Source organism: Pongo abelii, chromosome 17 (assembly GCF_028885655.2).
Source record: "Pongo abelii isolate AG06213 chromosome 17, NHGRI_mPonAbe1-v2.0_pri, whole genome shotgun sequence".
In the NCBI taxonomy this organism is placed as follows: Eukaryota; Metazoa; Chordata; class Mammalia; order Primates; family Hominidae; genus Pongo; species Pongo abelii.
Window position 1 is genome coordinate 45594598 of NC_072002.2, and position 271509 is coordinate 45866106.

Below are 271509 nucleotides of genomic sequence, written 5' to 3' on the forward strand. Positions count from 1 at the left end.
TAGTACTATCTATTTTAACTTCATCATGCTCCCATCTCTTCCCCTTCCCGTTGAAACCACACTATTTCAGGTTCTTTACCTAAACTATTACGGTAGCCTCCAAATTCATCTTTCTCCCTGTAGTGTCTCTTGCCTACCTACTCATTACAGAGCTTCCAGGACGAAGTCCAAAAACACAACTTTAAGGACAATACCTTGCTCAAAAGCCCATGCTGGTTCTCTCTCTACCACTGAATATAGTCCAAATTTCTCAGCAGAAAATTCAAGGTTAGTCACATTCTGCTTTCATTCTATTCTATTATCAGCCCTGCTAACTCTCACAAGTGAGACACTTAGTCCAACATGACTCCATTTGGGCCATAAAATTATGTATTTCTTTCTGCCTTCTTTCCCATCAACATCTTTATTTGTTGTGAATGTAGTCATCCTGAAAATTTCAAAATCTACCTCTTCCATGAAGTGCTCTCAAATTCCTTTAATGGGAAAATTATTTCCCTTTTGCAGGGACTCATAAAACACTATAGATCTTTCCTATACCACATATGTCAGTGTGCTTGATAAAAGGAACAAGCCTGCCTCATCACACCTTTGAGATACAGTCAAAATGATAGCCTTCTTAAACTTTGGAATTTCTATTAACTATTTTTTAAAAATTTCTCCCAGCTTGCTGAGAATGATGGTTTCCAGCTTTATCCATGTGCCTGCAAAGGACATGAACTCATCCCTTTTCATGGCTGCATAGTATTCCGTGGTGTATATGTGCCACATTTTCTTTATCCAGTCTATAATTGATGGGCATTTGGGTTGGTTCCAAGTCTTTGCTATTGTGAACAGTGCTGCAATAAACATACCTGTGCCTGTGTCTTTATAGTAGAATGATTTATAATCCTTTGGGTATATACCCAGTAATGGGATGGCTGGGTCAAATGGTATTTCTCGTTCTAGATCCTTGATGAATCGCCACACTGTCTTCCACAATGGTTGAACTAATTTACACTCCCACCAACAGGGTAAAAGCATTCCTATTTCTCCACATCCTCTCCCGCATCTGTTGTTTCCTGACTTTTTAATGATCACCATTCTAACCATGTAACAAACCTGCACATTCTGCACAGGTATCCCAGAACTTAAAGTAAAATTTAAAAAAAAATTAATTATCATGGCAACTAGCACAGTCCTTACCAGGGTCAAGAAACATTGGTGCAATTTAATTTTTAAAACTGCAGTCAAAAAACAGTTTCTGAAAATGATACAGTAAGCTGCTTACATGACCATGGGCTATACACATACTCCTAAATGGAAAATATCCTGGACAAACATCAATCACGACTGTTACCTTTCATATTGGTATCATCACTGTCAAAAGCTGGGTCTTCAAAAATGAAAGGCAATGGTGGGAAAATCTTAAGACCATGAGGGTGATGGCACTTTGTTTCCATCATAAACAATAAATAACCTGGAGACATAAATTTGCCATAATGTTTTTACAATATGAAGTTATTTTCATCTGAGAGGAAATATGGAGTTACTGCATTTTCTTTACTTTTTTTTTTTTTTTTTTTTGACAGGGTCTCAGTGTGACCCAAGCTGCAGTGTGGTGGCATGATCTTGGCTCAGTACATCCTCTGCCTCCCGACCTCAAGCAATCCTCCCACCTGAGCCTCCTGAGTAGCTGGGACTACAGGCATGCACCACCACACCCAGCTAATTTTTGCATTCGTTTGTAGAGACAGGGTTTTTCCATGTTGCCCAGGCTTGTCTTGAACTCCCAGGCTCAAGCCATTCTCCTGCCTCAGCTTCCCAAAGTGCTGGGATTACAGGCGTTAGTTACTGCGCCCAGCCTACAGCACTTTCTTTAGAAGAGGCATGACATAAAGAAAGCAATGTTTTAGAAACACTATTCTGGAAAAGAAATATAACATGGATGAAAATGAAGAGTTTTGATACAAAATGTGTAATTAGAAGTATGCACAGCAATGCCAGGTGAAGGGGGCCTGGAGAGAAACCATGAGAGCAGAAATGAAGACCGAAAGGCAAAGTGCAGACAATAGAAGCAATTAACTGTGGTTGTATGCAATTAAACACTATAAAATTTAAAGTGTAAGATGAGAGATTTAGGTAAGCTACAAAGAAGGAAAGAAATTAAGTATTTTAGCAATCAGTTCTATTATGCCACAAATGTGTAGCCATTAACATTGTAAGATTTCTCTCATGTCACCTCCAATAAAACTGGGCTATGGATTCCCAAAGCATCTTATGCATGCTTCTGTTCAGCAAGTGGAAAAAAAATCTATTGTTTTCCCCATTCCACAGCCTGGAACCACATGAGGACAAGAACCATATTCTATCCATCTTTGTAACCTCAGTCCCTTAGTATAGTGCAAGGAACATAGTAGGTCAAAGAAATAAATGCCATAGAACTGGCCTGGTGATAACGTATTACAAGTAAAAAAAAAAAAAAAAAAATAGCCTGAAGTTGCACATGAAATCCAAACACTACAGTGGGACTGTGGCTAACCCATGTAGGTGTATGAGTAGAACAGTCTTCCAGAAGGAAATAGTATTACTTCTGTGTCAGTGTGTTTGCAGCTACAAAGTAAGCTCCTTAAGAGCAGAGTTCAAAATTGTTTTGAACACAGTGCCTACTACAGTGATGAACATGTAGCAATACTCAGAATCATCATATATTTTTAACTTCTTTAAAGCACAAGCAATAATAGCTTAGTCTCTTTCACTATTCTTATTTCATCATAAAATACTTACATATTAGAGAGAGTTCACAGTTCTCAAAATCATTTGAAATTTTCCTTTGTTCATAAACATTGTTTCTGTATAGAGAAAAGCATATAAAGATGTGATGCTGTTGAATTCCCATTCTAGAATTTACTAGAGAAAAATAATTAAGATTTCCCTTAGATCTGGTTTAAAAAAAAAGGAAGAAGAGTTAGGCTGTAGATTATTTTGGTCAATTATAAACAAAATCTCTCTAAGCATATAAAACTAAAAATACAATTTTATTATAAATATCTTTTTCTCAGTGATTAGTTTATTTATTTATTTATTTATTTATTTTTAATTTGAGATGAAGGCTCGCTCTGTTGCCCAAGCTGTAGTGCAGTGGCACCATCCCAGCTCACTACAACCTCCCCCTCCCGAGTTCAAGCAATTCTCCTGCTTCAGCCTCCCGAGTAGCTGGGATTACAGGCTTCTGCCACCACGCCCAACTAATTTTTGTATTTTTTATTAGAGACGGGATTTCACCACGTTGGCCAGGCTGCTCTCGAACTTCTGACCTCAAGTGATCCGCCCCCCTCGGCCTCCCAAAGTGCTGGGATTACAGCCATGAGCCACCATGCCTGGCCTAGTTTTTTACATTTTAATGGCTACTTTCAGTCATCATGATTTCTGTTCACATCCTTGAGATCAATTTTGTGACTTCTCCTAAAATCAACTAATCTACTCATGAGTCATATTTCATACTGCAAGCTATAATCTATTCATCTAGTCAAGGGATTGTCAAACATTTTCTGTAAAGGGCAAGAGAAGTAATTATTTTAGGCTTTCTATGCCAACATGGTCTCTGTCACAACTTCTTAGCCCTGCTGTTATAGAATGAAAGGACCCACAATTTATATGCAAATGACTATGGCTGCGTTCAACTAAAAGAAGAACAAAAACCACACAGTGGACCGTATTTGACCCATGGCAATAATTTGCTTACGTCTACTTAAGTTCATTATTTTTACTTTTATTAGGAAGATTTTCAAATATACACAAAACAAAGAAAACCATATACTATCATTTAGATTTAACAGTTGTTAATATTTTGCCCTATTTATTTTATCTGTTTCATTGCTGAATTACCATGAAGAAAATTTCCATCATCATGACATTTCAGTCCTAACGTAATTCACGTATCTTTAAAAATAGACATAATATGGCCAGGCACAGTGGCTCACACCTGTAATCCAAGCACTTTGGGAAGCCAAGGGGGGTAGAACGCTTGAGGTCAGGAGTTCAAGATCAGCCTGGCAACATGATGAAACCCCATCTCTACTAAAACTACAAAAAATTAGCTGGGTGTGGTGGCTCACACCTGTAGACCCAGCTGCTCAGGAGGCTGAGGCATGAGAATTGCTTGTTCTGGGAGACAGAGGTTGCAGTGAGCTGAGATCACGCTACTGCACTCCAGCCTGGGCAAGAGAGCTAGATGCATCTCAAAAAAAAAAAAAGACATAATACAATATAACCTGACAAAATATATCATAATTTTCTACAGTTCCTATTTAAATTTTCCCAGATATTAGATATCCCAAAATTACTTCTATAGCTCTTTTGTCCAAATCAAAAATCCGCTTACCAACCAGACAGTGCTGTGACTGCTATATATTAAGAAGAAAAGTATCTTTTAATCTAAAATGCAGGCCCCGTCTCCCAGATGTATGTGGGTGTGACATTGACTCTTTGAGGAATAATTTAATTTTAAACAATGTGAACAAGATCTACAATCAATATATATCATGGTAGTATTAATACAGTATAGAGGCAAACAGAAAATTTTTATTTATATAATGCCTGACATATTTACTTCAATTTCTCCTCCAGTTTTAAGTTTTTCACTTTCACCTATTTTTTAAATAATTTGTAGAGTTCATTAGGATAATTTAGACACATATAAAACTAGAGGTTCACATATAACATTAAAACATAGTTAACAATAATTTATTGTATATTTCAATATAGCTAAAAGAGAAGAATTGTAAGCTTCCCAACACAAAGAAATAAACGTTTAAGGTGACAGATGTCACAGTTGCCCTGATTTAATCATTATAACATTGCATACAGGTATGCAAACACCACATGCACCCCAAAAATATGTACAGCTATTATATACCAATTTAAAAATACTTTACTGCTAAAAGGAAAAAAAAGTACATTTCAAAGAATTTCTCTGAAATACGAGTCCATGCTATGGATGCTATGTAAATGCAGGTGGATAAAACAGTTACTGTTATTAGGCTTGAGAACTTCTAGATCAATAAAATGTGTTACCTTTAGTTAAATATGTGGATTATTTTGTTTTTCAAAATTTTTTTTTAGACGCTGATTATTTTGTTTTCTTAAAGGGTATTGCAATATTTCAAGCTAACAACAAATGTAGACATGCAAACACTGAAGTTACATTCTGGAGTTTGCAATGCCTTATGAAAAAGAGGAAAATCCTCTTCTCTAGAGAATTTTAGTCCCTATGGAAACCTTTGTCAGCTCACCAGGGAAATTCCAGACAGAAAAATCACCCCAGGTTTCATAAAATTTTTATGAAATGAGAACTGTTGCTATGTACGTGCAGGTACACATACTAAACAATGTTCAGAGTAAAGAAAAGGAGTTCACTGAGATGGGAGAGAAGAAGCAACAGTGTGATGTGAGGTTACAGATGAGGTTGCTGGAAGAAAGAATTGAAAACAATGTGAATACAGAAATGAAACGGTTTGTGTTGCCTATGTTTTAAAGTATCTTAACTCATTGGCATTAGGAAAGAGGGCCACTAAGTCAGGAAAAGGGACAGGACCAACTGAGATAGGAGTACATGAAGGACAACTAATTAAATGTGCTCATTGAAAGCTGGAACAATGGTGGAGTTCTCAATTAAGAAAAGGCATAGGGTAGATTGAGAGAGCTGAGTTTGTAAAAACCGGAAGTTAAGTCTTGGAGTAAGAGAGAAGATAGACAACAAAAACAATGATGTCTGCACTGTCCAATATGGTAGCCACTAGCCACATGTGGTTATTTAAATTTAAATTAAGCAAAGTTAAATATTCTCTTCCTTAGTCATAATAACCATATTTTAAATCCTCAATAGTCACATATTATAAGTGGCTACAAATCTGACAGCATAGATAGAGAACATTTTCGTATTGCAGAAAGTTCTACTGGATAGCGCTGTTCTGAGGACATTAAAATGAGTAAGAAAGAGAAAAAGGCAGGGAAGGAGGCAAAGGAGAGAAAGTGATTAACAAATTCCCTCTCCCACTGTGTTTAACATCGTATTGGCTCTCATGTGACTGCCAAGACAGACGCTGCTCTGCAGTACTGGAGTTCTATCACACCTCCTCTCCAGAAAGATGTTTGAGAGATTGCTGCCTTATGAATCCCCTAGTCATATAGGATTGTTGGAGCAAGGCATTGAGTTAGGGGTGGAGCCAGGGTTAGGTTTAAGGAAAGGTAATTTAATAGATGAAGGAAGCCCCCATGCATGCCATAGCATCATGCCCAGAATCCAAGGTACATAAAACACTGACTTGCCACTGGAAAGCTGCAAGAGTAGGTGCAGTTGTCTCTGGTGCCCAGTGAGTCTTCTGTTATTCATGGTCAGACAACATGATACTAACGTATTGCTCAGACTAAGTCATAGGTTAATACAGTCTATTTTATTTGACATCTCTCATTAGAGAAAATTGGCCAGCTCATCTTTCTAAATTTTATTTATTTACATCTGCTATTTACAATCATAAACATTCTTATTCACTGCAAATAAACATGGGCAGCCTATCTCCTCCCCTCCACACTGTATGATGGATAATATGAAAATTCAAATCACACATCTTCTTTGCCGCAAATCTGTAGTGAAATGACAGCCTTCCATAGACCCTCTGACCCTCAGAGATTTTCTTCCTTTTGGAGACATTTTGAGTATCTTTTTGACCATAATCAACATCTTATCAGATAGGTCTCTTGTTCCAAGTAGCCGTTTCAAACTCTGAGGGCATACAGTGTCTATGAGCTTCCTGCCACTCACAATATTTATACTAGACATTGCCAGGGGAAGAGAAGAGAGTCCAAAAATATGTCCAAATGCTGCCCTGTGAAGGTTGCTATTTATTTTCACAAACCTCAGGGCTGCATTCAGTTTCCCATCTACATGTGTAGGCAGCCATTTCTTCAGTGTATTCCCTATGTTCTAATTGGCTCCCTGTACAGATTCTTGGCTCTGTGCTTAGGAATTGTCATTGACTTTTAACCCACCTCACCTGCTGAGCAGCTTTCTGTGTTTCCATTAGTATTTCAGGCACCAAATCTCATTTTTAATGTCAGGATTTTAATTGGTGGTTCTCACTATTCACCCTTAACTAAGTTTAGTAATATTTAAATTTTTATTTTGTTGCATTTAAAAAAAGAATCATAAAGAAAGAAAAATAATTAGGGAGAGAAAATAATTTCTTTAGAGGGAAAATGGAGGATTCCTTAGACTGAAGGCTGGTCAGTTAATGGGAATTGTGACTTATGCAGAAAATCTAATAATTGTAAGTATCATGGTTTTACTTGTTTGAATTAATAACTTTAAAAAATTTCACTCTTGCATTAGCAAATTTTCTGTCTCTTAACAACTGAAAATAACTGAAACTTTCCCAACATCTACTAAAATGGAAAGTTTGTAATTTTCTACTATGACCTGAGGGTTTGGCTACAAACAGATAATCGAATGAATAAGATGAGCATTCAAGTTATACCTGCCTGTTTAATATGGGGAGAAACTAAACCACCTGTAAAGAAAGCATGGGGTGAGAAGCCCCCATCACCTGTATAACCCTCAGTATTTCTGTTCACTTTAAGAGCCTGCCACTGAAAACATTCAGTAAAGGAGTGAATCTTCCTTGCCCCATCAAGAGTCGCTTTTCAGCTGGAAGAAGGGTGTGTCCCCAAGTTTTTACCTGGGAGCAATGATGATCTTGTCAAGCATTTCAGTGAGACCAGCCCAAGTTTTTAGGGTGGGGATCCAGACGGGTTATACGTACCTTCAGTCCTTCTCCCAGAGGAAGGCAGAAACACCTCAAAGCCTGCATGTAAGAACATCTACTGAGAAATTATTTTAATCAGACACCAGCTGAGCGGGAGAAAGAAAAAGAACAGAGAAGAACAAACAAAACTCCCTTGGTCTTGGATGTAAGAGAATCCAGCAGAGATGGACTGGAGTTTCTTCAGAGTAGCTGCAGTGCTGTTCATTTTTCTGGTGAGTGGATTCTGGTAAAAGTCCTTCATAATCGTGCTCATTGTAAACAAGTGAAAACTTTTTAGAAAATGTTAGTAGGCATTATTTCTAACCTAAACCCATTAAAAATGTATGTTAATGACAAGATGATTTTATGAACTAGATTTTTCAATAGCATTTCTCTCTTTAATTGAAGACTCAAGATCATGTTAATGCCTCAGTGTCAACTCATTGTATTACATCTCTGACATTGAAGTCATTGCTAAGTCATGCTGGGAAAAGATTGAATTTAGGAAATTCCCATCGCTAGTTAGTAGCACTTTGTTGTTCAAAATCTCTTTTGCAAAAGGGCTTTTAAACAAAATATCACAAGTGTGTCTGGATTTTTAACCTATTTTTTTTATTTTTTTGTATGTTTGGTGGTGGAATTACTCTAATTTTTAAAACATAAAAATAGCACCACATAATTTAAAATCATAGCAGTTTGTGGCTGGTCTTGCTATCCAAATAAACTCATCAGTTGCATATTTGGTTAGAATCTGTATCACTACTATAAAAAGCCCCGCATTATTTAATTATGATTTTATTTAAAACATTTTTAATTTCAAAAAATGGCAGTATAGGAGGTCTATAAATGACATATTAAGTGAAGAAGTGGCTATAATTAAAGAGTAAGTATATTATTATTACACTCGATCTTACTACTGGAATGTCAAGTGATGACTGTGATATAAAAGTTGTGCACTTGGTGGTCAGACAAATGTAATGAAATACTTTATCATTGCCCCCTTACATGTAATTAGTTTTCTCTTTGTAGAGATAATACTAAGTGCACCACTAATGTATTATGTCAATTTCACTTTCAGTGAAAATTTGAATTGCAACCTCTCTCACAGTAAGGTTAATGTAATTCAAAAAGGCAGGTGCCAAGTAAATTGCCCTCCAGCTTGGCAGGATGTATAGTGCTGTGGTTCACATTTGTTTCTACTTGCTTAATTTTTGAACTGGAATGTTGGGTTGGTATAAGCTAGATCTTTGATTCAAAGTATGCTGGTTAGTTTGAATTCAGTTTATTAACTAAGGTGGGACATAATCAGTGAATTTAGTTATAAATGAGCATCAATAAGCTGGTGGCTTTAGTTCCAAGCTTTCCTTCAAACATTAGTCCTATCCCATGCTCTTTTCAGTGGATATTTAGGATCAGTTGATTTCATTACTTACGATTTGGTAGGGATCACTGAGCATTATACAGTATGTCATTTGAAATATGAGAGTTTCATATTGTCAGTAATCAAGTACTTTTACTTAAAATTTCAAATAAATTTGATCCATTAAGAGCTATTATAGTTTTAGTTGATCAGCTTGTTCAGATAGGTGTACACTAACTTTCATAGAATCTCTAAGATGTGCCTTATTTCTTGATTTATTTATTTCAAATTAATTATAGCATACAAATTTCTTTAAACAGCCACTTCCTATTTAGTCATTCTTCAATAAAATGTATCATCATCAAAATCGTATATCTTTACTGAACTTTCTCTAGCTGTGCCTAGATTTTTTTTTGTTGGTTTATGGGGGTTTTTCTGGGAATGGGGGAAGAAGAGTTTACCTTATTTCATATTGAAATTAATCAGAAGTCTCCCACATGCCTTATGAAAATTTTTTCTCAAAGAACTTACACTATAATGAATTACAATGTTTCATTTTCACGTTGACATCATAGCTTTTTTTTGAAAACATTTCACTTTCTAAGGTTTGGAAGATCAAAATTTATTTTAAGTACTGATTTTACCACATGGGATAATTTTGGTAATTGTCCTTTGGAATTTCCTAATCTGTATTTTTCTTTAAAATACTTTTTTTCTTCATAAAATAACCACCACTATAGCAAATTCTTTCAGTTATCTTTCTCCTAGTCTCATTATAAATGCATGCTGTTACCAAAAAATGAAAAAAATCTATGTAAAGTCTTTATATTCATCTCTACTCAAAGTCAATAAGCGGGAACCTGCATTAGGAAGTGTATTTGTACAATGATTAAGGCCTTTAAGATATTTAAATTGGTAGTGTCTTTTAAGCAAATCTACCTGAGAACTGGGTCACCATTTGTTTGCAAGCATACTGTGTATTCAGCTCAATGCATCTGAAGGCTGTGAACCTTGTTCAAATGAGTGGGTTGAATCAGGGAGAACAAAGCTGGAGGAGCTGCTCCTACAGCAATCAAGATTGCTCTATGGCTATTCTATTGTTCTGACAAGTCTCCTGGACAGACAGGAGATTACACCTGCTATAACACTACAAGTCAAACACATTTTGTTAATTCTGCATCTATTTTGCTTTCTTCTTTTTGTTTCCATATAATCAGTGTATGGAGTAGAGAAAGGAGTTAGAATGTATTTTCTCTAGGCCTGAGAACAATGCTTCCTATGCACCAAATGAAAGCAATCTGTGTGCATGTATATGACAATAGTAAAAAGTACAGCATGGTCACTGTGGGAAAGCAAAATAGAGCCAGCGGGATCTCTATGGTTTTAATGATTTCTGAAAATTACTTGCAACTTTGCCAGGTCCAATTAGTCCATTTAAGTCAATACAAATCTGAGGATGTCTTTTTCTAAAAAGGTAAATTTCTGCAGCTCAAGCTCAAAGAACAGAGAAAATGACTTTTATCTATGACCATGAATAATCTGATTATTTTGGTTCATTATAGTAACCATTTTCCCCCTCTTTCTATGGGTTAATATTTCATTTCAAAACAAACAAAAAAAACTCCAACCCTCTGACCACCTGATAAACTAACTCCACAGTTTGAACTGAACTGAAATTCTGTAAAATACGAGCAGGCGTTTTTAAGAGTACTTTCAGCACTCAGGCTAAAATACACAGAAAATAATACACATTTCATTACATAGTTCCTAAACTTACTTGAAGACATCTTAAGTCCCCATAATTGTGTTCACAGATGCCTAAAGCAAGAGAAGAACTAACAAACTAGTACAGACCAAACAGAAGACAAGCAAAAGAGAGGGCTCTTTGCGCTTTCTTGAGCATGTATTATAGTGATATGTAGTATAGAGATCAGTGTTTCAGTAAAATATTTTATAGAAAATGGAAGGAATATTTCTGTTCATGTATTCAGTGAAACTTACAAATTGCATTCAAGTGTCATCATTAACAGTCATGTGATGTTCATAAAAGCTTTATTATTTCGCTGCAGATTTAGGATTAGCATCTTCTATCACCTTTACAGAAACAAGGAGTACAAACTTATCATCGCTCAATTGGTTTGAGTTGCCACAAAGTAAAAACATTTTGTCATCCCTGTTTTAGGAAAAGAGTAGAAACTAAAGCACTGAAGAATGCTGTCTTAACTCTGAAAGGCTGACCCTAGGAATAAGGTTCATTTATTTAACAAATCTCATCAATCTAGAAAATTATCTTATCTATACCCAGAGCACTTAATTTCTGGTCACTCTTTCTCCACAACACATTCATCAAAGACATGGTTGCTGAGTATCCCTGTGTCCTAATATACATTGCCTAACGTATCAGCAGGAAGCCTGCTCTGCCAGGCGTCGCAATTAGATTTATAATGCTCCCTCAACTCAGGGAACACCCTTGCCCAGTGCTGGGTCATGCCACGCTTGCTGATTATGCTTGATATGCAAGTTCCTTCAATAGACTTAGACAGATCAAATTTTTTTAAATGCCATTGGCTGCTGATCCATGCTCTTAATTGGTCTATGAGAATAGGGCACAGTTTTTTCATACTTGTCTAATGAGAAATCACATCTCTACAAATTAATGGTTGACTGTTGCTCGCAAAACTGCAGGACTGTAAGTTATTTGAAGGCAGGTTCTGTGTCTGATTTGCCTTTGTATCCCTTATAGTGCCTTGCACCAGTGCAAGATTGCTCAAAAGATGTCTAATCACACACAGCAGAGGTACCACAAGGAAGTTTTTGGATAATTTATACAGCTCTTCCCCCACACACTCCAAAAAATTATCACGCTATTAAACATAGAAATAATAATACTGGATTTCTCCAACATTTTAATGGTGTAGTATTAAATTCATTTTGCATTTCATCTGAGACTTACTATAATATTTTTAGGCCTTTAAAAGTCTTAATCTAGTGTTGGATCCACATAATGCACATTCAGTATATACTTGTAAAATACACAAATGAAAAGAATTAATTAGAGAATTCAACCCATTCAGGTGCTGTCAACCTCAGACTGATACCCTTTGTCAGAGCAGTACAAAGGAAAGATAAGAGGAGGTTTTTAAATAAAGCAAATTGTGATATTTTAGCTTCGTTTCAAGTGCATCCTGGCGATGTATATAAAAGCTAACAATTACATTAGAATTGAATGCTTAACAAAAATGTAACAATTATGTTAGAATTCAACGCTTAGCAAAAAGTGACTTGGAAGACCATCTCACAATTATTAAATGCAAGAGATTTTTTTTTAATAAAAATAGCTTGTTACTCTCAAACCCATTTTTATTATGTGCAAGGAAGCATGAACTTCAATATTAAAAAGGAAAACATTAAAAATTATTGTAAGTGGGGATTTATTAAAATTAGCCTGCGATTTTGTCTCCTGTAGCTTTTAAAAAGTACATAAATGGATTGGTTCCTAAAACAGAAACGAAGGGAAAACTCATTGAGGATGCATTTCAGGTGAATTATTTACTGTTTTCATAGAATTTTAGGACTAGAGGGGACTTTTAGTCTCATATACAGCTAAGGAAACTGAGCACAGATTGATTTAATGACTTATCCCAATGTCCCTATCCACTGGGCAAAACAGCTGAGATATACTCAATCAGCCTGACAACCCCTGTGTTCATCTCTAGGTAAATCTCCATCACAGCCTCCATAGCACAGACTCCAGACTCTTTTGGGAATCCAAACTTCTCCCCTAATTGTCAGAAAATAACCTCACCCTTACTCCAGGGACAAGGTCTAGGTCATTTAGGAGAGTGTCCTCCAATTTCCCTTCCCCAGTTTATTGATTTTAATCTCCATCCACCTCACCCTTACTCCAGGGACAAAGTCTAGGTCATTTAGTACAATGTCTTCCAATTTCCCTTTCCTAATTGATTGATTTTAATCTCTATCTTTCCTCGCCTTTGTCTTTGAGGTCGTTTCTTTTTCTGCCCATTCTCTCCTGCTCTCCCCATCACAACACTTCTATGAGAATCTTCCTGCTGAACATCTCTTCTTTTAAATCAAAATCTCCTCCTAGCTTCTCTCTTAACTTTCAAAAATCCTTAGGTTACCCTCTCTCAAAAAGTGCTACTATCTTGTCCCTCTGTTCCCTTTTATCACCAGTATCTTGAAAAAGTGACCATCGTTATGTCCTCCTGTCCTCCTCTTATTTCCTAATCCCTTGCTGTCAAGCAAGCGCATGTTCCATCCAGCTAAAAATATTCCCTTGACGCTCCCTCAGAAGCTCAGGATTTCCTCAGAATTCACTCTGCTCAACTTTTTTACCTCATCTCTTTCAACCCCATCTGTCTTTCCATTTTCCTTTTCCTCTGACCTCCATTATAATGCATTATATTTTCCTATTGTTTCTTTTGCCATTCCTTCTCTCTTTCGCCACTCCTTCTCTCCTTCCTTTTTTTTTTTTTTTTTTTCTTTCTTTGAGACAAAGTCTCGCTCTGTCCCCAGGAGTGCAGTGGTGCAATCTCGGCTCACTGCAGCCTCCGCCTTCTGGGTTCAATTGATTCTCCTGCCTCAGCCTCCCAAGTAGCTGCGACTACAGGCACACACCATCATGCCCAGCTAATTTTTGTATTTTTAGTGGAGATGGAGTTTCACCATGTTAGCCAGGATGGTCTCAATCTCCTGACCTCGTGATCCACCCACCTCGGCCTCCCAAACTGCTGGGATTACAGGCGTGAGCCACAGCACCCGGCCCTCTCCTTCCTTTTTTTTTTTTGTTTGTTTGTTGTCGTTGTTCCTAGTTCTATAAATGTAGGAATTCTAGTTTTATCCTCAATTGCAGGCTGATTCTTGACTCTATCCTCTATTTAGGAATTTCAAATTCTCACATGATTTCAACTATCCTGCCTGAGCAGATCTACCTCAAATCTACATATCCAGCTTGAACTTTTGCTCAAGTTTTGATCCATGTTTCCAATTGCTAATCATCTTCACCCAGGCATTATCTGGCATCTCAAACTCAATGTGTTCTAATCTGCTAAATTCTATTACTGTCTTGTTCCCAATCCCACAGTTTAAAACTGCCATCCCCTGAGCTTCCTCCCTCTCCTGAACACCCCCATCCCATTTGTTCTCAAGCCCTGCCAATGCTATGCTGCAGTATCCCTTGATCTTTCCCCATCCATTCCCTCTGCCTCTGCTCCAGCGTACCTCCTTCTCACCTCCAGTCTGCTTTGATACAGAGACCCTCAACTGCTCGCCGTCTGTAACCACTGCCTCTTCCCATTAGTCCTACCAACTGTTGTCAGAGTAAGCTTTAAAACCACAATTTTATCATGCACTTCCCACATCTAAATACTTCAATATTTTCCTACTGCACACAGGCATTTAATATTACAGCTGGAAAGTTACCTGTATAAAATTTAGTCTACTCTTGTCATTTTACAAGTGAGAAAACTAAAGTTCAGAGAATTGAGGAAATACGTTGAAGATTTTCCAACTCTATCAAGAGTCAGATTTCACTATTTTGCCTTTGAAAGTCCAAGAGTGACTTTGTATCAGAGTTTATTCTAGACTCTGAGCAACAGAAAATAAGCTTACACCAACCCACCACATTTTTAAGCAGACTTGGCAGTTTTTAGATTACAAATCCAATTGAGAGTCTGACTGTATGGTGAAAGCTACTTGGTCTTCTGCCCAAGTTGTCTCTCATGGGAAAAAGAATGACCCAGCTTCACAAAGCTGGAAAGATTTCTTAGTCATCTGCGTAGCTTTCCAAAACAAACAGCAAGCACTGGCGCTCCAATGCAGTAAGGGAAGTGCAATAACAGATAACAGATGCATGCACAATTCTGTAGCTATGAAGAAATGGCTTTCAAACAGACAAATAAGGTATGCCCATCTCCCATCCCACACTCACAAACAAGAGACAGGGAAAAGTGTTCATAAATTCACTGGTAGCAAGGAGCATGCATTTACATGAACACCATTTCATCATTTCAATTCTGCACCCAAGATGGGCTCTACAGATAACATTTCAGTTACATGTTTTAAAATTTGGGCCGTTTACTTTTCTTTTTTTTTCTTCATGCTGTATTACTATTGTTGTATGTAAATATCACCAATCACAAGGATAATAGGTTAGTTTAAAATCAGAATTTTTTGAGTTCTTGAAGTTGCAATATAAATTCTTTGTAGCATGTTTTTCTTAGTAGTAATTTACTTGAGGGAATAGGCTATCTCATATTTTATTGTAAAACCCACAGCTCAAGTGAAAATTTATGCTAAATTGTATTGAATTATATTTAGCCATAGGTTAATATCCAAGACTCAATTTCCTCGTCTGTAAAATGGAGATAGTATTAGTGGTGACCACATGTATTTGTTGTAAAGATTAAGTGAATAGATTTACATAAATACATAACCTAATACCTAGCTATTATTTACTAAATTATGAGTAATAACAATCATAATTATTAATATTAAATCCACAATGGATAGGTAATTCTCATAATAAAAACATTATCTTTTTATACTTCTCATATTGATCATAAATACTTATTTTCTGAATTATCTGTTATGGCAATTTTTTTAAAGTAGATACTTAGAGACATTAAGTTTATATTTTCTTTAATGGTACAATTAAAATTAACTATAAAAAGAACTTTTTTATATTTTTAAATTACTACTGTTAGTATTTTTAAATGTAAACTATAATTTTCTTATATCAGTTATACAAATAAAGTTTTTCATACTTTGCAATTCTGAATAAATTCAATTAAAAGTTGAAAATTTCTTATTTAGGGAGAAATAAAAGTACAAAATAATAGTAATAAAAAGGAGAGTAAATTGAAAGGTAAAAACAAAAATTCTTAGCATCATCATCAGACCCAAGACATAAACCAAATCCACCTGCTATTTGGCTGATAAAATAATTTTAATGACTCAAAAGCCTATGGTTTCATGTTGTTTTTAAAGTAACTGGATAATATAAATTTTAAAGCATTTAATTAAAAAATAACTAGTGTGATTATCTTATTTTTTACAGGTGGTGGTAGAAGTTAACAGTGAATTCCGAATCCAGGTAATATATAACAAATCCATTTTTCCAAATTTTTAAACAAGAAAATAATTTGAGAATAACAATATATTTTCTGAAGAAAATGTATTCTCATAAGTCAAGTTCATATAATGCTAAAATTAATAGATTACCAAAATTACCAATTTTCCCGATTAAACATCCTCTATTTCTGAGATTATATCCTCTTCCAAAAATCTCAGTGGAATTTGAATTACGAATTCAAATTAATATATACCATTTCTTTATTGCTGCCATTTAAGGTAAGAGATTATAACACTAAAAATGGCACCATCAAATGGCATTCAATCCGAAGGCAGAAACGTGAATGGATCAAGTTCGCAGCAGCCTGTCGTGAAGGTGAAGACAACTCAAAGAGGAACCCAATCGCCAAAGTAGGTATCAACTCCAAAGCATAACATTGAAAATCAGAATGGATAAAGTTTCAAAAGAAACTGTCTGTTAAATATTTCATGAACATGTCTCACCAAGAAACTACGATACAGAACAGAACTATAGTCATCTAGATGATGAAAACTGAAACTCATAAGGAGAAATTAAGAAATGCAGGTGCTCAGAGAAACAGGTAAACGTTGACTCACCTCACTGGTGAAATGCATACACATGATCATGTGTTATCCCAAACTCCAGGTGAAAAAAGATCATTATTTTAATAAAGAATTTGGCTTTCAGCACATTCAAAGGAATTACTTCAATGTGTGCTCTTTTTGCCTCACAATGTATTAGAATTGAATTCCTACTTTTTTGTTTGTTTATTAACATTCACAAGGTGCCCTCTCTCATACCCCTTTTCTATTCATTTTTCCATATCTTCCTTTCTACATACACACACACTCAGAAACACCCCCCACAAATTCATGAACATACAGATGTACACGTCTACAGATACACACACAAATATACACGTCCATCCACACAGACACTCACAAATACTCCCCACTAAGATTTGTTTACAGCCAAACAATATTTTATTTCAAAGAAAGAGTTCTGGTTTCTATAACCATTTATTCACGTGGTCTCCTTCCTCTTCTGCTAATACACCCTTCCCATTTTCAGAATTCAGAGCTTCCACTCAAACCCAGATAACTCTTGTCACCTAAATAAATCTACTTTCTTCGAAAACTTTACATTTAAAACAAATTGAAGATTAAAGTTGCATGATGACAACATTGATAAACTCCTTAAGAGGGCAAGGAGTTTCCTTCTGTAGCTCCAGTGCAAGCACAGACCCTGCAAATAATACAAGATCAAATTTTAACTGTTGAATGAATGAAGTCATGCATGATGATTGCATAGACTTAGATATAGTAGGGTGATATTTTGCATTTTTTCATATTTGATAGAAGCAGAAACCGAATTTCTTTGATTACATTGTCAGTTACCATTGAAAATATTAGAGCTGTAATTGTTACTCTTATCTAGGAAAATAATCTCCATTGTCAACATTTCCTAAATAACAAGGTCATCACATGCAACAACTCTCAAGAAAGCTGTCATATATCAAATATAGAACCCTATTTGCTCCCTCTAATATTTTTACTTGTGTTCCTTCTGCAGATTCACTCAGATTGTGCTGCAAACCAGCAAGTTACATACCGCATCTCTGGAGTAGGAATTGATCAGCCACCATATGGGATCTTTGTCATTAATCAGAAAACTGGTGAAATTAATATAACATCCATAGTTGATCGAGAGGTCACTCCTTTCTTCATTGTAAGTGGACTTCATATCAATATATATGTTCATGCTTAAATTCTTCTCAGAAGCTCTTAATCTCAGATCATACTTAATTTGATTTCAAGAGTCTCAATATTTGGCATTTTTGGTTGTTTCTTAATTCACGAGCATCCCATGACTGAAAAGAAATGCAAAGATTAAGAGAGAAGGAAATGTTTCACTTAAGTGTCAGCAAAAATGCTAACCTCTATACTGTCCTCACTGGCAAACTAGAGTATTTGTTTGGAAGGACAAATATCTAACTTTTAATTTTTCCTTTTTTAAAAAATTCAGTAAAGAATGTTACCTTATTTTAAGTCTAATGTCAAGTAATGATTCTAGAGGTACTGCAGGACTGTTTTCTGAGCAAATATACTTTACTATAAATTCATATTCCTCAAGCTCACCTGAGCTCCGAATGCACTTTGAAAATGCATCCGTTCTTAAGTGAATCTCACTCCATTCTTTACAGGAGCTGTCACATAGCTCTTCAAACCCTCAACCTCATTTCCACTTTAAGCAGTTGGCCTTGTGACCAACTTTACAAAAAAGGCTGAGGCCATCCATCACAAACTCCCATAATTATTTCTCACTCGCCCAGCTCAGAAATGTTCTTCATTAAATCAAAAGCAGGATCAATTGTTTGCTTTTTCTCACAGCATATTCCAAGACTTTTCCATCGTCCTATAATTACCAGTTACCTGGAAAATCATTCCATCACCTCTGTTTTCTGTCTCCCTTCTGCTGGCTCCTCGGCTACTCCCATTTCTCTCTATCATCATGGCCAACACTTCCTAATATTAAAAATAGAAATAAAGAAACCCTACTTTGCTCCTGTTACCTCTTCTATGAAAACCCCACCAATCCATATCCCAAAATACCTTCAAATAATCATCGATATTTGCAGTTTTCACTCACACTGCCTGCCTGTATTCCTCACACAACTTTAATTCTTTAGCCTTCAATTCCAAATCTCTATTTCTCCCTTCTGTCCCACAATGATCCCCCACAAACTTTAAAAAGGCATGCTACCCTGTTAGCTTTTCTTGGGGCACAATGCATTTTTTACATCTTTATTATTTTTTTAGAGACAGGGTCTCATTATATTGCCCAGGCTAGTATCACAATGCCTTTATATATGAAATACGCCATTTTGTAAAATAGTACACATTACACTTAGGGACTCTTCAAATACAAATAATAATAGTAATAATAATAACAAAGATAATAATATAAACCCCCATGTAGCTACTACCTAGCTTAAGAATGCCACATTTACTTTCCCTTAGTGACTGTAAGTAGGGCTTGTGCCTATGTTCTAATTAGACATAATAATTCTTTTAATTCGCCACAGTGCTAGCATAATGCTCAAAGTAAGAACTTAATAAATCTGTGTTTCACTGTATAATTATTTATCTTTTCTCTCCCAGATCTACTGCCGAGCTCTGAACTCAATGGGCCAAGATTTAGAGAGGCCTCTAGAGCTCAGAGTCAGGGTTTTGGATATAAATGACAACCCTCCAGTGTTTTCAATGGCTACATTTGCAGGACAAATAGAAGAAAATTCTAATGCAAGTAAGTAATGTAGTGGCTTCCAAATCACTCCTAACAGCCAGGCACCTAACTGGGGACTAAACTATGTCAAAGTACACATCATGAATGTAAGAGATAAACTATAGAAAAGATTCAGAATAGCAAGTCTTTCCTTTCAACTACGGAAGCAGCTCCAAACTGAAAGACACAAGGCGCGATTCCAAAGCGATGAGGAGGATTTTTCTCGCATAACTCTCAGGCCAGCCCTGTAGAAGAGTCCTAACAAGAAATTTTAAAGGCATTTTGCACAGTGGTGGCAGAGGCATCGGGATGTGAATTTAGTCTCCCAGTCTGTGTAGAAGGACAATCCCACCCTTTTCTGCTCCTACTGCATTTTTCCCCCTTTTTAAAGTTAGCTACTTTAAAATCACTTATAGAAATCACTTCCACACAAAACTTCTTTTTGTGATTTAACCTTTAAGAGATAAAATTTCTTGTGAGTTCCAAAAATCCCTACACTTTATTTTTATTCATTAAAATACTGTACCTATACTTTCAACTTTTAAAAATGTTATTATAAAATGCTCATTAAATTTATGTAATATGGAAAGTAAAAGCGAACAAAAATCTACTGTCTGCATTTCCTAGTACCATTCTTCAGAGGTATGCACTGTGTACATGCGCTCTGTAATTATGTAAACATAAATCACATGTTTTTTAACATAAATGGTATCATCTGTTACATGCTAATCCACAACATGAACTTTTATATAAATATATTTTGAACATATTTCCATATCAGGACACATAGATTGTTTCACTGCTTTCAATAGTTGCATGGAATTTAATTATATAAATTATATAAGTGTATATAAATGTTAATTATCTAGTGAAAACATTTTAAAGGTTATGCTACAATGAATACAGGTGGGGGATGGGAGATGCCTTGAAGCATTTGTAGGAAAATTGTATTTGAAATGGAGTTGGAGACTAGAGAACAATTCCAGAGTTATGAATGAGCACTGGCAGTTTTCCACATTCTCCAATAATCTAATAATCTTCATCAAAACTACTTATAAAATTAATGAAAAAGATAAGAGACAGGACAATATATGTAGTTAAACAAGCATTTCTTTAGATCTACTAATTACCTTGCACTTGACAAAGGATCACCCAAAACAAAACAGTAATAATATATATTTATCAAATGTGCATTATTCATCAGGAACTTTATATAGTTTTCTCTTATTAATGATTTAATTCTCACATGAATTCAATGAGGATGGCAGTAATATCATCCCCATTTATAGATATAAAAATTGAGGCCAAGATCATATAGCTAGAAAGTGTTGAGAAAGTTGGGAAAATGTTGGTCTGGCCTTACTATCATTTTGTTTTGCCACAACATCCTTTAAAAAAGAAGAAAATATGCTAGAAGAAGAAATAGAAAGCCAGAATAACACATTTCCTTTGTTTGCCAGTTATCAGCAATGTCTAGATTCCTAGTAAAATGTGATCTTTTTGTTAGGCAAAAATATAGAAAAGAGCCAAGATATCCATATGTTGAAGGAGTAGAAAGGGAAGACAGTGAAGTCCACATCATATGGATCAACTAACTCTAACACTTTTTTGGAAAGGTGATATACTGTACTGTAACAAAAATGTAAATCGACCATCTGCAATCAATTTTCCTTGATTTCTAGACACACTAGTGATGATACTCAATGCTACTGATGCAGATGAACCAAACAATTTGAACTCAAAAATAGCCTTCAAGATTATAAGACAAGAACCTTCAGATTCACCAATGTTTATTATCAACAGAAATACTGGAGAAATTCGAACGATGAATAATTTTCTAGACAGAGAGGTAATTCTTTTTCTTTAAGTGGGTTTTTGGTCTCAAAGGAACTGATTCTAAAAGCAAGGATACTGAAGAGACAAAGAGATGAAGAAAATGATGTCTTAAATTTTTACTTGTATAACTTTTTCACATAATTCTTTCATGTAAGAAATATTTTTTAAATGAAAAAGGGAGGATTTTTCAACTACATTTTGTACTGACATTTTTCATATAATTAATTAATTAAAATTTGCTTCAATTTAAGAAAACTATATTGTGAAAGTACATGAAAATATGCCTAAGGTAGAATCAAAAGCTCCATTTCTCTAGAAAGTGTGTTCTATAATAAAATAAATTTAAGAATCACTTGCTATATGTCCACGTTTTGGTGAGTTACAGTGCATGTGAGTATGCTGGAGGCTCCAAGAATATTGACACACTAAGTTCTCTTTTTTAACCTAGCATATCTAAGCTCCATTGACAACAGAATTCTTGTTTTTCCTATGTAACATCTATTGATAGCCCACCCATTCGTTTACTTTGGGAAATGAACCACAGGATAAGAATGATGGGTAGGAATTAAATGACAGCCTGACCAATCTTTTTATTTACAAATAAGAAAATAACTAGTGATGTTAACAGAGTAAAATCAGCATTATGAGGTTTCTAGCATGCCTTGTGATTTTATGATTTAGTTTTAAAATATGTGCTTTTTCATCATTTAAAAAAATCATCTTTTAATAGAATGTTGCTGACCTAAATGTACATTAGGGGCATAAGTGAGGAAGCTTTATTTTCTGATGGTATTCAATTAATTTTGTTTTAATTATTAAAAATGACAATCTTCTTGCTGATGACTTTTAGGCTTAGGATAAATCATATTAATTTAGTACTCTTTAATTATCTAAATGTTGTAAGTTTCTAGGTTACCTAAGTCTCCTTTTATACATGTTTGAAAATCAACATTAGAAGAAATTGAATGTTTACACTTTTCTCTCTTGAACTGTCTTAAACAGCCCAATGGGGTTTCTTTCATGTCAAAAGAGCTTTTGTGGTAAAGCACTGTAAGAAAGGGCTGTCAGAAGGAAAGGGACTCTGCAGCCATTGGGAAGCCACCAGGGCAGATATTCTCAACCTGGGGTCAATGGAGAGACCTCAAGATGTCTCTATAAAACCCCCTAAATTATATCCACCATTTTGAATGAGTGTGCATTTTTGCATGAGTCAAGGAAAGCCTCCATAGCTTTTACCAGCTTCTAGAAATACAAGCACCATTGAATAGAGTCAAGAATAGATACATCACCAATAATTCCATTGCCACAACCCACTACCTCTCAAAACACAAAGCTTTGTTCTCTTTATATGCTTCTTGCACACTCTGGGGCTGATTATTTAGGTTGTGGAATATTCATGCCATAAATTTTTGGTAAACTTAATCTCTCTCCTTGAGATCATTCTGGTTTGTTTTACCCTTTATAAACTTTTTCAACCTCTGGACATATTATTATTAATAAGAAATGAAGCCTTTTAAAACATGTTGCATCTTTTAAATAATGCATGATAAGTATTATTGGGAATAATCACATGAAACTTGTGGATTTCCCATATTCTGTGTTAACCCTACCTCTATCATAGATTTATGTAAATGTTGAGCCAACATTTCAAAGAACTTTACATAAGACAAAGTAAAGGCTGTCTACGTCAAGTGTGATATTGCTTGTAATATGTATTTTTAGCAATACGGCCAGTATTCTCTTGCTGTAAGAGGCTCTGACCGAGATGGCGGGGCAGATGGCATGTCAGCGGAATGTGAGTGCAACATTAAAATCCTCGATGTCAATGATAATATCCCTTACATGGAACAGTCTTCAGTAAGTATTTGTTCTTGGAATTAATAAATCTAAATTCACTATATTCTAAAACATGTACGAACAATTCTGCTTACAGAGGCACATGTTATGTTTATTGACATACAACCCAAATGTAGACACATACCTTTTTCTTGTGTTTATGCAAGAATAGATGGAGTTAAGCAATGAAAAATGAGATGAAAACCACAGATATCTTTTCTAAATAATGAAGTTATCAACATTCCAGTATAAGCCTACTGTAGTTCTCTCTTTCACACAGTTTGTGCTAACAGTTTTCACTTCTTGTTTCAGTATACCGTAAATATTGAAGAAAATACTCTAAATTCAAATTTGCTCGAGATTAGAGTAATTGATTTGGATGAAGAGTTCTCAGCTAACTGGATGGCAGTAATTTTCTTTATCTCTGGAAATGAAGGAAATTGGTTTGAGATAGAAATGAATGAAAGAACAAATGTGGGAATTTTAAAGGTTGTTAAGGTATGGTATGATTATCCTAAATATTTTGTTTTCTTAATCTTTTTTCAAAATGTTAAGCTTAAAATAAAATGATGCTAACATTTCACAAACTTGACTTAGTGAAAGAATAAAAATTACTGTGTTTTAAATTTATATATAACATAGAGCTTTTTAATATAGTCTTTCTGCTTATAATCATTTTAGAAAAACAGGTATTGAATTTTAACTTGAAACATTGTGTCAATACAGTACTTCCAAATAGATCATATAAATTGAAAACACTTAAAAATATATTTTATGCTTACAACAAAGTATAATTAATCCTTAAGGTTGATGTCTTAAGAATTTTTTTAAAGCATATTTAATAGGGGCTTTAAAACTGTGTCCATGTCAACATCGTAAGTCAATTATTACACATGTAGAATATTCATCATGTAAATGAAAATGTGTTTATTCCTCCAGTGTGTTTTCATAAAATTTAAGTTAAATTGCTATAAATGTAGAATTATCACACTCCCATCTCACCGTGGCTGCTCATCAAGGCTTATTAGGAACACAGATTTACTGGAAATTTGGTCCAAGTCAACTGGTCCAGAACAACTGGATTCCGTTCTCTTATGTCCTCCCCATATTAATGGTCCACATTTACCTGCAGTAAAATTTCATCTGAGATGTGAGAAAAAAAATTTGCCTCCTAGGGAGCTGATGGTCAAAGTTTCTCCCTGTGCTACACAACTTATACAGTCAATTTTTAAAATTTTCAAGAGCTGTGCATGGATTGTATATGTTGCATGCAATATATATTTTCATGGTAAAATATAATCCCTATTTAACTTTTTTTTTTTCAGAATAGGTCTGGAAAACAGACTTGCAAAAAACTCTGTCCCCATAAGAATGTGTAGCTTTTTGCCTCCTATGTCTTCTTAAAGTGTCACCATGCCTACAGCTTGTATTTAACTTGAGACAGTGTGCAGGTGCTTTAGTTTATCCCTCACAGCATCCCTGCAAATTAGGTTATATTATTTCCATATTGCAGATAAAGACATTGAGGCTCCAAGAGAGCACAGAACCTGCATAAGTTCTCATAGCTAGTAAGTAGTGCAGCCAACATTTAAACCTAATTTTCTCTAGATATGAAGTTCACATTCTTTCCATGACACTATTTAGGATTCAATACTGGCGAAATTGGAGTCTAATCTATTTTGCCCTAAACTATTATATTACTTTAGAAAATTATTCAACCTATCTGTCCTCAATATCTCTATCTGTAAAATGGGAATGATAATTGTTTGCCCAGACATATCATATATTAAATCCTTTGTTATAGCTATCTACATATATATATATTTTATGTGTGTGTAATGTATATATACTTTTGATTTTACATCCATTCTTTAAATTGCAAATACAACCAACATTAGAACAAAGATTCAAAATTTTAGCTAAATAGGGGAGTTCAATGTGTGAAATTCTATTTTTATCTAAATTACTCTTGTGAAATTTTAGAAAAATATATTTGGTGAGTATGGGCCTAATGGCATAATTGTTTGTGGATTTTATGTGGATATTAATGTGGATATTAATATCATTTTTCATAAAGAAAATCACTACTTTATTATTTTATGAAATAAATATTTCCTAGAACATGTTGAAGAAAATAGATTTATTTATATTATATATATTACATTATATTATCTGATTTGTTCAAAGAGTCACACAGATGTGAAATTTCTTCTAAATAGTTCTTATGGATAAAACCACTCATACGGTTGAAACTCTAATATATTTGACCCATACTGTGTAATAAATAGCTACTTTCTGAAAAACATAAAATGATTGAAGGTAAGATAAATTGTCTTTGCACTAAAAAATACATAAATTTGACTATCTGTATTATTTTAAGTTTTTAATTTGTTTGGTGAACAATTAGAGCTCATGTCATATGTTTTCAACTTTTTAACAATGAATCTAGCGGAATTGAATTGTTTCTTACTTTCTTTGCACAAATTTACATCAATTAAAGATTAAAAATTTAAGAATAGATTGTGTATTTGTGTGCATTTATGTTTCATAAAAGAAAGATAATAAGATTTTTTTGCTATTATCAAAGGATTTCTCTTCCACCTGGAACGTTTTATTTTCTTATAATAAAACTATTTTACTCTGTATTTTCTAGCCCTTAGATTATGAAGCTATGCAGAATCTGCAACTCAGTATTGGTGTCAGAAATAAAGCTGAATTTCATCATTCAATTATGTCTCAATATAAACTGACAGCATCTGCAATTTCTGTGGTTGTGTTAAATGTAATTGAAGGCCCAGTGTTTCGTCCAGGTTCAAAGACATATGTTGTAACTGGTAATATGGGATCAAATGATAAAGTGGGAGAGTTTGTAGCTACCGACCTGGACACAGGTAGACCTTCAACGACTGTTAGGTAAGAATGAGATTTTCAACTAATTTTCCTTACATATTGAACTTAAGTACATAGTTCTTTTTATAGATTATAAGTATCTGAGTTAAAATACTTTTCATTATTTTTGAAACTATCATTTAATTGTAAAAAGTACTATAAACTGTTCATTTAAAATGTTTAACTTAAGAAAACATAAAAATTCATGCAACATGTAAGATGTTAAACTGTAAAGATGTGATATGTGAAAATAATATATCTCAGAAGTATCGACACTCCTGTATTTCTATATCTTATTGATCAATTAGCTGATTACCACAGGCCATGATTAGTCCCTCAGAAGAGTTTAAGGAATGATTTTCCTATTGCAAATCTGCTCAGCTTGAAATCAATTAGATTTTATTAGTTCATTTCAATTATATTCTTCACTTTATTCAGCATTTAATATTGGTCAATAACGCTGGTGTGAAAAATTAGTTATATTAAGGAAAACTATGCCATGTAATTTTTTAAAATGCTATATATGCAAATATTTCTATCAAGTCACAAAAAAATCTGTGCGTGCACATGTACCTGTATTTGCACATGAGACTGTGACAAGAAGAATGGGAGAAGCACTTTACCCACGCATTTTTTTGTTGTTTGGGGGTTGTTCGTTTGTTTGTTGTTTGTTTTTTGAGACGGAGTTTCACTCTGTCACCCAGGCTGGAGTGCAGTGGCGCAATCCCAGTTCACTGCCACCTCCACCTCCCGGGTTCACGCGATTCTCCTCCCTCAACCTCCCCAGTAACTGGGATTACAGGCACCTGCTACCACGCCCAGCTATTTTTGTTTTAGTAGAGAAGGGGTTTCACCATGTTGGCCAGGTCAGTCTCGAACTCCAGAGCTCAGGTGATCCACCCTCCTCGGCCTCCCAAAGTGCTGGGATTACAGGCTTAAGCCACCGCACTCAGCCCACCCATGTGTTTTAAAAGTTCTTTCTTGGTGTTCTCCTCACATAGTGTGAGTAGTTCTGTTAGAAGTCCTGTCACACTGTACCATGTTGCTGATGAGCGCTCTTGTACCCCACAGGAGTGAGTTCACTGAAGGTAGACCCAACCCAGAGCTTAGCAGAATGCCAGAGAGAGAGACAGAGAGAGAGAGAGAGAGAGAATTACCTAACTAGTGTTTGTTTCACGAATAGTAGATGAGAAGAAAACACCGAAGTCAAAGATGAGAAAAGAATAGAATAGACGCTCAAGGCAAGGCCATAGTTTGGAATTCAAAAGAGATCTTGTCAAGTTCTAGTGCATGTGGGGAGGAGGAGCAGAAACAGGGGGGAAGTTCAGGCCAAGCTGATGAAGTAACTTCTTTGTAAAAGAATAGTTTAGAATTGGAGCAGCCCGGCAAATCCTAGGATCTGGGTCTTCTGTAGTAGTTCTGCTGCTACCTAAATCAAATGAAAATGAGACTGCAAGCATCAAAGGATTATTCTGACATCCAAGTGGGCATAAAAAGACATTCCATCAGAAATGGGTGGTCAGTAATTTTTTTTTCTTAAATGTAAATCTTGATATATCCCTGAGTGGCCCCATATTGCTAAGACTGCCCTGAAAAAAAATAAAGTCTCTAGTAATTGAAAACCGTATCTAGGGATTGTAACTACTCACTGAAAAAAAAAATACATTTTAAATTAAAATTTCTTTTTTTAGATAGCTGACATAAATTTGTATCATTTTCTTTCAAATACAGGTATGTAATGGGAAATAATCCAGCTGACCTGCTAGCTGTTGATTCAAGAACAGGCAAACTCACTTTGAAAAATAAAGTTACCAGGGAACAGTACGATATGCTCGGAGGAAAATACCAAGGAACGATTCTCTCTATAGATGGTAAGAAATCAATTTACATTTTTATCTTTTCTAGAGAAAGCTGTATATACCTTAAGATATTAACATTTTAATTATCACATTTTGAAGTAACCCCTTTCCAACAAAAGTTGTCACACTGGGCATTATAGAGTCATATCTTTAACAACTTGAGGCAGTATAATTTAGGAGCTAAGACCATGACTCCTGAAATGAGACTAGATTTGTGTCTTCTACCATCACTTACTAGCTATAGAATCTTAGAGAAGTTATTTAATCCATCTATAGCTGTTGTCTCTTTTTTAAAATGGAACAATAACAATATATGTTTAGAAGGGTGTGATGATAATGATAAAAATAGCAACAAAAACAAAACAACAGGATTAGCATAGTTGAGCTGAAAGGACATGGGCTTTGATATCATATAGACTGGATTTAAACATATTTCTGTTATATACTTCCAGAATGTTTTTATTCATTTATTTAGAAAGTGTATAATTGAGTCCTAACTAAATGTCAGCCATTGTGCGAGATTCTAGGGTTACATCAATTAATAAAGTCAGACAACTGAGCTCACATCTGTGTAATAAAGATTACAAAAATAACCTCAAGCAAATTATTCCCATATTTTTGCTGAATAATTCCACTTTCAATAATCTTAGGAAAAGTTTAAATATAACAAGATGAATGCACAAGATGTTAATTACAGCACTAATAATTAAATATTGAAAACCACATCAATAATAGGCAACAGGGTAAGTAAACCATGGTCCTTTTGATGTAAAATTATATAACCATCAGGAACTATGTTAATACAAAGTTTATTAAAATACAAAAGAATACTTATAGTTTAAAGTAAAAAAAGAATGGAATGAACCATATGATCACATCAATGTAACATAAATAATAAGCAACCATTCGGCATTACAATTAAGGACAAAAGATCATTTTTAAAAATATCAGCAGGGGTCGTCCTTGGGTGCTGCTACCATGAATTTGGTTTCTGGTTTTGTTTTGCTTCTTTCTGTAATTCTATACTTTTCAAATTATATATAATATCCAACTATTGGTAATGAAAAGAAATAATCCAATAAATAATATTACTATGACTAATAATGTTAGTTATGATAATAATATAATAATTTAATTGATTTTTAAAACTGAGTCAAAAACAAGGGATGATTTGCAAGTTAGGAGAAATTATAGGAATAAAGACACTGAAATAAATGTTAATATAAAAAATAATTCTGTATTGTCCAACCATTGCTACACTAACTGTGTAAAATATTTCTTCCATTTTGAATGTTATTACAGATACTCTTCAAAGAACTTGCACTGGTACAATTAATATTAACATTCGAAGTTTTGATGAAGGCGGCAGGACTAATACACAGCCGAACACTGAAATTACTACCAATACTGGCAGACAAGAAAGTACTTCTTCCATTAGCTATGATACCAGCACAATTTCTACTGCCTCTAGCCAAGAACATTCTTCTGGATCCACAAATATATTAGATGTACCAGTGTTCTCAGACAATGTACATTTTGGTCCTGCTGGCATTGGACTCCTCATCATGGGATTCTTGGTCTTAGGATGTAAGTACTTTGCAATCCTATGTATATGTGTCCCCCAAAAAATGGTGGCGGAGGAGTTAAGTTTTCTGATCCTTTGATAAAACGTATTTTACAAATTCTCATTTTGTGCAATTATAAAGAAATTTCAATGTTTGGCACTGGGTTTATAAGATGAAAAAATTAAACTTTTTGACCCCTTATAAGACTGTGGAGGATAAAAACTTATTTGCAATAAGTCTCAATGTAACGGGAAAGTGCCATAACAAACAGGCTCAAATTGCTATTTCAGTGAAGAAGACAATCAGAAAAGGCTACAGAGGGCCGGGTGTGGTGGCTCATGCCTGTAATCCCAGAACTTTGAGAGGCCAAGGGGGGGCAGATCACTTGAGGTCAGAAGTTCAAGACCAGCCTGGCCAATATGGTGAAACCCACGTCTCTACTAAAAGTACAAAAATGATCCAGGCATGGTGGTAGGTGCCTCTAATCCCAGCTACTAAAGAGGCTGAGGCAGGAGAATTGCTTGAACCCAGGAGGCAGGGGTTCAGTCTCAAAAAAAAAAAAAAAAAAAAAAGAAAGAAAAGAAAGAAAGAAAAGGCTACAGAGAAAGAGTAAACTCTGAGTTGCATTTTAAAAGATGAATAAGAATTAGCCTGATGGACAAGAAAAAGGGAACACAATACAAGGGAAAAAAATCTACGTGCAAAAACCCAACAGAATGAGAGTGCAAGGTACTGCAATGAAGAACTCCAATGTGCAAGAAATAAAAGACGTGTGTGACAGCATGGTGAAAGTTTAGACTAAAAGATAGGCAGGGGCCAGGCCTCAAAGGAATTTTATTTATACTAACACTGCATAGTATTAATAAAAGGAGAGTCAGATAGACCAAGGGTTAAACTCTGGTTTCTAAGCCTAATTGTCTGAGTCTTCCGAAGGTCACCTAACCTTTCTGAGCCTTGCTTTTGTCATGTATGAAATAACACTTACCTTAAAACAATGTTTTGATGATGAAAAAGAAGTACCACACATGAAGCATTTAGCATGTTCTATGGCCACTAGGGTAGCACTAGTCAAGGGTCTAGCTATAAAGGTAGAATCCAGTGGATTCTCCAGGTGTCCATTAACATTACCTAGAATGATGATAGAAATTAGAGCAAGATAAACCACATGGCACAGTCTTTGAGAAATGAGAACAGGAGCTCTAAAGTAAGTAGGTTGTAGTCTGCACATTACAATTAAATTAATGCAAACATTGTCATTTTCAAATGTGGAATCATAAAATCTTAATGTCAGAAGGTACCTCAGATATTTAAATCAAATGCTCACACAAAATGTGAAGTCAGAGCACTTACATATAAAATATTTTTTCTACTTTCATTTTTCTTAGCACATGAACAGCGACAGATATTTTTTGCTACATTTATTCGTGAACTGGATTTTCTCTGATTTTAAATAACTCATGTTTTTGAAGTTTTAATCAACATTGGGCTCATCTAAACAACGAGTCTGACCATGGTGATAACACAGCTTAGAGCTGGAGTTCTTTTTCCAAAATTTAAAACGTATTTCCAAAAAATGAAACTTTTACATTAACAAGTAAGAGTTTATTCTTATTGGATCGTAATTAATTGAAGTAATAACCAGGAAAAGTTCTATGAAACAGAGAAAAGGGAAAGAGAGAAAGAAAAAAGCATTCTCATCAAAATGAACCAAGACAAGAAAAAGGCAAAAATGCTAGTGAAGTTGCAGAATGTAACATAAAATACATATGAAAAGAGTTCATTCTGTCTGTTATTCATATTTATTACCAACTAACATTGTAAAATAGTTAAATTTAATACTTCATAAGAGTAACTTAATTACCCAAGTGCTGATTATCACTACTGTAAATAATACCTAACTTTCACGTTGAGTTTTGTTTGTTTGTTTTCTGTTTTTTTGTTGTTGTTTTTTTTGGGTTTTTTTTTGTTTTTTTTGTTTTTTTGTTTTTTTGAGATGGAGTCTTACTCTGTCACCCAGGCTGGAGTACAGTGGTGCAATCTCGTCTCACTGTAACCTTCGCCTCCCAGGTTCAAGGGATTCTCCTGCCTCAGCCTCCTGAGTAGCTGGGACTACCCACGTGCACCACCACACTCGGCTAATTTTTGTATTTTTAGTAGAGATGGGGTTTCACCATATTGGCCAGGATGGTCAATCCTGACCTCGTGATCCACCTGCTTTGGCCTCTCAAAGTGCTGGAATTACAGGTGTGAGCCACCGCGCGTGGCCTGAGTTGGTTTTTTATATTGCTGACTACCTCTGGGTACTGTAGTTAATAGAAGATTTATAAATTATATATGGGCCTTAGAGTCATCACTACCTGTAGACCCAAAGTTTCCTCTAGTAGATTTTCAGAAAACCGACACATGGGCTTCTTTTCCTCTTTTTTTCTTTTTTCTTCTCTCCCTCTCTCCCTTATGTCTATCCTTACTACCTTCCTTCTTCCCTAATTGACTTCCTTCTTTTTTCCTTTCCTCCTTCTTCACAATTTTAATTTACACATTCTTTCTTTCATCCATTTATTCAAAACCATTTACCAAGATTAGATTATATAAGAGGCTGATAACAAATAGATAAATAAGAAAACTCCACTTGATTAACAGCAAAAGACAGTGCTAAGCAGTGTGATGTTTTCTATTTGTATAAGAGTTATTGAAAGAAAAAACACTTGCATAGGAGGAAATAGTAGCCTCACAGAGAATTGTTGGAAGCATGAATAAGATTTTACTGTTGAAATAAAGGCAAGCATATGTTAAAGGAAGAAAATAAAGACACGGAGGAGAGAACACAAAGGATCAAATATATTGCCTGACCTTTTCATCTTTCCTTCTCTCCTTTAATATTTTCCTAAATAATGACATGGAAAGATTAATCGGCTTTAATAGTGTAATACTATCTGTAATTTTCTTTTTTTTTGAGAGAGGGTCTCACTCTGCCACTCAGGCTGGAGTGCAGTGGCACAACCACTGCCCACCTCCCCACCTCCCTCGTTGAGCAGCCTCAACCTCCCTGGCTCAAGCCATCCTCCCACCTCAGCCTCCAGAGTAGCTAAGACTACAGGCAAAAGCCCCCATATGTGCCTAATTTTTGTATTTTTTGTAGAGATGGGGTTTCACCATGTTGCTCAGGCTTGTCTCAAGCTCCTGGGTTCTAGTGATCCACTCACCTCCCCCTCCCAAAGTGCTGGGATTACAGGTGTAAGCCACCATGCCAGGCCCACTATTTGTAATTTTTAATACTCTAAAATAAACTAATATTGACTGCAGTCTAATATACAGAAGCTCCCATTTACTTTGGGGTCTGACCATCATTCAGCTTGTATTCTGAAACTTTCATAATTTTAGAACCAACCAGAATTATATTACGAATTCAAATTTAACCATAAAAAATCAGGTTGTTTTGTTTTTTATTTGCACCCAGTGCTAACTCTAGTATTACTATCCTTCCACCACCAGTGGTCCCATTTTTGATGATCTGTTGTGATTGTGGAGGTGCTCCTCGTAGTGCAGCTGGCTTTGAGCCTGTCCCCGAATGTTCAGATGGAGCAATTCATTCATGGGCAGTAGAAGGACCACAGCCTGAACCCAGGGTAAGTGCCACATTCTAAGAAATAGCCATTGGTAGTCACTGAAATTCAGTCTTTACACATGAACCAAGATGGCCACCATCACTCACAGTCTATGCTGTTTTTTGTGCTGAGAACGCTAATGGAGAAAATGAAGAGGAATCAAAAGCGCAACAAAATTAGATGGAAGTAACCAGGGAAGGCTTTCTAAGTGAAGTTCAAATTTTAAATGGATTTCAGAATTTCCTAAATAGTATTTTTTTTAGGAAATCTGAGGTAATTTAAGAATAAACCAAATGTATGACTACAGAAAGATTACAGTCATTGGTCACTACAGATGGAAATGTTGTTTCCTGTCTTTTAGGATATAACCACTGTCATACCACAAATACCACCTGATAACGCAAATATAATTGAATGCATTGACAACTCAGGTAAGAAAAAAGAATTTGTTTAACAACTCAAATGCTTAAGTAGGAAGTCTATTTTCTCTCTTTGATTATTGTTTTTTAATTATCTTATTTTTCTTCAAAAATGTTTATATCATTCTTTTTTAAATGACTAATTTGTAAATTCAATCGCAAGAAAAAACCTACGGTAATTATTATTGTTATATGCTGCATTTTAAAAATTTTCCTCAACCATCAAAGAGTACTTAGAAGACGACCAAATTAGGATCTCTATATATGCAGAAGTACTGAATTGTAACCATGAGTAAGTTCTAGTCAAGATTTTTAATTTAATAGAGCAAATTTCATTAACATACATACACACACATATTTCATACACATATATACACTAATTAAAATTAAAGTACAACCCAACTAAAATAGACCTGTGCTCATTTATTGAGACTAAAATCTTTATACACAATTAATTTAAGGATTCAAAATTGCTTTGACTTTAGCTGCTTATTATAACAAAGAAAAAACTGCATCCATTTTCAGTATCATCACAAATATTACCTAAAAATATTTGTCCAATTTCTTTAATTGAAAGCAAGTAGATGAAACACCATCAAAATCTTTCTAAGCTCTCAACTGAGATTGTGTGCACATGGTGGAGTTTCTTCCAGCACATGGGTAAGACTGTATAAATACAACTTGCCTTAAAACAGGAATCTAGACCAGTTCACAGGCAGAACCCGAGAAACAATTAGAATTTCACAGTAAGTGGATAACTACCATTATAATAAAAGAACAATTAAAATAACATCTCATATCTGTGAAAATAGTTGTATCACATTACTTTTCTCAAGGTAAATAAATACTATTGGTTAGCTTATTTTTCTCATAGTCTTTTCAAACAGTAACCATTGTTTTCTACTTTAAACTCTAACAGGCATAGAAATGTGTATAACTTGTAGAACTGGACCTTATTCAAAGAACTGGACACAGTAGTCTTTAAATCTATTTCTCCACCTGATTTGTCCATTTTCATTAATAACCCCAATGTCTTCTCACCTCAAAAGCAGAATCTCATTGTTGACTCGTATTCACTGACACCAAATCAGTTCTCAAGACTTATCAAATCATCAAATCCATCAGTATTTATTTACACATCTGTTCCCATTAAATCTACAAACTTTTGCACAAATTTTGAACAAAGCACCATAAGACGCACCAAGGAAAATTGAAGCATGAAAAACACACTGTTCCCAAACTCAAGATCCTTCACATACTAAAGCCAATGGATACATATCCCACTGACAACATTCTTCATTCTATAGCAGTTCCACGGTCCCGGCCATCATTTTATCTCACCTACCTCAAATATTTCTTTTTTTTTAATTTAAAAAAGATGAAACACTTGATCAATTTGCATATCATCCAGTGCAGGGGCAATGCTAATGTTCTCTATATAGTTCTAATTTTAGTATATGTGCTACTGAAGCGAGTAACTACCTCAAATATAGTAACAGGCTTCCACTTACTCCTCACATCCAAGTGCAAACCCAAGATTCTTCATGAAAACCTTTCTCCTCACATAGCCATGGCCTCCTCTCTGAAAGCCAGTGGTTCTCATGTCTTTTTCTGGATGTCCTGTGCTTCTAGTTATACACTGGGGCATTCTTACACTATTTTTTTAACTTTCAGAATTTGAGTATTTTTCCTCCAATTTCCTTCAGGTTGAAATCAAACTCTTTAGGACATAGATTTTTGTAAGTCCTCTGCAGCCTTCACTTCCAGCAGAGAATATAGTAATCTCTCAACAGATAATTGTCAAATTGACAAATGAATAATATTATTTTGAGTTTCATATTGTATTTATATCTCCTTTCTTTATGTATTATCTTTTTATTTCTTTGTTCACAAATGCATACCTAAATGAAAAAATTATATATTACAAGGCAAGTTGTTAATTTTTAGTTTATGATAGACTAAAGAAAATAAATTTAATTTGATCAACACTTTTAGGAGTTTATACAAATGAGTATGGTGGCAGAGAAATGCAAGATCTGGGAGGAGGAGAGAGAATGACAGGATTTGAACTAACAGAGGGAGTTAAAACTTCAGGAGTGCCTGAGATATGTCAAGAATACTCTGGAACATTAAGAAGAAATTCTATGAGGGAATGTAGAGAAGGAGGTCTGAATATGAATTTCATGGAAAGCTACTTCTGTCAGGTAAGGTCCCTAGCTACATGCCTTTCTCGCCATCCATGTGCCTGTTGCTCTTCACCAAGCTTTCACTAATTCCTAAAGGGGCTTTGGCAGGAGTCTTCTAACTCAATTCTCAGCCTTTAGTTTTTGTGCCCAACAATCCATGCTGTTAATGAATTATATATCTAAAGCTCTGACCTGAGCACTTTACTCCCCAACGTAAGAACAGCCAATGGCTCCCAGCTCTCTTTTGTTCATGGCATGCAATCCAAAGTCCTTAACATGTTAATTAAGATTGTTCACAAAATGAACCCTCTCTCTCATCTCCAATTACTCCTTGCCATCAACTCCACTTGCTGAGCACCTTTGCTACACACCTTTCACCTCCATGTGTTTGCTTATCCTGTGCCGCTCCTGGAATACTTGCATCCCACTATGTCTCTCACAAACTCCTACCCATCCTTCAAGACCCAGTCCAAATATCACTCTCCCTCCGAAGTTTTTACAGTTAACCCTCTCATCCAAAATAGAATTAATGTCTTCTCATCTGTATTTCTGCAGTACTTTGTTTACACATTTATAGAACCTATCATTGCTAAAATCTGTCAGTTTATATTTCTACCACCACTTTTAGTGTCTCATCCATATATTCTCTACATTATATTGCCAGTACATAGCTCAGTTCTAGACATAGAGTCAATAGTTAATAAGAGTGGGGTCAAGAGCCATAGTCTACTTCCAAAACATTGTAAGAACGAGCTGCAGGTGGTGGGAAGAGCATGAAGCCTGGAGAAGCAGCTGCAGGAGAATTTAACTTTGCTATCCCCAGGAAGAGATGCAATTGTCCATGGTTACACACCATGTGATACCCAATCTTCAGGAAGTTCCTGTCCCTGATACTGACTAGAAAAACATTTCTGTCCTTCTACATTCTGGCCTAAAGTGGTTTCATTAACTAACCTAGTGGTTGGTTTAAAGGGTGGCTGATATTTTTAAATAAAATATTGGTAAAAGCATTCAAATAGCAATAGATAGTAATGAGGCTTGTTGAAAACCATAGGAATACTTATTCATATATACAACAAAATATTTTATGTTATATTTTAATAACATAGAAATATCTTCCTTCCAATCTCTGATCAAATATCACTTTATCAGAGACCCCTTCCTTGATTACCCTATCTAAAAGAACAACACCCATCACTTTCTTTTTCTTTACCCTACATCTGCCACCTCCTGACCATATGCTTCTGTGTTGTCTGTCTCACTCAACCAAAATGTAAGCTCTGTGAGAGAACAACTGTATCTGGTATTGTTCATTATGCATAGCTAAGTTCCAAACACAGAGGGTCTGGCAAATAGCAAAGGCTCAATCATTTTTTTATACGAATGGCACAATGAGTTGGTTTCCTATAAGGTATTTCTGTTAACCGGAAAGTTTACAATCCACTATTATGAACAACAAAGATGAAACGAAAGTGTATATGTCTTTGGGCTTTTACTTTGAATTTAGAGAGATTATATTTTTTAAAAGTGTCTTTGATCACCTTTAATTTTGTAGAACAGACCCAGAGTCAAATTTTCCTGTTGCTGTGCTGAAAAAGCCATGTTGCAATAAACCTTCACAGAGTCATCATATTCACTCCATCTGAAGGAAAGAAACAAAATCCTGAGTGAACCCAACTCAACTATGAACTGCCTTTTCCAGACAAAAAACAAAACAACACATTTTTACGTCCTTCAAGTTCAGCATTTTTATATACCTCCCTCTAACTTTGTTATAAATAATTCATGTGATTTTTTTGTGTATGATTTTATGTCCAAAGTACACAATTATAAATAAGTCCATCTAAGGAAATTTTAAAAATCGTATTATTGGAATTATACTTAAAATGATTTCTAACCAAATTATTTCAAATAATTATAAAATGATTTTTAAGGCATCTCTAGTAGATGTTAGAATCTTGTTTTATTTCATTCCTCTTTGGAAATGCTCTGGAAGAAAAACTAATGATAAAGGCTATTCTATTATTGTTAAATATGCATTCATAATTTCATTTTCTCTTTCTCCTATAAATTCAGAAAGCATATGCTTATGCAGATGAAGATGAAGGACGCCCATCTAATGACTGTTTGCTCATATATGACATCGAAGGTGTAGGTTCCCCTGCTGGCTCTGTGGGTTGTTGTAGCTTCATTGGAGAAGACCTGGATGACAGCTTCTTGGATACCCTGGGACCTAAATTTAAGAAGTTGGCAGACATCAGCCTAGGAAAAGAATCATATCCAGACCTTGATCCTTCTTGGCCACCCCAAAGCACTGAACCAGTTTGCCTTCCTCAGGAAACAGAGCCCATTGTTAGTGGACACCCACCAATCTCCCCACATTTCGGCACTACCACAGTAATTTCTGAGAGCACCTATCCCTCGGGACCTGGTGTACAGCATCCTATGCCTATTCTCGATCCTCTGGGCTATGGTAATGTCACTGTGACCGAGTCTTACACCACCTCTGACACTCTGAAGCCCTCTGTGCACGTTCACGATAACCGACCAGCATCAAACGTGGTGGTGACAGAGAGAGTGGTTGGCCCAATCTCTGGTGCTGATTTGCATGGAATGTTAGAGATGCCTGACTTGCGAGATGGGTCAAATGTTATAGTGACAGAAAGGGTAATAGCACCAAGCTCTAGTCTACCTACCTCTCTGACTATCCATCATCCTAGAGAGTCTTCAAATGTGGTAGTGACAGAAAGAGTAATCCAACCAACTTCCGGCATGATAGGTAGTCTGAGTATGCACCCCGAGTTAGCCAATGCCCACAATGTCATTGTGACAGAGAGGGTTGTTTCTGGTGCTGGCGTAACTGGAATTAGTGGCACCACTGGGATCGGCGGTGGCATAGGCAGCAGTGGCCTGGTTGGCACCAGCATGGGTACTGGGGGCGGGGCCCTGAGTGGAGCTGGCATAAGTGGTGGTGGCATCGGCCTGAGCAGCTTGGGAGGGACAGCCACCATTGGCCACATGAGGAGTTCCTCTGACCATCACTTTAACCAAACCATTGGGTCCGCCTCCCCTAGCACAGCTCGAAGTCGAATCACAAAGTACAGTACCGTGCAATATAGCAAGTAGTCAGGACCCCAGCTCACTTTTTCATAGTCATTGTTGTTTAGATCCAATTCCCACCACTAAAAAACTAACAATGTGATTTATAACACACGACTTCGTGCTCAGGTCATCTAGGAGCAAGGTGAGAAATCACAATGAGAAAAATAAATGGAAACACTGCTGCTAGGGGAGAGCTCTCCTTAGCGTTCATAAACTTTTCTCTTATATTAGGACTAAGGAACTAAAACTTGAGGCAGAGTCTTCTTTGTGCCTGAGTGGCCTGTAGTCTATCTCCAGCATGTAACTGGCCTTACGACGGCCATTGGCATAATTCTCCTTGCTCTGTTTTGCTTTTCCATATAGCTCGAGCAAAATTCAAAAAGAATTAAATATGCAATATATGTTCACGTCTATGGGAAAAATCTAAAATGTGTGCCAGATGCCCTATCGGTTTCACAGATAACATAAATAAAAATTCAACCACAGATTTATACAAGGGTTAACCATTTTTTTTAAGTTTGACTACATAGTCAAGTCCACAAGCCATCAAGCACTCCTACCTTAATTATTGCACTAGAGAAAACAAATTTCAAATTAGGAAGTGTTTCCTAGGAGGAAAATTCCATTAGAGAGTGGCAATAGGATGAGGTTTCTTCAGGGTAAACTAGCAATGCCTGAGCCTGAACCTTAATTTGGGGCCTCAGTTAAATCTCCTGTGGAGTCAAGGATTCTTCTGATTCTAGTTTGTGTTTAGTGATAGATGTAGTCTTGACGAATATTGCTTACTGGTGAGGTTGAGGAATATCACACTCATCTTTCCCTTTACCACTGTGGTTTTGACTTAAGAAAGCAAAACTCGCTAAGTTTACTTCTCAAATTGAAGCAAGTGAGGCCTGACATGGTTGTCATCACTAGTGGCAAATGACCTTCCAAGTAAGCAGATGGGAACTGAATTGTGTTTTCCGGTTTTGTTTTTAGTACGTGATATTCATTGATATCCAGCTCTTTATTACATAGCTCTGAAGTTAAAATGATTTACATAGGCCGAGCTGTGGACAAAAAAAAAAAGAAGCTTGTAGTATGCTTAAGCTTTGGGGAATTTTTTTGTAAGGGGATCTAAAAAAATGTTTTTAGAACATGTAAAATGTTTAATGGGGAAAGTTGGAAAAGAATTCTTTTGTAAAGTAATACCATGCTAATTATTCGCTTTTAGTAAGTAAAGTAGTGGTTGCTTTAGCAAACCTCTGCGGCCATTTTGCAGGAATCAACCAGGAACCTTTAGCAGAATTGACAATATGGTGTTGATAAACATGAAATAATAATAGAAACCTATTCCGCTAGTTTATTTCACCCCCTAATTTTTCTCACTAGCAAAAATTTTAAATTCCTGATTTGATTTGTCAATAAAATCTTGGCTTACATATGCTCTGATTTATAGGTAGTGTCGAAATTATATAGTATAACATATTTTTCTAGCTTCAAAATTTAGTAATGTCCTATTTATGATATACCATTTCTGTGTGTTTGCTATGTAGTATTGCCCAATTAAAAATCTCTAAAAAGAATCAAAGCATTCTAAGAAAAAGGTAAATTTACTATTGGCATGGTAGAGAAATTTTTTTCTTTCTTAAATACAATGTGACTATAAGCTCACTAAAATGAAACTCTATATGACAAAATAAAATTAGAAAAAAAAATTTGCCCTGGAGTTGTGAATTATATACAACTTTTAAAGAATTTACCCCAATTACTCGAATTTCCCAGGATATTACAAAGCCAAAGAATATTCGACTTCCTCCACTGGATAGGAGTGAATTATTTAACCTAGAGCTATTTTGCTCTGTAACAACAGATAAGGCTAATATTTTAAAAGCCACAGTATACATCTTCTTTTAACTCTGTAGAATATGTAAAATTTTGATAGTCTGTAGTATGCTAAATGCAGAAGTATAAATAAAGTCATTCAAAGGGAGTCTTTTCTTTTTCTGCCACTTAGGGGGCTACATTAAGGATGGGTAGTCTTTCCAGGAATAAAGTCAAAAGGTATTTATTAAAACATACTTGAGTACGCCTGGGTCCAGGAGTTTTAAGGAATAGAAATAAGTATTAATGAATTAATCAAGTAATTTATTAAAGGGAATGGTAGCTGACCATAGGAAACTTGCTTGCTGTTTTGATATGAAATATCATCACAAGCTTTTCTTAAGACATCTGATATCTTCCAGAGATATTTTTTAGGTTGTCTTGCAAACAACAAAATCACTGTCTTTAATAACTGCTGCTGTTAAAATCCATTGGTTGTTAAGATCCGCGCAACTTAGTTACATTTGAACTCCTAAACACTGTTAAATGATGGGAAAAACAAGAAACAACATGGCCATATGAGTCGTCTATCTTTCTAGGAAGATACTTTCTAACCAAACTTTTCTTGCAGGATTGCACATTGATGGGAAAAACAAGAAAAATTGAAGTATCAGTCATCTATCTTTCTGGGAAGATACTTTCCAACTAATTTTTTCTTCCAGGATTGCACATTGATTTTCCATTTAGTCCTAAATTTTAAAATTACCTTTTCAAGATATCAACGATTTTAGTAGTTATTTAAAGGCATGTCATTTTTCAATGAATAAGCTTTGGGCGGAACTTCATTCTTCTTTTTAGATGTTTGCTCTAGATCATATACATCATGTCATAGACCAAGAAGAGATATGGAAATCATTTTATAAGTGAATACTATAATTAAGATTCAAGCTGAGTTTCATATCAACTTGCTCTTAACAAAAGGAAGAAGAAAGAGATAGTAATTTAATACTATGTATGTATGGTTTGAAAACAAACCATAATGTTTATAAAATATCTATCTGACTGTCTAAAAAGGTTATCTTTAGGGACAAAAATCAGTGTATTATAAATACTTTACCATTTATTATCAACCAAAATACCATCTCAAGCTAATTTTGACACTGAATTACAGATATACCTGCTACATATTATTTACTTCTAAGCACGTTGCATGATGTAATTGCATTTGCACTGAAAAATTAAAAGAAAAAGTACATATTTAGGGTTATTTATATATCTTCATCTAGACATCTGTTCTACGTTTGTGTATAAAGTTTTTAGCATCATAATTTTTATTCAAGAAAATGTTCTGACAAAATTTTAATTATATGTCTTCAAAAATTACATTTTTTACTCTAGTAAGTAGATGTTTTTAGTTATCTGGCAATTTATTTCTGAATTTATACCAATGTTTGATTGTCTTGGTACAGAATATATGACACCCTTTGACTTTTGCTGGAGTTGAAAGTCGTTATAATCTTTAGCATAAATGACTATTTTGGAAACACATTTAAAACCCAAAGCAAACTTTTTAAAGTATTTGCCACATTTTCCCATGCCTATTTCATAAATTCCAACTTTTTTTTTTTTACAATTTCTAGTATTTTTAGGACCCATTTCACATTGCACTAGGATACAGCAGTCCACAGTAGAGTGCTACTCTCCTTGAAATCAAATCTGTCTTCCACTTCCAGATTATTCAATTTATGTTAGGACAAATCTTGACTAGATCAACCTATTATCCATCAGATAATTTTAAAACAATGTGTAATCTTGTTTAATTGTCTACATTCTCTCCCCAGTTTAGCTGTATTTGAATTACTAAACACTTTATCGTCAAACTGTACCTAATCTAACTTATTTTTCTTTTGCTGTCTGTTTTACAAGCATTTTAAAATTCTAATATTCATCTCTGGTGGTGTTTAAAACAAGGTTCTCTTATTCAAGTTTCAATATAAAAGTTTTTGGATTATTTGGGTGCTAGTTTCTTGCTTGGTTATCTGTTGGTTTTTTTAAGTTGATTTGTAATTTCCAAAGAGTTATGCATACAGCAATAAAATGATTAATATGCCTCCCTTATCTTTTCTGAATTGTAAGCAAGGGGGAGGTTTTAGACTGTAAAACCAAAGTTATCAAATCTAGTTTTTATCATCCTGTATTGGAGGAGATATAATTCTTTTATTTTTCACAATGTTAAAATATGTTTTCATTCTTCATTTCCTAGCTATCTTTTTTTGATGTGTACTGAGGAACCTACTCTCTGGACCACTAATTACAGATGCTAGAGCCCAGCCTTGACCAGGTGGTTAGCCCCACAAATGAACAGATGATAAAAAGCTGCATTTTTAGTTTTTATTTAATACTTGTAGCATCTTTATAGTTTTACCTTTCTTTCTTTCATACTCTGCATTTTTATTTTTGCCTACACCAGCATTTTATTTCTTTTAAAATGACTTTTCTTCTTTTTTGCCTTTTAAATCATACCCTTTCATCTTTACTGGGATGCATCTCATTTTGTTCTCCAATGCCACTTCCAGACTATTATCAACTTCATCTTGCACAAAATCTTACCTCTTTCAGACTCGTATGATCCTTTCCCTCTCTTCTCTTCTTCATAATGTCTCTACTTTTAATGAAGGCTCCAATATCCTGGCCTAAAGTCTTTTGTGACTTTCTTAACTTCTGAGAGTGTTCATAGTAACTTAAACATCCACATGGATGAATCACCCAAGGCCCAGATTCTCATTTCTAGACTTCCTTGTAGCTAATGCCTCATTTGTTTGCTTGTTTCATCAAGCTTCTTGAGGTTCACGTACATATGCTGTCTTTTCTTTTCCATGTCCCATCAGACTTCAAAGTCCTCCCATCAGATTATCATAATGATCCTTACCAAGCTTGTCTAAGATCTATGCATTGCAAGAACAAGGCCTACTTTTCTCTTCTCCCTCTTTCTTAACCTCTGGGAAAAATATCTAAAAAGTAACCCTTCTCTCTTCCTTGAAACACTCTTGTGTCTTGGCTTGTGTAACACCATTCTCTCCTGATATCCCTTGTATTTCATCAGCCAGTCTCGCTCATTCTATCTCTCTTGTTTCTCATTTATCCAATCCAAAGTTTGATCCCAAGCCCTCTTCTCCTAACATTTTACACTGACTCTGTGAGACCTCATCAATATCCCTTTTTAAATGTTCAAAATTAAACTTATAATTTTACCTCCAGAGTTTCCCCATTCCAATCATTATTACTCCATCTACCCATTACTCAAACCAGAAACTAAGTACTCCTTCATCTCATTCTTTCTCTCACTACCCAAATTTTATCCATTAGGAAGTTCTGTTTATTTTATAACCAAAATATATAGTAAGCCATTTAATAGTTTGTATTAGTCCATTATCACACTGCTATAAAGATACTACCTGAGACTGGATAATTTTGAAAGGAAAGAGGTTTAATTGACTCACACTTCTGCATGGCTGAGGAGGCCTCAGGAAACTTACAATCATGGTGGAAGGCGAAGGGGAAGCAAGAACCTTCTTCACATGCCAGCAGGAGAGAGAAGCATAAGCAAGGGAAATGCCAGATGCTAATAAAACGATCAGATGTCATGAGAACTCACTCACTATCATGAGAACAGCATGGGGAAAACCACCCCCATGATCGAATCACTTCCCTCCCTTGACACATGGGGATTATAATCCAAGATGAGATTTGGGTGGGGACACAGAGCCAAACCATTTAATAGTTTTAATCCTTATCTGTTACCATCCTATGGGCAACTGCCTCCTAGGTAGTCTCTCTGCTTCTACATCAGCCTTCTTCAAACAATTTTCTATAGATGAACCTACGTGACCTTTTAAAATATTAATTAGGTTGAGTCAACCCCCTATTTTAAAAATTTCAATGGATTTCCAGTGAATGTCCCAGGAAAGCCTGCAGGGAGCTGCCTGATGTAGCACTGGTCCACAGTGGATGACAGTAATTTGCACCATGATTGTTGTAATGGAAAAGTTGAAAAGAAATGAATTAAGGAAACGTTTTGGCTTTTGCAAATGGTATTCACTCTGCATGAGCCCTCCTCACTTTTATATGGCAGTATCCTTTCATCCTTCAGGTAGCAATTTAAATATTATTTCTTCATGTATTCTTTCCTTCGTCAATGTTTTCACGTATTCATTCATTTACTCTATGGATATTTATTGAATTCCAAATAGTTATACCAAGCAGTGGTGACATGACAGTGAAAGATAAAGTCCTTCTCCTCGTGGAGTTTATGATCAAGATAGAAAGGAGATGGGGGAAGTCTGACAATAAAGAACAAACGAGTAAATATGTGATATGTTAGATGACAGTAAATGATCAAGGGAAAAATAAAGCGGGATAATTCAGGAGAGAGATTGCAGGGCATGAGGGATGCACTTTTATATAGGGTAATTGAGTCAGTGTTCTATTAGAAAGTAATATTTGAACAGAGATTTGAAGAACATTAAGGAGCAAGCCATGTGGCTATCTGGATACAGGACATTTCAGACAGAGGGATATTCATGGAAGAGCAAGGTCTCTGTGTGTGAAGAGATTAAAAGAAGGAAAGCAGCAGGAGGTAGGATCCCAGAGGAAAGGGTTGAGATTGAGTTTGGCCTTGCAGGCCATTCTAACAAACTTATTCTGAATGTAATGGAGAGCTACTGGAGAGTTGGGGCTGAGGAGTGCTTTGTTCAGGTTTGGGGTTGTTTGTTTATTTGTTTGTTTGTTTTGAGATGGGCTCTTGATCTGTCATCCAGGCTGGAGTGCAGTAGCATGATCATGACTCAGTGCAGCTCAACATCCTGAGCTCAAGAGATCCTTCCACCTCAGCCTTCAGAGTAACTGGGACTACAGGCATGAGCCACCATCTCCTCCTGATTTTTGTATTTTTGGTAGACACAGTTTTGTAATGTTGTCCAGGCTAGTTTCGAACTCCTAGGATCAAGCAATCCTCCTGCTTTGCCCTCCCAAATTGCTGAGATTATAGGCATGAGTCACTGTGCCCAGCCTAGATTTGTATTCTTAAAAGAACATTCTACCTACAGTGTTGACACTTTAGGAAGTCACAGAATCAAGAAGATATGTTAAAGAGCTACTGCAATGATCCAAGTGAGTGAGTGATACAACCATAGCGGGTAGCAAAACAAGTGACAACAACAAAACACAAGCCCTGGACGATCAGTAAAGTACCATACAGAAAAGAAAAAAAAAAGGAAAAAAGTTCACTGAGCAACAGATTAAATTTAAATCTCACTATGAATTGCCTTGAAAAAACTCAAACATAGTAAGTACAAATGGAGAATGTTAGGTTGGTCAAAAAGTTTAGAAATGATGCCAGTTTCTAGTCATCTACTTGGCTATTGAGTTCATATAAGACAAATTCCGGCTGACCCTGAGAGACTTGCTTTTCCTAGTTTTATAAAGAAAGCTGAGCAACTTGGTATATCCCAGTCTGTGCCTGTTTCTCAGTCATATCTCTTCTTTCTTCAGCTCTTATATAAAACCTAGGAGGAAGAATTTCTGCCTCCAGAGCTTTCTCAAAACTACTCAGAATATCAGGCTCTGATTCTTACCAAAGTTTGTATCTGGTTGGACCCAGAATATAATTTGTCACATTTTTTCAAAGAAAAATGTTTTGATCCATTCAGTTTATTGACTGTCTGTCTCAAAGTATATGCCAGTTTCAGCTTAATAAATTATAGACATGTGATTCTCAGCTTGTTTTGACCACTGCCTTATATTGGGCTCATCCAAATGCAAACTCTGAGACAGGATTAGAGAGCAATTTTGGAAGGAGGTACAGGAACCACTGGTAGGTAACAGGGAGATGCAACATGCAACGGAAAGCTACCAATAAATTGTACCTATCAAGCCAATTAGAACCATGGGCAATCGAAGCTTAGTCCTCCTGGGGAAAACACTGGGAGCCAGTGTAGTACATGCCCTGTGATTAAGCCATCGGAGAAATAAGGGAGATAGTGTATTTGTACATACCAGCTGCCATCAGTTAATAATTAAGGGCCACTTCTTGAGATAGTTAATTCCCTGCGTCTGCTGCAAAGGTGGGCAAAGTGGCTTTGGCATCGGTGAAGTGAAAAAATGCAGGACCTGGCCCTTTGGGTGCGTGGGCACTGAAATGATAGGAGAAAAATACGGAGAAAGCTTTGTCAAGGTCTGTTACAGCTATTGGGATATTGCAGCACTCTGGTAATAGATGCCATGAGAAACCTCAGAATTTGCTGACATGACAGGCCTTTCTTGAACATTTCCCAGTGAATAAGAATGGGTCAGATGCTACCATATTGATAGATTAGGTAACAAAACCCAGTGGTGTGAAATAGAAAAGTCTTCAGGTCCCCCATGCCATTAACTTGTGCCTTCATGGTTTTATATCATTTATGTTTATTAGATGCTTCCCCCCATAGATGGTTACACATATAACCATTTTTCTATAATACATGACTTGGCTTTACTATTACAAACTTAGGTATGGCCTGAATAATTGGTGCTTTTTTTTTTTTTTTTTTTTTTTTTGAGATGAAGTCTTGCTCTGTGGCCCAGGCTGGAGTGCAGTGGCGCAATCTCCGCTCACTGCAAGCTCCGCCTCCTGGGTTCATGCCATTCTCCTGCCTCAGCCTCCCAAGTAGCTGGGACTACAGGCACCTGCCACCACGCCCAGCTAATATTTTTTTTTTTTTTTTTTTTTTTGTATTTTTTAGTAGAGACGGGGTTTCACCGTGTTAGCCAGTATGGTCTCAATCTCCTGACCTCGTGCTCCACCAGCCTCGGCCTTCCAAAGTGCCGGGATTACAGGCATGAGCCACCGTGCCCTGCCAAATAGTTGGTTTTGATATCTATTTACTCCCAGAAGGAAAGGCTGTGAGTTCATTAAAGTTATCATTTTTTTGTAAACATAACCCCAACATTTTAGTAAGTTGTTACTAATAACATCATACCAACCTATACTAATAACATCATACCATACCAATTAGTATGTTACTAATAACAACATACCAGTCTCTGAGAGATGTTCTTTCACCTAGCTTATTTTAAAAGGTGTAACAGGCCAGGTGTGGTGGCTCACACCTGCAATCCCAGCACTTTGGGAGACTGAGGCAGGCAGATCACTTGAGGTTAGGAGTTCGAGACCAGCCTGGCTAACGTGGTGAAACCCTGTCACTACTAAAAACACAAAAATTAGCCAGATGTGGTGGCAGGCGCCTGTAGTCCCAGCTACTTGGGAGGCTGAGGCAGGAGAATCGCTTGAACCCGGGAGGCAGAGGTTGCAGTGATCTGAGATCACGCCATTGCACTCCAGCCTAGGCAATAAGGGCAAAACTCTGTCTCAAAAAAAAAAAAAAAAAAGGCACAACAAAAAAATTATATTGCCATTAGTTGAGTATGCAAATAATTAAATAACAAATGTTGAATTAATGTGTGATGCACAGAGGTCAGCAGAGCAGCAAACAGAAATTTGTTGAGCACATGAATAAATGCAGTCCGTTTATACTCACATGGTTCTAAAACCCATCCTTGCATTGACAGTCTATAAAAGAACTGAGACCCTCAATTGCATCATATTGCTTATCAAATTCTCACCACTCCAAACAGAACTACTTTTTCCAAATTGCTCATTGGTGTGATGGTACCTCTTTAAACTGAATGACAATATGGCTACATTTTGTGAGACTGTAATCTGTGTCTTGGCCAATTGTCTTACATGCATTTTAGGAAAAGATTAGTTATGTAAAAATTTAGACTTAACTAGTTTTTAGTTAGAGCTGTAGGGTAAAGAAAAAATAGTTTGCTTTTTACCAAACATTTTTCAAATATTTGAAAAATAAAGTCCAAAAAAAGGGATTCTAAAATTGGAACAAGAATATGTCTTTCTTCACGTAAAAAAAATCATAGTGGTAGTAGAAATGTACTCCTAGAACTCTGTGAGACTGATAAATAAAAACAACATATGAAAGATCACCTGATAGATGAAATCAAACACACGGAAAGATTCTGAACCTGCTGAACTCAAGAACAAGTGTTGTTCTCTGGGAGAATAAATGTGATTTTTCTATCTCATGGAGCAAGAATGTTTTAGCAAATATTCCTACAGCTTAGGTGAAGGGTATGTCAAAATATCTACTCATCTTTGCTCTCTGTTCATGACCAGTGAATAATTTTTGGACTGCTACCTTGATTGCTAGGGCAAGCAGAGGGCATTCTTTGCAGAGAGCATATGAACTTCAAAGTTATTGCCCATGAAAAGAGCTATTACTCACTGCAAATTAATAAATTAATATTTTGCCTTATACATCATCTTATATAAACTTGACTATTGAGAATTCATCACCAAGAAAACTAATCTGATTTCAGTATAAAGACAAAAATAAACATGAGACTGGAAAACTGGAATATAAGCCTTGCAGTGGGGAAACTCAAGACAAGTGACCTAATTAATAGTCTTCATTACTAATGGAGCTCAGTCCTCCTTAGAAAAATCCTGGAAGCCTTCTGGCTGGTCTTCTTTAACCAACACTTTTATCAAAAGCCTAAACGCCTTCCTTTTACAACATTATGGTTTGTGAAGTGAGGATAATTAATTCTATTTTTAAGATGAATAATATATTTAATAGTCATTAAAACCAAAATAAAAATTAAAAATTAATATAATGTAAAATTTTAAATACAGTTAGACAATTATCACAAATTATGTGTTATGAAGCAGAGTAGCAAACAAAAAAGAAAAATTTTATTTAATAACTATCACTAAAAATTAGATACTAATATATAGAAAAAAATCAAGTCAGATCTATACCTCATACTATAGGTTTTAATGAATAAGTTAAAGATATAAACGCTAGAAATTCTGAAAGGCAGAACACACTCAAAGAGGATAAATTACATTATCCTCTATTTTCTTTACATAAAACTATCTAATTTAATCTCCCATAATTCACTAGGGAGGGAAATAGATAAGGAAATTGTAATTTAAAGAGCTAAATTAACTCTCTTATAGAAACAAACCAAGCTAACAGAAGTTTTGGAATTTGAAGCAGATCTAAATCTGCACATGTCTCAATATGCCTCAGTGACATAGTACATTTACCTAAACTATAAATAGGGATATAATTACATAACTATTGACAAACTAGAACCATAATTAAGAATAAATAAGCTAAAAATATGTACATTTCAACTTCTACAAAATAAAAACTGACAAAGATGATAAAAATGAGGACATCGAGAATGTGCAGTAAATGATATCAGAGTTAAGACATTCTTACTCCACTCAGCTCTATGAAACCAATAAATAATAAATAAAATAAGAATAGAAAATAACCCATCTTCAGAAAGAACCTAAAAATGACTATTAACCCCTCTGCCCCAAACAAACACATAACACAAAGAATGTCTACTAAATACAGTAAAATTTGTATTCAAATTAGTAACATTTAGAACTAGTTAATTTTCCTTCAGATCTCTTTCAGAGTTGCTATTGCCTGAATGTTCATGTCCTCTCAAAATTAATATGTTGGGTTCCTAATCCCCAAGGTGATGGTATTAGGAGGTGGGACCTTTGAGAGGTGATTAGCTCATGAAGGTGGAGCCCTCATGAATGTTATTAATGCCCATATAGAGTAAGCTTGCTGCATCACATTACCTGACTTTAAATTATACTATAAGGCTACAGCAACCAAAACAGCATGGTACTGGTACAGAAATAGATACATAGACCAATGGAACAGAATGGAGAACTCAGAAATAAAGCCACGCACCTACAGCCAACTGCTCTTTGACAAAATTGATAAAAATAATCAAATGGGGAAAGCGTTTTCTATTCAATAAATGATGCTGGGATAGCTGGCTAGCCATATGCAGATGAATGAAACTGGACCCCTACCTTTCATCATATACAAAAATCAACTCAAGATGAATTAAAGACTTAAATGTAAGATCTCAAACTGTAAGAATACTGGAAGAAAACCTAGGAAATACCATCCTGGACATTGGCCTTGGCAAAAAATTTATGGCTAAGTCTTCAAAAGCAATTGCAACAAAAACAAAAATTGACAAGTGAGGCCTAATTAAACTAAAGAGCTTCTGTACAGCAAATAAAACTATCAACAGAGTAAACAGACAACCTACAGAATGGGAGACAATATTTGCAACTATGCATCCAATGATGTCTAATATTCAGAATCTGTAAGGAACTTAAACAGTTGAACAAGCAATAAACAAATAATCACATTAAAAAGTGGGCAAAAGACATGAATGGACACTACTTAAAAGAAGACATATAAGCAGCCAACAAACACATGAATAAATGCTCCACATCACTAATCATCAGAGAAATGCTAATTAAAATCACAATGAGATACCACCCCAAACCAGTCGGAATGACTATTATTAAAAAGTTTAGGGGAAAAAAAAGATGCTGGCGAGGCTGCAGAGAGAAGGGAAAGCTTATACATAGTTAGTGGGAATGTAAATTAGTTCAGCCACTGTGATAAACAGTTTAGAGATTTCTCAAAGAATTTAAAACAGACCTACCATTCAACCCAGCAATCCCGTTACTAGACATATATCCAAAAGAAAATAACTCATTCTACCAAAAAGATACATGCACGTGTATGTTCATCACAGCACTACTCACAATAGCAAAACATAGAATCAACCTAGGTGCCCATTAATGGTGGACTGGATAAACAAAATGAGGTACATATACACCATGAAATACTACACAGCCCTAAAAAAGAATGAAATTGTGTCCTTTGCAGCAATATGGATGCAGCTGGAGGCGATTATGCTAAGTGAATTAATTCAGGAACAGAAAGTGAAATACTACATGTTCTCACTTACAAGTGAGAGCTAAGCATTGGTACTAATAGACATAAAGATAGCAACAATAGACACTGAGACTACTAGAGTAGGGAGGGAGGCAAAGGGCAAGGGTTGAAAAACTAACTATTGGGCCCAGCACGGTGGCTCACCTGTAATCCCAGCACTTTGAGGAGCCAAGGCAGGCAGATCACAAGGTCAGGAGTTCAAGACCGGCCTGGCCAACATAGCGAAACCCCGTCTCTACCAAAAATACAAAAATTAGCTGGGCATGGTGGCGGATATCTGTAATACCAGCTACTCTGGAGGTTGAGGCAGGAGAATCGCTTGAACCTGGGAGGCAGAGATTGCAGTGAGCCGATAGAGCGAGACTCCGTCTCCAAAAAAAAAACAACTAACTATTGAGTACTATGCTCAGACCTGGGTGATGGAATCAATCACACCCCAAACCTTAGCATCACACAATGTATCCATGTAACAACATGTACCCTCTAAATCTAAAATTAAAGTTGAAATTATTTTTTAAAAAAGAAAATACAAATTTAAATGACAATGAGGTACCACTATGTGCTTATTAGAACGGCTAAAATTAAAAAGTCTGCCATACCAAGTGCTGGTGGGAAAGCAAAATGATACCTCAAGTTTGGAAAGCAGTTTGGCAGTTTCTTAAAATGTTAAACATGCATCTACACCATGACCCAGACATTCTACTCCCAGATATTTACCCAAGAGAAATGAATGTCTATAAATCTGTACAAAGATGTGTACACAAATTTTTATAGCAACTCTATTTCAGATAGCCCCAAACTGATAACAATGCAAATGTTCATCAACAGATGAACAAAGTTTAAACAATTGTACTATGCTTATACAGTTAAATACTACTCAGCAATTTAAAAAAAGAATGAACTATTGATGCACAAAACTCTGAGTATGAATCGCAAAATAATTGTGCTGAGTGACAAATGTCAAACAAAAAATGAACACACTGTGTAGCCCCATATATAAAAAATAAACTATACTTTAATAAATATATAACATAACATATAATTCCATAAAAAGTAAATTAATCTCTAGTGATAGAAAACATATTAGTGTTGCCTGGGAATAGGGTAGCTGGGTAGGGTGGGAAGGAAGAATTATAAAGTTGCATGGGGAAACTTTTAGGGATAATGGATACGTCCATTATCTTGGTTGTGATGAACTGGATGGAAAATTCCTAAACAAAATAGTCACAAACTGAATCCAGGAATATACCAAAAGTACCAGTGACCAAATTTGAATTTGTTACCAACAATGCAAGATTAGGTTAACATTAGAAAATCAATCCATGTAATATACACAGTAATAGATTGAGAAGAAAACATATAATCTTCCCAATATACATGACATGCTTGCTAAAATCCAACGTGTTCTTATGATTAAACATTCCTAGCAAATTATGAGCAGGAGATTTTCTTAACCTTATACACAATTTCTATAAAATCAATAAAACAAGTATTATACCTGATAGTGGAATATTAAAAATTTTCTCTTTGAAATGAAGAAGTAACAATGATTTTTACTATCACAGCTTCATTTAACATGGCATTGATGGTTCAAAAAGTAGGAGGGAAAGGTTATAGGGACTGGAAGAAAAAGAAAACTATCATTATTGTCAGATTAAAAGATCGTGTAGTCAAAACTCCAAAAGAATCTTTGGATATATCATTCCAATTTTAAATATGGATTTAACAAAATTACTGGACACAAAAATCAAAAGGCTGAAATCAATTGTATTTCTATCTGCAAGAAAATGTAATTAAAGAAATATAACATTTATACTAGCATCAAAGAAATCTCAAGTACCAAACAATAAGTATTTTAAATGCCTCTGTAAGACCTTGACAGTGAAACATAATTAAACTGTATTAAATAAACTTTAAAAAAGAGATATGTTCCCTGTTTATGTATTCTAATACTTGAGCCAAAATTGAAATTTGATTCTTTCCAATTTACTTAAACATATTTTGCAACCCTAATCAAAATCCTAGTTCACCTGTGAAATAGCTAGCTGATTTTAAAATGTACAGGAAATACAATTGTCCAAGAATAGCCAAAACACTTGAATGGAGCAAAGTGGGAGAACGTTCTCCATCAGATATTAAGATTTACTACAAAACTATGCAATTAAAATGAAATTAGCAATGACATAAGAATAGACAAGTAAGTAAAAGGAAAAAAGAGTATGCAGTTTAAAAAGATACACACTTTTATGAACTTATTTTTATTTAAATTTTTAATATTTTATTATTGTTATTTGTATATTTATTTTATGCACAGATTTTGACTTATTATAGCTGGTATTGTAAGCAGTGCAAAAAAACACACTGTTTTCAATGAATGTGCTAGGACATTAAGGTATCCATACAAAAACAAAGATGAAATTGACCCTATACCATTTACAAAAATCATCTCCAGGTAATTTAGAGATATAAACGTGTAAGGCAATATATTATAGGTACATAAAAAGCTTTCTTAAACAAGACATAAGAGCATTAACTATAAAAGAAAGAATTGATAAATGAGGACTGAAAATAAGAGTTTCTAGTCACGATAAGAACTCATCAAAAAATTTAAAAGATGAACAACAGAATGAGTTCAAAATATTTGTAATGCATGTAACCAACAAATAATATATAGATATGCATAACTTAGAGCACTAAAAATTATTTTTAGCAAAGAGAACAATGCAGTTTAAAAAGGGGGAAACACTTTAATATGCAAATATTAAATGTTTATATTAATATTTAATATTAATAACATTAAATAATTTAATATGAATATTAACAATTAATACTAATAACAAAGGAAAAAATGCACACGGCCAATAGACATATGCAAAGATGCCCAACACAGCAATAATCAGAGAAATGCAAATGAGATATAATACTCATCCTACAAGTTGGCTAAAATTTATAAGTCTAATAATGCTTTTGACATTGGTGTTGGTGAGCAAAGAAAACTCTCCTTAAACTGCTGATGGGAGCTCAGTTGGTATTCTCTAGCAGGTTAAAAAAAATGTTAACTTATGACCCAGAAATTCCACACCTTGATACAACCTAGGGAATTCATGTACATTTGCTGACATAAAGGAGACATGAGGAAGGAAGCAGAGATGATGTGACTGCTGGAAGGAGGACATAAGCCAAAGAATGAAAGCAGCCTCTACAAGCAGGAAATAGCAGAGAAATACATCTATTCCTAAGAACCTCTAGCAGGAACAAACCTTGCCCAAGATTCATTGTGGACTTCAGACTTCCAGAACAGTAAGATAATAAATTTGTGTTGTTTTAAGTCACTAAGTGTGTGATAACTTATTACAACAAACTAATACAGAAAGCAGAATTGTTTATAAAAACCTATCCTATGTGAAACCATAATCATTATCAATTGCAAAAAAATCAAAACAAATTCAAAAAAATACAAATTAAGTGAATTGTGACACGTGTGACAGAGGCTGGTTTCTCTCATATACAAAAGTATATGAAAGAACCAGTATTAAAGACATCAGCAGCCCAGTGGAAAACCAGGAAAAAGGAAACAAATATTTCAAATAAAAAGAAATATAAATGGCCAATATTTCTCCCCGGCCCCTGCCTCACCCCATGAAGAGATGCTAATCTTATTCACACTAGAAAAATGTTTTTGACTGGGTGCCGTGGCTCACGTCTGTAATCCCAGCACTTTGGGAGGCAGAGGCAGGCAGATCACTTAAAGTCAGGAGTTCAAGACCAGCCTGACCAACATGGTGAAACCACATCTTTACTAAAAATACAAAAAATTAGCCGGATGTGGTGGCGGGTGCCTGTAATCCCAGCTACTCAAGAGGCTGAGGCAGAATTGCTTGAACCCAGGAGGTGGAGGTTGCAGTGAGCCGAGATTGTGCCACTGCACTCTAGCCTGAGTGACAGAGGGAGACTCTGTCTCAAAGAAAGAAGAAAGAAAAATGTTCTTGTTTACCTGGTGCCATTTCTCCCTGGGCCACCCATAGGGCCACATGATTACCCTGATTCAATAATTCTTCAACTTCAGCCTGCCTCCCCAGAATTACCTAAAGAGCATGTTAAGAATGAATAATTCTAGATCTCATCCCCAAAGATTTTGATTCACTAAATTTGGGGCCAGGAAATCTGCATTTTCTACATAATGGCCTAAGAAATATATTTCAAAACACACTGCCTACCTTTTGACCTTCCTATTGCTGGATTTCTTCCTCAGACATCCTGAGCTGACCAGATTCCATAGTCGAGGTTGCCAGATATATAACTAACAGCATCAAAGGTTAACCATGTACATGATACAACTTTGTCATAAGAGGGGCACTGCCAGTGTCACTGAAGAAACCAGTGTGACATCTAAGTAATTGTCACACTGTAGAATGGCTGCCACTGTAGTCATCGGGAGGCAGGAGGCAAAATAAGATGATATTTCCGAGATAAGTATGTAGCAAGTATGCAATAAGTATGTAAGTAATATGCTTTATTTAATATAGAGCTAGAAGCCACACTCTTCTGTCTCCACTTATTTGGAATACATCCCATACCTGTGAATTCACAGAGATAATCAACAAGGCATCTCTGTCAGGATGTAAGCATGATTTTAGGGTGTAAACTAACATCATCTTTATGGAAATAACATAACTCTTCATGAAACTGATGTTTAATCTCTATGATTTCTTACACCCACTAAATAACCTGGTTGGCCGGCCCCTTGTTGCCATACATAAGTTGCCTTTAATGAGGGGACAGGATGTTTATCTTCAGTGTGGTAGGTGAACAGACATGTGTTCACAGCAATGACTCTAGGTCAAAACCTTGACAAGCCTTGTTTACCTTTTGTCCCCCTCTCCCCAGGCCCAGGCTGATGAAAACCTTTTGCTTGCGTCAGCTCTAGAAACAACTTGTGCTGCGTTTGACCAACATACTTTAGGACCATAAATATTTTTTAAATTTCCTTCCCCCTAACTCTTGCTTTCAAGAAATAGAATTGTCCTTGGATACTTGAATGATATCCAGTAGTAACCCTAGACTAGAACAATTTGATGGAAAAGTTTGCCCTAATGTCATTTCCACAATATCTTTGTCTGTATAAATTACATTTCTGTTTTTCAAAGAGGACTTGTATTGGCATGTATTGAATTCCTTGCCTTCTGTGGCATTGATTTGAAAAGTACAGGTGTTAAAGCTCTCACTGTGTTCTACACAGATGTGACATGGAGAATAAAGATGTCTTGCTACTTTATACAATATTATAGAAGCATAAGTACAATGATTAAATATCAGTAGCATCCCTAAAAGCCAATGTGTGGTTTCATCTGAGCAAATAAAATGTCACTGGTTTGACATCAAAAATAAATACTATAAAAAACTTGCTAAAAAATATTCTGCTCATAGAACCAACAGTTCAGTAAACTCTAAAGTATGGGAAAGTCTTTTAAAGCTAATAGTGTTTAACCATCCACTATTTTGCCTTCACATACGAAGCTAATAATGAAAAGTGACTTGGTATTTATATAAACTGACTATGAATGAGGAGATGGAATTCTTGCCTATCTTTGGCCCTAATAAACCGTACAGCCTCTCTAGACTATCACTATCACGTGGGTAGGAGAGAGGCAAGATAGGAGAGATTGGATTATATGATCTCTGTGATATCTTTAAGCATTAATGTTTTATGCTCTATTTCTATAATGACTGATACTCTTCAAGAGAAACAGAAGTAGCTACTCTTTATCTACACAAGCTCAGAACCATAACCAAGTTTTGTCTTTGGGAATTCCACTGTAAAATCATCTCCTGCGGGAAACAGTAACTCACACCTGTAATCTCAGCACTTTGGGAGGCCAAGGCAGGAGGATCACTTAAGCCCAAGAGTTTGAGACCAGCCTGGACAATATAGCAGGACCTTGTCTCTACAAAATATTTTAAAAATTAGCCAAGTGTGGTGATATGCACCTGTAAACCCAAGTACTTGAGAGGCTGAGGTGGGAGGATCGCTTGAACTCAGGAGGCAGAGGTTGCCATGAGCTGTGATCAGACCACTACTGCACTGCAGCCTGAGAAACAGAGCAAGACTCTGTCTCCAAAAAAAAATTTAAAACAAAAGATCATTCCCACAAATCTCCAAGGAGTAAACAGAAATGAAATGATGGGGCTTCAGGTAGTTCCTCCTTAGTTGCTGAAGAATCTTTTAAATATGTTCATAATTATAATCTGGATTCAAATTCTGGATACCATTGAAATCAGGAGTTTCAAATGGAGAAAGCTAGAGGTACCCACATAAATGATCTAGTACCTATTTCTATTGCTTCCTGTTTCTTTTCTTTAAAACTCATCCTATAAATAGCATTCAAGTAGATAGAAAATCTTATATTTAGAAGAAATCATCTATAGTGTAAACAAAACATAGAAACCTTTGTGAAATATCTCCTTCAAACACAACAATAGAGAAGAATGTTGTTTTTCCCTTGTGAAAAGCAATGTCACATAAGGACCTGGAGTTGTTTCATTAATTCTCTTAGGCAAATTAAATTATCTAATTCAACATGACATGAAATAATGCAAAAGTAAATTACTTTATCTGGCTGCCAAAAATGCTAAATCTACTTTTCTCAAGAAACTAATCAATACGTAGAATACATTCTATTACCAGGGTCAACCTTGTTTCTGAATTACAGTGATGGGATAGTGAAGACAGGAGGCAGTCTCCCTTTGAAATTCTCTAACCAACATGTATTATCTATCAATCAGAGAACAGTTAACTGCATTTTCTTTTAAGTTTATTGATGTTGCTGCCAGCCTGCAATGTTTGCATCAGGACACTCTATACCTTGTTTCAAACCCATACTAACAAAGGAAAAGGGAGACATGAAAAAAAGGGAAATAATATTCGAAAATATCCAGATCCCACTCTGGGCTTTTTTTCATTAAATTCTCACGTTTCCAACTTCAGTTTCTCCTTAATAAATATTTGTGATGGTGTAAAAGGTGTTCCTCACCCACATTATGTACTTTTTATCAGTGGTAATACTATGAGAAGTGAGAATGTTGTATTGTAGTTACTTTAAAATGATTTTGTAAATATCATATTGTAGAGGTTTGACTGAATAATCAAGAAAGAAAATGCCAAAGTATGCAAACAAACATACTGGTACTAGTTAAATCAGAGTTCCTTCATCTTAACTTTGTTATTTCAGAACATCTTTAAAATTGAGAGTGCAGTACAACCACAAGACATTTTAAAGAGAGAAGCAGGAATCAACTGAATTGAAATGAGCGTCATTATTCTATCTTTCTTCCTATACCATACTTGAGTCCTGATGACTTTCAACAATGGCCTCTGCTAAAAGTATCATTCCTTGAAGTGGGTTTTGTAGTGGACATGTGTGTGTATGTGTTGTCAGTATATGTAATTTTGCTTTTACAATGTTGGCAGTAAGAAGAAGCCTTCTAATTTTATTCAGCATGATGATAGGCCCTAGCATTTTAATTATTTTTTATGTTGTGAGTAATTTATTATTCACTGGCTATCTTCCCTGTAAATCTTGTCCTTGCTCTGTAAGGTTTTTCTTTGGTGTCCAACAAAGGGTTTCATTGCAATAAGAATCAAGGTGTGTCTAAATTCTTACCCAGAGCCCAAACAATGTCAGTCTTCCAGACCAGCCTGGGAGTTTGGGGTGGGGAAACAGAGTCATTATAGAATATCTTCATCTCTCTGCCCAGAGATCACCAGAGTTATCACCCATGCCCTTCTAAAAGGGTGTCTCGAAGCATATCTTGCTGTAGAGCAGAATTCGGAACTGAGAAGACGAGGGCTCAAATTGAATCTCACAGGATTTGTGTGCAAGAGAAACCCAAAGGAATGGATTGGCTCTTCTTGAGAAACATTTGCCTTTTGATCATTCTAATGGTAAGTAGAATTTAAAGAGGTGGGAAAGAAATGCAGCCTCAAGGTCTTGTCTCTGTCAACTGTCGGGCTTTCTACATGGGATTTATTCCATTTTTAATCCCCTTCCTGCAAAGAGAGTTCTAGAAGTCCAGCCTCTGTTAATTTCAAACAACTCTCTCCGCCTTGAGGAACAAAATGCCATAGAGAAGCAGAGTGAGAATCTGGCTGAATTAAATTTATATGCCCTCAGAGACATAATCTACTTCACTTTGAGTGTTAGGACTATTCTAAAATTTTAAATTGGAAATAAAATTCATATTCTATGATCATATAAATAAATCAGATAGACTGCTGTGAAGACTCCCAGTACAAATGGGTTCTAAATTTGAAGGGAAGTTAATCAAGCCCATTTCTTTTCAATAGTTATTTCCCTATGAGTTTCTTTCAAAGTGGAGGAATGATAGCCATGTTGAAATTACATTGCAACTAATGATGAAATATTAAAGTCATGAGAATTTTTTCCAGTCAGATATTGATAAAGAAAAATGAAACCCAGCCATCAAGACGAAACTTTTCTGGAATTATGAATGCATTCCTACAGACCAGCAAAGAAATATTTAAATGACTTATTTCTTTACAGTAAACATGGCATTTTGGATATTATATTACTTTCCGCTAACCTCTGGGTGCCCAAGGTGTGACATGATTTCCAGACTGGCATCATGCATAGCAAGTATCCTACCCTAGAAAGAGATAATTCCAACTCCAAAGAAGAACAAACTTCCAGCTGGCCAATCACCAAACTATTGCCAATTCTGGGAAGATAAGAGGACAGGGTTATTAGGAATTGTACAAATTTATCAGAGTAAATTAAGACAAATGCATTATAGTTGGCCACACTTCAATCTCCCAGAAGTATCCACGTTAGCACTACAACCTAAGCTTAGAAAATGATTCCCATCCTATTCTTAGGCAAGTGGCAATTATACCAGACTCCTCTGAACATCAGTTGTAAGAGACAGAGAGTAGCTAAGGCTGGGAGAGATGGGAGTACGTTGTTGTCCAGGAGGCACAGTGAGAGCTACCCTTCTGGAATTCACATTTGTAAACTTCAAGAGCAGCGCAGGAGCCAAACACTGCCAAAGGGCACACAACCCCAAGCTCAAAAGGGAGCGTGAGAACAGTGTAGAATATTGCATCCTCTGAGTTTAGGAGACAGATTATTAAACAAGACCATTTTTGAAAAATATTTTTAAACTTAAAAACACAAACAGAAGGGCAATATTCTGTTACAATGATCATTATTTATTTACTAAATAAAATAAATGTTACTAAAAGAAGAGGCAAGAATCGGACTTGGTCTTCAATAGAAATGGTAAGTTATTAGGATATACCTCTTGTTACTCTTCTACTGAGTATATTCATGCTTTGACTCAGATAAACTTTTGGTTTTCTGTAAGGAAAATTGTACGTGTCAAGATTTTAGAGGCCACTTCTGAACACTAAATCTTGCCTCTCATTGCCTTCTGCACAGGCATGTTTTATGATAATATTATTTAATTGAAGAGTTGATTCTTCTCCTTGATCTTGAAAGAGTATTATATTTCAGACTCTCAGGATCTTCTTTTGGTAGTATTTATTTATTTTCCTTGGTAATACTAGCGTTTTTAATACTTAATTCCTTCTACTCCTCATTGATATTGAAGTCTTTCTGTTTGACATTTCATGGTAATTGTGAAAAAGTTCTTTAAGTATTTTTTTCTTTATGCATGTCTAATAGATCCCTTACCATATCAATTAATAATGTCTGGAATTGGGAGGTAGAGACTTCTAGCATATTTCAAAATTGAAGCAAATATAAGAATTGTTTAAGGAGAATCAATATGATGTTTTAGATATTATAGGAAAGTAGGCATGCCTACCACTCTTTAATTTCCTAAACTTGAACTCTGCCCCTTCTTCATTAACTAAATCAAAGGCTCTCTGAGGCATCATTGCAGCTAACACTAATGAGGGTGTGGCAGCCTCTCAGAGACTCACAGGTACTTTGTGTCAGCTACATCTCAACCGCAAAGAGTACTTTAAACAAAGTTCTGACTGGCCAACCAGCAAAAGGTACTCAAAACTCTATATTACAACACGGCATTGATTTTATCACGAGTTGTTTGGCATTTTCTTCCTAAGGATGCTTATCATGTTCTTCTCCTATAAAACAGATAGGGGTGGTGAGGGACAATCAACAGTGAATCGAGATTCAGAAGTCCTGGGTTTGAATTACAGCTCCTCTTCAAAGTGGCTGTGTAACTTTGGCAAAAGCACCCAACTTCTCAGGGCTTCCTTTGACCGCATGTGAGAATATATGGTTAGACACGATGCTATTAAGTTGCTTCCACTGTAGAAACTGCAATTCTAAAATTATCTCCACTGAATACTTATGTAGTAGAAGTTCATTTCTGGCTCATAAATAGTTTTCATAAATTTGGCCAGAGAATCTGAGGATTTAGGTAATGCTATGTATTGTATAAATTTTATAAGGAAGGAATCACGGCAGGACAGTTATTAGCTGGAAGAGGCCTATATTATATCAAGTGGATAAGGTCATAAAAGACAACCATTTATCAGATAAGAATTTTTCTCTATGTGTGATGACCATTCACGCTACATATGAGATGTAAGCACTTCCATTATATAGTCTAATTCTTGGAATTAAAAAAGGTAGGTGGCTAAATATAGCTATTATCTCATTGCAAGTTGAGAGCAGGCATCAAAATTTGAAAACTATTTAAATATTTAAAACTAACTTAGCCACTTATCACTTTAGTTGTCACATGCACTCAAATATGTTATTCTGAAACATGGATCAGAAATTTGTTTCTATTTACTTGTCAGGCAAATTTCCAGAAATATGATGGAGAGAAAAACACCTTATCCGATTTGGTTTGATATTTGTACTAAACAGAATACCCTAGATTGCTTTAAATGATTGGTTTCAGTACTGCTTATTACAGAAAGAATGTACTCATCACCGCAAAGGTTACATGGAAGCAAATCTCACCTCTATTATTGTTTTGTTGATATAAGTGGCTAAGGAATTACTAAATGTGTTTTAAATCAGTGGGTAAGTTTATATTTTTTGCCTTCAAATTCCTGCAGAGTCCATGGGGAGAAGCTCGTATGAAAAAGTTTTATATCTCAAGAGATATCTAGTATTACCATGACCTATAACTTAGTATAGTTTTCTCAAGAATATCTACCTATTGACTTGTAGGATAAAAATCCTGCCCTAAAAAGATTTCATGGCCCTTGGGATTCTACGACCCTTTTCCTTTTTGAAAGATACCTTTTTTGTTGGGGGTAGAGCTTCTGGATCCTGAGTACATAGTCTGATGACTCTTTTCTAGTTCTTGAGTATCTAGGAAGGGGTTCCTTATAGAGCAATGAAACCGTTGTTTAAGCTGCAGTAATGTTTCCTTCCCTTCCCCAAATGGGAGCACAGTTGGAATTCCTCACTGGTGGAAAGCAGCTCTGACTACAGGGTGTGTGACAACAGTGCCTGGAGGGAAACCTTCAGACGTAACTTGCATGAGAAATGTTTGCCCTTCTTTTCTACGCAGAAAATTACATGGCTTACAAACTAAGATGCCATTATTGATACACCTTCAATTATAAACAAAAGTGGTATAATTAGGCTTGAACTTGGCAACTCCACCATAGACCTGGTAGGATGGTAACTGCTTTACTCAATTATTATTATAAGCATTATTCAGGAAAGAACTGCTTATTAATAAGTTGGTCTTACATGTGCGGATGACTTCAAAACTGACTACTTACTTCAAAAAGGTAAGTCATAGAGATGAAAAAGTAGCCTTGTTCTGTAGCTACTACTTTAAATACACTCAGAATGTAAGAGAATAATATCTATTCCAATATTGCAAGAAGCATATATTATATGCTTAGAGTCTACATATCTTATATAAATCATCATATTCTCTCTAGAAGTAAGTATTGAAAGAGAAAACAAGACCCAGAAAAATTTCTACAATTTTCTAAAAGTTAGATGACAACAGAGTATGGTGTATCCTATTATTCCTCTCTGGAATATATACATTATTACAGGTCAAACTTGTCTTGCACACAGAGAACAGTGTCTGTCACATGCTTTGTCAATGAAAATGTTTCAGTGAATGAATGGATTTAGTTTCTAACTTATCTTTCTTGCCAAGTCACTTAATCATATATTTCCCACCCACTGTTGATGAGCAACTTTAACATGGTTAGAGAGCTTTAAAAAGAGCTCGAGTGTTTCATATTGAGACGAGGTGTTGGTTCTCTGAAGCTGCCAGCCACTACATTGCCATTCCAACACCTGACACTAACAAAACATTTCACAGTTAACAAAACCATTTGAAGAGATTACAAAAGTCTTGAAAGGTAAATTTTACAAATTAAAAAAAAAATGTTCATGGGATAAATTAGTCAGACAGCTCACAACTGGGACAGTTAGGATGCGAACCCAAAACTCTTCAACTCTGCCAGCATTGACTCCCTTCTCCCTTTGGGCCAATGACCAACCCTATACATTCTTCCTTTACACTGCCTAATTCATCCCAATATCTTTTTTTGTTTTCCTGCTTGCCTCCTGTTTTAACATGTCATTCTTTCTAGGCCTGTGTCTTACTCTTCATTTCTTTCTCAGAAATTAGCAGAGACATAAATTTTAGTTTTTTTTTTTTTTTTTTTTTTGAGATAGAGTCTCGCAGTGTTGCCCAGGCTGGAGTGCAATGGTGCGATCTCGGCTCACTGCAACATCCGCCTCCCGGGTTCAAGCAATTCTCCTGCCTCAGCCTCCCTGGTAGCTTGGGATTACAGGCACCCGCCACCACGCCCAGCTAATTTTTTTTTTTTTTTTTTTTGTATTTTTAGTAGAGATGGAGTTTCACTATGTTGGCTAGGCTGGTCTCAAACTCCTGACCTCATGATCTGCCCACCTCGGCCTCTCAAAGTGCTGGGATTACAGGCATAAGCCACCATGTCCCGCCAAATTTTATTATCTTAAGCATTTTTATATTTCCAGTAAAAGTCCTGTTCAAGTTTTTGCCATTAATGCAACGTGTCAAAAGGACATCCAAAAATAAAGGGAGACAGGAAACCGTCATCAACCAGGCCCACAGAGACTGTAACACATTTAGGATACCACACATCTCTCCGGGTTATGTTTGCTCCCTCAACAGCACGTGCCTCCAACTCCCTTTTCTAGTACTCTACCACTGTGATAACTGGCTCAGCCATTTCTATTCTGTGTGTGTGTCTTTTACTCAGGGCCTCAGGTCAAGCCACATCAGTGGATGATGCCTGGCCCACATATTGCTCTGAAAACATGACTTTTGGGCTGGTCCAAAGGTAGTGAGTTATCTCAACTGATTGCTCACCGTCACTTGCAGGTCAAGCTCCTTGTTCTATTCTTCCCCCCATCTCACTACTGCACTTGACTAGTCTTAAAAAAGAAAAATTTTTAAAAAGACTTTTGTAGGCAAGAGATTTCCACAATTACCTAGGAATCCATGACTACATTTCACGGTCTAACTAAGGTTCATACAGTTATGTTATATTGTGCAGTTTAGGAGGCTGATGTCATTCCATGCTTCTTCCAAAACACTCATTAACAGGTGTTTCCTAGAAAGTGAGGGCTCCTGATGGGGCTTATGATTTCACAGGGCCTGGGAGTAATACCTGGCAAGTTCCTTCTGGGAGACCTGTACATAAAGTGACAGGATTTGGAGGGTTTGGCTTCTGTTACCCTCATCCTTAGAGCCAGCTGAGCAGGGAGCAGAAATACCACAAATGTACTATGGAAGCCTCCATCAGCACAGCATAGGTTCTGCTAGATTAAAACCCTGGGTCCTAGTATTCCATTTCCCTGGCCTGAAAATAATGAAAAATAAAAAATTCAGGGACAGCAAAAGGATGAAAAGGGGCTTATACTCAAACACTCTCAGAGTTACTTCGGTAGAGCTGGTCTCTGCAGAAAGGATAAGAGCAGGGTAAAATGAACTCAAAACTCCTCATCCCTTTAAACTGCAGACAAGCCTGCTTGATGTGGCTACTTTCAAGTCCTTAAAAATGATTGACTAGTACTTTTAGATGTCACGGCGCACTATGAACGCACCCTTGAAAGCACAGAAGAAAACCCTTCTTTCATTCTTCCTTCCTCTTTACAAATGTTCTGAGCATTTGCTGTGCCTGTCACGTCCACCTTGGTCATTCTATTTGGATCAGAGTCTGAAACAGGGAGAAGCCAGGGGATTTGTCCAAAGCCACACTACTCAGTTCTTGTGCCTGCATGTCTCAAAAAATTTTTGATAAATCACATTGTTTTTTATAAAGCCAAATTATAATTTAAGGCTACATATCCACTATGGACTATAAATCACTGGACTTCAAAATATACACTTGATATCAGCTTAATTGTTCCTATAAGAGTCTTCAAACTGGGACACGTATTTTGCTGAATACATATTCCTTTAAAACTCTAGTTTTAAAACTCTAGCTTTATTCTAGTATATTCCTTTAAAACTCTAGTTTAAAACTAGAGTTTTTTATCTAGTTTTAAAACTCTAGTTTTATTCTAGTATATTCCTTTAAAACTCTAGTTTAAAATACTAGAGTTGTAAACTAGAGTTTTAAAGGAATCATTTTCCAGATCCTCAGCTTCTATTCTTTCCTCAAGTCAATCTACCTCAGCATGCACCTGAACTTGAGGTATCAAGCTGGTTCTTCTCTCCCAAATCCCCCTTAAAAAAGTCACATCTCTCAGCCATGGCAAATGTTATTCTGTTGCACTCTAATAGACTGTGAAATTATCTAGGGCACTAAACTAAGGAATAATGGAAAATATTGATGTCAGTATTGAGAAAGAGAGTTAATTTCAAAGCACTTAACAAATCCTTTTGCAAGTCCTGCTTTTCAATTACTTGTTTTTAACAAAATTAAAAGAGGACCTAAAGGAGTTGTCAACTTATACATCATTAAAAATCATTTTGATGATAAATTGCCTTATAGATTTAGGTAATGTAATTCAGAATAAGTTTTAAGAATTTAATGACTCTGCTACCAGAAAAAAAATTCCAATGTCATCTATTAATATGAACAAGTTTTCCCAGTACTTACAACTGAAAGACAAAACCAGATAAAACAGAATTGGTTCTGAAGCTTGTTTAATTCTAATAATAAGTAATATTTATTTAAGAAATAATTTTTTTAAATTTCATCCCCATGTTTCCAATAAAGTTTTACTTTTCATATTTAATTATATTGCATTGAAATTTCAATATTTGCATTTTGTTTGCTCAATTGTGATGCTAAGTATAATTGTAAAACTAATCCAATTCAGAGAAAAAATGTTTCTTTACACTTAGAGCTACACAATGATAGAAATTCCAGTAAAATAAAATTTCTATTCACATGTATATTTTCATTACAGACAAGCATGCTAGGCTGCTCAATAAAAACCTTAAAATATATTAAAATATGTTTGAAGCTTGAAAATATATTCCAGTTGGATGAACCTATGGAAGGGATAATTCATCAGTAGAAATGTGATATAAGAGTTCAAGGAGTAATAGGAGCAAAATAAATTCCAACTGACAAAGAACTTATTCATCTATTTTTCTAATGGATGAAACTGAGCATCAGAGGGCAACAGCTTGTAGATTCTTGCATCTCCCACAGCTCCTCATACGTTCCCTTACCTTTCAGCAAAAATGTTATTGACCATTTCTGGAACATCCGCTGACTTAGAGCCTTTACAACTGTGTTCTTGTTTCACCCTGGGTAAAATGCTCTTCCTCATCAATTCCTCTTATCAAACTAGCTTCATTCTGCAGAGCCCTTTCAAATCCCTACTCTCCTAGGAAGTCCTCTTGAAATTCACTTGGATAACTTGAGTTGTCTTCTCTATCCTCCATCGAGCCCACTGAGGTATCCTAACCTGCTGTAGACTTATGTGTTTGTCTTCTCTAAAATGTAAATACTTTGGAGGGCAAAAAGTCTATTATTCATTTGTGTTAGCCATGTTTATTTCACATCATCAACAAAATGTATATTTAAAAATGAATTAATAAGAGAATATTGTCAATGTTTTTATGACATGGCTTCCTCTAAATTATGCAAATTTATGCTAATGTGGTATCTTCTATTAAAACAGGTGGTGATGGAAGTAAACAGTGAATTTATTGTTGAGGTAATGTAAAATAAAATTATTTTCTCAATTTAAAATTAAAACAAAAACTGAATTTTGTAATGTATTATATATAAAAATCAGAATATTTGAAATTGTAATTATCCAGGTAAAAGTTAAGAGAAAGAACTAGTGAACTGAAAGAGCAATGGTAAAACCCATGTTCCCAAATCGCTAAGCTTTTAGGGCATGTGTTTGCAACAGCTTAGTGTCTTGGTAACTCCTGTTTATCAAACTATATGAGTAGTTTATTTATGTTTTCCAATCCACAGCAAAGCAAAAGAAGCAAAGTGACACTTCAGAGTGGGAAGAGATTGTTTAGACACATTAGACAGAAAGGCAATTAATGGTTCATCAACGAGAAAAAGGACAAACATTCAAACTGTATAATCCCAACTAAGTGGAAAACATATAATCTGGTGCCATTTAGAGTAGAACTCAGGAAATAGAGCTGCTGTCCTCTATGTCTGGCAGAGCTTTATTTTATTATAGTAGTTAAATTTTCCTTATGATCCCCTCAAATCATTGGAAAAAATAAAATTACTTTTCTCATCTTTTTGGTGAAATAGGGAATAGGTGGTACATTTCAGTAAGTTGTATCAAAATGGAGAAATAATGTAAATACTCTTGTTGTAATATACACTTCATTCAGTGGAACACCTCCTTCCCCCAAAGTGGTAATTAAATGAAGCTTAGCCTAAACAAACTTATAATCACCTGTGTTTCAGGGGGTACATTAGGACTTACAAAAATAAATACACGCATATATATATTTTATGCATGTATGCAAATATGCTTGCACATGTAGTGACATTTCTAATCCCATTAATAGTATGAAATTCTTAAGTATACATCAATAGTAGCAACTTAAGGCTACAAAAGAAAAACCATATAGCAAGCACAGATACAAATGACAGCATTGCAAAGCTTTATAGGTGTCCACGGGATTATTGGAGGAATCATCAATTCCTCCAATATTAATAATATGTTTCTAATTCTGCAAAAATATACTTGGGTGCTTAGCCACAGTGGTGTCCTTATCAACAGAAGAGAAAAAATCTCTTCTCTCTTTTAGGTGAGCACGACTCACCAGCACAGCTTTTATGTTATATGGGATGTGCATACACAGAACAATGATAATCTTTAAACTCCGCAGACTGTAAATTCTGGTGAAAGCTCAATGAAGGGTGAGATAGGCAAGGCTCCTATATGGTGAAGATAGATTGAAAAAAGGAAAACTGCACAACTTATACAGTATAGCACATCATGAGCTCCTCAAGTAGCTAATTAAATTTGTTTCACTAGAATCAAATAATTGGAACCAAGATGATTCCAAAAGAAGTGGCAGCCAGGGGTAACCAAGCTCTATGTATCCAGAGTTGTGAATTCGTGAAAACATTCTCTGTTCTTCAAATTCAATATCACTGTTTCTTCTAAATGCACCTTACAATATTAAATAAATGTCCTAAGTAAAATTGTTCTAACACTGTAAGACACCTGAACCATTTTTGCTTAAGGTGAAGGAATTTGACATTGAAAATGGCACTACAAAATGGCAAACCGTCAGAAGACAAAAGCGGGAGTGGATCAAGTTTGCCGCAGCCTGTCGAGAAGGAGAGGACAACTCGAAGAGGAACCCCATTGCCAAAGTAAGTGACGAAGCAAGCTGATGACAGATGCTTTTGCAGAGCAGGGAAGGTTTCAAATATTTCCAAGATTTGCAGGTTTCACTTCTCCACAGTTATTTAAGAAGACAGAATCTGGTCATTTGCTCCAGTTACTGAGCCACTGATTTGAATATCATGTGCAGGGAGGCTGACATGGGGCAGGCAGTCAATGGCAAGTGATTCTAGAAGAAAGGGCTGGATCTCCAGCACAGCTGGGCTTTGTTCATCCATTTGTGTACTGCTCATTATTGCCTGTCAATGTCATAGGAAACGTATTCACATAGTGACAGTCTGAAGACTGGCCCTCCAGAAAGTCAAGCCAAGTTTACTGCACTAGATGAATTAACTCCAAGAAAGAAAGGATAGTATCAAAAGTTCCCACCAGATCTCTACATCCAGAAAATAAGAGAGTCTTAAAAGACTTTCACAAATAATGCCTACTGAAAAGGAAGGAGAGTTAAAGAATGTGTAATAAATTGATCCAGGAAGGATGGGATCCACATTAATAGCTTCATTCACTCTTTCTGGACATCTTGACCTTGAACAGTAAAGTGATCTGCAGAATTCCCTCCTTCCAGCTTTATATTAAAAACATAGTAAGCATCAGCAGTGATGTTACAGACACAACCTCAGCTCAAGAAAATAGATTTATTCTCTCTCAGATGTTTTCAAATTGGAGGGACACTTTTAAATTATTATTTCCATTCAACTCATAGTGATAGTTTATGTTATTTCACTTATATTGAATATTCTTTTTTTTTTCTTTGCATTTTGGGAGGTTCTTGAGTTTTCTTCTATATAAAAAGGGCCTTCGGATTAGAGTTGAGCTAACCAAAGTTCTGTTTCCAGCAGTCTTTATTTGACTGTGAATGTGTGGGTAAAAAATCTTACTATTTTACTGAATGCTTTTATCTTTAGTATATAGATGAGATTTCAAAACTGTTCCAGTTTAAATTTATTAGCAATAGATAGTAAAGCTACTAAAGCAAAATCTATGTGGCAGAATATTTGCCATAAAATCTATTTGGCAGAAAAGTGATGCCGTATGTTTACATTTATAAAATTATTACCAATATCTGTAACCATTATAGTTTTCTGATATTCTCAATTTATCTACCATTTTGACTAAATCTCAGACTCCAGCTTAGGTAGGATACTTAATAATATGACACATGCTTTTTTAAAAAAATAGTAAAGATTGTAATTTCTTTTGCAAAGCTCTTTCTGTGTATGCTAAAAAATCAGAGAATTGAACCATATGTTATTAACAACAAACCTAGCACCAAGTGTGGATGTTATACACATTACCTCATGTAATTCCCACAACAAATCTGTGTGATAGGTGGTATTATCCCCACCATAAGCTGATCTGGGCAAACTTAAGTAAATTTTCCAAGGTCACACAGGACTAAGTCATGGTGCCAGGTTTCAATCCAATGCCCATTTGGTTAAGAAACCCACTCCCTTCTCATTCCACTACACTGTTAAGTATTATCTGCTCTAAATTGGATCACAATCCTAGCTATTTTTCTCATAGATTCGATCAGACTGTGAATCAAACCAGAAGATTACATACCGAATTTCTGGGGTAGGGATTGATCGACCACCATATGGGGTATTCACCATTAATCCTCGCACTGGGGAAATTAACATCACTTCAGTGGTAGACAGAGAGATAACTCCACTTTTCCTGGTAAGTCATACCCATATGTTTTGATTTGTTCATATTAGTTTTCTTCCCTTTTTCAGAAAATATTATCTTAAGATAATGGATTACTTTTGATAAAACATGGTAGACTGAACCCAAATAGAAGACCTGAAGCAATGGAAAGAGTGTGAAAATAAAATTTTACAGTTCAGGATTCTCTGGTATGTTGCATGTACATGTAGTCAAGTGTCCTGATCATATTTAAATTATTTGACTGTACTACAGTCTGAATTCACTGGAAAAAAATTGTTTCTTTGCCTGTTTTCTGATATATTTTCAAGCATGTTACTAAAATTCCTTTGGTGGAAAAAGACAGCTTTTTTCCAACTTTCCACAGATCTATTGCCGGGCTCTGAATTCACGGGGTGAAGACTTAGAAAGGCCTCTTGAGCTTAGAGTCAAAGTTATGGACATAAATGATAACGCTCCAGTCTTTTCACAAAGTGTATACACAGCCAGTATTGAAGAAAATAGTGATGCCAGTAAGTAGAATGACATTCCTTCTCTATGTTACAGCATATCTACTTCTCTTGGTCAAAAGCTTTAGAAGACTGACATACAGGAAATGCAAAGGACAGAAAATGTCACACTTGTATTTTGAATAAACCCCACATATTTTAATTTATAATTGAGCTAGAAAAAGAAATCATGTCTAAAATGATAAAATAAAATATCTTCTTACTTGCTGAAGGTCCCTACAGGGATTTAGCAGGTGCTTAGCACCTTCCTTAGAGATTGTTACTGGGCTCATGAACAACTAAATCCAAGTGAGCAAACTGAGGAATAAACCAGGAATGTTTAAGAAGGCTCTGTTCTGGTCTGTTACTCAAAATGTTTGGCTGACACACACCAGGTAGAGTGTGATGGTGGAAGCACATGCAATTGTACCCATCAGATCAGTCACTAAGGGTAATCATTGATCTTCACAGACTGCATAGCAAACTACATTCTATTCTTTCATTTTCTTTCATTTCTTTCCATTCCACTTAATTCCATTTCCAGTTCTAATACCCTCTGTCTTTCCTTTCTATTAGTTCTCCTGAACTTCTTTCCTTCCTACTCTTATGCTTTTCCTATATGGCTACTTTCCTGTCTCTCCTCTCCCTTTGCCTTCTGACCTTGATTTTATGTATAGCACATGAATATCAGTTTGTTCCCCAATCCTCTAATGTCCCTTTCCCTTTCAAATCTATGTCTGCCCACATATCTCTACACAAATTTGGGGGGAAATAATAGGAAAAATTAATTTCAGGAAAAAAGGCAGATAAACACAAAATGTTTTTTTGAACTAAGATGGTCCTCCCATAGAGAGGCAAAGAGATTTTGCCTAGGAGAGCCAACACAAAGAGAGACTCCAAAGTCCATCTTTACTTCCTCATCAACATACCTCAAGACAACACTGGTGAAGGAAGAGAAGGTGAAACCCACAACCAAGTCCCCCTGCCTAGGAAGGAAAAGAACATCAGGGACCTGACAATTCTGAAAAATCTGTCCTGTAGATTGACATCCTTGGGGATTTGCCTAAGATACCTGTTCTTTCTACCTATGAGTAATTAGGAACTTCTTATATTGCTATGGACAAGTCTTCTTTTCAATAATTATAAATTTGTGACTGTTTGGTAAAGTGCTATCTTCCAATGCAACCAAGAGTAATTATCTGCTTTCTGGATAAGTGGCAATTAAGAATATAGGTGTTCAATAAATAATTACAATGTTGCATTTAATTAAACTATAATCTTCCTTAATTAAGCATTTTAAAATAATTTCACAAGACCATGGCAAAAATAAAACAGATAAAAATCTGTTTATTCAGCTTTATGATAAAGAATCTATTGAACTTCTTTTTCATACTTTAAAGAGAACTATGTTTTGCTACTAATTTAGCATTTAATCATTTAAGGAGTGCAAGTACTTTTAAAACAGTAAAGGGTTTTATAAAGCAAATCACATTTTTTTTAATGACTGGTAGAGCTGAAAGTTATGGTACTATATTCCCATGGAAAACTCAAACGGAGAGAATTCAGGAGAAGGCCAACCACTCTGTCTTCTTAGGCCTAATGATCTGCTGAATTTATTCTAAGAGTCCCAACCATTCTCCACCTCCATTTCTATTTCTAGATGCATTGGTAGTAAAGTTATGTGCCACAGATGCAGATGAAGAAAATCATCTGAATTCTAAAATTGCCTACAAGATCGTCTCTCAGGAGCCGTCAGGTTCACCCATGTTCATTATGAATAGGTACACTGGAGAAGTCTGCACCATGTCCAGTTTCTTGGACAGAGAGGTAAAGCCTTCTGTGAATGAATAAGAAATAAAAAATTCAATTTTGAAAAGACAAAGATAAAACGATCCATGTGTACCCTTACTCCAATATAAAGGAAGGAAGGAAAATAATCCATTTTTAATAAAAATTAAAAGCTCAATGATATAAATTTCATTTGATATGTAAATAAAAGAGTAGAGAAATAATAGCATTGAATGCATTGGATTCTATTCAAGACAAAACCTAAGTCTTACGTTCTTTTTCATCTTGATTAAGCAACACAGTATGTACAACCTTGTTGTGAGAGGCTCAGATCGGGATGGAGCTGCAGATGGACTGTCTTCTGAATGTGACTGCAGAATCAAGGTTTTAGATGTCAACGATAATTTCCCCACCTTAGAGAAAACTTCAGTAAGTTTGTATTCTTATCATCCTTTTTCCATAAGTGTCAATAATGAATTTGCTTTCATGCTGGCTCATGAGCCTTGTTCTGTCCTATGTATGGACATACTCAACTTTGTTATAGAAACTTTGAAATTTCTTATGTATACTAATATAGCTTCAAATTGTATGTTTGTCTTTGACTCACTACTCCAAACAAGCCTTCTCTGTAAAAGCAACGAACTATCTATTCTGTATACTCTATTCACAGAAACACAGAAATCTGTTGATCTAACTATGGGAATAACATAGCAACATTAATGTTTTTGTATATGCCTCATGATTTGCTGAATGAATTCTACTAGAGTCCCAGACATTCTCAACTTCCATTTTCATCTCTAAGCATAAAGAAGCATAAAATCCAAACTAGCAGGGCCAAATCTGGCTTGCTGTCTGTTTCAGTTTAAAAACAAAACAAAACAAAACAAAAACGTGTTATTGGAGAGCATATCTGTCCTCATGACTTTACATACTGTCTGTGAGGGCTTTGTGCTGCAACAGCAGAGATGAGGGGTTGCAACACCAATTCTCTGGCCCACAATATCTAATATATTTACTATTCAGCCCTTTACAGGAAAAATCTTATCCTCTTTCTAAAAGAAAAGAATAAAGAAAATTAACAATAAGCAAAAAAAAAGAAATAAATAGAAGAGAAAGAAACAAACTGCTAATTTGACCTTGATTTTACATACAGCACATGAATGTCAGTTTTATTATCTTATAATCATTTTATTCTTATTTTCTTGATTGGACTATGGGCATTTAATAATGGTGCAAAAATCATCGACATAGTTTGTTGTTAGTATTTTAAATAATAATTGTGTTTTAAGTACGTTTCTTCTTTTGAAAATTCATTAACTACAAAATTGATCCCTGCATTTTAGTACTCAGCCAGTATTGAGGAGAATTGTTTAAGTTCGGAACTGATACGATTACAAGCAATTGATCTTGATGAAGAAGGCACTGATAATTGGTTGGCGCAATATTTAATTCTCTCTGGAAATGATGGGAATTGGTTCGATATTCAAACAGACCCACAAACCAATGAAGGCATTTTGAAAGTTGTCAAGGTACAGTATAAGGATCTGCAATATTTTCTTCTGCAATATTTTCTTCCAAAGAAGTTTTAAATGACCTTAGAGACAGAATCTGCCTTCAAAAGAAGTACTTCATAACTTTGAATATTGCTTATATCAAGGGTCCTAAGTAACTGCTATGTCAGTCTGAATCTCCTAGCTAGCAACACAAAACTTATTATCAAGAAAAATAGGAAGGCTGTTTTGTTCTGACAGTGTCCAATATCTAGTTGTGAAGATAAGGTAAGCACCCCCAAATTAGATGATGTATGGGAGTTCACAGTGTAATAAATAATACAGATGTCATGATATAAAACATAATTAATTGCCAAGGGAGTGGAATATGAAATAATGAATGAGATAAGAAACGGTGAGATCCTTCTGAGCTAGATTTGTCTGAAAAGATTTCATGCAGGAAATAAGGCTTAAGCAAGATGTTATAGCTAAGATTGCTAATGTGGGTAATAAAATAAACACACAGAGTGAGAAAACATGAAGCATGTTCAGGGCATGGTGAGCAACCCCGCGGGTAGCATCAAGTAGGGAAGTAATGAGAAGTCAGATCAGAGAAGTGAAGCTGGAATCGATGTGCTGAGAACCTTGCATACTGAAATACTGGGTTTGATTTTTTTTCTATAGATTATTTTTTCTTTAATTACTTGCTTTTAATTCACTGACAATGATAAAACTGAAAAATTTATAATTAGAAACGAATAAAATCACAAACCAATAAGATTCAGATTAACATTACTGTAATGAGGGAAATTGTTATTTTTTTATCAAAGGAAATTGCTGCTAACAACATAATCAACACTTATAGCCAGGAAAATATATATTAAGACATATATGTACACACATATTTTTAGCTTGCTACACAGTGTGATTGTGGGATTTACAGTGTGATTATTCAGTTCTGTTACTATTTTTCTCTATTCAAGCACATAAGGCTGTTTTTGTGTTAGTATAAAGTAATAGCTGAGACTGGGTAATTTATAAAGAAAAGAGGTTCAGTTGAATCACCATTTTGCAGGCCATACAGGAAGCAAAGTGCCGACATGTCCTTCCAGTGAGGGCCTCAGGAATCTACAATCATTGTGGAAGGCAAAGGGGGAGCCAGTGTATCACATGACAAGGGCAGTAGCAAAAGAGAGAAGGGGGAGGTCCTAGACTCTTGTAAACAACCAGATCTCGCAAAAACTCATTTATCACCAAGGATATGGTGCTAAACCATTTGTGAGGGGTCTGCCCGATCACCCTGCACCAGGCCCCATCTCCAACTTTGGGAATCACATTTAAAGATGAGATTTGTGGGTGACAGACATCCAAACCATATCATCAAGTTACTGTGAAGTTTTTTCAGGTAGCATATTAGGAAGCCATTTAGCCTTCTGGATGCAAACATATCGTTTATTCACTGGGTCTTTCTCTTTCCTTTCTCAAGTATCTGAGCAATTTTAGTATTACTACTTTACCACCAAAGCACAACCATACACACTGAAATCATATGGTATACTAACTTAAGAGCTAGCCACCAAAATTATGAAAAATATTTATATATAAGATTGTCATCCAAATGAATACACACAATTTTATAATTTCTTAAGTGAACACAACGACTCAAAGAGTATATCATGGACTTTCTGTTTGGAAAACATTGCTTTGGGCCAGAGGTCAGCAAACTGTGATCCAGAGGTCCTCACCTGTCCCATTTCATAAATAGTTTTATTGGAACACAACCACATACATTCATTTATGTATTTTCTGTGGCTGTTTCCACACTCAAGTGGCTGATGTGAATACTTGAGATAGAAACTATGTATGATATGACCCCTAAAACCTAGAACATTTACTATCTGGCCCTTAACCAAAAACGTTTTTCAATTCCTACTTATAGACCAAGGAAAGCTTTGGGATATTTTCTAAAATAACAATAACACCGGCCTGGCGAAGTGGCTCACGTCTGTAATCCCAGCACTTTGGGAGGCCAAGCTAGGCAGATCACCTGAGGTCGGGAGTTTGAGATCAGCCTGACCAACATGGAGAAACCCCATCTCTACTAAAAATACAAAATTAGCCAGGTGTGGTGACACATGCCTGAAATCCCAGCTACTCGGGAGGCTGAGGCAGGAGAATCGCTTGAACCCGGGAAGCGGAGGTTGCAGTGAGCTGAGATTGCACCATTGCACTCCAGCCTGGGCAACAAGAGTGAAACTCTGCCTCTAAATAAATAAATAAATAACAACATGAGTTCAACTCTGAAAACACCAAAGTTATAAAAATTATTATCATATTAATTAAGTCCTGGGGTACTAAGCATCTGATCTAAGGCAATGGCAGTAAAAATGGAAAAAAAAAAAAAAAAAGGAATGGGTATAGGAGCCATCGCCAAATACAACACAAAGAGGAATAGAGGAACAAGAGGTCACCTCCCACCATATCAAATTCTGAATATTTAATCAAGTTTTTCTTCCAGGGATCAGAATTTGTTAAACCTTGCATCCTGGTTAAAAATCAAGAGCTAGACATAACATGCAATTCTTACCTATGTTCTTACCATCTTAGTGACTAACTTTGTATATTATCTCATAATATGTAACTGTTCTTCACTTTTGATCTGTCTCCCAACCTACTAAAATAACAGAAGAATTTTGTGCACATAAAGAACTTGATCTAAATATCTTTCTACCCCCAGCACCCGATCCAGTGTCCGAAAGATAGTAGAGACTCACAAAATTTGAGAATAGTATTGATGATAATATTTACCTGAAACTAATGGTATAGATGTCATCCAAACAGAAGTCACTGGACTTGATTGCATCATTTGTAACTTCTGCATAAAATTATAAATATGAAAAAAATTAACAATGCAGGCAGTGTACTATCTGACTTATGTAATATGCCTTCTGTGATAACGTTTTTTAAAGATATACTTAATTGCTTAAAAAAAAAAACTACTGAAATATCAATTTCATGAAAAATTTGTCAAGGTAATTTGGATGTGTATATACAAAGCCTTATCTATTTTTTTCTGAATGATAACTTTCCAAGTCTCTTAAAAAGAGTAAGAAAAAATTTGCTTAAAAATACCAAAGTAATAGAGAAAGGCTAATTGAAATTAAATTTTAAACCTTGATGTTTGTGTTACTGCCTAGCCAAAAGAACTATTTTAGAGAACGTACACGTAATTTTCCCATGTTTGACATTTTCAATAGCCAGAGGTCAGCCTCTCATTCCAGATACATTTGGAATGAGGTTACTAATGTCCTCTTACACCTTCTCCATTTTCATTCAGGATACCCCTTAACCTTGTGGAAACTGGACTTTTGACTAAGCTTTATATAACCCTTCTCTTAGTCTGAGGAAATTACAAAGATTCAATTCAAAGGATTTAAGGTGGCTCGTGCCTGTAATCCCAGCACTTTGGGAGGCCAAGGCGGGAGGGTCACTTGAGTCCAGGAGTTCGAGACCAGCCTGGACAACAGGGTGAAACCAAGTCTCTACTGAAAGATGGGGCGGTCACCTGTAATTCCAGTTACTTGGGAGGGCTGAGGCATGAAAATCACTTGAACCCGGACCGGGGAGGCAGAAGAAAAAAAAGATTTATTGAGAATTGCTATGTGTTAAGGACATGAAGGCAAATAAGATATAGTCCCTGTTCTCAGGGAATTTACAGTTTAACAAGAGAAAGATCTCAGAAAAATGAAAGTCTCTTTGTCAATAACAGCCTCTCCTTGGTATTTATTGATAAGTGTATATGAAAACACAAGCAACATAAATACGTGTGTGTGTATATATATATATACATTGACTTCAACACTGAGGAAAAAAGCAAAGCAAAATGCTACCCAATTGGAATTCTAACAAAAAAATTGATTTTCTATTTTTATAATAATTCTAATATTTATTAAGCAATTACTAAACACCAACTATTCTGTTATAAGGTGTATCCAGAGGGTTCACATATATTATCTCATTTAATCCTCACAACTCTCAGAAGAAAATAGGGTCATTGCTTTTTTTTTTTTTTTTCTTTTTTTTTTTTGAGACAGAGTCTCACTCTGTCACCCAGGCTGGAGTGCAGTGGTGTGATCATTGCAACCTCCTCCTCCCAAGTTTAAGCAATTTTCACGCGTCAGCCTCCGGAGTAGCTGGGATTACAAGCATGTGCCACCACACCCGGCTAATGTTTGTATTTTTAGTAGAGACGGAGTTTCACCATTGTTGGCCAGGCTGGTCTCAAATTCCTGACCTCAAGTGATCTGCCCACCTCAGCTTCCCACAGTGTTGGGATTACGGGCGTGAGCCACCGCACCCAGCCAGTAATTCCATTTTTAGAGAAAGTGAAACAAAATTGAAGAGGACAAATAGCTAGTCTCAATTTACCCAGGTGGTGAATGGCAAAGACAAGATCCAACCGGAACTCTCTGGTCCCAAAGTCATATTTAACTGCCATCTTCGTGTCTCACTGTATAATCAGGGGCCAGTAAAACCAATTTTAGGAAAGAACTAGCACCCTGAGATTTTCCTTCCAAGTCTGTGTGCCACTATAAACTCCTTCCCAGCTGCGTGTGCCCTGCTTCTCTCTTCCAGACACATTTGTACCAGAGAATGAGCCTTCCTGGAATGAGAACGTATACGCTCAGGCAGACATTTGACCATTTCCCCAGTCCACTGCTGTTGAAAAACTATCACATTCTCTTTTGGATTCTAACTTTCTCCCTCTTTCATACTTAATTCTAAAATGAATCAGTGTCTCCACTAGAATTAGCAGTGTCATATTAAATTAGAACAAAAAAATTGGATGTGAGAATCTAAGCTTAGCTTCTATACTACAATTTACAGAAGCCAAAAGCCTGCCAGAAGCCAGATACATTTCTAGATGTGTTATCTTCATCCTGAGCCCTTCCAGAGCCTCACTCTAGGTCACTGCAGGTCAAACCCCCAGCCATTCTAACACACACCTGTGTTCCTTGTTAAGTGGTTATTCCTCATTTGTTCCTTAAACTGCAAAGACTGAGTTTCCCCAGCCTCTCCCTTTACTTTATGAAGAGACTCCAGGGTAAACCATTGTTTCCATTGCTCTTTACAATCCTTGACCTCTGGACACAATCAGAAAATCCTAACTAAAGGGCCCCACTTGAAAAGAATGAATAAACAATTTTATGCCTTTCCTCTATTTGGCTTTCCTCCTAGAGGAAAGATTGACCCCAGACCAATTTCCTGTTCCTAGATTATGTGAAGATCTTTAATTGATACAACTTTAGACACATATTGGTATATTTTCATCACACTCTGTTCAATGGGGAGAGAACTATTAATATTCTTACAAACAAAAGTGCATTTGTGTGTATACATAAGAAAACCACGAGAGATTTCTCTATCAGAATAGAGGTTATCAGGCCGGGCACAGTGGCTCATGCCTGTAATCCCAGCTCTTTGAGAGGCCGAGGCAGGTGGATCACCTGAGGTCAGGAGTTCGAGACCAGCCTGGCCAACAGGCAAAACCCCCGTCTCTACTAAAAATGCAAAAATTAGCCCGGTGTGGTGGTGCATGCCTATAGTCCCAGCTACTTGGGAGGCTGAGGCAGGAGAATTGCTTGAACCCAGGAGGCAGAGGTTGCAATGAGCTGAGATTGTGCCAGTGCACTCCAGCCTGAGCGACAGAATGAGACCCTGTCTCAAAAAAAAAAAAAAAAAAAATTGAGGTTCTTGATTTTTCATTTATTTGAAGATAGCATGGAATTCTATTAAATAAAAAAATGATTAGTAGAAGAAAGATCTCTTCCAGTTGAAAAGTGATTTTTGAGTACATAATTTATATTCAGTTCTGTGCTAAGTATCATGTGGGGTGGTCTATTATGTGGACCAGTGGACTAGGTATTATGTGGATCTGTAAACAGATGTGCAAAAGGAATCAAAATCTCAGACCTCAAGGGTTTTGGCTGAAATTCAAGCACGGCATGCTGAGCCATGTCCAAAGAAGAACCTAAGTAAATTTCTATGAATGTTTTTCTTATCAGCTCTTCTAAAAAGATGTAACTCTAAAACCTAAGGAAACATTCATGATGTCAGGGAGTTTCCCTGAGAAGCAGAGATTTACCTCAGAGTTCTGCTGATGGCAAGCCTTGCTGATATCTTGACTTCTGCTGTTGGAAATGCATTGCAAGTGAAGCTTAGCTTCCAGAACACTTCTAAGCAAACATTGTTCAGCAATTCTTTCTTTGCAACTACTTTTTCATTGTGACTTTTCATGTCACCACATCAATCATTCTGGATCAAAAGATTCTATTTTTTATCCAGAATACCCATTTCAAAGGTGACTTTTCTCTGGGCATGGCATTTACTTATTTGAATATGCCCCATAAAGGAGTTTTCCTGTCCACCAGACCCAGCGACTATAATCATCATAAATTCTTTATAAGTTGAGTACATCATTAAAAAAAAATTATGTGTTCAGTGACATCATATATATTAGCACCTTTATTCTGCTGATTATACTTTCAAAAGATTCTCAGATGTGAGTTCTATAAAGGAAATCTGGGTACTATTTATTTATTCATTCAATAGTGTGAACAGTTTTTATTTCATTCTAAAGCTTTTTTTCATAAACACCTCATTTGGAAAATAATCGTTTTTCATTTCAGCGTTTTTGTATAAAAAGTCCAAAACTCCAAAATTTTATTCCAATTTAAAATCACAGGCTTAAACAATCTACATAGCTGATTATGCTAAAAGATAAACAGAAAAACATATCTAAGATACCTAATGCAGTAATAAGTAAATTTTTTTTCAATTAAAAATCTAAACAGCATATCTCCTGGACCTTATTCTAATGTGTGGTTTGCTTTACCACGGCTTCTTACTTTATTGAAAGAGAGTTCTTTGCTGTTTCAGAGTTTTTCATTTTCTTTCATTTCAGATGCTGGATTATGAACAAGCACCTAATATTCAGCTTAGTATCGGAGTTAAAAACCAAGCTGATTTTCACTACTCCGTTGCTTCTCAATTCCGAATGCACCCAACCCCTGTGAGAATTCAAGTTGTTAACGTGAGAGAAGGACCTGCATTTCATCCAAGTACTATGGCTTTTAGTGTGCGGGAAGGAATAAAAGGAAGTTCCTTATTGAATTATGTGCTTGGCACATACACAGCCATAGATTTGGACACAGGAAACCCTGCAACCGATGTCAGGTACTGCAAATATTTTCTTCGTGTTCTATGGTTCTATCCAGTGTTAATTCATGTAGCATGTGCTAGTATATGTTGGTTGTAATACTTTTGGAGGGCTTTTTTGCTTTTATTATTCCTTTGATTCAAAAGACTATTAGAGCATTGAAATCTTAGAATTTTAAGTGTTTTAGAGGCTTCAATAATGTAAGGGCTCCAACTAGTTATAAAAGTAATTGTGTCCAGTGAGTAATTGTAAGATCAAAGAGCCTCCTAAATTACTCCATAAGTCTTTTTGATCTTTTGTGGCCAGTTTGTACTACCCTGGAGCTGGGCCGATTAAGCCATATTGTGGGCAATAAGACACCATAAAAGTTGAGTCACTGCTTGTTTTCTTAAACCTGTGTTAATATGACTTTGAGACTAATTTCAATCCTCTGCTTAATCTAAGAGAAAAAACACAATCATAGAAGCTAAAAACAGTGTTTTAGAAAATTGATAGGCATAAGGAGAGTCAGAAGAGGAGAAATAAAAAGATACTATTGGGGCACTAGGTACATAGATTATACGTGAATTAGAACAATGTAAAATATTCTGGAAATAACCACAGTGAAGTACACAGGTCTTCTCTATATCCTGCCCTTCTCTATATCCTTTTCTTCTTCCCAATATTCTTGGAGTAAACAAAGTCTACTGACTTATAAGTTACTTTGATGTTCACAGTTTTAGTTATTAAATCAGTTAACAAATTGACAGACTCAAAAAAACCTGTGAAGTTTGCCAGGATGAGTGGAGGTAAAAGCAGTTCAGATAAAAGAACTGAAGACTTGAAATTGTGCCTGGTAAAGACCAGATCTTCTTCCAGTGAGGTCAAGCACTTTAAATCTATCATCTGTAACAAGATCCAGATAGAGACACTGAACAGAGGATACCACAAGCCCCCAACAGGCTATCAGTGAGGTGCTCTGAAATCAACATGGCTGAAAAGCCACAAAAAAAATCCTAAGTATACCACATGTGAAAATAAATAAGCAATATTTGTTTCTGAAAATGAATAAAGGATGTTTTATATTGCTATGATTTAATAAATAGAGCTGAAATAAACTCATACATTTTATTAACAATTATCCTAGGAGCCAGAAGAGTAAAAATGATGAAATTTTAAAACTTGCAGACCTGTATATTAATGTATTTATCATTGAATTTTTATTGATATATATATCCTTTTTATAAACCAAGGCAATCATCACTATAAAACATAAAAACACAATATTAAAGTTTGCCACATTGTAGCTCTTATGTGATTTAAAAGTACTAACTTTCATAAAAGCATAATAACAAACTTTTTTATTTAAAAACAGATATATCATAGGGCATGATGCAGGCAGCTGGTTAAAAATTGATTCAAGAACTGGTGAGATACAATTTTCTAGAGAATTTGATAAGAAGTCAAAATATATTATCAATGGGATATACACAGCAGAGATCCTGGCTATAGATGGTAAGAAAATTTATTTTCACTATTTTAAGAAAACTAGTACTATTATATTAAATATTATGTTATTCTAATGCTGATATTTGAGTGACTCAGACATTTTTAATGGTGTAATCAAGACTTACAGAAAGCCCTAAACACTTCAAATCAAGAATTGAAGTCAATTAAAATCATAATTTACACTTAAGCCATAGTTTATTTCATCTGCTTCCAAAAATGAGTTGTATATGGCTTACAGCATAAAAGTTAAAATATAATTCATCTTCTGATTATGACTTTGTCTCTTGAGTATGGCTAATCTCACTTGTAGGGTATGTTGGGAACGTTTACTTAAAGTAAGGGCTACATGCTCGACAAAGTTCATTCGGGGATCACCTTGTGGGAAGGCAATGTCTCCAAGAATACAATTATTTTCGAGCCATTAAAACTGAACTACAGTGAGAAGCTTGTGTGAGTGTTGCTTGATTAGACATATTTCCATAGTAAGATGCTATGGACCAAGAAAGCACAGGTTAGTCCAAATATAAGATCCATATTAAAAGTCGTAAATACAGATGCGCTGACTTAACTTGTAAGTGAGCCACTTCTCACATGGGTAAATCTGTTAAGCAGTCCTCTTGGTGAGCAGCAACAGGATTTGTTTATTTATCAATAGTTAACGATTCTATGAAGCAGTGCCTAGGAAACCAGCTGCTATAGAACAAAACAAGAGACAAAGGTCAGGAACCGTGAAGAAGGGGAAAGATAGGTGTCCGAGATACATGCCTAATGTAAGACAGATACTGTAGGTTTGCACTGAGTTTATAGCTGACCTTTCTAGTATCAAAACAAAAGTAAAGATAAAGAAGCAGCATAAAATTCAAAAAGAAACCATGATAAAACCAAACCAACTATCGTCTGTACATCCTGGGCTTCATCCTGTGGCGGGTAAATTTTAACTCCTGGGTCAGTTTTATAAATAACATTGTCTTATTTATTATCAGTATTCTGGAAGATCTAATTTGAAAATGGATTCTAACCATGTTGATTGCACCCTATGTTTGCATATTGGTCATATGTGAAAAATCTTCAAATGCTAGAATAAATAATTAGCCACTCCAAGCAAATAAAGAGAGAGAAAGTGCTGTCAAAATGTACCAAGAGAAATCCAGAAAAAAAGCTGATTGTTTATTCACCTAAGCAGAGTGTCTGCACTGGCACAGAGCCATCTGAATGGTTGGAATAAGTTTGCTTCAGCACACACCGTCATCAGGTGAAGAGACAGACCTCTATGCAGAGCAAACTTTATCGGGAAGCAAACACTATAAGCAATAGCTTGAGCTTTGGTTGCCAATCACAAGGTAATAGAAGAGCTACCAAAGATCAAAGAATGACAAATAAAACAATCTGTGGAATAATCTGATGCCTTTCTAATGAGAAACTAAGTGAAATCGACATCTTTCATCTAGTGAAAACAAGTCCAATGCTGAATAGGGTATATAAACATATTATACAAAATCATATAGACTATAGGTAGGTTCTCAGTTTATTCTCATTCAATTACCTCAATGACTACTACTTAGGCACACAGAAAACATCTGTAAAAGGAATTTATTGCTTTCTCAGAAAAGGACCTAGTAAGGTACCCCAGAGATGACAATGTTCTAGTTTAAAAGCGAGAAAGCTAAGATTCTTTTCAAGTTAAAAACAAGCAAAAAAAATTCTGTATTCGCTGTAACAGAACATAGAGTAGAAAAGTGGACTAAAAAGCTCCTAGACTCCTAATCTTTAATCTTTGGCCCTTTCTGATAAATTATACTATCCAAAAACTTGTTTCAAGTGGATTAGGGAAAAATCTGATACACTTATATTTGTTTTCAGAAACGCCATTTCAGAAAGAAATAGCATGTAACAGATGCAATTAAAATAAACAGTGAGCACAGAAGAAAAACACAAACAAGTATTTATTTCAACTGTGGTTATTTCTACAAACACAGGACTCAGTGAGCATCCTGAATGGAGGTCCATAACTGACCTGGGGGTCTAATTTATGGGAACAGGGTGAGATTAGAAAGCAGTAAACCTTCTCTGAGGAAGAACATTTGATTTTGCGCCTTAGGATGTGTCAGAATTAGCAAAATGAAATGAGGGTGGAAAACATTTTAGGAAGGGTGAAAAGAATGTGCCAGAGTCCAGAGTAAAAAAGAAACTTGTTTAAAGAACTCAAAAGAAGCAGTGTGGCTGGAAGGTAGCACATACAAAGGGAAGAGTGACTTTGGGTCACTGAAGCGGGCAGGAACCTGTCAAGCCTCCCAAGTCACGTATATGTTTCCTACAAGTTCCATGGCATCATCAGGGGATATGAGAAAGAGTTTTCTCCCTAACACCATTTACCTCAACACCTATGACACTTACTCTTTCAGACGGCTCTGGAAAAACAGCTACAGGAACCATATGTATTGAGGTTCCTGATATCAATGATTATTGTCCAAACATTTTTCCTGAAAGAAGAACCATCTGCATTGACTCTCCATCAGTCCTTATCTCTGTTAATGAACATTCTTATGGGTCTCCGTTTACTTTCTGTGTTGTTGATGAGCCACCAGGAACAGCTGACATGTGGGATGTCAGATCAACAAATGGTAAGTGAAACGTAAGCTTGCTTTTTGGACTTTAAGTCCAAAAGGAAAACAATTACCAAAAAATGTGTCAAGTCACTTAATAAAACATTCTACTTCTGTTTCCACAATTCTTGCCATATTAACATTAAATGAAAAAAATATGTCCTGTACACAGAGGATATTTGATAAAATTTTGAACTGAAATGAAATGAGTCAAAATGTTTCATTAATATTTAATTTACAAATAGTAGTAGATAAATACCAGTTTACCCATCATTTTGAGTAGGTAAAACATTAAACCAATATTTATTCAGTTTAAAATAAACAGAACCCTTAACAAACTCATAAATTAAGAATGTCACAATTCCCTATTCTGAATAAATTCAGACAAATCACATAAATGTCTCTGAAACTCATATATCCCATAGATACATTTAAATATTTACTGCTCACTTAGGAGCACATAAAATCAATTAAATTATTTTTAACAATAACTATGAGTTCAGACTTATTTTTAAGGGTAAAAATTTAAATCCGAATTGCTCAATATTAGAGGAATGATTAAACAAACTATAGTACATATTATTAAGATGTGCTAATAATATACAGTCACTAAAATTAGAATTATGCAATGTAGATACAAAAGAATGCATAAACCAAAGAAAGTAAAGTGAAAAATAGATCACGAAGTTGTATATGTATGTATCTTGACTATAACTACATACAACTGAATGGCTGACATTGATAAAAATTAAGAATAAATTTCAGATAACATAACATTTTATCTACCTTGGGTTCTTTTTCCTAAAACGTTAAGTGCATAATAAAAAAGAAAATGCTATGAGAGGATCTCATTTGGGCTAAGATAGCTCCCTAATCTCATATTCATTTGGGGCTACAGGGAAAATCTCATGGGCTAGTCGGTGGCCATCAGACTACAGAGCCCAGGGTGAGAGGAAATACTTCCCACCTCTTTGAGGCCACCAAGCCCCTCTATTTACAGAATGGAGAAACCCTAAAATAAGGTGGGGAAAATACCACCAATAAAGACTTGGTCAAAGTAAGAAATTAGGCAATTTGTTTTTACCATCAAACCTTTAGCTCTTTTCAACAAAACCACTTTAATATTTTTTAAAGTTAATCACGTTAAAGCAATTCCATTAATATCAAGTCAACTCTGAATTCACCATCTCCTATAAAGCTCAATAGCCCATTCATAAACAATAATAATTGCTAACCACTTTTTTCCTCATTCAGATCCTAGATATTATGATTACACATATAAGAAAAAATGTTCTGCATGGAGGTATAATATTATAGCTATTACAGGTTTGCCAATAAAAAATATAACCACACTGGAGATAGTATTCCTAGGGACCTGTTTCAATGCTTGCTGGTGTTTTAGAACAGAATGAACTTCACTTAATGTGCTGTGGCATTGTCTTATCTCATTTTTACCTTGTGCACAGGTTAGATTTTGGTGGACATAGCTGGCTTGCCATCTAGCTAACTGAGGATAATAAAACATCATAATAAAAAACATTGTGTGCTATGGATCAATCAGTTACTATTCATGGTTTAGCTGTAAATTTAATCATCTCGTAACACTCCTTGTATTAATAAATAAATTCCAACCAATATTTTAGGCAATATGTTTTATAAAAATTCATAGACAATGATAGCACAAAGAATTAGGAGAATTTGAACAATTTTAAATGAAAGAGCAACAATTTTGAACAGTCTTAAGGAGGGTATTGTGTAAACTGTAGTCCTAAATAGAAGACTTCTAATATTTTCTTTCAGCTCAATATTATTTATTCATTGGGCAAATATTTATTGAATGTATATTATATGCCAATTACTGTTGCTCTGGGAAGATGCAACAAGGTCCTTGCCTGCATTGTAGAAGTAGCAATCCAGCAGTAAGCAATACTTATTTAAAAATTAGTCATAAATGTTAAAAAAAAAAAAGAAAGAAAGAAAGGAAACAAAAAAAGGCCAGGCAGAACGGCTCATGCTTGTAATCCAAGCACTTTAAGAGGCCAAGGCAGGTGGATCGCTGGAGCCCAGGAGTTCAAGACCGCCCTGGGCAATATGGCAAAACCCTGCCTCTACTAAATATATATATATATATTAGCCGGGCATGGTGCCACATGCCTGTAGTCCCAGCTTCTCAGGAGGCTGAGATGAGAGAATCACTTAAACCTAGGAAGTCAAGGCTGCAGTGAGTCATGTTTGTGCCACTGCACTCCCACCTGGGCAATAGGAATGAAACCCTGTCTCAAAGATAACAAGAATAATAATAATAACAATAAATAAAATAAATGTTAAAAAAAGTACAAGGGGCTTTATGACTAAGAAAGCATGAAAAATCAAGTGTTTTAAGTCAATGTTTGGTATTAGGGAGAGTTAACCACCCGCCCAGCCCACCAAGGAATTTCCATTTATTTTCTGTTTCCTCTCTTCCATTTCAGCTACCTCGGCAATCCTTACGGCTAAGCAGGTTTTATCTCCAGGATTTTATGAAATCCCAATCCTGGTGAAGGACAGCTATAACAGAGCATGTGAATTGGCACAGATGGTGCAGTTATATGCCTGCGATTGCGATGACAACCACATGTGCCTGGACTCTGGTGCCGCGGGCATCTACACAGAGGATATAACTGGTGACACGTATGGGCCTGTCACTGAAGACCAAGCTGGAGTTTCAAATGTTGGTCTTGGACCAGCAGGGATCGGCATGATGGTTCTGGGCATCCTGCTACTGCTTTGTGAGTACTCAATTAAATCCTTCTTTTCAATAGTTCTTCAAAATAGGACTGTTACGAGGCTCGCTGGGATGGTTAGGTCCGTGGAGCCATTTCTTTTTGGTATCTCTAGCAATTTTTGAGTGCCTTAGAAATAAACAATGGGACTGACAAGTATATGTGCTTAATCCACAATGATAACTAAGAAAGCCTAGGGTGAGTGAGAGTCCTAAAAATGGGAAACACATGCAAATCACTACATATACTACCTAAAAGCACAAAACAAATCCCATCATGGAAATTTCCTTAAAACGCTTTAAGAGTAGAGAGGCAGAAGCAATTAAGTCAATGTGGAAAAGTTAGGACAATCTTTTTGGAAAAGTGGATTTTGAGGTGAGCCTGAAAAGCTGAGGATTTTTTTTCTTTTTCTTTTTCTTTTTTCTTTTTTTTTTTGAGATGGAATCTTGTTCTATTGCCCAGGCTGGAGTGCAGCGGTGCAACCTCGGCTCACTGCAACTTCCGCCTCCCAGGTTCAAATGATTTTCCTGCCTCAGCCTCCCAAGTAGCTGGGACTACAGGCGCCCACCACCATGACTGGCTAATTTTTGTATTTTTAGTAGAGACGGGGTTTCACCGTGATAGCCAGGATGGTCTCAAACTCCTGACCTCGTGATCCACCCGCCTTGGCCTCCCAAAGTGCTGGGATTACAGGCGTGAGCCACTGCACCCTGCTGAGGATTTCTTTTAAAGGAGGATGATGTCTAAGGAAATTTGAAAGGTAATCAAAGACACACACACAAAAAAAAACAAAAAAACACACACACAAACAAAAGGGAGCAAGATATGGAAGAGCATAGCACACCTAGGAAGCAGAGAGGCTAAAAGGGAGGCTGGGAGCCAGCATGGAGGCATGTTCATGACACACCAGGCATTCTGGGCTTCAGTACAATGGCACAGAAGAGTCGATGAGAGCTGATGAGCGCCGGTGACCCTGCGGTAGGAAGCAAGTAGAAGAGACTAGAACAGAGAATTAGCCTCTGGGCTCTGGGTGAGTTCCTACACTAAGACTGGTCACAGAAGTGGCAAGATCACCAAACAAAAATTTCCCAAAAAGGGCCCTCCTTTCCCCATAGAATTTTTTTAAACATATAGATCCTCAGAGGAAGAGTACTTCATACATTTTAGGTTGCCCTTGCAATATTTAGGTTTTATGGGGATCAAAAGCTGGGTTCTAAAATTAAAGAGAATTAAATTTGTCAAACTGTATTGTTGCTATGTTTTCAGGGATGAGCACTAATTAAAATGTAATCATTTCAAGGCATAAAAAATAACAGTTGACTTTTGGTGAGGATTTCTTTCTTGAAATAATCTGTAAGGTTTCAAAGCTATGCAAAGATCATGAGTGATTCTCACAATGATATTAGAGATATTTTCCCAGAATATAACTCTAGGGCAATTGAGTAGTGGTTTTCAGGTAAGCTTTGAGTTAGTGGTTCTCAACCCTAGTTGTACATAAGAATTAGTTAAAGGTCTTCCAAAATTACTCATACTTGAGTCATACTCAAGATGAGACCAAGCATCAGCATGTTCAAGCCCTTTGGTGAGACTAATGTGCAGTTCAGGGCTAAAAACCCAGTGTCAGCTGCATTTCCATAAGGTTAGCACTAAGAATTTCAAGACTTTTTCCTGACCCAGTCAAAGAAAGCATGAGAGTTGTTCAACTGATTGATTGTAGAATAGGAGAGGAATACCCCTATGGACACTTGTCTTCAATGGAGAAGTCCATGGTCTATTTTAGGAGAGGGGGGCAGTGTGATGGTAGTGGGAGGGATCTGAGCCCAAACCTATGTTCCCAAAGGGCCTCAAATTGACACTTTTGATGTTAGCTCCAAATGAGATTACACATACAGTAATTGTATTGGGTATGTGCTAAAAACACTTCATTTCATTTATTAGATAGTGCCTTTGTTAGAGTTCATGCCTGCAATGGTACATGATCCAGCTCACATTTAAATTCACAGAAATATAGAATAGGTGGAACCATGGCCTAGGGGCTACCAATTCTAGTTTTAGCCCTTTTCCAGAAAATGCTGTGGAAAGGTATAACTTGACCTTTCACTGTTCATAGTGCAGATGGCAAAATTGCCAAATTAATTGTTGTAATAAGACTAAAGTTGATTTTGCAACTTTGATATTCTCTTCTTTTGTATCTGTTTTTAATTTTTAATTTTGGTGGGTACATAATAGGTGTACATATTTATGGGGTACATTAGCTGCTTTGATACAGGCACGCAACGTGAAATAATCACATCCTGGAGAATGGGGCATCCATCCCCTCAAGCATTTATCCTTCTATTCTATATCTTTAATTAACCCACTTAGTAAAATGCATGCCGTGCTAGAGAATTAGGAAAGTATGAAAAGCAACTAGAGTGGGCCCAAAGAATTAAACAGAGTGTATTCTAGAATCTTAGAAAACTTAATCAGTGTCTATACTTATGGATTAAAATATAGAATTGAGGTGATTATTAGGGTAACAAATAGGAAATTTCCTCTTAGAAGAAACACTTGGATAGCTAAACATTTTTGATAGCTTTAATTTTTCATTATAGTCTGTAAACAAAGTCTTAAAATAATTGTAAATATCTCCATTAAATTTAGTGAGTATTATTTGACTTCTATTTTAAGTGTAACTGTGATAAGGATTGAAGATAGGTCCTATCTCCAGGTCCTATAGCTGAATCCTGTATTCAATCCTCTTGATAACATATATTCATGATGCGTTTAACTTACATGTATGTGTCCATCTGCCCCAACCAGCTCAAGAGTCTTCGACTAAAGACAACCTTACTTTCCTAATCTGTCAGTAAAGAAATTCAATTACCTGATCTCAAACTCCTTGCCATCTAGCACTAAAGTTCTATGTGATTTGGTGGTGTTGTATTTATAAAAGTGGATATGTATACTCAGTCCCCTAAAGGAAAAAAATGAGATTTTCTTACATATATTTGTATTTTTGTTCTAAATATACTGCCACCAAATGCTCCCCAAAATGATTCATCCAGTGACTTCCTAAACTGAGCAATTTGTGTTAACTCGACATTGTCACTTTCTTGGGCAGTGGCTCCACTCTTGCTGCTCCTGTGTTGCTGCAAACAGAGACAGCCAGAAGGCCTGGGAACAAGATTTGCTCCTGTGCCTGAGGGTGGAGAAGGAGTGATGCAGTCTTGGAGAATTGAAGGGGCCCATCCCGAGGACAGGGTAAGTGGACTGTCACTTTCCAGAGAAGTGTGGAGTTTCAGTGGAAATTGAGCATGTCTTAACAATTACATACTGCACAAAAATGAACAGATGTCAGTTTTTAAATGTTTAACATAAAGCATTTGTTTTTTAAACGTTTATTTTTCTTTTCAGGATGTGTCAAATATATGTGCACCCATGACAGCCTCAAATACCCAGGATCGGATGGATTCCTCTGGTCAGTAGACACCAAAATCTGTTTTTCCTTTTAAATTTTTCAAAATTATTCAACCAGACCAACTTCATGTAAAAGTACCTTATGGAAAAGTCTGTCAATCTCTTTGGGTGACAGTATAATTAGAGGGAATGTGACCTATTTGAAGTAGCCACTTTTTTTTTTCTATCTGAAACTACAGGCAGTGACGTATGACACAGCAGTTAAAAGAGCAAACTCTGGAAGCAGAATGCTTGGGTTTGATTCCCAGCTCTGCCACTTGCTTAAGGGTTGCATATCTTTTATCTGAAATGCATAGGACCATGAGTTTGAGTTTGGCTCAAACTTTTTGTGCCATGGTGATCAAAAAGTTTCAGACTTAGGAGCATTTTGGATTCTTGATTATCGGATTTGGGATGCTCAGCCTGTAGTAATAAGTCCTTAGTCAAGACATTTAACCTCACTGGGCCTCAGTTTCCTTATCTTTAAAATTGAGCTTATGATAGTACCTACTTTAAAATGTTGCTGTGAGGAGTAAATAATATGTATTATATATGTAATATATAATACATACATATATTGTATAGATTATTTTATTATATATAACATACATGTGTATGTGTGTCTATATATACACACACACATATATAAGTGTGTATATATACATATATCACAAAATATATGTTAGAGTAGTGCCTGGCACGGAGTACATGCTACTGTAGTAATTATTTATAATACAAGCTGTTTTTTTTTAAGAGCTAAAGAAAAGGCAGTAAATGTACTCTAATAATACACTGAATAACTTTTCTTAAAGTCAGACAAGCTTTTGCCTCAAAAGAGTGTTGTAAACTCTCCTATCTTACCAGCCCCACGCATATCTAAGAATACTGAACACACTACTTAGCTATATGGCAATGATTGCACCAAATAGAGAGGGTGCTTAATTCTGCAGTGCACGTGAGCTTTCTCTGATTCCTTAGTATCCCAAGCTTGGCCCTTTGCATGCAAAGAAACTCGGTGACTGAACATCCCTGTGAGCCCAGCTCCATCCTGTTACGGAGTGAAGGAGGACTATGAGCTCAGTTTCTGCAATCCCGTCGCTGGCCTTGCTTTGGAGGGCTCCCGGGTGGGTCAAGCCCGCAGCAGCCACGGCGGGAACGGGCGCCTGCTTGTAGTTCCTCTTGGCAAGTTCTACACCTTTAAGTCTAGGGCGAAGTCTGTGCAAATGTGGGAAGGCCACGTCCCACCACTGACTCCATCTGTGTAATTAATTTACTTTTATTTGGTCAACAAGCCTGGAGATGTATCGGTGTAACTCGTATCGCTCTTTGTCAGCTTTTTAGTGCCTACGCCTTGCCGGGTGGTGGTGGCACCGCAGATGGCGGTGGCGGCGTTTTAGGCAGATGCGCGCTGCAGGCAACTCGAGCGCTGTTACACTAACATCCTCCCTTTTCAGAAATCTACACCAACACCTATGCAGCCGGGGGCACGGCGGAAGGAGGTGTATCGGGAGTGGAGCTCAACACAGGTATGGGGACAGCCGTTGGCCTCATGGCCGCAGGGGCCGCAGGAGCCGCAGGGGCCTCAAGGAAGAGGAGCTCTACCATGGGAACCCTGCGGGACTACGCAGACTCAGACATCAACATGGCGTTCTTGGACAGCTACTTCTCGGAGGTAATGCCCTCACAGTCACACACAAAATCGTCTTGAGATTGAATAATAATAATAGTAAAATACTCACAATGGTAGTAGGCCTCTTCTGAAATATGCTATTATTCTCAACCCTATCCCAAACCTGAATAAAAAATATTTCACTTCTCCTTAAAACACAAGATACTAATTTGCCACAGGATTTCGCATTCAACTGCCACAGCTCATCTTAGTACTGTGAACAAGGCCACACCCCTCATCATTCTCCACTTCCCTTTTCCATTTTTCTATCTTCTGTTTCCTTGATTCCTCACCTTGTTTCCCATAGCAGTAGCAAAGCAGGAAAATGCTCATCAAGGAGAAAAAAAAGGTGCATTTATGACCTCTGTTTTTGATGTCCTTCATGTTCTCCCGGAGCCTCCAACAGAAAAGAGAAAATAAAAAGAATTGGGAACGAAAGGAGTTAAAACTCAGGAACACAGCATCACCACAACTCGTGCTAGATTAAGACCTAGAAGATAGCTCTCCTATTCTCAGTCCAGTGACTTATCCATCAACTGACCTTCACTAAGAAAAGGGGTCCAGCAATAGCACTGCTGGGTATATATCCAAAAGAAAGGAAATCAGTATATCAAAGAAATATATGCACCCCCATGTTTATTGCAGCACTAGTCACGTAGCCAATACATGGAATCAACCTGTGTCCATCAACAGATGATTGGACTTTTAAAATGTGATGCATATACCCAATGGAATATTATTCAGCCATAAAAAATGAAATTTTGTCATTTTGCAACAACATGGATGGAACTGGAAGACATTGTGTTAAGTGAAATATGCCAGACACAGAAAGACTAACTTGACATGTTCTCACTCGTTTGTGAAAGCTAAAAGAAAAAACCGAACTCACGGAGATTGAGAGTAGAATGATGGTTACTAGAGGCTGACAAGGGTAGTAGGGAGGGGAAACAAAGTGGGATGGTTAATAGGTGCAAAAATACTGTTAGAATGAAGAAGATCTAGTATTTGATAGCACAACAGGATGACTATAGTTAACAATAATTTATTACACATTTTAAAAGAACTAAAACAGAACTGGAACGTCCCTAACACAAAGATATCATAAATGCTTGAAGTGAGAGATACCCCAATTACCCTGATTTTATCATTACGCATTGTATACCTGTATCAAAACATCCCATGTGCTCCATAAATATGTACAACTATTATGTATCCATGAAAAAAAGACAAAAGATCATGGGTCTAGCAGCATTAAAAAAAAGCCCTATAGACATTGAGTTGGCCTAATAGAGTAGCATAAAGAGTGAATAAATCTTCTCATGAATTCCTATTTAGTAAGTTTACTTGGCTTAAATAGCAACCCATTTTATCTCATATTTCAGTTAGCCTGCTTTACTCCCCATCTGTTCATACATGAATTTCACCATTATTCTTTACAAAAAAAATGCTGAAGATGTTGTTGCAATTGTAAACTATATCCTAAAATTGGTAGTTACAAATGCTATCACAGAATGTGCATGGATAGTATCAATTATTTTAATGAGTAATTGATACTGTTATTCAGTTTATTCCGTAACAACTTAACTCAGAAGTCTCTCTGAGGGATTGCTGTTATTCTTCCTTATTTTAGGGAAAAAGAAATTTCTAATTCTGCATTTCCTTTTAATTTTAGAAAGCATATGCTTATGCAGATGAAGATGAAGGTCGACCAGCCAATGACTGCTTGCTCATTTATGACCACGAGGGAGTCGGGTCTCCCGTAGGCTCTATTGGTTGTTGCAGTTGGATTGTGGATGACTTAGATGAAAGCTGCATGGAAACTTTAGATCCAAAATTTAGGACTCTTGCTGAGATCTGCTTAAACACAGAAATTGAACCATTTCCTTCACACCAGGCTTGTATACCGATCAGTACTGACCTCCCTTTGCTCGGACCTAATTACTTTGTTAATGAATCTTCAGGATTGACTCCCTCAGAAGTTGAATTCCAAGAAGAAATGGCAGCATCTGAACCTGTGGTCCATGGAGATATTATTGTGACTGAGACTTACGGTAATGCTGATCAATGTGTGCAACCCACTACAATTATTTTTGATCCTCAGCTTGCACCCAATGTTGTAGTAACCGAAGCAGTAATGGCACCTGTCTATGATATTCAAGGGAATATTTGTGTACCTGCCGAGTTAGCAGATTACAACAATGTAATCTATGCTGAGAGAGTACTGGCTAGTCCTGGTGTGCCTGACATGAGCAATAGTAGCACAACTGATGGTTGTAAGGGACCTGTAATGAGCGGCAATATTTTAGTAGGGCCAGAAATTCAAGTGATGCAAATGATGAGTCCAGACCTTCCCATAAGCCAAACCATTGGCTCCACATCCCCAATGACATCTCGACACAGAGTAACACGATACAGTAACATACATTACACCCAACAGTAAGTGCTTTATGGTCAGTATTCTATATGGAGACCTTGCACCTTGTAATCACCAATACATCCACCAAAAATATATAATGTACCATATATATTAATAGTCAACAAATACTCAGATATTCTAAGGTCAATGCCATTATTTGATTATACCATTTTGGGGGTGAATATGGCTAGGCACTTTAGATAGGCCTTTTTAAAATTCTTTCTGATTTTAAATAACGTGTCAAAAAATGTGCAGAAAATGTATTGTATCCCTTGATACTGTCTAATGAATAGCACATCACTCATATTGTGAATCCTATGGGTCTTGAGGCCTGTAGAACCAATCTTGTAAACCAAGATGCCTTGTTCTTGGAAGTTACAAAAGAAGCCCTGTCTACATCCACCAGCCATATTTTTCTTTACAGAAATATTTATATTAAAATTTTTAATTGAAAAGTTGAATGAAATGTACATTTCTGAAAGGAAATTGAAAAGGAATATAGAGTATCTGTCAATATCTTTAGATATCTGAAGTCATTTGTCTCTTCAAAAGATTTTTCAATATTATGCGCTATTAAGCAATAGGGGATGCTTAATATAATAAGAAAAGAGTTTGCCAACTGAAAGCATCGCTGGAAATGGTTCATCAAAGAAAAATATGTATTTTTATTGAACTTTATTGATTTATGTGATTAACTGTAAATTAATCTAGAATAGCAAAAAAATGACAATCCTCAAGTAGAAAGAGTTATTGGGGAAATATTAGCGTTTTCCCCACTTACAGGGAATTTTTTCCCTACTGTTGCCAATTATGTCAGAAAAATACATGAAATATGGCGTAATCAATTTCATTGACCTGAATCATAGAGCTTTCAATTGGCAACCAGATATTCTCCAAAAGCACTCTGTATAGTTATTCATATATTCAACAATATTTACTCAGAAGCAACTAGGTGTTGAGTGCTAGTCTTGGCTCTGTGAATATACAGGTAAAGAAGACAGACATGGTTTCTGCCTTCATAGAGCTTCTATTCATTTCTAGACTTAAAATAAAACTCTGGGACATGGCTTTAAGTTCCTAACAACAATAATTAACCAACTATTTAAGTCCATTACCAAGTTGTGTTTCTCTTTGCAACACTACTGTTTATGTTGAATAAATAAAATGGAAACACATTGCTTACTTTTAGTAGGCATAAAGCTGACTTGAGAAAAAGAAACTCTAGACAGGTAATTTTACTTAATTCTGTAAAATATGTATACAGTAGCAGCAATAATGTGACTGAGATAATGTAAATGAAATAAACTTATTTTTAAGGCTTAATCCTTTTGAAAGGAAATAATTGTAGTGCTTCTTGCCTATCTTTTGCTCCTTTATGAATAAAACTATTGTAGAATTTAAGTCATCTCAGATAACCTCTTACCTAGTTCTCTCATTTTCTAGACAAGGAATCTAGAAATAGAGAGGTTAAATGACCACAACCAGCTAGTTGTGGTACAAAGCCTTGAACCCATTGTTCAGATACCCTAGCCAGTGTGCTTTTTTATACTATAACTTCACCAGATATGAAGAGGATCCAAACCTGCCTGTTGCATACTCTTTGCTATTCCCTAATTGGAAGAAAAATTATCTCTCAAAAAATTAAGTTTTATGAAGTGTAAGTGCAGACCAGCTAAAACATTGTAATGCTAGAAAGTTATTTACATATTTCCTAATATTTTCCAAATTATGTGTACTGCCAGCTGCTACATCCATTTCTCACTTTAGTAAATTTTACTTCTCTATAACTGATGAAATCCATGGGGTAGCTAAGGAGCACTGGTCTCATGGTGATTAAACACTCAAGCAACAACCAGCCACATAGCATCTGGCACACACTCCGTTCTGTAGCAAATCCTGACGTGGACATTTCTCGCTTAAAGTTTGCATTGGATGGCTTTTGTTAAGTCAAAAACTAACATGTTGCTGAGACTGCAGAGAAAAGGGGACACCAATACAATGTTGGTGGGATTGCAAATTAGTCTAGCTACTGTGGAAAATAGTTTGGAGAATTCTCAAGGAACTGGGAGTTGAATAGCCATTTGACCTAGCAATCCCATTACTGGGTATAAACCCAAAGAAAAATAAACTGTTCTACCAACAGGACACGTGTACCCATGTATTCACTGCAGCGCTATTCACAATAGCAAAAACATGGAATTAACCCAGGTGCTCATCAACAGTGGACTGGACAAAGAAAATGTGGCACATATACACCATGGACTACTGTGCAGCCATAAAAAGGAATGAAGAACGAAGAATGAAATCACGTCCTTTGCAGCAACATGGATGCAGCTGAAGGCCATTATGCTGAGCAAATTAATGCAGGAACAGAAAACCAAATACCTTATGTTCTCACTTATAAGTGGGAGCAAAACATTGGGTTCACATGGACATAAAGATGGAAACAATAGACACTGGGGGCTATTAGAGGAAGGCGAGAAGGAGAGCGGCAAGGGCTGAAAAACTGTCTATTGGGTACTATGCTCACTACCTGAGTGACGAGTTCGGTCATACCTCAAACCTCAGCACCATGTGATACAGCTTTGTAACAAACCTGCGCATATATTCCTTGATTCTAAAATAAAAGTTGAAAAAGAAAAATAACAAAATAAAACATTTTAAAAACAGGTATCTTTTTTATATAATGATTTCTATTCTTTTGGGTAGATGCCCAGTGGTGAGATTTCTGGGTTTAATGGTAGTTCTATTTTTAGTTCTTTGAGAAATCTCCATACTGTTTGAATTTTTTTAACTACAAATGGATAAGTAGGATCATACTCTTGGTATATAGAAATACATGTTGTCGTTAGAGAAATTTTTTGAGTGTATTTTAAATTACTGTTATCATTTAACATTTAAAACATGTTTAAAAATTATAAAAATGAACTCAATAAGTTTTCTCTTCTAGAATATAGTGATTATTTTAAATTTGGGTCTTTTTTTATATTTTAAACTGACCAAAAAAGTGGAAATTGACCTGCAAAAATAGAGTTTGCATTCTATTAGGCCAATCATTCTAAGAATTATAAAATAGTCAAAACACTATGAGATATAAGAAATGAAGAATAATGCCAAGCATTTAACTAATACATTCTTCTTTTTTTTTTTTTTTTTGAGACAGTCTTGCTCTGTTGCCCAGGCTGGAGTGCAGTGGCATGATTTTGACTCACTGCAACCTCCACCTCCCAGATTCAAGAGATTCTTGTGCCTCAGCCTCCTGAGTAGCTGGAACTATAGGCACGCACCACCAAGCCCAGCTAAATTTTTTGTATTTTTAGTAGAGACGGATTTTTGCCATGTTGGCCAGGCTGGTCTCAAACTTCTGGCCTCAATCAATCCACCCACCTTGGCCTCCCAAAGTGCTGGGATTACAGGCATGAGCCACCACGCCTGGCCCTGCTTACAATTTTAAAAGGAGGTTAAAACACCACTTGTGAAAAGGATAAGATAATGTTCCTGTGAGTTTTTCTTCTCTTTATCAATACACAAAGACTTAAAGCTGCTTCCAAAGAAAAGATTTACCTCTAATAGATGCCCTCCTCCATACTATCTGTGGAAATAAGAGCTGAACAATGTAATTTTCTTTCGACATTGATACTAAGGAGAAACTCTTCCACCATTCCAAGGTGATCAGTATCATTCAGATGCAACTCAAGCTTCCAAAATTGACATATTTTTTAAATGTCATCTCAAACGAAATAGCATAAATCAATATTCTCTTTACTGCTTAAGACTCAGGGTATTAATTTGTCTAAGAAGTAAAAATGATATCGTGTTTATGTTAAGGTTTGAAAATGAACCCAAAAGCTCAAGAAATTATATTTTATAAATAAATATAATAACATATAGTCTGAATCATATTTCCTGCCCTGTGAAATTACTTGAGGGGGTAGCATCATTACATGAATAAATGGGTTATCTTGGAAAAGGTATATATAGGTGAAGGGAAAGGAAAACATTAAGAACATAGAGTTAATAAACTTCTTCAAGAAAAAAGTTATTTTCTAAAAAACTTCTTTTGAACTAGCTGTTTCTGATCATGGTGTATTAATTACTAAATGTAATAATTTTTATGTATTTATTTTAAAAATATATATTATGAAACAACATTTTATTTTCTCTTTGGTGAATGTAGTATTTCATACGTAAACACAGACAAATTCAGAAAATCTTTTCCCATTTTATTGATAACATCTTTATTATTATGTGCACAGTACAGGGGCATGAATTCACTTGTAAATTAAAATTTAGAATAATTCATTTGTTTTTTAATGATAAAATTTATCAATAGAAGTATTATTTTATTAGCAAATGCTCATTATAAAATAACAAATAAATTTAATAAACTCCATAAATTATTGTAGACACTGCAATTAAAAAATTAAGTATCACCATGGAATACTATGCAGCCATAAAAAAGAATGACATCATGTCTTTTGCAGGAACACGGATGGAGATGAAAGCTATTATCCTTAGCAAACTCATGCAGGAACAGAAAACCAAATACCACGTGTTCTCACTTACAAATGGGAGCTAAATGATGACAGCACATGGATACATAGAGGGGAACAACAGACAATGGGACCTCTTGGAGGGTGGAGAGTGAGAGAAGGGAGAGGATCAGTAAAAATAACTAATAGGTACTAGGCTTAATACCTGGGTGACAAAATAATCTGTACAACAAATCCCCATGACACAAGTTTACCCATATAACAAACATATACATGTACCCCTGAACTTAAAATAAAAGTTTAAAAAAAAAATTATCTCTTCCCACTGGATTCAATCTTGGGGCATGAGATTTAAGATATGAATTTAAAATAAAATAGTACCAAGCATTTAACTAACAAATTAAAATTTTAGAAAGAGGTGAAAACAGTGCTTGTGAAAAGGGTAAGAAAATTTTCCTCTACAATTTTTTTTCACCAATTCTCTATTCAACAAAATTATTACTATTGTTTCTGTGCCAGAGGTACCAATTTATGTAGAATAAGGAAAGAATAATTATTTTCAATCAGGGGAATTGAGGAAGGATCCCTGAAGATGATGTAGAATTTTGTCTGACGGAAATTACAAAGATATAAAAGCCAAAACACAGGCTATATCCAAAGACTATTAAGTAGCCAAATTAAACATACTTAAAAATGCCTGAAACAAAATAGGAATTTTTAAATTATCATATAGTCAGCCATTTTAAGATGATGGTTACTGCATTAATTACTCAAAATATACTATCCTATTGAATTATCAGAATAACACTCTGAGGTATGATTTGTACCCACATCATAGATGAAGACACAAAAGCTAAGCTAAGAGAAATCCTCTTTTATTTTTCGAGATGGAGTCTCGCTCTGTGTCCCAGGCTGGAGTGCAGTGGTGCGATCTCGGCTCACTGCAACCTCCACCTCCGGGGTTCAAGCGATTCTCCTGTCTCAGCTTCAAGAGTAGTTGGGATTACAGGTGCGTGCCACCACACACGGCTAATTTTTGTATTTTTAGTAGAGACAGGGTTTCTACTAAACCAGACTGGTCTGAAACTCCAGATCTCAAGTGATCCGCCAGCCTCGGCCTCTCAAAGTGCTGGGATTACAGGCTTAAGTCACCACACACGGGCAGAAATCATTTTTGTTAGAGCTTAAGTGGGCAGCAAAATTAAAATTCAAACCCAGGACTCACTCCAAAACTCTTACTGCTACTCACCAAATTCTTTTATTTAATTCTGGAAGTATATGTGAGAGGCAGCCTGTAGAAGGATCTTGAATCCAATTAGGAGGTTGGATTTAACTTGGTAGGAAATGGAGAACCAGTGAAATTTTTTTGTGCCGGCCAATGGGCAGGCCCAATTTTATGAGGTGGCACTGAGATGGCCCTTAGGAGTCCTCATGATAGTCTGTGTTCTGTTGAGGCGCCCAGGTGGCTCGTTCACTGAGGTGGAGAGCCTAGTATTTGTCTCTGTGGAAGTCAGGATCTCCTGATAAGTCACCATTCCAAGCCTAGGAAATCCTTTAGCTCACCACTGAGGTGAGCAGGTCCGTGGTGTTTCTAAAGCGACTCCAATTAATCATCCTACTTGCTAATCAAAGTATTTGCACATTGAATGCCCTTCCCGTTTTGATCATTTTAAGTGAGGTGTTTGGACTAATTGTAGTTCCTAGAACAGGGCCTGCTTTCTCATACCTCTGTCATGCTGCTCCACCCTAGTTTCTTAATCTGGAGCCCTCTCCACTCCCCTCATCTGTTTAGCTTTTCCTTACTCACTCACCTCAAGTATTGCCAGATCTCAGAAGCATTTCTTGTTATCTCTTCCACCACCCCAGCCTGCTGGGGTGCTGCTAATAGTCTCTCTTCTATTAGGTTGACATATGATTAGGTATGCTGATAATTCTGACTATTGTTACAGCTAGCTCTCCTCTATTCCCTTCAGAAATTACCACACTACTTCCCTGTGCCTGCTAGCCTGTGAGCCCCTTAAGAATACAGACAATGCATTTCTCTTTCCTGTATCTGTGATGTTAGAATGTCTAGTATATAGCATGCATTCATTTAATTTTAGAAGTGAAAAATATAGTCAAGTTCTCTCAAGCACCTAAAAGTAAGTGTCTACAGTTCAACAGTGTCGCCTCTAGATAGCAGCCTTCTGAATGATCTCCAAAAAGCTTGTGTCAATGTCACCCTTAAGGAGAAGATGCAAGCCTATTAACTAACAGGACAATCACATTTCCAGAGAAATCAATCTTTTGCAGAAAGAGTACTAAAATAAAGTCACGGAAAATAACTTCGCATGCTTTTTGAAAGAAACTGTGGTATAGATGGATAAACTAAATTCTAAAAATGCTACAGAGAAAATGAAGCTGGGAAATGTAGTTCCACAAAGGCCTTAAAAGTGTGTGATGGTAGAGCAAAATTGACAATTGGTAATTGTCAATCCAGCACAGATACCCAACACAGCCAGTTTTTAAAGCAGTGACAGCAGATTTGCTTTTCCTACAGTTAGCCAAACAGAGGTATTTGAATGTGAATTTAGTGCCAAGAGTTTGTCACTGAATTTTTTCTAGTATACTTTTCTGTAGCTTGATTTTCTCACATTATCATGAACATCATGCTGTGTCAGCACACGTTTATCAACCTCATTCATTCAAAAATCTGCGTAATATTCATAAATTTGCACCACACCTTTTTAACCATTCTCTTATTACCAGAAAATTAGGTTGATTTCAGTTTTTGCTATTACAAATAATGCTACAATGAATATTTACATATCTAATATAGACATGATACAGATGTACATATAAGAACAAACACATGGAAGTTGAAATATTTGTATAGGATAGACTCTTTAAAGAGGGATGCCATATCAAAGCATATGGGCAAATAATTTTTATAGCATTTTCCCAAATTTTTCTGTCAACGAGAATGTCCACTTACACTTCTGCCAGCTGTTCTTGACAGGGCTTGCTTAGCCATAGACCTAATAATAATTGATGTTATCAGCTTTTTAATGTTTAATAATCTAATAAAGATTATAATTACTTGATATTACTCATCATTATACAGAATTTGGCATTCAGTAAATATTAGTTGACAATAAAAGAATAAATTAATCAATATTATAAATTACCATATATACTTAAATACATTTCTAGTCTCTCTTCTATTAGATTGATGTATTATCGGGTATGCAGATAATTCTGACTATTGTTACAGCTGTAGTATACTGTTTTCAGTGTGTTTACTCTCTGACAGGTACAATCCCCACCAATTGGCTCTTTTTTTATTATTATTATCTTGGCACTTCTAATACATTCAAGTTAAAAAAATTTGAAGGATGTGTTTAGAATTAATTAAAATTAAATTGAATTATACATTAATAACTTTGATATCTTCAAAACTCCGGGATTAATTTGTAACTTTGCCTGTTCCATTATGACATTTACACAGGATAAATGATTTAGAAGAATGTTAAAACTTCTGGAAATTTGCTGATCATTGACAGAGGCAATTGATAATAAGATTGCTTTCATTATAGCCATTAGTTGATTAATAGTTTTTCTTTTCTTTTGAAGTTATTTCTTATGTATAAATTCAGTAACAAAAAAAAATTATATGACGGGCAGCAAAATAGAGCTCTCAATATTAAGAACCAGATGAAAGTTATTTATTTTAATCATATTTTCCAAAGCAACATGAAGCCAAATAAATGAATCCTAAACTTTAAACTTACATGTTACATGGAAAAATCCCACTTCCAGAAAGCCAACTAAATATCAGTAAATATGAGATAATTTTCAACTTTTATCGTAAATGTTGAAATATGTAAATGATTCCTACAATATTTTAAACATAGACTAAATATCAAATACAGATCATGAAAATTAATTTGCTAAGACAACTTCTTTAAATTCTATTTTAGCTTACTTGAAATAACAGTAGGCTGAAGAAACCCAGTTGATAATGAGAAGGAATTACTGGCAGCAATTTTGCCAGTGCCTTTATGGATTAAGAAAGCAAATAAATAAAAAAAGATTGTGAGAAGTCTTATCATTTTTGAAAATAATAAGGTAAAAGGCAATAAAACTATTCAAACAATTATATAAATTATTTTATATAAATTATATACATCCATTTATATATTTATATATAAATTTTTATAAATAAAATTATATAAATCCATTTTACAGATAACAATGTGTATTGTCTGGTTACTGAAGTGTTGGCACGCAGGTAGCTTGTGCTAGCACAAAGTGTTTGTTCACTGGCTGAACTGTGCATAAGAAAAGTAGCGTCAGGGTGCCAATATGTAAAGTAGATAAAGTGAGTTGAATGAAAGGGGAACAAATGAAAATTGAAGACTACCTGTATTTATTGCTGTTGGCATAAAAGATTGACCCTAAGCATTGAGAAAACTTTTCTTAAAAAGCGGACCACAAAATATAAATTAAAACCACAATAAGACAGCATCTCACTCCAGTCAGAATGGCTTTTGTTAAAAAGTCAAAAAATAACAGATGTTGGCAAGGCTGCATAGAAAAGTGGACACTGATAAACTGTTTGTGGGAACGTAACTTCCTCCAGCTACTGTGGAGAGCAGTTAGGAGATTTGTCAAAGAACTAAGAATTGAACTACCATTCCACCCAGCGATCCCATTACTGAGCATATACCCAAACGAAGATAAATTGCTCTACCAAAAGGACACATGCACCCATATATTCATCACAGCACTATTCACAATAGCAAAAACATGGAATCAACCCAGGTGCCCATCAGTGATGGACTGGATAAAGGGAATGTGGTAGGTATACACCATGGAATACTATGCAGCCACAAAAAGGAAGAAAATCATGTCCTTTGCAGCAAAGTGGATGCAACTGGAGTGATTACCCTAAGGGAACTAATGCAAAAACAGAAATCCAAGTACCACATGTTCTCAGTTATAAGTGGGAGCTAAACGTTGGGTACCCATGGACATAAAGATGGGAAAATAGACATAGGGCCTACTAGAGTGGAGGTGGGTGTGGGACAAGGACTGAAAAACTACCTATCTGGTACTGTTCTCACTACCTGGGTGACAGTCATATCCTAAACCTCAGCATCACGTAACATACCTTTGTAACAAACCTGCACATGTACTCCCTGATTCTAAAATACAACTATTAAAAAATGAAAAAAAAAGAGAGAGGAAAACAAAAAAGGACCATATTTTGGTTAGAAATTCACAGAGCTAAGGTTTTCTGAGATTGATAAGATTACCAAGTTAAAAGTAAGAGAGAGGCTGAATGTGTGTTTGATAGGGAGGCAGCAAGTTTGTGTGGTGAGTGATGGTGCGGTGTTGGCAAAAAAGTCACCATGCATGCATGTGATCAGAATAAATATTGATTGACTAGCAAGTCTTGTTAAATACACATTATGTATTTAACAACGAGGCACTGACTGGGTGACAACTTTGATATCAGTGTGGCATGAGCCACCATACGTAGAGAACATGAAACTAGATAGGAATTATTTAAAAAAAAAAAAAGAGTAAAAAACAAGTATTTACTAGTATGTGTCTAGCACTAGGCTAATTGCTTCTCAAAATTTTTCTTATTTAATGCACCTTATGATCTTTCTTTTATAGTTGAAGAAAATTGAAAAGAAAAACTATAAGGAAATCACCGTGAACCAATTCCAGTGCTCATTCATTCATTCATTAAATGTTTTTTGAGCATTTTCATTATTTGCATATGAGCTAAGGGCTAGGGATAGAAAGGTGAATTAGGGTCCTTACCATCAAGGACCTCAGTCAGATTCAGGAAGAAGTAAAGGGTTGAAATACAGTATGAGATACAGTTATACAAGGCGGTATGAATGAGAGTGTTGAGGGAGAAGAGAAGGGGGGCCTAGCCTTAATGAGCTGGGAAAGGCTTCCCATAAGAAATGACCTTTGAGCCAAGCCTGGAAGGAACCACAGGAAACAGCCAGATGAACAAATGAGAAGAGCATTCCAGGCCAATAGGATGGAATTGGAGACAAGGAGAGAAACAGGGAAGACGGAGAAAGACTGGCTCCTCTGACAACTGGAAGCAGCTGGTAAGGCTGAAGAATAAAGGCAGATCATCACAAGACAGGAAGGAGTCAGAAACCTGGAAATGAATGACATGCTAAGGAATTTCCATTTTAATCTGAAAGTTAAATCTGAAAGAGAACCATTGAATATGCCTAAAGGAGAACAGTGAATTTGAAATCGCTCGTGAAGTTTGCCTTGGCATACATAGGATGAGAATGAAGCTGTTGATGAGAAGACCAGCAGGGAGTTGTTTCAATGAACCAAGGCAGTGAAGAAATAATATGAGTTCCATCTACACATCTTAACCCTTGGGATAACTGAATAATTAGCTGCCCACATCACAAAATCGTACTATAATTGTGCATTTCACATCATCAGCAAATGGTGGTAACGAGTGATGCCGGCTATATCCCAAAGGTGGCGCTGTAACCTAAAAGCACGGAGCCCAGGAAATGCCCTGCAAACTCTAAGGGTCTCTCTGTAAGACTATGTGCTGAAGGAGCTGACTCAGACCTAGTCCTCCACCTCAAGAAAAATATGCCTTCTACATTTATAAGGAATAGAAATGAAATGAAAAGAAAAACTCAGTGTTAAGATGTCAAGGTTGTTTTTTTTTTTTTTGCTCTTAGTGCAGGATGATTATTTTCCCAGTATAAAATTAACATGTGCTCATTGCAGAAAATTTAGAAAATGTAAAAATATAAAAGAAAATGAAAATAATTTCCCATTACCCAGAGACAACAACTAACACGATGATAATTCTCCTCAACTAATGCTAACACAGCTCTACCTTTCAGCTGATAGGTAAGGCCTAGAAACCCAAATCTGTGACTGAAATTTAGTCTTTCTCTAATACACATATTTATTGTATACATTTTTTTTAGTTGAGATTATCCTATATAAAAGCCTGTACCTGCATTTTACGCTTAATATTCTTTGTAAAATAATTAAAGAGATATTTCATCCCATGAAAGGACACTGAGGTTTCCTCTACTCCTTTTATATTATAAGTGATTGTGTGATTAATATATTTGTGCATAGAGCTTAACATGCACTTTACATTATTTCCATTAGAATTGAAGTTTTGGGGTCAATGACTATGCACATATTTTAAAATCTGTATATTACAACACATTGTTAACAAGATAGTCCTTGATGTTAGTGAAGACACCTTATACACCAAAGTACAATAATCATAGCTATAAATTTTTTGTATCTCTGGAGTTCTAGATTTCCTTCCAGTTCTGAGTCTGTGAGTCCAATAGATATCATTATGAAGCTTACATTTGTTTATAAGGATGCCAGCATTATAAAGGCATATTTAAATAGATAACCTCTGCTATCAAGGGTTAGGTTGTGCCAGTTGTTTTTGATGGCCATAAAACTTACTTGGTTTTTGGACTGAAGACAATATAGGCTTTGCTATCTACAATGTGTCCAGCCCCTATCTATATATAGTATAGTCCTAGAACCAAAGTTATAGGACATAATTTTCTAAGAAAGAACCATATTACATCTAACAATTTGAACCCTGAAGAACTCTCTCCTCCAAGAAAATAGACATGAGAAGACCTGAACCACAATCCCACAACAGAATCTCCCAGGTATTACCTGTGGGCTGATTGATAGAACTCGGTAGACAGCTATCAATAAGTATCCTTAGAGTTAAATACACGTTTTAGAGGAAAAAAATATCCCCAGCTTAGTCCTTCAGTGCAAATGAGAAGAAAAAAAGAAAAATATATATATTCCCAGCAAACAGAACATGATCTGACATGATAATGGTGGATCTTATCCTGAGATGGCACTTATTACTTATCTTCATTCCTAATTTTAAACAATTGAAGATTTTTACACTGTCCAGAATACATTACACTATGATTAATCTTTCACAATTTGTGGATTTCATGTACTAGCCTGCTCCTTGTTATTTTCTATTTCCATAGTTTCCATTTCCACCCCTCTCTTTGCCTCCCTTAATTTAGGGAATGTATATGCTCTGCCTCACCTGCACTGTGATGTTGGCGAGAAAGAAGGTACTGTGACAACTGACATTTTAACTCGGACAAAATGTTTTGTTTTATCCCTTGGACAGGATGGAAGACCTGGACATGTGAGGGAACATTCCATTCATATAGTAATCACTTTCATAACAGTTACAAGCTGGGTGCAAACTCCCCCAAACAAATGTCGCAAGCTAATGAGAGTCACTAACTTTTTCTGATGGCTGTTATCTGTTCATACAGCAGCATAATCTTCACAGCATGATTAGAATCCTTTACCAAAGACTCAGAATGCCTCCACCAACTACTGAAATCTAGTAGTACTTGAGGACCAAGCCACAGAGCAAGGGCTAAAAAAAAAAGTTAACTAGAACCTTACCACTTTTTCACTCACCCCAATTTCATAAAATGTATCAGTAAAAAACAACCAATTATCTAAAGAAACAAAAAGTAAAGAAAAATTACTTATCACATAAGTAACTTGGTATCAATTAGGTAACTGATCTATTTTAATTTAGGAAGTTAGTGTCTTCCTTCCTCAATTTTCAGATTTTCTGAAGGGAGGCTCAAAAGGCTCGAGAGGCTCTCTACAAGGAGAAAGCAAGCCAGAGAATCTGAAAAAGTGAGCAATTCACTAGCAGAATAAGACAGAACAGTACACCTACCCTCTATTAACTCCATCCTCTCCCAGTCTCTCTCCAAGGCATCAGCTCTTTTCTGCCCTGCATCACAGGCTACCTCCAAAAATAAAGTCCAGAGCATCAGTAGGGCACTGGGCTTCCCCTATTCCTCCCTCCACACTCTCCTCTCCCCTAAAGGGCGAAAGGAGGGGATAAAGAGAAAAGACCACAGATAATCTCACTGGCTTAGGAATTATGGTTTCCATGGAATAAAAAGGAGTGTTCTTTCTCTGAAGATGAGGGTGTGTTCATTTCACTGCATGTTTTGGCAAAGTACTTGTCAAGCATCCTCAGCTAAGACAGAAAAGCATGTAGCTTAACAAGAAAAAAGGCTGAGAAATGAAATCTGAAGTTGAAACCACTAAGCTCCATGACGGGCAGACAGATTAGCAGTGACTACTTGAAAGAGAAAACATCCATCAATTTGCCAACAAGAAAATCTGGTCAAAATAAGGAAATGCTTTCTCATGAGTCCTGAAATTTGAAACAATTGGTGACTCTAAGGGTTGGGTGCGTGATTAATAGCAACCATACCTCCTGAATTTTCAGAGCAGGTTCATAATTATTATCACCACCCCTCTCAGGCTTAACTTAAAATCATCTACCTGTTGTCCTCTTATGTATACATTCTTGTTACATTAAATTGAGTTTTAGAAAATACAATCACTGTAATGGGCATTCATTAAATATTTGTCAATTTTGCATAACCAATCAGTCATATATAATCCTTCACAGCATGAAACAAATTAGTTCCTTTCTTTCTATGCCTGTTGGCACACCCTGATCCAAAATTATACCATTATCTCATTTATCTTTATGTCTCTAGGTCGGACTGTGCTCAGTACATATTAGGCACTAATACATGCCTATAAAATGAATATTTGTTGAGTTATCCTTCTTCAGTCACTTCTTAACACTTTTACCAAAATCATCTCTTCTATTAGCTGTAGATTACGGGAAAAAATCTATCTTTTAAAAAAAGAAATTATAAAGAGATGTGTTTTTAACCTTTCAGGAGTAAAATATTAGGTGCTTCAGCTTCTTGCAAACAAGGCTTGCAGCTTTGCATGACTGGATTGAGAATTCTATTCATACTTGGGTACAATTCCTGGATAAGACACATAAAATCTGTTCTCATTTCTTTTCTTATTTATAAAATTAAAGAATTTGACCAAATCCGTGTTTTTCAAACTGTTAGTCACACCTCCAATGATGGGTCATAAAGTCAATTTAGTGTGCCTATCTAGACATTTTTAATGAAATTAAAGAAAATATTTTTAAAAATCAGAATACATCACACAAAGTAAGAGTAAGTATTGCCTTAAAAAATTTGTTTCGTTTCTGTACATGTGTCTGTGTATGTGTGTGTGTACTGGTTGGTGGCGTAACTATGTTTTTGACCCTGAGTTGTGGTTAAAAGAAATTTGAAAGCCATTAGACTAGTTCATTTTAAGTTTCCTCAGGCTCCCAAATGCTTGAATTCTATGAGTAAGTTGAGAGACATTTAGGAAGGCTTTTAGTGCTAGGAAGAGGGAAACTACAGCAATAGACACAAGGCAGTATCCCCTGGAGCAGAAAAAATGGTGTGCATGTGAGAGATACCATCAGTACACTCAATATTATACACATCATAGGAAGATAAGCACAGGGTAGGTCCTTTCTACAGAACACCTCTTCTGGAAAAGCACTGGGAAAATAAGAAAGTCATTAAATCCCTAGATTGCAAGAGAAGAATTTGTAAAAATGAGTACTCAATGATCCTCACCTACTTTAGCCCCATTGTAATCGTTACTAAGGAGAGGCAGTTTATCTACATAGAAAGAAGGCTGTGGTTGTAGGTGCATTATATTTCTTCATTCATTTAAATGAAGCCTAGAAAACCCCACTTTTGACTGTCTTTGCTTTGATCTTCGACTTTTGAAATATAAAACTAGACCACATCTTGCAGATGTTGATACATGTGCCCCTTATTTACTAGCATTTTGTCCTCAACACTGGCAGGCCATGCAAGGGTAGACCAGTCCCTTACCCCTCTGGGCTTCATGGTCATCACCTTCAAAAAGTGAGTTTCTTGGGCAACATAATCTCTGGGTGTTAAATTGCCCAGTTGTCACCTATTCCTATTTAGCAAGATAATCCCCGTTGGATAAAATATCTTTCCTAAATGAGAGGGACCTGAGGATTCCAGGCATTTTGTTCAAGAAGAAATCAGTCCTAAAGGATCCTCTTTGTGAGTAAAGCCACAGGTATGCAATCCCCAGAATGTTTTATAGTCAATTGAGGTATGCAATCCCCAGAATATTTTATAGTCAATTGAGAAAACTGGACAAAGCCCCTAGGAGAACAATGAACAATTGTTCCCTGAGGAACAATTTTTCTAAAAGGAACTCCAGAATTCTTTGGGAGTTTGTGTTAACCTCATCTCTTTCCCTGTGCTGCCCTTCTTGATGGGCTGAAAGAGAAGGGGATGCTCACATCTTTGTCAGGACATCCTTCCCCCTGATCAATGGATGATGATAGATGATAGATGGATCAGGGGGATGATAGATGGATCAGGAGGATGGGTGCCTGAACCTGACCCCAGTAAAGGTGGGGGTCGCATTTCCCCCCAACACACAGTAGTTTGCTTTTCTTCAAGCTCGTGCACAGCAGATTTGAATTAAACCTAAATGAACATCAAGCAATTTAATTAGTTGATTTTTTTAAGAGTGAGAAAAAGTTATTGGGGACATTTACATTTTTAAGTGAAAATACAAAACACAAAATTTTCCTCTGATAAAAAGATTGATATAAGCTTCAGATCCTGAAGCTTATAAAAAGATTGATATAAGCTTCAGATCCTGATTGATATAAGCTTCAGATTCTGCCAGAGGTAATGAGAAAGAGTGAACAGACAAAGGAGGAAAGTAATAGAAAAAACACAGAAAGAGAAGAATAGACAGGCAGAGAGGGAAAAAAATGAAACAGCAGGAAGGAAAAATGAAGGAACAAGAGATAGTAGAAAGCCGGGAAAGAGTAGGCTGGGTCCAGAAAGACAGGAAGAAGGGCACACCCTGAAAGGTGATTAGAAGCCAGCCCCTCCCACCCAGCCCAAGGCAGAGCAGAGGGAGAGTCCGCCTTCTAGAATACAGTCATTTCCTGGTTTGGAGTTGGATGCACTAAATAGCTGCCTCTTCTGATTCCTTAAGTTTCAGACACTGAAACTTGCCCATATACTACTGTCTGAATTGATGTCACTGACCCTGATCTTAGATTTCCTCCCAGGACCCCCCAGCTCTATTCTTCTACGTAACCCTCAGAGGATTGATTTCTAGCTCATATTTTGCTCAGGCTTTTAATCCACTGAGTTCACTTCAACTCAACAAATATTTATGCAGTATCTGCTATGAACAGACTAGGCACTGGGGGTACAAAGAGAATCCCACCCTTGGGGGAATCATACGCTAACAAGAGACATCAACTTTTAAGCAAACATTTCAGTATAACCTTTAAGAAAACTACCCAGGTGCTGTGGGCATGCAGACACAGAGCACAGGCTAGTATGCGAGCTCAGAGCTGGGTACCTGGAGGAGACGGATCCTGAGCTTAGTGCTAGGGAAGCAGCTAGGAAAGGGGTGGGGGAGTCCTGTTCCAGCGGTGGTGGGGGGACAACCACCAGCAGTCTAGTATGTCACACACATAAAGAACATAAAGTCATGCCAGGGAAGGACAGGAAATTAGACTGAAAATGTCATTGACCAAGCATTGGAAAACCACGTGTCACTCAAAATAGCTGGAAGTTTATCTTACAGTATTTGGGAAGACATTGAAAAAACTTAGGTAAGGGAAATACATGCTCAGGTTTGCATTTCAGATGTGTATTTTTAGTGCCTGTTTGGTGCTGGCACTGAAAAGACACATCTGAAATGCAAACCTGAACGTATGTTTCCCTTACTTAAATTTCCCTTACTTAAACTTACTGTCATTATCTGTGGAGAGTAAGTTTAGATGAAAGGAGGAAGTTGGGCTGGTCCAGCTTTCAGTTCTTTATTTCTCAGCCCATCTAGACCTGTAACAGTCTGGACCTATTGGGCACCACTGAAGGCAGCTGCACAGATAAGCTGCTTTGTCTTTGGAACTTGAAGGGTATTACCAATGAGCTAGTTTAATATCTTTAATATTTGGTGTATTTTTGCAACTCTTGAAATATTTTGGAACTTGTTTCACAGGTTAAATAGACCATCACTTCAGATCACTAGAATCTCCCTTGGGGTCTTCACTCCCATTTTAATCTTAATTAATTAGCAGCATTCAGACAAAAAAAAAAAAAAAAGGGCCAGGTATGATAGCTCATGCCTGAAATCTCAGCACTTTAAGAGGCCAAGGCGGGAGGAAAGCTTGAGCCAAGGAGTTTGAGATTAGCCTGGGTAACATAGCAAGACCCCATCCAAACTTATTTCAAAAAACAAAAGGAGCAAGTGGGTTAATCATATGTTATGATGCCTTCTGATAACATGCAATATGAAGTATTTAGGATGCATTCTGGACAAAAATATTTAATTAGAATTTGACAAACCTTTAAATATAAGAGTAAAACACAAGGGATTAGAAATCCAAGGATAGAGGAACAAGTTAAACAACATCTCAAGACCAATACAAAAGTGGAACATTTTGTTGGATAACTGCTTCAGTTTTTTTCAACAAGTTGATATTAAAAATAATAATTAAATAAAAGGACACCGCTAAAGTAAAAGAAATTTGAGGAAAAAAATGTGTTTCTGAGTCAGATCCTGATTTAGACAAATGAACTATAAAAATCATGTTTTGTTTATTTGAGGAAATTTGATTATGGACTGAGTATTAGAGAAGGTGAATATTTACTGACATTAAGAAGATGAATATTTAATGAGCTCTAAAAGGTAGAGCTCATTCACGCAAAAAGCAAGTAACAAAATAAATAGCATTTACAGTAGAATCTTATCTTGGCATAAAAAGACAAGTAAATGTGAATAGAAAAGTAACTGGAAGAATTTCAATCAGGAAAGGGAACTAATATTTATTAAGCACCCTGTATGTACTTAAATGTTATGCTAAGTATTTTTTTTAACATCACTTGTTTAATTATTTAATTCTCCCAAACACTTCTTGCAAAGAAGATGCAATTTACCCCATTTTACAAACAAGACATGTACTTTAAGGTTTTGATAAAAATACTCTCTGGTGGTCAGAATTTGGTGACTTTAATTTCTTTTTGGACTGGGTGTTCTAACTTTCTGCAATGCATATTTATTACTTTTGTAATACTAAAAAGGGTTTTTTTTTTAAATTATGAAGACACTTCTAAATAATACATGGGTCAAAGAAGAAATCTCAAGATAATTTTAAAATGTTTTAAACTAAACAGAATGAAAACACACTTATCAAATTTGTGGCATGCAGAGAAAGCAGTGGTTAGAGGAAAATTTATAGCATTAAATGTATACGCTAGAAAAAATAAAAATGTAAAATCAACCATTTAAGTTTCCACCATTGGAAACTATAAAAAAAAAAAGCAAATTAAATTCAAAGTAAGCAGAAGGAAAGAAATAACAAAACTTAGAGCAGAAATCAATGAAACTGAAACCAAGGAAAACAATAGAGAAAAATCAATAAAACCAAAAGGTGGTGCTTTGAAAAGACCAAAAAATCAATAAAATTCTAGCTAGGCTGAGTAAGAAAAAAAGAGAGATGGCACAAATTACTAATATCAGAAATGAAAAAAGGGCATCACTACAGATCCCATGGACATTAAATGCGTAGTCAGGAAATAATATGAATGACTCTATGCCCACAAATTAGATAGTCTAGATGAAACACACCTATTCTTTGAAAGGCACGATCTGCCAAAACTAACACAAGAAGAAATAGACTGTCTGAATAGGCCTATATCTGTTAAAGAAATTGAATAAATAATTGATAACCTTTCTAAACAGAAAGCAACAGGCCCAGATGGGTTCACTGGTGAATTCTATCAATATTTAAGGAATAAATTATACCAATCCTCTAAAGTCTCTATCAGAAGATAGAAGCTGAAGGAATACTTCCTAACTCATTCTATGAGGCCAGCGTTATCCTATACCAAAACTGGACAAAAATATTACCAAAAAAAAAGAAAACTACAGACCAGTATCTCTCTCATGAACATAGATACAAAAATCCTCAAAAAAAATTAGCAAATAAAATCCATCAACGTATTTTTAAAAATATACACCAAAACCAAATGGGATTTATCCCAGTATGCAAAACTGGTTCAACCTTTAGAAGTCAATTAATGTAATCCATCACATCAACAGGCTAAAAAAAGAATCCAACACATATTCATGATTTAAAAAAAAAAATCTCAGTAAACTAAAAATAGTTTTAGTTTACTAAAACTGTCTCAACTTGATAAAGAATGCCTACAAAAAACCTATAGCTAACATTGTACTTAATAATAAACTCTAAGATTTTCTCAGTAAGATCAGAAAAAAAGGCAAGAATGTTTCCTCTGGCCACTCCTTTTTAACATCATATTGTACTAGTTAATGCAATAAGACAAGACAATGACATAAAAGGAATATAGCTTGAGAAGAAAAAAAAACTGTTTTGTCTATGTAAAGAATCTGAAAGAATCAACCAAAAAATTTCTAGAACTAATAAGCAATTACAGGAAGGTTGCAGGATACAAGTTAAAATAAAAAACTCAGTTGCTTTCCCATATACCAGCAATGAACAAGTACAATTTGGGGTTTGAAACACAATATCATTTATATTATCATCCTCCAAAATTCAGAACTTAGGTATAAATTTAACAAAATATGTTTAAGATATATATGAGGAATACTACAAAACTTTGAAAGAAATCAAATAAGAACTAAACAAAATGGAAAGTTATTCCAAGTCCATGGATAGGAAGGCTCAATATTGTCAAGATGTCAGTTCTTCCCAACATGTCCTATAGACTTAATGCAATCCCAATCAAATCCCAGAAAGTTATTTTGTTGATATCAACAAGCTGATTTGAAAGTTTATGTAGAAAGGCCCAGGCACGGTGGCTCACACATGTAATCCCAGCACTTTGGGAGGCTGAGGTGGGCAGATCACTTGAGGCCAGGAGTTCAAGACCAGCCTGGCTAACATGGTGAAACTCCATCTCTACTCAAAAAAAAAAAAAAAAAAATTAGCTGGGTGTGGTGGTGCATGCCTCTAATTCCAACTACTTGGGAGGCTAAGGCAGGAGAATTGCTAGAACCCAGGAGGCAGAGGTTACAGTGAGCCGAGAAATACAAACAAACAAAATAAAGTTTATGCAGAAAGGCAAAAGATCCAAAATAGCCAGTACAATATTAGAGAAGGAAAAAGTTGGAGGACTGGCACTGCCTGACTTCAGGACTTGCTATGAACCTTCCGTAATCAAGACAGTGTGATATTGGCTAAAGACTAGCCAATTAAATCAGTGGAACAGAATAGAGAGCCCAGAAATAGACCCACATAAACATAGTCAACTGATCTTTGACAAAAGAGCAACAACAATGCAATGGAGAAATGATAGTCTTTTCATCAACTACTGCTGGAACTGGACATCCACATGCAGAGAGGTGAATCTAGACACAAATCATTTTTTTTTAATACTTTAAGTTCTAGGGTACATGTGCACAATGTGCAGGTTTGTTACATATGTATGCATGTGCCATGTTGGTGTGCTGCACCCATTAACTCGTCATTTACATTAAGTATATCTCCTAATGCTATCCCTCCCCCCTCTCCCCACCCCACAACAGGCCCCAGTGTGTGATGTTCCCCACCCTGTCTCCAAGTGTTCTCATTGTTCAATTCCCACCTATGAGTGAGAACATGCAGTGTTTGGTTTTCTGTCCTTGCGATAGTTTGCTCGGAATGATGGTTTCTAGCTTCATCCATGTCCCTACAAAGGACATGAACTCATCCTTTTTTATGGCTGCATAGTACTCCATGATGTATATGTGCCACATTTTCTTAATCCATTCTACCATTGATGGACATTTGGATTGGTTCCAAGTCTTTGCTATTGCTAGACCCAAATGTTATACCTTTCACAAAATTAACTAAAATGAATCATAGATCTAAAATGTAAAATGCAAAACTATGAACCTTCTAGAAGATAGCATAGGAGAAAACCTAGATGACCTTGAATATGGCAATGATGTTTTAGATCACAAAAGGCATGTTCCATAAGGAAATAATTGGTAAGCTAGATTTCATTAAAATTAAAAATGTCTGCTCTGTGAAGACAATGTCAAGAGAATGAGAAGACAAACCACAGACTGGAAGAAAATATTTGTAAAAGACAAATCTTGATAAAAGACTGTTATCTAAAATATAGAAAGAACTCTTAAAATTTAGCAATAAGAAAACAAACAACTTTATTTAAAAATCAGCCAAAGACCTTAATAGATAGCTCACCAAAGAAGACACATAAATAGCAAATAGGTATGCTTCACATGCTATGTCATCAGGGAGATGCAAATTAAAACAACAATGAGATAATACTACATATTAATTAAAATAGTCAAAATGCTGACAACACCAAGTGCTGTCAAAGATGTGGAAACTCTTATTCATTTCTGATGCGAATGTAAAATGGTACAATTTCTTTGGAAGACAATTGGCAGTTTCTTAAAAAACTAAACACACTCTTATCATATGATCCAACAATCGCACTCCTTAGTATCTACTCAAAGAAGTTGAAAACTTATGTGCACACGAAAACCAGCACACAGATGTTTATGGCAGCTTAATTCATAATTGCAAAACAACTGAGAAGCAATCAAAATATTCTTCAGTAGGTGAATGATAAGTTAACTGGTACAGACAGACAATGGAATATTATTTATCACTAAAAAGAAGTGCACTATAAAGCCATAAAAAAAATCTAAGCACTATAAATGCATATTACGAAGTGAAAGAAACCAATCTAAAAAGGCTACATTCTGTATGATTCTAACTATGTGGCATTACGGAAAAGACAAAACTATGGAGACAGTGAAGATCAGTGGCTGCTAGGGGTTGTGGAGGGAGAGGAATAAATTGGCAGAGCACAGAGCACTTTTATGGCAGTGAAAATACTCTGTATGATACTATAATGGTGTATATGTGTCATTACACATTTGTCCAAATCCACCAAATGTGTAATACCAAGTGTTTCCTAATGGAAACAACGGACTACAGTGATTGTGATGTGTCTGTGTAGCTTCATTACTGAAACAAATATACTAATCTGGTGGGGGATGTCAATCATCAGGGAGGCTATATATGTGTGGGGGGTTGGGAGTATAGGGGAAATCTTCTGTGCCTTCCTCTCATTTTCACTATGAATCTAAAAACTTCTCTTAAAAATTTGTCTTTAATTTTTTTTGAAAAAAAAAGTAACTCATGGCTAAATATTAAGATACTATCATTCCTTGATTTTTTAAATACAACTTCAAAAATAATGATTAAAATAGTTTAAGAAGAGAATGAACACAAAATACACAAGCACAGTATTTTTTAACTTTTATAAACCCACACTCCTTTTTGATAAACATACAAATCTGTAGTTATATGAAATTCCAATAAATACCATAATTTTTAAAAACCAAAGTCATAGAAGATAAGACTACTTTGTTTTCATTCTGCAAATAAGGAGACATGAAGACTAAAAACTAAAACTAAAACCTAAAGACTAAAAACTAAAACTAAAAACTAAAAACCTCTGCCACTCTCTGCCAAATTATGAAATGTTCTCTTGTGTAGTTATGGCCTTTCTTTCAGAGTCATTGGCGTTGTGGGAAAAATATAAACTTTGAAGTCAGACAGATCTGGTTCGAATATTCACCTACACCACTTACCAGTATGGTGATTTTGAATAGATTACTGGGTTCACCATTTCTGAATGTTTGTTGCCTTGTCTGTAAAATGAGTTAATAATCTATTCCTTACAGGGTATTTGGGAAATTAAATAATTAAATAAATAATATTTTTAAAAATACTTTAGCACCACAATTAACTATATAAAGCATATTCAGTAAACATCATCTCCCTTGCTCACTTGAAATAAAACTGTGTTTGGGTGTTCAATGATCTTTAGATTATAGCCTCATGGGGATTATGGGGACCCCTGGCTTCTAGCTTTTATCTGACTGGCTCTATCTGGAGCCCAGCTAAGGATCACAATTCAGTTCCCTTCATCTCTACTCCCACATGCAATGATTCATCCTTCCACTTATTTACTCAACAAGTAGCTGTTGAGAGCCAAGTAGTGGACCAGGTGAGAAGTGGCAAATGAGAGACCTGACCCGTGCTGTCTGAGAGCTTGCAGTCTAGTCCTTCCAAAGGAGACCTACTATTTTGGGCTGCATGCTTTTTCCTGCATTGCTTGCATGAATTCAGGATTGCTTTGATTTATGATCCAGCCACACACCTGAAGTCACTGCCTAGAGACCCCACTTCCTGTCCTGGTTAGCCTTTGAATTAGACCCATTGGAGAGAGATGCTGGCTCACAGCTGACAAGACTCTCCCAGATCATTGGCTTGGGCTTGGTTGATGAGGTCAACTAGCCTCCACGCTCACCTGCTGGGAGCTACCCACCTGCTATGCGCCAGGGTTTCCAGTGGTACAGCTCGGATCACTTTTTAAAACTTTTTATGCTACTAGAAATTGCTAGTGAATCACAGTGCCCCTAGTAATGTCACTTTTTTATTGACACCCATTGCCAGGACAGCAATTCTCTCCCTCTATCTTCAGCAATAAGAATGTTATTTCCAAAGTAGTGAAAGATGCTCTTTGGGGATTTCATTTCAAACTGCTAGTAAAAATAAGGCTCTTCCCTATTTTTGCCCCTGTCTCTTTTAATTCAAGTGCACATCTCTATCAGTCATATGAAAAATAAATGAACACAGTTGATCACTCTGTCAATACCTTCAGCAGCACGAGCAGAGCTGAGTGCATGCGTTTTCACTCCACATTGTTCTTATTTAGCACAAAACACATGACTCGGAGAAATCCAATAACTCAGTATTTTTATGCTATTTTTGTTACTAGACAAAGCCCTAAAATAATAATTACATATGTATATATATAACACTTTTTCTAAATAGTTTTAAACATCAAATAGTAAAGTTCATCTTTTTCGAGATAGTTTTAAACATCAAATAGTAAACGTTCTTTTATCTTAATAGTTAATACTTTGAAAGGAAATATATTAAACATATCAATGACAACATTATTTTTAATTTTAATGTTTTTAATCTGTATTTAATTTGACATAGATGAATAAATGTGACGTTAGGATACGTATTCTAGAGTTCTCAGTGAAAACTTTTTCCATTTCCTTTATAGCTTAGTTACCTCTCCCCTCAGCTAAACACACCATAGTAGTGTTTTCTTGCATAAAAAGCCCACTCTAATAGCCTGTCTTGATCCTTCACAGTTTTTTCTATGTTCAAATAATCATTTACAGTCATATATAATACACACACACACACACACACAATACTACATACACTATTCTACATCATGCTCTTCTCACTCAACAATACCCAGTACATATACCTCTAAGTCACCTGGTATATCTCTAATTAATTATTTTTATTACCTGCAAAATATTATACTTTATGTATTTTACGTATCTATTCCTAGCATAATGACATATCTGTTAAATGTTAGGGAACCAACATATTTGATGCAAATGAGAAATAAGGTATAGAAAAGAGACAAAAATATATATATAAGCTTTATAATTTGTAACATAATAGATGTGGGTGATGTGGTTGAGATGGGCAGTCACAATGAGCATCCTAATACTCATCTCAGAATTGAATTTACTCACCCAGTCACAGACAACCCCCACAACCATGGCAGAAAGATGGAGGGTGCCTCTTTGAGCTTATAGCTAGCATAAGCACAGGATGTGTCTTGTCAACAGGTTGGCTTCAAAAGAGAGAAAACCCTAGATGAGGATTCATGGGGGCAAGGGGACAATGGGCTGAACCAAGCAAGTTTAGTTTCTTCTCCCAAGCTCACCAATCAGATGATTTCTTCCTGCATCCAAAAACAGGAGCGAAGGAGGGATGGGCAGCAAGGTCAGCTTTCCTGTAGCTGAAGCCTCCCACATAGAAATGTGAGTTCAGAAACAATAATTACATCTAACAGTTGCTTTTTGACTAACAGTATCCTTATAGTAAATTTTGATATCTGATAAGACAAAACCCTTCGATATTCTTCATAATTATTCTTTTATTAGCTTTTAGGTACATATTTTCTTTCACATAGACTTCCAGATTTTTTTCATTCTCTCCCACCTCTATTCCCCACTTATACTATGGGTAAAGTCTGAGAATTGCATTAAGCATTTTTTTAGGAATTGATATTTTATAATAATAATTCTTTTCATCCAGAAATCTAATAATGTCTTTCTATTTTCTTTGATCCTATTTTATGTCCTTCATTAATATTCTTTTGTGGATTCTTAGGAAAGTAACTTTCAAGAATTTTACAATCTTTAAATGAGATTGTGAATAGATTCTTTTTTTCAGTTCACTCTCTAGATCCTTATTACTAGCATAAAGAAAAGTTATTCATTTATATATTTATTCTATAAAAATTTACTTTAAAATTTCTAAGAAAAGTCCTAAGTGCACATGTGTAATAATAAATTTGAAAACACTGAGAGATATAAATAATTTCCTACAAAATGTAAATTATCAAAATGTAGCCCCCAAAAAGGAAAACCTTAATAGATCAATTGAATATTGAGGCGCAGCCTAGCGCAAATAGCTCATACCTGTAATCCCAGCACTTTGTGAGGTCAAGATAGGTGGATAGCCTGAGCCCAGGAGTTCAAGACCAGCCTGGGCAACATGCCAAAATGCCATCTTTACTAAAAATAAATAAATAAATAAATAAATATACAAAAAATTAGCCAGGTGTGGTGGTACTTTCAGCTACTTGGGAGGCTAAGGTGGGTTAATCACCTGAGCCCGGAAAGTCTAGGCTTCAGTGAGCCATGATCATGCCACTGCACTCCAGCCTAGGCAACAGGAGTGAGACCCTGTCTCAAAAAACAATAATAAATAAAGAATATTGAGGAGCTTCAGTATAGCAAAACTTAATAGCTGTAGATAAAATTTCATAAGCTCAAAGCACTACCTTCAAATGAAAGCTGACCAACCCAATTTAGCAGAAATTGCATCATTTCAGGGTCTAAAGAAATAAAGAGGTGTTTTGAGAATCTGTCCATCCTGACTTCACATCGAAGATTGACATTAATCCACCATGTTGCACAAGTTGAGCAACATGCACAAACGTCCATAAAATTGGCCTAGTGTCTAATGCATCAAAAAGGAAGCCTAAACTGACTCATGGACATGCTGTGCTAATGAAGAAGAGCAGAGGTGGAGTTTTCTCTACCTTTAATCTCTTTCAGGCGTACCTTCCAGAAGAAAGGCCAGATATGTTGCAGCTGTGCCAGCCTCAGATCAAAAACATCAATTTATGCTGCAAAGATTGTGCTTTGAGAAACACACTAGAATTCAGACTGAATGAATCCACAGGAATCTTAAGAAGTTTCAATAAAGGAATTGAAATAATGTTAAATGTTAATATGAAACAATAAAGAAAAAAACTATAGGCTAATAATGCATTTTTCTATAAGACAGATTTTTTTTTAATTTAAGTAGATAGTTTATTTGAGTTAAGCTAGAGGACTGCAAGCCAGGAGCATAGATTCAAGTTGCCCCGAGTATATACTCCAGTTAGCAACAAGTGGATTTGTAAAGGCAAAAAATGGGGACCGGGAATGGGCTGATACAAAGTTGTTTGTCAGAAATTCTCACTGGTTTAAAGAAATAATATTGATTCACGATTGGCTATACATTGTTAAGCTATAGGATAAGTTTGTCCAACTTGCGGCCCATGGGCCACATGTGGGCCAAGACAGCTTTGAATGCAGCCCAACACAAATTCGTAAACTTTCTTAAAACATTATGAGATTTTTTTTTTAGCTCATCAGCTATTATTAGTATTAGTGTATTTTATATGTAGCCCAAGACAATATTTCTTCCAATGTGACCCAGGGAAGCCAAAAGATTAGACACCCTTACTATAGGTTACAGGTTATGGTGTCCAGTGTGGCATTATTAAGTTAATTTACAGCTGCCTGTGGCAATAGCAAGCAGTTTCGGGAGATGAATACATAGCTCAAAGGGGAGAGTAGGGCGTGACTGCAGTCTCATTTTAATGTAAGAGACACATTTATTAACAATTCAGGTAAGTAATAGATTCTAATCATCTTCTTAATGTCAGTGAATAGAATATTGTGTTTATTCAAAGGAAGGCCAGTTAAACATGTCCAAAACTGCAGAGAAAATATTCGTGTGTGTAAACTAAAAGTTTGGTGCTTTCCTAAGCACTACAGATCCACTTGAGATGAAAGCATTATTCTGTCACCCAAAAAATGCATGAAAAAAAGAAAATAAGACGCTTGAAATGTCTGTTCGCTCTGAAATTAATCTTTCAGGAGATTTTTGTAGTTCCTTCTTAAAACACCAATACTAAAACACAGAGTACAATAAGTTGTGCAGGTTTTACAGGTTTGACAAACGAACTTGGAACTTACTAATTATAAAAGTATCAGTCTATGATGCCTCACTAGGTAAAAAGCCAGTAATACATGAGTCTTTGGCAGAAAAATGTACTGACTCTGAAGAATAAAGAATGACAGCCTCCTCTTTTGGAAGCATTTCCATTCCTCATCATGGTAGAGCTAGTAGTTCTCAACTGCAGTCATTCCTGAAATCCTTGGAGGTCATTTTTCCTTAATGTTCCATGCTGTTTTCAGACTCCATTCCTCTACAGACTGGCTTCTGTGGCATGGCAAGAAACACAGATGCTGCTTCATACATTTCCATTAGCAGGCAGGGCTCCAGGCATGTGGTTTCAGAAGGTGGTGGAGCTGTCTACATGTTATTTCTTCCCATGGGTGGAGATCTAAATTAAAACACTCATAAAAAAGAAAATCTCCCTCCTCAGAAATTACCAACAATAAGACCGATACAATTTGATTACTAGAAAAACAGAAGCCAACTCTCCCATGTTACTTAAAAATACTTGAGGACTTCTGAGAATTGTGCTCTTTATCATCAAAAGGAAGATATGAAATATACAAATGAAGGGGACATAGCAGAACCAAAGAGTGTAGTAAATTAATATCTGACTTTACACAGCTGGTTCTCATCTTTTCATAACATATCATCCTATCACCTGAGATGATGGAAGAGTTAGGACAATGTTAGGTCCAGGAGGGATGCCAGGTTGCCTGAGTCTAACCAAGATCCAGAACTTTCTAAGTTCTAAATCTAGTGTCTTAGATTGATATACTATTGATATACTTTACCTTATTTTAATTTCTTATGTTCTAATAAATTATTAGAATATTTAAATAACATTTAAATTTCTAAATAGAGCTAAAGTATGTTTTTTCATGAGTGCTATTTTGCTCATAAAAGAAGCAGAAAAGATTTACCAATAACAAACTTTATGGGAGGGAGACAGACAAGGAGGAGGGACAGGTATTCTCTTACATTATTGGTGGTAACATAAATTGGTATAGTCTTAAGGATGACAATCTATGAAAAATTTGGACTATATGTGGTGGAGAAAGGCAATACAAGCAATCCAACTAAGAAATAAATTATGCCATGTATACTAAGCACCATACAGGAAACGAATTGGGATAAATGATTTTTTTAAATGAGGATGAAGGTGCCCAAGTGTTGGGAATAAAGACATCTCTGAGAAGGTCTCATTAGCTACCACTTAATGGTGGGGAGGTTCTGAGTGAAGACTTGAGGCAGAAAGAGCTTAGGGCTTTGGAAGAATTAAAAATGTGCCTGTGAGAGAAAAGGAGTGTGCAATATGCCGGGAGAGGATAATGGGGAATGGGTCAGGCAGTTCCCTATATGACATGACAGGCAGTTTCTATTCTGTTCCAAGCACAATGGAAGATGTGATCTTTTTAGAAATAGCACTCAGTGTGCTAAGTGAGGGACAAACTGGACAAGAGATGAGAAAAAAGCAAAAGCTCAGTTATAAGCCCACTGCCCAGGCTACATGAGAGATGTTAAAAATTTAGCAAATGAGGAAGCTCAGAGAAGAGAACTAAAGTGGATTCAAAATATGTTTTGCAAGTAAATCAAACCTTGTCAGTTGTACCTCTGACAAATAAGAACTGATGAAGAGACTTTTCTAAAAGAAACATTTTGTTAAAGTGAGCATTAGGTTGATTTGGAAAACTCCTTCGTCACACTTTTTATGACCTTACAAATATACTACCACAAATAAGCAATTAAACTGACCAGACTAATTCAGAGCAAAAAGAGGTTGACTGTGGTCCACAGCATAAGTAAAACTTTTAGAAAGTTCTATTCATCTACATTTACCCTTCTGAAGTCTGGATTTAAATCAGCATATGATAAAAATTTTGCAAATCTTTTTAAAGAAATAATTCCAGGGATCACAGAAGCATGGTGAACCACATTACATACCATCTAAAAGGAAGTTGGGTTAACAGCTCCTTTTACCAATTATTCAAGTGCAGACTGTTCTCTACAGATGCACAATTATTGCATTTTGTTACATTTCTGGATATTTTCATATGATGATCCTGAGGGAAGAGGTGTACGATTTCCATTACTTTGAGTAACAAAAAGTGACAGATCATTATTTTTGCAAGCCATTTCAAGATGTATGTATAACTTTGGGTTTTTTTGTTTTGTTTTGTTTTGTTTTTTGAAGCAGAGTCTCAGTCTGTCACCCAGGCTGGAGTGCAGTGGCGCTTTCTTGGCTCACTGCAACCTCCGCTTCCAGGGTTCAAGAGATTCTCCTGCCTCAGCCTTCCAAGATTACCCTTCTGGGATTACAGGCTCAAGCCACCACGCCCGGCTAATTTTTTTGTATTTTTAGTAGAGACGGGGTTTCACCATGTTGGCCAGGCTGGTCTCAAACTCCTGACCTCAGGTGATTCACCTGCCTTAGAAGCCCAAAGTGCTGGGATTACAGGCGTGAGCCACCATGCCCGGCCCGAGATGTATATATAATTTTGTTAATGCGTGATATGTGGAACTATGATCTCAATTCATGAATTTCTGGATATTCAAGAATAATTAAACACCAAAAATTAGTAACTTCTGAGATATAAGATATATTACATGTTTCCCGTCAAAACAAACTAAAGCCAGTGGAGCCTTGCCAGTGAAAGCAAAGTTAATTAACATTCTCTACTTAATAGGCAATAAAAGTTCTGTAGATAATGAGTTCTAGAAACATCATGGAAACATCTGAAGATACTGCCCATTGGAATAAATATTCATTCTTATTGCTTCACTCCTTATGTGACAATACAACATGGTACAATTTCCACCAAAGAGAGAAATGGTTTCTTTAGCTTTTTCAACCTGTGATGTGTTGTACCCACTTTCCAACTCATACATTTTCAACATGGCACATTAATTGAAGCACAATCTACACACACAATGAAGATCCCTTTTAGTGATTATGATAGTGTTATAATTCTTATCTTTATTTCAACCTCTTGAGTAAGATCCAGTTTCAGGTTGGGCTTTGGTTTCCAAAGACATTATCTAGAGAATAAATAACATAACCACTCACTAGAAAACACGGAAAAATCCTTCCTTCTTTCCTTTTCCAAACATAAATGAGAAAAAAAGAGAAAGAACTGCTAAGTCCAGAGGCTCTACACAAATGCACGTCCCAGCAGGACTAACCTGCAGATTACCCTCCTAACACCGTGTAAATGTAGCCCCAATACAAGGGTGCTTTATTACCATACTGAGGTCCCCAATCTTCCAAAGGAAAGGAAGTGTTGGCTTAACACAGTGCTGTCAAGGGCACTTGGAAAAATGAGAGATCCCCAAATGCCTATGGACAGCACGATGAGATTTGTCATTGCTTTCTACAATCATCCTGTACAGAGACAAGAAATGTAACCAGCCTGCATCAGACCAATGTGCCATACGACACTCCTATCAAGGCTGCATTTGCTCTTAATGTACTACCTGACCAAGAATCCCCAAATGGTATTACCAATGAAATCCTTAACCTGTGTTCAGGTAAGCTAATAGTGGAATGATCATTACCTTTTTAAGCACTAGTTAATTAAAATTGTTAACAAACTGGAGTTTTAGAAAATGCAAATCATAGCAAAGTGAATCATATCTAGAATTTAGTCCACAATGCAACTTAATAGGTATGCTTACAAATACAATTCACTGGCCATCATTTTTAAAAATCTCCTTTGCCTTCATCACAATAACACCCTGAAGAGTTGCAATATATTAAATGATGGGAAAGAAAAAAACTAAAAGTGTATTGTTTGTCTCTTCTTCCCTGCCTTGAAGTTTAGAATGCTGTTATTCATAAAGTCTAGCTTTCTTCACATTATTTTCCAAATAACTTTCTTTTTTAATTATAAAAACAATGTATCCTCATTAAAAAACAAAATCAGAAAATGTAATATATAAAGATGTAATGAAGAAAAAATGAAAATACATTTATAATCCCCTCATTCAAAAAATAAGTTCTAGTATATTATGGGGTTTGTCCATGCTTATATATTTCCTCACATTATATTATAAGAAAAAAGCACCCATATACATCCACATGAACCCAAACTCTCACCACTGTTAAACAAATTCAAACACTAAATTCAGAAAGGTAACCAACATTTTGGTCACTGAATTCCACATTATATAAATCACTAACAAATTCTATAGTACTCAGCTCAGATTTTATCACATTTATTTGTTGACTAGTCTAGTCACACAGAAATCACCTCCTCAGAAAAGACGTTGTCCTGTGTCTCAGTTTTCCCATGTTGGAAAGGATTCAGTAGTATTTCACTTTTTGATTTTAGTCAAAAAGTGCATAAAATATGATATATAGAATTTAGCGGGAACTCTACAGAGAACACCAAATTTGATCTTTTGAAATTTTCTTTCCTAGTGGAAGCAGATTTTAAGGGTTCCCTAATTATTTCTCTGTTAGCATCAACACTCATCAGATTTGTCACAAATACCATTTAAGATATATGGTATCACTCAGGGATGAGCAATTTTTCTTTTTTTCTGTAAAGAACAAGAAAATATTTTTGACTTTGTGGCCATACAGTCTCTATCCATATCAACTCTGTTGTTACAACACAAAAGCAGCCATTCACAATGCATGAACAAATGGGCATGGCTGTGTTCCAATAAAACTTTATTTACAAAGTCTTTATTTCAAAAACAAGACTTTTCTGGAAATGAAGGGTGGTAATGGTCATGGTTGCACAACAATGTGAATATATTTAATGCCACTGATTTGTACACTTAAAAATAGCTAAAATGATAGATTTTATGTTATGTATATTTTACTACAATTTAAAAAGAAACAAAAACAAAATTTTGTTCACAAGATGTTTTTTCTAACTCCTAGACTACACAGTCCTCTCTGCTTAAAATACTCTGTGATTGGCCGGGCGCGGTGGCTCACGCCTGTAATCCCAGCACTTTGGGAGCTGAGGCGGGAGGATCACGAGGTCAGGAGATCGAGACCATCCTGACTAACACAGTGAAACCCCATCTCTACTAAAACTACAAAAATTAGCCGGGCGAGTTGGCGGGCGCCTGTAATCTCAGCTACTCGGGAAGCTGAGGCAGGAGAATCACTTGAACCCGGAAGGCGGAGCTTGCAGTGAGCCGAGATCGCGCCATTGCACTCCAGCCTGGGCAACACAGCGAGACGCCGTCTCAAGTAAGTAAGTAAGTAAATAAATAAATAAATAAATAAGAATAATATTCCATTTTCTGTACTACTCGGGAGCCTGAGGCAGGAGACAGCCTCCTCAATTCAGGAGAATTGCTTGAACCCGGGAGGCAGAGGTTGCAGCGAGCCAAGATCGCGCCCCTGCTCTCCAGTCTGAGCGACAGAGCGAGACCCCGATTCAAAAAAAAACTGTGATTAAGTGGTTTCTAAAACCTAATGTGTAATACTTGCAAAGATAAAATTGCTCTTCTACCAAAACTTTCTTTCAATATTTCTGAAACTGTAAAAAGTACTTTAAATTCTAATGTTATAAGCAAAGTAGCTAAAATGGGGCTGGTAATTTTTCCCCTCTGCTTTATCTTGGGTTAGAGTCGAAATATTTAAGCACCTCCGAGTATGTAACAGCAAGCAGGTTCACCACACTGGGGAAAATGTCTTGAGTAATGAAAAGAGCACCAAGATAATCTACCTTATTAGGCAATCTAGGCTTTTTTGAAAGTTATAAATGAAAAGAAATACAGTATAAAATATGTCATTTGAGTATTATCAGAGTAATTTTGCAATGCAATATTTATATATTTCAAATATTCAAGGCACCGTATAACTGTTCGATTTTATTTCTATTTTTTTATTCAAAGTCTACATTCATAGTTACTTAATGGGATGTTTTTCTTCTTCATATTTTTAGTGCCTTTCAATAAAATATATCATTGCTTAACATCTACATTTTGCTTAACTTTAGATCTACCCACACATACTCAGACTGAAAATAAATGCTCTTTTACAAGTTAGATTTTGGAGGATTTTGTATGTTTTGCTTCGCTTTTCGGTTTTCATTGTAACCATAGTCAACTAGATTCAGCCATAAGACATCAACACTGACAAAGTGTAGTCCGGACTAGCTTTTGCACTTCCACATCATGATTAATTTATTATTCATCTGGTACCTTCCTATTAAACTTTGTCTTTAGCCTGTGAACTTTTCTTTCAGCTTCCAACAAAGGATTTCATTGCTTTAGGAATTGAGGTGTGGCTAAGTTTTTACCTGGGAGCAAAGGTGATGCAAGCGTTTCTGGTGAGACCTACCCTTGGTTTAGGGTGGGGAGGGACCGCATAACAGACCATCTGTAGACTCCTTCGGAAGGCAGCAGAGACGCTGCAGAGGGCTTTTCTTAGACATCATCTGCAGACGGCTGGCAGGATAGAAGCAGCGGCTCAGTTGGACTTGTTCACCAGGGAAATCAGAGACAATGATGGGGCTCTTCCCCAGAGCTACAGGAGCTCTGGCCATCTTCATGGTAAGTCCTGGATTTTCCTAATAATCACAAACTTCCCTGCTTCCTCCCTTGTTAAAGAATATTATATTTGATTGCTCAATCTTTATTATAAATTCTAAAAGGAGTGCAGTGGAAATCAACACTTTAAAATGAAATTGTGAACGTTACCAATTTCCTTCTTTTGTTGTTTTTTGTGTTGTGTTTTACATAGAAAAATAAACCAGAAAGAAATGAGTTTTAAAAACCATTTCGAATTTTTTTTTTAGCTAATGAATTAAGTAATCTTAATCACAGGTTATATTTTCCACAACATTTTCACTTTCTTTAAAGTTATGCTTTTATTAGTTTTTCTAACCCACAAACAAGAACACAGGAGCCACTTTTATTTTCCAAGATTACGTGTGTCTTAGCATATAGCTAAGAACTCTACACGCCTGGGCTTGATACCTGATATGCTTTTAAAAGTAAAAAATCGCAGAATTAAAATCAAAGCAGTGTTTGACTCTAGAGAAGTTGGGAGGATTATTAAGTAAGTATTTATGTTTAGCTATTATGTGCCAAAAGAAAATGTCAGCCTTTGGGGGTGGGGGGAAAGACATACAACATTTTAAAGCCATTTTTTCAGAAGAATAATACTTCTGTTGATTGAGAAAGTTGTACATAGTATTATCTAAAAGAGAAACGGAATGTTACAGACTGTTTAAAACCTGGATGTTACAGACTAACTTACTTCTTAGCTGTGTTCTTATAGCAAAAAAAAAAAAGTCACAGTATTATCTGTTATATGGAGATATCAAAATAGTTAAATATACCTTAAAAATGAATGTCAAAACAATTCCTAATGCTAATTCGTATGGTTTCCATGATAAGCTGGGTTGGCCTAGGCATCAATTTACCTCATTTCTTCATCTAAAAAATTGAGATAAATGGACTTCAAGAAGTCACAGGGAGATAGATCTCAAGAAAGGACTTTCTTAGCTCTCCCTAAGATTTTTTTTTTTCTTTTTTTGAGACAAGGTCTGGCTCTGTCACCCAGGCTGGAGTCCAGTGGTGCGATCTCCAACCTCCGCCTCTGGGGTTCAAGTGATTCTCGTGCCTCAGCCTCTTGACTAGCTGAGATTACAGGCATGCACCACCACAGCCAGCTAATTTTTTTGTATTTTTAGTAGAGATGGGGTTTTGCCATGTTGACTAGTCTAGTCTCAAACTCCTAGCCTCAATGGATCCATCCACCTCGGCCTCCCGTAATGCTGGGATTACAGGTGTGAGCCACTGCACCCAGCCTCTAAGATTCTATTTCTATTACAACAATGTAACTGTTTTCAGTACCTGATGAGTTTATTTGAAAGGAGGATGTTGTTAAAGAGAAATGTGACTGTTGTATGACTTTCCCACCTTTCCAGATGGGAAATATCTGGGCTGAACTCCAGGTAGTCTGATAACCCCTATGTCCTAGCCAATGGCAAAGCTCAGGAAGTTAGGGGCCATGCAGCACAGGCTGTTGGGATAGTATTGCCATGAGGACATAGGATTGGGCCACCACAAGCTAAGGGGGGCTCTTTTTTTTTTGCTTTGACATATGGGCCACTCTCAATTACCCCTCTGATTCTGGAGTGACTGTGACATCCTTATATTGAGGCTAATTTTTATTTTTATATTCCCAATGCTTATTATATCTGTCTTAGAGTGGACATGCAATTGTTTGAAGAATGAATAAATGAATGATTTAATGAGCCTTCTCTAAACTATAAAACTCCCACACAATGTCCCTATAATTCTAAGTCATAAAGGAAACTATGAAATGACATGTATTTTGTTCCACTCAGGAAAATTTTACATACACATGCTGTTTAAACAACAATATAACTTCATACATAATTGTTCAACTGAGTGGTCTAGACCTACTCTGTCCAATATGGTAGCCACTAGCCACATGTGGTTTTAAGCCATTTGAAATGTGGTTGGTCTGAGTTGAGGTGTGCTATTTAATATAAAATATACATCATAATTTGAAGAAGACTTTGAATGAACAAAAGAATGTAAAATATGTCATTAATAATTTTTTATGTTGATTACATGTTGAAATGATAGTATTTTGGATGTATTAGATTAAGTTAAACGTATCGTTAAAATGCATTTCACCTTTTAAAAACATTTTAAGTGTGACTAAATTTTTTAATTATGTGTGGCTTTCATTTGTGGTTTTTATCTTTCTATTGGACAGTACTGGTCTACTATTAATGCTATTTATAGAAGGCGGTGTCAGTCAGGAGTGAGGCAATCAAGTCTTTATGGATTCAGTGAAATTTGAGCTGATTTGGGATAAGTATTGATGGGCGGGCCAAAAGGAGATCTCTTGGGTTGTCAGAAGAGTATATTCAAAGGCAGGCACAGTTAGGATTTGCCTAGGGGAAATGGACACACCAGTTTGACTAGAATGACAGTTTGCTTTGGAGAATCTGGACATGAATTGGAAAGGCAGCTGAGGGTCAGATTGAAAAGTGCATTTTGTGAAGGCTCATGGAAACCTTTTACAAGTGGGAAGCCACCCAGAGTTTTGAAATAATGTGGTTATGGGGGGAAGAAGCAATGTTTTCTAAAGCATTCTGAAGTGGGAATGCTCGTCTTTTGTTGTTGCAGGGTGGGTTCTGAAAGTTGGCAGATGTGTTTGAAGGTTTTGTAATAATCCACCATCCAGTGACCATACATGAGAAATAATAGCAAAGTCATAGACTTAAATCTCTGGCTACGCCACTGACTCACTACAGGCTTTGTTTCCTCAACTGTCAAATAAGAATCACACCCCACCCCCTGCCTAATGAAAATGGTCATAGTGAGAATAAAGCAGCAATGCATGCAAAACAATTAAAAAGTGCTGTGAGAAAGATGAAGTGAATTGTAAACCCTCTAATTTTTATCACTTGTACTATTTTTAGTAATGGGGTAATTATTGATAACTTCTTAATATTGTGTCTTACTATCTCAAATAACCATGGATACCAGTGTTAGTAAGTCAAGAAAGGGCCTACATTTGTCTTGAGCTAAAAAGTATATCAAAAACAGTTGTCGTATCAATTTTTAAATTGACAGGAAAAAATAACAGCTATATTTGGGAGGAGAAGGCATGGGGAATAACTACTATTGAAAAAAATGTAATATTTATCAGTTTCTTGTGCTTGTTTGATCCATTTTATGCAATGTAAAATAAACGTTTTTGAGGAAAGGACTCATGGTTGAAAATGCTTATCTTCAGAGGTTTAATCTTTTGAAAAAAATTTATCTTCAGAGGAAACCATTGTGTTTTGTAGTCCACCAAATCTGAAACAGTTTGTCATCCAACACTGCTATGAGCATTTGGACAATTTGCTATATAACTTTATGTTACTATATTAGGTAAAGCTTTCCTCACTAAAAATTAATAGAGATGTTTGAAATCTAAAGATTTTTAGAGTACAATTTTTTTAAAGAAGTTGGTGGTAGGAAAAAGAGAGAAGTAGTTTAAATATCAAGTTTGAGTTAGCAAGTGTTCTAAATACAGCACAACTATCTTCAACCACTTTGTTTTCTATAAAACATCTAAAAAGAAAATCTTTAGAAAAAGAATTCTAGGCTAAATGGCCCAAATGTTTAACAAAATGAAAAATCTCTAAGATACCTCTTCTTCTCCTGATTGACCCAGTTTCCAGCACTGCTAATACATATAAAAATAAATGTCCTACTGAACCTCCCAAAAAGTTAATATTCTAAAATCAGAATAACCTTGCCAAGTGGTTCTTCCAGCCCTGCCTACTTGGGCAGAAGTCAGGAAAGATGTAATTACTTCTACCAATTAGCACTCCCTCTTGCTTCATACCTGAAACCGGTTTTCATCTGGAGCTAGAACACTCAGTGCTCATGAGGTTTCTCACAAACCTTTTAGCCTTTGGCTCTTTCTGTCCAGTTAAGAGTCAAGCTGGTAGCCTAAGGTGAGGCCTTGCTTTGGGTAGTTCACCATAAGAAAATTACATAGACGATTGGTTACTACCCATAATCACAAGATGAATAATTGAATCTGTCTAATATACACCTTTTTCTTGGAGAGCTGCTGTGCAGCTGGCTAGGTTGTACACTGCACAACTCCAGGAGGTGCATTCACATAAACTACAGCGTGAGCAGTGCCCTGGCATTATTCAAGGAGCAACCTACACAACTGTACAGTGGAGTACTGTTTCTTTTCTCTTTCTCATGGTCAAGAAAGAGAACAATCTTATGCACCTTGACAGTGAATAATAACAGGTCACTTCATATAAAAATGGCTCTTTTAGGCTGGGTGCAGTGGCTCATGCCTGTAATCCCAGCACTTTGGGAGGCCAAGGCAGGCAGATCATGAGGTCAAGAGATTGAGACCATCCTGACCAACATGGTGAAGCCTCATCTCTACTAAAAACACAAAAATTAGCTGGGCTTGGTGGTGCGCACCTGTAGTTCCAGCTACTCGGGAGGCTGAGGAAGGAGAATCACTTGAACCCGGGAGGCAGAGGTTGCAGTGAGCTGAGATGGCACCACTGCACTTCAGCCTTGTGACAGAGCAAGACTCCGTCTAAAAAAAAAAAAGCTCTTTTATACCTCTTTTGAAGTTTGGTGACAGAATTGGTTAACATTTTATCAAATGGCAATTTAATAAAACTAACTTATTTTGGGCTAGGGCTCACCTATGTGCTTTACATCTATTAATTTAATCCTCACAACAAACCTATAAGGTAAGTAAAATTAATTATTATTCCTATTGTACAGATGAAGAAACTGAAAGATTAAGGAATGTTCCCAAGTTATATGCTAGTACATGGTTGGGAGTTGGATTTAAATTCAGTGATTCAGAATCCAGTATCCAATTTTATATTATCATACTTGACTGCAGCCTACACAGCATTTCAAATGAGCATTTAAGAATATCCAGGGATATTTATTTTTCTTAGCATTCTTTCATGATACAAGGCTTAACTTTCTAAATTAATTGAGTTTACTCTAAAAATCAGTTATTGGAAATTGAATTCTTCACAATTAAATAATTTCCAAGTAATTAGACATATATCAACTTTGTTCAATTAAGGAATTTGCTTTGATAAATACAAAGTTTATCACAATGTTTTGGAGTTTTTAAATTTTAAATTTCAATATATATAGAAAGCTATGAGATATTATGAAAGATGCTAATATGAATGATATTACTTACCTGTGTATATTTCATGACATTTTTCCCAAAAAAATTTAATAAATACAAAATCAAGTTTATAATTTGGACTGATTTATTTGAATTATCTAATTCATTCTGCAAATTTCCCCAAGAATCCCCATTCTAGAAATCAGAAGTGTAGTCAGGCCCTAGGCCTGGCTGGGATGAGCTACCTGCATCTAATCCATAGTCTTATGTTCTGTCCCCTGCCACACTAAAATATGAGGTTATCCCAAACAAGTTCTCGGCCAAACTAAAGTAAAGAGCAGGTGCTATTATACTTGCTTTTTGTTTAATCTAGCTACCCATATCCTCAGATTATATTTATTGTGTACATACCATATTCAATAGGAACCTTAATGATACAACCATATACATTTTTATTAACAAATAGAGCATATGGATATCAAATTGCTTTATTTCATATATTTTTTAAATTTAATAATTAGATTTGCTTTTGATAATATTTGTAATTCATATCTATACCAAGGCATTAAGGCTATATCAATGGTTTAAAAATCATATAATTAAAATTTACGAAGTAACCAGAAAACAAAAAGAAAGAAAAGTACAGTAATTCTCAAGATAAGGGAGGTTTTCTCCACATTGGTATTTCCAATCCAGGCCACCAAAAGAGACAACTTAGTTCATTCAAATCGTCAGAAAACTATGTAAGTATTTATTAGCTTGATTTAGTCATTCCATAGTTTATACATATCTCAAAACAACGTGTACATGATAAATATATACAATTTTGTCAATGAAAATAGATTTACAAATAAAAACACATAAATTGTTTTAAAATATCCAAAATTATTATATTAGCAAATTAACTAAAACAAGTAGCCATTATATAAATATTAACTAAAATAACTTTTTTAAAAAAAATACTATTCTAAATAATGTAAGGCTGTGCTGTCCTCTAAAAATCTAAAGATCATTGCAATATTCAGAAATGTTTCCCATCACCTACTTCCCAGGAAAACAGAAATTGTACCTTATTGTGTATTAGAAGAATCATTCTCTGTAGGGCTAGTCCAAGCATGATTCATATTTTCGAGATGACTCTCCAGTTTTCCTGTAAAGGGGAGCCTGCCTGGCCCATCCCTCCTCTCACGTGTAGCTGAGTCATTCTTATGCTCTGAGAAAGGAATTGTGCAGTTACTACATTGCTCTGGTCTTTTCTACCAAGTAACTCAAGGTATTGCTTTAAAAAGAGCAACAATGTTGGAAAATAATTTTGAGACATGTTATAACCACAAGTAATGGTTCTTTTCCATGACAAATTTGAACACACACTCTTTGGAATCAAGGTTTCAGCTGGAATGTCTAGAAGGGAAGAGTCCTGACATCTTATGTCTGACATAATTACTCATTTGGTTCAGACTTGGACTAGTCTATTCATTATAACCCTAGAAAATAAACACTGTAATAAATCTACATTGTTTCAGGAGCAATCATAGTCTTTTGCCAAATAGAAATCTAAATTGACTGTCATATAATTTTCTTTGTACCATTAGTTTTTTTTTTTTCCTCTTTATGACAACTTTGGTTAGAATTTAGCAGTAGTTGGCTCACACCTGTAATCCCAGCACTTTGGGAGGCCAAGGCGGGTGGATCACCTGAGGTCAGGAGTTCGAGACAAGCCTAGCCAACATGGTGAAACTCCATCTCTGCTAAAGATACAAAATTAGCCGGGTGTGGTGGTGTGCCCACGCCTGTAATCCCTGTTACTTGGGAGGCTAAGGCAAGAAAATCTCTTGAACCTGGGAGATGAAGGTTACAGTGAGTCGAGATCGCACCATTGCACTCTAGCCCGGGCAAAAATTGCACTCCAGCCAGGGAAAAAAGATAGAAACTCCATCTCAAAAAAAAAAAAAAAAAAAAAGAATTTAGTAGTAGTGAGGTACATGCTCTGGAGTTAGGCTGCTGCGGTCGCTATCCTATTATGGCCATTAGCTAGGGCAAAGTATTCATTCCCTCTTGTCTCCAATTCTTCATCTGTATAATAGGGATGATAATACTAGAATCTCCTTCAGGTGCCTGCTGTAAGTATTACATGAGACAGTAAGTATAAAGCTCTAGGAGTAGCAGCTGATACCGAAAATACACAATAAACATTAGCTACTGTTACTACTCTTCTAGTTTTTTTCTTCTGACTTATTTTCCACCATTATTTTCCTACCAGATTCATCAGATAATCAGTGGATTAGCAAATACTTGTTAAGCACCTATGAGGGTTACAAGAAAAAAAAATAACCTAATAGCACTGAATTGGAAAGTTTACAATACTCCTGGCTCAGCACAGAAATTCTTTCATGCGCATAAAACAAGAAATAATAAACTGTGGTTAAACCATCATGGGCTAAATTTCATGGTACAGAATATGTGTTGTACAAACTCAGAAAAAGAGACATCAGTAAAGACAGTTTCATGGAGGTTGTTGGAACTTGATGGATCTGAAAGGATGAGCAATATTTAAGTGGGTGGAGTAGAAAGAGGTAATGCATGCCAGGCAGAACAGAAGATGAAAAATGACACAGATGAACGTCTCATATGCTCTTGAGAAGGTGAAGACCCTAGCCTACATGGCTTCACTTTACTGTCATTTAATTTTTTTGGACCACTCTGAAAATTAAGTTCAGTATTTAAATTGAAGTAATAGAGCAGAGATGAACAGATCCATGTCTCACTGCAAACAGGGTTTGTGATTGGAATAGCATATCCTCATCTTTTATGTTTTGTTCTCTAAACCAGACTAGTTCCATTCCATTCTTTTCACTTGTACAATTAAAGAAAATGTTCTGTAATTGTAGAGGACTAATACAGGATCGCCTTCCTACAAATCAGTTGGGTGGCTGATGGTTTTTAATAATCCCCTGTAGCCCCTTTCTGAAGCATTTCACAATGGTGCTTACCAATGTTTCCCAAAGCGATGACTTTCATAGCTTCCAGGAACTGTGTATAAAGCAGCCAGGTAAGAATTGTGTGGTTGCTGCAACTGACTATTAGGCATAGTTTTTGCAAAGTCCAATAGGTTCTTCTTTATGTCATCAAAATTCTGTAGTCAATTAAAAAACTGGTGGAATGTGTTTATATTGACAGTAATATTCCTTTTCCTATTAGGAACTTACCCTTTGATTATTGCTTCTTGAAACTTACTTTTTTTGAAATAGAAACAAATCACAATATGAACAATGGAATATAATAATCAGGATTATTCATTATATATAATTCCTTATTTGAAGAATTCACATTTAATTCGACTTTATTTAAATGTCTGCAGGTGGTCATATTGGTTCATGGAGAATTGCGAATAGAGGTAAAGTATGAAAAAGGTTTTTGTACTTAAAATAATAGTTTAGTTTAAAAAATTAAATTGTGTTTAGTAGAAATGAATATTTAATTTCTAAAATTATTCAATAATTTAATTGTGAAAATATATAAAATTAAAATTCTAGTAACTGATAACAATATTTTAAAACTAGTCATCCATAAATATCATTATTATAATTTATTTCATGCATTCTTTTCTTCTTATCTTAAACAAATCAGCTGGTCAAACCCTATGGGCCCAGTAAGATACTGTGGAGTATAAAAAGAAAATATAAAATATGACTAAATGCTAATATTAAAAATCACATAGCTTTGTAATTATTTTAGTTATTTAACATTTATTACTTGCTTGACAAAGTATCAGGTAGAGCTAATTAGATACCTAACAGTCTTAGTGATCTTGAAACATAGGGAGTTCCCCAACTAGGTGTCCGTAATCAATATTCTAAGCAAAAATTGCCATTAATTTGCATAACAAATGGAATCCCTTTTTACATAAGACTAAAGGTCAATATGACGAAGAAGAGATGACTGTGCAACAAGCTAAAAGAAGGCAAAAACGTGAATGGGTGAAATTTGCCAAACCATGCAGAGAAGGAGAAGATAACTCAAAAAGAAACCCAATTGCCAAGGTAAGTTATATCGACAGGGGCGTATGAGTTTTTAGAATAAATGTATAAGGTGTAAATTAAAATAATACGGCAATTCCAAATAACAGAATGAAGACTGGGGAGTCCACAGAACAAGTGAACTGGTATCCTCAACAAAATAGTACAATAATAATAATAATGAGAGAAAGAGAGAAAGGAAGGTAGCTTCTAGGGTTATGAAAAAGAATTGAGACATATTGACCAATTTTAATACAGAAGGCTTACTTGGATACAGAGTCTAGCAAACAAATAGGAAAAATAATGCATGTATAAGACAGAGAAATGGTTGGGAGCAAAATTTGGATTGGTTGTGTATTGATAACTGTTGAAGCTCAGTGATAGGATGTATCAGGTTTATTATACTATTCTTTTTCTTTCTTTCTTTCTTTCTTTCTTTCGTTTTCTGAGATGGAGTCACTCTGCCTCCTAGGCTGGAGTGCAGTGGCGCAATCTCGGCTCACTGCAACCTCCTCCTCCCAGGTTCAAGCAATTCTCCTGCCTCAGCCTCCCGAGTAGCTGGGATTACAGGCGTGCGCCACCATGCCCGGCTAATTGTTTTTGTATTTTTAGTAGAGACGGGGTTTCACCATATTGGCCAGGCTGATCTCGAACTTCTGACCTCATGATCTGCCCGCCTCAGCCTCCCAAAGTGCTTGGATTACAGGCGTGAGCCACCACGCCCAGCCTGTTATACTATTCTAACTTTATATATATTTCACATTTTTCATGTTAAAAAGCTTTAAAATTACAATAATAAAAAGTAAATTATTTTAATACATATTTTAACCCTACCATACGATCTCTTTCCCTTTTTGTCTCTCCACTTCCCCCTATTTAAACTAAATAAATATCTTTTGTTTTTTAATGTTGTCAGGTAAAGAGGGAGCCTTCAGGAGTAGCCTTGTCAATATTAAATGTCTGACTTTCTTTTAACATTTTAACACTATCATGTGGCCACAGTCTGAGCAAATATTCTAACACTAAAATGATTAGCACCCATCATTGGTTCAGGCTGGTTGTCAAAAACAATGGTTTGATTATATTTCATATTCCTAGTATCTATCAGGGCAAAAAGTAAATGGCACAATGTCAAAAAGAGTGAATCGAATGAACAGATGACTTTAGACTATGGAAGTGGGAGTGGAGAGGGAAAGACTTGAGTGATGGTCACCTCAACGTTTTTGGTATTTGGGGCTGTAGATTACTTCAGATTACCAAGCGACCCAGAAAATTACCTACCGAATCTCTGGAGTGGGAATTGATCAGCCGCCTTTTGGAATCTTTGTTGTTGACAAAAACACTGGCGATATTAACATAACAGCTATAGTTGACCGGGAGGAAACTCCAAGCTTCCTGGTAAGTTTGGGTCCTCAACATTGGGCTACCCTTCTCCTTGCACACCATCGCTTTAGAAAGTGACACTTTTCTACTGGTAAATTTAGAGGAGAGTTCAGTACATGAATCAGTCCACCAGCAAATAACAATACTAGTCCCTCCACAGAGCCTCGCCTGAGGGAACACAGCAGAGGGTGCATGAGTGAGGGCTGAAATCTAGCATGCCAAGTGCTTCAGTTTGCCATGACACAGCATTAGCCTGGTGGAAGGGGCAACTTGCCCAGTTTGTCTGCCCAGAGCAGACAAACTTTTTTTTCTTTGTCTACCTTTTTCCACTTTGTCTACCCTTTGGGGAAACATTTCTTCTTTGTCTACCTTTTTCCACTTTGTCTACCCTTTGGGGAAACATTTCTTCTTTGTATGAAAGTTATGTACATGCCAACAGAGGCCTTATTTCTACAAGTTTTAATAGTATGAAAACTGATTGCAGAGTAATAATCCACATTTTCCCTCTGTTCCTAGATCACATGTCGGGCTCTAAATGCCCAAGGACTAGATGTAGAGAAACCACTTATACTAACGGTTAAAATTTTGGATATTAATGATAATCCTCCAGTATTTTCACAACAAATTTTCATGGGTGAAATTGAAGAAAATAGTGCCTCAAGTAAGTCTTTTACAGTACTTACCACTTTCAGTTTATCTACTTTCAAAAATGAGTCCTACTACAATATGTCATTCTTATAAACTAATTTATGCTCTTAGTTTAATCAGTAGTTTTGAAAAATAAAATTCATTAAGATAAATCTGGGTCTTCCTTTCTAAAATGCGTATTTGAGCTAATTATTTACTATCACTGTATTTCTAGTTATAGTCTGGTTATCAGGTCAATAGTATCTTATTCTATATATACAATTTATATGAGCATTTGGCAGTCACAAAACTAAACAGGCAGCCTTGGGTAGCCTGGATGCATCAGCTGGGCTCTTTTAGGCTGTAAGGGACAGAGACACACTCACATTACTTGGATAATTTGTGGAAAGGGGAGAATTATGACAATCTATCAAGGGAGAAAATTGAGATAGAATATAGCCTCAATCTCAGCAAAGGTAAGGCTTAGAGAGAACTGAAGAGTTTGTATGGAAGGAAGCACAGTTCTACCCGGTTGGGAGAGACAGAAAGAGGTATCACAAGTGATATACAATTTTTTGAACATATAGATGATTTTAGGATATTTAAAAATTAGCATCAATGTGAACTTGTTTGGAATATTTAAAGTAAACATAATGTTAATTGTTACATATTCTCTAATAAACATTTTCCTGTATTCCTAGACTCACTGGTGATGATACTAAATGCCACAGATGCAGATGAACCAAACCACTTGAATTCTAAAATTGCCTTCAAAATTGTCTCTCAGGAACCAGCAGGCACACCCATGTTCCTCCTAAGCAGAAACACTGGGGAAGTCCGTACTTTGACCAATTCTCTTGACCGAGAGGTATAGCAAAGCACTTGGGAGAACATTCAAGAATAAAGGGTTTGATTATAAGAAAACCAAGAGAGGTGACTCCATTTTACCCAAAAATAAAAAAAGAAAAGAGGTTCTCAGTACTTAACTTGGCTAATCTAGGGAAATTGTTTGCATTTTTAAATGTGATTCTGGTGAGGCGAGATGTGTACCGGGCACTTGCAGACTCAATTGTACCCTGAACACACCAGTGGAAGTTAAATAGGGGCAATGAAAGAAGGCATTGACATAGACATACTGGACAAAGATTGAACTGCAGCTAACTCCTCATGTGATGGAGGAGAAGCAAGTGTCTTAGATGAAGGGAGAAATTTCTGTCTGGAATAAAGCCTTCTTTTATATCACACTTTTCCTCCTGACTTCTCTTAATTTTATCCCTGCTTCCAGAGCACTAAAGAATCTCCTTCTCCAATCCCCCTCATTACCTACCACCACCACCTTCTATCTCCATTACCACAGGCTACCCTGTCAGACTCCATATTATTTTTATACAAATGGCTTTCCCAATAGACTAACAGAGAAGCTCCATAAGTGAGCTTGTTACTCCCACCCTACTCATTGCCCATTTTTGCTCCAAGGATACGGTACAGTCCTGCCATAAGAAGCTCACAAAACAGAAAACCTGCCCTAGCCCCTTAAAGACCTCCACCCAACCATCCAGAGCCCACAAATGTCTTCTACATAAAATTGAATACTTCTACCTCCTTACCCATAGGAATCAAGTAGTTTCCATTTATAATTCTTAGAGATTAATTATTTTTCTTTATTTTTTATCCAAAATTAGCAAGCTAGCAGCTATCGTCTGGTTGTGAGTGGTGCAGACAAAGATGGAGAAGGACTATCAACTCAATGTGAATGTAATATTAAAGTGAAAGATGTCAACGATAACTTCCCAATGTTTAGAGACTCTCAGGTACACCCATTGCTCCTTAAAGAATCATTTAGATATATATTTACTACTTTGAAATCCTAATTCAGGACTTGCCTGTTTGTTGGTTTTTATTTAAGTTCTCTGCACTTATCTTTAAAGAAATATGCTTTTTAAAAAATATAAGAATTCAGTAATCAGAAGAAGGAAATACATAATTTGAGAAATAAGGATTACCATTTAGAAGAAACATAATCCCTCCGTGTAAAACCTGTCATTAGGTCTTTAATTCTGCTTCTTGCCTTTTCAGTATTCAGCACGTATTGAAGAAAATATTTTAAGTTCTGAATTACTTCGATTTCAAGTAACAGATTTGGATGAAGAGTACACAGATAATTGGCTTGCAGTATATTTCTTTACCTCTGGGAATGAAGGAAATTGGTTTGAAATACAAACTGATCCTAGAACTAATGAAGGCATCCTGAAAGTGGTGAAGGTAAGGTCTGACTTCCCTTCATTGGTAAAAAAAAATTCTGTATTAACCAAAATGATCATTTCTACAGATAAAATGTATTTATTTGTTAATATCACTTTATTACAGAAAACACATAAAAGTAGATTGAATTTTTTGTAATCCCCATAGAGCCGCATTACCTGAGGACAACCTCTCTTAACATCTTGAACTCGTTCCAAGCTGTTGAACTTTCTGTAGTAAACACAAACACACTAACATGTTATGGGAGTGATGATGTATACTTTAAGCACATGGTAATATATTATGGGTGTCCATACTTTAAGCACAAGAAAGCAAAACACATTTCTTGACTTAATCTCATTCGCAACAATCAGATTGAAGTTAGGACAAGATAAGAATAGATGGAATCATGTCTTGCCCATTTGTCCATCGGTTTTAAATGGATTAGCTACAGTCAATAGAGAATAAATTGCAACTCTTCCCACAAAATGGGAATTTATGAACAAAATCTGCAAAATAAAAGATAAATAATTGAGTAAAGCTTTTAATATGCTTGGCTATGATAGACTCCTTATCTGAGAGTGTGATCTGGGCCCTTTCCTTGGTACAGCACTTTGGTTTTTTGTTTGTTTGGTTGGTTTTTGTTTTTTGTTGTTGTGGTTGTGGTTGTGGTGTTTTTGTTTCTGTTTTTGCTTTTGTTTGAGACAAGGTCTCATGCTGTCATCTAGGCAAGAGTGCAGTGGTGTGATTTTGGCTCACTGCAGCCTTCACCTCCCAGGCCCCAGTGATCCTCCCACCTCAGCCTCCTGAGTAGCTGGGTCCACATTGTGTGACACCATGCCCAGCTAATTTTTCTAGTTTTAGTAGAAATGAGGTTTCACCATATTGACCAGGCTGGTCTCAAACTCCTGACCTCAAGTGATCCACCTGCCTTGGCCTCCCAAAGTACTGGGATTACAGGCATGAGCCATCGCATCTGGCCTTTGGTACAGCATTTTGGATTCCATGGGAGCATCCTTATTTAAACCTTAAATCCAGTTGAGTGACAGACCATAGAATCCTTTAACAAGGGGGCTGCTGAAAGCTGTACATGCAGTCCTTTGTTACTGTACTCTTCAGGACAAGTGCTACAGCCATCCCCACTTGTAAGGGTTTTGTTATAAACTCCCACCAATGCCTGGGAGTGACCTATTCTCTATCTTGTGTATTGGTGTCATTCAGTCTCCCAAACTAGAAACGTGGGCCTTACCCTGAATTGTGACATTTCCTCACAACATACAGCCTTAGAAATTGTCTTTGAAGTCTGACCCTCTTCTACCTTCTTACTGCCTGTGCCCTGGCCTGGCTTTTCCTCTCTTCTCTTAGACGATTGCAGTCCCTCCTAATAGATACCCCTACCTCTTGTCTCTATTGACTTTGTTCTCCTCATTCTTACCAGTGCACCACCAGATTTTTCTTAAAAACAATTTGGATCCCTTACTCTTCTCTTTAAAACCATCCCTGGCTCTACACTGGCTGTGAAGTTGGCCCTCGACCCTAATTACCAACTCAAGTCACCTGCAACTTTTCCTTGACAGTAAGGGTATAGGAACTATTGGAGAAGCCCAGGCAGCAGTGGGTCCTTAAGGCTCCTCAGGTGACTCTACAGTCAGCCAGGGTTGCTAGCCCTTTAAGATGAAATTCACAAGGCAGTATGCCATCTGTATTCAGCCTGCAACTGCTTTCACCTATGCCTGGATAATTTCCCGGCATCCTTCAACACTCAGCTGAGAGTGTTGAATTCTGAGATGAATACCTCTCAGAAACCCTTCATAGCTCTCCTAAGTAGAATTATTCCTTTGCTTTCACACACAGACCCTATCATCTCTTTTGCCTCTTACCTCTTGTATTATAGTTCCCTGTTTAGACATCTTTTCCTTCCACTGCACTGGAAAATGCTTGAGCACACAAAGCCAGTCATTGCAAAGTTAAAACTTAAATCCAGATCTCTTACTTGGATCGTTTTTAATGATATACAGTTGTAACCAATATGAGCATTTTCTTATCTCATCACTCTCAAAAAAATTTACTAGTGAATGAAGAAAAGTTATCCTGGGATTCCTCAGGCCTTGATTTGGGCCACCTCAATAAGGGGATCAAACAAATGGCTATCATGCAAGACCTTCTGAAAATGAGTCTACAAAGAGTTGCTGGGCCACCCACTCACTGCTTTGCAGGGGCCTATTTGCCAACCAAGATTATGAAGATAGTTTGCCTTTCCCACCTAGGAATTTTTAAAGTCAGGAAAGATACCACTGTGCATAAATCCAATGAAGATTCTGCAAATGACCATAACTGCCAGTTGTAAGAACGTATTAGGGGGCTTGATTTGTTCAGTCTTCACTACACCCTGATGAGGTAAGGCTTTTTTTTCAGAAGTGGAGAGTTGAGGATCAGAGAAAACAAACATTGTTCCCTGAGTCACACAGCTATTAAGCAGCAGAACCAGGATTCAAATCATGTTACCATAGCAAACTTGGAGTTCTTTCCACTGCACCTCATAGCCTAAAGAGACTATGATGATGTCTTGCTAGTCTGAAAGAGGTACCCTTATTAGTACCAAACTGAGGTCTCATGAGTTAAGAATCCTAAATCTTTCTCTATCTCAACATTACAGTAATTTCTGAAGCTGTTTTGCTATTTAAAAACAAAAGAATTCATTCACAGCATCTTGCATAGTGTGCTGTCATCATCTACTGGGTTTGTGGGAGTATATTGTTGTGAAACTGCCTTCTAATTTTGTTTTTTCTCCAGGCTCTAGATTATGAACAACTACAAAGCGTGAAACTTAGTATTGCTGTCAAAAACAAAGCTGAATTTCACCAATCAGTAATCTCTCGATACCGAGTTCAGTCAACCCCAGTCACAATTCAGGTAATAAATGTAAGAGAAGGAATTGCATTCCGTCCTGCTTCCAAGTCATTTACTGTGCAAAAAGGCATAAGTAGCACAAAATTGGTGGATTATATCCTGGGAACATATGAAGCCATCGATGAGGACACTAAAAAAGCTGCCTCAAATGTCAAGTAAGACTATTTTTATTTATATCCTATTTCTTGATGAGGTTTTAATCTATAAGCTATCACAACATAACACATAAACTATTAAGTGCCAAGAATAGAGATATGACATTGATAAAAACAAGAAACTGGGTAACTCAAAAAGTAACATTTAGCTAAATCATTAGGTGATCATCTAACTGTACTAGAAGCAAAGATAACATAAGCATAAGTTACAGTGGAAACCAAGGGAAGAACGCCTTAGCCTATCGACAGAAATTGGGAACGTGTCTCATGGAAACTTACAGTTGAGTCTTACAAAGGAGTAGAAGTGCACCACGAGAACATGTTTTTATCATATAAAATAGCACATACAAAGACATATATGCCTAAAATATAACAGCACCGTGCAAAATAATTGCTATATTATACAGAGCAAGAACACAGGTATTTTATTTTACTGTGTACAGCAGAATTGGAAAACTAAGCTAATATATGCTTAAGAATTATGAAATATGAGCCTGGCACAGTGGCTCACACCAGTAATCCCAGCATTTTGGGAGGCCCAGGCAGATGGATCACTTGAGGTCGGGAGTTCGAGACCAGCCTGACCAACATGAAGAAACCCCATCTCTACTAAAAATACAATATTAGCTGTGGTGGTGCACACCTGTAATCCCAGCTACTCAGGAGGCTGAGGCAGGAGAATCACTTGAACCCAGGAGGCAGAGGTTGTGATGAGCCGAGATGGCACCATTGCACTTCAGCCTGGGCAACAAGAGCAAAACTCCATCTCAAAAAAAAAAAAAAAGAATTATGAAATATGGCTCATTCATGCTATGTTAATTTTCTGTTGCTTTTTATAAAAGCATATTTCAATGTCAACATATATTAAATATGAATATACTAAATATAAAATGAGTCATTTTCATTAAATATGTAACATTCCACATTTGAAAGAAAATTATTTTTTTTAATATTATGAAACAGATATGTCATGGGACGGAATGATGGTGGATACCTAACGATTGATACAAAAACTGCTGAAATCAAATTTGTCAAAAATATGGACCGAGATTCTACTTTCATAGTTAACAAAACAATCACAGCTGAGGTTCTGGCCATAGATGGTAAGAGAAATATTTGAATCATTTTAGAGCAATGTTATTGTAATTGATGTTTCTTTATGCATAGATGATTGTGATTATTCAACATATTATCTTTACCACTGGAGAGAGAGAATTATCTTAGGAGTGTTGGGCCTCAAGTTTGAGGCAGCTGAATCCAGGAGAGAAAACTAAGAGTTTCAACTTCTCAGTGGAGTTTGAACCAGCAAATTCTGTGTTAGGTCGCTATGGTTTGCTGTGGTTGAAGCAGAAATTTTTTGACCAACAGAAATACCTGGGTTTGAGGGAATGGATAAGGATTCATAGACAAAGCGCATCAGGGAAGCTCAACTTGAATGTGAGGTGCTTTTGTGAGGTACCTATAGAGACCTCATGTACTTTTATCATTGAACAATGCAATTTCCTCTTCTGGAATGTTTTAAAATAATATTCATTGAGTGTATGTGTTTCCCCAAGTATAAAATTAATGTATGTTGAAGGTAATAAAAAACATAACCCCCCCCAAAAAAAAATAAGTATCAAAAAGATTGCCATTTGAGAAAACAAGAAAAAAAGTAGTAAGGGTAACAACAGAAATGACTCATAATGCCCCCACAGAGAGATTTTTATTTCATTATTTTTTATTTTCAGCATTTAAAATTTTTCTTTAATAAACTTTTACATTTTGAGTAATAAAAATATACAATTTTTTATTCCAAATAAAAAATGTGTGCTTTAGAAGCAAAAACCTTTCACACATTGATTACAAGTGAAATCAACACATTTAAGAAAGTTATTATTTTTGTGCTGATTTCATTTGAAATTGGTGAATTCATCATCTTACGGGTCTTGGGTTCGAGCATATTAAATTAATTTTCAATTAATTATAATTAGAGACATCAGCCTATTTGGTAAATTTCAATTTGCTTTTTACACGATGCAGAAATAGGATGACTATTTTTATTTCTGAGGATAATACAGTATTTCATGAGAAGACACACTAAGTTGGCTACAGAAAAGAGAAATGTAAAAGATTCTCCTTTTTTGTACAACTTTGTTCTATACATTTCTTTAACTCTAAAACGTTCTTACAGAATACACGGGTAAAACTTCTACAGGCACGGTATATGTTAGAGTACCTGGTTTCAATGACAATTGTCCAACAGCTGTCCTCGAAAAAGATGCAATTTGCAGTTCTTCACCTTCCGTGGTTGTCTCCGCTAGAACACTGAATAATAGATACACTGGCCCCTATACATTTGCACTGGAAAATCAACCTGTAAAGTTGCCTGCAGTATGGAGTATCACAACCCTCAATGGTGAGTAACAGTAAAGTTGCTTCTATAAATGCAGACTGCTCCTTTATATTTCCAGAAGGATAAGGAAGATCATTTAAGAGCAGGTCCTTCCAAAAGTAACTGGAAAAATTCTTTGCAATGAAGATGTGGCTGTAGCCTTGTGAATTACTTCTCTTTTCAGAAGAGAAAAGGAATGATATACTGTTAGCACCATTTAATATTTTATTTTGAATCCTTTTTAGGGTTCATTTGATATTTAACATTTTAAATCTGTTTATTTCTACTTCCATAGTGCACCCAAAAAAAGATTAGAGTCAGGCATCTAGGTGGGGCACGGTGGCTCATGCCTGTAATCCCAGTACTTTGGGAGGCCAGGGCGGGAGGATCATCTGAGTTCAGGAGTTCGAGACCAGCCTGGCCAACATGGTGAAACCCCATTTCTACTAAAAATACAAAAATTAGCTAGATGTGCTGGCGCATGCCTGTAATCCCAGCTATTCAGGAGACTGAGGCAGGAGAATCACTTGAACCCAGGAGGCGGAGGTTGCAGTGAGCCAAGATCCTGCCACTGCACTCCAGCCTGGGCAACAAGAGTGAAAACTCCATCTAAAAAAAACAGTCTGATATCTATTTATCACAGAGCTGTTTAGATTTTTAAATACTAAATACATAAACTTGTTCTGATGGAGCAGTCTATGAGCAGACATGTAGCATGAAGAAGTCAGTCTGCTCAAGGCTCACAGGGAGTGCCACTTACACTGTCACTAGTCAGGAACCTTGAGAGCATAGTGGACTGAAATTTGCAAACCCATTATCCAACAGGGAGGAGCTAATTCATCCTTTCTCTTTCCCAACCTTTATCATACTCATTGTACATTGTCTGTGCTTTCCAGAAGTGTCATAGAAATAGACATTAGACTTCCTAAAAGTCTCCATCCTTTCTGGATTTTATAGTGACGATGAGACCACTTCAAATCCTTAGTAAACTCACTTTTCCCTAGCTCCTTTCTGAACCAGCCTTGCTTCCTTTCATGAATGTACATGCTGTTAAAGCATGTCCTTCAGTCCTAAGTAGCAGCAACTGCCAGAGTTACCAAAGGGATCTTGATCTCCATGGTCATCTTCCCTTGGGCCCTCACACTTCTGGCATAAAGATCTATCTCCAAACTGTGCATGTAGCATTTTGCTCCAAATGAGTTTACTGGATACGTGGCCAATGAAGAGGCTGCCAAAGAAAGATCACAGAGGGCCAGGATGGGTCACAAGACATACCTGCCCAGGTGTGGCTGGGCAAGGCAACAGTGATTGGACTAGGTGGGCAAGGCACAATGTCAAAGGGTATGGTGGGATCAAAAAGATTCAACAAATACAATGCTGAACCTTAGAAGAACTGTTGTGGGATCCGCTTAAAACAGGCAACATAGCAATGGGAGATAGAAAACAGTCTATGCTCAGGACTCAGATAGGCAATAGGCCATCACCACAAGGAAATCCCATATCATAGACCTGCAGCTCACGGGATAAGAACCAGGAAGAGCAGTTGAGGTAGTAGCGGCCAAAGTTGAAAGTCTTGATAAGTAAAACACAAGAACACAGAGTCAGGAACACATATACTCAGAGGGCCACACAAGTCCAAGGATTGATGCAGACATACAAGAGATTGGTTAAGCCCCAGAAGAGGAGTGCCTGACTCTAAATGATGTCGCCCATCTTCTTTAGTGGGAAAAGCAGAGTAGAACTGAGTTTCATGGGAGAGAATAATGGGCCTACCTGCAACAGAGAGGACAAGGAGGCAGGTGTAGACAGATTTACCCACTTGAACCCATTATAGCCCTCATCACTGCTCAAACCTCACTCTATTATCAACCCTACTGTTTGTGGAAACTAACTCTGCTAATGAAAATAAGTAGTAAGAGTGTAAGACACTGCTACGGTTGGAATAGGTCTTCCAAAGCTCATGTGTTGAAAACTTAATCCCCACCGCAACAGTGTTGAGAGGTGAGACCTGTAAGAGGTAATGAGGTCATGAGGGCTCTGTCCTCATGCATGGATTAATGGTGTTACCATGGGAGTGGGTTCATTACAGTAAGAGTGAGTTGTTATAAGGGTGAGTTCAGCCCCCACTTGCTCTCATGCTCTCTTGTCCTTCCACCTTCCACCATGGGATGATGAAGTCCAAAGGCCTTTGTCAGATGCTGACACCTTGATATTGAGCTTCCCAACCTTCAGAACTGTGAGAAATAAATGTGTTTTCTTTATGAATTATCCAGTCTTTGATATTCTGTTACAGCAACACAAAATAGACTGAAAAGACACCTCGTCCTGCTGTTGATTTGCATGATTCTTTCTCTACAGCTACCTCTGCTCTCCTCAGAGCCCAGGAACAGATAGCTCCTGGAGTATACCACATCTCCCTGGTACTTACAGACAGTCAGAACAATCGGTGTGAGATGCCAGGCAGCTTGACACTGGAAGTCTGTCAGTGTGACAACAGGGGCGTCTGTGGAACTTCTTACCCAACCACAAGCCCTGGGACCAAGTATGGCAGGCCGCACTCAGGGAGGCTGGGGCCTGCCGCCATCGGCCTGCTGCTCCTTGGTCTCCTGCTGCTGCTGTGTGAGTAGCCAATGTTTCATTCTCTGTTGGACCGGGTGTCCTCATTTGCAAAGGCCTCCATGCTACCCTGCCCATCTGTGCAATGGGGAAAGAATATTCTCTGATGTTTTATAGGTAAAGCTAGGGGGAAATGGCATTTTCAGAAAGAATCTGAAATGTGTAACATGTCGCTTGCTAACAGTCTATATTAATATAGCAACATGAGTTATATATGTCAGACATTTATAAGACAGCACAAGATAATCAAGAGAAAAGCAAATCATGAAGACTTTCTACACACTGTTAGTAATGTTCGTGGTCAAAATTATGGCTTTATCCATGAGTGTGGCACTTTCTAAGATGTTTTCTCTATATTCATTACATCTCATGAGATTCTAAGGTAAAAAGAGAACACTAGTCAAATAAACTTAGGGAAATACAAATAGGGTATCATAGGCTATTAAGATATATGCTATTAATATTAATTAATTAACCCCTCACTAATATTAATTAATAGCATATGATATTAATATCATATGCTGTTAAGATAGCATAGGTTCTGAGAAGTTATTGCTTCATCTAGCATTTCCTCAAAATAGATTACCATCTGAATACGCATCCCCTTTAAGACCTTCACATTTAATACGACTAAGTTTATTAAACACATTTAGAAAACTATGCATAAGTATCCTTTTTCAATAAAGGTAAAATTTATTCAATAGATAGGTTTCTGAAAAGTTGTATTTGAATCAAAATCTTGTAAATCAAATAGTATTTTGATTGTAAGAGGTCTCTATTTAAAAGAACTTCCTAATTCTTGTATAAACAAGAGAAATCCTTGCTAAATTCACACTTTCTTAATTTATTATAAAAATCACAGTTTTAGAGTTAAAATTAATTTCATGATTATTAATTTTAAAACCACAAAAAGTAGAGAAAATGTGTAGACAACTACACATACAACCATCACTTCAACTGAACAGATATGAATGTTTTGCAATATTTTTTCAGGTCTCTTTTTTTAAAAAGAAATAAATTGCTATAGCTACAGCTAATTGCCACACATGCTATATTTTTCCCTTCCTTATTCTCCAAAAGCATTTACTATTCTAAAGTTATTATACATCATTTAGTTTAAGAGCTAAAATTGACACTCAGAGGTTTGGTTTTTCAATATCTTATTAATCAAGTTCAAGAACCAAAAATTTTTAAGTACCTCTATGTGAATCACTATGCTAGCTTCTAGCTGAAAAGGAAACTTGATTTTGGTTTTCATGCATGTCTAACTATAGGGGAAAAAATACCATGATAAAGCTATAATAGAAATTACCACAAAGGAGTAATTACAGAAGATTTCACGGAATAGAGGAATCATTCAATTGAGCCTTGAAGAATGATTAGGATATAATCAGTATAAAAAAATGGAAAAGGCGTTTCCAAAAATTGACAGCATCAGCCAAGGCCAGAAAACACTTAGTATTTTCTGTTTTAGGAATCACACAGCCTTTGAAGGCTAAAGCGTGGGGAAATTGTGGAAAGTGAAGGAGCAACAGAGAATGCATTGGGACTAATTTGAAAGGGCTACATACACAGGCTGTGGTGTTTGTACTTTATCCTATGAGAAAGAGTAGCTGCTAAAAGCATTTGAATAAAAGACCAACATGATCATATTTGTATTTTAGAAAGACAACCCTGGCAACAGTGTGTGCAGTGTTAACAGTGTAAATTAGAAAGGCAAGAACACGTAAGAGGTCATTGTAAGAGTTCAAGAGAGATGATGAAGGTTAGATTTAGAGCTGTGACATGAGACTGGAAAAGAAAGGACAAGTGTGCAGTGGATTACAGTGGCCCCTGGAGAGGATTGGGAGATTAATTGTTATGGTCTGAATGTGTGTGTCCCCCCCAAAAAATTCATATGTTGAAACTTAAACCTTAATAAAATAGTATTAAGGAGTTGGGCCTTTACCTATATTAATTAAATCCTCACCACAACCTATGATGTAAATACTATTTATTCCCCCACTTTATGGATGAGTTAACTGAGCAATGAAGGATGATATCACATGCCCAACGTTACATAGCTGTTAAGTGGTACAGCTGAAATTTAAACCCTAGAATCTGACTTCAGAGGCTGCATGTTTAAACCCCTCACTAAGCTGTCTCTAAGTGAAGAGTGTTGAAACATTAGGATTCAGGTGGCCTTGGCAGGGCAGAGGTGGCAGTGGGGCCGCTGACAACAAAGTGTGGGAAACACCTGCTTTCAAGAATAAGTATTTCACTCTTGGTCAGTTAACATGAGAATGACATTAATCTTCATTGCCAAGGATGTGCACAGAAAGATATTTACACTGCCAGAAGAGCCCTCCAAGCTCAAGCCACAACTAAGAAATTCTTAAATTACAATTAAGAATGCATTGATAGCTATTTATTAGGCTATCACCCTAGTTACTGAGGGAGTTTTCTGGTTAATTACTGTTTACTGAGAGATAATTAGAGACTAGATTACCAAAACACCATCGTGCCCACCTAAAATCTGGACCATTCTGGTCATATATTTATCTGTGTATTCACCTGACACAATATACGTAGCCCCAACATGTGCAAATAAATGCAATAATCATAAAAATATATTAAGGAAAAGGATTGAGGAGCCAAACAGCCACTTTCATCATACATCAGTGCCTATTTTAAGACAATATACCAAAAAAAAAACAAGAAATGATCTGATCTGTCTCCTTCAGTTTCATAATCACATGAAATTCTAGTGTGCTTACTGTAACAAGTTTCATTTGTAGAAACTAATTTTGATTTTCATTAGGAATTTTCTACAAATATTTAAGATACTGTATTTTCTTTGTAACATTTCTGAAAAATTATCACGTTAAATAGTTCCTAAATTAGTCAAGTGTTCTGATGTTTTGTTTTGTTTTTCACTAGTGGCCCCCCTTCTGCTGTTGACCTGTGACTGTGGGGCAGGTTCTACTGGGGGAGTGACAGGTGGTTTTATCCCAGTTCCTGATGGCTCAGAGGGAACAATTCATCAGTGGGGAATTGAAGGAGCCCATCCTGAAGACAAGGTAAGCATCCAGTTCGTAAATTATCTATTTCAGTTACATAGAGAAAATGTTTGATTTACATTGAGATAGGAAAAGAGGCAAAGGAACATAAAAATAAGAGATTTCTTGACCTTCGGTTTGAAAGTCAGTGCTGAATAGATGGAGGCTTTTAGGATTTTAGCTCTTCAGCTGTCAAATCATAGAAATGGTTATCCCTGCAAGAATTTGCACTTCTTGTAATGTTATCATTTGCAAATTTGCAAAGGGCCACATGTCACTATATTGCTCTGAAATCTGGTTCACTTTTAAATGAATTTATTTTTCACATGATTTGCAGGAAATCACAAATATTTGTGTGCCTCCTATAACAGCCAATGGAGCCGATTTCATGGAAAGTTCTGGTAAGTGGACATAAAATGTTTGAAAGCAGTGGTGAGTTAAGTGAGAAATATTAAAAAATAAGAAGTGTTAAAATTATCTTCTTAATAATTTGCATCTGTGTGCACATGTCAGGAGCTGTTACCACTGAAATGGAGAAAAGCTGTTTTAATATTTTTATATTAGTCAATTCCCTGACATGTCTGGCTTCAATAAGTTAATTTATCCATTGATGCCACCATTGTCAATATCTAAAGATTTGTTATACTTTTTCCAAACTTTAGTGACGTGTAGTTCTCATGCAATCAATTACTAATTTTTTAATTAGGAAAGACTTCACACATATAGAAAAATGTAAGGGAAAATATAACAAACATCTATGTATCCACCACCCACCTTTGTCTATTCCAAACATTGGTCATATTTTCAGTTAAAGTCTCATGTGCACATCCTCGATCCTGTTCCCCTTCTTTCTTCCCCAGAACGAACAGTATCCTGATTTCAGTTCAATTACTAATTCCTGCATTCAGTCATAATAGGACATGATCACTTACATTGTCATACAGGTCATACAGGTGAATTTGTTTATTTCTTTGGTTTTACCAAGTGGCTATTTCATTAATATTATCTGAGTGCCACAACTACTCAGTGAACTAAAAGAACAATAATACTTAATGCCTAATATTAAAGTTTTGCTTAATTCCATAGGTTGTTTTCAAGTGTCCATCCTGCACAATCCGCATGAGATTTCCCCAAATATGTAACTGTCTTCCTTTATCAGATGCTCCAATCCTCACCTGCTTTTCCCATTAGAATTACATAGCAAGAGCTATGTAAAGAATTATCTAGAAAAAAGTAATTTTCCATGAAAGCATAATGTAAAAGGTAACAGGCTGAATAGTCGTGATTTGTTAAATTCTCTTTAGGTACCAAGACATGCTAATTTGCCTGATTACATTATGTATGTTTCCTCTTTGGTTTCCATACTGAGCTCATATGACTGCTTAATTGTAATGTTTTTTCATGAAAACAAACAAGCATTGCATTAGAAGCTTCCCATAGCTGTGTAGTAAATATCCTGTCTTTTCTATTTCTGGCTGTTGTCACTGAAAATCTTATTTCTTTGTACACTTTTAAAATTAGTATATTTTTAGAGCTTTTTCACCCGTTTATATGCCCTCCTTTATGACTCTCACATAACACATTGTGGGATGTTATCACCTCTCGTCATATAATTGTATTTTCTCCCACTTACTTGTTTACATGGTGACTGCTTATAGACACCCAAGACCCATTTTATAAAAATGCAACAAATAACAGCATAAGATATTACCGAATGTTCTCCCTTGTTTTTAGAAGTTTGTACAAATACGTATGCCAGAGGGACAGTGGTGGAAGGCACTTCAGGAATGGAAATGACCACTAAGCTTGGAGCAGCCACTGAATCCGGAGGTGCTGCAGGCTTTGCAACAGGGACAGTGTCAGGAGCTGCTTCAGGATTCGGAGCAGCCACTGGAGTTGGCATCTGTTCCTCAGGACAGTCTGGAACCATGAGAACAAGGCATTCCACTGGAGGAACCAATAAGGACTACGCTGATGGGGCAATAAGCATGAATTTTCTGGACTCCTACTTTTCTCAGGTAATTTGGTGAAAAACTTTGTGGCTTGGTTATCTTACTTACATTAGAGATCTTTTTATTTGATTATATACTTCAGTTTTGCAGTTTTTATTTACAGCCTGTTAAAATGCAAGAAAAAAATGGTTTGTTTGTTTTTTGCCAAAATAATACAGATAACCTAAGGTAGCTGTCAAAATCGGGTCACTGATCAAAAGAAGAATGGGAGCCAGGCATAGTGGTACGTGCCTGCAGTCCCAGCTACTCGGGAGGCTGAGGTGGGAGGATTGCTTGCACCCAGGAGGTAGAAGCTGCAGTGAGCTATGATGGCACCACTGCACTCCAGCCTGGGTGACAGAGTGAGACCTCGTCTCTAAAATAAACAAATTAATAATAAAAGAAGAATGAGTAGATAACCGCAACATGAGAGCATATAGCAAGTAGCATCTCATTCCTCCAACTCAACAAACAATTGAGGGTAAATCTCTTTTATGTGAGAATTTCTAGCATCTTCTTTAAGAATACAAAGCAGTTCATTTTGTATTTCCTATATCATAAAGGATATCCAAATACCTGTGTGTATATTTTCCTGAGAGAGGGGTAGAGTATTCACATTATCTGTCTAAAAAAGTTGAAGAACCACTGAATTAATGATCTCCAAAAAAGGGGAGGCAAAAAGAATAGGATGGAAGATCAGTGATGGGAGGAATGACATGTCAGGAAGCATAGAACAGAAAAGGAACATAGGTACGAAAACAAAGACTTTGAAAAGTAGGATGCTTGCCTCTCATTTGATAACCAAAGACTAGTGGGCAGAGAGGCATGGTTAGAATGGATCTCACATTGACTTTTGATATCGATACTGGTAAGTGCCAAGGTCTGACCTAGTATCCAAGCAGACAAAGAGTGATATTGTGTTTGAAGAAAGACTGCAGGGCAGGGGAGAAAGGGAGCGGTTGTTTGAGATGAGGACTCTTGGGATATTTCTAGGTGGGATGTGTGTTACAGTCACATGTCAGGCTCCCACAAGATTCGTAGAATCTAGACAAAGGTTCTAGCTCAATTTTGAGGTAATGTCAACCATACTGTTGTCCAAACACCAGATCATTTTTTTAACAAGATTGTTAATAGACAGTGTCCTTTACTTCTGTGGATTACCTAGTTTGGGCATTCATAATCCAAATGAGTTCTACCAACAGTATTATATTGTTCAACTGACTCTTTCTTAAAATTCATTTTTTCCCACTTTTTCTCTGTCTTAGAAAGCATTTGCCTGTGCGGAGGAAGACGATGGCCAGGAAGCAAATGACTGCTTGTTGATCTATGATAATGAAGGCGCAGATGCCACTGGTTCTCCTGTGGGCTCCGTGGGTTGTTGCAGTTTTATTGCTGATGACCTAGATGACAGCTTCTTGGACTCACTTGGACCCAAATTTAAAAAACTTGCAGAGATAAGCCTTGGTGTTGATGGTGAAGGCAAACAAGTTCAGCCACCCTCTAAAGACAGCGGTTATGGGATTGAATCCTGTTGCCATCCCATAGAAGTCCAGCAGACGGGATTTGTTAAGTGCCAGACTTTGTCAGGAAGTCAAGGAGCTTCTGCTTTGTCCGCCTCTGGGTCTGTCCAGCCAGCTGTTTCTATCCCTGACCCTCTGCAGCATGGTAACTATGTGGTAACGGAGACTTACTCGGCTTCCGGTTCCCTCGTGCAACCTTCCACTGCAGGCTTTGATCCACTTCTCACACAAAATGTGATAGTGACAGAAAGGGTGATCTGTCCCATTTCCAGTGTTCCTGGCAACCTAGCTGGCCCAACGCAGCTACAAGGGTCACACGCTATGCTCTGTACAGAGGATCCTTGCTCCCGTCTAATATGACCAGAATGAGCTGGAATAGCACACTGACCAAATCTGGATCTTTGGACTAAAGTATTCAAAATAGCATAGCAAAGCTCACTGTATCAGGCTAATAATTTGGCACTTATTAGCTTCTCTCATAAACTGATCACGATTATAAATTAAATGTTTGGGTTCATGCCCCAAAAGCAATATGTTGTCACTCCTAATTCTCAAGTACTATTCAAATTGTAGTAAATCTTAAAGTTTTTCAAAACGCTAAGATCATATTTGCCAGGAAATGTTCCTAAACATTCTTAAGCTTCTATTTTTCCACTGCCAAAGGAAGGTGTTTATCATTTTAAAATGCAATGTGGTTTAGTGGATTAAGCAGGAGTGCTTGTTCTTGTCTCCATTGCCTTTTCTTATATCATTGATAATGATGTAAGAATCACACGGTATTTGCTAAAGCATTTTGAGCTGCTTGGAAAAAGGGAAGTAGTTGCTGTAGCATTTCTTCCATCTTCTTGGTGCTGGGAGGCCATATGTGCATCTTTTGCTCAAGCTAAGGGGTATAAGCTTATGTGTTAAACTGGCTACATCTATATTTCATATATCCTCACAATAAGAGAATTTTGAAATAGAAATATCATAGAACATTTAAGAAAGTTTAGTATAAATAATATTTGGTGTGTTTTAATCACTTTGAAAGGATCTATCCAAAGAAAATATTTTACACTGAGCTCCTTCCTACACATGTCTCAGTAACAGATCCTGTGTTAGTCTTTGAAAATAGCTCATTTTTTAAATGTCAGTGAGTAGATGTAGCATACATATGATGTATAATGACGTGTATTATGTTAACAATGTCTGCAGATTTTGTAGGAATACAAAACATGGCCTTTTTTATAAGCAAAACGGGCCAATGACTAGAATAACACATGGGGCAATCTGTGAATATGTATTATAAGCAGCATTTCAGAAAAGTAGTTGATGAAATAATTTTCAAGTCAAAAAGGGATATGGAAAGGGAATTATGAGTAATCTCTATTTTTTTAAGCCTTGCTTTTAAATTAAACAGCTACAGCCATTTAAGCCTTGAGGATAATAAAGCTTGAGAGTAATAATGTTAGGTTAGCAAAGGTTTAGATGTATTACTTCATGCATGCTACCATGATAGTAATGCAGCTCTTCGAGTCATTTCTGGTCATTCAAGATATTCGCCCTTTTGCCCGTAGAAAGCACCCTACCTCACCTGCTTACTGACATTGTCTTAGCTGATCACAAGATCATTATCAACCTCCATTATTCCTTATTGTATATAAAATACAGAGTTTTATATTTTCCTTTCTTCTCTTTTCGCCATATTCAAAACCTAAATTTGTTTTTGCAGATGGAATGCAAAGTAATCAAGTGTTTGTGCTTTCACCTAGAAGGGTGTGGTCCTGAAGGAAAGAGGTCCCCCAAATATCCCCCACCCTGGTGCTCCTCCCTCTCCCTGGTATCCTGACTACCAGGAAGGCAGGTGCTAGAGCAGCTGGAGAAGTGCAGGCAGCCTGTGCTTCCGGAGACGGGGGTGCTGCTGCAACAAGGCTTTCAATGTGCCAATCTTAGGTGAGAGAAGCTAGATCCTGTGCAGCAGCCTGGTAAGTCCTGAGGAGGTTCCATTGCTCTTCCTGCTGCTGTCCTTTGCTTCTCAACAGTGGCTCGCTCTACGGTCTAGAGCACATGCAGCTAACTTGTGCCTCTACTTATGCATGAGGGTTAAATTCACAACCATAACCCTCATTTGAAGTTCAAAGGTGTATTCAGGATCCTCAAAGCATTTTAACCTTGCTGCTTAAAACCCAATTTACCACGAAATGGGAATTTTGCTGCACTGTTAAACTGTAGAGGAAACCATGCTATAGTAATAAAGGTTATATAAGACAGAAATGGAAATTAAATGTGTTTTTAAATTTCAAAAAAAATCAATCTTTAGGGTGACTTAAAAATTGATTTGCCATGTAAAATGTATCTGCATTTTTTACACAAAACTTGTTTTAAGCATAAAATTTTAAAACTGTACTACTTGATGTATTATACATTTTGCACCATATGTATTAAACCATAAACAGTATAATGTTGGTATAATAAAACCGGCAATAAATTTATAAATAAAAGCTGAACTACTCTCTATATTAATAGTTATTAAGAAATATGATTATAAAACAGCAGTCCCCAACCCTTCTGGCACCAGGAATCACTTTTGTGAAAGACAATTTTTCCACAGACGGCAGCGGGGATGGTTTCAGGATGAAATCATTCTACCTCAGATCATCAGGCATTAGATTATCATAAGGAGCAGGCAACCTAGATCCCACATATGTGCATTTCGCAATAGGGTTCATGCTCCTGTGAGAAACTAATGCCACTGCTGATCAGAAAGGAGGCGGAGCCCAAGCTGGATTTCTTACTTGCCCGCAGCTCACCTCCTGCTACGGCCTGGTTCCTAACAGGCCACAGACAGGTACTGTTGGGGGTGGGGGCAGGGTTGGGGACCCCGATATAAAATGACTCACATATGTATTTTTATCAGTATTTTAGCTATTTTTTCTAGCTGATTCCTTTTCTGCATCTTCCAGGCAGGAAGGAAGTATCTCGAGATTCGGGATGACTTCAGGTGGACATAGTGCAGGAGAAAGTGCTGGATGAGGTCAGGGCAGAGGGACTTTACTAACTGGATGCTTTAAGTCATTTACTATTTATTTTGCAAGTTGCAATTGTCTCTCAGGTAACTGAGAGATCATTTTTGTGACATTCAAAAGTTGTGACATTCTAAGATGACTTGGAGAGAAAAGTTGGAGTAAAGAGAAGGTAATGTTTACAATCTAGCCTGATGAAAAATGTGTACCATGTCACTGGTGAAAGCCATGAGCCCCAGAAGTGGAACTGTTTTTCCGTAAATGCTAAAGTCCTTATGCCTCCTTTTAAAAGATGCCACAGAATAAGTCCCTCCAACGCTTCAGAACTTTCTTCTGGTTGACCTTATTCCTTCTTAAATCTGGACAATGAGGCTTGGACATGGAGTATGGGGAGAAAAAGAAACTGGATTAAAGCAAATATTGAGTAAAGAATGGTAGTTGGCTTAACTCAAATGTTTCAAATCAATTCCAGGAAAATGAAAGTCATGTAGATAAAATCCAAAAATATTACCAGCTTCTTCTATTCATAGAAAGTTCAAGGAACGAAAGTGACAAAATCCGTTTAGTTTAACTTGAGGGCCTTCATACATGAGGTAAGAGTGTGAATGGAACACATTCAACTGACTAGTTTCAATGCAACTAACAATTTAGAAACAAGTAAAAGTTAAGAATCCTTCTTGTTCTTGCATTTCCACATTGTCTCGTATCTTCTTCTGGGTCTACAAAGAGGAATACTGAATTAGAGATTATACGGTTTAACAGCATTCAGTAACATAGTCTGAGATGGTTTTATGTAAAGGGGATAATTGATAAGACAAGAAGATAAACAATCATTTAAATTCCAGAAGCCAGAAACCACACACGTTTTCCATGATGAATGCTGAGACTCCTCTTGCTTTGCTGTTGAGAGTATGCTGAGATCCCCTCCCTGGCCAAAGACATCAGGCTGTTCTCTGGTTGGTGTCTTTACTTTCTTTTTCTTCCACAGTTTGATTCATTTTTACAAATAAAAAACAAAAAAAATTTAGACACAATAGAGATATAGTTAAAACTCAAGAGGATAATGTCTGAAGAACAAGTACAAATGGATGCGGTTATCAGAGCAAGAAGAAAAGAGACATTGGTGAGGGTTACCAAGTGGTCAAGAGAGCTACATACTCTCATTCAATTCTAGAGTAATCCTTAGATTACAGGCATGGAAACAGAGACTCAGAGAAGCAAAATAACTTTCTCAAGGTTGCACAATAAGTGACACAAATGTGAAAGTTTATCGATAGTTGTCTGGAAATAATAACTATTACTCTCAGAATAATCTGTTCACTTCCAGTCTAAGACTTGAGTAGAACATTAAAAATTAGAAAGAATACAAAGAAAATGAAAATTATAAAAAAGATTACAAATCTAGATGTAATTTTAAAGATTAAAGAAGTAGTATAATGTAGGCATATGTGTGTGTGGGAGGGAGAGAGAGAGAGTGATAGAGAGAAAGAGAGAAAGAGAGAGAGAATGCTAATACATGATGCTGCTATTTTGAAGTACATGTGGAGGTTTTTCTTTCAGGGGCCAGTGACCAGGTCTCTTCCACAACCAATAACTAATAAGAATGAGCCAAAAGCCTAAATTGCAGAAACAAGTATTTAGCTGAATTTAAATTACAATTTTTGTATTTTAATACAAAATTAAAATGCAATTTTATACAATTATAACTGATGTTGTAAGTACTGAAAAAAACTACCTGGAATCTCTTTCTCAGTCAACTCCCTAAGAATTACTTTGATAAAACACTATTTAGAAGAGGTTGTATGAAATGTATCCAGATATGAAATGATTACCTTAAACAGGTCCTTCCAGCTCAGTGTTTCCATGATTTGTGGAAAAGAACATATTTTAACAACCACAAATTTTTTACTCCTTGAAGTCGGTTTCATTTCTACTTTGATTTTCCTGAGGAACATGGTACCACTATATTTTCAATTTTATGCCTCAGAACATCTCTGATGTTTTCTGTGTGCAGAATTCATCATTACTAAGTTAGCAAACAGTGAATTTTATGTGACAACACAGAGAATCAAATGATGATAATATAAGCAAAACATTGATATTGAAACAATGTGTATGTCCTCATTTCCCCAGAAGGCAGAAGAAGTATTTATGTTCTTTCATAATCAAAAGAAGGATTGCAAGGAACTTTCTTGATTATAAAGCTGTAAAGAATCAGGTAATCCTGTATTTATTCAAATGGCATAATGACGTGATTTTCAATCCTGCAAGGAGACATTGTTACTAAGTGAAAAATGAGTATTTAAACACAAAATATGAGATTAACTTCAGTCATGTCTTCTCATGTCCAACTGACTTCTACTGATAATAAGATTTATATGGTCCTAACTCAGATGAAACACACACACACCCACATTCTTGCCTCAGGTAACCTCATGGCTTGGCATAGCTAAAGCAGGTTCTTTCCATTATCAAATCTATGGACCAGACACTAATACTTAGTGGGCGCTGCAGACACAAAGTTTCTGCATTTAAGAATTCTGCTATCTAGCATTATTATTTTAGAAAATAATAATAATCACCTAGATTTTGCACCTAAATTTCTTTAGGTAAGCTATGGTGAAAAAGCCTTATTTAACCAGACTTTTAATTATTTTCAACCAGGTCTGATATCCCCAACATTTAATTAGTAAAAAATATGCAATAAATCCTTAGTCTATTAAGTTCTGACAAAATCTACCTTCCCGCATCCTCCCTCTTTTTCTCAGCTGTTATAAATTGCTATGAATTTTTCCTCAGAACATATTTTGTGGCTGCTATCTGATACCTAAGTTGATTTTCTAACTTGCCACTGTTTCTACACACACTCTCTTGGATCTGGAAATGTTCTCTTTTGTGTTGGTCTTTGAATATTCTTTCAAAGAGGCAAACTTATAATGAAGGCATATGCTACCAAGACAATAACAGACCTCCTACTTTATGCAACAAAGGCTCACCCAGGGCCTCTCAAACAAGCCAATGCATGCTATTACTACTTTTGCCAGCTCTGGCTAGAAAAGGGTATCTCCACTGAAGGAACAAGTCAGGAGATGTTCGTGAATATAGAGAATGAGTTGTCAAGCTAAGAAAACCTATTAAAGTTTGCCAAAAAACAAAAAACAAAAAACAAAATCACTACTGAAGGAGCTAAGAGAATTTTTAAAAATCTCATTCCATCTGTTAATCAATCAAAATAACTATATTATATTTTAATGATTAACAAAAGTTAAAGCAGGGCACGGTGGCTCACGCCTGTAATCCCAGCACTTTGGGAGGCCGAGGCAGGCGGATCGCGAGGTCAGGAGATCGAGATCATCCTGGCTAACACGGTGAAACCTTGTCTCTACTAAAAATACAAAAAATTAGCCGGACGTTGTGGTGGGCGCCTGTAGTCCCAGCTACTTCGGAGGCTGAGGCAGGAGAATGGCGTGAATCCAGGAGGCGGAGCTTGCAGTGAGCCGAGATTGCGCCACTGCACTCCAGCCTGGGCGACAGAGCGAGACTCTATCTCAAAAAAAACAAAAACAAACAAACAAACAAACAAACAAAAGTTAAACTTGAAAAGGTTTCTGTTTTGTCTTTTTTGTGCATTTAAGTTAATGGTTAAGAGTTCAGGCTTTGAAGACAAACTACATACTTGAGTTCAAATCCCCGTTTCCCAACTTACTAACTTTATGGTTTGGGGCAAGTTTCTTAATCTCTGTGAACCTCTCTGGACTCTTATTATGAAGATAATAATAGCTTCTACTTCACAGAGTTTCTGTAAAGTTAAGAGAATGCGCTTTGAACATAGTAAATGCTCATAAAGATTTGTTTTCTTTTTTTACTGTATTTTAAATCTTCAAAATGAACTCAATCATCTCAAAGTTAAGAGTTCTGACGTACAAACTACTGAAACCACAGAATCTCGAAATATCCCTATTGTACGATCCAAAGCCCTCCTTTTATATAGATGCTTAAACTGAGGCTGAGAAGTAACTCGCGGATCAATTTCAGAGTTAAGAATTGGCTAGGCTGATTCTCTTTCTGCTACTCTAGACTGCCACCATAATATGTCTTTTTTATTAATTTTTTGCCTTAGCCACAAGGATTGTCCTAGTCTTCTCAGCACTGGAAATTCCGATGAATAGACAGTCCAATGAAGACATGCCAGTTCATAACAAATTGTTATTTTGTATACCCAAGCCGATCAGAATCACCAGATGATTGCCATTTTTCAATTCAGCTTCCTTGGAAAAGTGAATTTAGCCTTCTAAATGAAGACTTGAATTCCTGTGTTCAGGTGGATATTAAGTGTGACAGGGTCATGTAGGTTGTTTCTATCATGTTGCAATAGGGTCATGGGCAGGATGGATGGCTTCTTTCTTCCCCAAAGAATAGTTACTATGTCATTTCTATCAGCTAGATGGGACAGCCAGATGGCTTTGGAAGAAAAAAAAAAAAGCAAAAAACAGTTACTTGAAAACTAGCATGAAAAGAATGACGCTAATCGACCCCACTTCCATAGGACATATATTTTAATGTTACTAGAATAGTGACAAACTGCATGAAAAAAGACCACACTTTTATGTTCAGTTTCTATATGATTTATGGATCATTATCACTGCTGGGCAAGTGAAAATGAGCTTATTTGCAAATGCCAGCTGACCTATCATAAAATGGAAGGAAGTGAAATCTGTCTTCACCTTTGCATGTTTTTTCTTTATTTCTAGCACATGACATGCCTAATGTCTTCATATTCACTGCTACCTGCTTCCTCTAAAAACTGGCTATAACTAGTTGATAAGTTTTTTAATTGTTTGAGAAATTAATTCACAGTGAGGTATAAATCACAAAAATCACTTTGTTACTCCTCCCTGAAGTGTGTGTCTTTAATGTTTAGAATATTTGTTGACTGCATAAACAAAGTGAATTTTCATTATCATTGAGCAATAGGTTAGGAGGTAAAGCAACTTGAGAACACACACTGTCCAGCATCCCTTCAATCACACATTTCACATCTGTCCATTTAGACCATTTCTGTGCACATGATCACACCTGGGACTCAGGCCCCACATTCTGACCCATTGAGCATCCTCTGTAGACTCAAGATTTCAATGATTGAAAATTCTGGGGTATCGGGTAGACTAATTCTCCTGTAGTGTCAAACAATGAAAACTAGCCATGGCAATTTTAGAATCATAGAGCAGTTCTTCACATGAGCTTTCACATGGATTTCACATTATCCAACTCTGAATCTTTTCTGAAATACTGTTCTGCTTAACCTGTTGTCATCAACATAACTATTTACTTCAGATTCATGTTCTAATCCCACAGTGAAGAAAGAAGTACAATGATACACTTTCATCCTCTCTCATAGCCATAAGAGAATTAATCACAAGCAGTCTTTGTTGACTGACTTAACTTTATTGTAGCTGATTCTGCATAAAATGGGTGTAACTCTCTCCAAAGGTATAATGTCATTCACATATTGTTCCAGCTGAAGAGACAGCCATTGGGAGGAGGAAGATGTTACAGTAAATGTGCAGACAATTGCCTAGCTAAGTAAGGGGTCAGCTTTCAAGATACGCAGTAATGTTCATAATGAACACAATCTTTTTTTTTTTTAATTTTAACCACAGTTGTCCTCAGACAAGCTGAAAAGGGTCATTGTGAGCATTACATCTAAACTATCCAGAGCAATTTTTTTCCCATTGCCTTCTTTGTATCAAACTTTTTTGCTTAATCAGTTTGCTTAATCTTTAAACACATCTCTGTCTCATAAAACCTCCACTTGGAGTGAGAATTAGAAGAGGTGATGTAACTCAATGTAGGTCTACTGAAAAAGAAAAAAAAGCTATATAATTTGAACAAAATGGGTTTAAAAACAAACATTTTCAGCCAGGCACGGTGGCTCATGCCTGTAATCCCAGCACTTTGGGAGGCCGAGACGGGTGGATCATGAGGTCAGGAGTTCGAGACCAGCCTGACCAACATGGTGAAACTCCATCTCTACTAAAAATACAAAAATTAGCCAGGTGTGGTGTCACATGCCTGTAATCCCAGATACTCAGGAGGCTGAGGCAGGAGAATCGCTTGAACCTGGGAGGCAGAGGTTATAGTGAGCTGAGATCATGCCACTGCACTCCAGCCTGGGCAAGAGGGTGAGACTCTGTATCAAAAAAAAAAAAAAAAAAAAAAAAAAAAAAAAAAAAAAAAAAAAATTCCTGAAATTCTAGACATCAGAGACAACGTGTTTTGGTTCTCTTCTCTTCTAATATCTGAAAGACTGCTTTGACTCTCCAGCTCTCTGGGTGTATATAGATGCCAAAGTTAATTAAATTATTATTTATCGTGTTATGGGGTTTTCAATTACTTTTGCTACAGAAGTAAAGGTACTAGATAGAAGTAATTTGCCATTCACAATATCTAACCTGGGATTCAAGAATAACAATATTGTAATTGTAGTCAGCACAGTTCATGAAGTGTGTCCTCCAAAGTAGATGACATTCACAAGCTCACACCCTCAGACAGAGAAGCCCGGTGATCAAGGCTAAGGCTCCCATCTCCTTCCTTGATGGAACCCATGTTTTTCCTCAACCTGAGAAGAATAGCAGAACACAAGTGGGTAAGTTCATTACTTACTGAATAGCCTTAAATGTGCTCCAATCATTTTAACAAAGGAAATCCTTCACAAATTTCAGAACGTTATTAACAAATTAGTATGTTGACTGAAATTTTCAAGCCAGCACCAAAAAGACTAATTTGTAAAGTAAATTAAAATAAATAATTTAATTACTTTAAATTCTTGTTTTTTCTTTAGAATGAAAATCATGTACTTTTGAAATTCTGCATCTCTCAACCAAAGTGCTTACAATTATCATTCTAGGTCATTTGGGAAGATTTTTAAACCCACTATTTTACTTCCAGGTTCACTCTCCAAAGCTATTGCATTGTTTCTATTTCACTTTTTCATTGCACATAAGACTGTCATTGTCTATCTACGAATGAATGAGTTAATTGCCAAAAAAGAGTTTTGTTTGTTTTTTCTGTCTTCTGAGGGGTTTTTTAAATTTATTTATTTCTGTGTATCTCCCTAAGCTCATTAGTCACAATGGGTCAGTGTGATGGTTTCTCTCTGAAACTCAGTAAGTACTGCTGTGCCTGCCCTAAAAGCCTGCAAGCCCTGTCATGCTGGTGATGGATTCCAGTCCAGGACTGCTGTTAGCAACCGAGGACTCCCCTGCTCTCTTTCTTTGCTATTTCCCTTATCTTTCCAAGAACTTCCATAAATAAAACTTAGGGTGAAACCAAAATGATAGATTTGTCATGAGTGGATAAAATCAACTTTCCCCAGTGTTGCACTCCTGTAGTGAATGCATACGTTTTTCATTTCCAGGGAGAAGGAGGATTTTTCATGTTGTTGATGCTTTCTTCCTTGGTTCTCCCTGCAAGGAAGGGAGCCTTAAAGCAGAGGAAGAACACAGCACTGTTCTCCACTGGCATCTGAACTCCTCCACTTCACCCTGTCCTGGCAGTCTTAGCAATGCCCACCCTTGAAATTGTGAGGTAGAGCAATTTTATCCACAGTGAGCCAGGCCTCCCATCACACCCCCACCCCAGTTTGGTGACAGTCACTCATGTCCTTCCAGGAATCCAATGTTCTCTTCCCCTTTTCCCCTTTACCCTCATTTTACACTCTCTCTCTCTCTCTCTCAATTCCAAAATAACCTTGAAAATTTCTTCACTTATTCATTTATTTACACATTCAGCTGGGATTTACCGAAAGCCTACATTGGGCCAGGCACTGTTTTATTTGCAGGATACACGGCAGTTCACAGAGAAAAATCCCAGCCCTCCCAAAGTTTACATCCTAGGGAATGGCAACAGATAAGAAATAAGTTAAAACACAGTCTTTTAGGTTACAATGTACCAAGAAGAAAAATAAAGAAGAGAAAAAAAGGATGGGGAGCTCTGGGCCCGGGGGGCCCGGGGAGGGTTATTACAATTTTAAAATCATTGGTCAGGGAATGTCCTTACTGAGAAGGTAACATTTGAGGGGAGACAAGGGAAGAGTGATGGAAAAGACCTTGTACATTTCTGGAGCAGAACCTTCCAGGGAAAAGGAACCGCAAGTGCAAGGCTCCGAGGTGGGGCATGCCTGGTGAACCTGTGGCATTAGACTAAGATGTAAATAACTGACAATGGATCAACATGCTGCCCTCCCAGTAATACGCACTCCAAGGAAGCCTTCTGCTGAAGGAATGTTGACATTAATCAGTGAATGGGAGAGGCCTTCTGTTGGGGCCTCCAGGCCTTGCTGGGGTTTCCCAGGCAGTTGCCTGTTTCATAATTGCCTCAATCCAGCATTATTATATTCTGATCACATTTTTAAACTAGTGTGACTTAGTTCAAAAAAGATTGCATGAGATGTGTTCAACACCCTACTGATTCCCAAGAATAGACCATTTTGTTTCCTCTACTGCACCAAATCCTATTTTGCAACGGTCATTGTCTTTCCCTAATTCTCCTCTGCCTCATGAACAATGTTAACAATTTCCTTAAAACAGCTTGGCTCAGAGACTTTGCATCCAAAGCAGTCAGTCCATGTATACTGACTCACAAGGAGGAACATGTGGGGAAAGCTCAGTGAGACACTATGACTCACGGCACTGGGACTCTCACTCTTTCGGGATATTGACGTCTGAGGCTGTGATCTCAGGGCTGCCTATTTTTGCTCCCCCAGAATGAGGGGACTGTTCATTAAGGACGTGCTGGCTTCTCTGTGCTAGACAACAGGGCTTGGAGTGTGCTGGGCTTTATTATCCTTTGAGTTCTAACTGGGAAAGTCAACATAACTTTTCCCACTCTCTTATTAGAGGCCTTCTCCACCCCCACGTTGGCCAAGGCTCCTCTCTCACCACCTAAGGCAGAAGTGGCTCTTGATCCATCTAACTGTAGAGTCCATAAGAATTTCAAGATCCCGACTCCAAATGTTGGTGCTGTCATCCATGCCTTGACTTCCATGGAATAGGACCATGGGTCTTTCTCCAGGATTGAGGGGAAGGACGATCCTCTCCCATTTCTCCATGGCCAATGTAATGAACTGTCTACTCTCAGCTGGCCCCTGAGCTCCTCCAGCTTCATTCAGCCTGTCCGTCTTCCTCCAGCTTCATTCAGCCTGTCCGTCTTCCTCCAGCTTCATTCAGCCTGTCTGTCTTCCTCCAGCTTCATTCAGCCTGTCTGTCTTCCTCCAGCTTCATTCAGTCTGTCTGTCTTCCTCCAGCTTCATTCAGCCTGTCTGTCTTCCTCCAGCTTCATTCAGCCTGTCTGTCTTCGTCCTGACCACACTCAGTTCCAGGAGTATCTGGATACTTACACCTCTTTTTTTTCTTTTCTTTTCATAAAGCTTTTTTTATGGAATGGAAAGTTACAGTTTCTAACCTAAACCTTTTCCTCTGAAACTTAAATATATTTCTGCTTAAAGAAGCAATAGGAATATATTCCTTACAGAAATGATTTTTAGGACCTTTACATTCTTTTTCTGATACTGTCACTTTATTCTTTTTTTTGAGATGGAGTTTCACTCTTGTTGCCCAGCCTGGAGTGCACTGGTGCAATCTCGGCTCACTGCAATCTTCACCTCCCAGGTTCAAGTGATTCTCCTGCCTCAGCCTCCCAAGTAGCTGGGATTACAGACATGCGCCATTACGCTCAGCTAATTTTTTGTATTTAGTAGAGATGGGGTTTCACCATGTTGGTTGGGCTGGTCTTGAACTCCTGACCTCAGGTGATTCACCACCTAGGCCTCCCAAAGTGCTGGGATTACAGGCTTGAGCCACTGCACCTGACCACTTTATTCTTTACTAGGTTAAATATTCCCAGCACCTTCAGCCTTTTGTTATAGATCTTGTTTATCATCTTTGTATGTGTGATATTGTCCTCAGTGCCTAGTTCAGTTCTCTTTATAGATGTTTTACATAGATATTTCCATAAGATGTCATCAATCTGGACCTAGAAAAACATCAAAATAATAGTTGATCTTTCCTGGATACTTACACCTCTTAACTGTCATCCAGGCCACTCTACAACCCTGACTTACACCTACCAGCTGCCATCCTTATTCTGCTCTGGGCTGCAGTGTTGTTAGGGAAAACATACGTACACAAACTAACGTGTGCATGTACGTGTGCAAATGCATGTACACACACATATCACAGATCAACATTTTCTTACCAGAACCTCGGCTAATTCACCCACAGTGGATATTCCAAACACTTTTCCGTATAATACTCCTTCTTCACTTAAAATTAATCCCTTCCAGTGTGTGCGCTTATTTCAACAAGTCTTAATTGATCATCTGATGTGTGCTGGATGCTTAGGGTTGGGCTCAATGTGAATATCATATGGCCTCTGCTCCCAAAGAAGGAACAGCTTTGAGAAAAAGAAATGGGTGGAGTAGTAGACATGGATGAAATAACCATAAACTATAATGTGATTGCTGCTATGCAGGTTGTGTGAGTCATCTGGGATAAAGCCACAGAGTACTGAAGGAGAGGTAAGTAACTGGATATGGAGAGTATGGAAAAAGGAATAGAGGATGCCACTCAGGTCCCAATGTGAGTGGCCAAGTTCGCAAGGCTGTCATTGACTGAGTGGGGCATATGAGAAAGTAGCAAGTTTGCACTGGAGAGAAAGTAAAGACAGGAGATATTAATCTGTTCCCATGCTGCTAATAAAGACATACCTGAGACTGGGTAATTTATAAAGGAAAGAGGTTTAGGAGACTCACAGTTCTACATGGCTAGGGAGGCCTCACAATCATGGCAAAAGAGAAGCAAAGGCATGTCTTACATGGAGGGAGACAAGAGAGAATGACAGCCAAGCAAAAGAGGAAACCCATTATAAAACCATCAGATCTCGTGAGACTTATTCACCACCATGAGAACAGTATGGGGAAAACCGCCCCCATGATTCAATCATCTCCCACCAGGTCCCTCCCACAAAACGTGGGAATTATGGGAGCTAAAATTCAAGATGAGATTTAGGTGGTGGACACAGCCAAACCATATCAGAGGGAAAGCTTTTTTGTCAATATGCTGAGTTTGATATCCCTACAAAATCATTATGGAAGTGTGAGGTTCCCATGAAATATCCAAATAGTGAGGTCCCACGATTTGAGCTTGAGAAAGAAAGCTAAGTTTACACAATGGAAGTGACCACAGAATCATACCTGCTACTAAGTAAGAAGAAAAGAAGCAAAGTATGGAACTCAGAAGACACACACATTTTACAAGTAGCAGAGGGTAAGAAATGGATTGAGAAAGAACAGCCAGTGAGATGGGAACAAAATAAGGTGACTATTTCTGCTACCCAAATCTATTTGCAATGCAGTTGTCCTTTCTCATTTCAAATGACTTGCTAGGCTTTTCTAATTGCATTTTGTTCTAATGTCTCAAATTCAACATGTTTTTACCAAAAGAAAAGTTTTTACTTCTGATTTCCCTGTTTGTGTCAACATGATGAAAAGAAAGCTTTTTTCACAGCTAAAGCGAAAGCCCCTGACTCTTCATCAACAGCATCTATGCTTTGAGTCACTCTGCTCTGGCAGGTTCAACACTTGGTTCACAATTACTCATCCTTTAAGAATCACTTCAGCAAACTTCCTCCAAGAAGCCTTTTCTAATCCCATAGTCCAAAGTGTGAGGTGGGAAACTTCTTCATTGTTCATATACTGCATGTGTAGTTCTACCACAGTGGTTATATTATTTTATTTTATAAGTAATTATAGTTATATTATTTTATAAGCACCTATTCTTGTTTCTTTTGATACAGGAAAACATTTAATTTTGCATTTCCAGTAAAATGCAAAATTAAATGTTTGTTGAACAGGGACAAGGTAAATATTGAATAAACTAGCAGAACTAAACCAAAAAACAGATTCCTCCTCGTATTTCCCTTCTCAGATTACCTGAGAGTACTTCATATTTTGTCCTGTGTCTATATGCCCTTTGCTAATCAACATTCTATGAGTAATCCTCCTGACCATGATAACCTTTTTTTATAACAGCTACACAACTCTATGATTTGTTTATAAGGCATTTTAAAAGGATAGCAACCAGATTTAGCTCTCACCTCTGAAACATTAATTCTAATACATATATTCATGAGATTTTCACTGGAATTAAGTGGTCAGCCACTTATCAGAACTTTAGCGAAGAACTGTCCATTTTTAAAGTAATATTTAATGCTAGGATGTGTTCGCAGTAAGGAGCAGTGTTAGTAGAAAAGAGATATATTAATTTTCATTGATCTTTCTGAAACCCTTTATTTTTTGTTTTAGATCATATTAAAGAGGTGATTTTAATGAGCTAATCACTTGAAGATTATTCTTATCTGTGTATGTGTGTGAAGCAAAGTATTCTGGAAAACATAAATTCAGGTAGATATTTTGAATATATCTAGATGTTAAAGGTAATTATTATTTGCACAAAATATGTTTTGAACTAATCCATTCTAAATGTCTTAAGAAAAGTACATTTACCGTAATGTTGAACTAACTTGGGGGAGGAAAACATGAAAGTTAAAATTTTCACATCCTATTAAGACTTCAATTTATTTTAAACAAATCCTTAGTCCTTTGTTGGTAACGGCTACATTTATTTTTGTGCACAGAGATGTATGAAACAGATTTACTCTAACCCCAGCATAAAGAAGTTAGGAGCCAGAGAGTTAGCTGTGAAACATCTGATTCTCAAGAAGTCCCTTCATCTCCCTGAGTCATAAGTTTTAGAATTTTTAAAGTAGAACTAATTCAGGAGTGACATTCTATGGCATTGGATGACATATTGGCACCTTCTCTCAAAGTCCTGGGGAAAATGTCTTATAGAAGGAATATTACCTTGAAACTAACTTTGACAGCCTTCAGGGGAGGTTGAATAATACAACAGAAATAAAGTTTGCTTGGCTATTTCTCATTCTGGAAGCTATGATTATCTTCATTGCTGAATAGAAACCAAAGTCTTAATAATGAGGCATAAATACTTCTCTATAGGACTCAATTGCAAGGGCACAAATTTAAGGCAGGACTGACATATAATTTCCTACAATGATTTCTGCAAGTGATGTGGTAAAGCCTCACTTCTTAAATCAGGAGTGCTCCCAGCATGATGGCAAATGAGAATATCCCCAAGGTATGCTAATACCCACATCTAGCTCAAGAGAAAGGAGTGGAAATTAAGACACATTTCCTCCAGATTCAATGATGTAAAAAAGTTTACTGAGAGTATCCCATAGTACAGAGCACAGTTTGGGGCACTTCTGAGCACAGTAATGAGCTAAGTCCTCAACTAATTCAGCCACCGTCACTTAAGAAACTGCATGAGAAAATCCACTCAGCAGCTAAGCCCCAAACATGGAGAATGTGCTTCTCTCAGCTCAAATAGGCAGTGGTCCTTGGGGGCCTGAGAAGAAAGAGTGTAATGAGGAGGTGGTGACTGTACTGGATCTTGAAGATCGGCACTTGGGAGAGAAGGGTGAGAGATGCTGCCAGAGGGAGAGGGGGCACTTTGGACCACAGAAGGAACTCTACTATTTGAGCCAAATTTAATGCCAAACCCCTCTTTCTAGTCTCCAAATAAACCTTTATGCTTATATAGGTGTGGAAAAAGAGTTAAATACTATATTTGAACTCAATTGAACATGGACACAAACAATGGTCACCAAGTCCTAGAAGAGGTTGTGTGAGCCCCTTGAGGAATTCATCCAGCACTGTTTCAAAGAAATCTCTATTTCAATCTATACCTATACAGTAGTTATTGAAAAACAACAGACAATCACAAAAACAAGTTGACCTTTTGTATTATCTGAGCCCAGCTGCGAAGGGCCCTTGTGACTGGGCCTCATGCCAAACAACTGGTTACAAAAAGAGCTAGGGTCTCAGACTGCAACGAAGCTTCAAGAGACAGCTCCTTGTCTGTGTACGGATGAGTGGCCGACTCTGGAGCCCAGGCTGTTGCTTCTCAGTCTGGTGATGAATCCTCCATAGTCTGGGGAGTGTGTATATGTGTATGTGTGTATATATATATATACACACACACACATATATATATACACACATATACATATATATATTTATCTTTTCCCTTCTCCCCTTCCCATTGCAATTTGCTTATTATGTCAATTTTCTTATTGTATCATTGACTTATTGTATCATTTGTTTATTATATCTGCATTACCATTTACGTGGGATAAAGGTTGTTTACTCCTAAAAGTATTGTGTGTGCCTTCTCCCCTCACAGGTCTCCCGCACAGAACATTTTTGGCGTCATGAACAGGATCTGAAAGCGAAAGCATGCCATTTTTCCATCACAAGGACCGGGCTGGGAGGCCCCCATATCCCGGGATGGGAACTCCCCAGCTTCTCCTCCTTGGTCATTGAGTGGTCCAACGGAACTGGCCTTTGTGAAAATCGGGAATCTAAATTAGTGCATTTTGAACCACTGGCTGTGCATGAGGTGCTTCACGTTGGTAAAGTAGAAACTGAGGGAATTTCCTGGCATGGATGGTGCTTGCTTACTGCTTATAAGTTAATGTATCAAGATAGGAACAATAAAAATGTAAGCTGAAAAGGAAAATGCTAATTTGATTTCCAAACTGGCCCTGGCCCAATGCCAGGCCTATGTCTTGACTGATCAGGCTCAAATCTATCAGCCTATTGCTGAAAAGGCAGCTGTTCAAGTGGCCCAGTTAGGGTAAAACTGAAGAACTAGTCAGCCGGGGATCGGAACAGGTAAAAACTCAGCTCCTGTCTCAAGAATGGGAAATTAACCCCAGTAAAATTCAAGGACCTACACAAATTGTAAAATATCTTGGCATCCTATGGAATGCAGGGAAATAGTCCATTTTACCAAAGGCTAAGCTAAAACACTAAAATGCGCAACCCCTACCACTAAAAAGGAGGCTCAGAAATTTATTTCCTTGTTTGGATTCTGGAGACATCATATTCCCCACTTGGGTAACATTTTACAGCCTCTTCATGCAGTCACTAGAAAAGGCTATGACTTTCACTGGGGAGAGGAAGAGAGCATGGCTTCTGAACAAGCTAAACAAGCAGTGCAACTGGTCCTGGATTTATGGCCCATACAAGATGGGCTAGTAGAACTGCAAGTAACTGTCCTAAATCAACATGCTAATTGGGGCCTCAGCCAGGAACAAGAAAGGAAGAGGGTACCTTTGGGGTTTTGGACCTGGAAACTGCCAGAGGATGGCAAAGCTTATACACCTTTCTAGAAGCAATTGTTAGCTTGCTATTGGGCTTTGCTGGAAATTGAGCACCTCTGCTTCAACCATGATGTCTTTATGAGGCCTGAAATTCCCATTATGACTTGGGTCATGAGTTCCCCCAAAGCTCACTGGATAAGGCACGCCCAAGAAAGTAGCATCATCAAATGCAAATGGTACATACAAGACCAGGCTAAGCCAAAACCAAAGGGGGTATCACTTTTACATGAGGATATACAAAACTTGCCAGCTCAGGAAACCACCAAGCAAGTCCTACAGATAGGGAAGGAAACCTCCCCTGCCCAATGGGGCAAATCCTTTAAAGAACTAAGCCCAGAGCATCAGAAACATGCTTGGTTTACTGATGGATCTACCAAATACATTGATGGGACCCGATGCTAGAAGGCCGTGGCTATAACCCTGTTAAAAAGCATAAGCATTTCTCATGAAGGAAGGGGTGGGAGCAGCCAGCTGGCTGAACTAGTAGTGGTCCTCTGAGCTATTCAGGAGGAAGCCAGAGGGATTTGCCACTTGAATACCAACTCTTGGTCAGTAGCAAATGTTCTTACCACCTGGATGCCCCAATGGCAACAAAACAAATGGTTAATTGGGAACAAAGGGGTTTGGGGTAAACAATATTGGGAAGATATCTGAATCCTGGCACACACTACCATTATCACTGTTTTCCATGTTGATGCTCATGCGTCTCTGTTTTCTCTTGACAGACGATTTCATCAGCAGGCAGATGAACAGGCCAAAATTTCCACCATAACTGCAAACTTGAATGCAGATGAATGGATTACAACATGTTCAAGACTTGCAATGAGAGGCTTTATAATGTATGGTGGTATAATTGATAGTGATTACTGGGGAGAGTTAAAGGTCATTTTATACAATACCACTCCAGATTCTTTTGCTATAAAACCTCAGATGCAGGTTGCTCAATTGTTAGTGGAACCTCGTCAACAATTAACCCCTGAGGAAATCTCTGCCCCAACAGAGGCTACATACAGAACTGGGGGATTCAGATCCTGGAGCCAAAATCCTGGAGCCAAAATATGGGTACAGCGTCCATCAGGTCCCAGCCTTAAGACTGGTGACCTTGTAGCTATAGGAGCAGAAAATGAAGCATACTACAATTTCCTAAAGATGAAAAACAATATCATGTTCCCCTCTGTTTTTGTTATCACAGGGAATAACCTATCTACTAATGGTCAGCACCTGTGTCTTTGTTTCTGACGCCAAGATTAAATTCATCAACTGGGTAGCCACCACTGCAGAAGAAGCCAACCGCAGTCAATGTTGGCTATGTGGGAATGAGCTACCTTGGAGAATCCTCCCTGCTAACATTTCTGAATGACTATGTCGCTACCAATGGGACCACAACAACAACACTTGCAATCCAACCTGGACTTTCTTTGACCAAACCAAGCCTTGGTACTCTGGGGTTTCTCCTGCAAGACAATTGTCAACACATACTCCAAATCAACAACATTACCCCCAATGAAACACAATCTCTTTCCTACTTTCATAACACATTAGTACACTATGATTACAGTAACTCCATTGCTGTCCCCTGTGGGGCCCTCTGGGTATGCGGATCCTATGGGTGGCGATACCTGCCCCCATATTGGATGGGGAGATGCACTTGGGGGTGGCCATTAATTCCATTCACCATCCGGGATAATATTCCCCTCCCCAGTAATCTAGATGCTTACAAACATCCCTGGTTAGAATGCACTCGACTCTGTAGGGGTGGTATCCTATCACAGCATTCTCCCCTGCGGCCGATACAATCCTGCTTCAGCAACAAATTAAAATATTAAGCTCACTTCTAAGAAAAGCTCGTAATGATAGTAGCACTGGATGTATGTTGTTATCAGATGAATTTGCTCAGCTACGTCCTGTTGTGTTGCAAATGGAATGGCATTAGATATGCTTACTGCAGCCCAAGGAGGGGTTTGCACCTTACTGCATACTGGATGTTATGTGTATATCCCTGACAATTCTCACAATATTACTCTCCTTGCAAAGCCATGATGGATGTGTTATTAATTTTGCTTTTAATTCTCCTGTGTTTACTCTGTATCTGTAATCTCTATCAACTATGCCTTCCCCATGTATCTGTAGGGGTATTTTCCTGCAATTGAGTATCAAATTGAAGCCGAATGTGGAGGAAAAGTTAAATATTAAATTTGAACTCAACTGAACATGGACACAAACAATGGTCACCAGGTCCCGGAACAGGTGGTGTGAGCCCCTTGAGGAATTCATCCAGCGCTGTTTCAAATAAATCTCTATTTAATCTATTCCTATTTGTTAGTTATTGAAAAACAATAGACAATCGCAAAAACAAGTTGACCTTTTTGTGTTCCTTGAGTCCAGTCGGGAAGGGCCCTTGTGACTGGGTCTCATGCCAAACAACTTGTTACAATAAGAGCTAGGGTCCCAGACCGTGCGGAAACTTGATGAGAATCGTCTGTAGTCTGGTGAGTGTAGTGTCCAACTCTGGAGACCAGGCTGTTGCTTCCCGGTCTGGTGGTGAATCCTCCACAGTCTGGTGAGTGTAAATCTAAATATATCTTTTCCTTCTCCCCTTCCCATTGCAATTTGCTTATTATATCATTTGCTTATTATATCCGCGTTGCCATTTAATTGGGATAAAGGTTGTTTACCCTTAAAAGTATGGTGTGTGTGTCTTTTTTTCTCCCCTTGCGCCTTTCCCGCACAGAATAGGCTCGTCCGTTACTTCCAGTCGTTACATTTCTTGGAAGTTTCGTAATCCGGTGCTGATTCTAGTGTTTGGATGCCCATACTAAGTTTCTGCTTTTCAAGATGTCAATTTAACATCTTACCTCGCAATCATATTGTTCTAAGTTTAACAATTATTTATTGAACCCTTAAGTTCTAGACACTGCAGAATGCTTTACCTAAGATTTTCCAATTTCGTTCTCAAAACATCCCCGTGCGTTGGTCGCTATTAACCCCATTTGACAGATCTGGAAACTGGCACCCAGAGAGGCTAGTCCAGGCCACCCAGCTAGTTACTCTTGGAGCGGGGCCTCTGATCTAGCTAGTGGTGTAATAGAAATTGTAAATCATTTCAAAGAGTATATATATTTCCCCTAACACCCTAGAGTTTTCTCCTAGCCCAAGAATTGTCCTTTTTGACCTCTGGTGATTGTTTCTCCTTGAGCCAGATAAGCTGCAAACCTGTTGGAAGCAGTGAAGGGCCATAGGGAAGAGCAGCCTTTGCGGAGACAGCCACCTGAAATTCTGCTCCACAACCTCCGTTCCAGGAGAACGGGCCGAACGCACCGCGGTCGCAGCTTTCCTGAGGACGCGGGTCCCCAAGTCACCAGCGACACCTGCGCTCCGGGCCCAAAGCACAATCACAAAGCGCGGGACCTTTGGGCGGCGCTGGGCGGCCTGGCCCCGCAGCCACTGGGCCGGTTGGTCCCGCAGGACTCTGCTCCGTGGAGTATTTGTCCTTGGGCCGGGGCCCTGCGACCTGCGCTACCCAGGTCAAGCCCCGCCAGGAGGCTCCCTCCTCCCGCCATTCTCCAGAGAGTAGGGGGTCGGGAAGGAGAGAACGGCGGGGCGGGGCCTGCCACCCACAGTCCCCAACCCAAGGACGTCACGGTCCCAGGTGCGAGTGCGAGCGGGCGGGAGTCCACCCCGCGCCTCCCTCCTCTGCTGAACTCCCCACCTCTGTAAGAGCGGCCCAGGCCGGCACCCGACTCCATTTTCTCGCGGCGGCCACACCTGGAGCCGCGCCTTTGGGTTGGGCTGGGCCGCGCAACCGCCGCGGGGAAGACAGCCCTCGGGGCGGGGAGGGAGAGGGTGGCCGGGCTGGCCGGGCCGGGGGGAGGCCGGTGCCGGGGAGGAGCCGAGTGCGCGCTCGGGGCAGGCGGCGGCGCGGAGCGGTGCGGTGGTAGGAGGCGGAGGCGAGGGTGCGCACGATGGCGCGGAGCCCGGGACGCGTGTACGCCCTGCTACTTCTCCTGGTAAGTGCCGCGAGCGGGACAGGGGAGCCACCGCCGGGGAGGGCGTCGGTGGGCGAGGTCTAGAGCTCGCGACCAGACTTGCCCGCCGCCCTTGTGCGCGTTACCTGCCCGGCGCTCCCTTCTGCTGCCCGAGGGGGGAAAGGGCCGGGCAGGCTGCGGCGAGATCCGACCTGGGGCTTCGGAAAAACCTCTTGGCTGGAGCCGGGAGAGTTAAGTTGCGACCTATCGAAGTTATGTTTTCCTTCCCGCGTCACCCAGGCCCCAGCGCCCTTTTCTGTAGTGTGTGGGTGTAGTGAGCCCTGGGGCGGGGAACACCATTGCTGGGGGTCGGAGGCTTTGTTGAGAGTCTCTGGGACGAGAAACTTGGGGGCAATAGGGAGCAACCTCGCGCCTCTTCCACGTTCCTTAAATTTCCCTAGGATTCCCCAGGTCCTCTAGCCGCCGACACAAGCCAGTGAAATGGGGAAACCAGGAACATACTTGTATTCTTAGAGTACAAAAAGTTGGCTAAAAATTTTTTTAAAAGGTGTAATTTACAAAGCTTAACTTTTAAGTGGATCACCCACATATAGTTTTAACTTAAAGTTTATGAAGTTGGTGTTTCAAAAGTTTTCCAATATTAAAGATAATAAACATATGTAATAGTTTGAAGGCTTATTCATTTAAAAGGTTACAGAAAATGGAAGTGTAGCGCCCCCTCCCCCACGCCCCACCCCTCACCTCCCGGAAACGACGTTCAGTCCCTGGATTCTTATGCTCAAATTGGATTTTAAACTGTTGGTTTTCTGTCTAAGGGGTTGCACGTATGTATGTCGCTTATAGGGGTTTACTAAATGGGTTTTAATGAAGTGACAGTTATGCTGCAAATATAGGTGTGAGTTCACCTTCCAGAGAGTTCACAAATATGTGTTTACAGAGATTAGATGCAAAATCATACTCAGTTTTATTATGTAATAATTAAAAATGCAAATACATTCACTATATTCAAAGTTCTAACTTCCAAAACATGAGCCCTTCTATCCTCGAGTTTTGGTGGGATATGGAAGAAAATCGTGTGTGTGTGTGTGTGTGTGTGTGTGTGTGTGTGTCTCAAAATGGAAAAAGGCGTGACTGAATCCAGTCTAGAGATTTCCATGAACTCTCAGGTGGAAGAGCATGATAATTAGGACGTCCAGGTCTAGCACACAGTTCATTTTCATGCTCTATTTATCCATTTCATTTTCCCCATGTCTTTGAGGTAACTTTCAATGAAAGTTCATTTTGTTGACAAAACTTTTGTAAGACATGATCTGGGACGTCGTTTTTAGCCTCCGGGATGGCAAAACAACTAATCCTCTCACCTTGATGTTTCCTTGGTTAAGGAGAATTCCAAGCTAATATAACACCTAGCTTACTTTGAGAGTTACATATTCTTTCCATATATGAAAACAAATGACCTTTAATCTTCAAATAATATAGCAATCAGGCCAATTTGTACACTCACAGAGTAGCAGGTAAGCAAATTAGGCATATCTTTCATTTTAGCAATTTGATACTTTTACCTTATTGGGCAGTAATAAACATCTCCTTTAGAAAGCGACTATAGCCAATGGAACAGGAGCAAAATTCTTGGACTGTTCTGTGTATTTTCTATAAAACTTTCTGCAGTATAAATTTGCGTATGTTTATTTTTGTCCAGAGAGTAGTGGGCAATGCAGCATTTTACCCCCAGTGTGTTTGCAGTTGCAGTTTTTTGGTAAAAAAACAAAAAAAAAAAATGGAAAGCAACTCATCTGACAGAAGTAGTTGCCAAGGAAACAGGTCCTTTATTGGAAGGAATATAAATTGTAGTCTGTTAGATCAGAGTTCAGTTGCAGATAACGGAATTTACTCTAGCTATTTAAAGCAAGAATAGGTTTTTTTTGGGGCACTAAACTGACTACCTAAGTGTAGGAAGGATTCAAAAGACTCCCATTTGAGCTGTCAGTAATGACTTCAAAGCCACACAGCAGAGCCACACCGCTTAGGGAGCTGCTGCCTCCCCTGTGACCAGGAACTGCACTGCCACTCCCACAGTCTGAAAAACTGCTGTGATCAGGGTGCTACTTTCGCTACCAGCTGCAGACCCACGCATGCCACATCTGCTAGGATGCATAACAACATGGATGCTTGTACCTTGCCTCTTGGTGTTCACGAATCTAGTAGCTGGACACTAGAGTCATAATAAGATGACTACAAAGAACCCACCTCCATACATCCATATCTCCTTGCCAGGAGGCACAGAGCTCTGTTTCACTTCCTTCTTTCAAATCTCATGTAACTACTGATTGAACCCAAACCCCATTCAGAAGGAAGCCTGCAGTGGAGTCTATGACACATGGTCTTTCGCTTTCCTCAGCAGTACAGGGAGACACACCAGAAGGTAGCTGTGTCACCCACATAGCTATCACACATTTAGGCCAGCTGTATCAAAATGGGACAAAGAAATAATTTTCTGAATAAAATCAGAGAGTGTTTCCTCTTCAAGGGTTCTTTGTCTGCAATCCATCGACTCCCAAATGGTTCACAGATAGAATTCAGAGGGTTCCTAGAGATGGCAAGGAATTAATTACATATATATTTTAACTAACTTCGGACTGAAATTTAGTATTTCTTTAAATTATGGGTGTGGGGAAGACACTGCATAGTAGTGTGAGCAGTAGCTGTGACTATCACAATAGAATTCACAAATACCTTTACATCTTACGGTGATCTCAAAATACCATTTATTCTGAACATCACTAATAGACTTTCTACTAGATCTTTTACTTAATACGTTAATAACAAAATACATGATATTGCTGCATCACAAATTGATATTTTTAAAATGCTGATAACTTTCAGTATAATTGGGTTCATTGATAATCCTCTGTATTTTATTTTATACATTTGAAATCATTAATCTGAGAAGGGGTTCATAGGCGTCACCAGATTGCCAAGGAGGGCTCGTGGGTGAGAGATTTCCTGATGGTTGCTTCAATTTTGGGTTCGATTAATGAAGCTTGTGCTTTAAAATCAAACTACATTTTAAGGATTCAATGACAGCAGATCACACTGTGGGCAGATATATTTAGTAGGGTATTAGTTTGCTAGGACTGCTGTAACGAAGTGCTAAAAACTGAGTGGCTTAAAACAACAAAAATGTATGATCTCACAGTTCCAGAGGCTAGAAATCCAAAATCAAGATATGGGCAGGCCATGCTCCCTCTGAAACCAGTTTCCCTCCTTTCCTTTTCCAAGTGCGTACTAGTTTGTTGGCAATCTTTGTCATTCCTTCTCTTGTAGGTGCATTCATTACTCCAATCCTCCATCTGTGCATGGTGTTCTCTCTTTTGTCTGTTTATATCATCTTCCCTCTGTGCATGTCTGTGTCCTTGTCCAAATTTCCCCATTTTATAAGAACATCAGTTGTACTGGATTATGCCTCAAAATAATGACCCCAACTTGGTTAAATCTGCAGAGACCCTATTTCCAAATAAGGTCACATTCTGAGGTACTGGTGGTTAGCACTTCAATATATTATCTTTTAGGGGTCATAATTTGATCCATAACAAGTGGATTCAACTATCTATAAATTATCAATAATATCAGAGTTATGCTTAGTGTTCTAATATACAACTGAATAACACATATTAAAGAATACATTTAAGTATAAATTAGATGGTGAATATTGAAGCCATAAGAATAATCAATTATCATATCCAAGGATTTTAGAAACATGGATTTCTTACTGGTTTTTGTTTCTAAAAGTTAGTAGGTAATGGGAAAATGGCAGCTCTTAACAGATATTTTCTTTAATTATAACTTAAGGCAAGTACTTTACAAAAAGATATGAGCATTTATTGGCCTACATTCTCTCCGATTATTAGAAATCCCCGATAAGCTAAATTAAAATTTCCAAAGCTAATATTCTGTGGTGTGTGAGTGTAGTGAGCCCGCCCCAGGGCTCACTACAACATAAATATGTATTTATAGAAACTTCCCAGTTGATCTAATTGTCAGACAAGTGTAAGCATGAGAATTACTGGTCTATATTTTGCAAAAAAATCTATATTTATGACATAGAAAAATTTACATGGGAAAAATTACACATTGAATAGGGATAGGTGTTTTTGAAAACTGCCAAATTATGTTTAAAATTAGAAACTTTAGGCTGGGCACGGTGGCTCACGCCTGTAATCCCAGCACTTCGGGAGGCCAAGGTGGGCGGATCACCTGAGGTCAGGAGTTTGAGACCATCCTGGCCAGCATGGTGAAACCCTGTCTCGACTAAAATTACAAAAAATTAGCCGGGTGTGGTGGCGCATGCCTGTAGTTCTAGCTCCTCAGGAGGCTGAGGCACGAGAATCACTTGAACCTGGGAGGCAGAGGTTGCAGTGACCCAAGATTGTGCCACTGCACTCCAGCCTGAGTGACAGAGGGAGACTCTGTCAAAAAAAAGAAGGAAGGAAGGAAGGAGGGAAGAAAGGAAGGGAGGGAGGGAGGAAGGAAGATAGGAAGGAAGGAACTTTAATTGAAAGCATAAAGGACTTTTAGATCTATTTGAGCAATTTTTAATCACAGCTTTTTTCCTGTCTTTCACTCTGACACAGATTTCAATAGCTTTGACAACAGTTTATAAACATAGTCTATATATGATGAGAAACTATCTTCTCAGTTTTGTTTTTTATTAAGTTTTTATCATATGCAAAGCTTGGTGGTTAGAGTGAAGAAGCTGGAAAACAACAGAATTCATACCATGGTCTATAGTGAGATGAGAAATGTCCATAAGAAAAGAAACCAAACACATGACCCCTATTTAGTGAATCCCTGCTTGATGCTAGGCAATGTGCTAAACACTGGGGAACTATAAAAAAGCCAGACATGTTCTGCCTTCATGGTGCTTACAGTCTAATGAATGGTGTGACAAGTAAATGGCTAACTTCCAAGTGGGTAACGATAAGAAGAGTAATAATAGAGAAACATAGTACCATGGAGCCTACAAAAGGAGCAACTATCTCAGCACTGGGTATCCCAGCCGGTATCTGAGAATAATTATAAATTAGTGAGATGAGATGAAGAGAAATAGATTCTAGGTAGAGAGAAGAGCATCTACAAAGGCCTGAAAATGACAGTTCATGGTTCTGCAGAGGAACCTAAACGTTCATTGTTGCTTGAACATAGAAAGTGAGGCAGAAGAATGTATAGGAAGATAGGCCTTCAAGCCAACAGAAGCCCAAAAAGGCTACTTGCCAAGGAAGTGTTTTCAGGGAGGTATTCACATCACTAAGTAAATGAAAAGATGGGCTTTGGTTGAGATGGTCAGGAAAGGGTCAAGAAAGAAGAGATAGGATTTGAGTGATTAAGTATAATTTCGCCTGGTTAAAAAGAGAGGCAAGAGGCATTGAGGACTTGGTAAGCTGAGATCAAAGCCAGGCAGAAAAGCCCAGAGACCATGGGGTACCTGGGAGGGAGAAGCAGCCTGACTGCCATAGGGAGATTGGTTTGGGAGCCAAAGGGGTGGGAAGGCATTTTGGTTGTCACAGTGCCTGAGGATGCCCGTGGTATTTAGTTCCCAAGGTCCAGGGATGCTAAGACTCCTACATTCTGCAGAACCTGCAAGAACTGGGCACATGTGAAGAATTTTTCTATCCAAAGTGCTTATAGCACCCACATTGAGAAACAGTGATAGGCAAAGTAAGAGGTTCTAAGTAGGGATTTATTTTACTTGTCTGGACCCTCTTTTTGAAAGGCAAATATCTCTTGGGTTGATTATGTCTTGATACATTCATCCACTGGATAAATATTGAGGACCTACTCTGTGCCAAGCACTGTTTCAGGTCTCACCTCGAAATCACACCTGACTGTGGATTATTTTCATCAGTCAAGGAGTTTCCAGCTGGCTGACTGGGGAATGTTTTGGATGGAGATGAGAGGAGATGAGACCGTTCAGATTTCCCTTGGTCTAAAACACCTCCATCCCACCACTCTTTCAAGCCCCCTACAATGCAAACAAAAACATAAAACAATGTTTGATACCCACTGCCTCAATTTAATGATCCAGTCTCCTTAGACCCCAAAAGTGCTAATCGAGAAACTAGGCAAGGGTCCTAGCTCAGTCATCATCTTCTTTTAACACCATTAATCATATCATTTCTTGTTTCAGATATTGCCTTCCTTTGCTTCCTCAGTATTCTGGGCTTCCTTTCACTTACAGGAACCTGCAGTGCTTCTCACCCCTTTTTTTCTGGCCAAGCACGATGGGGCGGACAGCGGTGGGGGGGACACAGTACATATATTACTAGGAGACATCAAGTAGGGGTGGGAGACAATGGCAGTGGCCAAAAGGTGCTGCCCTTAGGACAGTGTGCATGTGGATGTTGAGAATGTCCCCAGTGGCCAGGCAATCCATGCCCGAGATTGAGCCGCACTGCCCTGCTCTCTGTTATCTAGCATCTCTCCGCCCTACTCAAATACTTTCCCCAGGACCTAAGCTTAACATGTCTACAATCTGTTCTCTGGAAATTGCATCTTTCTAGCCACTCAGACTGAAAACGTTGGCACCCTCTGACGCCTTCCCTGTTATCCCCACACAGGGCATTGCCAAGGATTTTTGTCCCCATAAAGACTCCTACTTCTACCTGTCTATCTCATTGCCATTCTCTTGATACTGTTCCTCATTCCATCTCCCTGACTTAGTACTTTAATCTCTGAACTGTCTCCTGCCTTTTATCTTGCACAGTACTGCCAAAAAATCTTTCAGAATCACTAGCGACATAGTCTCCCTAATCAGAAGCTGGCAATGACTCTCCACTCCTTATAAGATCAGTGAAGCGCCTCAGCCCAACGCTTTGTCCTTATTTTCTACTTGCCACCATCGTATAGTTCTAGGTGCCAAACTGCACTACTTCTCATTTTTTGTCCAAATATCTCCATGTTCTGGCACATGCAGTCTCTCATCTGTGCGTTTTCCTTCCTCCTGTATGCACAGAAACAGATTATCTTCCATTTCCAAGGCCAAGCCCATTGCTATCTCCTTGCTAAACTTCTCCTGATTTCCCCACAAGGAAGTAATCTTGCCTTTTCTGAGTTCCCCAGAACTATTTTTATAGCCGTCAGTTATACAATTAAGGTTTCCTACCTCATAGTAGTTTGATCCTCCTATTAAACTGTAAGCTTCTTCAGAGCAAGATCTTTGTATCTTTTATCTATAAACTAGCTAAATGCCTTGGGCACGGACGTATTCTTTAAAAACGTGAGTTAAAGTATCTTTCTATGTTTAGAAAAGCTGGAATAATGATATGGATTTCATGTGTTTAAGAGAATTATTTAATGCCCAGGTAGGTTAAGTAGTAATTTTTTTTTCTTTTTTTTGAGATGGAGTCTCTCTCTTTCACCAGGCTGGAGTGCAGTGGTGCAGTCTCGGCTCACTGCAGCTTCTGCCTCCCAGGTTCAAGCGATTCTCCTGCCTCAGCCTCCCGAGTAGCTGGGACTACAGGTGCACGCCACCACGCCCATCTAATTTTTGTATTTTTAGTAGAGATGGAGTTTCACCATGTTGGCCAGAATGGTCTCGGTGTCTTGACCTGGCCCGCCTCAGCCTCCCAAAGTGCTGGGATTACAGGCGTGAGCCACCGCACCTGGCCGAGTAGTAAATTTTTGTTTAAATTTTGTGCATTTAGCAGTCACAAATTGGGCATCTACTATATGACCAACAGTCTTCTAAGGACATGTGAACTGCCCCCTGCAATCCTGGAGCTTACAGTGGAGAAAGGAGTGTAAGGACAAGAACTTCACATTTTTGAATATCCGCTGTGTGCCAGTCACTGAATTTAGTGAAAGTTAATAATGGGTGAAACTGAATCAAACCCAGGTTCACCTGGCACCAAATGCCTGTCTGTCAACCCAGAAGCATCATCGTGAATTCCCCTTGCAGCAGTTTGCTACAGTGAGCCATCAATAAGGTCCGAACTTCTGGAACTAGATAATTAATTTCACTGCAAAGTAGAATCATTCTAGAAAGGAAAAAAACAAGAAATGTAAATTAAGATTTACCTCATTTCAGAGATATAATCCTGCAAAACTGTACATATAACTTTCTAAAGCCCTTGATTTTCACTCTTTTCAATTTTGCTGATCCACTTATTTGAGACCAATGAAATGCCTGCTTCCCACTTTGGACCTTGGAGTTGCCTGTGGGTTAATTTCTGGTAGTTCCTGCAGTTTGCCTTACTGACAGGCCAGTGCCATCTAATGGTAAAAAAGGACAGTCTGAAGCTCTTGGTTTTCTTAAACTTCTCAGTGAAAAGAAATCATTTTCTTCATTTTACTTTTCAGTGTAGTGTTCAGGAATCTATTGCAGCAAAAAAGTGGAAACAACCTATAATTTTTGTTTATCAAATTTTGTGAAGTCTGTTATACAGATTTATTTATATTTTGCCTAATTCCAAAAGCATTTGTGGCCATTACAGAAAACACCTACCAATAAAACAGTAAAATTTTTTTTACATGTCTAGTCATTTAATAAATGCTATTTTGAATTAAAATTGTATTTTAGTTAGTTTGAGCAATCCAACAACGACTTCAATGAAAAGAAAAAGTATTGTTTTGCTTTTTTGTTTTTTCTTTTTTTTTAATTATACTTTAAGTTCTGGGGTACGTGTGCAGAACGTGCACATTTGTTACATAGGTTTACACATGCCATGGTGGTTTGCTGCATCCATCAACTCGTCATCTGTATTAGGGTATTTCTCCTAATACTATCCCTCCCCTACCCCCACAGCCCCAACAGGCCCCAGTGTGTGATGTTCCCCTCCCTGTGTCCGTGTGTTCTCGTTGTTCAACTCCCACTTATAAGTGAGAACATGCGGTGTTTGGTTTTCTGTTCTTGTGTTAGTTTGCTGAGAATGATGGTTTCCAGCTTCATCCATGTCCCTGCAAAGGACATGAGCTCATCCTTTTTTATGGCTGCATAGTATTCCATGGTGTATATGTGCCACATTTTCTTTATCCAGTCTATCATTGATGGGCATTTGGGTTGGTTCCAAGTTTTTGCTATTGTGAATAGTGCCACAATAAACATACGTGTGCATGTGTCTTTATAGTAGAATGATTTACAATCCTTTGGGTATATACCTAGTAATGGTATTTCTGGTTCTAGATCCTTGATGAATCGCCACACTGTCTTCCACAATGGTTGAACTAATTTACACTCCCACCAACAGTGTAAAAGCGTTCCTATTTCTCCACATCCTCTCCAGCATCTGTTGTTTCCTGGCTTTTTAATGATCGCCATTCTAACTGGCGTGAGATGGTATCTCATTGTGGTTTTGATTTGCATTCCCCTAATGACCAGTGATGATGAGCTTTTTTTCATGTTTGTTGGCTGCATAAATGTCTTCTTTTGAGAAGTGTCTGTTCATATCCTTCACCCACTTTTTGATAGGGCTGAGTGTTTTTTTCTTGTAAATTTGTTTAAGTTCCTTGTAGATTCTGGATATTAGCCCTTTGTCAGATGGATAGATTGCAAAAATTTTCTCCCATTCTGTAGGTTGCCTGTTACTCTGATGATGGTTTCTTTTGCTGTGCAGAAGCTCTTTAGTTTAATTAGATCCCATTTGTCAATTTTGGCTTTTGTTGCCATCGCTTTTGGTGTTTTAGACATGAAGTCCTTGCCCATGCCTATGTCCTGAATGGTAATGCCTAGGTTTTCTTCTAGGGTTTTTATGGTTTTAGGTCTTACATTTAAGTCTTTAATCCATCATGAGTTAATTTTTGTATAAGGTGTAAGGAAGGGGTCCAGTTTCAGTTTTCTGCATGTGGCTAGCCAGTTTTCCCAACACCATAAAATGGTATTTTTTAAGTGACAAATGCTTAGGGCCAGTAAAAGTTAAACTAGAAGAAGAGGTATAAACCAGGGGAAGACACTACCTAAAGTAATTCAATTGTAGTTGATAAATACTTGTAAAATGAAAAATCTTTTTGTGATGGGGAGAATTCACAGTTACTGAACTGCCTGATTTATTTTATTTTATTTTATTTTATTTTATTTTATTTTATTTTATTTTATTTATTCTTGAGACAGAGTCTCATTCTGTCACCCAGGCTGGAGTGCAGTGGCGCCATCTCGGCTCACTGCAACCTCTGCCTCCTGGGTTCAAGTGATTCTTGTGCCTCAGCCTCCCGAGTAGCTGGGATTACAGGCATGCACAACCACACCTGGCTAATTTTTGTATTTTTAGTAGAGATGGAGTTTCACCATGTTGGCCAGGTTAGTCTTGAACTCCTGACCACAGGTGATCTGCCCACCTCTGCCTCCCAAAGTGCTGGGATTACAGGTGTGAGCTTACAGGCGTGAGTCACTGAGCCCGGCCTGAACTGCCTGATTTAGAACACATCTTTTCACACATCTCTCTGTAACTAGGGGCTCATTATCCAGTTTATGAATTATCCAGGCTCTCCTCTTCTTCCCTTTCCTGTGCTACCATGTGATTTTACACAGTGGTTTCCAAAAGTGTGGTCCCACTTTTGGGACCAAGCAGTATCAGCATCCCCAGGAAACTTGTTAGATACAAATTCTTGGACCCCATCCAGACCTACTGAGTCAGACACTCTAAGGCGGGGCTCAGTAATCTGTGTTTTATCAAAGTGATTCTAATGCTACTCAAGCTTGAAAACCACTGTTAACATCCCAATTAGAAAATAAAAATAACTGGAGTAGAAAAGAAGATTAAATATTAAAAAGCCCTATGCCAAGGGAAAAAATAGGAGCTGTCCATGAATATACAAAACTTTACTTGAAATAAGAATTCACTGCATGAATGAACAAGTCAAGTGTAGCAAAGCATTGCTAAATGCATATTTTAAAATTCTATGAGTTAATAAAAAGCTTTCAAAGAAACGTCTTCCTCTTTGTAACTAACTTCAATATGACTCACCTAAAATCATATTTGTTACATTCAGATTAGCCCAAACATCTGAAGAGCAGGTGAAAGATTTTGGTAAGTCATATACTTTATTACTGTCAGACTTAAAATATTTATTATTATCTAAAGTTCAAATTCAGAGTTCAAAAATTAAAAGTTCAAAATATTGCTCTTTTTTTTAAAGTTAGCAATTGTGAAAAATATAATTACGTATTTAAATCAGCTGTTGAGTGAGACTGCTATAGGAGTATATAAATGTCTAGATCATCTGTAAGTTGGACTTTTAAGTTGGAATTTTCTAAATAAGTTGTGCTGGTTAGCCTTAAAATAAATGTTATAAAAACTGCCTTTCCTTCCTCCCGTCCCCAAAATAAGATTAAGAAGAAAAATGTGCAGTAGGTGAATTCTAACATAAATCTGACCCACATCAGATTTATCAGAGCAGATCACCAAACTCATTGGTCCACCCTGACTGCATTGGGTCACTTGAACTCTTCTGAACGTGTACATTTTTATGACTACAGACTGCAGAGCCTTCTTTGTGGCTACAGACGCTGCTACAGACCAGACCACCAGCTCTGCCAATACAAATAGAAAAATCAGGACGTGTGACCAGAGGAAATAAACAAGTGGCATCCACTCCCTTTATTTTATCTCATTTTATTTCTTTCAGATTATTTCAGCCAAAGTTGAAAGCTCTTTAAGAATGGATTGGGGATAAACCAGGGATCCTCTGGGCAGTTTTTGATTTGACCTCCTATACACTAAAAGGGAGAAACAAAAGAATTATAAAACATTCTGCTGGTTGGAAGGTTGAGTAACACAAGGAAAGAAAAGAACACAGATGTCAGATGATGGGCCTGAGGTGGGCATGAATTTAAAGAACCACTGGCAAGTGCCACGTCCTCTGTGTTTGAGTTCTAAAGATGGTCCGTTGAGCACACTGCTTACCTTCTAGTAATTTCTCGCTGAATGGACATTAAAAGCCATTATAGTGACTGAAAGTTGAAATAATGTTTTAAACTAATTTGCATTTCTCTACATCCATTTTTAATAAGATATCTCTTAGTCTGATCTATTAAAGTTTAAGGGATCACCTCACCATAAAACCACTGAACACTTCAAGATTCTCTACTTTAAAGGAAAGACTTCTGATAGAGAACCTGTCAGCCAGGAGGAGCTATCATCCAGTGACTCATGAGTCCTCCTGGATTCTTGTTTAAACTCATCAAGGTGACTTCAGAACAGGAAGTCTTTTCTAAAAGTGCTGACCTTGAAAACAAAGAGTACATTGATTGATGGTGTTTGGTATTCCCTCATGCCTCTGCAGGAAAAAAAAAAATCTTTTGCCAGATACCAGAAAGTCCAGTTTTTATAAGATGTGCAGGATCCAATGGTAGGAAATTTTTTTACATGTTTTTCAAAGCAGCAAAACTAGTTAATAAAATAATTTTTTTAGAGTTTAGCAAATTAGAAAAGCTTTTGCAGAATTTTTTGGTTCATCTGAAAATACGGCTTTGGATACAGGAACTAGCAGCTTACTTTTCCTCGTCAGTCTTAAAGGCATGTTGCAGGTGACATTTTCCTGTCACCAAGTTCCTGGTGAGAAAAAAATTCACAGATTTAGTGTTTGGAGGAAACCTTATTGGGTATTTTGTCCAGCCACCCTTCCAATGCTTGAACCCCCTTTACAGCATCCCCACAGGAGGTGACTCAAACTTACAGAGTGGACAGGTTTTTTAAAAAGTGCCAGGGAGTGGGAATGGAGGACTAAGGCAGAGTTTCTGCTTGTTCCATTCATGTTACTTGCAGTATACTACCCACTAGAGATGTACAGAATCTCCACAGTCCTCTGCAGCTTGTATTACTGTCCTGACCCTAGTTATTACAGTAGCTTCCAGTCAGAGAAATGCAGCCATGGTTTCTTAACCTCGGCACTTGGCCAGTTTCAGCCAGATAACACTTAGTTGTAAGGGCTATCATGTGCATTGTAGGATGTTTGACAGCATCTCCGGTTTCTACCCACTAGATGCCACTGGCATTTATCTCCCCTACCTCGAGCCCAACCCTGGTTTGACAACCAGAAATGTCTCCAGACATTACCAAATATTCCCAGTGGCAGGAGGAGCGGGGCAGGGCAAAACTGCCCCTAGTGGAGAACGATTGGTCTAAATTAAGAATGTGTTCTGTGAGATACAGGATCTTAAGGAACCAGATCCAAATTATTTAGAAAGCAGTGGCTGAGATCTTAACTGTTTGCTCAATCAAATAAACAAACAGTTCCATAATTGACAAAATGTTAGTGCAGTTCTTTTTTCTTTTTTGTACAATGAATGAAGCAAATATTTCAGTCCATCACACCTTACTAAAAACATGCTACTGCAATACGTGCTATAAAAATGCAGATAGCAGAACCCTCTTACCTAGATTCCAAGACAACCTTGACTTTAGGATGCACATCAGTTCTTTTAATGCTTTAGTGTAACGTACATCCAGAAAAGTGCACATATCATGAGTGCACTGAATCTTCACAAACTGAAAACACCATGTCACCAGTAACCAGGTGAAGAAACAGATTGCCAGCATCCCAGAAGGCCCCTTGTGCTCCCTTCAGTCCCTACGATCCCCCGATAGCCACTGTCCCAATTCACAGCAGATTAGCCTTGCCTGTGTTACAGTGGCTCCCTAGATGCTCAGCAATTTAATACCAGCCTTTTGAGAGAAGAAAAGAAACATTATATTAAAGATGTACGAAACCTCTAATATGCATCCCAGTTCCTTAACTAAACCGACTGATGACTCCCAAATTTTTATCTCCAGGCATAACTTCTTTTCTGAGCTACTAACTCCTATATCCAAAAGGCTATTCACACAGAACACATAAAAACAGCTCTTACCTCCCATTTCACCCCTCCCTCAACACTACCCCCGTCTCCTGCCCCACCTTCAGCTTACCCCATCCCTCTCCCCATTCTGTCTCATCTCTGGAAATGGTGCCTTCACTCACCCAGGTGTTCCGGGTCAAAATTCTAAGGGTCATCTTGACTATTCGCCCTCATTCATTCCATTCACAGGTCTCCGTTGCCTCTGCCTTCAAAATAAACACTGGAGATATCTACTTTCTTCCATCTTTACTGCAACCCCCGGGGTTTAAGCTAGTGTTATCTATTGCACACGCCTCTGCAATGATGCAGTGACTACAGTCTGGTCTCTATACATTTGTTCTTGCCCCTTTATGGCCTGTTCTCCATACAGTATAGCACCAGCGAGCTTTTTCAAACATAAACTAGTTGTATCATTTCCAAACATAAAAGCTTCCGGTGGCTTCCTCTCATACTCGGGATAAAACCCAAAGTCCTCTCCCTGACTGGGTACTGGCCTATCCCTGTGACATCATCGTCACTGATTCACCACCGCATGGCCTGGGCGTTCCTTTTGCAGGGCTCTGCCTGACTGGCTTCCTCATACCATTCAGGTCTCTGTGCAGATGCAGCCCCTTCTGAGAGTTTTCCCACACTTCCAAATCACTCTCTACTATCCCGACCCTGCTTTAATTTTTTTTATTGCTCTTATCAAAACCTGGTCTGTCTTTGTCTGTCTCCCCAGTATGTAAGCATCCAACAGGGTAAGAATACTGTGTTACTTAACATATCCTACAAGCTCAGGAAATTGAGGGTATGAATTAATTCAAACTTGCAGAAATTTTAAGATAAGGACCATGCAAAACTTAGAATTGAGGAAATGTCTCATAAATTCTATTTATTGAATGCCAGTCACTGCAATAGTTACATTTCATGTATTTCTTTAATTTGCACATCAGCCCTGCAAAATGGATGTATCCTAGTTAGGTGGCTTTCAGATGCAAGTAACAAAACCCAACTAAAACTAGGTTAAAGAAAAGACTATTGAATATGATAAGAAAAGGTTTAGAGAGAGAGTTGGTCCAGATTTGAACGATTCTGTAACTTAAAGCCTTTATGGTTTCAGTTTGGCTTCTCTAGCATTTCATTAGCTTTCCCTTCATGGCCACAGCATGGCTGTGGCTATTCCAAATGTCACCTCCTCACTCAACAGTCTCCAGAGGCACTTAAAATAGGGAGGTTATGCATGCGCTTCTTTTCTAACCAGTGAGGAGAATCTTTTGTAGGGTCTGCTGATACCTCAATGACCAAAATTCTCTTACACATTTATGCCTAAACCAGCCACTATCAAAGTAAATGGGCATACATACCATGCTTTGTCATACCAGTCATTCAGCTCCATGAGCTAGGCAGGGTCTACCTGAAAGTACAAAGTAGAGTCTTATGAACACTGAAGATGAGAGAAAATGCCAATAAGCTAGACAATTGAAAATGTCTGCCACAGTACGTATTACTCTCCTGTTACAGATAAGGAAATTCAGACTAAAGCACCTTGTCTGGCAAGATCTCCTCCCCGCTTCCCTCTGCCCTGAGGATGGGTTAGACTTAATGACTCACTCCCAAAGAATGGAATAGGGACTGGGAAAAATAGTAACTTTACAGCGGAGAAACTGCAATCAGTACATTGGCTGGTGGTGTCATGTGGATATTGCATACCAGCTAGTATGGTGTGACAAAAAGGGCACTTCAGCTCTGTGATATTCCTTCCAAAAATGCATAATACTGATCTAATCATGAGAAAAACAACAGATAAACCCAAATTGGAGGACACTGTGCAGGATACTCAGCCAGTATTCCTCAAAACCATCAAGGTCATGAGAAACAAAGACTGGGAAACTGTCAAAGACCAGAGGATATAAAGAAGTGATCACCAAATGCAATGTGGAATCATAGATTGGATCCTGGAACAGCAAAAGAACATTAGTGGCGGAAATGGTAAAATCAGAATAAAGTATGGAATTTAGTTAACAGTGCATTAACTAAATGCACCAATGTTAATCTCTTAATTTTGACAAATGTACAGCAGCTATTTAAGATGTTAACATATGAGGGAATTGGAGAAAGGAACTGCTGGTACTATCTTTGCAACATTTGTGTAAATCTAAAACTATTCCTTAGTAAAAACATATTTTAAAAGAAATGTGTGCTAGGTAATTGTTGAAACTGGATGTTAACTATATGGGTGTGCATTTTACTATTCACTCTGCTTTTTATACATGTTTGCAATTTAAAATGATTTTAATGTTAAAAATACATACATTAATGAAATATATTTTATGAGTTTCTGCCTTCGAGATACTAGCAGTCAAGAGTAACAAAAATTCTTATGCTAACTACTGAAACAATAATGGATAAGGCAGACTTCATTGACTGTTGTTTGTACCTAAACAAACAAATGATATTTCATGTCACATTCTACAGTCTTGCTCCTCAAAATTTGGTCTGAGAACCCACAACATTGCTATCATCTGAAACCTTGTTAGAAATGCAAAGTGTAAGGCTGACCTCTAGACCTACTGAATTGGAATCTTCATTTTAACAAGGTCCCCAGTGAACAAAATACACATTAAAGTTTAAGAAGCACTGTTGGTAACCATGTGATTTTCTGCATTTCTGAGCAAATCACATCTAGAAAGTAAATTCCAATAAAAATCAGTGAAGATGCTCATATGATGAATTTACCTTTGACTAGAGGACTATAAATTCCTTCCATTTTCTTATATCCTAGTAAAACACATGACACTTGGTCAGAATAATAATATTTACTTAAAATAACATGTAAATTATACCCTCTTGCTAGGGCTGCTAAGATTGTAGGGAAGAATAAAAGTAGCAAATATTCAGTGCAGCCGACTCCTTAATATGGCCTGTATCAAAGAGAAGAGTCTCATGGCTAAAAGGATGGGCAAGAAATATATTAAATTGTTTTATTTGTTTGTTTGTTTGTTTGTTTGAGACGGAGTCTCACTCTGTCGCCCAGGCTAGAGTGCAGTGGCGCGATCTCAGCCCACTGAAAACTCTGCCTCCCGGGTTCACACCATTCTCCTGCCTCAGCCTCCCGAGTAGCTGGGACTACAGGCACCCACCACCATGGCCAGCTAATTTTTTTTGTATTTTTAGTAGAGACAGGGTTTCACCATGTTAGCCAGGATGGTCTCGATCTCCTGACCTCATGATCCGCCTGCCTCAGCCTCCCTAAGTGCTGGGATTACAGGCGTGAGCCACTGTACCCGGCCTAAATATACTAAATTTTAAGACTGTTCCCTGATGATATGGACACTGGGACCTCTCTGATCCAGGCACTGATCTTTCCCTTCGAAAATTCCCACCCAAGGAACATGCAGAGAGAAGTGATCTGTCTCAGCATTGCTTTCCCTTGTTTTTCATACCATGCCACCTTTGAAAATACATACATTTGGGAAGCACCACTTTGGTTAGAGACATCTCTGGCCATTGCTAGCTGGGCAAATTAATAGTAGACAGAAGGAAGAAGAGATCATAGATCTGATCATAAAATAGAGAATTAGCCATGATTGTTCATCTGCCCCAGAGAAGCCCACACTAGAAGCTGAACATCTGCTCTCCTTGAGTTTCTCTTTGGAATGGAGAGCCAAGAACATGAACTGACAATGGAAAGGAAAGAAAGAGGCTGAAGGATTCACTTGTGGAATGGACCCTACAGGAAGCTTTCAAATGAATGTAAAGGATGTGAAAGAGACTTTGAAATTTTAGAGAATGCCTTGTTTCCCATGATGTACCAACTAGGGCTTCGTGGATCCATGTGACCATGCAGATGGGAAAAGGCAAACAACTGAGACAAGCTACACCAAAGACAGAGTCCAGTGAATTCATTCATAAATGGAAGGTGGAGTAGTGGGAGCAATACATATAGACAATAGTTTCAGTTTGGAATTATAAGTAAGAGAAGGATATAGAGCAATAGATTGTTAACAGAAACAAGAGAGGGATCTGGTTTTTTTTTTTTTTTAAGATAAGGAAAACCTAAATATGTTTGGTTTGCCAATCAGAAGGAAATAAATGTGTTGATTAGCCAATGGAGAAGATAAAAGGTTAGTGGAAGAATTAAGGTTCTTGAAGATAAATGTGGGAGAACAAATAGAGTTGCAAATAAAGCACACAAACGATGGTTTGCCTTGGAAAGGAGTCAGGACACCTCTTCCCTGGGGAAAGAAGGGAAGGAGAGGATGACTGAAGATAGTCTCAGTCAAATAATACATGGGGTCATCTCATAAGAGTGAATAGGTACAGAGGTGTGACTAGAGTCATCTCCTAAAGTTTGGAATGCCTGTTTTAGAAATGCAGTAAGGGTAAGGCAATGACAAGATGATGATATAATTTATAGTGTGAGCACACTTTTGAGGATGAAAGGGTTGCTAACAGATGGAATGCCTCACAGCAGGTGTCAACCTAGACTCTTCTGGGCAAATGCAGACATGTGGTCACACTAGAAAGGAACCGCCACCCCATGGAAAGAGCAGCTATTTGAGAGCATGAATGTGTAAGGGATCTATTCAGCCACTGTGGCCTCCTCTAGCGATATTGCCAGTACATGGTCAGAACTAAAGAGAATAATAGGTTTCTAGAGTTGAGAGGAAAAGTGAGGCAGGAATAGCAGTCATGAAAATGAAGGCTCCCTGGTGGTCACTGACAACATCTTCAGAGTGGCAGGCAGCAGTCTGCTAGCACTGCTCCGGTAGAACTCTGTGCAGTGGTGGAAATGTTTTCTGTCTGCCCTGTCCAAATGGGTAGCCCTTAGCACATGTGGCTGTTGAGCAACTGGATTATTCATTTCAAATAATTTCGGTTAAAATCCAAACAGCCACAAGTAGCTACCATATTAGAAAGTGCTGGTTCAGATTGAGCCAAGACAAGAAGGAAGCCAGCAGGGAGATGAATGAACTATAAGGAAATCCTGCCATTTGCAGCAAAACGACATGGCTGGAACTGGAGGTCATTATGTTAACTGAATAAGCCAGGCCCAGAAAGACAAATACAACATCTTCTCACTCATATGTGGGAGCTAAAAGTTTTGATCTCATGGGCATCGAGAATAGAATAATAGAATCCAGAAACTGGGAAAGGTAGTGGGGAGGTGGGGGAAGAAAAGAAATTGATTAATGGGTACAAATATATGGTTTGGTAGAAGAAATAAGACCACTAGTTAGAAATAAGAACACTAGTTCGATAGATCAGCAGGGTGACTATAGTTTACAATAACCTATTATACATTTCAAAGCAGCTAGAAGAGAATTATTTGAATGTTTCTAGCATAATGAAAAGACAAGTATTTAAGGTAATTGACATCCCAAGTACACTAATTATCTTTACAAATTATATGAATGTATTAAATTATCACATGTATTCCAAAACTATGCACATCTTTAATGCATCAATTTTTAAAATTATTTCAGAGTGCAAAATATTCAGAAAGCAAGATGAGAGTTTTTTGGGCAAATTTAAGAGTAAGCATAACTGTATTTAGAACAGTACTATGTCATGATGAAGTCCAACGTGTGACAGTGCCTATGAAGAACCAAAGAAAAGAGTTGGTGGGACCGAGGATACTGAGGAACTGAGAAGTCAGAACATGGGCTGTCTGTGTGTGTGTTTGTGTGTGTGTAATGCACACACATCCATAGGGATGGTGGGAGTTAGCTTGGTGTGGGGTATATTACATACTGGTGGCCTTGAGGAAAAGTAAGCAGGTCCTGGAGAACACAAGATAAAAACCATAGGATGCGGAGTAAAGGATGAGAGAATGTCTAAAGATTTCACAAGGCAGATTATTTTGTTTGTTTTTTAAGATACTATTTTCTGGAGGAGTCAGTATGGATCCAGGAGAACATAGATTTCTCCTCTGGCACTTCCCATTAGGGAAAGCAATGGGAAAAATTAGTTTCCTCTTGACAAAGGATAGTAGTAGTGGTTAAACTTTTTTTATATCTATAATATTCAATTGGTAGGTTATTCATGAACAATGTTTTCACACTGGATTGAGCAGTAAATTGGCTAAATATCAAATAATTTTATTTTACAGATCTGCTTTAACGTTGGAAGTGGACTTCACTTACAGGTGAGGAAACAAAGGGATTATTTCTGCCTTCTGACTCAGGAGGCTTAATTCCATGGCAAATAGGTTGGCTGGGCTTTACTAGATTAAAGACACATGTTGTATTAGACCCAGCCATTACCGTTCAAACAAGTGCAGAGGAGCTTATCCAGGGGTATTCAGTGCAGCACTTTTTGACAATGTAAATATCCACCAATAGGTGAATGTTAAAACTATTTGTGGTACATGGAAGAATGTCCATGACGAGGTGCTGAATGAAAATCAGGGGGCAAAATAAGATACATAGTGTAAGTCCATTTTTATAGCAAAAAGACCTTTATACATCTGTGTATATATGTGCAACTGTATAGTTATGAAAAATCATAAAAGATATTAATCAAGCTGTTAATGAATACTTTGTGAAGTATAAATGAAAAAGTAATTTCAATTTTTTGTCATAGAAAATTTTGTTCAAGTAAAAAAAAAAAATCAATGACCTAGTGATAACTAGTGTAAATATTTTGAAGTAAAATACCTATTACATAGAGCAACAAAATGAGTAAAATGATAAACCAAACCTAGTATAAGGATTATTTCTGATCTTAAGATCCCAGGTCAGCTGTATTGAAATTTTCCTTTGATAAAATATATATTCACCTGTAAAACCCAACTGGAAATTTATAGAATGGTTTTCTGCCTAAGGTTCTGAAAATGAAATGGGAAATTTAATTCTTTACCCAATCCTGAAAAGAATAAATTCATTAACTGGCAGTTTCCCTAGTTTTAGTCAAATTTATATCAATAGATTACTAAGATTTAGCCTTAAAAAACATTTAGTAATTTATTTTTAAACCACAAACCACCACAGAAAAACGAAACTTCATTTTCAGTTAATAAGAAAAAATGTTTTTGACATGATCTGTTATTTTTACTTTACCAATTTGTAAGGCTACTAAATGATTCTTTAAACTTTTCAAACTCTCACTCTGGGAAATCATTTCTTACAGTTCAAAGCAAAATTCTACGACTGGGCACAGTGGCTCACACTTGTAATCCCAGCACTTTGGGAGACTAAGGCGGGTGGATCGCTTGAGGCTTGAGTCTAGGAGTTCGAGGCCAGCTTAGGCAACATGGTGAAACCCCATCTCTACTAAAAATACAAAAATTAGCCAGATGTGGTGGTGCATGCCTGTAATCCCAGCTTCTTAGGAGGCTGAGGCAGGAAGATGGCTTGATCCGGGGAAGTCAAGGCTACAGTGAGCCAAGATCATGCCACTGCACTCCAGCCTGGGTGACAAAGCAAGACCCTGTCTCAAAAGAAAAAATAAACCAGAAAAAACCCTACACTTTACTAGCTTGGAGACAATCTCTTGAGGCCCTATGCAGTTTGCTGGAATATATATATTCCCTTTTAGACAATGAAGCCTCATAGGAAATACGAAGCATACCTTAAAATTTGCACTATTTAAAAGTTTAATATGTTATAGGACAGCACTAATGTTCTGTATTTATGACACATAATAAATTTTGGCAATATTCTATTGTTGTAGGTCTTAAGCACAAGAAATGAAAATAAGCTGCTTCCTAAATATCCTCATTTAGTGCGGCAAAAGCGCGCCTGGATCACCGCCCCCGTGGCTCTTCGGGAGGGAGAGGATCTGTCCAAAAAGAATCCAATTGCCAAGGTACCTCCTAAAGAGGAACATGAAATATATGCATATGACTAAAATGTGGTGTGAGAGGACTTTTATGTCTACTTTAAGATTTAAGGAAAATGTATAATGTGCTTACAGAATTTTTAAATATTCAAGATATATCTGAAAATTAGCAGAGCTTACTTTTTAGCATAAAGTATCAACTTTAAGATTCTTTCCCATTCCAGAAGATGCAGCATCATTGGCAAAAATGTAGATAACTTTGAGTTTTGATTTAACTAAGAGTAAAGAGATTTGGCACTGGTAACACAAAATGTTCAGTGCTCAAAAGAGGATGCCATAAAATGTCATTTTCAAGATGAATTGGTGTCTATTACTAGATAGGGGGACCATCTTCATCTGCCTGAGACAGTCGTGGTTTATGCCAGTTGTCCTGGCTTAATAATTAATATCTGTGTTTTCACTCTCAAGGGGTCCAATTTTTTTGATAAATTATGTGATAGTGTTGCTACTCTGTGTTTCAAAGTTGGCATGCACAAACATAAACCCTTCATTTTTTCCCCGCAAAGCTTTTCTTCATAAGTTCTACCCATTTTGGTAATTGACGCTATAATTCTCTCCAGTTTTTCAAGCCAAAAATGTACCACACACTATCAGTTCTTTTCCAAAAATACATTCCAAATCTGCCGCTTCTCTTCAATTCCACTGCCATTTCCCTAGTCCAAGTCATGTCATCTCTGGCCTGTATTACCAAAGAACTTCAGAAGGAAATTGTCCATAAAAATATTTACCTGTAAATTATAGAGAATCACTTCTCAGGCTTTTGGCTAAGATCAATCTAGTAAATTACAGAGAGTTCAACCTGAAACATTCCTGTTATTTTTATGTTAGATACATTCTGATCTTGCAGAAGAAAGAGGACTCAAAATTACTTACAAATACACTGGAAAAGGGATTACAGAGCCACCTTTTGGTATATTTGTCTTTAATAAAGACACTGGAGAACTGAATGTTACCAGCATTCTTGATCGAGAAGAAACGCCATTTTTTCTGGTAAGAAGAATAATTTTACATTTATTAGTTTATAGTTTTTCTTTCATAGTAAGTATCATTTGTTTTATTTGTTCATAGTATGGTAATTTAGTTTTCTTAGCTTAAATCTAATCTTATTTATTATTTATGTCATGATTTCAGCTAACAGGTTATGCTTTGGATGCAAGAGGAAACAATGTAGAGAAACCCTTAGAGTTACGCATTAAGGTTCTTGATATCAATGACAATGAACCAGTGTTCACACAGGATGTCTTTGTTGGGTCTGTTGAAGAGTTGAGTGCAGCACGTAAGAGTCTTTTTTTTTTTTTAATAAATAAATACCTAAGATTACTTTATCCCCACTGTAAATAAACACTAAATTTCATATCTTAATGAAAGTTGAGTGTTACCTACAGAACAAATGATAAGAGAGCAGTTCAGAACTGCTTTCCTTATAGGTTTAAAGGACTTTACATGCCATTGCTTTTACCCTCAGAACAGATAGGGTAGATTAATGTGACAGATAAGGTCTCTGTAGCAACTACTCAACTCTGCTGTCTGCAGGAAAGCACCATGGACAATATGTAAACAAATGAGCCTAGTTGTGTTCCAATAAAACTTTATTTACAAAAACAGGTGGCTGGTTAGCTTTGGCCCTACAGCTTTGGCTATAGTTTGCTGACCTGTAAGTTGTATTATTTTTACTGTAAGGTTTATTCACAACATTATTCAACACAGTGCTCTTCATGAGGACCCAAATGAGAGATTTCTTTTTGACCATGATATAAAGAATGGTTACACTTCTCCTGATTTGTTTGTATCTTAATAAATATCAGGATCATGTACCTGCTCATGTTACTTTCTTTGTATTGGCTACTAATGCTATTATAAACAAATCCGTCACTTTATACAGCAATTTTTCAGGACTCTACCCTCAGCCTTGCCTTCATCTTGTTTTTACTATTGTTATATTCCATTCACACTTATATCCTCATCCAGTTAAATGTTATATTGTGGTCAACTGTATGTGATTTTGATAAGCACCTGAAATCTTTTTTGGAACAAGCTAAAATTATAAATAAAATAACAGGTAAGTGTGCTCAAAGTTGAATTTCATCTTAGACATCTTTATTTCTAATGCCAGATACACTTGTGATGAAAATCAATGCAACAGATGCAGATGAGCCCAATACCCTGAATTCGAAAATTTCCTATAGAATCGTATCTCTGGAGCCTGCTTATCCTCCAGTGTTCTACCTAAATAAAGATACAGGAGAGATTTATACAACCAGTGTTACCTTGGACAGAGAGGTAAGTTAATATGTTATGTTGCCCATCTTTAAACTCTCTATCCTTTCCAGTTTCTCCTCTCTTTTTCTTTTCTAATTTTCTTATTTTGTTCTGTATTCCTTATCCATAGTATAACTCTTGGAATTACTCTCTTTTAGGGATGTGCTGTCCAATATGGGCCATGTGACTATTGAGCACTTAAAATGTGACTGGCCCAAATTGTAATGTGCTGTATGCACGTTGAATGTGTAATATATGCACCAGATTTGAAAAACTTAATATGAAAAATGCGAAATATGACCTTAATGTTTTTTGTGATCATTGCATGTTAAAATAATATTTTAGATATCATGGATTAAATAAAATATACTTGTTTAAAATTGTTATCACGTGTTTCTTTTTAAAATGTGGCTACTAGAAGATTTAAAATTACATAAAAACAGCACCATTCTAGGGCCTCTCCTATCAGGGTTCTGTTTACTAGAGATTCCTAAAACATTTCTCAGTTTGCAGTTCTCTAATGAAACATTAGGAGTCTCCTCCACTGCTAGTACATAGGAGGTAGTGAGGAAAGGGATGAAAATAGGAATCCTACTTAGAGAATGAAAGTATCTGTAAAGGAGAGAATTACTCTAAATCCCAAATGGAAGGAAAATTTGAGTAGGTTTACTAGGAAGGCGTTTCTCTTGAACATTTCACTTTATTATTTCTAACTCAAAGGGAAATTTTTAAATAAAAAGGAGAGATAGAAGATTTTTTTAAATGCTGTATACATAAAGGTTTTAACAGCATACAAGAGTAAAATGTGGTTGATCGTAAAGTACACTCTTTGTCATCAGATATAAATCATCATCCAAGTGCACTACGTTCAGTATTTCTTAGAAAAATGATTGGCCGGGCGCGGTGGCTCACACCTGTAATCCCAGCACTTTGGGAGGCTAAGATGGGCAGATCACAAGGTCAGGAGATCGAGACCATCCTGGCTAACACAGTGAAACCCCATCTCTACTAAATATACAAAAAATTAGCTGGGCGTGGTGGTGGGCACCTGTAGTCCCAGCTACTCGGGAGGCTGAGGCAGGAGAATGGTGTGTACCCAGGAGGCAGAGCTTGCAGTAAGCTGAGATCGCACCACTATACTCCAGCCTGGGCAACACAGCGAGACTCCATATCCAAAAAAAAAAAAAAAGAAAAAGAAAAGAAAAATGATTTAATTCTGTCCAAACTGGAAGGATTGTGCCCAACAGGCTTAAGGGGATGTTTATAAAATTAAAGAATATGATTACACCTAAAATTCTACTCTGTACCTTTTCACATAAAATTAGAATGGAAAAGTGTTACTTTGCATTAGTAGTGTGATTTTTAACAAGCTGCTGTTTCTAAAGGACAGAAAGTTTAGCCAATAATAATGGCTGTTAACTTACTGGGCATTTACCTTCTGCGAGGTACTGTTCTAAGCCTTTTTATGGATTAACCCATTTAATCCACATAGAAACCCTGTGAGGCAGATTCACTTATTATCCTCATCTTACATATAAAAAACCCGAAGGTCAAAGCGAATAAGTGCATGTCCAACACAGTCAGTAAGTGACAATGCCAGAATTGGAACCCAGGCAGATGGCTCCAGGGTCCTGGTGTCCTGCTGTGCACTGAGTGGTTCTGCCCTACACAGGACCCCAAGCACTGGCACTACCTGCCCTCCTAAATTCCAGCCACACTGAACAAAACCATAGTAAGGGGACCTCATGGAAGAGAAGAAGTGACATCTGAGAAGCCGTTCTCTAGGATACATACTGTAAGAATCAAATCTCTGGGGAATTCTGGACAAAGTTCACCCAGTTTTGCCTTCACTAACCAAGTTTATTTAGGACCAGCTTTTCCTCTCTGAGAATGAAGTGCAGCACAGAAAGAACCAATTCCTACAGTTCCACCTCACTTTCAGTAGAGAATAAGCCACATTTTCAATAGTGGCTCCTTTGTGCAGACTATCTCCTGATAATATCACCAATGACTTATTGAAGAATTTGACTATCTACAACTCCTGAGGCTTTTCTATTCTTCTGCAAAAGCTCTGACTGCAAGTAAATAGTATCTTCACACAAATAATAGCAGATCATAAAACAGATTTGTAAATAAAATATACTGTGGTACATGATAAACTGGACTAAAACCAGAAAGCCAGATGTAAGAGTGACTCTTTTCACCCAGCTGGACATTTTTCATTGCTCTGCAGGAACACAGCAGCTACACTTTGACGGTAGAAGCAAGAGATGGCAATGGAGAAGTTACAGACAAACCTGTAAAACAAGCTCAAGTTCAGATTCGTATTTTGGATGTCAATGACAATATACCTGTAGTAGAAAATAAAGTGGTAACTATTATTCTTATAATAACTGTACCTATTTATTTATATTTTAGTCCTAATTAAAAATATATCACTTATATTTGTATTTCATTGAAATAAAAATCATGTGTTCATGTTTTGCAGCTTGAAGGGACGGTTGAAGAAAATCAAGTCAATGTAGAAGTTACGCGCATTAAAGTGTTCGATGCAGACGAAATAGGTTCTGATAATTGGCTAGCAAATTTTACATTTGCATCAGGAAATGAAGGAGGTTATTTCCACATAGAAACAGATGCTCAAACTAATGAAGGGATTGTAACCCTTATTAAGGTAAGTACTAAGTATTCAAAACTGGCGTGGGCCAAGTTGGTGCTGGAAAGGAATCTAATATATTTTGAGCCCTGAACACTTAGAAGTGCTTTACATACTCAATTAACTAGCACTACAGTTGTTTGAGAAAGGAGACATCCCTATTTGCCCAAGTTCTATGGTTAGGAAGTGGTCACACTATGGTTCAAATTCATATCAGGGGACTCTAATCCTAGCCAGACAGCATGGTACCACCATCATTACTGCTTAGCTCATTTCCAGTCTTTCTTGCAGCTCATACCTGGCGATCACATTCTCACATCACAACCTCTTGCCTCTACTGAGTATCCCCTCAATTACTACCTCTGATTTTATCTACTTAAGAGTGAAGCCAGCCCCACACTTTGAGAAGCGAAGGCAGGCAGATAGCTTGAGCCCAGGAGTTCGAGACCAGCCTGGACAACATGGCAAATCCCCGCTTCTAAGAAAAAAAATACAAAAATTAGCTGGGCATGGCGGCACATGCCTGTAGTCCCAGCTACTAAAGAGGCTTAGGTGAGAGGATAGCTTGAACCCAGGAGGCGGAGGCTTCAGTGAGCCGTGGTCACACTGCTGCACTCCAGCCTGGGCAACAGAGTGAGACCCTGTCTCAAAAAAAAAAAAAACAAAAAAAACCCCGAAACAAAACCAGTAAACCCAGGCCTCACTAATAACATCTAAAAATAAAAGCTGTGATAACTTGATAGTTAAGCGTGCCTAAGAATCACCTCATAAAACTGTATGCCAAAAATGTAGGTTCCTGGTCTCATCAACAAAAAGTTTCATTGGGCAGGTTTCAGGAACTTGTCTTTTTAACAAAAATCCACTTATGATTCCAATATTAGTATGAGGCTCACATTCGGAAATACAGTATACTAAGTTCTTGTGCTTAATTGAGTCAATGAAGGGAAAATTGAACTACATAGGGATATTAAGCATTTATGTCGAATTACAGGATGGGCCGGGTGTGGTGGCTCAGGCCTGTAATCCCATCCCAGCACTTTGGGAGGCCGAGGAGGGCAGATCACGAGGTCAGGAGTTCGAGACCAGCCTGGCCAACATGGTGAAACCCCATCTCTACTACTAAAAATACAAAAATTAGCCGAGCGTGGTGGTGCACACCTGTAATTCCAGCTTCTCAGGAGGCTGAGGCAGGAGAATCACTTGAACCTGGGAGGCGGAGGTTGCAGTGAGCCAAGATCGCGCCATTGCCCTCAAGCCTGGGCAATAGAGTGAGACTCCGTCTCAAGAAATATAGGTAAGGAATAATATCAGTGTATTTTAAGTAGCTTATATTAGAATTGCCTTACCAGATTTTAAAATAAAATGCAAAGCTACAGTTCCAAAATACTATTTCATTAAATTACACATAGGCAAAAATTGATTCCAGAAGTTTCGAAATTCTTATGAAAACTTAATATATAACAGACTGGGTAAAACTCTGACAGTGGAAAGAGGAATAATGGTGATATAAATGTATAACAGAATAGGGAAGAATTAACTTGAGGTTTCATGATAATTGAGTACCACTTATTGACAGCTACTATATGCATTTAAGCTACCTTTTTAAAAGCAGAGTAAAATTGAGTAGCATTACCTCATGTTTAAAGGGAAGAACTCATGATTATTGAAGAAATGGATCATGTCATTCGAGACAAAATCAGTTTATCTGCTTGTGTAGAAATATAATTTTTAAGCCATCAATTTATAGGTATGACCATGCCAGATACCTGAGATAGAAAAGCCAATTATACACGCAAGGAGAAACAGTCAGATATTGATGAATGACAGAGGTGCTAGCATAGAATTGTCATGTGCCACGTACGAACGTTTCAGTCAGTGACAGACTACATATAGGACGATGACCCCGTTAAATTATAATGGAACTGAGAAATACAGAGTAAGGATGTAAAGAAAAAAAATGTTTTTATGTAGCTGCACAGTGTGTTTGTGTCTTAAACTAAGGCTCATTACAAAAGAGTCAAAAAGTTAAGAAAATATTTAAAAGTTTATAGAGAAGTTATGGTAAGCTAAGCCTAATTTATTATTGGAGAAAGAAAGTTTTATTTTTTTTTAATTTATTGTAGCCTAGGTACAGTATTTACAAAGTCTGCAATAGTGTACGGTAATGTCTTAGGCCTTCATATCCATTCTCTCACTCACTCAGAGTAACTTTCAGTCCTGCAAGCACCACTTATGGTGAGTGCTCTATACAGCTGTACCATTTTTCAAATCTTTACTATCATATTTTTGCTATACCTTTTCTATGTTTAAGCATGTTTAAGTACACAAATACTTACTATTGTATTATAATTGCCTACAATATTCTGTACAGTAACATGCTATACAGGTTTGTAGCATAGGAGCAATAGGCTATACCATATAGTGTAGGTGTATAGTAGGCTTTACCATCTAGGTATGTGTGAGTTCACTCTGTGATCTTTGCACCTCAACAAAATTGCCTAACAATGCATTTCTCATTTCTCAAATCATTAAGCAATGCATGACTGTATTTTTAGTGTACTATGATAGCACAAAAAAGGGATATAGTTATTTCTATCAAGAGGGATGTGGATAAAAAAATAATAAAATGAGTATTACAGTGAAAGCAACCGAGTGAGATAATTACAAAGTCATTGTCTCAATTATATAATGAATTGCTTCCAAATTATAAGGGCAGCAATCAGATTCAATTGAAAGGAATTTAGACAAAAAAGATACACAAGTAGCAAATACCCACATGAAAAGGTGCCAACATCATTAGTCATTAGAGAAAATCAAATTAAAACTGTAAGAGATACCACTTTACCTTCTAGAATGGCAGAAATGAATATCTTAGTGCGTTTGGGCTTCTACAACAAAATGCCATCATCTGGGTAGCTTATTAACAACAGAAATTTATTTCTCACTGTTCTGGAGGCTGGAAAGCCCAAGATCAAAGCAGATGCAGTGTCTGGGCAGGTCCCGCTTTCTGGCTCATACACAGTGCTTTCTTGTTGTATCGTCACATAGTGGAACATCCAACAAGCTCCACTAGGCGTCTTTTAAAAGAGCATGGATCCCAGGATCTCCCAAAAGCCCCACTCTTAATATCATCACTTTGAGAGTCAGGATTTCAGCACATGAGTTTTAAGGTGACACAAACATTCAGACAATAGCAATCAAAAAGATTGACAACACCAATTATTGGCAAAAATATAGAGAAACTGGATTGCTGGTGGAATTGTAACATGATACAGGCAGTTTGACAGTTTCTTTTAAAAGTTACACAAGAGTAGTTACATGACCCAATGATTTGATTCTTAGGTTTCCACCCAAGAAAAATAAAAACAGGTCTATACAAAGACATGTATGCAAAAGTTCATAGCAGCATTATTCATAATAATAAAAAACTAATAGCAGTCCAAATGTCCCATCAGCTGGTGAGTAGATAAATAGAATGTGGTGTATTCATATAACGGAATACTAATGAGCAATAAAAAGGAATGAAGTACTGATACAAGCTACAACACGGATGAACCTCAAAAACATGCTATGGGCTGTGCGCAGTGGCTCCCGCCTGTAATCCCAGCACTTTGGGAGGCCAACGTTGGGGGATCGCCTGAGCTCAGGAGTTTGAGACCAGCCTGGGCAACATGGTGAAACCCTGTCTCTACTAAAACGAAAAATTAGCCAGGTGTGGTAGTGCATGCCTATAATTCCAGCTGCTTGGGAGGCTGAAGCAGGAGAATTGCCTGAACCCAGGAGGCGGAAGTTGCTGTGAGCCAGCATCACGTCACTTCATCCCAGCCTAAGAGACAGAGCAAGACTCCATCTCAAAAAAAAAAAAAAATTTGCTTATTATGCTATGTATAAGGAGCCAGACACAAAATACTACATATTACATGATTCCATTTACTTGAAATTTCTACAAAAGGTGAAACAATAGGGATAGAAAGCAGACTAGGATTGCTGGGAGTGGGGAGTGTGAGTGGGGACTGACTACAAACACACGTAAAGGAACTTTTGGGGGTGATGGAGTGTTCTAAAACTGGACCATAGTGATGATTGCAAATCCAGAACTCATCATGCTGTACACTTAAAATGGGCAAATTTTATTGTGTATAAGTTATACCTGAATGAAGCTGTCCAAAAAGGATAAAGGAGATTAACAGATATTTTTAAATATGGAAATAGAGATAGTAAATAGTCACATGAGAAAAATTCACAGCTTTGTTAACAAATTAACAAATAAACTTACAATCTTTAATGTTATTAAAAAATAGCAAAAATGGAAATGATAAAATAAGTTTACAGAGTTGTGAAAAATAGAGGTCTATTCCCTCACAGAGTGCTCTTGATACTGAAAATTTTCCATTTGCTTTGGAGCATTATGGCTATTTATGACTAACACTATGAAACACTTGTGGCCCCAATACCTAGCTTTTATTTATTCATTTATTTTTTCATGGTCTTGGCCTTTGGATACTAATGACATCTGGCTGGAAGATTTTATTTCTCATCCAGCATATTTCATGCCATCAAACAAGCATGTCAAGTGCAAGAGTGACTTAAATAAACTAACAAGCTTTCACAAAGATATTACAATCACAAAGGATGTATTTTCTCTAGTCTTTTTCTCCTGTGTCCTTGTCTCAACATCATAGTGATCCATATTTTTAAAGGGTGCAGAAGTTGTGATCCATCCAGACCCCAATAGAGAGGAAAACTGACTGACTTATTTTGGTGAAAATAAGTAGTGGTAGCTCCAAAGGAAGGAAATTCACAATGAATCCTCCAAAAAACAAGTGAAAAGCTTTGCTGTAATTCATGTAAACATGCCTCATATATTTAATTTTATACTGAAGAAACAAGCAAAAATGTTTAGCGCATCTAAATGGTCAGAGATACTGGAAATAAAAAGCAACAGGACCTAAGTAAACTTTAGGTAATTCTTTTAGTAATAGGATACAGGTCAACAGAGGAAAAATAATGTGTATAAAAATGTTGAGAGCAGTATTAATTATATTTAGAAATTGTGACAGCCCAAATGCCTAATTATAGAATGACTGTCTATATCTAAGTAGTAGAATACTATGGAAATATTTATAAAAAGAAACATTGAAAAGTTGGAACATAAAATATGTATACAGTAATGAACTGATTATTTCAAATGGAAATTGTGCTATTACAAAGAACTATTTGAAGAAAGGTTAATCTTTTATGGAATTAACAGCAAACCAGATATTAATAGGTATTACGCTAAAAGAGGAGAGTAGGGTTCTTTGTTTAAACAAATTTGAAAATCTCTAGGTTTCTTCTTTACTCCAGGAGTTCAAGTATTTTAATATGCTAATGTGTAATACATAGCTATATTAGAGGGACAGAGCTCACAGAGCTACTACTACTTATTTTCACTAAAATAAACCCATGGAACACATTTTAAGGAATACTGATTTATATTGAATGCCCACTAATTTTTTACATTAGAAAAAAAATCACTTCAGATTGTTAAATATATATACACATATCTATAGATATGTGCGTGTGTGTGTTTTGAGACAGGGTCTCGCTTTATTGCCCAGGCTGAAGTGCAGTGGCGTGATCATGGCTCACTGCAGCCTCAACCCTCTGGGCTCAAGCAGTCCTCCCACCTCAGCCTCCTGAGTAGCTAGGACCACAGGCACGAGCTGTCATGCCCAGCTAATTTTTGTATTTTTGTGTACAGATGAGAACTCCCCATGTTGCCCAGGCTGGTCTCAAACTTCTGGGCTCAAGTGATCTACCTGCCTTGGCTTCCCAAAGTGCTGGGATTACAGGCATGAGCCACCATGCCTGAACAAAATATATATATATTTACAATGATTTCAACATTTAGGAAAATAAATTGGTAATACTTTCTAAACATCCTTAACATTTATGACTGTCCAGATTGACAGAGAATTTTTATTTGCTTGGTGTCAGTATAAGAGTTGGACTATTCAGTGCTGCTGTATTTCCTGTGCATTAAATTATTGTATCTAACATTAAAACCACACATGTATGTGTATATGTGTGTATGTCTTCTGTTTTCTCTTTGAAAAGAATTCCCTTTGGTTTTCCCTTTTAGGAAGTAGATTATGAAGAAATTAAGAATCTTGACTTCAGTGTTATTGTCGCTAATAAAGCAGCTTTTCACAAGTCAATTAGGAGTAAATACAAGCCTACACCCATTCCCATCAAGGTCAAAGTGAAAAATGTGAAAGAAGGCATTCATTTTAAAAGCAGCGTCATCTCAATTTACGTTAGCGAGAGCATGGATAGATCAAGCAAAGGCCAAATAATTGGAAAATTTCAAGCTTTTGATGAGGACACTGGACTACCAGCCCATGCAAGGTAAGAGAGAATGACATGTGTATTTCTTTATTTTAAATTATTTTCAGTGCCTATTTTCAAAAATCATAATCAAATCTGAACACTTCATTCCTTCAAATCCAGCATTATAGTTCCCCAAAGGTCTACAAGTTAAATTTTCCAAAGATGTGTCTATAACTGAGAGATGAGGGGGAATTTTCACCAGAATCCACCTTCTTCAACCACCTGTGTGTGAGGAGGAAGCTGGTTTACTCACCACTGAAACAGTTCTGGCTAGAGATGGCTAAAAAGCAACAAAGGAAAAGTTCAGGAAAAAACTTTTTAAAACCTGTCTTATTTCCTAAAAGATTATTATTGGAGGGTGAGAACATAGCAGATAACATCCACAAGATTTACTTTATACAAGTTACATAATGTATTTTAATATGGGGAAACCAGCTTTACTTAACGCATAAATCTTGGGAATGAATCTTCATTTAAACCTATTTGTTTCAGAGATTAATGAGCCTTCTACACTGTTTATGTTTGTCTTGATCACGGTGACCTTTACTCAGAGTACATTTATTGAGAACCTACAAGATGCTCACTGTGTTGGAAGAGATTAGCTTGTGTCCACTCTATAGTGGCACCTTATTGTGTGATGCTTTCAAATTTTCAAAGTAAATTTACATCTTAGATCTCAGTGCCGTGCCACGGAAAGACCATTCTCCACAGAGCTGTTATTTATGGAGCTCTAGTTACTGTTACTGCAGTTGAATTTAAAGAATCCCCACCTGCTGTCCCAGACACAACTTTAGTGACTTCCTGCTCAGTGCCAGAGCTGCCTGGTTGCTTGAGTGTCCTTATACACCTGTGTCCCTGTCTTAGTCCATTTGAGCTGCTGTAACAAAAATACATTAGATCAAGTAATTTATAAACAGCAGATTTGTTACTAACAGTTCTGAAGGCTGGGAAGTCCATCAAGGCACCAGCCAACAGATTTGGTATCTGGTGAGTCTCGCTGTCTGCTTCCACGATGGCATCATCTTGCTGCATCCTCACGTGGCCAAAGGAGCAAGGGAACTCATTGGAGTCTCTTTTTTAAGAGCACTAATTCCATTCATGAGGGTGGTGCCCTCATGACTTCATCACTTACCAAAGGCCCCACCTCTTAATATGATCATACTGCGTATTAGGCTCCAACATAAGAATTTCCGAGGGTTACAAACATTAAAATCATAGCAGTCCCTGTGTACCAGTGCTTCCTAAAACATTGTATTTAAGTGCATCGCCAAGTGTAGCAAGAATGAAAATGTGGAAGAAGCTCCTCAACAACCTTTTTGCTTTTAGTGAATCGCCTTTTCATGGAATTCCTTAAATAACGTTTTTTCCAAAATAATGTTAACAAACAGCTTCCACCATGTTTTCTGTAGTGCCTTGGTGACATTCTTTGGCCCGCTGTGCTTCTCTTGAGTTATGTGGTCTAGTTGGTCTAGTTTTAATTTTCTCAGCTCTATACCTCACAAGACAGTATACCCAACTGAATTTACAAAATTGGGGATGAATTTTCTATATGATCATTTTTCACTGCTGTCTATGGAGAAACTTATATGTTCAAACTAATTATATACCAATAATATGTGGCCACTTATTGAAGCTTCTGTTTCCCACCAAATTACTGACTTTTGGCTGCTGTTTTTTTTGTTGTTGTTGTTTGTTTGTTTGTTTGTTTTTTAGGGGCCATGAATACATCAAAAGATTGTGTGTTCTGCCTGGAAGAATAATGAACCCTGCCTTTTTCATTTCTTAGTGTTTTATTGTATTCTTTAGAATGCAGTTACAGAATTTTAGAAAGAAAAGATCTTAAAGACCAGCTCAAACCTATTATTTTACAGATAAGGAATGGAGGCACAGCCAAGTTATTTTCCAAATGTTTACCTAACTAATTAGTGGTTGTTATTTTGAAACACTGATAAGGGGCTGGGCGCAGTGGGTTCATGCCTGGCATCTCAGCACTCAACAATCCGAGGCAGGAGGATCACTTGAGGCCAGGAGTTCAAGACCAACCTGGGCAACACAGCAAGACTTTGTCTCTACAAAAAAAAATTTTTTTTTCAATTAGCCAGGCGTGGTGGCACATGCTTGTAGTCCCCACTACTGGGGAGGCTTAGGCAGGGGGATTGCTTAAGCCTAGGAGTTCAAGGTTCCGGCGAGTTGCCATCACACCACTGCACTCCAGACTGTTTGTCATAATTTACTGTTTTATTGATTATTCATGTGTATCAGCTGTTTACGGATATTTGCTATAACACATAAGCAGCTATGCTACTTGAATGATGTCTAGCTTTTACAATAGAGAACAGAAAATTTCTTAAATGAGATTAAACAAACACATTGTGAAATGTAATCCCTATTTCTAAGACTCTGCCTTTATTATCAGTGTGAATGTTGGTAAACCATAGACAGCAAGTTATGTCTAAGCTTTAAAATTTCAGACATGAAATTCAAAACTAATTGTGAAAATCGAAATGTATTATTATTTACTGGTAGCAATATTAAGAGGCAGAAAAATTTAGTTCAAGTGTATAATTGGAAATAGCACTATAAATAAATATTGCTATAAATTAGCCACTCATTCCTGTGTGCCTCGAAGCCACTTAATAGAAAATAAATTAACAATTTGATTGAGCAAACCAAGATACTCATATGTACTGGTATTTTTATGTTAAACTCATTGGTATTCATTAACTAATTACATACATTTCTTTTTTTTGAGACTGAATTTCGCTCTGTCGCTCAGGCTGGAGTGCAGTGGCACAATCTCGGCTTATTGCAACCTCTGCCTCCCGGGTTCAAGCAGTTCTGCTTCAGCCTCCCAAATAGCTGGAATTACAGGTGCCCACCACCACACCCAGATAATTTTTGTATTTTTAGTAGAGATGGGGTTTTACCCTGTTGGTCAGGCTGGTCTTGAACTCCTGACCTCAGGTGATCCATCCACCTTGGCCTCCCAAAGTGCTGGGATTATAGGCGTGAGCCACCACGCTCGGCCAGTTACATACATTTCTGAAAACATAATATGGACATTTGCCTTGCTCTTCCAGCATTGGCTCCTTCCACACTAATTCTCCTTGCTTTGAGGGAAGAAACCCAGAAATGATTTTATCGGCATTGTTTCCACTTTTAACCAGTTCTACCTGAAAGAAAATTATTACCCCAATAATCAACAGTATCAGAAAATTTTTAGATGCTTCCGTTTAAAATGATCGTTGATTTTTTTTTTTTTTTTTTTTTGAGACGGAGTTTTGCTCTGTCACCCAGGCTAGAGTGCAGTGGCGCAATCTCGGCTCACTGCAACCTCCACCTTCTGGGTTCAAGCAATTCTCCTGCCACAGCCTCCTAAGGAGCTGGGATTACAGGCACGCGCCACCATGCCCGGCATTTTTTGTGGTTTTAGTAGAGATGGGGTTTCACCATGTTGACCAGGCTGGTCTCAAACTCCTGACCTCAAGTGATCCACCCGCCTCAGCCTCCCAGTGTGCTGGGATTACAGGCGTGAGCCACCGCACCCAGCCCCTGCGATCATTGATTTTTAAAGTTGATGTTTGTAAATGTTGCTAACACCCCCAATAAACAACAGAACATAAGACCGCTCTTCTCCACCAGTCCTTATTGTATAACTAAGTTATTCCCCAAAAGTTTAACCCAACTTTAAGGGACACTAAATCAAATGCCATAGGACAGACTGCAGAGCAACTTAAAAACTTGGGTTAGTGGTTAGTGGGCTCAAGAGAATCACCCTTAATTTTATGTCTTGGGTATGTTGCAGGAATAAGGAAGGTCCAATTTAAGTGTGACATGCAGTAAAGAGAGGGGCTTTTAGGATGGTTTTACGAAATTAAAAACATTCAAAACAAATGCCTGTAATAAGAAGGTATTTAAAGAGAAGAAAAGTAAGCTTGAAAGAGCTGTAGATGTTAGAGATTTCCAATTCATGCAGAATTCAAAATTAATTTTGTGTTTGTTTTATGACAGATATGTAAAATTAGAAGATAGAGATAATTGGATCTCTCTGGATTCTGTCACATCTGAAATTAAACTTGCAAAACTTCCTGATTTTGAATCTAGATATGTTCAAAATGGCACATACACTGTAAAGATTGTGGCCATATCAGAAGGTAAGTTATTAAATAGATCTTTTTCTTGATTATATGTATTTAGATTTTTATTTTCCAACATCAGAAACCATTGATTTGATTGTGTATAAAAACCTAATCTTGGCCGGGAGCAGTGGCTCACGCCTGTAATCCCAGCACTTTGGGAGGCCGAGGCAGGCGGATCACAAGGTCAAGAGATCGAGACCATTCTGGCCAACATGATGAAACCCTGTCTCTACTAAAAATACAAAAATTAGCCGGGCATGGTGGCATGCATCTGTAGCCCCAGCTACTCAAGAGGCTGAGGCAGGAGAATTGCTTGAACCCGGGAGGTAGAGGTTGCAGTGAGCGGAGATCGCGCCAGACAAAGTGAGACTCCCAACTCAAAAAAAAAACAAAAACAAAAACCTAATCTCAGCCCAGCACAGTTGCTTGTGTCTGTAATCCCAGCTACTCAGGCGACTGAGATGGTAGGAACACTTGAGCCCAGGAGTTTGAGACAAGCCTGGACAAAAAAGCAAGATACCATCTTCAAAAAAAAATTGAGGGGTAGATAAAATTAAAAAATAGATGTCTAAAAAAATTTTTTAGTAAAATGAAATAAGCACCTAATTTCTCCAATAGATAAATCTCACATTTCTACTTGGTAAGTGGATTAAAAGATATTACTTGATCCAAATTTGAAACATATCTAGGATAGAAAATGTCCTAAGTGGTTAGTACCTTCTCCACTCCAAATTGGCAAGGGAATTCAAACTATGTCTGTTGTCAGCAATAGGAACAGAATGTACATACTTTTTCTCTCTTATTTTTAAGATTATCCTAGAAAAACCGTCACTGGCACAGTCCTTATCAATGTTGAAGACATCAACGACAACTGTCCCACACTGATAGAGCCTGTGCAGACAATCTGTCACGATGCACAGTATGTGAATGTTACTGCAGAGGACCTGGATGGACACCCAAACAGTGGCCCTTTCAGTTTCTCTGTCATTGACAAACCACCTGGCATGGCAGAAAAATGGAAAATAGCACGCCAAGAAAGTAAGCAAAATCACTGGACTACATTGAAATCTAAATATTAAGCATGATAAATATCTAAAATATTTGTAAGTTGTATTTCTTCTCATAAATTATATTTCCAATATAGTTTTTTAAAGGAGTTTATGAAATGAGGTCCTGAACCTACTGACATATAGTATCTTTTATATGCTTATGGAGAGAAGAAAAATAAATGTCTTGAAGGTAGCTGGGTATTCCCTAAATAGCCATTGAAGTAGTTTTGTCTGGTAAGGTGAGGAGTACCAAGCCTTTTTCAGCACCACAATCATAGTAGGTGCCTTCTAAAAATCTTGAAGTATAGTAACAATAATTCTATTTAAAACAACATTTATTGAGCACTTGCTATGTGCTAGGCATTCTGCTAGCCCATCCTATGTATTACCATATTTAATCCTTCCTTCAACATTATTCCCTGATTAAAGCTGAGGATACCTTGGTTTAACTGGAGGTAAGTAAAGCTCAAAGCTAGAACATGATAGAAACAACATAACAGGGGGGTTGTCTGATTCCACCCTTCCCCATGTCAGTGGACATGTCCATATGTCCACATCCAGGACATCTAGACACATGGACCATATGATGTGTTGATGTGAGTTTTCAGATGTCCTTCAGGGTGGTTCTGAATGCAGAAAAGTCTATCCAGAAAACTATTTTGTTTTAAACAACTAGGGTTCATTTCAGAAAAATTTCAAAGACAATAGTCAGGTTTTTTTTTTTTAATTTACAGCTTTATTGTGTTAAGTCTAGCAAATGTTCGAAATCATTTTAAGAGGGTTTGAATAATGTTTAGTCCAATTAACAAATTAAACACCATCGATATTTCAAACTGTATTTACAGATTTAATATATTTAGTTTCCTTATATATTTCAGTGATCTGAATTAACAAAACCTCCCAGCCAGGCGTGGTGGCTCACGCCTGTAATCCCAGCACTTTGGGAGGCCAAGGCGGGCGGATCATGAGGTCAGGAGATCGAGACCATCCTGGCTAACACGGTGAAACCCCGTCTCTACTAAAAATACAAAAAATTAGCCGGGCCTGGTGGCAGGTGCCTGTAGTCCCAGCTACTCGGGAGGCTGAGGCAGGGGAATGGCATGAACTCGGGAGGCAGAGCTTGCAGTGAGCCGAGATTGTGCCACTACACTCCAGCCTGGGCGACAGAGCAAGACTCTGTCTCAAAAAAAAAAAATTCCCTATGATCCTTATACTCTAAAATTCTAATAAATTTAACTTACAAATACATTGAGTTGTATATTAGAGAATATTATCAATAACAAGTTGAAGCCGGGCATGGTGGCTCACGCCTTAATCCTAGCACTTTGGGAGGCTGAGGCGGGTGGATCACTTGAGGTCAGGAGTTTGAGACCAGCCTGGCCAACATGGTGAAACCCCATCTCTACTATAAATACAAAAATTAGCTGGGCATGGTGGTGGGCACCTGTAATCCCAGCTACTCAGAAGGCTGAGGCAGGTGAACCTGGGAGGTGGAGATTGCAATGAGCCAAGATGGCAGCACAGCACTCCAGCCTGGGCAACAGAACGAGACTCCATTTCAAAAAATAAGAAGAAGAAGTGTAAGAGTGCTAATGTTCCTTGATCTTAGAAGATGCATGCTGAAGAATGTCGTGCTATCTGTAACTTACCTTGAAATAGTTCAGAAACTTTAAAAAAAAGAAAAAGTGGGTATATAGAGGACAAGAAAGCATTGTTGCAAAATGTAAACAGTTAGTGAAGGGTTTGTTAATATTCACTAAAATATTCTTTCAACTTTTCTGTAGGCTTGAATTTTTTTTCCATTTTGAATGTATATAGTGTTGAGAACAAAGAAAGAAGGGACTAGAGAAAACAAGATCAGCCCATTGTTGAAAACGATTAACGCTGAGGATGGGTACCATGGGGGTTATGCTCTTCTCTCTATTACTATGTTCGAAAAATTGCCTTAATGAAGTTTTTTTTAAAGAAATGGTAAAATAAAGGTCATTCAGTAGAAATGTTAACTCACCACTTGTTTGTCACTGTATTTCCAGTGTATAGAACAGTTCCTAGCTTTCGTAGACCCACACACATTGGTTACAGCTAATCATCATGAAAGTAAGGTGTCCAGGTCTGAACCTTTGCTATTTAAACTGCATATTCAGGGCCTATAGACAAATTTTAACGAGCACACTTCAGTAAGTGAAGGAAGAACAAAGTATCTAATTGGAGTTAAATACAATCAGCAATGAAAGAACATTTGTGGAATTTAATGTTGCCTCATCCTTGGTAATCATTCGTTTTTATTTCCTTCTGCCTCCCAACCTCATAGGTACCAGTGTGCTGCTGCAACAAAGTGAGAAGAAGCTTGGGAGAAGTGAAATTCAGTTCCTGATTTCAGACAATCAGGGTTTTAGTTGTCCTCAAAAGCAGATCCTTACACTCACGGTTTGTGAGTGTCTACATGGCAGCGGCTGCAGGGAAGCACAGCATGACTCCTATGTGGGCCTGGGACCCGCAGCAATTGCGCTCATGATTTTGGCCTTTCTGCTCCTGCTATGTAAGTCTTTAAAAGCCACTCTGTTGTGCATTTGGGAATTTGAGTGCACTCCTGGAGATGTGTTACTATGGTAGTCATTGATTTCTTCACAGTTATTCTTTAACCACACTAGAACACTTTGAGGGTGAATAGGGAAACAACTGATGATTGGCAGATCACCAAAGCATAATATAAGACTCTTCAGAATTTTGTTTTATAAATGTATATCCTTTTCTGATTTCAGTAACTTAGGAACTATTGGCATAAACTTTGCTGGTATTCCCATTTCGATGAGCTCTGTGAGGGCAGCGTGCTGTCTGTTCTCTTCACTGCTGTATTCCCAGTGTGTGGAACAGAGCCTTGCATGTAGTAAGCACTCAAAAAAGATGCGTTGCATGACTTTGGGTTATGGGTACAAGGTGTTTTACAAACCCAGCTTATTCTAATCAATCCTGCTTTGTACATTCAACTTGTCAGAGCTCCGCCTCCCTGATATTCCCCACTTGGCTTGTTTCTTCACCAGCACCAAAAGTAGGCAGACCCTCTGAGCACTTCCTGTCCTTCCTGATCGTAAGATGTTCTCAACCAGTCCCGCCTGCCCTACCCACACTCCAAAGACCTCGGGTTTCCTTTTATAAAAGAACAAGGGATTGCATCCTGAGGTTACATGAAATATCACTCTACTTGACCACTGAGTATGGACAGAGGGCCGCCTCCAAGGCCACCTAGGCTAGTGCAGTGACAGAGGAGAGGTCTGTTAGACAAGGAGTCCCCAACCCCCAGGCCACAGACCAGCACCTGTCCATGGCCTGTTAGGAACCAGACCGCACAGCAGGAGGTGAGTGGTGGAAGAGTGAGTGAAGCTTCATCTGTATTTACAGCCACTCCCCATCGCTTGTGTTACCACCTGAGCTCTGCCTCCTGTTAGATCAGTGCTGGCATTCGATTCTTATAGGAGCTCAAACTCTATTGTGAACTACTCATGCCAAGAGATCCAGGTTGCATGCTCCTTATGCCTGATAATCTGTCACTGTCTCCCATCACCCCCAGATGGGACCATCTAGTTGCAGAAAAATAAGCTCAGGGCTCCCACTGATTCTACGTTATGGTGAGTTATATAATTATTTCATTATATATTACAATGTAATAATAATAGAAATAAAGTACACAATAAATGTAATGCACTTGAGTCATCCCAAAACCAACCCCCCTACCCCTAACTTCCCTGTGGAAAAACTGTCTTCCATGAAACCAGTCCCTGGTGCCAAAAAGGTTGGGGACTGCTGTATTAGAGCCATTGGTAGATATGCAATTGAATACACAGCACTCAACAGTCTGCAGTGTACTTTTATACCATTATCTGCATGCTATGGCTACATATACAGATACATAACAGTAAATGACTTGTCTCAGCTTACCAAGTTTGTAGGTAGGTACTGGAGCTGGGAGTGTATCTTTTGCCCAGGGATTCCTTGCACTGCTTTCTCATCTCAGATTCCCTGGAGCCTAATGTGGTACTTGGCACATAATAGACACTTGATGTTTGTTAAAATTGTTGAGCCACTGGCTGATTTCAGTCTTATTAATCATAGTAGCTATAGTTAATGTGCTGTTGACTGTTTGACATAAAAACGAATCTAGGCAGTAGCCAGTTCATCATTGGAAGCTGCCAAATGGAAGTGGCAGATGGGCATGCAGATGTGTTAATTCTTTACTGCATTGATCAAGGGGTCAGCCTTGGTCTTTGCTTCCTCCTAGGGGTAAAATAAAATCTAAGAAGAGGGCTCTGGAATTGTTATATGTTTCACTTTATTATTTCTAATTACTGTTTTTAACAGTACATATATTTTTGTAACAGTGATTTTTTTTTAATTGGACCATAGTTTTAAAAAAATTAATCTTTAAGCTGGTTTTGATGATTTGGATACTATCTGACCTAGTCTTGGTATTCCACTCAGCAACCACAGACAGCCTCTTTTTGAAGAACGAGGCCTTGAATCTGTAAGACTCCCTCATCCTGCCTTCGGGTTTTGGAGTAACTTGCCCAAAACAAGCTTGGTAAGGTTGGATCAGGGTGAAGAAAAGAAAAATAGAGCTGTAAATAAGTGAAGACAACTCCAGGAAGGGACATGCAAATTCCAAAATTGTGCAATATAAATTTAGAAATATATCAAGGTTAACCTTACCTGTGTTCGATTTTGTGTCTGTACAGTGGTACCACTTCTACTGCTGATGTGCCATTGCGGAAAGGGCACCAAAGGCTTTACCCCCATACCTGGCACCATAGAGATGCTGCATCCTTGGAATAATGAAGGAGCACCACCTGAAGACAAGGTCAGTGGATCAGATGTCAATATGACTTGTCTTCTTTTTGGGTTTTAAAGGGGCCTAGGGAAGTGTTTCTTACATGTTTGGTTGAGTGAGTAAAGTGATCACTATGGATTTCACTCATGTGCCTTTGTTAAGCAAGGAGTTCAAGTGACAGCATATTTTGTGTTTGTTGCCGGGGCAGAATTGAGATAGTTTTACTCTGTTTTGACACTTCCCATGTTGTAGAGAATGTAGAGCAAGGTTCAGGAAGAGCAAGAGTGTGTAGGGATCTAAGTCTTTTGTCCCAACATTAAATGGGCAGTTTTCGTAACCAGGAACTGCTTCATTTCTGTTTCCCTCAATACATAGGGTTTGCAGAGGTAAGCCCACAACCCCCATGACAGTTGTAAAATGTTGCAAAACCCCGTTTCCCAACTACTTCATAGCCATATCCCTTTGTCTCTCTATTGCATCTTCACCCTGGACCTCTCACCACCATCTGTTATGAGCACCATTTCTAATAGGATAGAATTTAGCATCAAGTGGCAGAGAACTCAGGTGGCTTCACCCTAAAATGGGCATTCCAAGATCAACATGATGATTCATCCACAGCATGGTTCCCAGCTCCCTCTTCCTTGTTTTTCTTCCATGGTTGAGTTCCATTTCCACACTGTCCTCCTGTCCCAGTTCTAGCTACCTAGCTGCTGTCCCCACATTGTAACCAGCAGATGGGAGAAAAGTGAAGAACCCTCTTTAAGCACACTTCCCGGAACTTGCGTACACCATTTCTGCTTCATTCACATTGACCACAGTTTAGGCAGGTGGCTATACCTAGTGGCATCAGAGGCTTAGAAATATAGTCTTTATTTTGGGTGGCCATGGATCCAGGTCAAAACAAAATTAAGAATTCTATAACTATAGAAGAAGGTATCAAACTGTAGAGGGAGGTTGAAATGCCATTGGTCCCATAGAGTAAAGGAGCTGTGACTGTTTGGGCTTTCTTTTCTCTTTGGGTTCTATCCAGCTATAAAACAAGAAGATAGAAGAAAGGAGATCTTCATAAGACTTACATAAGTTATTCAACTCAAAATACTTTTTCTAATTGGCCTCAGTGGAAATAGCTTATACCTTCCTATGCCCGCTTGGCTCAGATCCTTCTACCAAGGATGAAGGATTCCCTCCATCCTCCTGACTCAGTTCTCAGCTGTGTTTGCTCTCACAGGTGGTGCCATCATTTCGGCCAGTGGATCAAGGGGACAATCTAGTAGGAAGAAATGGAGTAGGAGGTATGGCCAAGGAAGCCACAATGAAAGGAAGTAGCTCTGCTTCCATTGCCAAAGGGCAACATGAGATGTCTGAGATGGATGGAAGGTGGGAAGAACACAGAAGCCTGCTTTCTGGTAGAGCTACCCAGGTTACAGGGGCCACAGGTGTTATCATGACCACTGAAACCACGAAGACCACAAGAGCCACAGGGGCTTCCAGAGACATGGCTGGAGCTCAGGCAGCTGCTGTTGCACTGAACGAAGAATTCTTAAGAAATTATTTCACTGATGTAAGGATGGGTTTTATGTATTGGTGGTGGGGGGTGGGGGGAACATTTGTATGTGAATGTGATATTAATAGGGTAATCATTGCCTTGGATCCAAATGAGACTTTGGGTTTGTTTTTTTTTTCTTTTTTCAGGGAATACTTACAGGCAATAAGGAAAGAGAAATGGGACCCACAGAATCAGTTGGTGTTAGCTAAATTATGCTGCAGTAACAAGTGACCCCATGATCTTAGTTCTCACACAGGCATATTTCTCACTTACAGTTATGTTTTTGCCAGTCAGCTCAGCTCTGCTCTCCTTCATGATGTCTTCATATCAAGATGCACACTGAGAGAGCAGATTGTACCTGGGAAGCTGCCGTCCTTGTGACCCAAAGAAAAGAACAAGGCAGAACCAGGCAATGGCTCTCAAAGCCTCCACCTTTTTACACTCACATTTCATTGACCAAAGCAAGTCATATGACCAAGACAGATGTCAGTGGGTCAGAAAGTTCCATCCCTCTGCAGGAGCAGGCTTGGTAGTGATGAGCTCCGTAGGAGAGGCAGAGAATATATAACCTAAAAAACACAATCTATGAAGTCCATTTAAATTTTACCTTCTGTATGAGAGTACTTGGCTTTGCTATTATGAGGGTCCACCAAAAAATGATGATAAAAGTTCCAGGAAGATGATCAGATGCAGTAAGGAAGCTCATGCTAGAATTAAGGAATTGGAAGCAGAACTGAAAATAAAAGTATAATGTAGAGGTCAGGCACAGTGGCTTATGCCTGTGATCCCAGCACTCTGGGAGGTCAAGGCAGGCAGACTGCTTGAGCCCAGAAGTTCAAGACCAGCTTGGGCAATATGGTAAAACCCTATCTCTCCAAAAATACAAAAAATTAGCCGGGCATGCTGGCACACACCTGTAGTCCCAGCTACTCAGAAGGCTGAGGTAGGAGGATCACTTGAGCCTGGAAAGCCAAGGATGCAGTGAGCTGTGATCATACCACTGCACTCCAGCCTGGGCAACAGAGTGAAACTCTGTCTAAAAAAAAAAAAAAAGTATAACATAGAGAGAAAGTATACTTCAGAACAAGGAATATTACCAGGAATAATGAGGGATAGTTCATAATGAAAAATGGGTCAGTTCATCAGGAGGCCTGAAACTCCTAAATATGTCAGAATCTAATAACAGAAATTTTTAAAACTTAAAGCAAAAACAACTGAAAGAGAAACAGACAAATTCATAATGATAGTTGGAGAGTTCAACCTGATCTATCAGTAAATGAAAGAACAAGTGACAGAATCAGTAAGCATATAGAAAACTTAGTACCATCAACCAAATGGATCTAGTTGACATTGACAGAACACTCTATGCAACAGAAGCAGAATACACATGCTTTTTCATATAGACTATATTCTAGGACATTAAATAAATGTAAATAACTTTTAAAGAACTGCAGTCATACAATGTACTTTGACGACAAAAAAATTAAAACCAGAGATCAGTAACAAAGAGATATATAAAATATACTCAAATATTTATAAATACACGTGACTGCAAATTAAATTATACTTTATGAAAATTTGTGGGGTTCTACTAAAGTGATGCTTGAAGGGAAATTGTAGCAAAAATGGTTATATTAGAAGATGGTTTTCAAATCAGTGACCTAAGCTTCCACCCTCAGAAGTTAGAAGAGCAAATTAAACCCAAAACAAGCAGAAATAAGATAATGATGAATTTTAGAGCAGAAATCAATGAAATATTTAGCAAAAAGTAATAAGAAAAAAACATTGAAGCCACAAGCTTATTATTAAAAGAGGTCAGTAAAATTGATAAACATTTTACCAGACTAATTAGGATATTAAGAGATTAAACACAAACTATGGATATCAGAAATAAAATAAATAACCTTACTATAGATCTTACAGACATAGTAAGAATAATTAAAAAAAAAAAAAAAAAAAAGTAGGCCCTGTGCTCCCATGAGAATGGGCAGAGTTGGAATATAAGGCATCTGAAGGGCCCTAGAGAGGAGTAAGGGGAGGGGCTTCCACTGAGGAAAGCAAGTTACTTCTGTCCCCTCTCTTCTAAATTTGCAAATTATTAGCATGCTTTCCCACTTTCTGCTCCTTTTTACCCTCCCATCTTTCATACCATCCTTCACCCACCTTCAAGTATTAGCTTAACAGGGATGTGAGTGGTGTCAAGCAAAACCATTTCTTGGCCTTTCCTGTCTCACTGCTAAGCTCAATTCTAGCATCCTGTTTGTTTTCTTTGATAAGTTTTCCCTCTCTCCACTCTAATCCTGCTCCAGTCATTCTTGGTTACGTATGTATGTACTAACTTTTGATTTGGAAGTAATTTCAAAGTTAGCAGAAAATTTGCAAGAATAAGAGAAATTTTGAACCCAATAAACATTTTGCCACATTTGCTATTTGCTTTTCCATTTTCTCTGTCTCTCTCTCACTGACACACATTCACACACATTCTCTTACATTACTATAGAACAGTTAACAAATGTAGAACTTTAATATTGACACAGTCCATATTTCAATTTAGCCAACTATCACACTATCTTTTATAGCAATTTTGTTTTTCTCAGGATCCTGCATTCCATTTAGTTGTCCTGACACTTTAGTCTCCTTTAATCTGAAACAGTCCCCTCTGCCTTTCTATTTTTTCCCTGATATTAATTTTTTTTAAGAATACAGGCCAGTTGTGTCATAGGATCTCTCTCAATTTGTGTTTCCCTGATGGTTCCTTGTAATTAAATTCACATTACTGCATTTTGAACAGGAATATAGAGTCTTGTTTAAAAATGAATTTGTATTGCTAATTATTTGTCTGTTTTGTGTTTGTTTTGTTTTGTTTTCATTTTAGAAAGCGGCCTCTTACACTGAGGAAGATGAAAATCACACAGCCAAAGACTGCCTTCTGGTTTATTCTCAGGAAGAAACTGAATCGCTGAATGCTTCTATTGGTTGTTGCAGTTTTATTGAAGGAGAGCTAGATGACCGCTTCTTGGATGATTTGGGACTTAAATTCAAGACACTAGCTGAAGTTTGCCTAGGTCAAAAAATAGATATAAATATGGAAATTGAGCAGAGACAAAAACCTGCCACAGAAACAAGTATGAACACAGCTTCACATTCACTCTATGAGCAAACTATGGTTAATTCAGAGAATACCTACTCCTCTGGCAGTAGCTTCCCAGTTCCAAAATCTTTGCAAGAAGCCAATGCAGAGAAAGTAACTCAGGAAATAGTCACTGAAAGATCTGTGTCTTCTAGGCAGGCGCAAAAGGTAGCTACACCTCTTCCTGACCCAGTGGCTTCTAGAAATGTGATAGCAACAGAAACTTCCTATGTCACAGGGTCCACTGTGCCACCAACCACTGTGATCTTGGGTTCTAGACAGCCACAGAGCCTTATTGTGACAGAGAGGGTGTATGCTCCAGCTTCTACCTTGGTAGATCAGCCTTATGCTAATGAAGGTACAGTTGTGGTCACTGAAAGAGTAATACAGCCTCATGGGGGTGGATCGAATCCTCTGGAAGGCACTCAGCATCTTCAAGATGCACCTTACGTCATGGTGAGGGAAAGAGAGAGCTTCCTTGCCCCCAGCTCAGGTGTGCAGCCTACTCTGGCCATGCCTAATATAGCAGTAGGACAGAATGTGACAGTGACAGAAAGAGTTCTAGCACCTGCTTCCACTCTGCAATCCAGTTACCAGATTCCCACTGAAAATTCTATGAAGGCTAGGAACACCATGGTGTCTGGAGCTGGAGTCCCTGGCCCTCTGCCAGATTTTGGTTTAGAGGAATCTGGTCATTCTAATTCTACCATAACCACATCTTCCACCAGAGTCACCAAGCGTAGCACTGTACAGCATTCTTACTCCTAAACAGCAGTCAGCCACAAACTGACCCAGAGTTTAATTAGCAGTGACTAATTTCATGTTTCCAATGTACCTGATTCTTCATGAGCCTTACAGACACACAGAGACACATACACATTGATCTTAAAATTTTTATCAGTCACTGATATGCAAAGGACCACACTGTCTCTGCTTCCAGGAGTGTATTTTAGAAATGTTCCACAATTTACTGAGGACATAGAGATGATGCTGCTGTTTAGGTGCCTTTTAGCAAGCTATGCAAACAATCCTGATAAAACAAGATACATAGAGAGTCAGTCTGGCTTCTGAGAATTTACCAAGTGAACAGAGTATCTAGTTCATTGGCCGTCCAGTAAAGCAACCCAGGAAACTGATTGGGTCTCTTTGCCTACCATATTAACATTAAACATTGATGTTCTGTATTCTGTACTTTACTGCATCTAGCAGATTTTCAACAACTCATTGATCCAAAGATACATGCACAGTCTGAGCACCAGTTATGGTGCCCATAACTTCCTTAAGACTTGAACCCTTTTAATCTGCGTGTGATTCATTAAATTGGACCATTGATGATAAGAATAAACATTGTATGTTTCTGTGCACATGACTTGTGTGTGTGTGCACATACATACTGTATAGTCTTAAAAATAGCATTATACTGGCCAGGGGTGGTGGCTCACACCTGTAATCCCAGCACTTTGGGAGGCCAAGGTGGGCGGATCACCTGAGGTCAGGAGTTTGAGATCAGCCAGGCCAACCTGGCGAAACCCTGTCTCTACTAAAAATACAAAAATTAGCTGGGCGTGATGGTGGGCGCCTGTAATCCCAGCTACTTGGGAGGCTGAGGCAGAATCACTTGAACCCGGGAAGCGGAGGTTGCAGTTAGCTGAGATCGCACCATTGCACTCCAGTCTGGGCAACAGAGTGAGATTCTGTCTCAAAAAAAGAAAAGAAAAGAAAAAAAATAGCATTATACCTCTTCCTCACCTCAGCCGCCATGAAAATTTTGAACACTCCAAATTCAGTTGAATAATCCAGAACAAAATTTATAAATATAAAATAATTTTACTTCTTATAGTAATAGTATACTTTAAAAAGCCTCAGGGTATATTATCTTCTAAACAGCTACAATTCAGTGCAGCTACATTAACCAACTATGTTCTCTAGTTGTGAGAACAACTAGGCCTATTTTACTGCTGTGTATCCTCAGTGCCTAACATGGGTGCCAAATAAATATTTGTAGAATTACACTGAATTGTACAAACCATTCGTTTTTGTTTACAATTGCCAAAAATCTCAAAAGACCCTGTATTTCTGTAATACTTTGAAATTATTATTTTATTTTGATTTCTCAGTTATTGACTGGCTGGGTGTGACTTAGTACATAAGTACTCAATATTATATTATAAAAACCTCTAATAATTGACTTGATTTTGCACAACATCCTTCCCTTTTCTACATAGTTAATTTTTTTACTAATCATTTGGGTTGTTTATCTCCTAAATAGGTTATATTTTATTGCTCCTAGAAACAATGTTTCAAAATATATGTGCATTATCAGTAATAATTTGTATAAATATTTCCCACAACACGATAATTTTCATAATTTTCAAAGACTAATTTCTTGACTGGGAAGTGAAACTTTAAAATTTTGTAGACTTTAAAAAATATTGTTGAATGGTGTTATGCAAAGGATTTATATAGTGTGCTCCCACTAACTGTGTACAGATCAGGACACATATTTTTAGACATCTAAGTCTGTAGCTTAAATGGAGGTTATTCTTCCATCATCTAGAATGGTTTACTTAGTAATTGTTGTTTCTTTTATTATTGTAGACTTACTAACAGTTTTATTTTGCCAAGTATGCAACAGGAATATCACTAGTATGTGAAAATGTAAATATCACCTATGTACTCAAACAAAAGTTGGTCTTAAGCTTCCACCTTGAGCAGCCTTGGAAACCTAACCTGCCTCTTGTAGCATAATCACATTTTCTAAATGACTTTCTTTGTTCCTGAAAAAGTGATTTGTATTAGTTTTACATTTGTTTTTTGGAAGATTATATTCGTATATGTATCATCATAAAATATTTAAATAAAAAGACTGTCTTTAGAATGACCCTTTCCCCATAGATTTTTATTTCTCTATTATATTTTACAAGGAATATAACTCAGTTTGTTAGGGAGAGTGCCTTAAAGGCAGGTGTTTCTTGGACTTTGTTATTTAATTAGATCTGCTTGCAATAAAAAAAAGTTATCGGTTATCTAGAATTCAAATTTATCTGGGTACTCGGCATTTTCAATGTCCAACTCTGGCAACCTTGTTCCTAAGGAAGTGAAGGTTGCTCTCTGCTGAGACTAACGCTGGAGAAATCTGTTGGGTTTGGCAGGAGAAGGCTAGTATATCTAACCCAAAGAGATGAAATCATTCTACCAGTGTTTGAGAGGCTGTTTTAATTGCTTGTTATAGTTTAGAAGGGAAAAGATCAGAGTTGCTGCTGTAAGAGAAGAAAAACAAATCTTTTTCTTCTAGGTCCCCAGCTGGGGCTCTGTAACAAAACACAGATTAACAAGAGAAAAACAAACATTAATCTGTTAACATGTGTATCTCATGCATGCTTTGGAGTAACTGGAATGAGCAGCTCAAAGGGGTGGTTAGAACTTGGGTGTAAAATGTTAAAAGAAGAGCTTTAAACAAATTAAATCTAACAGTTTATTTAAGCAAAGAATGATTCACAAAATTGGGCTGCCCTGGAACTAGAAAAGGTTCAGAGAACTCTATTCTACAATAATGAGCAGGCCATATTCATAGACAGAAAACGGAAATGAGGTAGGGAAGCTGCTTGATTGGTTACAGCTGAGCCTTTGCCTTATTTGGAGGTGGGCTGATCAGTTGGCAGCCAGTGACTGGCTGAAACTCAGCTGCTGTGATTGATTGACACTCAGCTATGTATTACAAAAATATACTCCTAAATTAGGCTTTCAGTTCATTTATGTACCAAGCTAGGCTGCAGTTCGTCATGTGGGGACTCAAGGTATGGAGGCAGCCTCAGGCCCAATTTAGTTTAATAATATACCGACTTGGGCTAAAACAAAGGAAAGGGGATTAGGGGCTTCTGGGCAGGGGAAACAAGTTATGGGAAAGTGACCAGGAAAAGTCTGGTAAGCTTGAGTAAGATTTGTCATGCAGATTTAAATTAATGTCTTTGTCACTTATAGTCATCCTGTGTTTCCGGTACAGAAGGAGACAGCCTTACAAATGGATATTTCCCTTATAAATGTAAATCCCTTTACAAAAGGTAAACTTACGTTCTGTCTTCGGAGTTTCTCCTGCATCTGCTATTTCTCAAAATAATCAGCTCAAAATAATCCTTATACTAAAAACGTATTTTGGGGGCTATAGCATATTCTATTCTGTACTGCCGGTAAACTGGAATGTCTCATGAATGAAGATTTCACGACACTGGCACATCAGGACATCCTAAAGCATGAAGACTGTTTTATTCCTGTGTGACTTCAGTTCCCACTCCAAGTGGCACGTGGAGCTAATTCTGGTTGATCTCTGCAGACCATCTTCCAATCACCACCACATCAAAGTGTCTACAGTAGGACGTTGCTAACCAAACATCACCTAAAAATGAGACGTTTCAGATCATTAAATCTGACTTTCTTAATGGACCAAAATTTATTAGTTTCATTATGTTTTATTTTATGCCTCTATATCATTCCCAATTACTTTGTCTACTTTTTCCATTAATTACTAAGAGGTTGAAGTCTCCCAAGTGTGGCTTTGCTTATTTCCTCCTTTAATGCTTTCTATTTTTGTTTCCTGTGTTTTGAAACTTTTTGCCTGTGTTACTAGGTACAAATACATTTAGGATTACTGTGTTCCTGAAGGACTGATCTTTTTATCATTATGAAATGCCTCTCTTCATCTCTGTTTATAACTGCTAATTACCTTTAGCCTAAAGCTGCCTCCTTACATTCTTTTTTTTTTGAGATGGAGTTTCAATGGAGTGAAATGGCGCAATCTCAGCTCACCACAACCTCTGCCTCCCAGGTTCAAATGATTCTCCTGCCTCACCCTCCCAAGTAGCTGGGGTTACAGGCATGCGCCACCATGCCCGGCTAATTTTGTATTTTTAATAGAGACAGGGTTTCTCCATATTGGTCAGGCTGGTCTCAAACTCCCAACCTCAGGTGATCCGCCTGCCTTGGCCTCCCAAAGTGCTGGGATTACAGGCGTGAATTACCACACCCGGCCCTTGTTACATATTTTAAGTTTGGCCTGAAGGTTTCTCCATACTTAGTGAACTATAACCTAACTGGATGTGTAAACAGACTGTAACCTACTCTTGTCTGAGGCAATCACGGCCGCAATACTTCAACCACTCACAGGCAGCCAACTGTTCAAACTGCATTCAAATAAGGCAAACCCTGAGCTGTAACCAGTCCTGCTATTTCTGTACCTCACTTCCTTTTTCTGTCCATAAATCCTCTCTGACCACGTGGCAGTGCCAGCATGGCTCTGAATCTACTCTGGTTTAGGTGCTGCCCAATTTGCAAATTATTCTTTGCTCAATTAAAGTTTGTAAAATTTGTTATATATTTATTTATTTTATTATTTTGGAGATGGAGTCTCACTCTGTCACCCAGGCTGGAGCGCAGTGGTGGGATCTCGGCTCACTGCAACCTCTGCCTCCCGGGATCAAGTGATTCTCCTCTCAGCCTCCTAAGTAGCTGGGATTACAGGCGTACGCCACCACACCAGGCTAATTTTTGTATTTTTTTTTTTTTTTTAGTAGAGATGGGGTTTCCCCATGTTGCCCAGGCTGGTCTCGAACTCCTGGCCTCAAGTGATCCACCTGCCTCAGCCTCCCAAACTGCTGGAATTACAGGCATGAGCCACCACACCCAGCCAACTTGTAAAATGTAATTTGCCTGAAGTTTTTCTTCTAACACATTCTTTGTCTTGAAATCTACTTTGCCTAACATTAATACAGCCATACCAGCCTTCTTATGGTTAGTGTTTCCGTGGTATATCTTTTTGATCCTTTTGCTTGACACCTGTCTGTGCCTTTATAGTACATTTATTGTAAACAATATACAGGTAGGTCTTGGCTTTTCCCGTTTTGACAATTTCTGACTTTTATCAGAAGGTTTTACAACAATTATTTATATGGATAAGTTTAAGCTTCCATCTTTGTATTTTCTCTTTGTTCACCTGGGTTTTCTGTTGGTTTTTTGGTTTTCTCCACTCTTGTTTCCTGACTTCTTTTGTGTACTACATGCTTTAGGATTCCACTGTAGCGCCTCTATTGACCTTTCACCTACACCCGCTTGTGTTTACTTTTTAATTGGTTGCTCTTATTGAGGAAATATAACTAACAACAAAATTTCCTGTCAACCTAAAAAACCTTTCCACAAAGTAAAGGAGAAAGAAAACAGTGTTATCACTGAATAAGCATTAAGCCCTGAAGGTGAGGCACATCACAGGTAGCTCCTAAAGAAACTGCAGGCCGGGCACAGTGGCTCACGCCTGTAATCCCAGCACTTAGGGAAGCCGAGGCGGGCAGATCACCAGGTTAGGAGATCAAGACCATCCTGGCTAACACAGTGAAACCCCGTCTCTACTAAAAATACAAAAAATTAGCCGGGCATGGTGGCGGGCACCTGTAGTCCCAGCTACTTGGGAGAATTGCTTGAACCTGGGAGGCAGAGCTTGCAGTGAGCCGAGAGCATGCCACTGCACTCCAGCCTGGGCAACAGTGCGAGACTCTGTCTAAAAAAAAGAGAGAAAAAAAAGAAACCACAGGCTGGGCACGGTGGCTCATGCTTTTAATCCCAACAGTTTGGGAGGCCAAGGCGGGCGGATCACCTGAGGTCAGGAGTTCGAGACCAGCCTGACCAGAGAAACCCCAGCTCTACTAAAAATAAAAAAACTTAGCTGGGCAGGTGGCAGGTGCCTGTAATCCCAACTACTCAGGAGGCTGAGGCAGGAGAATTGCTTGAACCGGGAGGTGGAGTTTGCAGTGAGCTGAGATCGCGCCATTGCACTCCAGCCTGGCAATAAGAGTGAAACTCCATCTTACAAAAAAAAAAAAAAGAAAAAGAAATTGCAAAGACAAAAAGTTCTTCCTTTTTATATAGCCATTTAGAACATACCTGTTCACAAGATAAACTATAGCTTGTCCTCAAGTCAGAGGATTTGACAGCACCATTTGTCATACATAGCTCATCTTAAACTCACCTAGTAATTGAGGTGGCTATTGTGTTTGCTAATTGCCTTTATTCAAATAAATAATAAAACTTCTTAGATCTCTCTGACAGGTAGCTAGTTATAATTTGGAGCGAGCACCCATGGAGATGGGAAGATAGGGAGGCTAGCCTCCTTGATGTTAACATTTCAAAGAGATAGCCCCAGGTCCTTCAGAAGGACATCCCTGGTTATAAAGCTGGCAAAGGAGATAGAGAAAGAACTAACAACTGCAAGTTTTTTAAACTAAATACTCTAAGAAAAGAGAGATGAGAGATGGCAAGGGAAAGTTTTCCTTTTTTGCACCAGGGAAAATTCAGTTTTTTCCCATTTAGATTTGTACTTACACTCTAGGTCTATGCTCTACGTGACAAGCAGCTACCAATTGGACAGCACAAATCTAGAACATTTCTATCATTGTGTAAAGATTTAGGGGGAACTTCAGAGTGAAACCACCTTTGCAAAAATTATAACAATGAGAAAATTACAACATGAAAGAGATCTGATCTAACCAACCCCTATCTTGCCTTTAACCTCCAAACTGCCTTTGGTCCTTCCTGGGCTTGGGCTAAGCTAACTTTGGGAGAAATTTAGGTTATAGTTTAAATGATAAGAACCTTTCCCTAAAACTAAACCACCTTTATAAAACTAATGAAAGCCCACCAGGTTAGGAGGATGAAAGGGGCTTCTAGTCTGCTAAGGTGTAGGAGTAAAAAATTACCATCCATTATTCGGGAAGTGACAAAATTTGCAACTTCCCCAATTACTCCGGCAGATAACATTATTATAATAGAAAACAAGACTGGCCTTTTGGGATGTCCTTTGCTACTTTTGCATTTTTGACGACTGGATACCCATGACTCTTGGCTCAACTGCTCCTGTGGCCCCCATCCTATAGCAGACGTGGTGCACTAGGACCGTTTTCCACACCCCTATGATTGCATCCTCATCCAATCAGCAGCACCCATTCCCCTATCCCCCTGCTGGCCAAACTACCCTTGAAAAACCCGATTGATTTGATAACAATCTCCCACGTGGTATGGCCAGGCCATTTCAATTAAGCTCTTTCTTTATTGTAATGTCATGGTCTCAGTGAATTGGTTTTGTCTGTGCAGCGGCAGGAAGAACCCATTGGGTGATTACAATGGTTCTGGAAATTACAATATGCATCTTTAATTTATCACAGTCAACCTTCAAATATTCTACTATTTCACAAATGATATATGTGAACCTTGAGCTTTCACTTTGTGGATCTTGCTATGCCATTCAATCTCTGACTTTCTTTCTACCCTCATGCTAATCAAGAAGCTTTCAGCATTGTCTGTGTCCCTCACACCTTCCATCATATCCCTGCCCCACTTGCTATAATGTGTTATTGGCATGATATGAAACATACAGTATCAAGTCCATCAGTGGATGGGAATGGACTCATATTGCTCCACAGATTACAAAAACCCACCTATCCAGATTGAAAAACCCTGTGATGAGGAATGTGTGTCTCTGTTAAAAATCCAGATACGCCCTGGGCCAGGCATTTTCCATTTGCCTCTTCATACTCACTCTCTACCCTTCTTCACCCTGCACTGAGACCCAGGAGCTTACCTTTTATGGATGTTTCAACAGGCACTGCTTGCTGCCTCTGGCTTTTAGATGGGCTTGGCCAGTGATGGCCTTGGCTAAAGATTGATGAGAAAGAGAAAAATGAGATCAGGGCATCTCTCCCTCTACCTCCCTCTGTCACGCATCTCTCTATAGAGCAACTCCCTCTCTGAGTTCCTGGACCCACACTCTCTCCTTGTTCCTTTAGGCCTGTTAGTAGTGGTTGCTTCCTCCTCAATTATTACCAGACTTGAAACTGTCTCCCAGTGTTGACAAGGATTGCATGCTGAGTTCTGAACAGAAATATATTTGTAATTAAACATTAATCAGGCTGCACTTTGGCCCACTTCGTTGTTGCTAAAAGTCAGGTAGCACCAGGTACTGACCATTTGCATTCCCATTGTTCCTGTAGATAGGATCTCTGAAGTTAGGGTCATAAAGCTGTTGAAGAATTGATTTGCATCCCCCATTGTTCCCCTGCATACTGTCAGTGGGTATTGAGATAAATGAAGGCAGGAATGGGCCTTTTTGATGTTTGTCAGCTCATACTTACTCCAGTATCAACCAACAAAAGAAATAGTCAGTAACTGAATGAACAGAGGGCCAGTCATAGGAAGAATGGTGAACTGTGGTGGGAGGAATTTACCTGTCTCAGAGGGTAAGGGTTTTTGGTACACTCAAGCAGGACAATTGCAAAAATCCAAACAAAATTTTCAGACTGTTTTTCTAAACCTGTGCATGATTCATTTAACTGTCAACATTTAATCTGCTGCATCCCAAGCCCAAGTTAGTTCTCATTGTTAAGTCTGAATTGATGGATTCTCAATGGGTTTGAGGGATTCTGAGGAAAACTACAGAGGTTTCAGTGCAGGACACAATCTATTTGCAATGGTTCAAAATCTCTTTCAGTTCCTATATTCTGGTTACTTGGATTGTTGGAGATTTTACTCACTGTATTAAAGATCTGTTTTATTCTTCTTTCTTTTTACCCGAGGCTATACATTAAGACGTATCCTATATGTTCCCCTGCCCCTCGTCTACTGCTTTCAGCTTCTTCTAGCAGGAAGTTTGGTTTTGCAACCCCTCTTGAGTTGGATCCTTCTAAAGTAATCTTGAGTTTCTCATTCCAGCCTCTCCAAGGACCACATCTATTGTTTCCCTAGTTTACATGGGTTCTTTTTCAAAGAAAAACACTGGATTGGGGTACTTCAACGAAAGAAGTTGGAAAACGCACAAAATACAAGCATCTTAAATGCTTCTAGATATACCCAAGCTAGATGTACCAGGTTGAATTGGCTTAGCAGTAAACTATATGTACGCTCACCTAGTAATAATCCATGTGTTTCTACACTTAGAGATCCTCTAGACTACAGAAATAAGATGGAACAGAAGCGCTGTGGCATAACTATGAGTGTTATATGCTTTATGGCCACAAGATGGCACTACGTACGCAGTAAAAGAGGCAAAGTCAATCTATCAAAGCTAGGAAGAAAAAAAAAATTAAGCAATTTAATAAGTTCGTGAGCAACACAAACTTGCAAAGGCCAATCCCTTCCTTCACTAATTGTGACCCTCTCAGATAAAGTGTGATACGCTTCAGAGTTGCCTGAGAAACGAGACCTGGATTACGGAAGTCTAATAAAACCTGCACCACTCTTTGATGGTGAAATACAAAATGTCTTTCTGAAGGTCAGTCATGAGCCTTTGGTTCTATCAAAAATGCTGCACTTTGGAGGAAATGACGCTGGCCAATGGATTTACAAATAACACACTCAGCCTGGTGTGGGCTATCTTAAGAATAGATGTTGACTTTTTCTGAAAAATTAGATTCAACTAAGCATATGTTAAATCCTCACTATGTGCAGAGCCCTGTTTAGTGGCTTTAAAATTACTCAAAGATTAGTAAGACCCAGCCCTTGCCCTCCAGAGGCTCACAATATAGTGGAGGAAGTAGTTACAAACAGCTTATTCTGAAACCCAAGACACTCTGTAAAAAACAACATATCAAAGATAGAAAGAAAATGCCAAGGCTGATTGGAGAGATTAATTCTTCTTTTGATTAATTTCTCTTTGTCATTCCCAATTCCTCCAAGTTGAAGGGGAAAGGGAATGTCTAGGAGCTCTTCTTAGACAGGTGGGCTTTCGATGGAAATTGGAAGTTAATATAGTTAGGATACAGTCCCTTCCAAATCTCAGTTGAAATGTGACCTCCAATGATGGAAGTGGAGTCTGGTGGGAGGTATTGGATGATGGGAACCGATCCCTCATGAACGGATTGGTTCCATCCCCTTGGTGATGAGCCAGTTCTCACTCAGGTAGTTCACTCGAGATCTGGTTGTTTTTTAAAAGTGTAGCCCCTCTCTCCCCTCTCTCTTGATCCTGGTCTCACCATGTGATACACCCACTTTGCCTTCCGCCAATAATTGGAAGCTTCCTGAGGCCCTCACCAGAAGCAGATGCCAGCACCACACCTCTGGTTCACCTGCAGAACCGTGAGCCAATTAAACCTCTTTTCTTTATAAACTACCAGCCTCAGGCCAGGTGTGGTGGCTCACACCTGCAATGCCAGCACTTTGGGAGGCTGAGGCAGTCAGATCACCTGAGGTCAGGAGTTCAAGACCAGCCTGACCAACATGGCGAAACCCTGTCTCTACTAAAAATACAAAAATTAGCCGGGAGTGGTGGCGGGCGTCTATAATCCCAGCTACTCTGGAGGCTGAGGTAGGAGAATCGCTTGAACCTGGGACGCAGTGGTTGCAGTGAGCCGAGATGGCGCCGCTGCACTCCAGCCTGGGCGACAGAGTGAGACTCCGTCTCAATAAATAAATAAATAAATAACCAGCCTCAGGTATTTCTTTATAGTAATGCAAAAATGAACTAATCCAGAGAGTAAGTAAACAGGAGGAAGGACCACCTAGATCAGAAGCTTACCTCACACAGGTGAGGGTGGCTAGCGGGTAAGGGATTAGAGGCGGTGAGCACAGCAGAAGGTGTGGGTGAAGAGGCAGGTACAGGCCACCCTGTGGAGGACTTGGAACAGCAGCTAAGGCTGTGGGAACAGACTCTTTATGCAGTAAAGAGCCACAGACAATCGTGAGCAAGACACCTTATAACCAGGTTTTAGAAAGAATCCTCAGCTGGAAGGAGGAGATTCTGCAGGAAGAGGGTGGGGGAAAGTTGAAGATAACTCCAACCAAAGTCAACCTTAAATATTAACCTTTTCTTCTTGTGACTTTCATTGACTTTTCCGTGCATTTTCAGTGCCCTTTTCCTTGCTGTAAAGTAAATTTTAAATATTATGTCAATAGGTCACAGAGGCAACAGCCAGACAAGGTATGGTTATGAGACAAACATTTCCCTAAACAGAATTAGAAGACAGCATTTGATGAAAGATATTTTTCCTAACTTGTGAGTTTGTTTACATAAAAACACTTACAAAATTAGTCAATCAAAATAACATGGAGTCATTTACTTAAAGAATTCCTTACGTTTAAAAATAAAGTACTCGAATATGGAATCAACCTAAGTGTCCAATTTAATCCATCAACTGGATTAAAAAACTGTGGTACATATATACCACAGGATACTACTCAGCCATAAAAAAGAATGAAATCTTGTCTTCTGCAGCAACATGGATGGAACTGGAGGCCATTAACCTAAATGAAATAATTCAAAAACAGAAAGTCATTTGAGACCAGGCTTACCAACATGGAGAAGCCCCGTCTCTACTAAAAATATAAAATTAGCCAGGTGTGGTGGTGCATGCCTGGAATCCCAGCTACTCGGGAGGCTGAGGCAGAAGAATCACTTGAACCCGGGAAGCAGAGGTTGCAGTGAGCCGAGATCGCACCATCGCACTCCAGCCTGGGCAACAAGAGTGAAACTCTGTCTCAAAAAAAAAAAAAAAAACACACAAAAAAAACCTCGTATGTTCTCACTTATAAGTGGAAGCTAAACAGTGGGTACACGTGGGCATACAGAGTGGAATAATAGACACTGGGGACTCCAAAATGTGGGAAGGTAGGAGAAAGTAAGGATTGAAAAATTACCTCTTGGGTACAATATTCACTATTCCGGTGATGGGTACACTGAAAAGCCTAGATGCAACTGTTATGCAATCCGCGAATGTAAAAAATCTGCAGCCAGGCTCGGTGGTTCATGCCTGTAAGTCCAGCACTTTGGGAGGCCAAGGCAGCAGGACTGCTTGAGCCCAGGAGTTCCAGACCAGCCTGGGCAACATAGTGAGACCTCGTCTTTACAAAAATTTTAAGAAATTAGGTGGCCATGGTGGTGTACACCTGCGGTCTCAGCTGCTTGGGCGGCTGACATGGGAAGATCACTAGAGCCCAGGAATTCAAGGCTGCAGTGAGCCATGACTGTGCCACTGTAGTCCAGCCTAGATGACAGGAGACTATGCTTTAAAAAAATGAAAATTAAAAAATCCTGCACTCGTATCCCTGAAATATATAAAAATAGAAACAGAAACTTAAATAATAATAAAACACATTTCTTTTAAATATAAAATAAATAAAAGTAAAGTACTTGAAATTAGACGATTCCAGAAAATTGTTGACATGTTTGTTCCCCTAACAATTTAGTACTTTAGTCTCCTTTATGAAACTGTGAAACCTCCGAGCCAAAAGCTTTGTCTTTCTTCATTCTTGTATCTTTAGTACATATCATAATGCTTTATATATGACAGGCGCATGACTATTTGTTGTTAATTGAATGGTATATCATACATCAATAGACATTTTCCCCAACATTCTATTGGGAAACTTTTCACACACATAGCAAACTGAAAGAATTTTCAGTGAACACTTGAATTTCTACCACCATGATTTCACCATTAACGTTTTACTGTTCTTGGTTTATTACATATCTATCCATGTCTCTATCCATTGATCAATCCATCTTATTTCTCTTGGTGAATTTCAAATTAAATTATAGCCATAAGTATACTTAAATACATCAGTACACTGAACACATCAGAGTTGAATTACAGTTCAAGATTTATTTACATTTTTTCTTCTGAGACAAAATCACAGAGCATGAAATGCACCAATTTTAAGTGTACATTTGCTAAGTTTTGAAGAATGCATACACCCGTGTAACCAAACCCCTTTCAAGATGTGAACATGACCATGACCCCAGAAAACACCACTGCGTCTTCTTGCTCAGGCCTGTTCTCTATCTCTGAGAGGCAATGACTTTTTCATTGAAATTTTTTTTCGTTCTGCCTCTCCTAGAACTTTATATAAATGGAGTCATATAGTGTGGACTCTGGAATAGACTTCTATCACTCAGCATAATTTTTTGAGATTCATCTAGGTTGTGTGTACCAGTAATACATTTCTTTTTGTAGAAAACAAACTATTTTGCAATGGAACGCAGTAGCGTTCTATTGTATAATTATGTCAAAATTGCTTTTCCGTTCTCATTTTGATGAACACCCAGACTGTCTCCAGTTTTGTGTTATCAGAAATGAAGCTATTATAAACATTCATGTTCAAGCCTTGGTGGCCATATGTTTTCATTTCTCTGGGGCAAATACCTAAATTGCTGGGTCATAGGGTAAATCTATGTGTAGATATTTTTTAGAAGCTTTTTCTTTTCTTTTTTTTTTTTTAACAAAATGACAGGCTATACTTCCCATGCTTTTTCTTTCCTAGTTTGCCTATTTATTTATTTATTTATTTATTTATTTATTTATTTATTTTCTTGAGACAAGGTCTCACTCTGTTGCCCAGGCTGGAGTGCAGTGGCACAATCATAGTTCACTGAAGCCTCAATCTCCCAGACTCAAGTGATCCTCCTGCCTCCGCCTCCCAAGCAGCTGGGACCACAGGCACGCACCACCACATCCCGCTAATTTTTTTTATTTTTTGTAGAGATGGGGATTTGCTATGTGGCCAAGGCTGGTCTTGAACTCCTGGGCTCAAGTGATCCTCCCACCTCGGCCTCCCAAAGTGCTGAGATTACAGGTGTGAGGCACTGCCCCTGGACTAGCTTGCCAATTTAAAGAAATCCCTGAGTAAGAGCACCCAAGGTCAACTGAATGCCCTTCACCTCATTCGGAATTCTAGAGCATCAGAGGATCTTTCCATTCCATATGATACACACCCTACCACACACTCAACCAACAGCTGACTGGATGAGAGAGGTACTGAACCTAAAAGTGGCCATCTACAGGTTGTCTAGAAGCCCAAGAGATAGACTATTCAAAGATCTGCCCACAATGGGATGACGAAGAATAATCAGTCCAGTTAACTCCCTTCTTGAGAATTAGAAATGGAGACACTGGAAAGAGACATTTAGTTAAAAGTGGATACAGAAGGAAAAAGATACACAAGCAAAGCATTGTTCAGATTTCTTTGAGAGCAGCTAAATTGATGGTTAAAGAGACATGCGGAAATTCATGCTTTTCTAAGGAATGAGCTCTTTAGGAGTTTCTCTAGCAAACAAAGAGAAATAAAATTCCCACATAATCTGGAGCACTCTAAGGAAGGGTAGAAAAATCCATGTTGTTGCTAGTACAGGACTTAGAGTCTTAAAAATTAGAGAAATTTGTTTAGGATTTATAGTCTTAAAAATTAGAAAAATCCACTCACCTGATCCACATTAAGAAGCTGGAATGAAATAAAAATAAAGATAATGATTAAAAGGAATATTCCCTCAATATTTCCACTCCCTGCATCCCCGACCCAGTCTTCGTCTCCCTCTACTCTCATACATATTCCAGTAATATTTGGCCATAAGTAAAAGCCAGGGTGTTAGAAAAAGAAATAGGATAAACAGAGACAAACTATCAAGGAAGTAAAAGGAACACAGAGGCAAACAAATTCCTCATGTCTCTTTTCCCCTCCTCCTGACATAGCCCTGATAACTAGGGATGAAGAGCATCTGCTACCAGGTGCATCATCTGAACATTCTAATGACCCAACCCATGGAAACAGAACCAAATTCTTCAACCCAGCTTCTAGGATCTTACCTCAGGAGAGTCTTAAAATTATGAAAAGATATACATATAAGGATGTTTGTTACTATGTTATTTATCATGTAAAAATTGTAAACAGCAGGTTATTGGTAGAGTTCCTTCAAAATGAGCTGTGGGCCGGGCGTGGTGGCTCACACCTGTAATCCCAGAACTTTGGGAGGCCAAGATGGGAGGATTACCTGAGGTCAGGAGTTCGAGATTAGCCTAGCCAACATGGTGAAACCCCGTCTCTACTAAAAATACAAAAATTAGCCAGGTGTGGTGGCGGATGCCTGTAATCCCAGCTACTGAGGTGGCTGAGGCAGGAGAATTGCTTGAACCTGGGAGGCGGAGGTTGCAGTGAGCCGAGATCATGCCACTCCACTCCAGCCTGGGTAACAGAGCGAGACTCCATCTCAAAAAAAAAAAAAGAAAGAAAAAAAATCAGCTCTGTGCAGTGCTACATGTGGATTAATGAAGCATTTGAAAGTTACAAGACAGAGATCCTCCCAAGCTCCTTTTGGTAATTGCAAGGGAACCTGGAATAGATCTACCCACCATGCTATCTGACCTTTCTAAACTTGTGTGTCAGTTACAAGGTTTTGGTCCACTTTTTAGATGAGCAAGCCAAAGGTGAGGTTCATGCAGCTGTGGCACACCTGTACACAGGTAAAGCTTTCGGACACAGTGGCCTCTGTTACTCAAGGGTTCTTACCCCAGTCAAAGGGTGTTCTACTGCAAGTAGTTTTTAAGAGAGAAAATTCAATGTGCATTTCCCTTTGGAATAATAATACTCTGAAGCACAGAGAGAACCTGGCACACGACAAGGGTGATGGTGATCACACCACTAGTAAAGAATCCAGTATGCACTGGGTACCTTCTCTGGACAGGCCCTATGCTGAGCATTTCTCATACTATTGTCTGATTTGATCCTCACAACAGTCCTAGTGATCAGTACTATTATTTTGCCCCCATTTGATGGGTGAGTTGGAGAAGATATACAATATATAAAGCTGGTGGTTTTTCTCGTGGCTTTTGCATCATCAGACAGTTCACCCCAGCTAAAGAAATGATGACGGGAACAAGAAAAAAGCCAAGGTTAAGGGCACTTCAGAACTTCAGAAAAACATTTGTTGCCTCTTCCAATTCTTGGATTTGTTGGGACAGAGAAACGCTGTTTAAAAACAATTGAAGAGCCAAAGACATAAAAGTGTTTGTTTGTTTGTTTGTTTTTTCTTTAAATGCCCTAAGCTATTTTTCATCTCTAAAAAAAAAAGCACAGGGTAGAAATTTCCATTCACCTATGACTGGCTAATCTTTAGCGATCACTTAGCAACTGGGTAACAAATGGAGGTTGGCAAAGCCCGGCTGATTAGCATTCTTTTTTAGTCAAAAGATCAGAGTTATTACAAGACACGGCCAACAGCTCTGAGGGTTACAGGCGATGGAAAGGTCAGGCAAAGTTGCTGTTCATTTTGTTTGTCTTTTTTGTTTTTTTCCTTCAGAGCAAAACAAGTTTTCTTTGTTTATTTGGTTTAAAAAACTCATAAGATCTTTGCAAGAGAACAGATCCTGGACTGTGGGGAGGGTCCCCAGCTTGCTCAGTAGAGCTTCTCAGTTTTTCTGTCTCTACAGAAATATACATCACCCATGATAATGAAGATCAGCTACGAAATGCTTTGAAGTTTCTACAAAAAAATTAATTGTACAATAGATTTTCACCAGTGGAGCAAATAACAGCCATAATTTGCAATAAGTGAGGAAAACACATTTACAATCACAAAGAGAATTAAAAGAAGCTTGAGAGGCCAACTAGTCCAATCCTCCCATTAGGACATACCTCCTGACCAGTGAAAGGAGGAAGGGGGCCGCTATCTATCATTCTTGGTTATCCACTCCCAGGGTTCACAGCATCTGTATCAGGAAGTTCTTTCTTAAGTTTCAATGGAGTCCCTCTTGCTACTATTTCAAGCTAATCTCTTCTTGTACTCTTCATAAAGGAGGCATCAATCTTTCTTAAGAGTTATCTTAGTCTTGCTTGATGTGCGTAATGAATTCATAAAGACCTTTCTCTTCTCCAGGTTCAATATTTTTAAATCCACTGGGCCTGGCAGTAGGACTGGACTTTCTAAGTCCTGAACATAGAAAGATTTATAACACAGCCCTTGGCTGCAAGGAGCTTATGTTTTCATGGGGTAAAGTAGATGTTTAAAGAAATGATGGCAGCAGAGTGTTATTGTGTAAAGTTCTGACATTCTTTGTTTTTGAAACTTTGCATTTTGATATCTGTCCATTCAAGATTACCCTATTTTTCCATTTCAAAATTTTAGCTATACTTTTATTACAAAACTTAATTCTTCATTCCACTGATGGGGTTGGGGTGGGGGGCGGGGTGCAGGAATAATAGAATGGGCCTGCCATCTAGTGGCAAAATGAGACAAAAAGAACACCAAACTGTACCAGCATCCTTGTATCTATAAGCAGGAGAACAAGGAGTATATTTCCTGGATTCAAGGTATCAAAAATTGTAAGATGCACCATTGGTTTAGTAAGGGAACAAAAAGACCAAAAATGGAAACAAATACAACAAATATATACATCATCTGGATTTTAGAAATCCTAGGAGAAGTGAGGGGCATCTTAAGGAAATATGCTCATTTCTCACTACTTTCTCTCTAACAGTTGGCAGCTGATGATGAGTAGTGAGTGTAGCTAATGATGGGGATTACCATGCACCTGGTCCCTGCTATATGCTGAATATTTCACAATTGTCCACAAAAGGGATATCATTTTAGCCATTTAACACCTGGAGAATGGGAGGCTCAAGAAAGAATCCACTCTTGACCTCAGAGCCAGCATTTAAACTCAGAAGGCTGGCTTACAGAGTTCACAATTGTTCTAGTCTCCTAAGCTCCCTTCTGCTTTCTGTGCAAACCCTAGTGCTTCCCCGCTGCTTTCCTTGAACTCTCTCCTAGACACACAGACAAGGTCTGATGACTCCAATTATTGGACTTCCCTGCATACTCCAGTTCACTCAGTTCACTCCCCTCTCCTGGATCAGATCCATGAGGCTGTCAGCTCCTGAAACTGTTCCACCTCAGAAACCTCTATCTCAAGCCCCAGGGTATGGCTCTGTTCCCATCACCTCTTCTCTTCCACTTCCTAGTGATTTCTAGAAAACCTTTCCTCCCTGCTTACAGATGCCCCCTAACTTGCAGACACCCTCTAAGTGGTCCTGAGATAGCACCCTGATTCCTTCACAGCCTTGGCATGAAATTTAGGAAGGCAGGAGTGTCCCAGAGGACAACATGGAGATGCAGAGAGAACAGGTGGTCCAGGGGAGGCCTAGGGTCAGGAGATGAGGCCAGAGAGGGTGGCCCCCTTATCAATAAAGGCAAACATCAGGGGCCTTGAAATTCTTCAGCAAGTCTCAGCATATTGGTCCAAAGGACAAGTGCAATTAGACACATCTCAAGAAAGAATGGTGCAGAACATTTGGGGACAGCCTCTCTATTCCACAGCAGAGACCAGCATGCTGGGAGAGGCCCGTCCCACCAGGAGTATGGGTAGGTCTCTCCCTGCACCCAGAGGCATTTTAGGAAAACAGGAGGGAGATGCAAGACAGCTTAAGTTAACCCAGAAATGACTACTTTAAGCCATAAGAAACAGAATTTTCTTGCTTTGGCAAGTTTAAATAGTATCCCACCCCAGCCTCCAGCATTGGTAGAAATGAGGCTCTAAACAGCAGTTACAGAAGATAAATGAAGACCAAATCTATGCAGATTTGAATAACAGCATGTATCTATCAGTATTCAAGAAAGTAGACTCACTGTGGATATCATGGAAGAAGAGACAGGATAGGGATTAGACCTGACACAATTGTGGGAGAAGCTGGGAAGGCAGAGATCTGGAAGGTGAAGTGAGAGTATCAGAGAAAACTCACTGTCCAGTCCTCCTGAAGTCCTGGCCAAGCGGATGGATCACAGCTTGCAAGAGATAGGGAAGGAAGGCCAAGTGCTGTTGGGCTGCTGAAACAGGATGATAGTAGGAGAGCTGGGATGTGTGGGTAGGGAGTGTTGGCCACTGCAGGTCTACGGCCAAGTGGCTGGTGCTGGGCCAACAATCAGAAAGAAGACCTCAACATGGAGAGGAACAGAGCAAAGACGGGCTGGGACCCACAGGGCATTGCTCATCTGATAGTCACGATATCAGCCTGCAAAGGGATCCAGAAAAAAACGACCACTATTTCTCTTCTGCCTCTCAAATCTCATGCAAGTGTCTCTTTTGGCCAACTCTATTTAGGATCCATAGAGGGAAGGGATTCTGAAAAACATAGTTCCTAACATAGCCAGAGGTGACTGTGGAACAATCCAGCACACTGAGTACATTTCAATCCTGCTTCAGGATTTGTAGCTTTAAAGTTATTACACATATGAACACGTGGCAGTGCCAAATAGCACCAGTTGAATTCAGAGAAAGCCACGGAAAAGTTGACTCTGGAAGTGGACCCGATATATTTTCTATCTAAAATTTTTTTCATGCACTGAACATTCATCACATAGTAGCTGACATGTGACAGATTCTCCGATGAGCAGTATAATTCATGACCTACACATGCTCTGCTACTGATACCAACATTTTCCCCAAACCTTCCTTCTTCCTTAGGAGAGAGTTCTCAACCAGGATCTGCCACCTCCAGTTATTCACAAACAGTGGCGGAAGAGGAAATTCCAAGCTTCCTGTCTGCCTTGCTTTCAGGGTTTCAAGAATAGTTCTGGTGAATCAATAACTGTCCTTTCAACAAGGATGGAGAGAAATTGAAAAGGTTGGCTGTGACATCAAATTGCAGTGTGGCTGCAATTTCCTTGTATTTTCTAAACAAGACCTTAAAGGCTCCAGAACATTAAAATGCTGTGGCTGTCATTCACTCTTACAATAGCCATTTCCTTGGACCGTCTTCCTTTCTGGATGATAAAAGCCCAAAATGCCAGGCACTGGCTGTCCTACCATCACACACAGCCAGGACCTGCCTTGTGTCCCAATCCTGGCTCCCAGCATCAGAGGGAAAGTTGTGAAAAGGTGTTGCTTTCTCCCGGATAAAAAGAAACATCCTTTTCCCTCCTCAGGCTTCTGCAGAAGACAGCTCTTGTGGCCGTCTTGAGAGCTGTGAGAGAAGTCAGGAGAATCACAGAGAAGCAAAACCCAGAACTGTGACACTGCTGACATTGTGAGACAACCCGCAACCACCCACTGCTTGACTCCTCTCATGCCAGATGATCAAGCCACTCTTGAGTAGGCGTTCTTGGGTAGATGCCTGATACATTTTTAACATTTCCAGTTTTGCAGGGGATTCACTGCTTTTTCGCAGCCCACTGGACTTAACTAGAGTGCCCAAGCAAGCCCACTTAGGGCCACAGAAAAACCCACGCGCTCTGTATGCAATCTCCATGCTTTCCTCAGGCTGCCTCTTGTGTTTCATGCCAGACTCTGCCACCTCCTGGCTTTGCTACTTTCTCTTGCCAGAGATTTGCTCTGAACCTTAGCTTCTGCTGACTCAATCATCAGGCTTTGGATGTATTAACACAACTTTGCCCTTTGTTCTCCTTCAGAATAAGAAGTCCATTTCCTGCCCCATGCATCCTTTCACCCCAGGTAACCTCATGCCCCAGCCTTGACACTGCCAAGCTAGGTCTACCTCATGCCCAGCAAACCTGTCCCAACCCACTCCTCCTATGGGCACAAAATAGATGAATGGAGACCACATGGAGTTAGTCCATAGGACTGTGTATAACAAAGCTTCATGGGAATTTTTCTAGGGTCACAATATATTTTCAGTTGAATGCACGGTGATTCATGCCTGCAATCTCAGCACTTTGGGAGGCCAAGGCAGAAGGACCACTTGAGGCCAGGAGTTCGAGACCAGCCGGGGCAATATAGTGAGACCCTGTCTCAAAAATTAATAAAATAAAATTTAAAACAATATTTTCTCCTATGTAATTCCTTAGAGTTGAATGCATAGACACCAAAAAGGGGAAAGTTTGAAAAATCAGCTATAGTACCAAGAAGAAATCAATGCCCAGAGAAGGAATAATACAAAATTCATTAGAGTCCCAGACTTGTCCTCTGTGTTAACTCTAGTCATGTATTTGTTTATGTGGAGGTCTTCTACAGTAAGTATTGGGGCAATACTGATACCTGTTAATGGATATTATGCCTTTGACAAACGATTTTTTTTCTTCCACTACATGCTAAATGCTGTCATTATCAATATAGAGAATGTAGTTAAACTTCCACAGTGGGCACAGGTGAGAATTTCACTGCCATCAATTTCAAAGCTAAACCCTGAACTCAGTCAGTATTTATAATATGTATGAGTTATAATTAGGACATCCAATTTGTCTTGAGTTTGCACATCATTATGCTTTGCAATGAAAAGTAAGCAGGTTCTTGGTGCCTGAATTTTGTTAATCATTCTTCTTGGTTGGGGACCTTAATCTTGGCTTCAACTCTGACATTAAATTAAATACACTTGCACACGAATTATTCTAACTGCCTTATTTAGCCAGAGAAGAACAGGGCCTAACCATGAAGCATTTCCCCATTACCTGCACCTGAGCTAGTCCCTGATCTAGCACCGTCACCTCTGCAGGCAGGCCTGGCAAGGTTTACCGTTCTGCCCCCTGCCCTGGGAATCCATATCCAGGTCTCTGAGTGCTGCTTCTTCTGGCCTACCCTATGCCCCGACAACCCTCACACCCACCCGCTACTCCAAATCTGATTGGGTCCCTCTACGTAGGAGTTTCCAAGTGGTAAACTGCACCTAGTGCTATCCTTTGGATATTTGTCCCCTCCAAACCTCATGTGGGAATTTGATCCCCAGTGTTGCAGGTGGGGACTAGTGGGAGGTGTTCGGGTCATGGGGGCAGATCCCTCATGAATTGATGAATGCCCTTCTTTGAGGTTGAGTGAGTTCTCATCCTTAGTTCCCACGAGAACTGGTTGTTAAAAAGAGCCTGGCACCAGCCCTTTCTCTCCTGCTTCCTCTCTGGCCATGGGATCTCTGCACACACCAGCTCCCCTTCACCTTCTGCCATGAGTGGAAGCAGCCTGAGGCCCTCACCAGAACCAGATGCTGGCACCATGCTTCTTATGCAGCCTACAGAACTATGAGCCAAATAAACCTCTTTTCTATATAAATTATCCAGTTTCAGGTATTCCTTTATGGCAACACAAAATGGAGCCGGACACCTAGACATCCAGGTTTATAAATGTAGACACATATACACGTGCATTTTCACACACAGCTTGTTAGAATGTGTGTGTCACTGGGGCTCTTTTATCTATACACTTGGAAAAAAGCGTCTTCTTCATTTTATTTTTGCCTTTGCTCACCTCGGCTCCTTTATTTCTGATACTAGCAACTCAAGAAAGGGGCATTTTAATTCAATCAACCAAGAAAATCAATCCCAATTGACCTCGGGACCATATTTTTATTTTCATTTAAAGTTAGCTAAAATTATTGAAAAGAATGAAAAATAATAAGAAACAGAAAAACCTAATAGCTTGGAACAACATGTATTCGCTAATTTTGTTTACTAATACCTCCATCCAGGGGAGTTATTTCTAGCAAGATTCTTTTTTATTTTTATTTTTATTTTTATTTTTTTTGAGTGGAATCTCACTCTGTCACCCAGGTTAGAGTGCAGTGGTGCCATCTCAGCTCACTGCAATCTCTGCCTCCCAGGTTCCAGTGATTCCCCTGCCTCAGCCTCCTGGGTAGCTGGGATTACAGGCACACACCACCATGCCCGGTTAATTTTTTGTATTTTTAGTAGAAATCGGATTTCACCACGTTGGCCAGGCTGGTGTCAAACTCCTGACCTCAAGCAATCTGCCCACCTTGGCTTCCCAAAGTGTTGGGATTACAGGTGTGAGGCGCCACGCCTGGCCGGCAAGATTCTTTTTTATTGAGGCAATTAAAAGTTAGAAGAGAAGAAATGGTTGTGTAAAAATAGGAGCAAATAGAAAATGAGAATGGCCGGGCGCAGTGGTACATGCCCACAAGTCCCAACAGTTTCGGAGGCCAAGGCGGGTGGATCACCTGAGGTCAGGAGTTCAAGACCAGCCTGGCCAACATGGCAAAACCCTGACTCTACTAAAAATACAAAAAATTAGCTGGGTGTGGTGGTGGATACCTGTAATCCCAGCTACTCAGGAGGCTGAGGCAGGAGAATCGCTTGAACCCAGGAGGCAGAGGTTGCAGTGAGCCAAGATCATGCCTTCCATTCCAGCCTAGGAGTGCAAAAAAAAAAAGAAGAAAAGAAAATGATAATCTTACCATCTCAGCCCTCAAGTAAAAGAAAAGGGCAGGGCTAAGTCAGCAGAGTGATCAGGAAACCGATTCCACAGCCCTATTGCCTAAATAGGGAGAGACAAATAAGATTCAGGCATTTCCCCCTTGGTCTACATGTGGATTAGGTCCCCCACCAGTAAAGACTCCTCCCTAACAGTTCTCATAGTTGTTCACCTAAACCCGAGCAGTGCTCTGGGGTGCATTAGCTGGTGAGAAGCTCTCCTTGCTTGAGCCAGTTTTAGGAGAAGGAACAGTGGGATTGAAAGTCACTAGGGAGCTAGCCTATGGCCAAGTGCTATGAATGGCCTGCCATGTTCCAGAAACCCCCATGTGAGATCTTTCTCTGGGTTAAAGCTCCATGGTTGCTAATTGCTGTGAGAGTGATAGAGTCCCCTAAGTCTAATCAAGCCTGGAAGCTGAAGCCCTGAGAGGTTCCCAAACTCCAGAATTCTGCCAGTTATACGACTTTCATTTAAATTTTCTTTTTAATTGAGAAGGGGTCTCACTCAGTCACCCAGGGTGGGGTGCAGTGGCTTGATCACAGCTCACTGCAGACTCACACTCCTGAGTTCAAGCAATCCTCCTGCCTCGGCCTCCTAAGTAGCTGGAACTATGGGACACGCCACTATGCCCAGCTAATTTTTTTTTTGGTAGAGATGAGGTCTCACTACTCTGCCCAGGCTGGTCTCAAACTCCTAGCCTTAAGCGATCCTCCTGCCTTGGCCTCCCAAAGTGCTGGGATTACAAGCATAAGCCACCATGCCTGCAGTTATATGACAATGATTGTTTCTCTTTAAACGAGGAAGCATTAGCTCAGAGAACTGAGAAATCCCTGTATGTAGTAGATGAAGCAAACCATGCTAAAATAAACACATATCATTGGAGAAGCTAAGATTATTCTTAAAGCTAGGTCAGTCATTCTAGCTGCCAATCAAAACCTGCACACAAAAACCTGGACATAAATATTTATAGTAGCTTTATTTATTTATTTATAATTTGGCATAGTTGATGCCAAAACTTGGAAGCAACCAAGTTGCCCTTCAATAGGTGAGTGGATAAACAAATTGTGGTGCATCCACACAACAAAATACGATTCAACAATAAAAAGAAATGAGGTATCAGGCCATGAAAAGACATGAAGACATTTTAAATGCATATTACTAAGTGAAAGAAGCCAATCTGAAAAGGCTACATACTATATGATTCCAACTATCTGACATTCTGGAAAATGCAAAACCATGGAGACAGTCAAAAGACCGGTGGTTGCCAGGGGTTGCAGCGGAGGTAGGGAAAGAGAGGGGGATAAATAGGTGGAATACAAGGGGATTTTAGGGCAGTGAAACTATTCCATATGATACGGTGATGGCAGATATGTGTTATCATACGATTGTCAAAACCTCATTCAACACAAAGTGGATCCTAATGTAAACTATGGACTTCAGTTGAGAATAATGCATCAATATTGGCTATCAATTACAACAAATGCACCACACCGATGCAAGATGTTTATCATCGGGGAAGCTGTCAGGTGAAAGATTTGAGGAGATACATGGATAAAGGGGATAAATAGTATATAGGAGATAAAGAACAAGACTTGGCTGAAAGAAGGCAACATATTGGAAAGAGGTTTTATAAGAAGCCATTCAAGTGAAGAAATATAAGGATAGACTGAGAGCCGATTCTTTGTTAAACCCGTGCTTTCCAGGCCTTGTTCTTCACAATCTTTACCAATCTTCAGCAATGCAGAGGAGGAACTAGAAACTCTGGGAGACCTGAGATTCATCTACACACCTAGAAGGTGGTAAAAGCAGGGTTTGGACGAGGTCTGTCTGACTCACAGCTCCTGATCCTTCCTCCACCCCACCCTACCTTTGTCTACTTAGAGGAGACCCCAGCTTGTCTTCTACTTGGGACAGGGGTAGCCATGGAAATACTAGGAACAACTTAACAGTTATTCCCAGCAGCTTCCTAAGGAGATTTTCTCTGCAAGAACAGAGGATAATGAATTCTCCTAATGAATGAGAGAAACCCCAGAGGTAAACAGAGATGCAAACACCCAAAAAGGTCACGGCCACAACGACAGCCCAGCAAGACAGCATCGAACGAGGAGTCTGCTCTGTCTTTAGAGAAGAGGGGTGTTTTCTGAGAGCCGCTCCCTGCAGATTCCCTGCTGATCTGGCAGCTCCAGCCTAGCGCTCAGAGGAAGCCACAATGAGAAGACCAATTTTCCACAGTCGTAAGAAGAGACACGTCCCCTTCTGTGTATACATTTCTCTTGTATTCACTGTTTTCACTCAGCCCCCTGCAGCCTGCATGAGACTTGAAATTGCAACCCTTATACCTTCAAGTCCAGATTATCCTTCTTAAAGGGAATCAACCATTGTTGAAATCCCCAGAGAATCCCCCAACCTCATTTGTACCACTTTTTGTACTGCTTTCCCAGAAAGTTCAAGCCCTAGACTAAAGGAACACATGAAGTAAAATTGATGTTTTTGAATGGTAAATCCCAGCCAAGAATCCAACCGAACATGGTGTACCAGGGCCCCAAGCATGCTTCCTGTTCCCCACTAGCTACCGGCTCCCAGGCCCATTCCTCCTCAGACTGCCGTGGGCCTGTGCAGACAGCCCTAGAGGAGGCGAGGAGGTTCCTTCCAGACTGGACGAGGTCTGGGTAAGGGCAGCAGGCACAGTGCAGACTCCTCCTGCAAGCTCAGGTCAGGGCACAGTCTGGCTGCCGTCGAGGTTTGGATCTTAATCTCCGATTTGGCTCTAAAGGCTGCTCAGGCAGCACCCAGTGCAATAACTGTGGGGCAAAATCAAGAAGTATCTAGCAGGAGAGGGTTTCCAGAACAACTGTGCCAAGGGTTCTAAAAACTGAGCATTGAGCCTATGGACACTAGTCCCTGGATGATCTAGCAGGCCGAGGATCCTACTTTAACCTGTTCTCCCAGCCAAGCAGGAACAAACCACATCTGACTTAATATACTCTTGTGGAAGATCTACCTGCTCTATGCTTCCTCACAGTCTCTGCTAGAGCCACTAGCATGGTACAAGTGACAACAAGCTTGCAGGACGGACATGTGGGAGATAAGGGGGAAAGGGAGGAAAGAGAGGGAAGGAGGGAAAGTAGGGAAGTGAAAACAGTCTCTAGGTGGGCAAAGGGTAATGAAAATTTCAGTGCTAGAACTCCTTTCTCCTCCCTGCTTCATTTCTGTATCTTTGAATCTTATCATTTGCTCTAGACCCCAGTGAAATCTCCTCTACAAAGTCTTCTTTAATGCCACAACTGAATACTGAGAGCTCCCCATTTCCCAAGTGTGTTGGGCAATTTCAGTCGGAACCACCAACACAGCCCTTTATGACATGCCTCTGGTTTCGAGTATATAACCTTTGTTCCTGACACACTCTCCAAACAGGAGGCTTCACTTGCTCAAGGACAGTTATGCTAGACACTTTCCTTGTAGCCAAGATCTAGGACTCCACTTCACCCTTCAAGATGGGCATTCGCTCACTGATTGAACTCCCTCCCCAAGTCCCAGCATGCTCTCATCTATGTAGGCACTGGCAGGAGAACCCTCGAGAGCTTTTCTTCAGGACCAAGGGAAGGCAGTGCTCTTGTTCCCTATCTCTGGGCCTCCAGAGTATGAGGGCACAAAGGTACAGCAGAGGGCCTGCCAATCCTTGGCTCAGGCATTTCAGGTGGTCTGGAGCTGATATTCATCCAGAAATGGGTTACTATTTTTCAAACACACACACACGCACATTTGATTTATAAAATACAAGCCAGGCATGAGAACTCATGCCTGTAATCCCAGCACTTTGGGAGACCAAGGCAGGAGGATTGCTTGAGTTCAGGAGATTGAGACCAGCCTGGGCAACATGAAGAGGCATTGTCTTTTCTTTGCTTTTTTTTTTTTTTTTTTTTTGAGAAGGAGTCTCACTCTGTCACCCAGGCTGGAGTGCAGTGGCGCGATCTCGGCTCACTACAACCTTCACCTCCTGGGTTCAAGCGATTCTCCTGCCTCTGTCTCCTGAGTAGCTGGGATTACAGGCACCCACCATCATGCCTGGCTAATTTTTGTATTTTTGTAGATACAGGGTTTCACCATGTTGGCTAGGCTGGTCTTGAACTCCTGACCACAGGTGATCCACCCACCTCAGCCTCCCAAAGTGCTGGGATTACAGGCGTGAGCCACCATGCCTGGCCAAGAGGCATTGTCTTTACAAAAAAAATTGGTTAAAAATTAGCCAGGCGTGGCAATGCATGCTTGTGGTACCAGCTAATTGGGAGGCTGAGGTGGGAGGTTTGCTTGAGCCCAGGAGGTCAAGGCTGCAGTGAGCTGTGTTCACACGACACCACTCCAGCCTGGGTGATGAAGTGAGACCCTGTCTCAAATAATAATTTAAAAGAATAAAATACAAAGTCATTTCAAGCCATTACTGACTTTTTATTAACATTTTGTTATAAATTTATTTTTAAATAGGTAGACATTAGAAGTTCAGGTCCCAGGATTTTTTGACATTTGAAAGAACTTCAATGCCATATTACAACATTTTGGAACTACTGATCCATACATGAATGCTGTTCCTCTCCTCATTCACAGTCAGGTGGCATGCTGCTAGCTGCAGCCCAGAATCCAGGTTCCCCATTTATGAACACACAGTCATTGAGTCTGCCAAAAATTAGCTTCTGAATTTGCAGAAGTTCAAGGCTTAGGGAAAAGTTTAAAGGCAACTGATGCAACAGTCACTCTTGACCAATTTGCCGGAAGCCGAAATCATACACAATCTATAAATATGACTTAAACAGTTCTATTTCAGTTTATAATAAACAATAAGGCTCAGCTCCAATCCTTCTCTCTCCCCAGTGAGGATTTTTTTTTTTTTTTTTGAGATGGAGTCTCGCTGTCTCCCAGGCTGGAGTGCAGTGGCGCAATCTCGGCTCACTGCAAGCTCCACCTCCCGGGTTCACGCCATTCTCCTGCCTCAGCCTCCCTAGTAGCTGGGACTACAGGCACCCGCCACCACGCCTGGCTAGTTTTTTGTATTTTTAGTGGAGATGGGGTTCCACCATGGTAGCCAGGATGGTCTCGATCTCCTGATCTTGTGATCCACCCGCCTTGGCCTCCCAAAGTGCTGGGATTACAGGCGTGAGCCACCGCGCCCAGCCCCCAGTGAGGATTATTCAGAGCCCTATCCTTGCATAGTTAGGAAAGGTGGGGACCAAGTTTCGTATTTCATAGTATTAACAGACACAACAAAACTCTCTTTCCTTGACCCAATTCACTGCCTTTATTTTCACAAACTACTTGGTGCAACAGCCATTTAGCATAGTGTGTCCCACTAAAATAAATGGGGGCATCATTTAAATGCCATACTAACTCCTTACGTTTCTACATGCTTATAAACCATGAGGCAACTATCAAGTTAATAAATATCCAAATTCCGATGGATTTACATATTATATTGTTAACACTGTATTTGCATTCAGAGCAAAAATGAAATGGGTCTTAAAATGAGTCGTGATAAAGTGATTGCTATCAAAAGGGTGGAACATGGATCCAGACAGCCGTGGGCTTGCAACTTTCTCTGTCGAACAACAAACATAGCCAAAGATTAAAGTGCTCAAATAAAAATTAGGGCAGGTCTGCCAACCCCATTTCCACCTCTACCTGATGAGACCAGTATTCATGAATTACTATGGCCCATAAACTGTGTTGTGCTTCTTATCCACTATTGAATTCAATCCTCCCTAACAGGCAGATGCTATTCTTGTCACTATTTAACAGATAAGGACACTAAGCCTCGGTTGTGTAAGAAAACACAAGTAAACAATCTAGTACAAAGCAAACTCAGGCAAAGTCAGACTCAGACCAAGATTTTCTGAAAATCCAAAGCCCATACTATTCCTCTTACATTACTTTGCCTCTGAAGTCAAATATCATTTCTTTGCCTAGCAGCCTTCACTTACAGCCATGGTGGGTGTGGACAGATCTGTGTATGGCTCTAGTAGAAGAAAGTGGGGAGATGTTTAGAAGGCTCAAAAAACTGTTGACACCAAAAATTCAAACTATCCCCTGTCCACAGAAGTCCCAGCTGAGTTTTTAAATCAATGTTCCCTCAGCTGACGCTGATAAGACAGAGATTTCAAAAATCAAATATGCACAGACATGTTCCACTTACTCACTCATGTAAACTTCTTAAAAACTCGGCAATGAATTACCATATGGAGCTCCAAGTACAAATGCTGTGTCTATCGCCTTTGAGGTCTCCAGGCAGAGGTGAGCAGTGAAGGAAGGACTCTAGGGGATGTGCATAATGCATGGTGGGCAGCTTACCCATCTCAGGAACTGGCTTCAGCCCCATGGCACCACAGGGATGGAGGTAAGAGATTGCAAACGCAGTGGGCTGACTGCAACTGTGCTATTAGGAAAACTGCTAACCCCAATCAGCAGCAAGCACACTTGATCTTCAGGATGACTTTGGAGCAGTTCTCAGAACCAAGCAGTGGAGACAAGGCCAAATGAGGTTATACATGACTCAGATAAAACTATGGATAAATTAATTTTGTTTTCTTGTGCAAACATTTATCCCAACTGAAGAATTATAGTGTTGGCATGAATATGCATTGAAAGAACAGAAGCTGAATTGTGTTCCAAAGGAATTGTATTGACTGCACAAGCAGCTAATGACATGGTTTACTTCTCTGGAAGAATCAGCACTCATTTTCAGAGTGACCTTATAGTTTAAATTCTTTGAATTGAGAGCACAATGAACAAGCTCCTCTACTGAATTTATAAGTGACTATGACACGGCAACACCAAGTCACTATCTGGGTAACTCATCTGCCTGTGGAAACCTGTGTTGATCATTGCTTTTGCACCAGCCTTCCTAAGCTAGTGCTGTCTGCAAACAGACCTTTCTGTGCAGATTAAAGAGAGCCTGATTCAGTAGAACCCACATGTCACAGATCATTTGCTTTGCCTCTCTCAACACAGAACTTTAGCATCTGATTAACGGAGGCCAGGTGTCCAACATCTGGCCAGATGGATTTGTTTCTGAGCAAAGTCAGAGGAAACCAGAGGTAGCCATGCACCTGGTCCCCAGTCAGCTTAGCCCTTTTAATGTGCCTAGCCATCCCTGAAGGTTTGCCCTGTTAACGAAATAGGAATTTGCCATTGCTATCTTTACAGGTGTTCACAAAGCCATAGAATAAAATGACTACAATTTGAGATCAACTGACCCAAAAACTTTATCTCCTAGAGGAAAGAAAACTAAAGTCCACAGAGGTTAAGTGACTAGGCCAAAGTTACCCAGCTAGGAGGTGGCAAAGCTTTTAAAGACACCAGACTCTAGATTCCATGGCCCAACCTCACTCCTGGTTATTAGTTGCATCTAAGACAATGGCTTTCAAACTTTGGCATCAGAATCATCTGGAGGGCTTGTTAAAACACAGATTGCCAGGTCCCACCCCCAGAGTTTCAGATTGAGTGTTTCTGGACTGGGGCCCTAGAATTTACATTTCTAACAAGTTCCCTGGGGAATGGTGATACTCTCGGTGTAGGGCCCATATGTGGAGATCCACTGAGGTAGCATGTGTGATTAGATAGGAGGAAAAGTTGCTCATCTGACCCTATGGACACAAAAGATTTATCTAAAAACTCAGAATAAGGAAGTTTGTTCATTTCCCAATCTGTTCTAGGCTATGTAAGTTAGGGGGAATTTGTCTTCTAGAATGTACATTTTAGAGGCTTTTAAATGTCAGGGGGAAAGGCTTCTGTTCATCCTGATAAACCATCCGAAGGAAGCTTTACATTTGAGTCTGAAATTAAAGATGAAGAAATAATCCTCAGACAAATATAGAAGCCCAGGGAAAAGGATGGGTGGCAATGGAAGGTGGGCACAGGCGTGTGGGCGGTGATATGGCTTGGCTGTGTCCCCACCCAAATCTCATCTTGAAATTTAGCTCCCCTAATTCCCACATGTTGTAGGAGGGACCCAGTAGGATATAGTGAATCATGAGGTTGGTTTCCCTCATACTGTTCTCGCGGCAGTGACTAAGTCTCATGAGATCTTCTGGTTTTATAAGAGTTTTCCCCTTTCCCTTGGCTCTCATTCTCTCTTGCCTGCTGCCATGTTAGATGTGCCTTTTGCCTTCTGCCATGATTATGAGGCCTCCCCAGCCATATGGAAATGTGAGTCCATTAAACCTCTTTTACTTTACAAATTACCCAGTCTCAGGTATGTCTTTATCAGCCCAGTGAAAATGAACAAATGCAGGTGGGAAAAGAAGGACATGATCAGTGGATGGAACAAGGAGCACTGGGGCTCAGAAGCAGTCTGGCTCAGTTGGGCACACGCAATCAAGAACATGGAAAAATGGCAGCTGGATTGTTGAGCTGGAATCAGGAATGCCAGAAATAGGATAGAGGGCAATGCGAGTGTTGGTTCACTAAGAGAGAAAGCAAGACCCAGCTGCGACTGCAGCTGACTCCATTCATTTATTGAATCATTCAGCAAGCATTTACTGGGCATCTCCTGCATGCTAGGCCCTGCACTAGGACTGGGGATACAAAAAGTAAGAAGGCATTGCCCAAGAAAGAGAAATTGTGAACACAAACAACTCTGATGGAATGGCATAAATCTTCAACAGAGGTACAAAGCACTGCATAGCAGAGTTAACTTCTGCCTGGAGAAACCTCTACTTGAGGTTTCTCTTGCTTTTATCACTGGCCAAAGGTTGGTTTACCCCAGCGCTCTATCCTTGGACTTCTTGTTGTTAAAGGCTTTTGGGGCCAGGGCTGGTATTTATGCCTGTAATCCTAGTGCTTTGGGAGGCCAAGATGGGAAGATCACTTGAGACCAGGAGTTCAAGACCAATCTGGGGAACATAGTGAGACCCTTATCTCTACAAAAGTGAGTAAATAAATTAGCTGGGTGTTGTGGCACAAGCCTCACTTGAGCTCAGGAGTTTGAGTGCAGTGAGCTATAGTCATGCCACTACACTCCATCCTGGGCAATAGAGCAAGACTCTATCCATAAAATAAAATAAAATAATATAAAATAAAAATTTAGTCTAGTGGTGACCTCCAAATGCTATACTTGAACTCACATGCTGAATATCCATCTCCAACCTGATTTCCTCTAAGCTCCATCTCCTAGGCTGTCACTTCCAATTGTCCTCTAGGCATGGATGCCTACATATCAACCTTTTTATCTCAACATGTCCAAAAACAGATTCATTTTCTTTCATATTTTTAATCATATAAGCTAATGGCTTTACTATCTAAACATCCTTCCAGACATTTTTGGCTCTTCTCACTTTCCATTTCTGATGTCACCAGAATCTCTTATTCCTACTCCCATAACTATCTCTTATCTGGCCTTTTCTCTCTGTAACCACTGCCTTCAGCAACACTCCACTATGCTGGCTCCTTCAGACAATTAGAAGTGTGAGGGAGAATGGATGAGAAAGGGGTAAAGGCCCTGGGCTGGCCTGTCACAGGCTCTGCCCAGAATTCAACTGGTTTTTGAATGGCCGGAGCAAAAAACCCATGCATGACCATCTCTGAATGTCAGACTAAGGGCATTTGACTTTATTTGGCTGGCCATGAGGAGTGTAGAAAAGCTTTTGTAGAGAGATGTGATGTAATCAGAGGTATGCATTAAGAAGATTAATTTGGCAGTAGCTTATAGGAAAGATTATATGGAAAATAGATTAGCAGTAAGGAGATCAGCTAGGACATAATTGCAAAAGGCCATATGATTAACAGGGAAGGTTTGAATTCAGTTGGCAGTTGTGGAAACAGAAAGTAAGAGATGGGGGAAATATTTTGGAAATAGAGTTGGTATTACTTTTTGAAGTCTGATGTTAAGGGAGGCAGAATTTAAGCATTAACTCTTGAGGTTCTATCCTTGACTAGCCAGGAGAATAGGGATTTCACTTAGGGAAAGAATGATGGGGCAAGGGGAGAAGGGAACGAAGAAATGCAGTGTTCAGATTTAGGCATGTTGAGCTTGAGGCACTACTGCGATGCTAAGAGAGTTGAGGGATTCAGATTGTGAGGCTGGGACAGAAAGACCAGAGCCTCATGGCCCTACTTAGAGGTGAAGAGCAGCTCTGCATGAAACTGATCAAGATGTAAGCCTGACCAAAATGCTTTTGTAACTGGTGATGATAAGAATACCAACACCCTTGAAGTAGAAAAAAGCCCTGTAAGAAGAAGGGGTGGGAAACTAGACTGCCATCACTGCTGTTCATGATGAGAAAGTAGAAGTGGCACAGTAGATTAATCATTAGCAGTGATGGAAGTAAGAGAGGCAGAATCCTAGTCAAAGGCTGTAGAAAGATTGGGAAGGACATGTTGCCTTGCATGGCGTGAATTAGTTTTCAGGCACAGAGACCTAGAAAAGGTAGGGAGAAAGAAGGAGAAAGGACAATAGAGAGTAGATAATAGATAATCTTAGAAAAAGACAAATAAATTAAAATCAATGTCAAAATAGGAACAATAGTCTGGAAGAATGAAAGATGGGGGTAACCCAGAAGAAACAATGAACTTTCTTCTGAATGGGAGACGAAAGCAAAAGAAGGGTCAAGGAATGGTTCATGAAAGAAATGAAGGATGAATGTTTAATGCAAGTCTTTAAAAATATGTAGAAAATGCAACAAGGAGTAAATACAGTATGCATATGAATGTAAGAATTATCAAGCTGTAATAAGGGTTATACATGAATTAAATGAATGTTTTGAGGGCATGAGCGAGACCACGTTGTTGCTTTTCCCTTAAGCAAGCTTAGCACATTGCCTCCTCACGTGGATGTTCTTCAGTCAGAGGGTGGGGAAGATTAAGGACAGAAGGCATCTAGGGCACCAGGTGAGAGAAACGACTGAGCACGGGACACAGGCTGGTAGGGAAGATAAGCGAACCCCAAATAGGAGTGCTGAGGGCTCCGGGATCTCTTGATCAGATGTGGGAACTGGTACCACTGAAGAAAGCTCAAGAGAAGTGCACTTGCTAGGAGAACCCAGATCCCAACTAAGACAAAGTGCAGAGAGCACTTAGGGCACTGATTGAGGGTACTGGCGAATTTGGCCACAGTGGGTTTGAAGTTGTCTGGTACTCAGTGGAAGGATTGGGCGGAGGAGTCTAAGTGAGCACAAGAGAGCAGAAAGCCTGAGAAGTCAGGGAAGAGGGAGGAGTTTGCACCTGCGAGGATAAAGGCGATGGAGCCTGACTTGTAGGTCAATCCCTTTTGTTCACTCAGGTCTCAGGATCCCGCCAAATGGAAAAATCAGTCATAGTTCTCCATCTCTGAGGGATGAAGCAGATCAACCTAAGCATTCCTCTATGGTTCCATTCTCGTGATCCATTTGTCTAAGACCGTCTCTTCCAGGACACCAAAGGCCTTGTTTGAGGAAAGCATGTGTTTGTTGCAGGGACATCGAATTAAAGTTAAACTTGCTTGTCTCCTAAGCCTCTGCCTTTAAATAGTCAATGACTTTCCTTGTCATAAATGAAATCTTCAGTTTACTTGGATGTTACTTTGATTCACTACCTTAGGTCTCTGTCAGGGAGACCCTCTCTAATCCTCTTGGGTCCTAAACTAGAGAATCATTCTGACTTTCACCTTCCTCAACACCCTGTCTCTCTGCTATTAGTCCTTGCTCAACACTGTCTGTTGCATCCATCCCTTCCTTCTATAACCAGTGGCACTACCCCCACCCAGATTACTATTGTTGACATTGCAGGAGAGGTGCTTTCTGAGGTCAGTGTCTCCAAGTGGAGGCCAGCTATCTCTCTCTCCAGGGCTACCTGGATGAATTTACCAATTCATTCAGGCTGGCCAATGCCCAAAGTCCACTGGGGAGGCTCAGAATCACAGTTTCATTAGAAATCTCAGAAACAGACTCACTAACCAAGCTAACAAATGCTAAAGCATATGTAAGAATCTCAATGTCGTAATATTCCATAAGAAATCCTGCAGCCACACAGGCCAGAATGACTAATATATTCTCTCTCTGGCATATCTGTGGAGGAAGTCTTTGCAGCAGTGTTTCCTGCTCCAGCAAAAGTCCTGCCCATAAGACTATAAATCTTCAGTCCAAAAAGCCAACACACTGCAACTTCCTTTTTTATTTCCTTCCACTGCTAACAAATTCCAGGGATGACTGCCATTTTCTTTACATGTGCTCGTAGATTCCATTCGATTACAGCCAAGCCTTGATGGCCTGGGGGAGGTTATTCTGTCTGTCTGTGTGTCCAGGTTCTTCACCTTATTGTGCATAAAATTAAATACAGAGGATGACAAAGGAAACCAAATGTGTTGAAATGCCATTATTAAAATATTTTTAAAATTGTCATATAGTAATATATGTGCATCTTTATTAGTTACAAAATCTAGCCCTGGGTGTCATAATTTTAAAGTAGTGATGAGCATAAAGAATATTTCAAATCCATCAACTATATGTGATAGGAGTGTATCTGTGATTTCTATTGGTGACAAAGTCACAGTTACTGCTCATAACTACTCTGGCTTATTATCTACATTCATAATTTAAGAAAATGCTAAATTGCAATCAGAGGTTTGTATAAAGATGTAATTTTTTTTCTCATCCAGTAATCACAGGTTTCCTGAATTCTGCTCACAGACATCAAGGATCTGTGGAGCCCGGGTTAAGAGCCCCGACTGAGTTGATGTGGCATGGCTCTGCTTTTCTCATGACACGCTGATTTCTTAGTGTATCTCTCACATCACAGTTTCTAAGTTCTTGGGCAAGTCATTCCATTTCATAAATACTACCTATCGTTATTAGGTATATTCTCCATCTTTGCAAGAACATTGTTTTTTACATTTGAAAATGTATGAGACAATCACCAAAAACTGGAAACAACTGAAATGTCTGCTAAGTGGCAAACTGATAAATTGTAATGTATCTACTCCATTGAATACTACTAGTAAATTAAAGAAAAAATTAATAAAAACATGCAACAACATAGAGGACTGTTAAAAGGAATTATGCCAACTTCAAGAAGCCACACTGACAAAGCTATTTACTGCAGGACTCAATGGGTATGACATTGTGGAACAGGCAAAACTATAGCCACAGAAAACAAATCAGTGGTTGCTGGGGGCTGGGAGGAAGGAGGAAATTCACTACAAAATGGTGTGAGAAAACTTTTTGGATGGAAATATTACAACTCTTGATTCTGTTGTTAATTACATGACTGACATACATTTGTCAAAATTCATATAACTGTACACCTAAAAAAGAATTTTACCATATGTAAATTATAGTGCAATATATCTTTTAAAAGTATGATAAAATATATTCAGACCTTCACATAATAGAGGTCTTTTTAATAACATTTCGTTGAGAAAATACAAGTGTGCATGTAGCCTCGAGAATCTGCAATAACTCCAGAAGGGCAGGGGGTGCAGATAACCTTGACCCACAGGCTGGACCCTATTTATTACACAACTATATTAGTGTCCTAAATGGCCACTTAGCCTGTATATTTTTCTCCTCCAGATTCTTCCAGGCTCAGTCTCTCCAGTTTCCATCCTGTTGTTCTGTCAATTACCCAGAACTCTCAATAACCTCTTTTAATTTTTGTTCTGTCAATAACCCAGCACTCTCAGAACTCTCAATAACCCCTTTATATAGACTCGTTAGTGGAAAGGACTTTGAAGGTCATGAATTTCCAACTCTGACTCACTGCCGATCCCCATCCCAAGTACTCCTGCTTGAGGTCAGCGAGCTTCTACTTGGGTACCCTAGTGGAAATGGGGCACCCCACCTCATGAGATAGAGTGCTCCACGGGTAATAGCCCTGAATTACCAGATAGGTTTATGTTTTTACTTACAGAGAAAACTCAAACTTCTCGGGAGAGCACTAAAGATCCTCCACAGTCTGACTCCAAATGGTGTCTCTGGCTCATCTCATTAGGTTCATCTAATCCACACAGTAGGCCCTGCTCTACTCCTTGTTCTCAGGCCATGCCTAGTGTTCTTCCACTTTTGCACCTGCACTCATTCTGGTTTCTATGTCTTGTAAAACAGATTGTCTTGTCCTGTAAACTCAGTGCTCAGAGACACTCCCTCATCCTTCCTTCTCTGAAGAGGCTCCAAGAGTCCAATAACATCTATGATAGCAATAACAAATATCATAGCCAAACACTCTTAACTAGGCCTCAGTGTGTTATGCTGAAATTCCCAAACTAGGTGTAATAAATGGTTTACAGGAATGGTCCCTTCTGCCCTTGGAGTTGCCAAATGAGGCCTGGGGAAGCTGGATTCCCTGGGCTCATTATCTCCAAATGGAGCAATCTCTTCCATTTATCCCAAAATGCTAATACACACACACACACACACACACACACACACACACAAAATAAATATGTGTGTATATATAATATATATAATTTTATCTATATAGAAATTATTTTTATGCATGTGGAAAACTGAAGAAGCACAGCATTCAGATGTCTCTAGGGCCCAGACTCCATCAGATCCCAGGCTCTAGAACTGCTCCTACCCCTCCTGACCTGCTTGTTCCATTGTTTCCATGACTATCCCACTGCCTTACTCTTGGTCCGACCCTCTCACCCTAGCCCATTAACACTGATTGATGCTTCGTCAGATTCTATGCTTGGTTACTACTCCTAGGTTCTGGATTTTCCTCCATTCCTGGTTCCACAGCACTCACGCCATTAATTTCTTCTTCCAACCCCATCAACTTGAAGCTCTCAAATGCTTTCCGACTTGTATGGGAGAGGAATTCCACACACTGCTCCTTTTTTCTCTGTAGATTGTATTTCTCCTTGATGATCAAGCTTCAATCTCACCTCTTCACAGACACCTTCCACGATCCCAAAGTCACTTCCTCCCCCTGTGAATTACCATCCACCTTATCAACTGTTTCCTGTTGACTGGGCATATTTTTTCCTACTTCTTCAACTTTTATTTTAAGTTCAGGGGTACATGTGCAGGATGTGCAGGTTTGTTACATAGGTAAAAGTGTGCCATGGTGGTTTGCTGCACAGATCATCCCATCACCTAAGTATTAAGCCCAGCGTCCATTAGCTATTCTTCCTGATGCTCTCCCTCCCCCAGTTGCCCCCCTCCAACAGGCCCCAGTGTGTGTTGTTCCCCCCATGTGTCCATGTGTTTTCATCATTCAGCTCCCACTTATAAGTGACAACATGTGGTAGTTGGTCTTCTGTTTCTGCATTCATTTGCTGAGGATAATGTCTTCCAGCTCCATCCATGTTCCTGCAAAGAGCATGATCTCATTCCTTTTTATTTCTGCATAGCATTCCATGGTGTGTGTATGCCACGTTTTCGTTATTCAGTTTATCATTGATGGGCATTTGGGTTGATTCCATGTCTCTGCTATTGTGAATAGTGCTGCAATAAATATACGCATGCATGTGTCTTTATAATAGAATGATTTATATTCCTTTGAGTATATACCCAGTCATGGGATTGCTGGGTCAAATGGTATTTCTGCCTCTAGATCTTTGAGGAGTTGCCACACTGTCTTCCACAATTGTTGAACTAATTTACACTCACACCAACAGTGTAAAAGCGTTCCTTTTTCTCTGCAACCTCACCAGCATCTGTTGTTTTTTGACTTTTTAGTAGTAGCCATTCTGACAGGTGTGAGATGATATCTCAGTGTAGTTTTGATTTGTATTTCTCTAAGGACCAGTGATGTTGAGCATTTTTTCATATGTATATGTTCTTAATAATTAAATTATAAGCAATTTGAAGGCACATGCCTCTCTTGATAGCTCCCATAGTGATGGCTAGCACATTGGCTCACATTAGGAAGATGCTTAATAGTTGCTTCTTTTAAATTAGTTGCTGAATTTAAAATATCTCTCTCAGTTCCAAGGTTGAAAGAAAATAGAAGTAGCCAAAATCTATATCCTGAACCATGCACGATGGATTATGGCCACAGAATCAGTACAGCTGATCTAAGGGATATGTAAGTACAGACACAGAGTCAACCAAATAAATCCTCTTTAATTCTGGCTGGTGCAATTGACCCATACCCCAATGCAGTCTCTTGGTAAATGGGGTAAGTTATTAAACATCACAAGGATATGTTTGGAGAGGATATGGTGTATATCATATCAGGTATCCAGAAGGCCACACCCCACTTCCTCCTTCCTTCACAGATCATGGCCAGAGAGGCCACCTAAGTGGCCTCCAACTTCGAGTTTGTTTTGCTACACTAGCTGCATGAGAGCTCCGGGGGGCGGGGTGGGGGGAGATAAAAGAAGCCCAAAGGAAACGTGCCAAATAGATTCTTTTAAAAAAATACCTTAAAAATTTAAACTTCCTCTTTTGTCTGCATATATGCCTCATAGGTAGGGGTGGGTGAGCTTTGAGTAATTCTAGAAGCCAAAACTCTTAACTGTGTCTAATAACTGTTTATGGATAAAATCTTCTAACACGTGTGTGATCACTAAGACAGATATGAACCTGGACCAAGACATGGGTGTCTTGCCTGAATCATCAGAGCTACTGATATACAGCAAAATTCCCCAGATAGTGACAGGTGTGTTCTCAAGCCATGGGTGGGACTGAAGTTGCCACTCTTGGTTATACAGTCCCCAAATATGGGGCATGGCAGCACGCAGGCTAAGAGTTGTGGAAGATTCTTACACAAGGGAGTTCTCAATGGTTGTTCCCAACCAGGTTAGCCCCCAAAATTCAACCAAGAAATTCAAACTACAATTAACAAAAATAAAATATGGTCTAATTAATATATCCTAGATAATGTTTGCCTTTACTTGGATGGCTATTTACATGGACAAGGGAAGAAGGGAAGATAAGGGAAAAGGCTTTTTATGTGTTTATTCAACACTGGAGGAGGAGAGGCATGCCAGATAAGGCAGACACGGGCATTCCAAACACAAGAAAGGTATGTGCTGCAGAGAAGTCAGATAACTTTCCTAGGCTTTCCTGCAGTCCGGATGAAATACTCTCAAAAAATTAGCCCGGGCCCTTTGCTCCAATTTCTCGCTTACCTAGCAACCATCTAACTATTAATTAAACTGGTATTATGGTTTTAACATGAATCTTTTATGACTTGCTTACCATTAATCAAACCCCCGAGGCTTATTCACCTCAAGGGGAGCTGACAAAGTTGAATTATTCAACCTGCAAAGATCCGGGGCCCCCAAATACCATCATTTCCACTCTCCCCTAACCCCCACCATGAGGCCCAGTCTCAGCACTCGGCTAGCCTATGCCCAACTCGGGGTAATCAGCTTAGACATATTAATATTAGTGGGCATTTCAGTATCAACAGATCACTGTCTAGCAGCTGACAGGCACCCTCAGAAAATAAACCAAGAAGAAAGCGTTTATCTATAATATCAAAATTTTTCATAGATAAACCTGCCCATTATAAGGAAGAGGGCAGAAGAACCCTAAACTAAGAGCCAGGCAACTTGTTCATTAATCACAGCATATTCTGTAGGAGGAGGAGAAATGTTGTCATCAAATTCATCTTTTTCACCTCAATTAAACATCTATGCTACAGCCCTATACTCAGATTGAGAGGAAAAACAGTACGTAGCTAAGAAAAGACATAAACTTGTAACTGAAATGCTTCACTGGTGCTCCTTTTGTTTTAAGGCATTGGATCTTCATAGCTACTGATCGTGCCCAAGCACACAGTATCTGCAGCAACCACTTAGGCCTCCAGGAATGTGGTGACCATTGACCTTAATTCATTCCCCTTCATGGATCCTATGTAACCATCCTCCAAAAAGAGCTTTCGCAAACTCAAATAAACACAGGAAAGGAAGACCTTCTTATCTTTGAGAGTATACGTTTAGCCCTATAACCCCCTCTTATCATAAATTGCTTCTTAGGCAAGAAACACTGGATTTTTCTTGTATTTGTCATTGCCATTGGTTCCATACAAGCATTCATTTAACAAATAATGCATTCCATCTCCGTTTTTTGCTTTTTCCTTCATGCTTCAGCCTTGGTTTTCTCTCACCTAAAACACTGCAAGCTTCTTCTCCCAGAACTCTCACTTTGACTCCAGACTACCTACATTTAATCTTTAATTCTCTACCAAAATTTTCTCTTATTTTTATATCTTTTAATTTTAATTTTAATTTTTGTGGCTACATAGTAGGTATATATATTTATGGGGTACATGCAATGTTTTAATACAGGCATGCAACGTGAAATAAGGACATCATGGAGAATGGGGTATCCATCTCCTCAAGCATTTATCTTTTCAGTTACAAACAATCCAATTACACTCTTTATTTTAAAATATACAATTATTAATTATAGTCACTCTGTTGTGCTATCAAATAGTAGATCTTATTCTTTCTATTTTTTGTACCCTCTCGTCTTTTTATATTAAAAAATAATCTTTATCTCTGTAAGCTTTATCAGTGATTTTCCAATGAAATTTAGGATCTTCTCTGTACCCTGAATTGCCTGACTTTCTCCCCACTTCCTTGTCTTATTCAAATGCAGATTTCGTTAATGATTTCCAAAGCAATGATAGTTCAGAAAGCAAGCAAGTCAAAGTGACCAAGGGCATGGCCTGAAAAGTGTTCTAAGAGAGGAATTTACAGAACAACTATTAAATGATGCCAATAGGATTGTATTAGTCCGTTTTCATACGGCTATAAAGAACTGCCTGAGGCTGGGTAATTTATAAAGGAAAGAGGTTTAATTGACTCACAGTTCAGCATAACTGGGGAGGCCTCAGGAAACTTACAATCATGGTAGAAGGTGAAGGGGAAGCAAAGCACCTTCCTCACAAGGCGGCAGGAAGAAGTGCCAAGCAAAGGCGGAAAAGCCCCTTGTAA

General features: G+C 38.0%; 4 protein-coding genes, 1 long non-coding RNA gene and 1 other non-coding gene across 7 annotated transcripts; 4 read left to right on the plus strand and 2 right to left on the minus strand.

The window, feature by feature from the left end:
- The first annotated feature begins 7822 nt into the window (after nucleotides 1-7822).
- DSG1 (desmoglein 1) lies at nucleotides 7823-42747 on the plus strand. The gene is made up of 15 exons (XM_024235954.2): nucleotides 7823-8011; nucleotides 16217-16252; nucleotides 16510-16641; nucleotides 17825-17980; nucleotides 19414-19558; nucleotides 21220-21386; nucleotides 23096-23230; nucleotides 23522-23707; nucleotides 25863-26122; nucleotides 27830-27969; nucleotides 29260-29544; nucleotides 33015-33148; nucleotides 33489-33558; nucleotides 35542-35750; nucleotides 37809-42747. Exons 1-15 carry the CDS (start codon nucleotides 7964-7966, stop codon nucleotides 38856-38858), a joined length of 3153 nt encoding a protein of 1050 aa, XP_024091722.2. The 5' UTR covers nucleotides 7823-7963; the 3' UTR covers nucleotides 38859-42747.
- LOC134760293 (uncharacterized) lies at nucleotides 15262-137097 on the minus strand. 2 transcript variants are annotated; one of them, XR_010137572.1, is made up of 5 exons: nucleotides 136994-137054; nucleotides 46692-46828; nucleotides 37274-37374; nucleotides 17864-18122; nucleotides 15262-17497 (listed from the first exon to the last, which is right to left on the minus strand). It is a non-coding gene; the product is annotated as an uncharacterized LOC134760293 (long non-coding RNA). The 2 variants fall into 2 exon arrangements; XR_010137571.1 differs by lacking the exon at nucleotides 46692-46828 and having other exon boundaries at nucleotides 136994-137097.
- On the minus strand, nucleotides 34919-35020 carry LOC112130054 (U6 spliceosomal RNA). Its single transcript, XR_002912366.1, has one exon. It is a non-coding gene; the product is annotated as a U6 spliceosomal RNA (small nuclear RNA).
- On the plus strand, nucleotides 59301-97743 carry DSG4 (desmoglein 4). The gene is made up of 16 exons (XM_002828141.3): nucleotides 59301-59483; nucleotides 67666-67701; nucleotides 69216-69347; nucleotides 70903-71058; nucleotides 71411-71555; nucleotides 73192-73358; nucleotides 73614-73748; nucleotides 74663-74848; nucleotides 81774-82045; nucleotides 83383-83522; nucleotides 85919-86137; nucleotides 88591-88887; nucleotides 91985-92124; nucleotides 92278-92341; nucleotides 93774-93991; nucleotides 95661-97743. Exons 1-16 carry the CDS (start codon nucleotides 59436-59438, stop codon nucleotides 96426-96428), a joined length of 3123 nt encoding a protein of 1040 aa, XP_002828187.3. The 5' UTR covers nucleotides 59301-59435; the 3' UTR covers nucleotides 96429-97743.
- Nucleotides 130699-159155, plus strand: DSG3 (desmoglein 3). The gene is made up of 16 exons (XM_024235941.3): nucleotides 130699-130805; nucleotides 139283-139318; nucleotides 139833-139964; nucleotides 141183-141338; nucleotides 141840-141984; nucleotides 142652-142818; nucleotides 143633-143761; nucleotides 144027-144212; nucleotides 146985-147256; nucleotides 148220-148359; nucleotides 149430-149654; nucleotides 151989-152249; nucleotides 155166-155305; nucleotides 155622-155685; nucleotides 157019-157302; nucleotides 158541-159155. The coding sequence occupies exons 1-16, from the start codon at nucleotides 130758-130760 to the stop codon at nucleotides 159153-159155; spliced, it is 3000 nt and encodes a 999-aa protein (XP_024091709.3). The 5' UTR covers nucleotides 130699-130757.
- A 21796-nt stretch (nucleotides 159156-180951) lies between these two features.
- DSG2 (desmoglein 2) lies at nucleotides 180952-231589 on the plus strand. Its single transcript, XM_024236032.3, has 15 exons — nucleotides 180952-181104; nucleotides 201006-201041; nucleotides 202568-202702; nucleotides 203564-203725; nucleotides 203867-204011; nucleotides 204849-205015; nucleotides 207228-207365; nucleotides 207483-207668; nucleotides 213775-214040; nucleotides 218034-218176; nucleotides 218972-219199; nucleotides 221522-221749; nucleotides 223941-224062; nucleotides 225261-225593; nucleotides 228454-231589. The coding sequence occupies exons 1-15, from the start codon at nucleotides 181060-181062 to the stop codon at nucleotides 229474-229476; spliced, it is 3357 nt and encodes a 1118-aa protein (XP_024091800.3). The 5' UTR covers nucleotides 180952-181059; the 3' UTR covers nucleotides 229477-231589.
- The last annotated feature ends 39920 nt before the right edge of the window (nucleotides 231590-271509 follow it).

What these genes read in the sequence shown, in the direction of transcription:
- DSG4 (XM_002828141.3), top strand. Translation starts at nt 59,436, where the DNA reads ATGGATTGGCTCTTCTTGAGAAACATTTGCCTTTTGATCATTCTAATG. An exon ending in AGAGGAACCCCATTGCCAAA is followed by an intron (nt 69,348 to 70,902) that starts GTAAGTGACGAA and finishes TTTTTCTCATAG; the next exon opens with ATTCGATCAGACTGTGAATC. An exon ending in TGAAGAAAATAGTGATGCCA is followed by an intron (nt 71,556 to 73,191) that starts GTAAGTAGAATG and finishes TTCTATTTCTAG; the next exon opens with ATGCATTGGTAGTAAAGTTA.
- DSG3 (XM_024235941.3), top strand. Translation starts at nt 130,758, where the DNA reads ATGATGGGGCTCTTCCCCAGAGCTACAGGAGCTCTGGCCATCTTCATG. An exon ending in AAAGAAACCCAATTGCCAAG is followed by an intron (nt 139,965 to 141,182) that starts GTAAGTTATATC and finishes TTGGGGCTGTAG; the next exon opens with ATTACTTCAGATTACCAAGC. An exon ending in AGGAAACTCCAAGCTTCCTG is followed by an intron (nt 141,339 to 141,839) that starts GTAAGTTTGGGT and finishes CTCTGTTCCTAG; the next exon opens with ATCACATGTCGGGCTCTAAA.
- DSG1 (XM_024235954.2), top strand. Translation starts at nt 7,964, where the DNA reads ATGGACTGGAGTTTCTTCAGAGTAGCTGCAGTGCTGTTCATTTTTCTG. An exon ending in CAGTGCTGTTCATTTTTCTG is followed by an intron (nt 8,012 to 16,216) that starts GTGAGTGGATTC and finishes TATTTTTTACAG; the next exon opens with GTGGTGGTAGAAGTTAACAG. An exon ending in AGAAGAAAATTCTAATGCAA is followed by an intron (nt 19,559 to 21,219) that starts GTAAGTAATGTA and finishes CTTGATTTCTAG; the next exon opens with ACACACTAGTGATGATACTC.
- DSG2 (XM_024236032.3), top strand. Translation starts at nt 181,060, where the DNA reads ATGGCGCGGAGCCCGGGACGCGTGTACGCCCTGCTACTTCTCCTG. An exon ending in AAAAGAATCCAATTGCCAAG is followed by an intron (nt 202,703 to 203,563) that starts GTACCTCCTAAA and finishes TTTTTATGTTAG; the next exon opens with ATACATTCTGATCTTGCAGA. An exon ending in GAAAATAGCACGCCAAGAAA is followed by an intron (nt 219,200 to 221,521) that starts GTAAGCAAAATC and finishes CCAACCTCATAG; the next exon opens with GTACCAGTGTGCTGCTGCAA.